The sequence below is a fragment of the Leucoraja erinacea genome, chromosome 20 (assembly GCF_028641065.1).
Source record: "Leucoraja erinacea ecotype New England chromosome 20, Leri_hhj_1, whole genome shotgun sequence".
Classification (NCBI taxonomy): Eukaryota; Metazoa; Chordata; class Chondrichthyes; order Rajiformes; family Rajidae; genus Leucoraja; species Leucoraja erinaceus.
In genome coordinates, this window is record NC_073396.1 from 24,198,354 (window position 1) to 24,486,711 (window position 288,358).

The 288,358-nt window shown below is 44.0% G+C and overlaps 4 protein-coding genes and 2 long non-coding RNA genes across 13 annotated transcripts in view; 3 read left to right on the forward strand and 3 right to left on the reverse strand.

Annotated features, from left to right (window-relative positions):
* Positions 1-29,700: 29,700 nt before the first annotated feature.
* On the reverse strand, positions 29,701-50,111 carry LOC129706976 (uncharacterized). 3 transcript variants are annotated; one of them, XR_008725121.1, is made up of 2 exons: positions 50,058-50,111; positions 29,701-30,081 (listed from the first exon to the last, which is right to left on the reverse strand). It is a non-coding gene; the product is annotated as an uncharacterized LOC129706976 (long non-coding RNA). The 3 variants fall into 3 exon arrangements; XR_008725122.1 differs by having other exon boundaries at positions 49,929-50,075; XR_008725123.1 differs by lacking the exon at positions 50,058-50,111 and adding an exon at positions 47,070-48,049.
* prpsap2 (phosphoribosyl pyrophosphate synthetase-associated protein 2) lies at positions 50,089-86,729 on the forward strand. 6 transcript variants are annotated; one of them, XR_008725120.1, is made up of 12 exons: positions 50,089-50,151; positions 50,613-50,750; positions 56,372-56,424; positions 71,260-71,326; positions 71,791-71,963; positions 77,420-77,535; positions 78,529-78,584; positions 78,721-78,869; positions 79,595-79,665; positions 81,624-81,770; positions 81,894-82,106; positions 86,365-86,729. XR_008725120.1 is itself a non-coding variant. In XM_055651673.1 (12 exons), exons 2-12 carry the CDS (start codon positions 50,668-50,670, stop codon positions 86,382-86,384), a joined length of 1,080 nt encoding a protein of 359 aa, XP_055507648.1. In that variant the 5' UTR covers positions 50,089-50,151; positions 50,613-50,667; the 3' UTR covers positions 86,385-86,729. The 6 variants fall into 6 exon arrangements, 5 of the variants coding, with proteins under 5 accessions (XP_055507648.1, XP_055507653.1, XP_055507652.1 ...); XM_055651673.1 differs by having other exon boundaries at positions 81,894-82,038; XM_055651678.1 differs by having other exon boundaries at positions 81,894-82,005.
* Positions 86,730-92,722: 5,993 nt separating this feature from the next.
* Positions 92,723-182,730, forward strand: slc5a10 (solute carrier family 5 member 10). Its single transcript, XM_055651680.1, has 15 exons — positions 92,723-94,886; positions 99,356-99,427; positions 100,416-100,520; positions 106,684-106,743; positions 106,837-106,941; positions 115,017-115,122; positions 121,630-121,710; positions 122,736-122,941; positions 124,927-125,062; positions 173,863-173,970; positions 176,610-176,760; positions 177,332-177,500; positions 178,587-178,802; positions 180,477-180,582; positions 181,524-182,730. Exons 1-15 carry the CDS (start codon positions 94,509-94,511, stop codon positions 181,715-181,717), a joined length of 2,193 nt encoding a protein of 730 aa, XP_055507655.1. The 5' UTR covers positions 92,723-94,508; the 3' UTR covers positions 181,718-182,730.
* LOC129706977 (protein FAM83G-like) lies at positions 123,267-164,150 on the reverse strand. Its single transcript, XM_055651679.1, has 5 exons — positions 163,443-164,150; positions 156,339-156,506; positions 137,625-137,749; positions 135,040-136,492; positions 123,267-123,966 (listed from the first exon to the last, which is right to left on the reverse strand). The coding sequence occupies exons 1-5, from the start codon at positions 163,932-163,934 to the stop codon at positions 123,535-123,537; spliced, it is 2,670 nt and encodes an 889-aa protein (XP_055507654.1). The 5' UTR covers positions 163,935-164,150; the 3' UTR covers positions 123,267-123,534.
* A 4,313-nt stretch (positions 182,731-187,043) lies between the features above and the next one.
* The window catches only part of LOC129706979 (GRB2-related adapter protein-like), a 116,085-nt gene continuing 14,770 nt past the window's right edge, over positions 187,044-288,358 (reverse strand). The window contains exons 2-6 of the mRNA XM_055651681.1: positions 222,401-222,661; positions 210,946-211,043; positions 209,962-210,084; positions 190,909-191,077; positions 187,044-187,858 (exon numbers count right to left, since the gene is read on the reverse strand). Coding sequence (XP_055507656.1) covers positions 187,673-187,858; positions 190,909-191,077; positions 209,962-210,084; positions 210,946-211,043; positions 222,401-222,478 — 654 coding nt within the window. The 5' untranslated portion in view covers positions 222,479-222,661 and the 3' untranslated portion in view covers positions 187,044-187,672. The remainder of the gene's footprint in view (positions 187,859-190,908; positions 191,078-209,961; positions 210,085-210,945; positions 211,044-222,400; positions 222,662-288,358) is intronic.
* Positions 208,671-222,391, forward strand: LOC129706980 (uncharacterized). Its single transcript, XR_008725124.1, has 3 exons — positions 208,671-209,986; positions 218,043-218,219; positions 221,717-222,391. It is a non-coding gene; the product is annotated as an uncharacterized LOC129706980 (long non-coding RNA).

Sequence of the window (288,358 nt, forward strand, 5' to 3'; positions counted from 1 at the left end):
CATCGTCCATCTTGAAAAGGACACAAGCTTCTGGCGACAATCAGTTGGTTGTGGAGGCCAAGACATGGGGAATGTTTTAAATAGAGATTGATTAGTACCAGTGTCAAGGGTAATGGGGAGAAGGCAGGAGAATGGGATCGGGAGGGAAAGATAGATCAGCCATGATTGAATGGCGGAGTAGACTCGATGGGTCAAATGGCCTAATTGGCTCCTATAACATGAACACGAACTTTAGTAACAAGGTCTGTTTCGTTATGCTTTTTTGAACACAGAAAACAATATTCAGAACACCCTGTAGTGGGAATGAAGAGATTAATTTTGAGTCGGGACCCTTCTTCAGACTGAGGGAACACACATGGCTGTGGTAGCAAGTCTGGGTCAGAATATTGGCAAAGAGCAGGAAGCAGTAGTAATCACAGAGGGGGAGCAGTGAGAGAGGGTCTCACAGAACTCCCAGTCTGAAGAAGAGTCCTGAACCAAAATGTCTGCTCTCTATTCCCTCAAATTTGAGAAACTACCGAACCCGAAACGGCGCCTATCCATTCCCTCAGTTTGATGAAGGGTTCCGATCCAAAACATCACCTTTTTCCCTTAACCTGAAGAAGTGGCCTGACTCGAAACGCCCCCTATCCACTCCTTTCACAGATTCTGTCTGACCCACTGAGTTACTTCAGTACTTTGTGTTTTACTCAAGATTCCAGCAATTGCTATTCCTTTGGTCTTCAAAATACATTGTGAGTAAGACTCTAGAAAGTGTATATATTGTTCCAATGTCCACCCATCTTGTGTTTACAGGCCTGTTAAGCTGCTGTCAGTAAAGATCCTGTTTCAGAAGGAACTGCAGGTGCTGGAAAATCGAAGGTAGACAAAAATGCTGGAGAAACTCAGCGGGTGAGGCAGCATCTATGGAGCGAAGGAAATAGGCAACGTTTCGGGTTGAGACCCTTCTTCAGACCTTCAGATCTTGTTGTTCTGTTGTTGGTACATATGATGTACTGGTCTTGGCAGAGATGCCCACATGCCATGAATGAGATTTTTTTTTAAAGGATGCATTATAAATGATTACCCTGCGCTTGAGAATGTAATGGAACCTCAACATTGTTTCCACAATCTCCAGAATCAGGAGGTAATCAATAAAAACTGAGGTTAATCTAACCTTTCAATCTGCATTATTCACCCCCTAGCTGCCTGTATTTGTGAATGCTTTTCCTTTACAGCTCTTAAACAGTCGTGCAGCAGTCGTCTTTCCCAGCAGTGTGGAAGAACTGTTCTGCCTTTTGTACCGAGTTCATAAATGGTTTCTTCATACTCACATCTTACACTTGCCTTACAATCTTAACACAATCCCCCACCCCTCCCTGAGGTACTTCTTCCCTCTTTAACTAACAAAGGCTCACACATATCCATTAATAAACCAAAACAAATTATTCCGATCCCTGGTCCCTCTTAAGGCGACAATTATGTACACGTACCCATAGTTTGAAGTCATCCTTTTCAGATAGGTTGGCTTTCGTAACTCTGGGGAGACTCTATCATTCTTTGAGGTACAGTGACATTGACAGCAGATCTTAATAATGCTGAACTAAATCATCACAATCTCACCGTTTGGCCTGTAAAATCCTGATTCCATCTTCTGACAAAGGGCAAGGCCACTAGCATAATCAAGGACCAGTCTCACCCTGGGTTCACCTTCTTCTCTTCTCTTGACTACAAAATGCGGAATTCTTTCCTTGGCCAAGTATACCCAACTCCCTTGCTTGCTCCGTCTCTGTACTATTCCCATGGCTGCTCATACTTTTTGTGGCCTACAGTGGCCCATGAAACTCCAAGCCTGACCACAGCATCCATGCCTTGAGGTGGAAGAGGCCCCCAAGAGACAATCACACAGGTCAGACAAACACACAAACCAGCCTTCCTTCCATTGAGTCCATCTACACTTCCCGCAGCCTTGGCAAGGCCACTAGCACAATTAACAACAAAGTGCACCCCAGCCATTCCCACTTTTCCCCTCTCTCATCAGGTAAGGGATTGGATAGGCTAGATGCAGGAAAAATGTTCCAGATGTTGGGGGGAGTCCAGAACCAGGGGTCACGGTTTAAGAATAAGGGGTAGGCCATTTAGGACTGAGATGAGGAAAAACCTTTTCACACAGAAAGTTGTGAATGTGGGCATTCACAGAAGGCACTGGAGGCCAATTCACTGGATGTTTTCAAGAGTTAAAATTCAAGATTCAAGATTCAATTTAATTGTCTCATGTACCAATTAAGGTACAGTGAAATTTGAGCTACCATACAGCCATACTAAGTAAAAAGCAACAAGATATACAGCCACATAAAATAAAGTTGAACACAAACATCCACCACAGTGGAATCCACATTCCTCACTGTGATGGAAGGTAATAAAGTTCAATGGTCTTCCTCTTTGTTCACCCGTGGTCGGGGCTGATGGGCCTTCTGTAGTCACCAGCTGCCGACGGACTGATGACCGAAGCCCTCGTGTCGGGATGACGGAAACTCCGACGTCGGGACGGATTGGAACACACCGCTGCATGGCGCTCCCGAGCCGGCCGCTTCTTACCTGAGACGGTGTTAAAGTCCACAGGCCGGTCTCTGCTATCCGCAATCCTCGGCAAAGAATCGCAGCTCCCAATGTTAAAGTCCACTGGGCCGATCTCCAGGAAAGGCCGCACCACTCCACGTTATAGGCCGCAGGGGGGGGGAAACGGAGATTCAATACGGAGAAAAATCGAATCTCCGTCGAGGTAAGTGCTCGAAAAAGGTTTTCCCCTCTTCCCCCCACCCCCCCCCCCCCCCACAAAACAAACCAAGAAACACTAAAACATACTTTTAAACATACTTAAAATAATAAAAAACAGTAGAAAGGACGTCACAGACTGCTGGCGAGGCAGCCATTGCTGGTGCCACCCTTTGGAATAGATTTATCTCTTAGGGCTAACGGAATCAAGGGACATGGGGAAAAAAGCAGGAACGGGGTACTGATTTTCAATGATCAGCCATGATCATATTTAATGGCGGTGCTGGATCGAAGGGCCGAATGGCCTATTCCTGCACCTATTTTCTATGTTTCTATGTGAGTGGTACAGAAGTTTGAAAACACACACCTCCAGATTCAGGGACTGTTTCTTTCCAGCTGTTCTCAAGAAACTAAACCGTCCTCTCACCAACTAGAGAGCAGTCCTGAGTTAACATCGACCTCATTAGAGATCCTTGGACTACTTTTGATCGGATTTTGCTAGACTTTATCTTGCACCAAACGTTATTCCCTTTATCCTGAATCTGTACACTGTAGATAGACACAAAATGCTGGTGTATCTCATCTCTGGACAAAAAGACCTCCTATAGCAGCTTGTTCCACGTACCTACCAAGTTGCAAAAGTTGCCCATCGGGTTCCTATCAAATCAGTCCCCGCTCACCTTAAAGTCTTGCTTCCCCTACTCTGGGTAGACTTTTTTTTTATCCTATCTATTCCTCTCATGATCTTGTACACCTCTATCAGATCACCCCTCATCCTCCTAAGCTCCACGGAATAAAGTCCTAGCCTGCTCAACCTCTTGCTATAGCTCAGTGTCCTGGCAAAATCTTCGTAAATCTCATCTGGACCCTTTCCAGCTTAACAACATTGGGCGACACACTTGCACAGCTACTACTTGCTTACAACGCCAGAGTTGCAGCCTTACAACGCCAGAGACCAGGGTTCAATCCTGACTACGTGTGCTGTCTGTACAGAATTTGTACGTTCTCTCCGTGACCGCCTGTGTTTCTCCCAGATGCTCCGGTTTCCTCCCACCCTCCAACGACGTGCAGGTTTGTAGGGCAATTAGCTTTGGTAAAAGTTGTAAATTATCCCTAGTGTGGTAATGCTAGTGTGCGGGGATCGCTGGTTGGCGCGGACTCAGTGGGCCAAAGGGCCTGTTTCTGCGCTGTATCTCCAAACTACATTGTTCCTGTAACAGGGTGCCCGAAACTGTACACAATACTCTAAATGTGGCTCCACCAATGTCTTGTACAACTGTAACACAACTTCTGTACTCAATATTTAAGAGGGAACTGCAGATGCTGGAGAATCGAAGGTTACACAAAAAAGCTGGAGAAACTCAGCGGGTGCAGCAGCATCTATGGAGCGAAGGAAATAGGCAACGTTTCGGGCCGAAACCCTTCTTCAGACTGATCGGGGGCGGGGGTGGGTGGGGACAAGAAAGGGAAAAGGAGGAGGAGCCCGAAGGCTGGGGGATGGGAGGAGACAGCAGGGGGGCTGAGGAAGGGGAGGAGGCAGCAAGGACTAACAAAATTGGGAGAATTCGATGTTCATGCCCCCGGTGTGCAGACTCCCCAAACGGAATATGAGGTGCTGTTCCTCCAATTTCCGGTGCTGCTCGCTGTGGCCATGGAGGAGACCCAGGACAGAGAGGTCGGAGACGGAGTGGGAGGGGGAGTTGAAGTGCTGAGCCACCGGGAGATCAGCTTGGTTATTGCGGACCGAGCGGAGGTGTTCGGCGAAACGATTGCCCAACCTCCGCTTGGTCTCACCGATATAGATCGGCTGACATCTAGAGCAGCGGACGCAAATAGAATAAGTGTTGCATCTTTGCGGTTGCAAGGGAAAGTGCCCGGGGAGGGGGTGGACCGAGAGGGAAGGGAAGAATTGACAAGGGAGTTATGGAGGGAGCGGTCTTTGCGGAAGGCAGATATGGGGGGAGATGGGAAGATGTGGCGAGTGGTGGGGTCACGTTGGAGATGGCGAAACTGACGGAGGATTACTTTTTGTATGTGACGGCTGGTGGGGTGAAAGGTGAGGACTAGGGGGACTTTCCCCCGGGCACTTTCCCTTGCAACCGCAAGAGATGCAACACTTGTCCCTTTACCTCCCCCCTCGACTCCGTTCAAGGACCCAAGCAATCGTTCCAGGTGCGACAGAGGTTTACCTGCATCTCTTCCAACCTCATCTATTGCGTCCGCTGCTCTAGATGTCAGCAGATCTATATCGGTGAGACCAAGCGGAGGTTGGGCGATCGTTTCGCCGAACACCTCCGCTCGGTCCGCAATAACCAAGCTGACCTCCCGGTGGCTCAGCACTTCAACTCCCCCTCCCACTCCGTCTCTGACCTCTCTGTCCTGGGTCTCCTCCATGGCCACAGCGAGCAGCACCGGAAATTGGAGGAACAGCACCTCATATTCCGTTTGGGGAGTCTGCACCCCGGGGGCATGAACATCGAATTCTCCCAATTTTGTTAGTCCTTGCTGTCTCCTCCCCTTCCTCAGCCCCCCTGCTGTCTCCTCCCATCCCCCAGCCTTCGGGCTCCTCCTCCTTTTCCCTTTCTTGTCCCCACCCACCCCCGCCCCCGATCAGTCTGAAGAAGGGTTTCGGCCCGAAACGTTGCCTATTTCCTTCGCTCCATAGATGCTGCTGCACCCGCTGAGTTTCTCCAGCTTTTTTGTGTAACCTTCTATACTCAATACTCTGATTGATAAAGGCCAATGCGCCAAAAGCTTTCTTGACGACCCTATCTATCTGTGACCCCACTTGCAAGATGGAATTCAGTTCACCAACTGATACACGACTGTTCAGTCTGAAGAAGGGTCTCGACCTGAAACATCACCAATTCCATCGATCCAGAGATACTGCCTGCACTCCAGTATTTTATGTCTATCTTCGGTGTAAACCAGCATCTGCTGTTCCTTCCTACACATTACACGACTGTGTCGCCCTTGTACCCTATGAAATGCACGAGAAATGCCAGTCAGTATCCTGCATGCCTTCTTAACCAAATCAACTATTCTAACTGGAGCATTTCAAAAAGTAAGCTATCTCCTGGCAGTGAAGAGGCAGTTAATTATTCATAAGCTAAGGCTAACACAAAGCAGACAAATCGTTAAATTACTATTTTAGGAAACAAGCAAAAAGCTTGAAGCAGAGTGGAATAGTTTAAAATGTACAGATTAGAAACAAAATGGCAAAGCTGTTGAAAGGAGGTAATATCTACACCAATCTGGTGTGACATTACACGATTAAATGTTTAAGAAAGAACTGCAGACGCTGGAAAAATCGAAGGTAGACAAAAATGCTGGAGAAACTCAGCGGGTGAGGCAGCATCTATGGAGTGAAGGAATGGACAACGTTTCGGGTCGAGGCCCTTCTTCTGACTGATGTGGTGGTGGGTGGGGGGTGCGGGAAGGAGAAAAGAAGAGGCAGAGACAGTGGGCTGTGTGAGAGCTGGGAAGGGGAGGGGAAGGAGGGATAAAGCAGGGACTACCTGAAATTGAAGAAGTCAATGTTCATACCACTGAGGTGTAAACTACCCAAGCAAAATATGAAGTGCTGCTCCGGTGGGACTCTGGCCATGGAGGAGGCCCAGGACAGAAAGGTCGGATTCGGGATGGGGAGTTGAAGTGCTGAGCCACCGGGAGATCGGGTTGGTTATTGCGAACCGAGCGGAGGTGTTGGGCGAAGCGATCGCCAAGCCTGCGCTTGGTCTCACCGATGTAGAGCAGTTGACACCTAGAGCAGCGGATGCAATAGATGAGGTTGGAGGAGGTGCAGGTGAACATCTGCCTCAACTGGAAAGACTGCTTGGGTCCTTGGATGGAGTCGAGGTAAAGCGACATGTGTAGCATTTCCAGCGGTTGCAAGGGAGTACCAGGGGAGGGGGTGGTTTGGGTGGGAAGGGATGAATTGACCAGGGAGTTACGGAGTGGTCTCTGCCGGAAAGCCGAAAGGGGAGGAGATGGGAAGATGTGCCCAGTGGTGAGATCCCGTTGGAGGTGGCGAAAATGTCGGAGGATTATCTGTTGTATGTGACGGCTAGTAGGGTGGAAGGTGAGGACAAGGGGGACTCTGTCCTTGTTACGAGTGGGGGTAGATGGGGAGTGAGAGTGTAGCTACAGGATATGACCCTGGTGCGAGCCTCATCTATAGTCAAAGAGGGAAACCCCGGTTCCCTAAAGAATGAGGATATCTCACGGATGCCCTGGTTTGGAACACCTCATCCTGGATGCAGATGCAGTGTAGATGGTGGAATTGGGAGTAGGGGATAGAGTCCTTACAGGAAGCAGGGTGGGAAGTGTTGTCCAGAAAGCTATGGGAGTCAGTGGGTTTGTAGTAGATGTCGGTCAGTGGTCTGTTACCTGCGAAGGAGGTAGTGAGGTCTAGAAACGGTAGGGAGCTGTCGGAAATGGTCCAGGTGAATTTGAGTGTGGATGGAAGTTAGTAGTGAAATGGATGAAGTCAGTGAGTTCTGCATAGCTGCAGGAGGTAGCACCAATGCAGTCATCAATGTAGCCAGGGGCGGAAAACCCGGGGGGGCCAGAGGGGACACGTCCCCAAGTTTTTGTGATCCGGATTTTAAAATCTCTGCTCTCCGCGAGACAGTGGGGTTGGGACAGCTGATCGAGGGCGCTGATTGGACGAGAGAGACGTCAGTCAGCAGGCAATGGGGGCGGGACATGATGATTCAGCTCGATGATTGGAGGAGGGAGGAGTGGGGGTGGGACTGAGGATAGAGGGCGGTGATTGGAGGAGGGAGACGTGGCACAGACCTGCACTTCATCCACAGCCAAGATTGATCCCGGCCGGGTCTCCGGCGCTGTCCCGAGTGCCCCCCCCCCAACACGGGTGGCCAGAGAGGTCGGCAGTCAGACGGGCGCGGAGTTCAGCTTCTTTTATCGCTGGATTGAGCCTCCGCGCGCTCGTGTGTGTGTGTGCGCATGTGCACGCGGCCGCTAAAAACTTTTGTCCCCCGTCCCCTCCATGTTTTGATAGCGAGTTCCGCTCTTGAATGTAGCAGAAGTAGAGTTCGGGGATAGGGCCACTGTACACCTCGAACAAGGATTGTACGATGCACTCTAACAAGAGGCAGGCTTAGCTGGGGCACATGCGCGTGCCCATAGCCACGCCTTGGATTTGGATTGTACACGATTAAATTATCGTTTTACAGAGGAATTGAAAATCTAAAAAAATACTGCAGATGCTGTAAATCTGAAACAAAGACAGGAAAAACACAAAGTGCTGGAGTAACTCAGCAGGTCAGGCAGCATCTGTGGAGGACATACACTGGTAATGTTTCAGGTTGGGACCCTTCTTCAGACTCCGGACATGGGCTCCACAGACGCTGCCTGACTAGCTGAGTTAATCCAGCACTTTGTATTTTACCTCAGGTTCCAGCATCTGCAGTTTCTTGGGTGTTAATAAAATCTTGATTCTTCAATTGCCATATGTGTCAGCAATGGAATGATGAAATTCTTACCTGTTGCAGCTTAATATGCCCATTGATGCAATAACACATGTATTATATTGTATTAATATATTCATTTATTCTTATTTTATTAATATATTATATTGTATTAATAATAGTTATTATTAATACAATAAATTAATACAAGGTAACCATAACAGTGTAAAGCTAAAGTCTGTAGAGCAACCAAAAAGTACAATGCTGAGGTAGTGCTATATGTTTGCGAACAAACTTCCAGTCCTTGTCTTGTTTAGTTTAGAGATACAGCGGGTAAACAGACCCTTCCACCCACCGAGTCCACGCCAACCAACAATCATTTGTACACTAGTTCTATCCTGCACACTAAGGACAATTTACAGAAGCCAATTAGCCTACAAACCCGCACGTCTTTGGGAGGTGGGTGGAAAACAGACCACAAGGAGAAAACCCACACGGTGACAGAGAGAATGTCGAAAATCCGTACAGACACCACCCTTAGTCAGGTTCGCACCCGGGTATCTGGCGCTGTAATGCAGCAGCTCTACTGTGCCACCGCAGAAGTTGGTTCTTCACGGACTGAGTCCACACCGACCATCGATCACCTGCTCACACTAGTTATGTTGTCCCACTTTCTCATCCATTCCTTTCACACTAGGGACAATTTGTCTGGGGCGGTATCTCTCGGACAGCAACTTTCTGAGGAGCATGGAGGAACAATCCAATTGAAATAAAAGAAGTGGAGGATAGGCGAATCTGTCTCTCTTAGCTGTGTATACTTCTATCAGGTCTCCCTTCAACCTCTTTGTACAAGGAATTAGTGCTCTCTTTCTCTCCTTCTGGAGTTAGAAGAGGCCTTACACAATGTGACACAGTGCTGGACTAACTCAACGGGTAAGGCAGCATCTGGAGATCATGGATAATTGCCTTTTCGAGTCGAGACATTTCTTCAAAATGCTTGTAGGAAAGATAAGGGGAAAGGCAGGACTAAGCGCGGCAGGTAATAGGACAACGGGCGGTGGGGGGGGGGGGGGGGGGTGGCAGTGGTAGAGACAAAGGCGAGTAAAAGAACAGTGGGTGTGGGACAGGTTTGAAAAGTTGCAGATTTTGATGTCAGGGGAAGAAGGTAGCTTGGGGGGGGGAGGCGGAGAGAGGTGGGAATCAAGGTAGGCCACACGGGAACGGAGGGGAAGTGGTGGAGGGGGTGGGGCAGAAAGAGGGAGGGTGTTTCATTGGAGAATGCCTAAATTTGGAGAGTTCAATGTTCATACCATTGGGTCGTAAGTTACCCAAATGGAATATGAGGTGCTGCTCCTCCAGCTAGCGAGTGGCCTCACTATGGCAATGGAGGATGCCCAGGACCGAATGGGAAGAGGAGTTAAAATGGTTAGAAACCAGGAGATCTAGCAGGCCTTGGCAGACTGAGTGCGTATTCAGCGAAATGTGTTGTGAAGAAGACACTTTGGTTCACAACCTTAGCGGCACGGTGACACAGTGGTAGAGTTGCTGCCTCACAGCGCCAGAGACTCGAGTTCGATACTGACTGCAGGTGCCCTCTGCACGGAGTTTGTCCCTGTGACCTGCGTGGGTTTTCTCCAGGAGGTCCAGTTTCCTCCCACGCTACAAAGGCGGCTCAATAAATTTGTAAATTGTCTCTAGTGTGTCGGATAGTGTTAGTGTACGGGATCCCTGGCCGGTGCGGACTCGGTGGGCCGAAGGGCCTGTTTCCACGCTGTCTCTATAAACTGAAAATTAAACTGAACCTGAATGTGGTTTCACACTTGCCTAACAACATCCGCATTTCTTGTGTCCTTGAAAACATATCCTGTGTACTCCTGTTCTGTGCCCTGTCAGGGGGCCAGCTTTTCCTGAGCACATTAAGTCATCCTTCCTCAGAGTTTACAAACAAAGATTACACTCGCCACTACTGTATGTGACACTCCGGTTGCCACTGCAGTAATTAAAGCAAATTGTACCGCGTTCCTGCGCTCATACACACATTTAATTGGGGAAATTACAAATTAGAAATTCTCAATCTCATTTGGTGTGACAGTATGAAGTAGCGTGCTTCCAGGGAGGTTCCTGCTTTTATATTTTGGTTTTTTACACATTACAGTTCCCAGCTAGGTGGCAAGTCCCAGACCGGCTTGGTCATGCTGATGGCTGCTTAATGCATTGCATGTAAGGGCGGCACCTAGTGGCTGCCGTGGAAAGATCAGAGAGGCACACAAAGTGCTGGAGGAACTCAGCGGGTCAGGCAGCATCTCTGGAGGCAATGGATAGGTGACGCTTCAGGTCGGCACCCTTCGTCAGACTGAAAGTGGGAGAATGGGGAGCGGGGTGGAAGAACTGGAGGTGACAAAAGACCGGGCTGGCAAACAGAATAACTCGGGCAGGGAATAGAAACAAAGAACTGCAAATTGCTTCACACCAAAGATAGACACAAAGTGCTGGAGTAACTCAGCGGCTCTGGAGACAAAGGTCGGGTGACATTTCGGGTCTGGAAGAAGGGTCTGAAGAAGGGTCCCAAACCCAAATGCCACCCATCCTTTTTCTCCAGAGATGCTGCCTGACCCGCTGAATTACTCCAGCATTTTGTGTCTAGACACATAGAAACATAGAAAAATAGGTGCAGGAGTAGGCCATGCGGCCCTTCGAGCCTGCACCGCCATTCAATATGATCATGGCAGATCATCCAACTCAGTATCCTGTACCTGCCTTCTCTCCACACCCCCTGATCCCTTTAGCCACAAGGGCCACATCTAACTCTCTCTTAAATATAGCTTATTAAATAGAGTCTACCTCCGGCACGGAGCTGCCCAGACAGGCCAATTGTTGGCTGGGTGTGATCTCAAGAGGGACACATTGTAGTGTACTGTGGAATTGCTTAAACAACCAGGACAGAGGATCAGACCCCTTGTCAGGACACACAGAGTCAAGATCCAAACTGGAAACACAAGCGACTGCAGATGCTACTCCCTCTTCTCCCCTCTCCCATCAGGCAAGGAGTGCAAACGTGTGAAAATGCACACCTCCAGACTCAGGGACATTTTCTTCCCAGCTGTTATCGGACAACTGAACCGTCCTCTCACTAACTAGAGTGTGGTCCCGAACTCCCACCTTCTTCGTTGGAGACCTTTGAACAACATTTTACCAAACTTTACTGAACTGCATGTTGCACTAAACATTATACTCTTTGTCCTGGGAAGAGAAGAGTGCTGGAGAAACTCAGCGGGTGCAGCAGCATCTATGGAGCGAAGGAAATAGGCAACGTTTCGGGCCGAAACGTTGCCTATTTCATTCGCTCCATAGATGCTGCTGCACCCGCTGAGTTTCTCCAGCACTCTTGTCTACCTTCGATTTTCCAGCATCTGCAGTTCCTTCTTAAATACTCTTTGTCCTGTATCTGTACACAATTGTCAGATTGATGCTAATCAAATGTAGTCTTTTCGCTGACTGCATATCACGCAACAAAAAGCTTTTCACTGTACCTCGGTACACGTGACAATAATAAACTAAACTAAACTAAAATGTTAGTAGCTTCCCCACTGGATTGTCCAGCTTGATACAGCCCAATAGTTTTGAACGGAGTTTAGAGTCTCTGATGGTCAGTCATGCAAAAAACTTTCAAACTTATTTAAAAAATGTGGAATAACATATAACTAGTGTGAAGGGTAGATGGATGGTCAGTGTGAGACTATTGAGAAAAAAAAATTTCACCCAGAGAGTTGTGAATTTATGGAATTCCCTGCCATAGAGGGCAGTGGAGGCCAAATCACTGGATGGATTTAAGAGAGAGTTAGATAGAGCTCTAGGGGCTAGTGGAATCAAGGGATATGGGGAGAAGGCAGGCACGGGTTATTGATTGGGGACGATCAGCCATGATCACAATGAATGGTGGTGCTGGCTCGAAGGGCCGAATGGCCTCCTCCTGCACCTATTTTCTATGTTTCTATGTGTTTCCATGCTGTATCTCAAACCAAACTAAAACCTATTTGGGCACATGAAATTATTTTAGAAGATAGTAAATTTACAAAATCAACATACTTCAATGGAACAAGTTAATTAAAAATATCAAATAAAGTGGAAAAAAAGCACACTTGGCTGCCTTTTCAATCAAGGCCATGTAATGAACACTGTAGGATGGGATATGGATAGCAAGGAGCAGAGTACTGATAATATTGATGAGGATGACAATCATCTGCCGGCAGGAGATGTACTTGATGAGGTTTGTTAATGATGCTCTGGGTAGTACTGGATCATTGCTCCATTTACACTTCAAAACACTGGCTAAACCCGTGTATTGGAAGGAACTGCAGATGCTGGTTTACGCCGAAGATAGACACAAAATGCTGGAGTAACTCAACGGGTCGGGCAGCGTTTCTGGAGAAAAGGAATAGGATCAAGACCCTTCTTCAGACTGAGAGTCAGTGGAGTGGGAAACTAGAGATATGGAAAGGTACAGAACAGAACAGAGCTGGCACCAGTGGCGGACTGGGTCTAAAAATATTGGTTGCCAGGAGACAAAGGGGGCCCACTTCATCAGGGGCCCACGCCATCGGGGCCCACGCCATCGGGCAAGCTGACACCCTGGCCAGTCCCCTACTGGCTGGCACCAATGGCCAAAGAGCCCAAAATGGTACATTGATGGCTTTAGAGGTCCCTCTAAACTTCCTTATCCATGTACCTGTCCAAAAACACAAATACAAGAAAGCCCTAGTTATTACAATTAAACATTCTTGATTCTTAACTCTTGATTCTTGATTCTTGAAGTTAAGGATACTTACTTCAACTCAACAAGTCCACACCAACAATCTAGTGCTCATTTTTACACTTATTAAGTAGGAACTAGGAATTGTCTTGGTTGCACTAAGGGCTTTGGGCCTTCTGCACTAATATTGGGGCTTTGGATTTATTTATTTTTTTATTTATGATGTTCTCTATGAGTATTGTGTTTACGGGCCTCTTGTAGTGTTGCAAGTAAAAAATCAATTGTCCTGTTGTTGGTACCAATGACAATTAAACACTCTTGACCAAACTCAAATTTGTTCTGACCTTTCAGATACACCTTCCAGTCATACAGCATGGAAACAGGCCCTTTGGCCCAACACGTACTTGCCAACCAAGATGCTCCATCTAAGCTACTCCCATTTGCCGACATTTGGGCCGTCCCTTTAAACCTTCCCTATCCATGTACCTGTCCAAGAAGACCAGTACAAGAAAGGCCAGTTCTGACAATTAGCATAGACACAAAATGCTGGAGTAACTCAGTAGAACAGGCAGCATCTCTGGAGAGCAGGAATGGGTGACGTTTCGGGTTGAGACCCTTCTTTAGATTGACAATTAGCAGTCTGTATTTTTAACTTGCTTTAGTGGACTGAGAAACGACTACTGGAGTTTTCAACAGATCTTTATTCGAAAGTTCAAGTTGCAGCATACAGGCTTATCAGACACGTCTGCCCACAACCGTAGTCAGCGCTGAACTAACGAGCGCAAGGGAAAAGCTGCGCGAAAACAACAGCCCCTCCCGAGTCACGTGACCGCGGCTTCCGAACGCCGGGTTCGATATCTGCGTGCACTAGCAGGCGCCGCTACATTACTTTAATTTAGTTTAGAGATAGAGTGTGGAAACAGGCCTTTCGGCCCAACGAATCCATGTCGACCAGCGATCCGTGCACACTAACACCATCCTACACACATTAGAGACAACTTTACAATTTTACCAAACCGATTAACTTACAAACCTTTACGTCGTTGGAGCGTGGGAAGAAACCGGAGTACCCGGAGAAAACCCACACAAGTAATGTGGAGAATGTACAAACTCTGTACAGACTGCACCCGTAGTGAGGATCGAACCTGGGTCTCTAGCGCTGTAAGGCAACTCACCAAGTCCACACCAACAATCTGGCACTCATTTTTACACTAATTCCATGCCAAACCATTTGATGCTCTGCACATTCCTTTAGGCTCCCGACCCGAAACGTCACCTACCCATGTTCTCCACTTGCTGAGTTACTTCAGCGCACTGTGTAACCTTTTCCATTATTCATGCAACATTCACCAAGAATAGAATGTTCTTCCACAGTCCAAGAGTACACTGCCAATATTTTTTGTTCTCCCATGTGTTGCTTACATTAACCAATTCACAGCCTTGTACTTGGCTCAAAACCTGAGATCTGATTAGTGGCTAATGATGAACCAGATGAGCTTTCCAACATATCGTATCCACACTGCACTAGAGCAGCTCCGCCTGTTGCCCATGCAATCTAACGAAAGCATCAGAAAGTGGAAAGGAAACACGAAGCAGATTTTCAGCAGTGTTGATCATAGATTAAATAGATTAGGTGCCAACCTGTATACTCGTCCACAATCAGACACGAGGCATCAGTTTGGTTTAGTTTTTCGGTTTAGAGATACAGTGCGGCAATAGGCCCTTCGGCCCACCGAGTCCGCACCGACCAGCGATCCTTGTACACTAGCACTATCTTACACACTAGGGCCAATTTCCAATTTTTTTAACCAGAGCTAATTCACCTGCAACCCTGTATGTCTTTGGAGATACAGCGTGGAAACAGGCCCTTTGGCCTACCGAGTCCAGATCTACCAGCGATAACCCTGTACACTAGTACTATCCTACACACTACGAACACTTTACAATTTACAGAAGCCAATTAACCTACAAATCTGCATGTCTCATGGGAGGAAACCAAAGCACCCAGAGAAAAAAAAGGCGACCACAGGGAGAGATTATAAACTCCGTACAGACAGCACCCACAGTTAGGATTGAACCTGGGTCTCTGGCACTATAAATCAGCAACTCTACCGCTGCGCCACTATACGTTTTCAATTACAGAGAAGATGGAGAGGAATAAGTAGGTCAAAGGGAATATTTTTGATTGGCTGAGATCAGTGTTGCCATTGTGTTGAAGCCATCTGATTGATGAGCTAATGAGGGACACTGGAGAGAGAGAGTAAAAAAAACAAGGAGCAAATAAATGCCCAACATGGGAAAGGTGGTACCTGGGTCAAAGGACATGGATCTCCCAATCCAAAAACATTGTGAGATGCTTCACACAGTGACTGCACTGCCTACACCACTTGTTTAGTGGTCAACTAGATATGGACAATAAACTGTAGACTCATGTAGAACTGCAAATGCTGGCTTACAGAAAAAAACACAAAGTGCTGGAGGAACTCGGCGGGTCAGGCAGCATCTCTGGAAAACATGGATAGGTGACGTTTTGGGTAGGGAATCCTAAGACCATAAGACACAGGAGCAGAATTATCCATTATCCAGAAACTATTCATCTCGGCTTTAAAAATACCCAATGACTTGGCCTTCACCGCCGTCTGCGGCAATGAATTCCATAGATTTACCACCCTCTGGCTAAAGAAATTCCTCCTCAAACATTATTCGGGTTGAAGTAGGGGTTTTTTAGTCGGGACCCTTCTTCAGACTCCGAGAATGTGTATAAAAGCAAATATGTTAGCTCACATTTAGTGCAAGTGAAAGTTTAACACTCAACCAGTCATGGGAGAATCACCAGCATCCAATGGGAATGGTTTTCCCAGAATCCGCTGCATTCTCCTTGCCAGCAATGAACAGTGCTTCTATTGGCTGAGTGATGGGGTGGAGAGGGAGAAGCTTCAACTGCTGGTCATCATCTACAAACCATACCCTTTACTGAATTTTTACAACAATAGTATGGTGACACAAATTTAAATTTAAATCCGATGCTGCGATGGGTGAGGGGGGGGGGGGGGGGGGGGGAAAGGTATATCTCCATCTTTTCTTTTCTTATTTTTTTTTCTTACCACTGTACTGCTTTGGTAGCTTAGGGGTCTTTCTTGTTCTTTTCTATTTCATCTCTTCATTTTTTTATTTTTTTTGTTTCTTGCATTCCCTTTTTTTTCTTTTTTCTTTTTTAAAAATTTAGGTTATAAGGTTAAAAATGAAGCTGTACAATAATTGTATAATTGTAGATGCCGAGCGTTTTATCCTTGTACACTTGCTTCTAATAAAAAATAAATGAAAAAGTTAAATAAAAAATCATCCACAAACCACTTAAACAAAGAAAACCCTCGTTATAAGAGACCAAAGTGATGTAATGGCGACCGTTATGAGTTTAGTTCATTTGAGTGTGATTTAGTTCAATGTGAAGTGCACCGAATGTACAGTGAATCGCTTTTGTTGCGTGCTCACCAGTCAGTGGAAGGACAATACACGATTACAGCCCAGCCATCCACAATGTACAGACACAGGAGAAAGGGACCAATATCTGTTGGAGTATAGATTTCAAAGAGTGGAGCAATGATAATGGGTGATTGCAGATCCACTTCTGTGGTGAGCACACGCAGAGTCGTCTGGCTTGGACGCCATCTTGGACTAGTCCGATTGTCTGCTATAATCGAGTGTAATATGTGGCATTTCATGTGTGGCGATCCAACAATAAAATTTGGGCTGAGCAGGAACTGAACTGACGGAGGTGCATTTTTTTCAGCTGAAACATGAAACCAAAGCCTTGCCTAAAGCTGCAAAGCTCCAAGGTCTCATTATGGTAATACAGGTGGTGGCGGCGGTGAGGAAAAGCACGGCCAGTGGAGGCATCGGCAGGTGCGGTGGAGGAGGGGTTGGAAGACTAGCCTGGCGGTGAAGATCAGTTGGTCTGTCCACTGTCAACGAAATCCATTGGATTGACTGGGCTAATACTCACTGGAGTTTAGAAGGGTGAGAGGGGATCTTATAGAAACATATAAAATTCTTAAGAGTTTGGACAGGAGAGATGCAGAAAAATGTTCCCGATGTTGGGGGAGTCCAGAACCAGGGGTCACGGTTTAAGAATAAGGCCATTTAGGACTGGGATGAGAAAAAACGTTTTCACCCAGAGAGTTGTGAATCTGTGGAATTCTCTGCCACGGAAGACAGTGGTGGTCTAGTTACTGAATGTTTTCAAGGGAGAGTTAGATATAGCTCATAGAGCTAACGGAATCAAGGGGTATGGGGAGAAAGCAGGAACGGGGTACTGATTTTGGGTGATCATTCATTATCATATTACGGTTCTTGCTCCAAGGGCCCAATGGCCCGCTCCTGCTTCTATATTCTATGTTTCTATGTAATAAAGAGGCCCATAAAAACGAGGATTTACTGCATTTATACAAGGATGCTAAATTTGAATTATTTATGGAGTGGCAGTAATAGAAATGTCAGGCTTGACTATTCAATGACAGCGCCTCCTCCCTCCTGTGCCGCTCTGATCCTTGTCATCAGCAGGCAGGCAGGCAGGCAGGCAGGCCAGGGCACTCCAACCTTCAACACCAGGAAGAGCGCCTGGCTGCCGGAAAAACACTGGGAACCCGGACAGCGCTCCGAGCGAGCTGAGGCAGCAGCCAAAGGGGGGAGGAGGGGGAGTGGGAGTGCAAGAGAGGGGGATAGAGACATTGACAGAGAAAGAGAGAGAGAGAGGAGAGCAGCCAGAGGGGGAGGAGGAGGGGGAGAGAGGGAGAGCAGGAGAGAGGGGGATAGAGAGAGATTGACAGAGAGAGAGAGAGAGAGAGAGAGAGAGAGAGAGAGAGAGAGAGAGAGAGAGAGAGAGAGAGAGAGAGAGAGCAGGAGAGAGAGAGAGGAGAGAGAGAGTGAGCCCTCAACAGCCAGCACCTCCTTTGAGGTCAAGACAGAGATGTCAAGACAAACCCAAGAACGCCGTGCTTTCTCCTTAGATGCCAGGACAGAGCCGCCGGGATAAGCCCAAGCCCACCAGCGCCTCTCTTTGAGGTCAACACTGAGCCACTAGAACAAGCCCAAGTTCCCCATCTCACATGCACACTGACGATGAGGGACTGCACCCCCACGATGACCTAGACCTTCTCGTCTCTATGGTCCTTCACTGTCAATAAACCATATCGCATGCGGTCACCCTACTGTGAGTGTCGGTGTAGTCATTGCCAACCTAGCATCAACCTTCAACACACAGCTCTTTAGAGGACGGACCAATATATGCTCAAATTAAAATTCTCCTTCAAACACTCATGCAGTGATGTTTGGTTTTATTCTAATTAAAGAAACATATTCACAGTAAATTCAGTGCATTCATTGCATAATTGGTTTACCATTTTTAGCCGTTGATTAACATGAGTACAAAAACTGCAGATCCTACTATTATCATCTGGGATATCAAAAGTGAAGATTAAGCAATGCAGATTTAAACAAAAGCTTTACTTAATCACGCACAAAATGCTTTCTAAATTGCAAGTTGTCTAGTATAAATGATGTTGTTTTATATATTAAAGAAAAACTGAGCTGCAAATGATAAACCCCCCCAACCAGACTTAGTTGCTTTCATTGTTTAAGAAAAGAGATTGTAGTCAATAAATGAAAATCGAAAGAGAATTTACAAATAGTTCCGTGGTGCTCCGTCTTTAAGTCGATCAGGGGATTGAGGAAATTCGGCGTGTGTCCAATGATCCTTACAAACTTCCACAGATGTACCCCACAGAAAGCAGACTGTCGGGCTGCATCATAGCTTGGTTTGAGAACAGCGCTGCCCATGATCGCAAGAAACTGCAGAAAGTCATACATGTTGTCCATCCAGTCCATCGAACAGACCAGACTTCCCACGATTGACTCCATCTACACAACGCTGCCTCGGGAAAGTATCCAACATAGTCAAAGACCTTTCCCTAGTCATTCCTTCTTCTCCCTGCTCCTGGGGTGTGCAGAAGATACAGAAGCTTGAAAACACACACCACTGGACTCAGGAACAGCTTCTTCCCCTCTGTTGGTTGGGCTTCTGAATGGCCCTTCCATAAGCTAGGGTGCAGTCCATTTCTCTCCCCCATTGAAGCCATTGGGCTTTGTCAATGGAACTAGTGTGAGGAAAATCTATGAACTATATTCTGCATTCTGTACCTTTCCCTTCGTTCTAGCTACTGTACTTGAGTTTGGACTAGTTTAGTGTAATTTAGAGATACAGTGTGGAAACAGGCCCTTCAGCCCACCGAGTCTGCACCAACCAGCAATCACCCATACACTTGATCTATCCTACACACTAGGGACAATTAACAGAAGCCAATTAACCTTCAAACCTGCATGTCTTTGGAATGTGGGAGGAAACGTTCGCAGTCGCAGGAGGAACATAGAAACTCCATACAGGCAGCACCTGTAGTCTGGATTGAACCCATGTCTCTGGCACTATAAGGCAGCAACTGTCTGGCTGCGCCATTGTATAGCCCATTGATTGCACCCGACATCAGGATCGAACCAGTGCCTCTGGTGCTGTGAGACAGCAGCTCTAGCAGCTGTGCCATTGTGCTGCTGGTCGAGCTGTCCAGTTGAGCCCCGGAATCACCCCAGCAAGGCAGGCTATGAGCCAAGTGTTAGCGATCGGGATTAATACAAATGGGTGCCCACTGGTTGTCGCGGATACAGTGGGCCGAAGGACATGTTTCCATGACTTTGATTTGGCGACCTGAAATCCTATTAATTCTTCTTCTCAGCAGCGCACGAACACTCTCGTAAACAATCTAAATTGCATGGATTGAGTGGATTTCATCTCATAGTCTGAGTTTAATGCAGTGCATGCTACTAACAGATCTTCATTATTACCGATAATGGAACACAGAGGGTTGAATTTCAGAATTGTAATATCAGTTTTCGCCAAAGTACCATGGTTGTACAGACATTTCCATACAGTCGTTGCAAACTTGCTGCTAGTGATTCCGCCTTCCTCCACAGCCTGTTACTTTTTTTTTGCTGCAATCAAGGGGAATCTATGGATTGTGAAAAGAGAGCAGCCCAGACCATCACACAAACCAACCTCCCTTTCATTGATTCCATCTACACCTCACGCTGCCTCGTCAAACCCAACAGCATAATCAAGGACCAATCTCACCCTGGTCACTCCCTCTTCTCTCCTTCTCCCATCAGGCAAGAGGTACAAAGTGTGAAAACACACACCTCTAGATTTAGGGTGGACAAAAATGCTGGAGAAACTCAGCGGGTGAGGCAGCATCTATGGAGCGAAGGAAATAGGCAACGTTTCGGGCCGAAACCCAAGGGCGAGGCAGCATCTATGGAGCGCAGGAAATAAGCAACGTTTCGGGCCGAAACCCTTGGGTTTCCATAGATGCTGCCTCACCCGCTGAGTTTCTCCAGCATTTTTGTCTACCTTCAATTTTCCAGCATCTGCAGTTCCTTCTTAGTCAACCTCTAGATTTTGGGGCAGTTTCTTCCCAGCTGTTATCAGGCATCTGAACCATCCTATCATTAACTAGAGAGCGGCCCTGAGCTACTATCTACCTCGCTGGAGACCCTCGGACAATCTTTAATCGGACGTTCCTGGATTTTATCATGCGCTAAACTTTATTCCCTATATCCTGTATCTGTACACATCTGTGGATGGCTCGATTGTAATCATGTATAGTCTTTCTGCTGACTGGTTAGCACGCGGTCTAAGCACCTCTCTGCACCGCGAGACACGTGACAATAAACTAAACTAAACTAAATCTCTTGAACTGACATTAATTTAAGGTATTTGCATACTAATCCGACTGTAAAATTTTCTGGAAATATGCTTTGTTGCATCAAATCCAAATGAATTTTTAATGGAAAGCTAAGCTCTAATTACTCTGGCAATCTCTCCGTCCCCAAAAGAGGGAACGCTTTGCATTTTAATTGCCTCAAATAAATGTTGCAAAATATAAGAGATTTTAAAATAAGAAAAAAATATTTTTGAAGAAGTCTATTTAGGCTTTAATTTAATTGTGTGTAGATGACCCAGTCTATCATTATCAGATGTACGATAGACTCAAAGTGCTGGAATAACTGAGCGGGTCAGGCAGCATCTCTGGTGAAAAAGGATGGGTGGCGTTTCCGGGTCGAGACCCTTCTTCAGACCTTCAGTCTGAAGAAGGGTCCTGACTCGACACATCATCCATCCTTTTTCTCTGGAGGTGCTGCCTGACCAGTTGAGTTACGTCAGCACTTTTAAACTTTAGAGTTTAAAGATACAGCAGGGAAACAGGCCCTTCAGCCCACCAGCGATGACCCCATGCACTAACCTACACACACAAGAGACAATTATTACAACTTACTGATACCGACAAACCTACTAATCTGTACGCCTTTGGAGTGTGGGAGGAAACCAGAGCACCCATAGAAAACTCACGCAGTCACGAGGTTAACGTATAAACTCCATGCAGACAGCGTCCGTAGTGAGGATCGAACCCAGATATCTGGCACTGTAAGGCAGCAACTCTACCGCTGTGCACCCATGCCGCCCGCTTTGCATCTATCTTCAGTATAAAACAGCATCTGAAGTTTCTTTCTACACACGTTATCAGATGCAAAATGGTTGGGAAGTAAATTAAAATTTCTCAAGTCAGTTTCCTGGGTTTCCTGACAGTGGGAGTTATTTCTTGCTAGTTAGTTTAGTTTATTGTCACTTGTATATTGGCCCATATCCCTCTTAACCTTTTCTTGCCATGTACCTTGGGTGGGAGATTGCAACCGTCACATGGTCCACCCTGTTTCGACAAAAGCAATCAACCTATTTGCACAAACAAAAGATCAGTCTGAAGAAGGGTTTCGGCCCGAAACGTTACCTATTTCCTTCGCTCCATAGATGCTGCTGCACCCGCTGAGTTTCTCCAGCATTTTTGTGTACCATCAAACAGAACATGTTGTCTTACAACTTTAGACTGTGCAAGCCATATGCAAGAAGAAGAAGAAGCCATGTACCTGTCCAAATGAGTTTTAAGTATTGTGATTGTACCTGCTTCTACCCTTTACTCTGGTAGCTCGTTCCACAAAACCACCATATGTGAAAACCTTGCCCTTCAGGTGCCCATTAAATCTTTACCCTCTCACCTTAAATCTGTGCCTTCTAGTTTTAGAATCCCCTACTCTAAGGATAAAAGTCTGTGTCCATTCACTTTATCAACGCCCCCTGCCATTTTATATACCTCTATAATTTAGACCTTAGACTTTAGAGGTACAGAGTGGAGACATGTCGTTTGGCCCACTGAGTCCGTACCGGCCATCATGAGGACTATCCTACACAATAGGGACAATTTACAATTAACCTACACACATGTACATCTTTGGATGTTGGGAGGAAACTGGAGCACCCAAAGAAAACTCACTTGGTCATAGAGAGAACGTACAAGCTCCACACAGACAGCACCCACAGTCAGGATTTAACTTGGGTTAGGCAGCAACTCTAATGCTGCGCCACCGTGCCGCCTCTTTGGTGTCACCTCTCAGCCTCCTACTCTCTAGGGGGAAAAAGACCTGTACAGTCTCTCCTTTATAAAGCAGTCCCTTTGGTTCCATTGACAGTCTTGTGAATCATTTCTGTACCCTTTCTAGCTTAATGACATCCTTCCGATAGTTAGGCGACCAGACTGCACACAATACCTGCCACATTATATACATTAGTTTGAATAATATTTATCTTGTACATTTTCAAGTCTATCAAGGGACGTGTGGGGCAATTAAAACGGTCATATTGCAAGAACTCTGCACATGGGGTTATTTAATAGTTATTATGAAGGGATAATGGATTACTACAAAATATGCTATTCAGTATGCATTACATGTCGATTACTGGATACATTTCAAGAACACAGTTAATCCCAAATTATGTCATTTTACACACCATTCCAAGCTGAAACAAACCATTTGTTCTACACTATTACACATAACCCTGTCAGCATAACCTTCTATTCCTGTGTCCCACGTGTATTAATCTTGATTTGATTTTAATTGTAAGCTGGTCTGTATTTAAGGTGAATTGCCTGATACAAATAAGCTCAGAGCCAAGAGAATATCCAAATGATTTATTTATAGACATCTGTTTAACGAATACACTCAACTTTTGAAATGAAAACAAAAAATCTTCGCTATGTACAAAATAGCGGTATAAAAATGTCAAATGTGGCAGGGTGGCGCTGCAGTAAGGCTGCTGTTTTACAGTGGCAGAAACCCTGGTTCGATCCTCACTACGTGTGCTGTCTGTACAGAATTTATACGTTCTCCCTGTGACCGAGTGGGTTTTCTCCGGTTTCCTCCCACACTAAAAACACGTACGTTTATAGGTTAATTGGCTTCATTAAAATTGTAAATTGTCCCTTGTGTGTAGGATAGTGTTAGTGTACAGGGGATCGCTGGTCGGCGCGGACTCAGTTGGCCAAAGGACCTGTTCCAGTGCTGTATCTCTAAAGTCTAAAGGTAGCCAATATACCAGACAGGAACACCAGAAACTGTAGATGCTGGAATCTGGAGCAAAATACAACATGCTGGAATAATTCAACAGGTAGCAGAGAATTCCCCAAGTTTAAGTAACCTCACTCCTCTCTCTTTCCTGTGATCCACCCTGGTGTGAGCCAATTTAGACTTTAGCCTTTTGAGAACAGGCCCTTCGGCCCACCCAGTCCGTGCCAACCAGCGATCTCCCTGTACACTAGCACTATCCTGCACACGTGTCGATTTTACAACTTAACAGAGCCAATGAGCCTACAAACCTGTACATCTTTAAAATGTGGAAGGAAAACGGAGCACACGGAGAAAACCCACGTGGTCACAGGGAGAAAATATAAACTCTACATAGACAGCACCCGTAATCAGGATCGTACCTTGGTCTCTGGCACTGTATGCAGCAATTCTTCTGCTGTGCCACACAACTATTCCTCCCACTATACTGCCCCCCCCCCCCTTCCTTCCTTCTCTCTCCCCCATCCCCCTGTCTCCTTCCGCCTATCCCCCCCACTCTGGTTTTACATTTTGCTCCTCTTCACTCCTTATCCGACACCCTTTAGTCTCCTTTTCTCCGCTAGCCTTTGGCCATCCATCTACAAATCAACCCCCCCCCCCCCCCCCCCCCCCCCCCCCCCCCCCCCCATTAGTTCATTACGTGTATCCACCTATCACTTGCCAGGCTTTTTCCTGTCCTACCTCTTAGCCAGCTTCCTCTCCCCTACAATAATCAGTCTGAAGAAAGGTCCCAACCGGAAACGTTGCCTGTTATTTTCCTCTACAGATGCTGCCTGACCTGCTGAGTTATTCTAGCACTTTGTGTGTTACTCAATGTACAAACAAGTTGCAGAGCAAATCAGCAGAGATTAAGGACACTTAACTCATCAAGCCTCCCTTGGCGTGGTTTCCAGTCAATCTTTCTCCATCACCCTGTATCTATCTTACATTTCTAAGCTGAAATTCCTTTAGGACTATATTTGTCTTCACTGCCCTATCAGACAACGCATCCTCGACCAAAGTAAAACTTGGCCCTTTGTTTCCATGTTAAGACTTTGCTGATTATTTCAAACTTTGACCCTTTGGTGCAGTTGGTGGAAATGGTTTCTCCCTGTCTAACTCTGAACTTTAAAACTTCTTTCCTTCAACCCTTAACCCTGTCAGTGCTGAGAAGGGTGGTCCCAGTTTCCACACAATTCTTCTGTGTTCCTGATTCAAGTTTACAGCTTGAAATGCAGTATATGTTTGCACTCTGCATATTAAGTCATAGATTTATGGCAGAGAACAGTCATCAGTCAGAGCATTTAGTTTAGAAGTTGTGAGGTCATGTTATCATGTTATTGACTAACTTCTTACTAATTGCTATAATAATTCTACCACCCTTAGTGTAAAAAAATTGCCCCTCAGGTTCCTATTAAATCTTCCCCCCTCCCCTTAATATCTTCCATGATACGCCACATGATATCATGATACAAGCTAATCATACAAGTCACACCGTATAACATTATTATAATAATTATAACCATATAATATTTTATATTATATAATGTAATTATTATTATTGTATAATAATACTAATACATTACTAATAACAAATTACTAATAATATTAATACATTGTTATTATAATGTTACTAACTGTTGAGCCTACAGGCCTAGTTTGAGCCGACAGGTCTTATCCCATAGTTTAACTGTGTAACGGCATTTTAGATTCACATGTGGCATTGGGATTGGGTTTCTTGGTTAAACATTTAATTTGTGTGCTTGTCAACATGTAGATAGTTTATTACTGAATGTGGTTAGTTATTGGCCTACAGCATAGCTGTGTGCATAGATACTGTAGGAAGGAACTGCAGATGCTGGTTTAAACTGAAGATAGACATAGAATTCTGGAGTAACTCAGCGGGACAGGCAGCATCTCTAGAGAGAAGGAATGGGTGACTGAAGAAGGGTCTCGACGCAAAACGTCACCCATTCCTTCTCTCCAGAGATATATTCCACCAGGGGTGCCGTACGATGGCAGCTCCGCTGGCAGTCTGCTCGTTTTTTCATCTTTTAAAAATGTTTTACTGTTTGTAAAAAGTTTGTTTTAATGTTCTCCGGTTTGTCTTATGTGGGGGGAGGGGGAAGGATCGGGGGAAAGTTTTTTTCAGGTTCTTACCTTGCCGGAGATGCGATTGATTTTTGCATCGCATTCTCCGGGCGCTCTGCGGCCTTCCATCAATGGAGCTGGAGGTCTCCTCGGACTGTCGTGAGCCCCACCGAGGGGTGTGGACTTAACATCGAAGCTGATCCCTTGCCTGGGATCGCTCCAACCGCGGCCTGCGGACTTACCATCAAGAGCTCGCAGTCTCGGGAGAGGCTTGTTGGGAGCTCCAATGTCGCAGAAGGTTCGACCAGCTCCGACGTGAGGTTCGATCGTCCAGCACGGGGGAGCTGACATCCCACCGATGCAGGAGCTGATCGCCTCGACGCAGAGGGCCCGAACGCCGCCGGCTACAGGAGTCAAGATCATTCTGTCAACGGAAGGCTCGAGGCTCCTGGCCACAGTAGAGCAAAGGGAAGAGACTTGAACTTTATTTTGCCTTCCATCACAGTGAGGAATATTTTGGAGTCACTGTGGTGGATGTTCATGTTAAAATGTGTTTTGGGTGAATTGTTGCCTTTTATTTGTATGACTGACTTGACAAATTAAATTCCTCGTATGTTGCAAAACATATCTGGCAAATAAAGTACCATTCTGATTCTGATTCTGAGATGCTGCCTGACCCGCTGAGTTACTCCAGCTTTTTGTGTGTATCTTGTGTATAAAGGTAGTTTAGATACTACTGCAGCATTGAGTTTAGTTTTCCGGGTTGAGCTCCTCACATCATTTTAAGCTGTACTCATACAAACATTTCCTGCAATATTGATCAAGTATCACATGCTCAACAAAGAGTCTGGTTTAGTTTAATTTAGTTTATTGTCAAGCTACAGTGAAAAGCTTTTGTTGCCTGCTAACCAATCAGTGGAAAGACAATTCATGATTACAATCGAGGCATCCACAGTATACAGATACATGATAAAGGGAATAACATGAATAACGTTCAATGCAAGATAAATCCCAGTAAAGTCTGATTAAAGATAGTCCGAGGGTCTCCAATGAGGTAGAAAGTCGTTCAGGACTGTTCGCTAGTTTTTTTACATATTAAATTACGTTTAGAATCCTTCTGCCTCTTAATTTGTAATTTTCAATGGGGTAAACTTCTGATGTATCTTGTGCTATGTCAGACCATGGGATTTATCTATATTATCTCCATCTCCTCAGGGTATCTCGGCTGTGTTAGTTGTTGTTGGCAGTGTGCCTGTTATTTTTATTCTTTGTGGTATGTTGCCCTTTCATGTAATATCTTATCTAACAAATCTCAAGCGGGTTGGAACAATTTTGACCATCTGATAGCATGTTCTGTGTTGACACGTCAGTGTCCGTTCCTGCTTAAGATGTCATTAAGCTGGAAAGAGTGCAGAGAAGATTTATGACTATGTTCCCAGGACTGAAGGTTCCTGAGCTATAGGGGGAGGTTGAGCAGGCTAGGACTTTATTCCTTGGAGCGCAGGAGGCTGAGGGGTGATCTTACAGAGGTGTATGTAATCCTGAGCGGAATAGATAAGGTGAAAGCACAATCTTTTTAACCAAGGATAAGGGAATCAAGAGCCATTTGACATAGCTTGATGAGAGGAGAACTTCTTCAAAGTAAATTACCTTGAGGAGAGGAGATGCAACACCTGTCCCTTTACCTCCCCCTCGACTCTATCCAAGGACCCAAACACTTTCCAGGTTCACTTGCACCTCCTCCAACCTCATCTACTGTATCCGCTGTCCCAGGTGTCAACTTCTCTACATCGGCGAGACCAAGCTCAGGCTCGGCGATCGTTTCGCTGAACACCTCCTCTGAGCATGTCTTAACCTACCTGATCTCCCGGTGGCTCAGCACTTCAACTCCCACTCCCATTCCCAATCTATCCTTTCTGGCCTGGGCCTCCTCCATTGTCAGAGTGAGGCCCAGCGTAAATTGGAGGAACAGCAATTGGAGGAATATTTAGCTTCGCTAGTTTACACCCCATCGGTATGAACATTGACTTCTCTAAATTCAGATAGCCCTTGCTTCCTCTCTCCATTCCCCTCCCCTTCCCAGTTCTCCCACTAGTCTTACTGTCTCTGCCTACATTCTATCTTTCACCCGCCCATTCCCGACATCAGTCTGAAGAAGGGTCTCGACCTGAAACGTCACCCATTCCTTCTCTCTAGAGAAGCTGCCTGGCCCGCTGAGTTACTCCAGTATTTTGTGTCTATCTTCAGTTTAAAGCAGCATCTGCAGTTCTTTCCTGCATTATCTATACACACAGCTATGCTGTAGGCCAATAACTAACCACATTCAGTAATAAACTATCTACATGTTGACAAGCACACAAATTAAATGTTTAACCAAGAAACCCAATCCCATCTACAAACCCTCAAGTCTTTGGAATGTGGGAGGAAACCTGAACTCCTGGAGAAAATTCACGTGATCACAGGAGAACATACAAACAACAGCCGTAGTCAGGATCTAACCCGGGTCTCTGGCGTTGTAAGGAAACAAAGCTACCTATGCACCACTGTGAGCCCCATTCTCTGTATTACATCTAGAATCATTTTGGGTGATTTATCTTTTGAAATGCCCCTTTGGGGATAAGTTGCCCCTCAGATTTAATCTTGCCTCGCTCCTTAAACCTATGTCCAGTGGTTCTTGATTCCCTTATCCTTGGTTAAAAATACTGTGCTTTCACCTTATCTATTCCCCTCAGGATTACATACACCTCTATAAAATCACCATTCAGCCTCCTGTGCTCCAAGGAATAAAGTCCTAGCCTGCCCAACCTTCCCCTATAGCTCAGGAACCTTCAGTCCTGGGAACATAGTCGTAAATCTTCTCTGCACTTTCCAACTTAATGACATCTTAAGCAGGAACGGACACTGAAGTGTCAACACAGAACACATTATCAGATGGTCAAAATTGTTCCAACCCGCTTGAGATTTGTTAGATAAGATATTACAGGAAAAAGCAACATACCACGAAGAATAAAAATAACAGACACCCTGCCAACAACATCTAACACAGCCGAGATACCCTGAGGAGGAGCATGCAGATAATATAGATTAAACCCCCTGGTCTGGCATAGCACAATATACATCAGAAGTTCGCCCCATTGAAAATTACAAATTAAGAGGCAGAACGATTCCAAACGGAATTTAATATGTAAAAAAACTAACGAACAGTCCTGAGCGACTATCTACCTCATTGGAGACCCTTGGACTATCTTTAATCAGACTTTACTGGGCTTTATCTTGCCTTGAACATTATTCATGTTATTCCCTTTATCATGTATCTGTATACTGTGGATGGCTCGAATGTAATCATGAATTGTCTTTCCACTGATTGGTTAGCAGGCAACAAAAGCTTTTCACTGTGGCTTGACAATAAACTAAATTAAACTAAACTAGACTCTTTGTTGAGCATGTTATACTTGAGGAATATTGCAGACAATGTTTGTAAGAGTACAGCTTAAATTGTGAGGAGAATTTGGGTCAGTTCTGAAGTAGAGCCCTGACCCAAATTATCGCCTGTCCATTCTCTCCACAGATGCTAGAAAGACGCAACATGCTGGAGTAACTCAGCGGGTCAGGCAGCATCTCTGGAAAATATGGATAGGTGATGTTTTGAGTCGAGACCCTTCTTCAGACACAATACATCACCTATCCATGTTATCCAGAGATGCTGCCTGACCGCTGAGTTACTCTAACACTTTGTGTCCTTTTTCATATCAGGTATGGTTTGAGCAAGGCCCGTATATATACAGTAAGACATCTTTACTCCTGTACTCAAATCCTCTTGTAATAAAGCCCAACATCACCATTTATCTGAAGAAGGATCTCAACACGAAACGCTACGTATTTCTTTTCTCCAGAGATGCTGCCTGACCCGCTGAGTTACTCCAGTATTTTGTGTTTATATTATTGTTCGGTGTAAATCAGCATCTGCAATTCCTTCCTACACATTACCATTTGTCTTCTTAATTGCTAACTATGCCTTCATATTGTCTTTCAGTGACTGCCCGCTGGTAACCTGATACCCGCCCGATATCCCATCCTGAGATAAGCAGCAGTGTTCAATATTTGGTTACTTTAATTAAACATAAACATGAACTAACATTTGAGGCTCAATGGTTCTTTATTGTCACAAATGACACAGTGAAATTCTTGCACAGGTCACCACATTTTGGCGCAATTTACAAAAGAAAAGGTGCGAAGTCAAAAGTCCGGTCCACTTGCTGGATATACTAGAGCACCCATCGATCCAGGTAAGCTCAGGTAAGCCCTAGGCAGTTGCAGGGCCTCCTCCATCACCCTCGACCAGCTTGGCCCGCTAACCGACGTCCCTCTCATTGTCCAACTGTCTTTGTGTCCCGGGGGCGCCTCCTGCAGCCGACCTTGCAGGTGCTGGAGGCAATACCCTCTCCTACCAGCCCACTCCTCATGTACGTTGCGGCTCTCTCCTCCTCGACTCTCCGGTCTTCGGGCCCGAGATTATGACTGTACAAAGCAGAATGAAAATTTGTATTTGATATATAGGTCAAAGGAAAGATCCCAGAGGTGGAAACAAATCGGCTCAAGGAAGACTCGATATTGAAGTGCATTGGCCATCGGTACACAACCACAGTGCACAATTACATAGCGAGGCCTAGATAAAGTGGACATGGAAAGCATGTTCCTACTAATGGGAGAGTCTGAAACCAGAGGGCACAGCCTCAGAAAAAAAGGACATACCTTCAAAATGGAAATGAGGAGGAATTTATTTAGGCAAAGGGTGGCAAATCTGTGTCATTCATTGTCACAGGCGGCAGTGGAGACCAGATCATTAGGTAGTTTTAAAAGCAGGGATTGAAAGGTTCTCGATTAGGAAAGGCGTCAAAGATTATGGGGGGGAAGGCAGGGGAATGCGGTTGAGAGGAAATATAGATCAGCCACAATTGAATGGCAGAGTAGACTCAATGGGCCGAATGGCCTAATTCTGCTCCTGTGACTTAGGGACATATGAACATATTCATGTAACATATAATATTTATTCAATATTTGGGCTTCTGACTTTCCCCTCACCCCTTTTCTCCACCATTGGTGAGAAACCTTTCCAAATCAAGTATTCTTCACTCAGCCTATCTTCAATGGGCTGAATGGCCTAATTCTACTCTTATGTCTTCTGGTCTTATGGTGCAGCAAAGTCTGGTTGCTGTGTCACACAAGGGTATCCAGGGGGGATCGTACAGATCAGAAATAGACCGCTCATTCCAGTGAATGCTCACCAACTCATGGACCCACTTTCTCTAATCCAACGTTATTGCTACAGTATGGTCCTGTCATTTCACACCTCTCCCCATCCCACCCAACATCTCTCACTCGCATACACACTAGCTGCAACTTACAGCAGCCAAATAACCCACCAACCACAACTTATTGGGGTGCGAGAGAAAACCAGAGAACCCACAAGGTCATAGAAAGAACACATAGATGAGTTCATTATATTTCAGTATATTTCATGTGCACTGAGGTACTGTGAAAAGAAAAGCTTTTTCGTGGTGTGCTACCCAGCCAGCGAAAAGACTAAAAAATGATTACAATCAAGGTTAGACACAAAATGCTGGAGTAACTCAACGGGACAGGCAGCATCTCTGGATAGAAGGAATGGGTGTTGTTTCAAATCAAGACCCTTCTTCAGACTGAGACTCCAATTAAGGCATCCACAGTGTACAGATACAAAATAAAGGTGCAAGATAGTCCATTAAAATCCGATAAAAGATCTGAGCTCAACATATTTAATCTAGTAAAGAGAATTTGCGCCCAAGAGATCACCCAAAAAAGAAATAGCTTCACAGGCTGAGACCACCACAGGAAACATTCTATCTGCAGTGAGAAGTGTTCAGATCTAGTAAATGTTCTGAGGGGAAACATAGAACATAGAACAGTACAGCACCGGAACGTGCCTTGAACCCCACAATGTCAATGCCAAACATGATGCCAAGTTAAACTAGTTTAGTTTAGTTTATTGTCCCGTGTACCGATGTACAGTGCAAAGCTTTTTGTTGCGCGCTATCCAGTCAGCGGAAAGTCTTTTTTTAAATTACAATCGAGCCATCCACAGTGTACATATTCAGGATAAAGGGAATAACGTTTAGTGCAAGATAAAGTCCAGTAAATTCTGATTAAAGATAGTCCGAGGGTCTCCATCATGTAGATGGTTGGTCAAAACTGCTCTCTGGTAGGTGATAGGATGGTTCAGTTGCCTGATAACAGCTGGGAAGAAACTGTCCCTGAATCTGGAGTACCAGTTCTGGAGGCAGTATGTAAATTAGGATTGAACCAGTCACTGAAGCTGTGAGGCAGCTCTTCCAGCAACTGATGAAGAGAGAAAGGGAAATGTAAATAAGAGTAGGACATTACAAGGTAAAATAAGAAGTTACAAAATTACCTTCAGTTATGTGACCTTTAGAATATCAGGCCAACTCAAAAGCTTCACAGCTAATTAACTGGAGTTGCTTTGCAAAATAATAGACATGTTGGCCAATTTGCAGATGGTTAGGCACTACAACTAACAATTTGATAATGTACAGAGATACCAATCATTTCTCATGATGTTCTCCAGAGCGGTTCAAGAAGGCAGTTCACACCCATCTTCACAAAGGCAATTAGACTTTAGACTTCAGAGATACAGTGCGGAAACAGGCCCACCGCCTGAGGCCACGCCAACCAGCGATTATTCTCTTGGGGTGGGAGATTGCAACCTTCACATGATCTGCCCTGTTTCGACGAATGCAATCAACCTGGTGTGCCCAAACATAAGATCAAATAGAACAAGTTGCCCTACAACTTTCGGCTGTACGCGCCATATGCAAAATGAAGAGTGATTACCCCGTGCACTATCACTATCCTACACACGAGGGACAAATTACAATTTTACCTGAACCAATTAACCTAGAAACCTGTACATCTTTGGAGTGTGTGAGGAAACAGGGGCACCTGGAGAAAACCCACACGGTCACAACTAGAACGTACAAACTCCATACACACAGGACCCATAGTCAGGATCGAACCCGGGGTTTCTGGTGCGGTTAGGTAGCAACTCTACCACTGCACCACCCAAAAGCCATTAGAGATTGCAATAAACACAGGCCTTGTCTGCAAAACCCACATCCAGTCAATAAACAAAATCTGATAACTATCATTGAACATAGAATAGTAGAGCTCTGGAATAAACAGCCCCTGGCCAACAATGTCCATGCAAACTGGATGCTAATATAAACTAATCTCATCTACCTGCATATTATTCATATTCCTCCATTCCCTGCATTTTCTTTTAGTTTTGTTTATGCAACCATGAAAAATAACATATGTAATGTGGAATATCCTCCTTTAATATTACAGGAAACAATTTCCAAATTAATGAAAAAGATTATGATTAAAATAATTTTATATTTCCCCTCCAAATACTATTATAATTTTGGAACCAAATGAATTTCATTTAAACTTGAATTTTGTTCTGTACCAATAATATGAAGCATTTCGATCAAAATAATTATAAGCACACTAAGGCTTTGCAGATTTCACGTTGGTAATGTTGATTAACGGATCTTTCTTGAAACCTACAGATACTGCTTAAAGGTTATGTCAGCTGGGAGAATCAGTGTTTCAAAAGGAGACGTATGCTGTTTAATATTCAAGTAACAATGCAAACCAGTACACTAATGATCCTTCACACTTCCCTCCATCTCTAGAATGATTTGCAAGCAGAAACATTTCTGTTTTACAGTTCTCTTCTTTGTTTGGACAGTACTGTCAGTGCCAATTTCTAAGTAAATCAATGCCATTATTTTGTTTTTATTCATATTGTCATGTGACAAATCTCCAGGGCCTAATCTGAAATATCCAAGGACATTGTGGGAAACTAGAGAGGAAATTGCGGGAGCCCCAGTTGAAATTTACCAGTCGTCCTTAAATACAGGAGAGATGCCGGAAAACTGGAGAGTGGCAAATGTTGTGTATATTTTCAAGATGGGCTGCAGGAAAAATGCTGGGAACTATAGGCCGGTGAGCTTAACATCTGTAGTTGGTAAGTTACTACAGAGTATTCTGAGGGATAGGATATGCAGGCATTTGGATGGGCAAGGGCTGATTACAGAGAGTTGGCATGGTTTTGTACGTGGGAGCTCACGTCTCACAAATCTGATTGTTTTTTTTTGACGACGTGATCAAAAAGGTTGATGAGGACAGAGCTGCAGATGTACATGGACTCCAGTAAGGCGTTCAACAAGGTTCCGCATGGTAGGCTGTTTAGGAAGGTTAGATCGCATGGGATCCAAGGAGAGATAGCTGAATGGATAGCAGATTTGCTCAATGGAAGGAAGCAGAGGGTAATGGTGGAAGGTTGCTTCTCAGACTGGATACCTGTGAAGAATGGCGTGCCTCAGGGTTCAGTGCTGGGCCCATTATTGTTTGTCGTCTACATCAATGATTTGGATGAGAACATACAGGGCAAGATTAGCAAGTTTGCTAATGATACAAAAGTTAGTGGTTTTGCAGATAGTGAAGATGGTTGTGAACGATTGCAGCAGGATCTGGATCGATTGGCCAGGTGGGCGGAGGAATGGTTGATGGGATTGAATACAGAGAAGTGTGAGGCGTTACATTTTGAAACTTCGAACAATGGCAGAACCTATACTGTAAATGGTAAGCCTCTGGGTAGTGTTGTAGAGCAGAGAGATCTAGGAGTACAGGGGCATGGTTCCTTGAAGGTCGAGTCGCAGGTAGATAAGTTGGTAGAAAGGCTTTTGGCACTTTGGCCTTCGTCAGTCAGAATACTGAGTATAGAAGTTGGGAGGTCATGTTGCAGTTGTATAAGACGTTGGTGAGACTGCATTTAGAATACTGTGTTCAGTTCTGGGCACCATGTTATAGGAAAGATATTGCCAAGCTTGAAAGGGTTCAGAAAATATTTAAGAGGATGTTGCCAGGACTAGAGGGTGTGTGCTATAGGGAGAGGTTAAGTAGACTGGGTCTCTATTCCATGGAGCACAGGAGGATGAGGGGAGATCTTATGGAGGTGTACAAATCTTGAGAGGAATAGATCAGGTAAATGCACAGTCTTTTGCCCAGAGTAGGGGAATCGAGGACCAGAGGACGTACGTAAGTTCAAGGTGAAGGGAAAAGATTTAATAGGAATCTGAGGGGTTTTCACACAAAGGGAGGTGGGTGTATGAGACAAGCTGCCAGAGGAAATAGTTGAGACTGGGACTATCCCATCGTTTAAGAACAGTTAGACAGATACATGGCTAGAACAGGTTTGGAGGGATATTGACCAAGCACAGGCAAGTGGGACTAGTGTAACTGGGACATTGTTGGCCAGTGTGGGCAAGTTGGGTCAAAGGGCCTGTTTCCACACTGTATCACTGTATGACTCGAATAAATGAAAACTTTAGATGGTGTTTATAATTCATATCTCCAAAATTATTCTGTAGAAACAAGGAACTGTAAATGTAGAAACAAGGAACTGCAGATGCTGGTTTACAAAACAGAACACGGCGCAAGGCGGCACAGTGGTAGAGTTGCTGCCTCAAAGTACCAGTTTCAAGTTTGATCCTAACTAAAGGTGCTGTTTGTATGGAGTTTGTACGTTCTCCCTGTGACCAGGTGGGTTTTCTCTGGGTGCTCTGGTTTCCAACCACACTCCAAAGACGTGCAGGTTTGTGGGTTAATTGGCTTCGGTGGGCTGAACGGGCCTGCTGCCGCTCTGTAAAGTATAAAGACTAAAGATTCTGCTCCGTAGAGCACCATTTTGCCAAATCACAGCTTCTGAACTAATACTGCAACAAAATTACTATGGAGAAATTAACTTTTGTTATTTGCTTCTTCAACTGCTTTGCTATTAAACTATATATTTAACCAATCTGTCTGTAGAGCCATCCATTCCGTGCCAACCATTCCATTATGAAGGTTTTGTTTCCACCACTTTGAAGTGTAATCACTGTCATTGGTGGCATTGTGTAGGACCTTAAAAGTTCATCAGAGCCCTTCAAGATTCCCTATGCTCCACTCATAGCAACAGGTGTAACCAGTTAGGATTTTAAAAAAGGATTGTTCCATTCACTGACAAAGTTAGGTTTCAGGTTACACAAAAAAGCTGGAGTAAGTCAGCAGCATCATGGAGCAAGGCAGGCATTTCGGGCAGCAAAACCTCTTCAGACGGTTTCGGCCCGAAACGTTGCCTATTTCCTTCGCTCCATAGGTGACCCGCGAGTTTCTCCAGTCGGTGTAACCTTCGATTCTCCAGCATCTGCAGATTCTTAAACAGTTAGGTTTCAGTTTGGACAAAAGGACACAAAATGCTGGAGTAAGTCAGCAGCATCAGCAGCAGCAGATCAGGCAGCATCTCTGGAGAACACGGATAGGTGACGTTTCGGGTCGGGACCCTTCTTCAGATTCAAACTGCAGTTTCTTGTTTTGAGGTTTAGGTTTATTGTTGTCATCCGTACCGATGTACAGCAGTTTAGTTTAGTTTATTATCATGTGTACCCAGGTACAGTGAAAAACTTTTTTGTTACATGCTATCCTGTCAGCGGAAAGACTACATGGTTACATTCCAGCTGTCCACAGTGTAAATTTACAGGATAAAGGGAATAACGTTTAGTGCAAGATTTAGTCAATTAAAGTCTGATTAAAGATAGTTAGAGGTTTTCCAATGAGGTGGATGGTAGGTCACCACCACTCCCTAGTTGTTCAGTTGCCTGATAACTGGGAAGAAACTGCGCCTGAATCTGGAGGTGTGCGTTTTTACACTTCTATACCTCTTGCCTGATGGGAGAGGGAGGAGGGTATGTCTGGGGTGAGAATTGCCCTTGATTATGCTATCCAGTCAAATCAGATAATACTAGACATAAATACAATCAAGTCAAACTCAAGTACAAAAGATAGAGTGAAGGGGAAGATGCAGAGCGCAGAATATAGTTCTCAGCATTGTTGCACACCAGTTCCATAGACAAAGTCCAATGTCTGGAAGGAGGCAGAGGAGAATCTCATAGTTTCCGAGCTTATGGAAGATCCGTTCAGAAACCTAATAACTGAAGGGAATCTGGTGTGCATGCTTTCAAATTTCTGTATCTTCCTCCCAATGGGAATGGGAATGGGGAGATGAAAGAATGACCGGGGTGGGAAAGATCTTTGATTATGTTGGCTGCTTTACGGAGGCAACGTGAAGTGTAGATGGAGACAATGTTGTGGACTCCCATCCTTGCATTGGAATTATTCCCACCCTATAACCTCCTTTCAACTGAATAGTACACTTAAATTTCATCCTCATTGCACAATGGAAAGAAAAAAAGGGTTAGATTATAAAATATGCAATCAAACAAATGATAGTCATTGTCTGAGTGAATAGATCACAATATAAACTTATCACTATTATCATCAACCATTAAAATTCCACTTCTATCTTTGACAGACATGTAAAAAAGATTGCGTACAGATAAATAAATCACGCTATTTATTAGGATACATTTTATAATATGATTTTTTTTTCCATTTAAACATTGAATGAGATCACAAAGAGGTAACAGAATGATAATGATCCAAAACATAATTTGCTTGGTGCTTTATATAAATGTTTGTTGAGATATTTTTAGAAAGATCTAATATTTATTAGTTGATGAACAAAATGGTATATTTGCTAGGAACCAAAGCATACTCGAGGCAAAAGTCACTATGAAAGACACGAGGTGCTGGAGTTACTCAGTGGGTCAGGCAGCATCTCTAGAATCCATGGTGGGTGACGTTTTGGGTCAGAACCCTTCCTCAGACTGGTCCTATTTCAGATTTCTTCAGACTGGTCAGACTTAATTCCGACCTGTAACTTCACCCATCCATGTTCTCCAGATATACTGGCTAACCCACTGAGTTATGCCCCTGTCCCACTTAGGAAACCTGAACGGAAACCTCTGGAGACTTTGCGCCCCACGCAAGGTTTCCGTGCGGTTCCCGGAGGTTGCAGGTGGTTGCCGGAGGTTGCAGGTAGTGGAAGCAGGTAGGGAGACTGACAAAAATAAAGGAATAAAGGTTCGGTCTACCCTTTCGATGCCTCATAATTGTATTTGCATCTATCACGTCTCCTCAGCTGCCAACACTCCACAGACAACAAACTGGAAACCAGCCATTTGGTCCACCTTTGACCGCCTACGTTGGCATACTGACCTAGACCCATTTGCCTGTGTTTGACCCATAGCCCTCTGAACCTTTCCCATTCTTATTAGTCCAAATTTATTTTGAAAGTGTTAATTGTATTTGCTTGTTTGTCAGGTCGCACTCCTGCCTGAAGGTTCGGGCTTCAAAGATACGATTGTGTTTATGTACAGTAGAGTTGAACTGAAATGCATGCAAATAAAGCATTTCACTGTACCAAGATACATGTGATAATAAAGTAGCATTGAACCATTGAGCCAATGTCTTCACCAACTGATACCCAGTCCATTTAACCCATCCCATTCCCTGGTGCTATTGCCAGCAATGTCTCGCTTCCTAACTAGGTCATGATCTGGCTGTTTGAAGAAGCTCTCAGACTTCTATAATAAATCTCTAATAATCCGGCATTCTCGGATTTGAGGTTGTCCTGTTCTGTCAGACTTTCTGGATTATTGGATTGTACTCCTATTGATGTACCACTGGCCTGTTAAGTCACTTTTATTATATCCTTTGTAGTAGTATAATACATTTTCCAGCGAACCCAGTGTTTTAAAGAGGATGGATCACGTGCAGGCACATGGGATTAGTTTGTGTAAGGAACTGCAGGTGGTGGTTTAAACCGAAGATAGACACAAAAAGCTGGAGTAACTCAGTGGGCCAGGCAGCTTCTCTGGAGGGAAGGAATGGGTGACGTTTCGGGTCAAGACCCTTCTCAGACTCTGAGTTTGTGTTGGTACCATATGTGGCACAGACATTGTGGCCGAAGGGACTGTTCCTGTGCTTTAGACTTTAGAGGTGCAGTGAGGAAACAGGCCCTTCGGCCCACCAAGTCCACGCCGACCAGCGATAAACCCATACACTAGCACTATCCGACACATTTGGGACAATTTACAATTTATTTTACCAAAGTAAATTAGCTGACAAACCTGTACATCTTTGGAGTGAGGGAGGAAACCGGAGCACCCAGAGAAAACCCACGTGGTCACAGAAAGAACGTACAAATAATGGACAGATGGCACCTGTAGTCAGGATCGAACCCGGGGCTCGGGCGCTGTGAGGCAGACGCTTTACCGCTGCATCACTGTGTCACCCTTTGCTGTCTGTGTTTTCTGTCTCTAAATAGTTTAAAGGGAGTGTAGGGAACCACTCCAATAATTTTAAAGGGAGTGTGTGAGCTGTCTCTGTAGGATTTAAATGAATCACAGGAATCTTGTGAGCCAGATGCAGAACGATAGGGATTTCTAAACGATTGGATAGCAGATTATCGGAGTTTTACTGAGCATTGTCTTCCATATCAAACCACAAAGTGGCTCAATTCTGAAACATAAGCACCAAATCTTATTTTTCCCCAATAATATGCACAGGAAATATTTCAGAACAGTAACAGCTTGACATGCTGACAGGATGCCTAGCATTGCCGTCAGCTTTGAGAAGCAGTTTCAGTGACTTTTTCTGTTACAAACTGATACTTTTATTTTTTTCTGGTAAGATCTTCAGATCAAAATAGGCATATGGGAATCAGTTTGGATGATAAGTAATTGTACAAATATTTATGCAAAGCCTTCCTTGCATTCAGACACTTTAATTATGCTGCTAATTTGTAACTGAGATAATTTTCTTTTGTAATGATACAAAATTATGCTGGTAATTAAAGCGTAATAAATTGCTTATTAAAAAGCAAAGAAAATAGGTGCAGATGTTGGAAATCTGAAAAAAACCCAGATTCTTTATTTATTATTTATCGTTGAAAGTATTTAAAGAAGAAGTAGGTAGGTTTTTGTAAGATCATTTAATTCACATTTATCTGAATTTGCACAGTAGAGGAGTTGAGGTTAGCTTGGATCAGCCTTCGTCATATTGCCTGGTGGGATAGGCTTGAGGTGCCGAGTGGCCTACTGCTACTATTTTCTTTGTTATGTTTCAATGATCCTGCTATCTCTCCTCCATTTTAATAAATAATATAAATAAGATGATACAGATCATCCAAAGCAAATTGCCGAAGAATTTGGCACTCTTTATACAGCCATCTACAGTGCCCTCCATAATATTTGCGACAAAGACTCATTATTTATTTATTTGCCTCTGTATTCCACAATTTGAGATTTGTAATTGAAATAAATCACATGTAGTTAAAGTGCACATTGTCAGATGTTATTAATTTTACATTTTACATTTAGTTTGACCATGTAGAACTTACAGCTGTGTTTATACATAGTTCCCCTACTTCAAGGCACCATAATGTTTGGGCCACCACTGGTTAGCTGCAAAAATAGGATGGCCAGGTTACATCCAAGTACTTAAAAGAGCAACCACAGTTCTGGAAAAAGGTCTCGTGGATGAGATGAGGATTAACATATCAGAGTGATGGCAAGAGCAAAGTATGGAGGAGAGAAGGAACTGCCCTAGATCCAATGCGTACCACCTCATTGTGAAACACGGTGGTGGGGGTGTTATGCTCTGGGCTGAAGGTACTGGCTCATTTATCTTCATTGATGATACAACTGCTGATGGTAGTGACATAATGAATCCTGAAGTGTATAGACACATCTTATCTGCTCAAGTTCAAACAAATGCCCCAGCTATGCCTGCCTAATTTGTAGGTTACGTCGAGCAATCCTTGTTCAATACATACCAGGGCCCCATCCCCGACCTCTACCTCCGCTACATCGACGACTGCTTTGGTGCCACCTCCTGCACCCGCACACAACTGACTGACTTCATCCACTTCACCACTAACTTCCATCCGGCACTCAAATACACCTGGACCATTTCCGACACTTCCCTACCATTCCTTGACCTCACTATCTCCATTGCAGGTGATAGACTTCTGACCGACATACACTATAAACCCACTGACTCCCATGGCTATCTGGACTACACTTCTTCCCACCCTGCTTCCTGTAAGGACTCCATCCCCTACTCCCAATTCCTCCGTCTACGCCGCATCTGCTCCACGGATGAGGCGTTCCACACCAGACATCTGAAGTCCTCACTATTCAGCAACGGGGGTCCCCTCCTCCACCATAAATGAGGCTCGCACCAGGGTCTCTTCCATACCCCGCAACACTGCTCTCTCTCCCCCCGTCCCCGCACTCGCAACAAGGGCCGAGTCCCCCTAGTCCTCACCTTTCACCCCACCAGCCGTCACATACAAAAAGTAAAAATCCTCCGTCAGTTTCGCCACCTCCAACGTGACCCCACCACTCGCCACATCTTCCCATCTCCCCCCATATCTGCCTTCCGCAAAGACCGCTCCCTCCATAACTCCCTTGTCAATTCTTCCCTTCCCTCTCGGTCCACCCCCTCCCCGGGCACTTTCCCTTGCAACCGCAAGAGATGCAACACTTGTCCCTTTACCTCCCCCCTCGACTCCGTTCAAGGACCCAAGCAATCGTTCCAGGTGGTGAGGTTTAAAGGGATCTCTTCCAACCTCATCTATTGCGTCCGCTGCTCTAGATGTCAGCAGATCTATATCGGTGAGACCAAGCGGAGGTTGGGCGATCGTTTCGCCGAACACCTCCGCTCGGTCCGCAATAACCAAGCTGACCTCCCGGTGGCTCAGCACTTCAACTCCCCCTCCCACTCCGTCTCCGACCTCTCTGTCCTGGGTCTCCTCCATGGCCACAGCGAGCAGCACCGGAAATTGGAGGAACAGCACCTCATATTCCGTTTGGGGAGTCTGCATCCCGGGGGCATGAACATCGAATTCTCCCAATTTTGTTAGTCCTTGCTGTCTCCTCCCCTTCCTCAGCCCCCCTGCTGTCTCCTCCAATCCCCCAGCCTTCGGGCTACTCCTCCTTTTCCCTTTATTGTCCCCCCCCACCCCCGCCCCCGATCAGTCTGAAGAAGGGTTTCGGCCCGAAACGTTGCCTATTTCCTTCGCTCCATAGATGCTGCTGCACCCGCTGAGTTTCTCCAGCTTTTTTGTGTAACCTGCCTCAAAACTCATTGGCCGGCGGTTCATTCTACAGCAAGACAATCATTCTAAACATACTGCTAAAGCAACAAAGAAGTTTTTCAAAGCTAAAAAAAGGGTCAATTCTTGAGTGGCCAAGTCAATCACCCGGTCTGAACCCAGTTGAGCATGCCTTTTATATGCTGAAGACAAAACTGAAGGGACTAGCCTCCAAAACAAGCATAAAGATGGCTGTAAGACAGGCCTGGCAGAACATCACCAGAGAAGACACCCAGCCACTGGTGATGTCCATGAATTGCAGACTTCAAGCAGTCATTGCATGCAAAGGATATGCAACAAAATACTAAACATGACTACTTCCATTTACATTACATTGCTGCGTCCCAAACATTATGGTGCCCTGAAATGGGGGGACTATGTATAAACAGCTGTCATTGCTACATGGTGAAACTGAAATGTGTAAAAATGGCCGTTATTAAAATCTGTAAATGTGCACTTTAACCACATGTGATTTTTTTCTATTATAAATCTCAAATTGTGGAGTGCAGAGGCAAATAAATAAATGATGGGTCTTTTTCCCAAACATTATGGAGGGCACTGTAAACCACGAGTTGCAGGCCATCAGATAATTATGGGTCATATCACTATTAATCCAGTGCCCGTAAGCACACATTGGTGAGTTTAAAGGGAGGGTGGGACACTTGAAAAGCATAGCTGCTTTTATTTATCCCTGGAGGGAAATTGATTGGCCAACAGTCATAAAACACAAGATCAGTCAGTCTCAGTCAGTCTACCTCACGACAGAAGGGGGAGAAGTTGTACAGTTCGATAGCCACAAGGAAAAAGGATTCTCCTGTGGCGTTCTGTACTGCTGGGCATGGGCATGGGCATGGGCATGAGCTACTGATCTGTACATTGTTATGTAGGATCTTGCTTTATCCTAATTGGCTGCAGCATTTCCTATTGTAACTACACTTTGACAGTACGTATGTTTTAGTCTTAGAAATACAGCCTGGAAACAAGCCCTTCAACCCACCATGTCTACGCCAACATTGATCACTTCATTGGGATGAAAATGGATATCGAGTTGGGAGATTCATGAAAGCAAGACAATAACAGCAGGAGTTGGCCACCTAGTCCCCTTCGAACCTACCCCACCATTCAATATGATTCCTCCAGGTCTGATCTTTCAGCTGGTTACATTTTCATTGATTATTGGAGCCTTACACTGCCTTGAAAGCTTCATCACTAAGTGCCCCAGAAATCAATGGCAGCATTACATTAGAATGAGTGAAAGAATCCAGCAGCTTATCATAGTGCATTTTTATTGAAACAAGACCAGTGAATTTACATAAAGGTTTCAAAGCATATCGTAATACCAAAGATGGAACAGACTGTACTAATGCTTTCATAGTTATTCTAGTCAATGTTTGAAAAAAAATTGAGAACAAAAGCAAAGAAGCAAAGCAAAAGCACTGATTCTTTACAAACTTTTTAGGGGGTCACAGTGACACAGTTGATGGGGCTACTGTCTCAGTTCCAGAGACACAGGTGCAGCATGGACACAGGTTGTTCACGTCATTGAGCCCATGCTGACCTGTTCAACTAGTTCTACTATTCTAGCTAGAACCTATATCCAGAGAGGTCCCCACTTTTCTTTAAACAGCCATTTTCCAGTTTGGTTTAGTTTGAAGATGCAGCATGGAAACAGGCCATTCATCCCATCAAGTCAAACTTAATCCATGATTACCCGTTCACACCAATTCTATGTTATCCCACTTTCTCGTCCACTCCCTACATATTAGGGAAAATTTACAGAGGCCAATTAACCTACAAACCTGCATGTCATTGGGACATGGGAGGAAACTGGAACACCCGGAGGAAACCCATGCTGTCACAGAGAGAATGTGCAAACTCCACACAGACAGCACCTGCGGTCAGGAATGAACTCGGGTCTCTGGTGCTGTGAGGCAGCGATTCTACCGCTGCACCACTGTGCCACCCAAATTTTTAGACAGAATTAAAGGGTTAAAATTGAGGGTTAAAGCTCGCCATTGCTTATAATTAATCGGTCAAAATTAGGGTAGGATCATAGAATTGTGGAATGATTGCAACACAGACGAAAGCCGTTCGGCCTATTGATTTTGCATTGGCTCCATGCCAGTGCAAGATTGTTCCCTCCTGCCCTCTCCTCATTGCCCTGCAAATTCCTCCCACTCGGGTACCTGTCCAGCTCCATGTTGTAAGCTACAATTAAATCTGCCTCCACCATTCTAGGCAAAAAAAGCTGACGAATTTCACTCACTAAGAAAGAAAGTGTGGGATGATGAGGTCATGGCTGCTTTCGACAGTGTGGACGACAATGCTGGTCCATCCGCGGGCCGATGCTCCGACCACTCCGACCACGGTTGACGCCTCTGACTCTGCTGTGGGTGGACTGCTGGAGCAGCTGATTGATGGAAGCTGGCAGCCATTTTCAGTTGTCACCTGTGACCTCCTGAACAGAGTACAGTGCTTTTGACCGTGAGCTCCTGGCTCTACCTGGCTGTCCGACATTTTCGTTATTTCCTCGAGGGTTTTCACGGCTTTTACTGATCACTAGCCCCTTACGTTTGCTTTTGCGAAGGTGTCTGATCCCTGGTCAATCCAGGCAGCAGCATCACTTGGCTTACGTCTCGAAGTACGCGACTTGTATCCAGCACATCGCGGGAAAGAGCAACCAGGTCGCCGATGTGTTGTCCTGCACTGTCATCGCTTTGGCCCCAGGCATTAACTATTTGGTCCTGGCAGCTGCACAGCATGAGGCTTTGGAGATGCTCGCTTACCGCACAGGCATTTCAGGTCTGTTGTTGGAGGATGTACAGTTCGGTCCCGCTGGCACCACGGTTCTTGCGATGTGTCTATCGGTCAGCCGCAACCTATCATCCCTGCAGCTTGGCATCGCCGGATCTTTGATATGATTCATGGTTTGGCTCACCCTTCCGTCCGGGCTACGATGGCGCTGGTGGCAGCCAAGTTAATGTGGCACGGGTTGTGCAAGCAGATTGGCAACTGGGCCAGGGCGTGTATTCCCTGTCATACATCCAAGGTTCAGCCTCACGTCAAGGCGCTCTTGCAGGATTTTGCCTTGCTGCATGGCATTTCGACCATATACATGTCGATCTCGTGGGTCCGCTACCCCCATCCAGAGGTGTCACCCACCTTCTCACTATCGTGGACCGTTTAATGCGATGGCCGGAGGCCGTCCTGCTCGCAGATACCTCCGCTGTAACGTGTGCGACTGCCCTCGCTGCCCACTGGATCGCCCGTTTTGTTGTGCTGGTGGATATCTCTTCTGACAGGTGTGCACAGTTCACCTCTGCGTTGTGGTATGCCCTGGCCCATCTGCTGGGTGCTTAGCTGCATCACATTACGGACTACCACCCACAATCCAACGGCTTGGTGGGGCATTTTCACCGTCAGCTGAAGTCATGATTAAAGGCACGGCTCACGGGCCCGGACTGGTTGGATGAGTTGCCGTGAGTCCTGTTGGGAATTTGCACTGCACCGGAGGATCTAGCTACTTCCTCCGCTGAGCTGGTGTACGACGCCCCGCTTATGGTTCCGGGGGATTTAATTCGTGGTCGAGGGCAGCAGGAGCCGCCCTTGACCATGCTGGTGCGTGTCCAGGAGCAGGTGGGCATGCTCTCTCCTGTTCCGACGTCCTCCCTCGCACATCCCATCTGCCCTCAAGGACTCCCAGTATGTGTTCCTGCGTCATGATTCTCACCGGACACCGCTGCAAAGGCCTTATGAGGGTCCTTTCCGGGTGCTGCAGCATGGCACCTTGACTTTTGTGCTTGACCTGGGCAGCAGGCATGAGACTGTCTCAGTGCTTCGTCTTAGGCCGACATTGGTCAGCCAGTGCAGGTGGCACAGCCCCGCTGTAGGGGGCGCCTGCCGTCCCAACCGCACCCATCATCATCTTTGTTGGTTGTGATCCATGGCAAGGGAAATGTGTACACGAGGTCAGGCCGCCTCACTCGTACGCCTGCTCGTTTTCATTCCTCTGGTTCTGGGGGGGGTCATGTGGCAACATCTGGTGGTCAAGCCACTTATTGTTAGAACCCTCCTCAGGAGAGCTGGGATGATCACGTGACAGGGTATTGGCGGGAGTTGGTGATGAGAAAGTCGTCAGTTCACTGGTGTGCCCGATAACAACAGCAGGAACTATAGTCAAGTCTTTACTAAACGCGTGTGTGCCAAAACTGTATTTGTTAATAAAAAATACTGCTTTGTTCACAACGTTTGGACCTCTATACTATAAATATCCAGTAAACACAACAAAAAGATTTAATATTTATAACACATAATTCACTTGACTGGATATGTAATTACTACCAAGCTATTTATCTGACATTGAAAATTAAAATTTTGTAAATGTGGGAACTAATTTCTTCAAATTTTAATTATGGATGGAGGGTTCTTTTTAACAAAATATAACTTTATGTTAGCACTCTTTTGTATCTCTCTTCTCATCTAGTCTTCCTTCACTTTACTTTCTGCACCTGATTTTGTAATGAATTCAATATTTTACCTTTCACATCCTGATTGAGGTTTCAAGCATCCTAGGAAGATTTCCACAATAAATAGGAACTAGAATTACATTAGTAAATTTCCTCTGCTTAGTCTCCAAAGTGTTTCCAAATGTTTGGCACGCAGCATTGCAAACAACACTCTTCTTGTGGCTGATTCAGCCATTCCATAACATCGTGAATAATCTTTCTGCATCAATCTAATCTTTCCTGCCATGCAAAGTGCCTTCCATAATGTTTGGGAGAAAGACCCATCCTTTATTTATTTGCCTTTGTACTCCACAATTTGAGATTTGTAATAGAAAATATCACATGTGGTTAAAGTGCACATTGTCAGATTTTAATAAATGTCATTTTTATGCATTTTGGTTTCACCATGCAGAAAATACATCTGTGTTTATACATAGTCCCCCCATTTCAGGGCACCATAATGTTTGGAACACATGGCTCCACAGGTGTTTGTAATTGCTCAGGCGTGTTTAATTGCCTCCTTAATAAGAGAGCTCTCAGCACCTTGTCTTTCTTCCAGTCTTCCCATCCCCTTTGCAAACTTATATTGTTGTTTATCAACATGAGGACCAAGGTTGTGCCAGTGAAAGTCAAAGAAGCCATTATGAGACTGAGAAACAAGAATAAGACTGTTAGAGACATCAACCCAACCTTAGGCTTGCAGAATCAACTGTTTGGAACATCATTAAGAAGAAAGAGAGCACTGGTGAGCTTACTAAACGCAAAGGGACTGGCAGGCCAAGGAAGATCTCCACAGCTGATGACATAATAATCCTCCTTATAATAAAAAAACACCCAAATACCTGTCTGACAGATCAGAAACAGTCTTCGGGAGTCAGGTGTGGATTTGGGATGGGAGATTGCAACCTTCACACGGTCCGCCCTGTTACCTGGCGTGCACAATCAAATAAGATCAAATAGAACAGGTTGTTTTAGGCTGTGCACGTCATACGCAAAAAGATGTGGATTTGTCAATGACCACTGTCTGCAGGAGACTTCATGAACAGAAATACAGAGGCTACACTGCAAGATGCAAACTACTGGTTAGCTGCAAAAATAGGATGGCCAGGTTAGTTTGCCAAAAAGTACTTAAAAGAGCAACCACAGTTTTGGGAAAAGGTTTTGTGGACAGATAAGATTAACATATCAGAGTGATGGCAAGAGCAAAGTATGGAGGAGAGAAGAAACTGCCCAAGATCCAAAGCATACCACCTCATCTGTTAAACACGGTGGTGGGGGTATGTATGGCTGCTGAAGGTTCTGGCTCACTTATCTTCATTGATGATACAACAGCTGATGGTAGTAGCATAATGAATTCAGAAGTGTATTGACACATCCCAACTGCTCAACTTCAAACAAATGCCTCAAAACTCATTGGCTGCTGTTTCGTTCCACAGCAAGACAATGAGCCCAAACACTGCTTAAGCAACAAAGGAGTTTTTCAAAGCTAAAAAATGGTCAATTCTTGAGTGGCTATAATCACCCGATCTGAATCCAATTGAGCATGCCTTTTATATGCTGAAGAGAAAACTGAAGGGGACTAGCCCCCCAAACAAGCATAAACTAAAGATGGCTGTAATACTGGCCTGGCAGAGCATCACCAGAGAAGACACCCAGCAACTGGTGATGTCCATGAATCGCAGACTTCAAGCAGTCATTGCATGCAAAGGATATGCAACAAAATGCTAAACATGACTTCTTTCATTTACATGACTTTGTTGTGTCCCAAACATTATGGTGCCCTGAAATGGGGGGACTATGTATAAACACTGCTGTCATTTCTACATGGTGATACCGAAATGTATAAAAATGGCCTTTATCAAAATCTGACAATGTGCACTTTAACCACGTGATTTTTTTTCAATTATAAATCTCAATTGTGGAGTACAGAGGTAAATATATAAATGATGGATCTTTATCTGAAACATTATGGCGGGCATTGTATCTCTATCCACTGTCTTCCTTAACATCTAAATATCTACCAATCAATCTCTGTCTTGAATTTTCTGTGTCTGGGAAATTATTTTGGTTACAGAATTCTGAAGTTTCAACAGTCTTTGGGTATTGAAATTTCTCCTTATTTCAACCTTAAATGGCCTGCTTATTTTGAGGCAATTTCTTATTTCCAGAACCTCAGCATTATTTTCTTGTATTTAGGACATAGACTGACGGAGTAACTCAGTGAGTCAAGCAGCATCTCCGGAGCACATGGATAGGTGACGTTTCGGGTCCAGACCCTTCTTCAGACTGAAGGATATGAATGTGTAGGAAGGAACTGCAGATGCTGGTTTACAGTGAAGATAGACACAAAATACTGGAGTACCTCAGCGGGACAGTCAGTATTTCGGGGTTTCAGGAGTGGGTGACGTTTCGGGTCGAGACCCTTCTTCAGACTGAGGTATGGGTGACGTTCCGGGTCGAAACTCTTCTTCGGTCTGAATGTCGAATGCACAGGCTGAAGGTCCTCAGGAAGCACAACCTGGCCTCTAACCTGCTGCTGACCTTCTACCGCTCGTCCATCGAGAGCCTGCTGACATACTGCATTACAGCATGGTATGGCAGCTGCACCATGGCAGACAGGGAGAGGCTTCAGAGGGTAACCAGGACAGCGCAGAGGATCATTGGCTGCCCTCTCCCCTCCCTGATGGACATCTACACCTCCCGCTGCCTTAGCAGGGCAAAGAAGATCATCAAAGACAGCTCCCATCCTGCGTTTGGACTGTTCGACCTGCTGCCCTCTGGAAGGCGCTATAGGTGCATCAAATCCAGGACAAACAGACTCAGGAATAGTTGCTTTCCGAGAATTATATCTACCATAAATTCAAATTCACACATGCACTGACTACACCGCCCAACACGGACTTCCATCTGTATATATGATATATGTATATATGTCCCCCCCCCCCCCATCTCCCTTCTGTTTTTTGTTTTTTTTTTTGTTTCTTGTTTTTTGTGCTAAATTGTATGTATGCACTGAGTACGAGCAGCTTTCAGTTTCACTGTACATGTATAGTGACAATAAATGGCATATCTATATCTGAGGTATGGGTGAAGGTCTGAAGTGACTGAAGGTCCTGGCGAGCCGCGGCCATAACCTGACAGCAGGCCTGACGCGGAACTGGGACAGAGAAGCCGCGAAACCCGGCCCTCGCTCGACCCCAAAACCCGGGTAAATGAGAGGAGGTGGAGGGGAGGCTGGACAAATGGCCAGTGAGATGGAGTGGGGGCGATGGTCTGAACCTTCAAGGTCGGCTGAGGGAGGCCCAGCAAGGAGAGGGACGATGGTTCGCGGGGCGGCCAGTTGGAGGCGGTATCGGTTGGGACTGTGAAATTGTGACAAACCTAACAACTATTGCATATAGACTCAGTGGACAGCTTCTATGCGTTGGCGTACTTTTGAACTAATGAATGGCATTAGTACACTGACACCGAAGATAGACACAAACTGCTGGAGTAACTCAGCGGGACAGGCAGCATCTCTGGAGAGAAGGAATGGGTGAAGTTTCTCGACCCGAAACATCACCTATTCCTTTTCTCCAGAGAGAGATGCTGTCTGACCAGTTGAGTTACTCCAGTATTTTGGCATAAACCAGCGTCTGCAGTTCCTTTTACGCCGATCCTGAGTGGAGACCCCATGCTGGGGGAGAGCGGGTTACACTTACACCGATGTCGAGGTAAAGGGGGAGAGCGGGTGAGTCTTCCGCCGATGCTGAGTTAAGGCGGGAGTTTCGCCGATGCCGCGCTGCTGTGGTAAAGCGGGAAAGGCGGGTTACACTGACGGCGATGCTGACCTGAGGTAAAGCGGTCGGGTGAGTGACGCTGACGGTGTTGTGAGCGGGCAGCGCGCAGGCGCGGTTGTTAGCGGGGAGATAGCGGCAGCGTGAGGTGAGGTGAGGTTGTGGCCGCGGGGAGCCGGGGGAGACTGAAGGAGGCTCTCACCCAGAGAGATAGAAGAGGAGGGGAGGGTTATAGAAGTGGCGGGAGATATAAGAAGCGGCGGGAGATATAAGAAGTGGCGGGAGAGAGGAGCCCCGATCTCAGGTGCCGAGCGCCTCCCCGGGGCCTGAGTGTCTGCGGGCGGCCGCCGGCCTCGCCGCTGATCCTACCCCGTCCTGCTTTGCAGCAGCCTCTGCACATCAGCTGTCAAAATTGCGAGCTGCAACACTAAATGAGGCGTTGTATTAAATTACGTAGATTGCATGTGCGATAAAATGCTTTGCATGTAGATTTCAAAAACAAATATTTGGTATAAACCTGTAATTCCTTGTTACTGCATTTTTAATACCTCGGATTTAAACCCGATGAGGTCTTATTATCCTCCCTCCTTCCCTGCGGTTTTATTGCAGGGATTCATTCCACTCTTGGGTGCTGGGGTCTGCAAGGTTTCTCGCCCCTTCAGCCATGAGTGTAACTAAAGGTGGCCTGGCGCTGTTTAGTGCCAACTCGAATACAGCCTACGCAGAACTGGCCAGGAAGATTTCAGAGTAAGTGCATACATGGGAGATATTTTAAAACTATTGCAGCATCTTGTTGTCAAAAAAGACTCGGTCACTTGCAATGAGAAGTTCCATTATTGTTCAAATTATCCATCTGTGATTTTTGTTTTATGTGTTGCAGGAACATTCCATAGAAATTGAATTATTTAAATGTAATATTTTGTAATATATTCCTTCTGTGTGATATCCATTTAACATAATAATAATCACATGGATATAATAATTTATTATTATGTGATGCAGTGATGATATCTATTTAACATAAATTATACAGATTTTGTTTTGTGCACTTTTTACAAGGCCACGTAAAATTAGTTGCATCTTGTCACTAGTCTTCGCAATGGCAAGACCGAAGGGTAAATCTTTTCTAGTATTGTTAAAAGAAACATGTATAATGCCTGCATATTGTGCCTTAAAGTGGCGTTGAGCTTTACTTGTAGATTAATTTAAAATCTAATCTCTACAGTTAGATATGGGCGGCAGTTATATTTGGCGTTTTATTCAATTTTCAGGAGAGATGCAATCTTTCAATGCCACCCTTACAGTGTGTAATGCTATATGTTTGTGGGATTCATTTTGGGAGTACCTGTACTTTGCAGGGGCAGGGTGTGTTTGCCCTGGTGACTCGGTAAATAAATCTTCCACCCTGCACATCATAAAGATCGGGTTTCAGTTATATTTTGTTAACCAACAGCAAGCATGTCATTAATGGCTATCGTTCCCTTGGCTTCGGCAGAGTTAATAAAGTGAGTTTCTAGCCTTGTTGATCATCCATTGTAGGTTGAAAATGTGACTTAATAGCATGAAACTGTTTCTATACTGTATTCCATGTTTTTTTTGCAACCTGCTCTTTAACATGGATTGATGGTTGGTTAAATTTCCTTCTCGGATTATTTAAACGAGTGATTGGGGTCCAGAGCTTGGATGAGACAATGGTTTGGGGAAAGTAGGGTAAAAGGTCCTCGGAGCAAAGACAGGGAAGGTCACTGTAATTGGCCTTAAAGGTTTGAACTTAAGTGGGTTTTGAAAGAAGGAATTTTCAGTTTGTGTACCTGTGCTGTGATTAGGTGGTTCAGCTGGTAGAGCTGCTGACGCACAGTGCCAGAGATACGAGTTCGTTCATAACCTCGGGTGCTGTCTGTCTGGAGTTTGCATGTTCTCTGTGTGACAGCGTGGGATTCCCCCAGGTGCACCGACCAGTTTCCTCCCACATCCCAAAGATGTGCGGCTTTGTAGGTGAATTGGTCACTGTAAAGGGCCTGTCCCACTTGGACGACATTTTTGGCGACAACCTGGAAAGAGGTTGTTGTGTCGCGGTCGGGGCGTGACGCGTAGCGCGGTGAAGCGCGATGTCTCCCTGTCGCCCCAGGAATGTTCAAAATCCACGGGCGACATTCTAATATCTCATGTCATGCGCCCTGTGACACACTGACATATGCTGTCCTGTGGGTGACGCCCAGTTAGGGTTAGGGTTGGGGTTAGGGACCACATATTCTTCCTTCATTGCATGGATTTTAAACATTAATATATTAAAAAATACAATAAAATCAATTGTGCAAACGAAAAGATGTCGGAGTCGTTCAGTTTTATCAACGTATTGGTCCGCTTCCAGATCCAATCACCGTCTCTATAACTTTTCACAGGGATGGATTCAGTGAGTGTCGACTGAACTCCCCTCTTCCCTCCACCCCCCCTCCTCCGTCCCCTCGCCTTGCTTCAAAATGGGTGGTGGGTATTTAGACTCAGTGGCCGGAGCAAGTGGGTGGCTCTGGTACATTGATCACATTGCCTGTACCCAGTTGAAAAGCCTGCTGCCTCTGGGTGTTTGGAGAGACCATTGGAAGAGAGATCTGCCTCTTGGACAACTCGTGGCCAACAGTTTAGTTCCCATGAGGAGAAGGCAGAACATTGGGGGTTCGAGTTCAACCTCTGGGGCCCCTGTGTGACATTTAGTCCAGAGATACAGTGTCCATCGGCCCACCTAGTCCGCACTGGCCAGCGATCCCCGCATACTATCCCTCGCACGCTAGGGACAATTTATACTTATACTTATACCAAGCCTATCAACCCAGAGTTAGGGTTAGGGCTAGAGTTAGGGTTCCCTCCTGCACTACAAAGGCACACAGGTTTGTATAAATTGTCCCCAGCATGCATGGGATAGTGTGCGTGGGATCGCTGGTTGCAGGCTGGGTCCACAAATGGGGGGGCATCGGGGAAAGTTGGAGGTTTGTTGGAGAATGGGAGAAGGGAGGAAGAGGATATGAAGGAAGTGGAGAAGGGGGAGAAGAGTGGAGCGGGGAGAAGGGAGGAAGAGGGGGAAGGGAAGAAGTGTAGGGGAGAAGGAGGGATGGGGTGGGAGGGGGGTGGAGGGGAGAGGGGAGTTCAGTCTGCACTCACTGAATCCATCCCTGTGAAAAGTTATAGAACAGTGATTGGATCTGGAAGCGGACCATTACATCTATAAATGAAACTGAACGACTCAGACATATTTTCATTTACACAATTGGTTTTATTGTATTAATTTTAATATATTATAATTTAAAATCTGTGCATTGAAGGAAGAATATTTTACTGCCCGTCTGTGGTCCCTAAACCTAACTGGGCGTCACCCGCATGACAGCATACGTCAGCGTGTACGTCGTGCAACTTGGCGGTTTTAAGGGCATCTGTCACTGACGCTCCACAGTCGCCGAAAAAAATTGCAAAGTGGGACAGGCCCTTAAATCACCTCTAGTGTGTAGGGAGTGAATGAAAAAGAGGGATAATATAGAATGGTTTGAACAGGTTGATGGTCAGTGTGGACTTTAGACTGAACGTCCTGTTTCCATGTTATATAACGGAACTATGCTAATTTAATGCATTTTGATGTTAATGCATTGTCAATTTTGAACTATAGTACTGTTATATAAAATAAATGGTGTAAACTTTTATGAATGGTGTTTTATTTTTCTCTTAATCCTTATGTTTAGAACAATTAAAATGTTACTTGATTTTCAGACATTTCCAAGTTTTGAAATCTAAAGATTTTTATTCATCTTCTGTCGTAGCTAGGATCATCCAGCATGGAAACAGACCTTTCAGCCCACACCAACCAACATGTCGCTTCTACACTAGTCCCACCTGCTTGCATTTGGCCCCTCTATCTTTCTATATACTATTAAAAGTCTCATCTTGTATGTACGTGTGTGTGTGTCCGTGTATGTGTTTTTGTATCTTCGCCAAAACACTGCTTTTTATGCGCTTAATGCGCTTAATTTTTCACAAACTCTCATTTTTCCCCCACGCAGTAATCAGGTTCACTTAAAATGTCATCCTATATTTCACAAGTTATTGATATGATTCCAGTTTTAAAAAAAGGACTTTCCACTGATGATGTCACAATGCCACTCACAGTGCACCAATCACAATAGGCTCTCAAGCTGCCGAGTGCCACTATGACATCACAACGAGATGTTGCCAACGGTAACCACAGCTTCTCACAGACAGCTTTTTTTTCCAGGAGCTTTGAGTGATGATAATCAGTCACAATGGGTTCTCAAGCTGCCGAGTGCCCCCGCACCTTCCCCCCCCCGGATATTCACCACCCTCTGTCCTCTTTCTCCCCCCCCCCCCCCCCCCCCCCCCCCCCCCCCCCCCCCCCCCCCCCCCCCCCCCCCCCCCCCCCCCCCACCTCTTTCCCCCCCCCCCCCCCCCCCCCCCCCCCACACACACACACACACACACACACACACACACACAACACACACACACACACACACACACCTCACACACACACACACACACACACACACACACACCACACACACACACACACACACACACACACACACACACCTGGGTTACTCACACCTCCCGCCCTGGGTTATTCATGCTTAAACTTTCGGGAAAAAAACAAAACTCCCTTTTCATACATCAGCTTTCAGTGACGCCATAATGTGCCCCCCCCAACGGTACAGTGAAACAGAATATTCCACCACCTTCCAGTGACATCAGGGGGAGGGCCTCATTTCAAAAACAGCTTCATCAGCTCCCAACGGGTCTGCACTTAGTCTAGTATCCTTCTAAAATTAAACAAAATAACATCTGCCCAACACAATCTTGGTAGCAAAGTACCTGATGCAAATACTGCAGCAGCTTGGGATTGTTCAGCATGCTTCAAAATCTGTGTTTCTTTAAATTCTGGGTAGTCTTTGTATTTTTCTGATTTTGTTCTTCTGGAGAGAATGTGGTGGCGTTGACCAATATGTTTCTCTGAAGTCCAAGTTTGTTGAAAGTTCTGGATTAGTGGCTCCTGCTTAAAGAATAAATCTTAAAACCCTCTGCGGACCAACATGCCGTTAATAAGCCTGCTGAAAAGGGAACTTCACTTTCTAATTTTCTCTAGAGATTTAGGGATGGCACGATTGGTAGAGCTACTGCTTCATGGTGCCAGAAACCCTGGTTCGATCCCGATCTTGGATGTTGTCTGTGTGGTTTGCACATCCTCCCTGTGACCATGTGGGATTCGTCCGGGTTTTCCGGTTTCCTCCCACATCCCAAAGACATGCAAGTTTGTAGGTTAATTGGCCTCTGGAAATTGAACCCAAAAGCAAGTAGCTGAGAAATTTGGATACATTTCTGGATGCTTTCCAGAGAGGCCAATTTTCTGGATGCTTTCAAGAGAGAGTTAGATAGTGGTCTTAAAGATAGTGGAATCGTGGGATATGGGGGGAAGGCAGGAACGGGGTACTGATTGTGGATGATCACAGTGAATGGTGGTGCTGGCTCGAGGGGCCGAATGGCCTATTCCTGCACCTATTTTCTATAAAACTAGGTGTGAATGGGTGATCAGTAGTCGGTGGACCGAAAGGCCTGTTTCCACGTTGTCTTTAAATCAATTCATTTCATTGTATCAAATAATGAAGCTCTTTTCTGCACCTTAAGATGTTTATCGTGGTGTTTTTGTATATTTATGTAGTTTTATGTGGGAAGTATTATAGGGATGTTCTGCCTGCCCACTTCCTTCTTGCTTCTTTTCCATTTTGAACATGGTCTGACTCGGCATGATGTGATTTGGCAAGGTTTCCATGAATCTCTCCATTCCTTCATCTTACTCTTTTAAATTAATTTTTAATTTCAATGTTCTTGTATAAGTAAGCTGGCCATGCCCTTTCCCCACTTTTGACTTCCATCAAGGAAATGGATGACGAGGTTAAGAGAAGCAATTCATTTTCCATTCTCTTCCCCCACTGCTTCAAAATCTTGGAACACCATATAGACGCCACTAAAACTGACCAATCTATTAGACAACCAGTCATCCTTGGGTCAGCTGATTAACATGCCGTGCCACTTATCCATTCAGTCACTGATCATTTTTTGGCCTTTGTAGATGCATTTAATTGCCTATTAGTGCTGATTTAATTATATCTAGGCTAACTATTTTCCCTAATGGAGCATTTAGATGCAGATATTTTGAAAATTGACAGTATTTCTACCATACAGTCTTTTTAATTACTTTGTGTCTTCAATGATTCAATGCTAGATGTTTCTTTGTGTTCTAATTTTTATAAACGTCAGCAATTATGGTTTTGAGGAATGATTTTAACCCTATTCCTCACCTTCAATTTTAGGCGGCTTGGCGTAGAACCGGGTAAAGTTCAAGTCTACCAAGAAGCTAACAGAGGTAAGTGTGTAGTGTAAAATATTCTAGCTGTAAAATGCCTCAAGACGTGGAATAGCCCTTGCATATGTTGTTCCTCAGGGGAAGGGTAAATAATCTGATTATGGCAGAGAACCAGGGATACAATCTTTTGTGGATATATTGAATTCTAATACAGGTGCACAACCTTTTATTCGAAGATCCAAATAACGAAAACCTCCGAATAGCGACATTTTTTCAGTCCTTGAAAAAAGGTCCTTGAAAACGTTCACCGAGGGCGGCCCGCAGAGGTGACAGCGGAACCTCCGGTCGGTCCTCGAAGAAAGGGGAACTAAATCCCCATTCATAAAAGAGAAGGTAAGGGTATATTGCGCGGGAGGGTTAATAATTGACAATATGCTGCTGTCTGCCCGCTGAGTTTAAAAGTTCCCACGGTAGACACGATACACAGTGTATCGTGAGTCTTGCGTGGGAATTTTTTAACTCAGCGGGCAGGGAGCAGCAGATTGTCGCTCCCTTCAGTTTCACCCCACCTACACCCCTCTGCTTCCCGGCCATGTGTGTGACCCCTTCCCTCCCCTCTCCAGCTCCCTGCTCATTGCACCGGCGTGGGGGCTTTGCACTGTCTTCACGTCGGCAATGCCAGTCACCGGAGACGTCAGGACCAACGGGACACCGACCCCCCGGCCCACTGCAAGCACGGAGATCCCAGAGACCCACAGCCAGCAGCAGCCCAGCCCCGTTCCAACTCCAGAGGAAAACTGCAAACTAGCGGGAGACATCGGGACCACCAGAAGCCGCTCCCCGATGGGCCGCTACGGCGACAAGTGGCAGTTCGCCCACAGCCCGAGCTGCGCCCTCTCATCGGGACACCGACCCCCAGGCCCACTGCAAGCACGGAGATCCCAGATCAGCAACTCCAGCCCAGCCCCGTTCCAACTCCAGAGGGGCAGCTGCTGCTGGTGTGCAAGGTGCGTCTTGTTCTTGGGGTGGCGCAGCTCGGGCTGTGGGCGAACTGCCACTTGTCGCCGTAGCGGCCCATCGGGGAGCGGATTCCTCTGGAGTTGGGGGTGGGGGGGAGGGGGAGGGGGGTATTGTGCTGTTTGATCGCCCCCTATAATCCCAGGGACAGGGAGACAGGACGTTCACCGAGGGCGGCCCGCAGAGGTGACAGCGGAACCTCCGGTCAGTCCTCGACGAAAGGGGAACTAAATCCCCATTCATAAAAGAGGTGAGGGTACATTGCGCGGGAGAGTAGGAATCCCAAGACAAAGTTGAGTGAGCGTTCACCGAGGGTGGCCCGCAGAGGTGACAGCGGAACCTCGGGTCGGTCCTGGAAGAAAGGGGAACTAATTCACCTTCATAAAAGAGAAGTGGAGGGTATATTGCCCGGGAGGGTATATCGCCTACCTGGAAGAAACCAGACATTTTTGGCGCCTCTGCTGCACACGGATATAAGAGTGTGAAAATGTCGCCTTAAGCCGCCTTAGGGCATGTAGCCCCGCTAGGGTGACATGAATGCGGGAGGTGATTCAATGCTGCAGTCACATTTACAAATTCAGGAATTCATTCAACACACTGCATTTCATACAGACATTTATTCTGCAAGAAAAAACTCCATTGAAGACTCAAACTCGCGACCGAGGAACTGCCGGGATCAAGGCGCAAACTCGCTACCTTGCGGATATGAGCCGGGCACTCTACCACCGAGCCAGCCATTAAAATCTACGCTAAAAAATTTCCATTCCGAAGACCGACAAATTCCAAATTACGAAAAGTGTCTGGTCCCAAGGCTGTCGGATAAAAGGTTGTGCACCTGTAGTGAAATGTTTTAAATGTACATTACTTGTTGCTTGCGGCATCGTACAAAGGGCGGGCAAGGGGCACATCCATTAAGGGCACCTTGGTGGGCGGGGGGTCGAGAAATAGGTTCCCTTAAACTGTGAAACTATAAATACAGGTGCTTTTCTGATGAATAAAAGAGAAAAATTGATATGTCACCATGAAAAAAAAATCAGTTGCCATGGCAACAGTTACTGAACTGATGCAGAATGTGCAGTAATAAGCAAGATCTAACCAAAAAGCTGGATGAAGCTTCAGATGTGTGGAATGGTACACCTTTAATTTGTCTACATGAAAATTATTGTCATGGTGGGACGACAGGCATTCTTGTGAATGCAATCTGATTTCCAGATATTTTGTGTTTTAATAATTCAATTTTCCATTAAATGCTAAGCACTGTGGTGATTCTGCTTCAGACTAACACATGACTAATGATACAAATCTTTAGATTTTCTCGTCCATCTCGACTTATCCACAGTAGCACGGCTGTGCTTAGATCTCATTAGTGCAATTAGTGACCCATGTTTCTTGCCCTTTTTTGGGGGAAAGGTGCAGCTCCGAATTTAGTAATATACTTTGGAGTCAAGAGACTTCAGATGCCGGAGTCCTGAGCAAAAAAACCCCCCTAGTGTTGGAAGAACTCGGCAGCATCTGCATATTCAATCGCGGGTAGGAGAGGAGGAAACTGGGAAAGACATGTGGTAGGGTAAAGCCTGTGGATAAAAGAGAGCTTCTTCAGAGTAGGCATGTTTTGAAGGAGATTTCACTGTTGAGCAGTAAAATGGATCTTCAAAGTTTGCCTGCTTGTTCCACCTATCACCTGCCAGGCTTTGCCTCACCCCACCTCTCACATCTTTCGCTCCCCTATTCCATCAGTCTTCTTCTTGCGTATGGTGTGCACAACCTAAAGTTGTAGGACAACTTGTTTTATTTGATTTTATTTGATTGTGCACGCCGGGTTGATTGCATTCGTCGAAATAGGGCGGACCACGTGAAAGTTGCAATCTTCCACCCCTCCAATCAGTCTGACTCGAAACATCATCTGCTGATTCCCTCCACAGATATTGCGTGATCTGCTGATTTCCTTTAACATTTTGTGTTTTTGGTAGTGTACTATGTTTAGCCTGCTTGATAATTTGCTAATTTTACAACTTCGGCACTCACTGCAAATATAATAGTCCTGGCAATTAGTTACAATTATCTGTGAAAAATACAATGACTTCATGCTGATTTCCAGATCCATTGGTGTATCTGTTCCACTATGGGAATACAGGTGCACAACCTTTTATCCGAAAGCCTTGGGACCAGACACTTTTCGCAATTCAGAATATTTCGGCTTTCGGAATGGAAGATTTTTAGCGTAGATTTTAACGGCTGGCTCAGTGGTAGAGTGCTCGGCTCATATCCGCAAGATCGCGAGTTTGCGCCTCGATCCCGGCAGTTACTCGATCGCGAGTTTGAGTCTTCAATGTAGTTTTTTCTTGCAGAATAGGAGAGAATAGGGAGGGTTAGGCTGGGATCATTCTCTGCGAGATGATCTTAGTGCGGGAGACAAGTGTAGGAGAGGTGTACTGACTGTGTGGGCAGAACTTTGGAAGTGATTGCCCACCATTCTCAAAAGCCGCTGTGTCTCCCTGTCCCTCCAACTCCAGAGGAATCCGCTGCCCGATGGGCCGCTACGGCGACGAGTGGCAGTTCGCCCACAGCCCGAGCTGCGCCCCCTCATCCGCAACCCGGGTTCCTCTGGAGTTGGAGCGGGACTGGGCTAGAGTTGTTGCTGGCTGTGAGTCTCGGGGATCTCCGTGCTTGCAGTGGGCCTGGGGGTCGGTGTCCCGATGAGGGGGCGCAGCTCGGGCTGTGGGCGACCTGCCACGTCGCTGTAGCGGCCCATCGGGGAGCGGCTTCTGGTGGTCCTGACGTCTCTCAGCTCCTGTCCAGGGGGATGGCCGGAGACGTCAGGACCAACAAGAACCCGCTCCCCGATGCGCCGCTACAGCGACAAGTGGCAGTTCGCCCACAGCCTGAGCTGCGCCCCCTCATCCGCAACCCGGGTTCCTCTGGAGTTGAAGCGGGGCTGGGCTAGAGTTGCTGCTGGCTGTGAGTCTCTGGGATCTCCGTGCTTGCAGTCGGTGTCCCGTTGGTCCTGAGACTGGGAACTGTACCGCCCTTGCCCCCTCCCTCTGCAACTGCAAACAACCCCACAGTTCCCAGTCTCAGCTCCTGTACAGGGGGGTGGCCGGAGACGTCACAGCCCGAGCTGCGCCCCCTCATCCGCAACCTCAAGACCAAGACGTACCTTGCACACCATCAGCTTCGGTCCCTACGGGGAGCGTGTTCCTCTGGAATTGGAACGGGGCTGGGCTGCTGCTGGCTGTGGGTCTATGGGATCTCCATGCTTGCAGTGGGCCTGGGGGTCGGTGTCCTGTTGGTCCTGATGTCTCCGGTGACTGGCACTGGCTCCGACGTGAAGACAGTGCAAAGCCCCCGCGCCGGTGCAATGGGCGGGGAGCTGGAGAGGGGAGGGAAGGGGTCACAAACATGGCCGGGAAGCAGAGGGGTGTAGGTGGGGTGAAACTGAAGGGAGCGACAATCTGCTGCTACCTGCCCGCTGAGTTAAAAAGTTCCCACGCAAGACTCACGATACACTGTGTATCGTGAGTCAACCGTGGGAACTTTTTAACTCGGTGGGCAGGCAGCAGCAGATTGTCAAATATTAACCCTCCCGCGCAATATACCCTCACCTTCTCTTTTATGAATGGGGATTTAGTTCCCCTTTCTTCGAGGACCGACCGGAGGTTCCGCTGTCACCTCTGCGGGCCGCCCTCGGTGAACGTCTTCAAGGACCTTTCTTCAAGGACCGAAAAAAATGTCCGTTATTCGGAGCTTTTCGTTATTTGGAACTTCGGATAAAAGGTTGTGCACCTGTATGTAAAAACAGAGCCAAAATTGTTCTGTGTGTACTGGATACATTTGATGAATAGCAACTTACAAGACTCAAACCATTACAATTCAAAGCTTTTAATGTCTCCGATCCTTGATTTATTTTTTTCCATGAACAGTATTTTTGTTTAGCAGTTATGTTGATAACTGGTGTATTAATTTTTGATTTTTGTTTATGCACTTCACTTTATCTCTGCATTTCCATTCTCATGATTGAAAGGCGTAAACATATAGCAAAACAAGTAAACCCATGCGTATGTGAGCCTGTAATAATTTTGTTGAAGTGTTGAAATTAAGGATCTTGGTGTTGACTTGTCAGTTTAAATTTCGATTTAGGTTTAATCTGATATGAAGGATTTTCATTCAGGAAGGGAAGTCTGCATACTGCACCCCCTTCTACACTGCGCACCCGTGGTCAAACTATTTAAAGACAAATATGCAGAGACTAAAGGTGGCATATAACGATGCCATGAGAACACTGCTAAGGCAACCTAGATGGTGTAGTGCCAGTAATATGTTTGTGGCTGCAGGAGTCAGTACTTTAGAAGCTATCCTAAGACACCACATGTATAAATTCATTTGCAGGATAAATGACTCTAAAAATGTGTTTATTGTGGCCTTGACAAACATAAGGGTTAGCACTACACGCTACTAATCCCAGTTGTGGAGACACTGGTATTGTTGTCTCGTTGTAGGACATTGATCATCTTTTAATCTGGATTTTTAACAAGTATTGTGGGTTTTTGTTAAATATAAATTATGTTTTTATGTGATATACCATGATTTTATATATATTTATGATATTTGATATGCAATGCATTTTTAATGTAATGTTGCCCCTTGTCTGGACCTTGTGTCCGTAATAAAGTTTATTATTATTATAACTTTCTATGTAGTTTTACATCATTATCCGGGAGCTTGAGTTTCAAGAATAAGAATGAGGCAAAACATGAGTTAACCTAGATTTGGAAATGACCAATTTTTAAATGTTTAAAAAACAATTAGACAGGTGTATGGATAGGATATGGGCCAAATGTTGGCAGGTGGGACAAGTGTAGATGGGGCATTTTGGTCCATGTGGGCAAGTTGGGCCGAGGGGCCTGTTTCCAAAATTGACCCTTCAGAAATGAAAATGAATGATATATGGCTCGAATCTTTGGATTTTTGTGGCCAGGATTGAGGCCCACTGTACCCAGGAGAAACACCGCTCACAATTAAGAGTAAATGTTTGACTGCATTCAAGATGACTTGAATATGGGTCAAGAAATGTACTCTGAATTGTGAACAACTGCTCCTGTTGAGTGCACTTGCCCTGCTATTGGGCACAAATGTCAAATAAGTCTGTCAGTGAATCTAAATTTAGCATTGATTCTGTTATGAATGTCACGTGTAATTAGACAGATGTTGGCTGCCACTCACTGCAATAAGTGTTATAATATGGTGCCTTTGAATTTGGTGAAAGCAGTACAGGATTAGTTCCATTTACAGAATATTGACAACTACCCAAGATAATTGAAGGGTTTTTGAAAATCCTTTTGAATAGTTTGTTGTTTTAACAAAGCCTGTGCTGATGTTTTAATTAATAATTACATGATTCATTTGGACTAACCTGAACTGCAAATTGAAATAACCAATCTCTAATTTTATTGCAATTCCAATGAACAGTGTCATGCCATTTGTGATCATTCCACAAACCCATTAGTACTTAAAAGAGGTTATGATTTATTTTAATTATTTATTCACATCAAGAAATGGGTTGACACTGTATTTTCTAGTCGGCCTATTAAACTGAATTTATTTTGCTATGAAATTGAATTGTAAAAGCTATTCATGCATAATGCATCTTTGTCTGCATATCAAGATAGAGGAGAAACCACTAAGCAAATTTCAAAGCTTGCTACTTCTCTTCCTATGGGCATGTTTGTACCAGTTGTAAAATATATCTTCAACTTGGATGAACTTTGATTGCTAGACTTTGATTTCCCTTCTCTGTCCTTTGAAATTGCCGAACTTCCTCATGATTTGCCTGAGGATATGGAGGCTAAGAACGACAAGCCTACATTGGGGGTTTAGGTTTATTATTATTGCAACATATACTGAGCTACAGCGCAGAGCTTTGTATTGTATGCTATCTAAACAGATCAATGATATACATGAATACAATCAAGTCAAACTGGGTCGATAGGTAGAGCAAAGGAGAAGATATTCTGTATCCTTCGAGTGCAGAATATACAGTGCACTCCATAATATTTGGGACAAAGGCCCATTATTTATTTGCCTCTGTACTCCACAAATTGAGATTTGTAATAGAAAACATCACATGTGGTTAAATTGCACATTGTCAAATTTTATTAAAGGGTATTTTTATATATTTTGGTTTCACCATGTAGAAATTACAGTTGTGTTTAAACATGGTCGTCGTCCCCCCCCCCGCCATTTCCGGGCACCATAATGTTTGGGACACATGACTTTACAGTCGTTTGCAATTGGTCAGGTGTGTTTAATTGCCTCCTTAATGCAGGTATAAGAAACTTTCAGCATCTAGTCTTTCCTCCAGTCTTTCCATCACCTTTGGAAACTTGTATTGCTGTTTATTAAAATGAGGACCAAAGTTGCGCCAATGAAAGTCAAATAAACCATTATGAGACTGAGAAACAAGAATAAAACTGTTAGAGACATCAACCCAACCTTAGGCATGCCAGAATCAACTGTTTGGAACATCATTAAGAAGAAAGAGAGCACTGGTTAGCTTACTAATCGCAAAGGGACTGGCAGGCCAAGGAAGATCTCCACAGCTGATGACAGAAGAATTCTCTCTATAATAAAGAAAAATCCCCAAACACCTGTCTGACAGACCAGAAACACTCTTCAGGAGTCAGGTGTGGATCTGTCAATGACCACTGTCCGCAGAAGACTTCATGAACAGAAATACAGAGGCTACACTGCAAGATGCAAACTACTGGTTAGCTGCAAAAATAGGATGGCCAGGTTACAGTTTGCCAAAAAGTAGTTAAAAGAGCAACCACAGTTCTGGAAAAAGGTCTTGTGGACAGATGAGACTAAGATTAACTTGTATTAGAGTGATGGCAAGAGCAAAGTATGGAGAAGAGAAGGAACTGCCCAAGATCTAAAGCATACCACCTCGTTTGTGAAACACGGTGGTGGGGGTGTTATGGCCTGGGCATTTATGGCTTCTGAAGGTACTGGCTCACTTATCTTCATTAATAATACAACTGCTGATGGTAGTAGCATAATGAATTCTGAAGTGTATGGACACATCCTATCTGCTCAACTTCAAACAAATGCTTCAAAATTCATTGGCCGGCGGTTCATTCTACAACAATACAATGATCCCAAACATACTGCAAAAGCACCAAACGCGTTTTTCAAAGCTAAAAAATTGTCAATTCTTGAGTGGCCATGTCAATCACCCGATCTGAACCCAATTGAGCATGCCTTTTATATACTGAAGTGAAAACTGAAGGGGACTAGCCCCCAAAACAAGCATAAGCTAAAGATGCCTGCAATACAGGCCTGGCAGAGAGCATCACCAGAGAAGACACCCAGCAACTGGTGATGTCCATGAATTGGGAGTGGGGGGGACTTTGTATAAACACTGCTGTAATTTCTACATGGTGAAACCAAATGTATAAAAATGCCCTTTATTAAAATCTGACAATTTTCACTTCAACCACATGTGATTTTTTTTTCTATTATAAATCTCAAATTGTGGAGTACAGAGGCAAATATATAAATGATAGTTCTGTCCCAAACGTTATGGAGGGTACTGTATCTACATTGTAGAGCATCAGTTCCATAGACGGAGTCCAATGTCCGCAATGGGGTAGAGGTGAATTGTACAGTACCCCAGTTTATGGAAGGACCAATCAGAAGCCTGATAATAGAGGGGAAGAAGCTGTCGCAGAGTCTTCCGGTATGTGCTGTCAAGCTTTGCATCACGTTGTGGGAGTCCAAGGTTTAATGCATTTGACATGTCATCCTATCAGTCATATGATTTGCAGTAAGCAGAATTGCCAACAATTAACGATTTGGGTATTCATTCTATAATGTGGTTATATAGTAATCTGCTTTCCCAAAATTAAATGTAGATGGTCAATATTCAGGTCATCCTGCTTCCAAGATTTATGTGTTGGAAGGAACTACAGATGCTGGTTTATATCGGAGATAGATACAAAATGCTGGAGTAACTCAGCGGGACAGGCAGCATCTCTGGAGAGAAGGAATGGGTGATGTTTTGTGTTGAGACCTGTTCTGAAGAAGGGTCTCGACCTGAAACGTCAACCAATCCTTCTCTCCAGAGATGCTGCCTGTCCCGCTGAGTTACTCTGGCATTTTGTGTCTATCCAAGAATTATGCCTTAGTTTAGCCATTTTATGAATTGATTCTTCCATTAACAGATTGTCCTTCTTTGCCAATGGACTGATTAGTGAGTTTGCAGATAATGTGAAAATTGTTGGAGTTCTGAATATAGTAAATGGCAAGACCATTGAAAGCATTATACAGGCATATCTTGGGATGCAAGTCCATAGTTCTCTGAAAGTGTCAACACATGTAGAAGGCTTGTGGCAAGCCCACCTCATTAGTCAGGGCATTGAGTATAGAAGTTAGTAAGACTTTAGCCTTCAGAGATAGTGTGGAGACAGGCCCTTCGGCCCACCGAGTCTGCGTTGACCAATGATCACTTCATCACAGTAGCACTATCCTACACACCAGGGACAATTTGCAGAAGCTAATTAACCTACAAACCTGTACATCTTTGATGTGTGAGATGAAACTGAGGCACCCGGAGAAAATCCACGTGGTCACACGAACATGCAAACTCCGTGGAGACAGCGCCCGTAGTCAGGATCAAACCCGGGTCTCTGGTGCTGTAAGGCAGCAACTCTACTGCTACACCGCTGTGCCGGCCCAAAATTATATTGCAGTTGTTTAAAACTCTTTTTTGTTAAGCCATTTGGGATATTTAGTGTAGTTCTGGTTGCCACATGAGGAATGGCTGGAGGCTTTATAGAGGACACAGTGGACTTTGACCAGGAGGTTGGAGTGTATAAGAAGCTGGACAAACCTGAATTGCTTTCTCTGTAGTGTCAGGCTGAGTGGTAACTTGATTAAAGTACAAGTTATGTAAGGTTTCAGTTCCTGAGAACTGTCTGTATATCATTTTTTGTTTGTCAGCAAACTTCAAAACCGGAATTAAGAAGTTGAACCTCTCCATCCTAATATACTACTTTGTTTATTTCTCAATGCTACATTGTCCTGTCACCTGTTTTCCTCAGCTGCACATGTTGTACTGCTCTCCATATGCTTCCTATATTTTCATTTTATCACACATTTTGGCTCCTAAGATCATGTGATAGGAGTAGAATAGGGCCATTCAGCCCATCAAGTCTACTTCGCCATTCAATTATGGCTGATCTATCTCTCCCTCCTAACCTCATTCACCTGCCTTCTTCCCATAACCTCTGACACCCGTTCGCTTGCGCTAACATGACCCATAATTAAAATAATTATAAATTCATTAATAACATTACTGATCAGGTGTGGGAAATATCCTGCTCCTTTTAAATTTGAAATTTTCTGCGAATTCGAAGGTATGAAAGATTTGACGAATTGAACACATTTTCACGGAACAAATATTTAATGAATTTGATAAGTAAAAATAATCGTGCAATTTACTGAAAGGTTTTTGAGATAGTGAACCACTTAAAATACCTTGCATGCGTTTGTACATTTAAGTTGGTCTAAGCTTCATGAAGCACAAATATTATGAGAAGGGAAATCGAACCTGCTTTTATACCTAACAGCAAAATACTGCTATTATCTACCCTACTTGAGCCCTTCATGTTAAGATTTGGACATCCTCTTCATTTGTAATGAAATTGCATTAGGTTTTTTGCTGTGCTGGAATAGTCAGTACAGTGGTATTCTACAGTAAAGGCTGGTGTGCCTCTGAGATTAATGTTAAGCAATAGATATGTTTGATTAGACAATAGGTGCAGGAGCAGGCCATTTGGCCCTTTGAGCCAGCACAGCCATTCAATGTGATCGTGGCTGATCATCCCCAATCAGTACCCCGTTCCTGCCTTCGCCCCATATCCCCTGACTGTTATTTTTAAGAGCCCTATCTAGCTCTCTCTTGAAAGCATCCAGAGAACCTGCCTCCACCGCCCTCTGAGGCAGAGAATTCTACAGACTCACCACTCTCTGTGAGAAAAAATGTTTCATCGTCTCTGTTCTAAATGGCTTACTCCTTATTCTTAAACTGTGACCCCTGGTTTTGGACACCCCCAACATCGGGAACATGTTTCCTGCCTCTAGTGTGTCCAAGCCCTTAACAATCTTAAATGTTTCAATGAGATATCCTCTCATCCTTCTAAACTCCAGAGTGTACAAACCCAGCTGCTCCATTCTCTCAGCATGACAGTCCCGCCATCCCGGGAATTAACCTTGTAAACCTACGCTGCACTCCTTCAATAGCAAGAATGTCCTTCCTCAAATTATTGTAATTTATTGCAAGGGTTTAAATGGCAAATTTTAAGCTTGGAAGTACTTCCAAATGAGCATTATTTTCAAATACAATATAATTAAACTACCAAAATGGCTGTTTCTCCTCCCTATTGGATGAATTGCTCATTCTGTTGCAGATTTGCATTTGGTATTTATTATCTGTTAACAATAGCACAGTTTATTATAAAAACTGAACCAGTCATCTCTTTATCTTCCAGTTTATGTTAATCAGTGCTGCTTTAAACATTTTCAAAGTAAATGTTTCTCTGAGATGCCATTGTTGTGAAATTGCAATCCAAGATCACTTATTTCTGCTCCAGTGTACTTTACTGAGGAAAATGTTTAACTTGTTTCCATTTGACCTGTGTTCTGCTCTGATTTGGAATGTGCAGTGAATACTGAATGAGCAGTTTAGGAAATTTACTCTAACCAGCTATGACAGCATGAGTGCATTGCGCCAATGAGCACTGGTTGAGTGAATATTGCTGTAAAACCTACACTGGAAGATTCCCAGCAGTATGTAGTAGGTGACCAAGGCAAACTCCTCAAGATGTGGTATTTTGTATTTCTAATACCACTCCCCTTGACTGGAGGGTCTAGAATATATGGGTGAAGGCTTAGAGTGAGTAGGTCATTCTGGATTGAATTGAGGGTTATGAATCTTTGTGCATTCTATAGAAACGTATGGACATTTTGGATTGCAGAAACAGATTTCTGCTTTAGTGTTTTTTTAATAACACAAGTAAATGCTTGTCCCTTTATTTGAAGTAATAGTTTATTCATCCATTGGAGTATGTTTTAGTCCATGCTCTGAAGAAAGGTCCCAACCCAAAACATCACCTATCCATTTTATCCAGCAATGAATTACTCCAACATATTTTGTGTATATCGGTACACTGCCATTTTGAATGTAGCCATGGAATATTTAAGTCTATTCTAGTTTATTATTATATGCAGATGTATGGCAAGTTGCAGGTGCAGTGAAAATCCTGCTTGCAGGAGCATCGCAGGCACAGGCTCAGACAATAGGTGGATATAAATTGTACATAATATTCAAATTGCATCTTCTGTAAGGCAGTACAAGAGTATAAAAAAACAAGATGCTAGTCCAAAACACAATTAGAAAACAAGTCGGTGGCAGTGCAAGAAGTGATGTGCAGTCTTCCACTGCCATTGAAAATATTAGCGTTGTACAGGTTGGTTCAGGATCCTGATGGTTGTCAGAGGGTGTCTTCCCCAACCTGGTGTTGTGTGACTTCAAGCTTCTATACCTCCTGCCTGATGGTAGCAGTGAGTAGAGGGCATAGGCTGGGTGGTGGGGATCCTTAACGACAGATGCCACCACCTTGAGTAGATGGATAGTGAAAATGATTGTGCCCTTAATAGACTGGGCTGAGTCCACCCATCTCTGCAGCCTCTGACCTACTTGTCCATTAGAATTGCTATACCAGGCTTTGATGCAACCAGTCAGGATGCAATCTACAGTGCATCTGTGGCAGTGTGTTAGTGTATTTTTGGTGATGTGCTGAATCTCTAAACTTCTAGCAATGTAGAGATGCTGGTGGTCTTTTTATGAATGCACCTGTTTGCTGTGGTCAGGAGAAGTCCTTTAAGTTACTAAAGGCCAGGAATTTGAAGCTGCTGACTCTACATTACCGACTCACAAATGAAAATTGACACATGGTCTTTCTATATCACTTTTCTGAAGTCGATTTGATGTTTCATCTCTTTAATCCCTGTACACTGACTCATCACCATCTAGGATTTGCCCAGCATTAATGGTCATCAGCGAACTTAGATGGCATTGCTGTGCTTAGCTCACAGTCATGGGTGAAAAGACAGCAGACCAGGAGCTTGGTAAGCAGCCTTGAAGTTCACCTGTGTGTTGATGACCAGTGAGGAGGAGATGTTATTAGTCGGCACCTTTGAAGTCAAAAATCTATTTGCCGATGGTGGTTTGGAGGCTCAGGTCATGGAGCTGCTAAGTGAACTGATGTTTGGAGGGGATAATTGTGCTGAATGCTGAGCAGTAATAGTGAACAGCAGCCTGAAGTATCATTCCTATTATATGGAGGGTTCAGGGCTGAGTGGAGAGCCAGTGAGATGGCATCTCAAATTCATTACATTAAAGTGGGCATAAGTGCTACCGGACTGGGCAATGTGCACTTGTGCAACAATGCAATGATTGATCTTTCTCAGACCACAGAGAGAGAGGTTCAAGATTGCCTTGAATATTCCCATTGGTCTGCACTGATCATTAGCACTTGGACAGGTATGCCGTCAGACGCTCTGTAGATTCACCCTATTAAAGGATGCTCTAATGTTGGCTTCGGAGACCGCGAGTACAGGGTCTTCAGCAGCTTGTGTAAGTATGCCATTGTTCTAGGTGCACAAAAGACATTAAGCTCATCCAATCGCCAGTTCTAAGCATCACAGAACAAGGAGCCTTTTCCTGCCTTTCTTCTACACTTACTCTTTGCAAGTTGGCATTTTATTTATTATTGCACTATACAAAGATCCAGAGTACTGTGTTGTTGAATAATCCAATGTTTTAAAAATCTGACTAGTCCAATACCTACTGCATGTTATTTAAACCCAAACTTAATGTTTTATGTTCATGGCTTTCTATGGGCTTTGGCTTCCCTGTTTCTAGAACTTGATTTTCTGCATACTCAGATTACTGTTCCTCCAACTCCAGCCTCTCAAGCAACCCTGATTTTCAATGCCCTATTGTTGCTGAGTGGCCTGTTATCAGATAGCTTTCTTGCATTTTCTTAAGCTTGCAGATAAAGAATGGATCTTGTTGAGATCAAAAATTTCAACGAGAAAGGGACAGTGTTCAACCATTTCTTGCCGTCTCCTTGCACTGAGTCTTGTTGAATCATTGAGCTCTACTACAGTGGCCCAACACTATCAGATTACGCAAGTCAGCACTACATTGAGGGTGGACACAGAATGCTGGAGTAACTCAGCGGGTGAGGCAGCATTTCTAGAGAGAAGGAATGTGTGACGTTTCGGGGCGAGACTCTTCTTCAGACTGATTTCAGGGGAGGGGGCGGGACAAAGATAGAATGTAGGCGGAAAGAGTAAGACTAGTGGAAGAACTGGGAAGGGGCAGGGGGATGGAGAGCGAAAGCCTCCTCCATGACAGAAGGAGGAGGAGTTGTACAGTTTGATAGTCACAGGGAAGAAGGATCTCCTGTAGTGTTCGGTCCTGCATCTTGGTGGAACCAGTCTGTTGCTGAAGGTACTCCTCAGATTGACCAGTGTGTCATGGAGGGGATGAGCTGTATTGTCCAAGATGCTCTGCATTTTGTGGAGCATCCTCAAAGTTGTGTGCTTAACTCTAGTCATAATGGAATTCCTCTCATTAGAATAAAAATCTTTGTTTACTAATTGTGTAGAAAATCTTTGAAAGATAACTTGCTGCGTATTAGTGGCCGTTGTTTTGTTTTGTGTGTAGCATTAGTTGTTTAAGTTCTAAGAAAATGTGGATTAGCAACAAGTTTGAACTTTGTGGTGATTATTTTTTCTTCTTGTTTTCGATAGAAACAAGAGTACAGATTCAAGAATCTGTCAGAGGAAAAGATGTGTTTATTATTCAGGCTGTTTCAAAGTAAGTGGTAAATGTAAAATCTTTACAATTTTAATTGTTATAATTTCAAGGGGAACATGAGCATATCTTGATTTCAAGGTGAAGTTTTTTTGTATGGATTGTACAACTGTAGGAAGGAGGAAAGTTGTTCCTGTTTGATTACAGGCTCGAAAGGCAACTTTCATTTATATTTTGGGTACCACATTTACATTTAAATGTTAGAACGCATCGAACCACCTTCTGAATACCAAATTTAGAACAAGACTAGGAAGAAGTCTGTATATAAAGCAGTTATTTGTATATTGCAGGAACAGACCCCCGTATTTCCTCAAGTTTATCAAAGTTGGTAATTGGTGGGTGGTCACTTTAATTTGTGAGTTTGGCTTTTTTAAAAGGAGATTGTGAATAGTGAGGGGAGTTAAATAAAAACTTTTTGCTTGATCGGTTTATCCTGATGTTTAAGTACATATTTTCTTGTACAACAGGGATGTCAACACCACCATTATGGAACTTCTTATTATGATCTATGCCTCTAAGACGTCATGTGCCAAGAACATCATTGGTGTAATCCCTTACTTTCCATACAGCAAGCAATGCAAGATGAGGAAACGAGGTTCGATTGTGTCCAAACTTCTGGCATCAATGATGTGTAAAGCTGGTGAGTTGTGTTTGGACCATTCGTTCTGTAACTTGTCAGACCTGAAAAAGAGATTTGGGATCTTTAGTTTGGATAAATATATAAACCTGCACTTATCTTGTCCTTGTGTTGTCCCAAACTAATTTAATAGCCCACCCCTTGCATCTGTAGTGTAGTTAGATAGGCAGATAAACCAGTAAATCTGTGGCAGTGATTAAGAGATGACCAGGTATTGGAAAACCAGATGAAGTTCCTTGTTCAAATGTCCTAAGGGTTCTAGACTATTTGAATGCAGATCTGGGCAATGGCACCTCTGACAACGCCATGTTCCCTTGGTACTTGGCACGGTGCAAGACCAGATTATGTTCACATTGTAGAATGGTGCATGACTCCCCACATTTCTGATTGGAGTGAGCTGCCACTGACCTAATGTGCCTGATCTCAGATGTACTTTGAAGAACATCAACAATTATATCGTTTTTGTCCCAACCTTTAATCAATGTTTTTTTTCTTATATACGTCTTGCTGTTTTTTATTTGATAAATACAAAGTGCTGGAGTAACTGTGGGTCAGGCAGCATCTCTGGAGAAAAAGGATGGGTGACGTTTCGGGTGGGGACCATCTGAAGAAGGGTCCTGACCAGAAACGTCACCCATCCTTTTTCTCCGGAGATGCTGCTGGACCTGCCGAGTTACTCCAGTACTGTGCCTATCTTCGGTATATACCAGCATCTGCGGCTCCTTTCTACTCCTTTCTTTAATGGATTCTATCTTTCCCATAGCAGCCAATATCCCAAGTGTTTTAGAAGATATTGATCAAATATGTACCTTTCTACTTGGTGAATTCCCACAGCAGGCCCTCCCAATTAGAAGAGCTGTGCCTGGGAGAAACAGGAGTCACAAATAGTTATTGCCTTTTCCCAACATATTAAAGATTTCTGTTTTTTTTTTTTAAAGGGAGATTGTTTGGAAATCTTGCTCTAATTTCAATTTCAAAATCATCCTGAGTTGATGTAACAGTGTATGAGAATTCTTAAACTTCTGCTTGAATGGATTATTAACAGCTATGAAAAGCAACCAAGTATGTGTAACTAAACTGGGTGACCAGTGGAGATAACCAGTGTTGAGAATCAATGGGCAGAAAGGATGTTATCACTTTATTCTGTAATTCTTATTTTGAAGATATGAACACCAGAAAAGGAACAAGAGTTGATCAGCTGCCCTTTTGAGCATGCTCTACCGTTCATAAAGATATTGACCAAACCTTTTCTCTGGCAATGTTCCCTAAATCCTTGATTTTTCTTGATATCCTGAAATCTATTTGACTCCTTTTTGTGTTCCAGCACATCAGCAGGGACTTTGAAGGCTTTCTTGCACTGTAATCCACTTCGCAGCACTTTCTTCAGCCTATTTAATGCTTTTCCCACAAAACACAATTACCTGCTGCAAGTTTCCACGACATTTATTCCACAGAACAACATATCGGAATCTCCAGTAAAACAGGCATCTGTGAAGCCCCCTCAGCCATTTTGTGTGCTAGCCTGAAACAAAGCGCACGATTGGCCAACTGGCAGACAACTCAATGTTAAACGTGCTTTGATTGGACTAAAAAATTCCCGACAATTTTCCAGTTTTTCTCTAATTTAATTAAAAAATGTGCAAGTCTTCTTCATATCGAGTTTCTGGGGTGATTTATATAATTTTTTTTACACAATATGTGAACATTTCATGTAGTTTGGTGACATGGGTCACAAAATCCTATTTCTAGACACATTTTTGATGCTCGGCCCACAGCCTAAGAAAAGTATCTTCCATAAATTCATCGTCAACCATTTAAAAGCGAATTTGATTTCTCCAGTCAATATGACGGTTATGATTACAGTATTCACCCATTACACCTCCAATGTCTTGATTCTTCCACACCCAATAATATTTGGTAGCTTTACAAATAATACCTACCAATATTTTGAAGGTCTCGACCCGAAACGTCACCTATTCCTTCGCTCCATAGATGCTGCCTCACCCGCTGAGTTTCTCCAGCATTTTTATCTACCTAACAATATTTTCTGCTCGTTGCTGTTTCTTAGCTAGACTCGAGTTCACTATAGTTCTGCATCGTATGTGATGCCAAGAATAATTTCTCATCACTGTACTCATCTCCACCCTTACTACCGATGCTACTTCACCTTCATTTCTTTTTACTTGTCCATTCTAAATGCTGAATATCCTGAAATATTTAATTCCTAGCTTTGTTCAGTCTGCAGCAATGTTTCCTAAATACCACTTAGGTAATTGATCTTTGGTCCAATTTTTGTTTTTTGTCCAGGTAAGTAAATGAATAATCATTGAATTTGTCGAGGTGCTATTCAATATTCATGCAGCTGTTTATTTATCTTTGCATCTGAAACAAAAGATCTGAACATTTTAAGGCAGGTTTCAACAATATATTTGTAGTCAAAAAACACAAAAATTGCCATTGGTAACCTCACTTACATTTGGACTTTTTCTGAACAAGTATTGAGTGTAGTGGAAATCTGCATTTGGGTTGCAATAGACAAGAATATGGTTAATTAATTTTGCACGGGTTAAATGTTGATTTTATTTTAAACCTCATTTGTAAAATCTATTATGGATGCAGGAGAAGGCTGCGTCCCATTTTCTAGCTTCTCCCTACCTCTTCAGATTATTCTCTCTTGTGTCCTTTCAATTCACTTTTGAAGGCACTGGTTCTATTTGGAGTACCTTTACAGGCAGTACATTCTAGACCCTGACTACTCTTGATTCATGGATGGAAGTAGCCAGGCTCAGAACCAGGGAACAACACCGTTTATTCTGGAATAACCTTCTCATAACAAAGATTGTGCTTTATCCCTTAAGCCAAAATGCAGTTGACATTAAGCATGGCCAGTTCGCTGGTACCTTCTCATCAATTTTCACCTTTCATTATTTCTATTGCTTCCTCTTTGGTGATTTTGACAGCGTCAGTGACCCAAGTTCGATCCTCACTGCGGCTGTTGTTGTCTATACACAGTTTGTACGTTCTCCCTGTGACTGCTGTTTTGTCCCAGTCCTCCGGTTTCCTCCCACATCCCCAATATGGACAGGTTTGTAGGTTAATTGGTTTCTATAAATTGTCCATATAGTGTAGAATAGGACTGGTATATGGGTGATTGCTCGTCGGCACAGACTAAATGGGCCGAAGGGCCTGTTTCTCTAAACTAAACTAAAGAGTCCATGTTATTTTTAAGCAATCTGATTCACTGTAAAGAAATTCAATTGAGCAATTCACTGTTGGTTGCATCTTGGTCATTGATAGAACTTTAGATTTTATACTAAGTTATGAGAGTATTTTCAATTTTTCCTGCAACTGATTTAATATTTCTGACTGATCATAAGATCCAAGATTATGTGAACTTGTTCTTGGACAATTTTATTTATAAGGCCATAAGGCTTTATTAGTTAACCACAACTGACAACATATCAGCGTGTCTTAAAACTGGTGGTTAACAAATAGATGACTGTAGTTTATTTTATGTGAGCTGCTTCATCTCTGTAAGTTGTGTGGAGAGCGGCTTAAATCCTTAAAACCTTGATCTTTAAACGCCTTTTTAGTTTGTGGCGAAAAATGTATGTTTGATTTTTCTTAAGGACCACTCCCTCCTGTGTTCCCTACTAAACCTTGTTCTGTATGCAAATTATTACAATGCCAGAAATCTAAAATCACTTCCAGCACTTAGTTTCTTCACACCGTGTTCCTAGCCCTTTTGGTCTGGGTGCTGCGGAGCTTGAGCTTCAGAGATTGAGAGATACTGGAGAAATATCAATGTAAAATGCTTACAGGTGCAATTTTATTATGTGTTTAACTCCTTGAGCCATGGAAAGTACAAAACGGAAGGAAAGAGCAGTGAAATGATTTTTAAGTCCAGCTCAGTCTGAGATCTATAAACTGAAATGAGCCAGAGGAAGGTTGCAATGCATGGGAATCTCGGACTAGCTCTGGAATATTGTAAACTGGAGAAAGGCTGATACCTTTGTAGAGACAAAGCCACCTCACAACGGCAAGCAAACATCAGAGGTACCATTTATTTTCCAATTCGAATATCGTTCTCCATAGTTGCCAACTGTGTCCAGCTACAATTCAACATTTGGCAAAAATAACTTAAAGTGGGTAGGGTTGGCAAGGCTGTAATTCATTGCACTGAAGTTGAATGGTTTGCTGGGCCATTACACCGTACACTGTGTACATCAGTACACAGCCGTGAGACTGAAATCTCAAAAAAGTCGATCGGTAAGTTTGGTAGGTTCCCTCTCCAAAGGACAGGGCGACACAGTGGCGCAGTGGTAGAGTTGCTGCCTCAAGGCCAGAGACCGGGTTCAATCCTGACTACACGTACTGTCTGTACAGAGTTTGTACATTCTCCGTATGACCATGTGGGTTTTTGCTGGTTGCATTGGTTTCCTCCCACATTCCAAAGACGACTAGTTTTGTAGGTTAATTGACTTCTGTAAATTGTCCCTGGTATGTTGTATACAGCTGGTCAGCGTGGATTTGGTTGGTCGAACGGCCTGTTTCCATGCTGCATCTCTAACTAAACTAGTCTGAAGAAGGGTCTCGACCCGAAACGTCACCCATTTCTTCTCTCCAGAGATGCTGTCTGTCCCTCTGAGTTATTCCAGCTTTTTGTGTCTACATCAATGTAAAGGTGGGTTTTAAGACAGTTTGGTACTTTCCACTCCATTTTTAAATCTCAGATCATAGTGAATTTAATGCAGGTTCCCCAACTGCTTTGGGATTGTTGAGCTTTTATTTCCAGGTGTTTAGTCTTATCTCTTGACAATATACAATCCAGTAACGAATTACAATACCATCTTTTCCAAAATAATACAATAAAGAAGTGCAGGCTGGATCGTGAGCAAGCAGTTGCCCACTATTTTTATGAATATTATCAAAGCAAACTTTGAGTGATAGCTTCATCATTTTCAATCGGCGCTTAGAAGCTTTCCTGTCCTGGTGGTGATATTTCCGAGTACCAGAGGGTTTAAAACATAATTTCTGGAATACCAATAAACGAGCAAGGGCTACGGGTACTGAACAAGCAATCCTGACCACTGCATGGACAATACAATTACTTTCTGAAAGCTATTGCTTGGATACCCCACGCCTGTCTTGTGCTGAATGAAGTCCATTTGGTGTTACCACTGATCTTTGAATCAACCTGATATTCTACATTTGTTCTGAGTGCTCTAATGCCCAGGCACTTTCTATTCTTGGTGAAGGTCATCTCACCTTAAAGAATGAAATGTATTCAGAAAATGGGAGCTGTATCATTGAGGCAAATGGAAAAAAGAAATGTGTGAATGTCCTGGTTTACTATCTTTCTTTTCCTTGTGTGGTTTGATTACTGCTGCTAGGACACTAAGTGCATAAAGACTTAAGCTGCTGTTGCAGATTTGTATTCATTTCCACACTCTCCTCAGGCTTGACCCACCTGATTACAATGGATTTGCATCAGAAAGAAATCCAGGGATTTTTCAATATTCCAGTTGATAATCTACGAGCGTCCCCATTCCTGTTACAATACATTCAGGAAGAGGTGAGGTTAATGGAGTTACTGACTGATAATGCACTGTTTTACGGGACGAGAAGCAGCCATTGGTAGCTGCCTGCAAAAGTATCTATAATCTATCAGCACTGGACTTCCTTTATTTGCATCAATTTTTTATTCATGAAATAATATGGAGGCTTCTGAATTTGTTTTAACCTTATACATTATTCGGCATTGCTTACTGGTACGGATTTATGGGCACTCGTGCTATTTGATGTTGAGAGTTAACTTGTACTGCATCAAATAACATCAGTGTGATGGCAGTGGTTTAATTTAGGACTGGTGCTACTTTACAAGCTAGATTTTAGTGTAGTTTGGCAACTATAAAGAGCAGCGTTTCTCAATTATTTAATGCTTTACGTTGTAGCATTGGCTGGTATAATTTATTGCTCAGCAGCTGTAACTTTCAGCCTATTTCCAAGATGCACTAGTTACATAAACACAAGGTTAAAATAAAGTGGGGGTGGGTTGTGCTGTCTACGCACATACCCAGCTAATCTATTTTGAGCTGATTGTTTGAAGTATTGGATCTGTGACTAAATGGAAATGAGAGAGAGGAACTTGCTGGGAAAGCGATTTAACGGCAAAGATAGTTTTTCTGTGTAATGGTTTATGAGATTATTTTCAGTATGAAATGTAAATTAGCATTATTGGATTATAGTGTGAATTTTGAAATCCCTCATGCTGAGCAATGATGTGAGCACTAAAGCTTTATTTCTAGCATTGCTTAACAACAACACTGCCGGCTTTCAAATTTGCATAGTGCAATAGAAGTACAAGGAACTAATATGCTTATTTTGGGCATGAATGGATATGTTGGTTTCATTTCTTGTTAATTGCACTTACAAGGAAATAACATCAACGTTATTCATAACCAATCTAGTTGCTGATTTTTAAATTGTAATATAATTTGGTAAAAGTGTATGGAATAATATTGATAATAATAATGACCTGATTGTGCTCTGCTTCTTTATGATACAGATCCCTGACTACAGGAATGCAGTGATAGTTGCAAAGTCACCCGCATCTGCCAAAAGGTCTGTGATTTGATTATCTTTTGGATCTTGGATACAATGTGCTTAAAGCAGACACTCCCACACGGTGTAATGTTACTTTAAATAAACATTGCTGTGAGGTTTTGTTCCATGAAGGTTATTTTTGTTTTTATTTCAGAGCGCAATCTTTTGCTGAACGGTTGCGTCTAGGAATCGCAGTGATTCATGGTGAAGTGCAAGATGCAGAGTCGGATTTGGTAGATGGTCGGCATTCACCGCCCACGGTGAAAAATGCAGCAGCCATACATCCGAGTCTGGAAATTCCAAGTATGTTTACACTGTCCTTCATCTGGATGTTCCGAGTTGACGCATATTCAGCAATGATATTAGTCGTACCAAGTGCTGGTTTATACCAAAGAAAAGCACCAAAAGCTAGGGTAACTCATCGGGTCATGCGGTGTCTCTGGAAAGCATAGATAGGTGATGTTTTGGGTTGGAGCCCTTCTTCAGTGTGCAGGGGGGAGAGTGGAAGGAAAGCTGGATAAGAGAAGTGGTAGGACAGATAATAGATGTTAAACAATTTTAAAACGAGCAACTTTAAAACTCTAGATTGAATAGTTATAATTAACTTTGATTTTATTTTCTTGTGTGCAATTATGTTCTCCCAAGATTCTGCTTGACCCGCTGAGTTACTCCAACATTTTGTGTCTCTTAAGAAATTAATCATACTGGGGCCATTATTTAATGTAAATAATATTCCATCTTCATGAAACATTGTTCCAAATAAGAGCCTTATAATCTTCTAAATTGTTCTGATTTGTAAGATGAGGCGACCAGGTCATATATTTATAAAAGGGAGTTGGTTGAATGTAACAAATTAAAGGCATTGACGTCTCCTTGATTGTTTTTGTATCTATAATGTTACTTCATTCTCAATGTAATCCCCTATGTCCGATAATAGGCAGTGAGTTTCTTTGGTATGAATAGAATGCACATGTTTGCACCTAGCTTGTATACTGAAGTACATATAATCAATTACTTTTTCCCTTTAGTGGCGATTCCAAAGGAAAAACCTCCAATCACGGTTGTTGGAGAAGTTGGAGGAAGGATAGCTATTATTGTGGTATGTTGTTGCTCACTATGTCTCAAGTTTGTTCAAATTATGTATTACATATTGATTATATTGTGGCAAAATACTCATATTGGAAAATGTTTGCTTTTTGTGATTTGCTTTTGGAAATACAAAATGGTCCGATCATTCACTCTTTTGTACAATGAAATGCAGATAAACCAGCAACCTCTGATCTGTTCCTGTTAAAAACTTGCCTTTTAAAGTAGTTCACATTTCCAGTGACACTGGTGTATTTAAAGTGAGTGTGGGAACCAGGGCTTCAGTGAGCCAAATGCTGAATCATTGGAATTTCCAAACAATTTAATGGCAGATTAAACATGTTTTATGCAGTTGGTACCCGCTTTGATTCTTCACTTTTACCATTATCCTGACGTTAAGTGGAACACAAATCTAGTGTAATGTGGGGAATTTTAGTTTGGATATTACCCGTATATAATAGAAACAGTACATGTACAAAGTGGACCAAAAAAATAATTTGAACATTTAAGCAGGTTTTTTTTAAATATTAGTGCAGTGCAACTCAACATATTAATATATCATTTTTAACTTTCCTAATTTAATATTAATAAATTAGTTCTTTTTTCTACACTCCATTTTTTAATTCCTAGTTCACTAAATTGTTGCAACTTCTGATTCTGTTTAAAAACAGATTGCTTTCTCAATGGTACCATATTTCCCGGCAATGAAGAAGCACCGGCGTCGAAAACGCTTCCTCAATTTAAGTTGCTAAATTTTGAGAAAAGGATGGCGGGATAGGATCAAGGGTTTGGTTTAGTCTAGGGGTCGGCAACATCGCCTGCGTGCCCCGGGACTGGCTGCAGTTCCCAGATCCCTCGCATCCCTGGGACTAGCTGCAGTTCCCAAGTCGTCTGCGAGCTCGAGACTGGCTGTTGCGCCCAGGTCGCCTGCCCTGGGTCTAGTAGAGAGAGAGAGAGCCCGGGATGGACCAGCCAGCGGAGCGCCCAGTAGCTATCCGCTAACCACCACCTCCACCGGTTGCGCCTGTGCTGAAGGGCACAATGGTTCGCTGGCTGGCGGGTGGGCCAGCAGAAGGTACTGAGGTGGCTGCCAGTTCCGCTGTCCGGTCCCAGCGGCCACTTGCAGCCACCTGAGCTACTTCCCTCCCAGGCCACAATGCAGTGGCTCCGCAGCACGGAGCACCATGGCAGCGGTGAGTGAGTGAGTTGCTGGCATGATCCCTGACCCCCTCCTTCTCAACGCTCCTGCCCTCCCCGCAACTTTATCCCAGGCCAGACTCCCCACACCATGGGCTAGTCACACCATGGGAGGCCATTGAAATTGATGGTAAATTCTTGTTCATTGTGCCATGGTTATAAAATAGACTAGTTCTTGGAAAATCTGAATGTTGAACGAGTGTGCATAATGTAATGTTTCTGACTTGCTTGTGCTTTGGTGACATTATTCAGTCATACTTTAGATCTTTGAATCTGGTGGCTCCTATGGTGTATTGACATTTTAATATTGGAATAAGGGGCTGGAGGAACACCACTAATATGTAGGAAGGAACTGCAGATGCTGGTTTAAACTGAAGATAAACACAAAATGCTGGAGTAACTCAGCGTGGCAGGTAGCATTGCTGGAGAGAAGGAATGGATGATGTTTTGGGTCGAGGTGAAACGTCATCCATACCTTCTCTCCAGGGATGCTGCCTGTCCTGCTGAGTTACTCCAGCATTTTGTGTCTATCTCTGGTGGGACACTAAACTGGCTCTGTGTTAGGTCTGCAGTTATGTAGGATTGTTTCAAGGGCTATTAAATTGCAAACCATGTTACATCTTGTTCCATTGCTCCTCCCTCGCATGCAGGACGTTCAATGAAGTCATTGTTCTGCACCATAAATCTGATTTATTTCCATTTCTCCTAACGTTAAAGATATTTCTGTAAATTTGTTATCGCTGAAGGATCTTTTGGTTGGTTTTTACTTGGCAGGATGACATAATTGACGACGTTGATAGCTTTGTAGCAGCTGCAGATACATTGAAGGAGAGGGGTGCTTACAAAATTTACGTAATGGCAACCCATGGGCTTTTGTCTTCAGATGCACCCAGATTAATAGAGGAATCATCAATTGATGAGGTAACTGATTTTTTTTAGCCATTCGCAACTGTGACTTTTTTTAGATGTTGTACAGATGTAAATTATTGACCTAAACCTGGACCTTGCAGGTTCCTATTAATCATGGACATTTCTCATCCATAGGTGGTAGTAACCAACACCATCCCACACGAATTACAGAAACTCCAATGCCATAAAATAAAGACCGTTGACATCAGCATGATCTTGTCCGAGGCTATTCGAAGAATCCACAATGGTGAATCAATGTCTTATCTATTCCGAAATATTGGTATGGATGATTGAAATGGTGTTCCCTAATGGCCATCGAGGTCTACCTTTACTTAACTTGCTGGAAAGGTATCGTGATTCGCTGGTACAAAATCATTATTTTCTACGAAAAGAGGTCAACATTTGTAAAGTGAATTTTTAGGAAACGATGCAGAACATAGAAACTGCTTAGCAAAGAAGTCTGAAATATTTTGTAAAAGCTAAGTAAGACTAAATTCCCTCATTGTTTTAGTTGCTTGCGTATTTAGGAGTATTGTGATAGGATTTACCCATCACAGTCTTAAAATTGCTCTTGAAGATTACCTTCTCCAAGCTAACATGGCAGCACAGGAAAGAATATCAAATATAACCATCTGAAATAACCAATCTGGATAGTGTTCATTTCTACTGTTGCTCCAGTGACTGTACTTAAAAAGTACTTTTGGTTTTAAAGTGACACTGACATTGAAAGATGCTATATGAATGAGAGTTATTTCTAATATTTAAAGCTGAAATTTGTTTTAAAGTTAACGTATCAATGTTGCATTTGGTGAATTAGTTGGATAGTTTGAATCATTTGGTATTAATTTTCTGTATAAGGAAGAAAATTGGATTGTTCCATGTGGCGTTTGGCCCATTTCTAAAATTGAATTTAAAAGCTATTTTAATAAAACATTCCCCTAAGATGATTGTGTTGTAATTCCCATTTTGTTTTAATTCGAAAGGAGCACTCGCAAGTCAGATTATTTGTTTAGGCCCATGGAGCATGTGAACCAGATCCTATGGACACTGACCAAATACTTAATGTACATAATGTATTGAATAGTAGTCACTGGGGAACTCGCTGGTAGTTTCAATCATTGCGAATGCTACGAAAAATTGTAATGTTATTATCTGCTAATATGACCCAGCTGCAGTGTATGCAGAAAAGGAAATTCACTGTACCTCGGTACATGTGACAATAAAATACCATTGAACCTGCAGGCTCACTGATTGGCGTTGCTGAACATCCATAACATGTGGAGGTGTTACCCTCTTGGTTGTTTCTGAAGCTTCTTAATTTTCATTCTAACAGAGGTTTGTTACTGATAAGCAAAGCAAGAAAAAAAATTGGGGGGGATGGGTAGAAGGATGCAGGGGTATGTAGGGGAAAGAGACGATACAGGTAATAATTAGGAGATTGGGCAGCATCTGAGGAGTGAGGTAGTGGGCCTTTCAGTTTGACTTTTCATTAGAAATAGGAAAAGAGATAGTTTGACTGAAGAAGGGTCTCAACCCGAAACATCACCCATTCCTTCTCCAGAGATGCTGCCTGTCCTGCTTAGTTACTCCAGCATTTCAGAATTTGCAGCATTTCAACTTAGCTTGTATTTGTGATTTGAGCACTTCTGTAGTCTGTTCAAATAAAAATAGATTCTAGTTCACATCTTAACTTGGGAACAAAGGTCATGCATACCTTTGCTTCCGTTTGATAATGGATCACTGTTTGTCACAGTGCCCTCCATAATGTTTGGGACAAAGACCCATCATTTATTTATTTGCCTCTGTATTCTACAATTTGAGATTTGTAATAGAAAAAGATCACATGTGGTTAAAGTGCACATTGTCAGATTTTATTAAAGGCCATTTTTACACATTTTGGTTTCACCATGTTTAAATTACAGCTGTGTTTATACAGACCTCCATAGATTGTGACAGAAGAATTCTCCCTATAATAAAGAAAAAAAACCCAAACACCTGTCCGACAGATCAGAAACACTCTTCAGGTGTGGATTTGTCAATGACCACTGTCCACAGAAGACTTCATGAACAGAAATACAGAGGCCCACTGCAAGATGTAAACCACTTGTTAGCCGCAAAAATAGGATGGCTGGGTTACATTTTGCCAAGAACTACCGTATTTCCCGGCGAAGAAGGCACACCTGCGTCGAAGATGCACCCCCATTTTGAGTTGCTATATTTTGAAAAAAGGCATGGAACAGGATCAGGTGTTTGGTTCAAGGAGGCAATGAGGACCGGGGAGCATCCATCTTCGCCTGTCCCACAATGCGCTGTGCGGTTCAGGTCTGTTGGACGGGGACTTCCTGGCTCAAGGGAGATCGTATAACAGAGAGAGAGCCCGAGACTGAGCAACCAGCCTTCCACCCACCAACCACCACCTCCACCGGTTGAGCCTGTGCCGAAGGACACCGTGGCTGGCTGGCGGGCAGGCCGGCAGAAGGCGCTGAAGTGGCGTTCGGATCCGTTCCGCGGAGCAGTCGCTACGCGAGTGGCATTGCTCGGCCTAATTTTCGGCTGGTAAATTTTCAGGCTTTATTTTAGTGTAAAAATAGCATCTTTGACGCCGGGGAATGCGGTACTCGAAACCACAGTTCTGGAAAAAGGTCTTGTGGACAGATGAGACGTATATCAGTGAGGGCAAGAGCAAAGTATGGAGGAGTGAAGGAATTGCCCAAGATCCAAAGCATACCACCTCATCTGTGAAACACGGTGGTGCGGGTGTTATGGCCTGGGCTGCTGAAGGTACTGGCTCATTTATCTTCATTGATGATACAACTGCTGATGTTAGTGCATAATGAATTCTGAAGTGTATAGACACATCCTATCTGCGCGTTCAAACAAATGCCTCAAAACGCACTGGCAGGCGGTTCATTCTACAGCAAAATAATGATCCCAAACATACTGCTAAAACAGCAACGTTTTTCAGCTAAAAAATGGTAAATTCTTGAATGGCCAAGTCAATCACCCGATCTGAACCCAATTGAGCATGCCTTTTATATGCTGACGAAAAAACTGGAGGGGACTAGCCCCCAAAACAAGCATAAGCTAAAGGTGGCTGCAATGCAGGCCTGGCAGAGCATCACCAGAGAAGACACCCAGCAACTGGTGATGTCCATGAATCGCAATCTTCAAGCAGTCATTGCATGCAAAGGATATGTAATAAAATACTAAACATCACTCCTTTCATGACATTGCCGTGTCCTAAACATTATGGTGCCCTGAAATGGGGGAGGGGGGGACTACACATAAATACTGCTGTAATTTCTACATGGTGAAACCAAAATGTATAAAAATTGCCTTTAATAAAATCTGATAATGTGCACTTTAACCACATGTGATTTATTTTTCAATTACAAATCTCAAATTGTGGAGTACAGAGTCAAATAAATAAATGATGGGTCTTTGTCCCAAACATTATGGAGGGCACTGAACATGCAAGCAAAAGAGATGAGTTTAACTTAGCATTGTGTCTAGCATGAAGATTGTAGACTGATGTTCCTGTGTTGATCTGTTCACTCACCTTCCTGTATCCTGTAATTTATTTACTCGTCAACTCCCATCTTGATTTCTTTTTTGGCAATGATAACGTACTGGGCCACAGGAGGGTATTTTTCCATTTACAACACTATTTGATTGGATCTAAATGTGTCCATCTAAAGGTAGTAACCCCCAGCTCCCCCCCCCCCCCCCCCCCCCCCTTCTCCCTTCCCCCTGTGCCCTAGACGAACGCACCCATTTTTCTCCCTCCCCCCCTCCTCCTCCCTACATTCCTTCTTCTGGCATCTCAATTGACAACTTTTCAATCCATCTGTCCCATACTTATCTCTTTTATCTCTGGCTTCTGTTCCAGAATCTGCCTATCAAAAACCTTCCTTACCTGTGTCCATTTGTTACCTGCCACTCATTGACCTGCCTCTCCTCTCTTCCAGCTTTCTTTCTTTTACTTCCCACCCCCCCCAACCCACAACCCAATAGTCAGTCTGAAGAAGGGTCCTGACCCAAAACGTCACCTATCCATATTCTCCAGAGATGCCGGCTGACCTGCTGAGTTACTCCAGCTCTTTGTGCTTAGTTAGAAATACAAATTTCTCCTAATACTACTGCATTTTGTGTTTAAATTATATAGCATGGTCACAGTGCCATACAGTGTGGAAACAGGCCCTTTGACCCAATTTGCCCACACTGACCAGCATGTCCAATCTACAGCAGTCCCACCTGCCTGTGCTTAGCCCATATCTGTCTAAACGTATCCATGTACCTGTCTAAATGTTTCTTGATGTGTTGGTCAGGACAGAAGGTTTGAAGGACTATTATTGCAGGTGTTAGTTAGCACAAGGGTGAAGGTCGTTAATTCAAGGGCTTTGAAGTTTGAATCTTAGCTGCACATACTTTTGTGCGCACACACCACATTTCAACAATGTGAATGGTATTTGTTGCTTAATGTTAAATAAATCACGACATAACATTTGAGGAGAAATTACTGTTGAATGTTTTATTTTCATTGACAATTTGCAATGGGACTCTCTGCTGAAAAACAAATTGAGGTTGTTCATATTCTTTTTATTAGGACTGATAAAATCCGCCTGAAGAGAGATTTTGCCTTTGTGCAAAATCATCGCCAAGGTCCAGATGTATAAGGACAATGATCTCTCGCCAAAGTCTTGATAAAATCCAAAACTAAAGATGTATGCTGTAATTTATTTTTTTTAAACTGTTCCACAGACCATGTTCATATATTTATAATTTAAAGACTTGACATTAATTGTATTACCATTGTACGAAGCACTTAAGTTGCAAAACAAGATTTGTGTACTTTTTAATTGTTGCTTCGAAAGCCAGTGGGCCATGCTTTAATGGAATGTTGGTAACTGTTTGAGTTTTGAATTTTAGCTGAATTGTTTAAAAAGTGATTAAAAGATGAAAATTGCTGAATTGCTATGTCTGCTGTGTTCCTGTTTATTTTAGAACTGCACATTTTCTCTTTGGAAACCTTCACACAATGGCAAATAGTGGCACAGCTGGTTTTGGGCTGCCGTCTCCCAGTGGCAGAGACCCAGGTTTGATCCCGACCTCGGTTGCTGTCTGTGTGGAGCACGTTCTTCTTGGGTTTCCTCTGTGAGCTCTGTTTCCTCCTACTTCCAAGACATGTGGGTTTGTAGGTTAATTGGCCTCTGTTAATTGACCTGAGTATGTAGGGTGGGAATAAGAAAGGGGGATAACAGAACTGGTGTAAACGGGTGATAGATGGTCAGTGTTGACTCGATGGGCTGAAGGGCCTGTTTCCATGCTGTTACTCGAAACCAAACTAAATAGCAAGTTAGGGATTTGTTTAAACATTGTCATCGTGTAAGTTGTGCTAAGTGAGAATTTTCAGCTACATTAGTTTATTTTTTTATTAATGCACATTGCCCCCTTGACTTGCCAAAATGTAAAATTGTGGTATTCTGTAGCAGACATTTAGATGCATTTTTGAGACTGTTTTAGAATTACAATTCTATCAATCTAGTTGTAGTTAGCAGTGGGGATGCAAGGAACTGCAAATGCTGGAATAGTGCGTATATCATGAAGTGCTGGTCAAGCAGCATCTGGAAGATGTGGATAGATGATGCTGAAGAAGGGTCCTGACCTGAAATGTTGTCTTATCTTTGTCCTCCAGAGACTCCCCCTGACCCACTGAGTTACTCCTGCACTTTGTGTTGTAGTTAACAGTGCATTGATTTAAAGTTCTCATTTGATCATCATATGAGTAAACTGATCTGATCCTTTTTTTAAAGGTTTGGAACTATTCTATGAGTTTGTTGCTTGAATATCACGATCTGATCTACAGCAAAGATGGTTCTCAAATGCAAACCAGGAGCAACAATTTTATGCTGCTAATGGCCTTTTATTGTCAAATTGACAGTTCTTTCCCGAGTCCAAACTTAAATGGTGTTAGGTTGAAAGCACCCAGTTCTTTTATGCAAAACCCTTTGCTTGGGAACGTGTGAATTCTGTGCATTTGTGATTATCTTTGAAGGAGGTTGTATCCCATAGTAATTTTGCCAGTCACCACCAGAAACTGGTTTCTTATCACAAATGAGCCAGAGGTGACATTGACAAAATAACAAATTCAAATGGTGCTTTTTAAAAAGAGCTTTAATGTATGAAATTCAAAGCTGCAGACATCGGGATGACAAAGTATGTGCTCAAAGGAAGATTTCGAGCGTTGTTGTAATCAAACAGTGTGGAAAGGGTCTGAAGAAGACTTCAACCTGAAATGCTGCCTATCCATGCTCTCCATAGATGCTGCCAGACCTGCTGAATTACTCCAGCAAATTATCTATTTTTGTTCAAACCCCATTTAAGTATTTTGTTATTATTTAGTGAATGTTATATCTTCCATTACAGATCTGGGATGAATAATCTGCCATGAAACTGCTCAATAAATAGTCTTTAAGTCATATACTCCATTCCAATGATGCAAAACATGTTCATGTCTAACTCAATCTTCCAAGTGTAAAAAAAACTTGGGTAAATAAAAAGTTATCTGCTATGAAACTCCAATACCATGCGATTAGGTTTTTTTAGATAGGTACATGGATATGCAGGGAATGGAAGGATTATACATATCGGTTTCACCATGTAGAAATGACAGCAGTGTTTATGCATAGTCCCCTCATTTCAGGACACAATAATGTTTGGGACACAACAATGTCATATAACCATATAACAATTACAGCACGGAAACAGGCCATCTCGCCCCTACAAGTCCGTGCCGAACAAATTTTTTTTCCCCTTAGTCCCACCTGCCTGCACTCATAAATGAAAGGAGTCATGTTTAGTATTTTGTTGCATATCCTTTGTATGTAATGACTCTAATTTCTACACAGTGGAACCAAAATGTGTAAAAAATACCCATTAATAAAATCTGGCAATGTGCACTTTAACCACGTGTGATGTTTTTCTATTACAAATCTCAAATTGTGGAGTATAGAGGCAAATAAATAAATGATGGGAGGTACACAAAAATGCTGGAGAAACTCAGCGGGTGCAGCAGCATCTATGGAGCGAAGGAAATAGGCGACGTTTCGGCCCGAAACGTCGCCTATTTCCTTCGTTCCATAGATGCTGCTGCACCCGCTGAGTTTCTCCAGCATTTTTGTGTACCTTCGATCTTCCAGCATCTGCAGTTCCTTCTTGAACAAATAAATGATGGGTCTTTGTCATAAACATTATGGAGGGCACTGAATGTTCTACATATGTCCTAACAATGTCCTAACATATGCCCTAACGATCAAATTATAACCTACAGAAAAATTGTAAGGAAACACTAGTATTAACAATTAATGTCATTTGGCCAAATGCATATTATAATGGATGAGCTGTCCTTGCTTTCCCATTTAACAAGTTTATTTTGTCGTGTGTCACTGGCGTTTTGAGTGTTTTAGGACAGTGTTTTGCAGACATGAATGTAACATAACAAAGTGTTTTTTAGCTTAGCTGAGCATAATTCAAATTTTGAATCCCATTATCTTGGCTGATGCTGCAAAGAGAGCAGCTGGCAGATTGTTTGCAAATGGATCTGTTCACTTAATTAATCCATTTACTCTAAATTCAAGCCTGGACCACTCAAGGGCTTAATAGACTCTTCTCCCTTAGGTAGGAGTGTTATTTCTAAGTCTAAATATGTGCTGGCATAACAAGAAATATCAGAGAGGCACAGAGCACAGAAACGGGCCCTTCGGTCCAACTCGACGGGGCTGATCAAGATGCCCCATCTGTCCGTGTTTGTCCCATTACCCTCTAAACCTTCCTTCTTCATGAACCTATCCATATGTTTCAAGTGCTTTGATCTCTCATTTGTTGTTATTGTGTAAGAAGGAACTGCAGATGCTGGTTTAAACCGAAGATCAGCACAAAAAACGAGTAACTCAGCGGGACAGGCAGCATCGCTGGTGAGAAGGAATGGGTGACGTTTCGTCTCCCGTCAGAAGGGTCTTGACCCGAAAACGTCACCCATTCCTTCCCTCCAGAGATGCTGCCTCTCCCGCTGAAGTTACTCCAGCTTTTGGTGTCATAGTATCTGCCCCAACTCAATGTTATTTTAAATGTTATTGTTTCTGCCTCAACTACCTCCTCGGGCAGCTCATTCCATATACCGACCACCCTGTGAGTGAAAATATTGCCCCTCGGGTTCCTATTAAATCTTGCCCCAAATGTCCTCTTGTTTTTGATTCCCCTACCCTGGGTAAAACAAGAGGGCATGATTTCCCCTCCCTGATTTCAAATAAGAGGATATGCACTTCAGAATTAAGGGACCCTTGGGGTAATATTCCTCAGCTCTGAGCGGTGTGGAATGAGCTCCAGTAAGATAGGCAGGTTCATTGGTATCCAGTGGAAAAATTCTTCATATTAAAAGAAGGGAATATTTTATGGTAGATACAGGCATGGAAAAAAAAAAATTTGTTCAGCCCGGACTTGTAGGGCGGATGGCATGTTTCCGTGCTGTAATTGTTATAGTGTGGTAAAAGAGTGATGCATATGATTATCCCATTTCTATATCCCCCTCGGCTATACTCTAGGAGGAATATATTACTAGATAGCAAATAACATTATTTCCAGCTTGTCCAATTGGGACGTGGGAAGCAAATATTTTGGAGATACAACATGGAAACAAGCCTTTCAGCCCATCCGGGCCATGCCGCCCATAGACCTAATGTGAATGGGTGATATATGTTATCCCATTTCCTTATCCACTCGCTATACACTAGGGGCAATATTACAGAGGCAATTAACATACAAACCTGCTTGTCTTTGGGACGTGGGAAGAAACTGGAGCACATCCGGAAGAAATCCATGTGGTCACAGGGTGAAGGTGCAAACTCCACACAGAAAGCATCCGAGGTCAGGATCAAACCTGTCTCTGTTTCTGTGAGGCAGTGGTTCTACCAGCTGTGGCATTGCGCTGCAAATGTTTACTTAATTTGCATCGTAATACAGTGCCCATTGTGCCATTTTCAAAGTTCATAATTCTAAGTTCCACCTGGAATTTCACATGGAAACATATACACAGACACTTGTCCCATTAAGTCCACGCAGGCCATCAAACACCTGTTATCTAACATGAATCTCCTTTTATTTATTCTCTGATTCCATAATCTGATTAACTCTTTCTCCCCTCTCACACCCAGATTCAATCTCTCATCTACCCACTAGGGATAATTTACAATGATTAATTAATCTACCAACCCACCAATTTTAGGGATGGAAACTAGAGCATTCAGAAAAAACCCACACAGTCACAGGATGAAAGTGCAAACTCCACACAGACAGCATCCAAGTTCTGAATTGAACCCAGGTCTCTAGTGTTGTGAGGCAGTAGCTTTACCAGCTGCACCACAGGGCTGGCCTCTGCATCAACATTGTTCATTACATGATTCTTATTCTTTAGTATTTTTATTTTCACGTGTAATAAGGTACACTGAAAACCTGTTTAGCGGGCAATCATACCATACATGAATCCATGAGGTAGTGCAAAAGAGAAAATAAACAGCAGAATATCATTTTCGAGCTACAGATAATAGAAAGTGCAAGAAATAGAAAAATGCAAGGACTGCAATGCAGTAAATTGGACAAATGTAAATTGTCATATGAGAGGTCCGTTCAAGAGCCTGATAACAGGAGGGAACACGCAGTTCTTGAATCTTTCTATGATTGAATTGAAATATACATCATGGAAATAGGTCTACCAGTACACACTGAATGTCGATTGGCATTCAGATTACTGGTAGTTCTATGTTATCCCACTTTTGCATCCACTCTACAAACACGGGGCAATTTAAGGAGGCCAATGAACCGGCAAGACCACGAGCGCCTGGAGGAAACCCAAGCAATCACAGATAGAAGGGATAGACAGAGTTGATGTGGACAAGCTTTTCCCTTTGAGAATAGGGAAGATTCAAACAAGAGGACATGACTTCAGAATTAAGGGACAGAAGTTTAGGGGTAATATGAGGGGGAACTTCTTTATGCAGAGAGTGGTGGCGGTGTGGAATCTACAAAAGTGGTGGAGGCAGGTTCATTGGTATCATTTAAAAATAAATTGGATAGGCATAATGAACCGGCAAGGGGTTATGGTACGACAGGCAGGTGGGACTAAGGGGAAAAATATTTGTTCAGCATGGACTTGTAGGGCCGAGATGGCCTGTTTCCGTGCTGTAATTGTTATATGGTTATATGGTTAGAACGTGCAAACTCCCCACAGTCACAATCTGAATCTGAATCTACAATATGTAAGCACTTTTTAAAAAAAATCCTCATTGGTTTTTAAGTGATTTGGATGAACCCATAACCAGAGAGCTCCACCGCCCCCACCCCACCGTCTTCTTTAAACAGCTATTTTCCAGTTAGTTAGAGATGCAGCATGGAAACAGACCCTTCGGCCCATCAAATCCACACTGAACATTGATCACCTGTTCACATTAGTATTATGTAATCCCACTTTTGCATCCACTCTCTACACACTATGGGCAATTTACAGAGGCAAAATAACCTACAAACCTCCATGGCTTTGGGATGTGGAAGGAAACTGGAGCACCCAGAAGAAACGCATGGTGTTGCAGGGAGAACGTGCAAACTCCCCACAGACCGCACCCGAGGTCGGGATCAAACCTGGGATCCTGACGCAACAAGGCCCTACACTATACCCTGTGCCTAAGCACAAGATATTGGAGCTAAAGAAGTCCATATGCCCACACCTCAAACTCAACCTAGAATAAATGTCAAATATTGAATCCTCCTGGGCTGTACAACATTAATGGGAAAGTGATCAAATGGAAGCTCAGGTAATGACAAAAATCTGTTACCATTTTCCATGTTTTTATAAAGACAGATTGTTGAATGCTGTGAGGGATTCTGTAATTGTCTTGGCAGATTATAATGTGATGTGATTCTCCCAGAGGTACCAGGGGACAGAGGATCTAGGGTGACGGAGGAACAGAAGGAAATTCACATTAGTCAGGAAATGGTGTTGGGTAGACTGATTCACAGCATTCAACAATCTGTCTTTATAAAAACATGGAAAATAACACGAGGATTTGAGTAGAGGAGCAAAGAGGCCCTTCTGCAGTTGTACAGGGCCCTGGTGAGACCACACCTGGAGTATTGTGTGCAGTTTTGGTCTCCTAATTTGAGGAAGGACATTCTTGCTATTGAGGGAGTGCAGAGTAGGTTCACGAGGTTAATTCCCGGGATGGCGGGACTGTCATATGAAGACAGAATGGAACAACTGGGCTTCACTGGAATTTAGAAAGATGAGAGGGGATCTTCTAGAAACATATAAAATTATGAATGGATTGGACAGGAAAAATGTTTCTGATGTAGGGGGAGTCTAGAACCAGGGTTAGATAGAGCTCTTAGGGCAAGCACAATCAAGGGATATTGGGAGAAGGCAGGAACGGGGTACTGAATGTGGATGATCAGCCACATTGAAGGGCTGAACGGCCTACTCCTGCACCTATTTTCTATGTGTTATGTTTCTGTTGAACACTATTAATGTGCAAGAATTGAAAATTGCAATTGCTGGACATTTGAACTAAGGATGGAATGTCCTTAATGGATTGACCAGCAAATGGATTCACCAGGAAAGATAGAAAAATGTAGAAACAAAAAATTGCAAATGCTGGTTAATACACAAAAGGACACGAAGTGCTGAAGTAACTCAGCAGGACAGGCAGCATCTCTGGAGAACATGGATAGGTGTTCTCCCGAATAATCAAAGATGAGTCTTAACCCCCTTCTCCCTTCTCCCATCAGGCATGAGGTGCGGAAGTGTGAAAGTGCACACCTCCAGATTCAGGGACAGTTTATTCCCAGCTGTGAACAGGCAACTGAACCATCCTATCAACAACTAGAGAGCCATCCTAAAGGGCCTGTCCCACTTACGCGACCTTTAATGGCGACTGCCGGCACCCGTGATAGGCACCCAGAAAGACGCTACGACTCTTTGGAGACCTATGGTCGTGAGAGGTCTCCAAAGAGTCGTAGCGCCTTTCTGCTCGCCGCTGAATTTTCAACATGTTCAAAATTTTGGCGACCTATCACGGGTGCCAGCAGTTGCCAGTAAAGGTCGTGTAAGTGGGACAGGCCCTTAAGCTACTATCTAGCTCACTGGAGACCCTTGACTATATGTAATTGGACTTTACTGGACTTTATCTTGCACTAAATGCTATTCCCTTTATCATGTATCTGTACATTATGGATGGTTCGATGAAGTCATGTATGGTCTTTCCGCTAACTGGTTAGCACACAACAAAAGCTGTACCTCAATACATGTGACAATAAACTAAACTCAACTGTAATCTAAACTAAACTAAACAAAACGTGATGTTTCTAGTTGAGTCATGTATGACCTGACCTGAAACATCACCTATCCATCCACACCAGAAAATATGTTGCTTTTTTTCCTTGTCAAATGTCTTCATCGAATTGAGAAAATATCGTAAAATGTTCCAAGGATAAGAACAAAATATTTAGAGAATCTGAAGAAGGGTCTCAACCTGAAACGTCACCCATTCCTTCTCTCCAGAGATGCTGCCTCTCCCGCTGAGTTACTCCAGCATTTGTGTCTATCTTCGATTTAAACCAGCATCTGCAGTTCTTTCCTACACATTGAGAAAGTCTGGTCTGGTTAATAGTTAATACTGGCCCTGTGAAAGCTGATGCATTAAAGTAATGATAATAAACCTTTACACCATATGGCTATGGTGCGTTGTACTTCTCAGTATGTATATTAGGATGCCTGTCACAGTGATTAAGAGCTTTGCTCCTTTTATTAGGGGACAAACAAGCAATTACCACACAAACAGCTCCCATTTGGTACATTGGGCCGAGATGCAACGTTTGATTAATGTTCGATTTCCCATGTTAATCAGTTACCTCATCGGCAATCAGTTCATACAGTATTGGTTTGCTTCATCCTACTCAAACTCGAGAGGAGCGATGGACGTGAATGAAACTAGTAGCTATTACATCTCTGCACAGACTTTCAGCATCTCCGATATTATTGTCATTGTGGCTTATTTCATCCTGAATGTATTTGTTGGCATGTGGGTAAGTGCTTGGTGTTACTTTAACTGTGGGTCTGCTAGCAATTGCCTATTAATTTCTCCAGTTTGATTCTGTCCTTTAAGAGCTGTCCTATTGACCAGCTGAGTAATTTCAGATTTATTCCATAGTTGGTTAAAACCCAACCATCCAGAAATCAGATGAGCATCTTATCAAAAAGTATCGTGAATGAACAACCCTCAGAGTCAGGAGACATTTAGTAAACCAACCAAGTGTATGATTTATAATTTTAATATATAATGTACAACCAATTTTCTTCCTGCATGTCTAAAGATTTAACCACACTGCAGTTTAGTTTTGAAGGCCATTGGAATGATATGCCCCAAATGCTGCTTGTGCTAAGAGATTGGAATCCTCTGAATTCTTTCTGTTCAGGCACAAAGTATTAATGCAAGACTGAAACGTGGGATAATTTTCTTCTGTTGAAATGTTTCCATTTGGAATCTTTGGCAAAAAAAACTACTCTGATATCTGAATTGTTTGAAAGTTATTTCAATAGCTAAGGCTTTTTGTACAAAAATTCAGAACTTGGAGCTTTGTGAAGTGTTCATTGATAGAAATTAGTTCTGCTTTACAATTAAAGAACGACTGAGATTCATTGAAGTTTACAGTAAGTGGGGGAGGGCCATTTGGACATGTACATGCACCCCATCCTGGCTGGTCTTATACACCAGTTTAAGTTTCAGATGCTTTAAATAAGTTCGTCAGTGGAGCAGAATTAGGCCATTCGACCCATCAAGTCTTCACCATTCAATTATGGCTGATCTATCTATCTCTCTCAACCCCATTCACCTGCCGTCTTCCCATAATCTTTGAAACCCTTACTGATTAAGAACCTGTCAATTTTTCCAATGAAAATACCCAAAGATTTGGCCTCCGTCAGCTGTTTGTAGCAATGAATTCTGCAGATTCGCCACTCTTATTCACCAATTCTATTATATAATTTTAAAATTAGATTAATGGGCAAAATTAAGCAAAAGCTTCTCGGAAATAAAAATGTTTGCAATCTCAGGATCTGACCCAATGCGTTTTTTCAGCCAGCGAAATACTTTTGAGGTGTAGTTACTGTTGTAATGTGGGAAATGAAGGACTCAAATCTACCACAGGAAGCTTTTGAACCTGGTGGGCCGAATGGCCTGATCCTGCGCTGTGCTGTTCTCTGTCTGTTCTTTAGCCAGAGGGTGTGTGAATCTGTAGAATTCATTGCTACAGATGGCGGTGGAGGCCGAGTCTTTGGGTATCTTTAAAACGTACATTGAAAGGTTCTTGATTAGTAAGGGTGTCAAAGTTTACGGGGTGAGGCGGGAGAATGGGGTTGAGAGGGAAAGACAGATCAGCCATGATTGAATGGCAGAGTAGACTCGATGGGCCGAATGGCCTAATTGTGCTCATTTGTGTTGTGGACTTACACTGTATGAAAAGCAACATGAAGCTACTCTGTTGATCACACTCAGTGTTATTTTCAGCGAGGGATCAATTTTAGGTCATCAGGGAGAACTTCACTGGTCTTCCTTGAAAAAGCAGAATCCTTTTGGACTGGAAGAGATTTTGCTTTTACCAGCCCATCCAGAATATCTCATCTTTATAGCGCTTCCTAGTTCATGGAGTAGGGGGTGAACACATAACCTTCTGCCTCAAGCCGAAAGGCGGAGAACAAAGAGCGACCAGGCATGGAGGGGGACCGCCAACAACAAAAAGGAACCAAGCGTGGGGAGGGGGGGGCTGCCAGGAACAAAGGAGACCCGGCATGGAGGGGGGCACCCAGAGTAAGGAGGGACCCAGTGTGTGTGGGTGGGGGGGGGGACAAATGGACAATTGAGACTAATTAATATTTTTGAAACTTTGACGGTGCCCTGTACATGGCGACACATTGCATACTAGTGTATTGTATACAAAACATAATTTGACTGGACCTGGGTACATGTGACAATAAGTATTAATCATTCATTCAGGCAAGAGTGGGGCTTGATCCACTTAAGAGTGGAGAGAGGCCTTTCTGCCCACACACCTCGGAGGGTTTATCGTAAATTAAGAATTTGGCCCCAAAATGAGGGAAGCAAATAATAATTTTGGCACCAACTGTAAATATTGAGAAAATGTGTGGGAAGGAACTGCAGAAGCTGGTTTAAACCTCAGATAGGCACAACAGGCTGGAGTAACTCAGCAGGTCAGACATCTCTGGAGATAAGGATAGATGACGTTTAGGGTCGAGACCCTTCTTCAGGCTGAGAGTCAGGGAAAAGGGGAATGAGATATAGCCGGTGATATAGAGAGATATACAAAGATATGCAAAAAAAGTAACGATGATAAAGGAAACAGGTCATTGTTAGTTGTGGGATAGGTGAAAATGAGTTGCAGGTAATCAAACTCACCAGGAGGACAGTGATGCTAGTACAATTATTAAGGTGGGGGAGGAACAGAGAGAGAGGGAATGCAAGGGTTACCTGAAGTTAGAGAAATCAATGTAAGCAACTGATATTTCGCTTGGGCAACTTGACTCTTGTCTGAAGAAGGGTCTCGACCCCAAAAGTCCTTATCTCCAGATATGCTGTTTGACCCGCAGAGTTACTCCAGTGATTTGTGCCTATACTGAGGAAAGGTTTGGTGGGGTAAGGGCGAACGCCAGACAAATGGGGCTAGATTAGATGTGCATCTAGGATGAGCTTGGCTGAAGGGCCTGTTTCGGTGCTGTAAGTTGAGAGGCAGATATATCGACATTGGGGGTAAGCAGAGTTGTCGTACAGACCAATTGGAATAGAAGAGTAGGTCCCTCAATGCCAAGTCACATTTCACCCCGGACTCTGCTGAAGTCTTTGCTACTTGCTCTCTCATGAATCCATTGCCTCCTTGAAATCCTTAATTGGAAGTCAACTCGTGATTGAAGAACATGCCAGAGTGAGGTCATGTGCAAACTGGGGTAACTCAACTCACCAATTGGGCAGCTGACAACCCAACGGTATGAACATTTCAGACTGAGGTCCATTTAAGACTGAGGTGAGAAAAAAAGTTTTCACCCAGAAAGTTGTGAATTTGTGGAATTCCCTGCCACAGAGGGCAGTGGAGGCCAAGTCACTGGATGGATTTAAGAGAGAGTTAGATAGAGTTCTAGGGGCTAGTGGAATCAAGGGATATGGGGAGAAGGCAGGCACAGGTTATTGATTGGGGATGATCAGCCATGATCACAATGAATGGCGGTGCTGGCCTCCTCCTGCACCTATTTTCTATGTAACATTGAATTCTCCAATTTTAAGTATCCATCCATTCATCCACCCCCCCCCCATACCCATCTATCTATTCCCTCTCTTCCCTGCATGGATTCACTCACGCTTTCTCATTCCCTGTTCCCTTCAACCTACATTCCTTCCTCTGGTTTCACAATTAACACTACGATTATTATTTCACACTGTATTTTCATCTTTTACCATTTTCCACCCATCTGCCTATCAAACCCCCCCTCACCTATGTCCACCTATCACTCACCAGGCGTTTTTCCTGCTGCTACCTCTCTTCCAGCATCCCCCACCCTGGCCCCTACCACAATCAGCCCGAGAGAGGGTCCCGACTCAAAATATCACCTATCCATGTTCTCCAGAGATGCTGCCTGACCCGTTGAGTTACTCCAGCATTGTGTGTCTTTTAAGGAGGAACATTTAGTAGCTTGCTCCATAGCCCATGAGCAACAACCTAGGAAATTGCAGAAGATGATTAACAAAGAAAAGAAACTTTGAAAGAAATGCTAAGTCAGCCTGTCATTAAAAGTAAATTTAAATGTTAACAATCAGCACTTTCTTCTTCCCCGAACAAAATCCGAGATATGCTTTATCGTACTTCCTCATTCCCCATCGACTTGTTTGCAAGTTGACAAGACCTCTGAATAACCTATATCCAGTAGTTACATGCATTTGTTTCAAAATAATTAATATCTGTAGCAAATATGGGGAAAGAGGCAACATAAAACTACAAATTCATATAGACATGAACTAGTTGTATGTTAACCCACTTTCCCATCCTACACACTAGGGGCAATTTACAGAGACCAATTAACCTACAAACCTGCACGTCTTTGGTTGATTGATGGTCTGTGCGGACTCAGTGGGCTGAAGGGCTGGTTTCTACGCTGTATCTCTAAACTAAACGTGGACCCTGATCAAAGGTCTTAGTCCCCAAACATTCACTCTGTTCCTCTTTCCACAGATGCTCCCTGACCTGTTGAGTATTTCCACCAATTGTCGTTTTTTATTTCAGACTAGCAGCTTCTTTTTATTTTCATTGACTATGAATAACATTTGCATTTGATGGTTAGAAATGAGTTAAACATTATCAAAACATTATTACAAGCTAATCAACATATTTATTGTTTTAGTTTTGTTTCCCCTCAATGTTTATTTGCAGCTAAACTTTGTGACATCTTCTGAACTTCCTAACTTGGTCATTCCCATTCTTTGCCCTCACAGACTTCTTGCAGAGTGAACAGGAACACACTTAGTGGATACTTCCTGGCTGGCAGAGATATGGCTTGGTGGCCGGTGAGTATGGACTTAATGATGTTCAATACGGCCCTTCGTGGCCAAAGTTCACCACTGCATTATGTCAGTGTAATAATTTGTGCTGCAGTCGCTGTTTTTTTTTTAGTTTTTATAGAAACAACGTGGAAACAGGCCCTTCGCCCCTACCGAGTCCACATCAACCAGCGATCCCTGCACACAAACACTATCCTATACACTCTAGGGCCAATTATACCAAGCCAATTAGCCTACAAACCTGTATGTCTTGTGAGTGTGGGAGGAAACCGGAGCACCCGGAGAAAACCCACGTGGTCACGGGGAGAACGCACAAACTCTGTACAGACAGCACCCATAATCAGGATCAAACCTTGGTCTCTGGCGCCATAAGGCAGGAACTCTACCGCCGCGCCACCGTGCCGCTTTCATGCTGTGATGGGTGGAAATGCTGCAGCCAATTTACACAAAGCATGCTCTCATTAAAATAATTGTAACTATTGACCCGATAATCTGATTTTAATTATAGAAGAGCAGCACCTACCCCACTCGATGTAAAAAACCTTGCTTCATAAATCTCCTTTAAACTTCCCTCTCTTTGAATACCCTTTCTAGTATTTGATATTTCCATCCTGGGAAAAATACATTGGCTCTCTACCCTATCTCTGCCCCTTTTATTTGTTGTTTAGATGGATGTGAGGGGATCTTAAGCAAAGTGCTGGAGTAACTCTGTGGGTCAGGCAGCGTCTCTGGAGAACATGGATAGGTGACTGTTCGGGTGAAGACCCTTCTTCAGGCTTGACCAGAAACATCATCTATTCATGTTTTCCATAGATGCTGCCTGACCAGTTGAGTTACTCCAGCACTTTGTGTGTGGGATGTGCATATCAGGGTTGTGCATCAGTATGGGCGTAATTCATGGTTGGGACACTAGAGGGCAGGCAATAGCCATTGTCATAAATCACACTGTTACTTCCCTAATCATGCACCAACTTGATCCTTCCCTTCCTCATAGATTGGGGCATCGCTATTTGCCAGTAGCGAAGGCTCGGGACTGTTCATTGGACTGGCTGGTACCGGCGCAGCTGGAGGAATCGCCGTTGCCGGGTTCGAATGGAATGTAAGTTTAACAATCAACCTACCTTCAAAAGAATGCCCGACTGATTGGGTAAAAAAGGACGCAAAGCGCTTGAGTAACTCATGGGTTGAGTAGCATCTCTGGAGGGCATGGATAGGTGACATTTCAGGTCGTGGTCAATAAAAAGGATCTCAACCTGAAATGTCACCTATTCATGCTCACCTTTGTCAGACCGAGAACATGGGTAGGTGATGTTTCGTGTCGAGACCCTTCTTCAGGCTTGACACAAAACGTCATCTATCACATTCTCCAGAGATGCTGCCTGGCCCACTGAGTTACTCCTGCACTTTGTGTCCTTTTGTGTAAACCAGCATCTGCAGATTCTTGTTTCCGCATAATTGATTGTTTTTCTTGTACCTAATAAGATAATAACTTCTAATAAGACACAACCTGTTTAAGTTTGTGGTCATGGTATTATGGTTATGTACATGGGCTAACAATCCATATCCAATTTTAGTCCGAATAAGGGTCCCGACCCAAAACGGCACCTATCCATGTCTTCCAGAGATACTACCTGACCTACTGAGTTACTCCAGCACTTTATGTCCTTTTGTGAATCCAAATTCAGGAGCTGGACCAATAATTCTAGATCCATTTCAATTCCAAATGCAGTAACAAGAAAACTCATCTCCAATAAAATAAGTCTGGAGTAAAATTCAGGTTGGGTAATGACGATACTGATTTGCTAATGTTCATTGAGGAAGGAAATTAGACACGTTGCGGCCTAAATGTAACTCCAGACAAACAGCAAAGCCATTGACTCCAGCGAGATCTCTGAAATCTCCAAGCACATGACCGAGTTGAAGTGCAAATAGACTACAGGAGTACACGCTGAGGGATGCACTGAAGCTCGGTGCAGCCAACACCAAGGCTCTGTGGGAGAGTCTAGGGTCCTTCAGCCACTGGATATTGAGGGGCAGGGACTGGTGGAGACACCCCTCAAACAAGGGACAGGATATGACCTCAGGTTGCCACACGAGTGGCAAGGGTGGTTTGTTTAAAGACATACGCAAACATTACTGATTATGACACCGTTGGATGTATAGAGAATGTATGAAGAGTTTGTACAGTATATACTTTTTACACTGATTAAAGTTTATTTTTGATATCAGAAAAATAGAGAATGTCCACAAACAAAACATTTTAATTTAATTTACAGGCTGGTAAATTGGGAGAAGCCAGTAGAGGTGTTGCTTTGGAGTGACAGAGACATGGGCTCAATTCTGACCGCGGGGCAGAATGGAGTTTTATGGAGTTTGCAACTTCTCCCTGTGACTGCGTGGGTTTTCTCCGGGTGCTCTGGTTTCCTCCCACACTCCAAAGACACGCAAGTTTGTAGGTTAATTGGCTCCTGTAAATTGTAAATTGTCCCTTGTATTAGGATTGTACAAGTGTATGGGGAGATCGCTAGTCTGCAAGGACTCGGTAGGCTGAAGGGCCGGTTTCCGTGCTGTATCTCTAAAATCCAAAGACTAAAATCTAAAAGAACCGCATGGGTTTCCTCCTGAAATGCAAAATCCCCATTGACTCCCAGCAACTTCAGGTGCTGCAATACAGCAGCTCTACTAGCTTCTGCCAATTTACCGGCCTGTAAATTTAAAAGCATTGTTCATTGTTTGTGGACGTAATTAGGAAGCCTGAGATCTTTTCCTCATTCTCTATTTTTTAAATTTCACAAAATAAACTTTGATCAGAACACAAAATATATACAAAACAAAAATTGTGCAAGAATCCTTCATGCATTGTCTATACATTCACTGTGCCACGGTCAATTTCCACAGCTTGGCTTCCCCTTAAAACCACCAAGGGGTGCCACACGCTGGCAGCCTCGCCAACATTCTGTCTGTCTTTTTTTGTTTTTGTTATTTTTAGTGTGTTTTAAAAGTATATGTTAATGTTCTCTGGTTTGTTTTATGTAGGGGGTGGGGGAGGGGGGTTGGGGGAAACTTTTTGCAATCTCTTACCTTGCTGGAGTTGCGATTGTTTTCCGGATTGTATCTCCGGTCGCTCTGCGGCCTGACATCATGGAGCTGGCGGCCTTGCTCGGGACTGACTTTAGAGCCCCACCGCGAGGACGTGGACTAACCATCAGAGCCAATCTATCGACTGGGATCGACGCTCCAACCGCGGCCTGCGGATTTCACCATCGAGGAGTTCGCGGTCTCGGGTAGAGACCAGTGTCGGGAACCTCCAATCGACACAGAAGGTTTCGACCAGCACCAACCCACGGTCAGATCGCCCGCCGTGAGGGCGCAAACGCCACCGGCTACGGGAGCCAAGATCGCCCCATCAACGGAAGGCTCAAGGCCCCCTACCGCGGGAGAACAAAGAAGGGAAGAGATTTAACTTTCTTTTCGCCTTCTATCACTGTGCGGAATGTGGAGGAGTCACTGTGGTGGATGTTTATGTTAAAATGTGTTTTGTGTGTTATGTTGCTTTTTATTGGTATGACTGTATGGCAAATGTAATTCCTTCTATGTTGCAAAACATACTTGGCTAATAAAGTATGATTATGGTTATGATGATTATGATGATTAAATGGTGTCCCTGATTAAGACGTTATTACCACATAATCAACTCACTGTCCTACAGTTAACACCACCGCCATACTTTGCCCAACCCTCTCCTTGTTAAGCCCCATGGATTTAATTATAAATTTCCTTGGCACTTTGCATAGCTTAAATATTTCATTAATCAGTCTACAAAATGCCTGCTCCATGCATCACCCAAGATCGGGTGACATCAGTGTTAGTTGCCATCACTCAGTCCATGTACCTGATGCAGGTTTCTTATTTTATAACATAATTGTTTTATTGGGTGTTTCCTTGTAAACCCAATGTAATTAGGGTGTAAATAGAAACGGGATTAGTTTTGGTGGTTATTATGAGATGAAAATGTTTTCTTGGCTGCTTGTGTGGAACACGCAACCCCGTCCGTCAGTGGTGGGTGATCGTCACACTTGGTTTCCAATATTCTCTTTCGGTGACATCAAAAGAGATGATTTTTAGTTTAGTTCAGCTTATTATTGCCATGTGCAATACAGAGGTACAGTGAAACGCTTTTTGTTGCGTGCTATGCAGTCAGCGAAAAAACTATACATGATTACAATCAAACCGCCCATAGTGTACAGGATAAAGGGTATCACGTTCAGTGTAAGATAGAGGCCTGTAAAATCTGATTTTACAATCTAGTTCAAAGATCTCCAATGGGGCAGATGGGAGGTCATGACTGCTCTCTAGTTGGTGAGAGGACGGTTTAGTTGCCCAATAACAGCTGGGAAGAAACTGCCCCTGAATCTGGAGGCGTGCGTTTTCAAACTTCTGTACTTCTTGTGTGACGGGAGAGGGGAGAAGAGGGAGTGACCTTGGTTATGCTGGTGGCCTTGCCGAGGCATCGTTAAGAGTAAATGAAGTAAATGGAAGGGAGGTTGGTTTGTGTGATGTTCTGGGCTGTGTCCACAACTCTGCAATTTCCAGCGGTCTTGGATGGAGCTGTTCTCAAACCATGCTGTGATGAATTCTGATAAAATGCTTCCTCCGGTACATCTGTAGAAGTTAATGTGTTGTTGGGGACATGCTGAACTTCTTAAGCCTGTCAAATTGCTGGTGATATTTATTCCGAAGAACTCGAAGCTTTCAATCATCTCGACTTCCCGCCATCAATGTATACAGACGTGTGTGTACCACTTCACTTCCTGATGTCGATCACACTCAGAGAATTTCAGAGATTGTGTGAACATAGAACTTTGGACAATACCACAGGAACAGGCCTTTCGGCCCACAATGTCTGTGCTGAACATGATGTCAAGACCAACTCTTATGTACCTGCACATAATTTTTATCCCTCCATTCCCTGCATAGCCATTTGCCTATCCAAAAGTTTCTTAAATGCCATTATTTATTATCTACCTTTAACAACACACTCACCAGTGAGTTTTAGGTATTCACTACCCTCAGTGTAAATAACTTGCCCTGCATATCTCCTTTAAACTTTTGCCCCTGTCACCTCAACATTGTGGCCTCTGCTATTTGATATTTCCATCCGAAGAGAAAGGTCGTGACCCTCTACCCTATCCGTGCCTCTCATAATTTTATATACTTCTGTCAGGTCGCCCTTCAACCTCAGGCGTTCCAGAGAAAACAATCCAAGTCTGAAGAAGGGTTCTGACCTTAAACATCATCTAATCTTTTTCTCCAGAGATGCTGCCTGACTGCTGAGTTACACCAGCATTTTGTGTCCATCTCCAGGTCTATCCAACCTCTCCCTGTGGCTAATAGACGCAAATCCAGGCATCTTTCATTTAAAAATCCTCTACACCCTTTCCAAAGCCCTAGCGTCCTCACTGTAATATAACCCATATTAGACTCTTGCCCCCAAACAAAACTCACAGAGCATTTCGGTTTACACGGGCACATAAAGCTTGGAGCCTCTAAATCATTTTACACCAGCACAATGTGTATTTCAATTACCTTTGGAAATTGAAAATAGGATTTAGAGTGACGTGCAAGGATAAAATTTCTCCCATTACCCCAAACCTATCCAGGCCACCCCCAGTTATAACAGAGAACCATTTAGAACACCAATAAGTCTGCAAGCCATAAATGCAGTCTACGTGCAATATATCTAAGTACAAACATAGGCCCACCAAGGCCAACATGTCGTTCCACCAAGGCATTTAGCTCAACCATTCCGATGTCTCTGCAAGATGCAATGATATGGAGAATGGAGGAATTTCTTTAGTCAGAGTGTGGTGAATCTGTGGAATTCATTGCCACAGACGGCTGTGGAGGACAATTCATTGGGTATTTTTAATACGGAGATTGATTGGTTCTTGATTAGTAAGGGCATCAGAGGTTACGGGGGAAAGGCAGGAGAATGGGATTGAGAGGGAAATATAGATCAGCCACGATCGAATGGCAGAGCACACTCGATGGGCTGAATGGCCGAATTCATTTGTTCATAAGTTCTAGGAGTGGAATTAGCCCATTCGGCCCATCGAGTCTACTCTGCCATGTAATCATTGTTGATCTATATTTCTCTCTGATTCTTGTAAGGATTTTATTGTGCCGTTTTTGGATATAAAACTTCTTGACTCTTGACCTCAGGTGCGGGCTGTGTGGGTTTGCACGTTCTCCCTGTGGCCACGTGGGTTTCCTTCGGGTGCTCCAGTTTCCTCCCACATCTCCAAACCACACGGATTTGTGGCTCCGTAAATTGCCCCAACTGTGTAGGAAGTGGATGAGAAAGTGGGATAACATGGAGCCAGTGTGAATGGGTGAGCGTTTGACGGCACTGGGCCTGTAGTCGCTGGAGTTTAGAAGAATGAGAGGGGACCTCATTGAAATGTACTGAATAGTGAAGGGTTTGGATAGAGTGGATGTGGAGAGGGATGTTTCCACTAGTGGGGGAGGTCATAGCCTCAGAATTAAAGGAAGGAGATGAGGAGGAATTTCTTCCGTCAAAGGGTGGTGAATCTGTGGAATTCTATGCCACAAAAGGATGTGGAGGCCAAGTCAATGGATATTTTTAAGGCAGAGATAGATAGATTCTTGATTAATACGGGTGTCAGGGGTTATGGTGAGAAGGCAGGAGAATGGGGTTAAGAAGGAGAGATAGATCAGCCATGATTGAATAACGGAGTAGACTTGATGGACGGAATGGCCTAATTCTACTCCTATCACTTATGATCATAGGATCAATGGTCGGCTGATGGGCCGAAGTGCCTGCTTCCACCTTGTATATTTTAAACTATCAATCTATCTTTCAATATAAAAACCTGACGCTGGGACACACGAGCTATGAAGGAGAGGTGTGTGCAAATCTGACATGATGAGTGTCTTAGAGGGAAAGAGATGAGAGGAAGGAAAGTATAGGAAGGACATTCCAGATGAAACCAGTCTTTTTCAAAGAGCCATCACAGGCACATTGGGCCGAATAACCTCCTTTGTGATGTTTCACAAGGAACTGCAGATGCTGCCTTGCCAAAACAGACACAAAGTGCTGGAGTAACTCAACGGGTCTGGCAGCACCTCTGGAGGGCAATGACAGGCGATACTTTTGGTTGGGACCCTGATACTAGATTTAATTTAATAAGCAATTAGTCAACTTCTGTAATCAACTAACAACTCTATGATGCTTTTAACAGGCCACCTATGTGCTGCTGCTGATGGCTTGGGTATTTGTACCCGTCTACATATCCTCAGGGGTAAGTATATCTTGGGCATCTCCGTCATGTATAGGGGATATTGAAGGTGGATTCTACTTACGCTAACGTGCTTCTGCCGAATGTTTGTCATAGATAGTGACCATGCCTGAATACCTGCAAAAACGATTTGGAGGGGAAAGAATTCGGATGTATCTGTCTGCTCTGTCACTGCTGCTGTCTGTCTTCACAAAGATATCTGTGAGTAAAGCCATCCGTTTCCATTCAACATTGTGTTTGGGGTTCATAAATCATAGGAGCAGAATTAGGTCATTCACCCCATTGAGTCAACTCCGCCATTCCATCATAGCTGATCTATCTTTCCCTCTCAACCCCATTTTTCTGCCTTCTCAAGAAGCCAACAGTAAAACTTTAGACATTAGAGATTTTAAAGACTTTAGCGATACTTAGTTTAGTTTAGTTCCGAGATACAGAGTGGAAATAGACCCTTCGGCCCACCGACCGCACCGACCAGTGATCCCCATACACTAACACTATCCTACACTCTACGTACAATTTTATAATATTTACTGAAGCCAAATAACCTGCAAACCTGCATGCCTTTGGAATGTGGGAAGAAACCGGAGCACCCGGAGATAACCCACGCATCACAGGGAGAATGTAAAAACTCCGTATAGACAGCTTCCATAGTTAGCATCAAACCCGGGTCTCTGGCATTGTAAAGTAGCAACTCTACCGCTGCACCACCGTGCCGCATTTTGGTATTGTCACATTGGGGGTGGCACAGTGGCATAGTGGTAGAGTTGCTGCCTCACCACGCCAGAGACCCGGGTACGATTCTCATTACGGGTGCTGTCTGTATAGAGTTTGTACGTTTTCCCTGTGACCTGCGTGGGTTTTTTTTCCAGGATCACCAGTTTCTTCCCACACTCCAAAGACGTGCAGGATTGTAGGTTCATTGGATTGATAAAATTGTAAATAGTTCATAGTGTGTGTAGGATAATGTTAGCGTGCGGGGATCACTGGTCGGCGCGGACTCGGTGTGCCGAAGGTATATACGCTGTATCTCTAAACTAAATTAAACTAAATTAACCAACAAACCTACACATCTTTGGAATGTGGAAGGGAACCGAGCACCTGGACAAAACCCACCCGGTCACAGGGAGAACGTACAAACTCCATACAGACAGCACCCGTAGTCACTGTTCGCCTCCAATGTGACAATCATAAACCTAAACCCAATCATCCAACTTGCCTCAGCGTTCTCTGGTGGAATCAGCTCCATGGAGAACATTAATCTGGACACAAAGCCACCAATTACATTGATGAAGTGGGAACAGGTGCCACATCCTGATAAGATAAAGGGATGCTACATCTTGACCTGATGTTGGTGTCTTCCAAAGGCTTTTCTTGTACCAAAACATCACATCCACAATATAAATGTGACTTTTAGATGCAGATTTAACATTTCTGACTGTATAAATCTCAATGAGCTTTTAAAATAATGGATGACTTCCATTAATAACTCATCAACACAGATTAGCCACGTCCATGGTATTGTTTTACACAACATTTTTTTAGAGTGGTGGGTGCCTGGAACACGCTGCCAGGGATGTTGATGGTGGCAGATACAATAGTGGCATTTAAGAGGCTTTTGGATAAGCAGGGAATGGAGAGACATGGATCATGTCCAGGCTGGGGAGATTAGTTTAGAAACAGTATGTTGGGCACAGACATTGTGGGTCGAAGGGCCTGTTCATCTGCTAGGCAGTTCCATGCAAACGACTATATGAATATATATTTATTTTTCTGTTTTATTTAGCGTCTTCCCTTTCGTCAACTGTTGTATCAACATCTTCAACCACTTCATTGTATGGCTAATTGATTCTAAGACTCTGTGACTCAGTCTCTGACTCAATCAAGCCGTACAGCCTTAACTGAGTCATAGAATCATAGAGCGCGGAAACAGGCCCTTGCTTCTGCCCAATTTGTCAATGCTGACTATGCTACCCTTCTACACTAGTCCCACCTGCCCACATTTGGCCCATATCCATCTAAGCCTTTCATAGATAGACACAAAATGCTGGAGTAACTCAGCAGGACGGGCAGCATCTCTGGAGTGAAGGAATGGGTGACGTTTTGGGTCGAGACCCTTCTTTAGACCTATCCATGTACCTGTCCAAGTAACTATTAAATGTTGTACTGGTTGAGTACTGATGTAGGTTTACAGTTTCACTTAAGGTGCATTATTTTCTGCTCAACCTGCCTCCCGTTCTGTCTGGTGATACAACAAACAGGTTAGACTGTTCATTTCCATCAGTGTAATTCCATATCAGGCATCAAGCTCAAATGTCACATCTCTGTCATCCAATATCATGACAACATTTGGTGGTTGTAATGTTTTAAAATCAGATCGTTTTTTCCAGAACATAGAACATATTCAGTTTTGGGCATTATGCTATAGGCAATATGGTGTCAGGCTGGAGAGGATACAGAGAAGATTTACGAGGAAGTTTTCAGGACCCGAAGACCTGAGCAGGCTAGGACTCTATTCCTTGGAGCATAAGAGGATGAGGGGTGGTCTTATGGAAGTGTACAACATCGTGAGAGGAAGAGATTGTGTAAACGTACAGAGTCTCTTGCCCAGGGCTGGGGAATCAAGAGCCAGAGGACATAGATTTAAGGTGAGGAGGGAAAGATTCAATAGGAACTCAAGGGGGTTGGGTGTATGGAACGAGCAGCCGGAGGAGGTACGATCGCAACGTTTAAGAAATATTGAGACAGGTACATGGATAGGGTAGGTTAAGACGGATATGGGCCAAACACAGGCAGGTGGGACTAGTGAAGATGTGACATGTTGGGCAAGTTGGGCTGAAGGGCCTGTTTCCACCCTGTAAGACCCTATGATTCTAACAGTACAGCACAGGAACTGGCCCTTCGGCCCATTATGACTGTGCTGAACATGATACCAACTCTTATGTACCTGCGAATTAACCATTGAACCCCATTCTCTAATATCCATGTGCGTATCCAAAAGCCTCTTAAACACTACTATTATATCTGCTCCAAACACCACCCCCGGCAGCACGTTCCAGGCCCACATCATCCTCTGTGTAAGAAAAGTTCCCGTACATCTGCACATTTAAACTTTGCCCCTCTCATCTTAAAGCTATCGCCTCTAGTATTTGATGTTCCCATCTTGGGGGAAAAGGTTCTGACTTCCTACCCAATCTATGTCTCTTATAATTGTATATTATGCTTATTTGCTTTGCTGTGATGTTTTGGAACACAGTGTTTTACTGCTCGTGCAAAGGTCATGGTGTTCCTTGACTCCACTGGCCTCACTTGTAAGTCCTGCATGTTTCATCTTGCTGATTCCACTTCTTGGACAATATTCAGCGCATCCTGACAAGCCCAGATACACCTTTCATAACAACAGCCTCTGAACATCCAAGTGTCTTTTAAATGTTGTTATTGACCTACCATCTCCTCTAGCAGCTCATTCCGTATACCCACCACACCTCTGAACAAAAAAAGCTGCCTCTCGGATTCCTATTAAATCGTTGCCATCTCATCTTTGTTTCTCCTACCCTAGGTAAAAGGCTCAGTGCATTCACCCTATTCATTCCCCTCATGATTTTATACACCCAGTTTTAGCTTTAGAGATCCAGCATGAAAAACAGGCCCTTCAGCCCACTGTGTCCACGCCAACCAGCGATCCCCATGCACTAACATTATCCTACACATACTGGGGACAATTTACAACCAAGCCAATTAGCCTGCAAACCTGTACGTGTTTGGAGTGTGGGAGGTAACCGGAGCACCCAGAGCTCCTGGAGAAAACCCACGCAGGTCACTGTGAGAACGTACAAATTCCACAATGACAGCCTAGCCATGATTGGACCCGGGTCTCTGGCACTGTAAGGCAGCAACTCTACCGCTGTGCCATGGTGTGACCTCTACATGATCATTCCTCATCCTCCTGTACTCCAAGGAATTAAGTCTTAGCTTGCCCACCTCTCCCAAGAGCGACCTTCGAGTTCTGGCAACATCTTCGTAAATCTTCTCTGCATTCTTCAAAACTCAGGTAGGCTGTTTATGGACAGGCTCAAACCCTCTCCAGCAATCATTTTAAAGACTCTGTTCCCCTGAATCCCTTGTGCACTAAGGTGATCCTAGTCAATACTAGGAATATGAAATACACTCCTATTATTACTCTGTTAAATTCCTATTGGATTTCCTAGATTACAACAATGACCACACCTTAGAAATATTCCTCTGGATATGAAGTGCTTTGGGATTTCCTGAGGTAGTGAAGGTGCTAACAAGACTTTCACTTTAGAAATACAAACCTTTTCTTTCTAGGGTCTTATTTATTTTCTTTGCTTCCTTCTCTAATTCCTTCCCTAAGGGGTTCTCTTCTCCCAACACTTTCCTGCACCTTCACGATTCTTGCTTACTTTCCTTACTTCTTTTATTTCTATCTTTTTTAAAGCTCAAAAAATGAAGTGGTACAACATAATGTAATAAGATATATGCGATGTATTAATGTGATTTACTGTACTGCTAATAAAAATTAAAAAAATAAAAAAAAAAAGAAATACAGCAAGGAAACAGGCCCTTCGGCCCACCGGGTCAGTGCCGACCGGCGATCATCCTGTATACTAGCACTATCCCACACGCTAGGGACAATTTGCAGAAGCCATTTAACCTAAAAACCTGCACACCTTTGGAATGTGGGAGGAAACCAGAGGACCTGGAGAAAACCTATACGGTCACAAGGAGAACGTACAAACTATGTAATGACAGCACCCGTAGTCAAAATCGAACCAGGGTCTCTGGCACTGTAAGCCAGCAACTCTACCACTGTGCCACCGTAAGACATGTATTTGATATATGTTATCACTCTTACACACTTATATTTAGCTCCAGTTTCCCATTTATTTGAGTTTGAATGATCATCAAGTGAAATTCTGAGATACAAGGAACGGCAGATGCTGGTTTACAAAACAAAAATGTGACTAACCTAAACATTGAATACTCCAATTTTAGGCAACTAACCTACAATCTCCTAGTTCCCCCCTGTCTTCCCTATACCCCAACTGGATTCACACCCATTTCTCCCTTCTTCCTCTTCCCCTGAACCCTTCCACCCTTATCTCTTCCTCTGCCTTCACAATTCACACCTCCTCTATCCTAATCCTACACCTTGTTGTCCATTCATCACTGACCTTTATCCAATCATTTTCTAGTCAAAAAACCCAACCCCCACCTGCATCCACCTATCACTCGCCTGCCCCATCTCTTTTTGAGCTCCCCCCCCCCCCAATCAGTCTGAAGAAGGGTCCCAACCTGAAATGCCATCTATCTATGTTCTCAAGATGTATTACCTGGCCCGCTGAGTTAGTCCAGCACTTTGTGTCTTTTTTAGGTGACATTCTATTGACCCACAGCACCTATCAATTTTATTTCCACTGATTCTAAAGCCCTTGTTCTTTTTTGATGACTTTTAACTAGTCTATGTTTGATTTATTAATGGATGAGTCATTTCCTACAGATCATGACTGCTACTTCAAAAGGTATCATATATCAAATGTTTATGACTAAACGCTTCTCGTATGAGGTTTGATGTCCAAACATGTCATCTCAAACCTGTTGCTTCAGCAGATTCTCATTCCAGTAGCATTTATCACGGAGGTCGCCTGCGAGGTTTATTTCAAGTCTAGTCGTAGTATTGGGCAATTGTAAGGATTTTCTTTCTAAGCCCACAGTCATTTTCTTTCTCTTTGAGATTGAAGAAGGTTCTCAACCCAAACGTCACCTATTCATTTTCTCCAAAGATGCTGCCTGACCCGCAGAATTACACCAGCAGTCTGAAGAAGGATCTTGATCCAAAACATCACCTTCTCCCTTTCTCTGGAGATTCTGCATGACCTGCTGAGTTACTCCAGCATTTTCTGTCTACCTTCTTTCGTGCAAACCTGTCTTCCTGATCAAAGGATATAAACTCTGGCTCTGTAGTTAATAAAAGTTAATAATAGTAAACAAAAGTTAATAAAATGGTAAGGTGAGGGGGGATTATTTATAGGAATATATAAGGAATATTTTTTACACAAAGGATAGTAGGTCTATGGATCACGATGCCAGAGAATGTTGTAAATGCAGGTACTATCACAACATTTAAAATACATTTGGACAGGTAATTGGATAGGATAGGTTTAGAGAGATTTGGTCCAAACGCAGGCAGGTGGGACTAGTGCAGATGAGGCATTTTGGTTGGCGTGGGCAGGTTGGGCCGAAGGGCCTATTTTTATGCTCTATGACTATGACTTAAATAAGTACAGATTAAAGTTTTGTTGACTCAAATATGAAATGATCTTGGTTGAACATGGAAACACACCGTTCAGTACAGACAGAGGAGAAAAGAATTGAAATTAAGTAACAAATTAGTGATCTCACAATGTGATGATAGTTTCCTTGAATGATAGGGGGAAGTTATTCACCCAATGAGCCCTGCTATCTCATTGTTAGATTAATTCCACTCCCTTTTACCCCCCAAAATATATTGGTCATCAATCTGCAGCTCATAAGCTCATAATTCATAGGAGCAGAATTAGGCCATTCAGAGTCTACTCTGCCATTCAATCATAGCTGATCTATCTTTCCCTTCCAACCCATTCAACTACCTTCATCCCAAAACCTATGACATCCAAACTAATCAAGAATTTTAGAAATGACTTGGCCTCCACAGCCATCTGCAGCAATTCACCACCCTATGACTAAAGAAATTCCTCCTCATCTCTCTTGTAAAAGTACGTCCTTTTATTTTGCAGCTGCGTCCTCTAGTCCTAGACTCTCCCACTAGTGGAAACATCCTGTCCACATCTCCACGCTCAGTTCCCTACCTTCTCCATGGACGTTTCCTGATCTGCTGAGTAATTTCTGTTTTGATTTTAGCACCTGCAATATTTTGCATTGCAAACCCTCTCCCTTGTCCCTCCTCCAATGCTGGGTTTAGGTTGAAGTTCATTATTGTCTTGTGTACCATGCTTCCTTCTTGTTTGAAGAGCTTTGTTTGGAATGCTAGCCAATCAGATTAGATAATACTATACCACATTATAAATACAATTAAGTCAAACTCCAGATAGAGCAAAGGGGAAGATAGCGAGTGCAGAATATAGTTCTCAGCATTCTCAGCAAGTGGCGTAACTGGTAAATACACTTCTGGTACATTGTCCTTCATCAATCCGGGTCTTGAGTATAAAAGTTGGGATGTTATGTTACAGTTATATGACATGTTGGTGAGGCTGCATTTGGAGTATCGTGTTCTATTTGGCACCCTGCCGTAGTAAGGATATTATTCAGCTGGAAAGAGTGCAGAGAAGATTTATGAGGATGTTGCCACGACTTGAGGGCTTGAACTTGAGGGACATGTTAGGCAGGAACTTTATTCCTCGGAGTGCAGGAGGCCGAGGTGTGATCTAATAGAGGTGTATAAACCGTGAGGGGAATAGCACAGAACAGTAGGGGAATCAAGAACCAGATCATATAGGCTGACGACTAAAAATAAAATCACTGATGGTTAAAAAGAAAATCTTTCATGGGTGGCACAGTGGTGCAGAATGGATGTTCAGTGGTTGGCGTGTAGTACTCGGCAGGCTGAAGGGCCTGTTTCCATGCTGTATCTATCAATTAAGCAATCAATCAATTCTTTACTGAATTTATTAAAAGTATTTAAGATGAGAGAAGCAAGATTTAACAGGAGACTGAGGGGCGACTTTTTCACACAGTGTTGGGTATATGGAATGAGCTGCCGGAGAAGGTATTTGAAGCAAAACTACAGCAACGTTTTAAAATAAATTTGGACTGGTGCAAGAAGGTTTGCAGCTGGGACTAGTATCAATGGAGCATTTTGGTCAGCATAGTAATGGCCTGTTTCTGTGCTCTATGACTCTGACTATGAATAGTGCATCAGTTCCATATGCCTGCAATGGGGTAGCAGTGAATCTGGACTGTACCCTCGCTTAGGGAAGGAGCATTCAGAAGCCTGATAACGGTCGTGAATAACGTTGTGTCTAAGTCAGGTGGTGCGTGCTTTCAAGCTTCTGTACCTTCTGCCTGAATGACCAGGGTGGAACAAGTTTTTAATTATGTTCTGCATTCATTTTTATTTCAATTCTACCAATCATCTAGATTTTTTTTAGTAGGTAATGTTTAATGATTTATTAATTAGCCGTTTAAAAAATATTAATTGTGTTTATTCACTTATTCATGTTGAGAGCAAAACAATGATGGCATTTATTTGGCTTCTCTAGACAGATCTGTACTCAGGGGCCCTGTTTGTGCAAGTCTGCCTCGGATGGAACCTGTACCTTTCGACAGTTCTGATGCTGGTTGTCACAGCTCTCTACACCATCACAGGTAACGAACCATTCGACTAACGGTGCAGAATTGCTACAAGTCTAAAATAGAGTTCTTTAAAAAATAAATGCTGGAAATACTCAGCTGATTCATCAGCTGTTGTGAAGAATATTAACAGGTCAACCATTCAGTAAAGGAAGGCCTGGAATTTCCTGCAGCTCCGACAAAAAAGTTTAGACTTTGAGAGTTTAGAGATACAGGGCAGAAACAGGCCCTTCGGCCCATCGAGTCTGCGCTGACCAGCGATCGTTCTGTACATTGGTACTATCCTACACACTTGCAACAATTTATAATCACACAGAAACCAATTAACCTAAAAAGCTGCATGTCTTTGGAGTGTGGGAGGAAACCGAAGATCCCGGAGAAAACCCACACAGGTCACGGGGAGAACGTATAAACTCCTTACAGACAGTACCTATTGTCGGGATTGATTCTGGGTCTCTGGTGCTGTACGGCAGCAACCGATGCACCACCATGCCGCATATCTCTAACCAGTGTCGATGGCTCAGGGCAGAAGTTATATTTGGACTTTGCCTTCATGCTTTACAAGTGCTGACTGTGGTTTGAGTCATGTAATCTTATATAATGCTGTTGATTGAAATCAGGGCCGCTAATGTTTCAGTCCATTCTAAAACTCTTTCAGAGCTCATTCATGTTGATACCACCTGCTAACAATTGGCACATTATGTTACAATCCATCTACAACTCCACAAGATGTATACATGTCTTCAAGGTGCTTTATATCAAGGCTATCTCCTGCTATGGAGTCAGATTTCCAAGGTAGTTTCAAAGATCTTTGTTATAAAGAGAAGAATACTTCTCCTCTATATTAAAATGTTGCACTAAGTAACAGTCTCCAACCTGTCACCTGAGTGACATATTTTGTGTGTGTGTGTGAAAGCGATCTAACATGCTTGGGCGTGGAATATTGATAAGTGTTTGTTTTCTTGTGTTCAAAGCTAGTAGATATATCAGTAATTGCTAAAGCACACATCATTATCACAGATGGGTCGATTGAAACATTTTGTTGGCATCAATAAAGGAAAGCAAGTCATGGGAATGTCAAACTAATGGGTGCAGGTTTACACACGTGACTGTGTATGGTGATAGCAATCTCATTATTTCTTGTGGCTGGAAGTCAATTTTTCTCTGTGCTTGTAAAAACCTCCTTGAGGTACTTTGATTGCATAAAAATATCATACAGGAACATAGAATGCAAAATAGGCTATTCAACCAGTAGAGAATTTATCACCAAGTGCTGGAGGAACCCAGCAGGTCAGGCAGTCTTTGGAGCGAATGGACAATCGACGGTTTGGTTCAGGATCTTTCTTCATAAAAACACTTCATGCGGAAGGGCCCCGACCCAAAATGCCGTTTATCAAATCCCTTCACGGGTGCTGCCTGACGTGCTGGGTTCCTCCAACACTTGGTGTTTTGCTCAAGCCCTCAAAAGGGCAGCGCAGTGATGCACTGTTAGAGTTGCTGTCTTACAGTGCCAGAGACCCGGGTTCGATCCTGGCTACTGGTGCTGTCTGTATGTAGTTTTCCCACACCACGTGGGTTTTCTCACACTCCAAAGACGTAAAGGTCTGTACATTAATTGGCTTTGGTAAGGTGTAAAATTGTCCCCAGTGCGTGTAGGTTAGTGTACATGGCGATCGCTGGGCGGTGCGGAGTCGGTGCATGGAAGGGCCTGTTCCCCCGCTGTATCTCTAAAGTAAAGAGAAAAAAAAAGACTGGTACTTATACAAAGTAGTTGAGGACCTCAGGGACTCCTGAAATACCTTTGGAGCCAAGTGGTTTGTGAAGTGTTACCTCAACTGCAGGAAAAGCTGCAAATTGTGTCCAAGATTTTGCAAGCAGCAATTAAATAAGGATTGCGTCATTATAATGGGTAGAAACCGGCAACTGCAGGAGATGCAACACCTGTACTTATACATCCTTGCTCTAATCCATCCAGGGAGCCCGACAGTCCTTTCCGGTGAGACAGGGGTTCACATGTACCTCCTCTAATCTCATCTACTGCATCCGTTGTTCCCGATGTGGGCTCCTGTACATCGGTGAAAACAAACGTAGATTCGCGACCGGTCTGTGAGTTTATATTTGTTTTCGCCGATGTACAAGAGCCCAATACTTGCTGAATACTTGCTTTTGGTCTGCTGGATCTCTCAGTTGCCATAGATTTCAACCCCTTCCCATTCCCCTACTGATCATACTGCCTTTGGCCTCCCCCATTGCCAGGGTGAAGCCATACACAAATTGGAGGAACAGCAGCTCATATTTTGCTTGGGTAGCTTACAATCAAACAGTGTGAACGGTGAATTCTTTCTTCTTTCTTTCTTTAATTCATTTAAAATTAATGTTACACTCCCCTCCCCTCAGCGGGTCAGGTAGCATCTCTGGAGAACAGAGAACATTTTCTCCTGACTGGAAACATTGCCCATCCATGTTCTCCAGAGAAGCTGCCTGACATGTTGAGCTACTCCAGCACTTTGTGTCTTTTTTTATAAACCAACACTCACAGTACCTCGCAGAACTTCAATGACCATTAGTCATTAGGAAGGGCAATAAGCCAACTGCTTGTCGTTCAATAGGTATTTTTTGTTTTGTTTTGTTTAGAGATACAGCGTGGAAACAGACCCTTCGGCCCACCGAGTCCGTACTGACAGGCAATCCTCAGTCCACTAGTTCTATCCTACCCATTAGGGACAATTTACCGAAGCCAATTAACCTACAAACATGCAGGTTTTTGGGATGTTGGAGGAAACCGGAGCTTCCGGAGAAAGCCCAAGTGGTCACAGGGAGAACGTGCAAACTCCGTACAGACAGCACCCATAGTCAGGGTCGAACCCGGGTCTCTGGTGTTGTAAGGCAGAAACTCTATCGCTGCACCACTGTGCTGCCACTGTGATTGATCTTTAGTCTGGATCAAGTAATCCCATAAATCTATTAACTGGTAAAACATGTTTGTACCAAATCCCCGAGTAGAATATCAAAACAACATAAGCTTGCGTCACAAAATGTGAAATTTTCCACTGGCTTGGCCCTTAAGGGAAACTATCTCCAGAGATAATTGAACAAATTTACATTATACAACACCAACCAACAATCACCCATATACCAGTTCCATCCTGCACACTAGAGAGAATTTACAGAAATCAGTTAAACAACAAACCTGCACGTCTTTGCAAAGTGGGAGGAAACTGGAGTACCTGGAGAAAACCCAGGTGGTCACAGGAAGAATGTACAAAACTCCGCACATACAGCACCCGTAGTCAGGATCGATCTCTGGCGTTATAAGGCAGCAACTCTACCGGTGTGCCTTTGCGCTGGTCAAGAGTATGCCCCTGTCCCACTTAGGAAACCTAAACGGAAACCTCTGGAGACTTTGATTTGATTTGATTTTATTCAATTTATTGTCATTGCACTTTACAGTGCAACGAAATGGTTTAGCCTGCAGCCATAACATAGAATAAATAACAAACACACTCAACACAGTTTAAAGTCCCAAAGTCATTGTCTCTTCCCTCCTTGCTCTCCCTCTGCGCTGAGGCAATCCAAGCCTCCGATGTTGTGACCCCGCCGGGTGATGGTAGGTAAGTCCCGCGGCTGAATCCGTGCTCCGCAAACGGGCCGGTTCAAACTCCGCGGCCCGGGGCGGTCGAAGCTGCCGAAGCTGCCGCCCTCCAGTCCAGCGGACGCAGCTGTAGTTGCGGGAGCTCCGGAAAACAGAACCCGAGCTCCCGATGATGCCGTCCACTGGCCCGCGGCCGAGCCTCCGAGGCTCCAAAGTCGGGTCGGAAGTTGGGTCGCACCACAACCACAGCCCCGAAGTCGGCCAGCCTCGCGTTGGTAAGTCCTGGCTCTGCCTCCGCAGCCTCGAGGTCGGTCGCAGTTGGAGGCCGCCAGCTCCGCGATAGGCCTCAGCGCAGACGGACACGGAGACGGGGGATACGGCAGGAAAGGTCGCATCCCCCCCGAAGGAAGAGTCAAAAAACATGTTACACCCACCCCCCCCACACACACATACTCAACTAAATAAACCGAAATAAACTGTAAAAACGGGACAAGAGAAAACAAAAAACAGAAAAGACAAACAGACTGTAGGCGAGCCGCAGCTGCAAGGCAGCGCCGCCACTTTCGGACAATGGGTGGGCCACTTTGCGCCCCACCCAAGGTTTCTGTGCGGTTCCCGGAGGTTTTTGTCAGTCTCCCTACCTGCTTCCACTACCTGCAACCTCCGGCAACCACCTGCAATCTCCGGGAACCGCACGGAAACCTTGGGTGGGGCGCAAAGTCTCCAGAGGGTTCCGTTCAGGTTTCCTAAGTGGGACAGGGGCATTAAGGCTATATCTGAGGTAATTAGGCTGTATTTGGAGAATATCTGCAGTTATATTTTACCCAGGTACAAGAATAGCAGATTATGACTATTCATACCATTGGGTTGGCAACTACGTAAGTAGAATATGAGGCGCTGTTGGTGCATTCTGGACGATGGGAATACATGTGGCTGTGGTGTTTGGCAAAGCATTAGAAACGTGTTCAAGTAATTGGCAGTGACTCTCTGTATGAGATTGTTATCCCGGCTTGCAAGAAAATACTTGCATGGACTCCACCCTTGAAAAGTAGGCCATGGTTTTGAGACATGATGTAATAGAACTCACTTTCAGGATGGAACCCAGGTCTCTAGCGTGCGAGGCAGAAACTCTACCGCTGCATCACTGTGCCGCTCTAGGAACGACTTGATGGGCCGAATGCCCTGTTTCCATGCTGTATCTCTAAACTAAAACTAAACTAAACTTGCCGTATGTGAGGTCTTCCTGTGTCTAAATGAGCTGCCATATTTCCACCTTATAACAGGGGCTTCCCTTCGAAAGTGGGTCATTACTAACAAAATGGTTTGCAGTGACTTGAAGGCGTGTCAGGCAGAATATAAATGCCAATCTCCACTTCTATACCCAAGGCTGGTTTCACTGCCATGACCATGAAGACACTGACTTCTCTGTTGGGAAGGGGTAAGTAGGAATGGGGGTGGCAGCCCAGTTTTGCTCATTTTGTCCGTAAAAAGCTGGCTCCAATGTAAGCAATACTGGTGTTGATTAGTAAGTGATTAACAGGCTATCGGAAAATGTTTGGTTTCAGAATTTGCTGGGTTATCAATCGATCCTCTCTGCCACCCATAATCAAGTCCAGACTGACTTAGAAACACCTCATAAGGCTTTAACATATATCGGAAATGTCAACCTGTGAATCATGTCTCACAAGCTGATGAACGCACCTGGGCCAAAAGGTCTTTTAAAATTTCACAATGATGCATTCCTTTTCTAAAGTTAGATTTAAAGCCAACATTAGCATTCAAAGTACACCTGTTTTAAACTGGTTCATTCTATGACCACCTGTACTTAATGCTAATGTCAGCTGAATATTCTTTACGAGATGACCTTCAGAAGAATGTTGTGACTATGTCATGTATCATTGCACATTGCATTACACTGGCACGCAGAGACAGGTTCCTGTCCTGAGCTACACTTTGAAAAATGCATATTTGTATCCCGTATCCACCAAAATGCAGAATAGATATGTTGGTATTTTACTCGGGGCAGGGCAATCAACCATAGGTTTAAAATTTAAGGTGAGGAGGGAAAGATTTCATAGAAACCTGAGGGGGAATCTTTTTCACTTAGTGATGGGTATGTGGAATGATCTGCCAGATAAGACAAAAATAAGGAACTGCAGATACTGGTTTACAAAAGAAGACACAGAGTTCTGGAGTAACTCAGCGGGTCAGGCAGTATCGATGAAGAACATGGATAGGTGACATTTCGGGTCGGGACCTTTCTTCAGATTACGTTTTTTCGACTTCCCCAGTCTGAAGAAGGGTCCCAGCCTGAAATGTCACCTATCCATGCTCTCCTTAGATGCTGCCTGACCCACTGAGTTACTCCAGCACTCTTTCTTCTGCCGGAGGAGGTAGTTGAAGCAGATACTATAAAAGCAAGGGTGGCACAACCGTGCAACTGGTTGAGCTGCTGACTCACAACGCCAAAGCTCTGGATGCAATCCTGACATTGGGTGCTGTCTGTGTGGAGTTTGCACATTCTCTATATTCCTCCTGGTGCTCTGGTTTCCTCCCACATCTCAAAGACGTGCGGGTTTGCAGAGGTCAATAAAATGTACCCAAGTGTGTAGGGTGTGGATGAGAAAGTGGGATAACAAAGAAATGGTGTGAATGGGTGATCGATGGTCGGCATGGACTCGGTGTGCCAAAGGTTCCACGCTGTATTTCTAAACTGAACTAAATGGTAACCTTGTCTGAAGAAGGGTTCCGACCTGAAACATCACCTATTCCTTTCCTCCAGAGATGCTGCCTGACCCGCTGAGTTACTCCAATCTTTGGCATAAACCAGCATCTGCAGTTCCTTCCTACACACTAAACTAAATGATGTTGGGTAATGAAGGAGGTTAAGGAGAAGGCGTTAATTTAATTCTGATTTGATGTGGTTTCAGGTGGTCTAGCCGCAGTTATCTACACCGATACACTTCAAGCAGTTGTCATGATTATCGGAACAGTGATACTGACCATTACAGGTACCTTTTGACCATCGGTTCCTTGCATGACTCTGAGGGAACGGTGAGGGAGGACTCAATTCACTGAGGGGTAAAAATAAAATCTTTCAGGGGTGGCACATAATGGATGAGCAATGGTTGCTACGTACCCAGCGGGCCGAAGGGCCTGTTTCCACGCTGCATCTATCTTTCAATCAATCAATGGGACAGGTAAATGGATAGGACAGATTTAGAGGATGTGGGCCAAATGTGGGTAAATGGGACTAACTTAGATGGGGCATCTTGGTCGGCAAGAGAGAAACAAAATGTTAAGCTCTTGCGAGACAAACGTTTTGTGGGTAAAAATCTAGTAGGCATTTTAAATAGGGTTGTGCATTCACAGTGGCATAGCTGGTAGAGAGAGCTGCTGCCTCACAGCGCTCCAGATACCCAGGTTCAATCTTGACCTCGGGTGCTGTTTGTGTGGAGTTTGCCTGCTCTCCCTGTGGCTGTGTGGGTTTCCTCTGGGAGCTCCAGTTTCCTCCCCCCACATCCCAAAGATGTGCATGTTTTTGTAGGTTAATTGGCCTCATGTAAAATTGCCCCTCGTATGCAGAGAGTGGATGCAACAGTGGGGCAACTAATAACTAATATGAGCTGGTGGTCGATGATCGGTGTGGGCTGACTTCATATTAGTCATTGGCTCTGGAACTCTGGCGTGGCTGGAGCCGGCAGATCCATTCCCGTAACCGACTTCTGTGGTAGAAGTGTCTCAGTCCCCACCAAGGCCGTGCCCTCTGTTGGTCCGGCATAATGGATAATCTGGAAAGTTTAGCCATTATTCATATTAGTTCTGCTGTCTCTTTAAATTCAATTCAATTGATCCATACGGTATTTTCCAACACATTTATTGCACATAAGCACTGAGAGGGGATACAAGATAGGTTGCCCTTCAAACCCTTGAATAGTTCCACAGGCGCTTCTAAATGTAATGTGACAATTTTTAGCATATGTACTGTGGTGATATTTTAATTTCTATAAAATCTTTATTTACATTACTCATGCAGCTTTTAATAAGATTGGAGGGTACCACAACCTCGAGAGTGTATACCTAAAGGCAGTTCCAAGAAAGATTATTGCCAACACAACTTGCCACCTCCCCAGGACTGATGCCATGCACCTCTTCAGGGATCCCGTTGATGGAGACCTTCCCTGGACTGGCATGACTTTTGGCTTGACCATCCTGGCAACATGGTACTGGTGCACAGATCAGGTGATGTAAACATGCTTCACCTAACATTCATTCGGTTATTATACACGGTACAGGTCCGCCACCCATTATCCGGCCCCCTTGGTTCTAGAGCCTTTATGATTCCAGTTGGCTTTATCTTGCAATAAATGTTATCATGATATTCCCTTTATCATGTGTCTGTGCACTGCGGATGGCTGGATTATAATCATGTATTGTCTTTCCGCTGTCTGGTTAGCACGCAACAACGCTTTGACTCGGGACATGTGATAATAAACTAAACTCGACTTTATAGATTATCCATTTTGCCGGAACCCTGGCCGCAGGGGGACACTGCGACACAGGGGGGGGGGGGGGGGGGGGGGCAAACTTCCAATGAGGTTGAGATCGTCCGCTTTACTCGGCCTAGGCACCACATTTTCAGGGGGGAACGCAGGGGGGTGGGGTGGTCGTTTCATGTGCACTCTCGTAACTTTGTCCAGATTCAAGGAGGTGCTGGACCACCAGTTGCTGGAAAATGGGTGCGGACCTGTACCACAAGGCAGCTTTGCTTTCATATTGGCGGGCAAGTTACCAGATCCCACGAGTTGTCCAAGCAGTTCCCCTGCTTCAAGGGGTCACTCGGTCAGTGCCCTTTGGGAAGACTCTGAACCAAGTGCCATCCTGTTCACTGGCGTCTTGAGCTTGGCTGTTGCTAGTTTGGAGATCGAGTACCCCATAGTGCCACTGACAGATGGGTCTGCAGCGGAGGGATTCCTGCGCTGAGCGGCGGGATTCCTGCGCTGAACGGCAGAGTTGACCGCGCCCAACTTTGCCGCCGTGTCATTGATGTCGTATCTCTTCTGTTCATAGCCTTGTGGGATCAATAAATGGGGCGTGACTTTTTGGTAGTTTTTGTTTAACAAACTTGAGGCCATGGGCATGGATGTCTGCCTTCTGCCCAGATCAGGACTCACTGGGGCTTTGCGATGGGCCTGTAAACTCAAGTTGTTTGCATTTGGCCCCCACATGCCTGTTGATCTCGCTGTGGGCAGAGCGTATCTATCTCTCTGCAATAAAGAAGAAACATTTGTTAGAGGGGTGGTGTGGCAGGCAACGTTTTTGGTCCTGATAATGTCGACTCGATGGGCCGCCGAAGGGCCTGTTTCCAGGTTGTATCCTTCATCTATCATAGAGTGAAGGAGTGATACAGTGTGGAAACAGGCCCTTCGGCCCAACTTGCCCACTCCAGCCAAATGTCCCAGCTACATTAGTCCCACCTGCCTGCGCTTGGTCCGTATCCCTCCAAACCTGTCCTGTCCATGTACCTGTCTAACTGTTTCATAAATGCTGGGATAGTCTCAGCCTCGACTACCTCATATGGCAGCTTGTTCCATACACCCACCACTCTTTGTGTGAAAAAGTTACCCCTCAGATTCCTATTAAATCTTTTCCCCTTCACCTTGAACCTTTGTCCTTTGGTCCTCGATTCCCTTACTCTGGGCAAGGATAGATCAATTCCTCTCATGATACTCCTCTCAATAAAATACTGAATTTTATGGTTTATGCAATGCCATGGGTTCTGAGGGTCTGGGTCAGGAGAACTGAGGAGAATGGCATGGTGGCACAGCGATAGAGTTGCTGCTTTACTGTGCCAATGATCTGGGTTTGATCCTGACAACAGGTGCTGTCTGTGCCGAGTTTATATGCTCTCCCTGTGACCATGTGGGTTTTCTCCAGGCACTCTGATTTCATTCCACGTCCCAAAGATGTGCAGGTGTGTAGGTTAATTGGGTTCTGTAAATTGTCCCTAGTGTGTAGGATAGTGCTGGTGCATGGGTGATCCCTGGTCGGCATGGACTCAGTGGGCCGAAGGGCCCGTTTCCACGCTGTACCTCGAAACTAAACTAAACCATAGGTCAATCCTGATCTAATTTAATGGAGGAACAGGCTTGAGGTACCAAATAGTTTATATCTTTCTCAGTCTCCAATTGCAAGTAAATCAACAGAAAATTATTTTTATGTCTTAGGTTATTGTTCAACGATCACTAGCGGCAAAGAATCTGAGCCACGTCAAGGGTGGTGCCATACTAGCAAGTTATCTCAAGATGCTGCCGATGATTTTCATCATAATGCCTGGGATGATCAGTCGGGCTCTCTTTCCAGGTAACACAATCCTAACAGTGGCTCGGCTGCCGCAGAGACCCAGGTTTAATCCTGACCTCGGGTGCTGTCTGTGTGGAGTTTGCAAGTTCTCCCTGTGACCATGCGGGTTTCGTCCCGCAACCCAAAGACATGCGGGTTTGTTGTTTAATTGGCCCTCTGTAAAATTGCTCCTAATGTGTAGAGTGTGAATGAGAATGTGGGATAACATCGAGCTAGTGTGAACAGGTGATCGATGGTCAGCATGGACTCGGTGTGCCGGTTTCAATGCTGTATTTTTCAATCAATTCAATCTTTCTTGGAATTTTTTCCGCTTACAAAGGTATCATTATAACTTCATCAATTTTGCAAAATGGAAATTGCTATTCAACTTGTAACTTTTTGTCAAACGGTGAATAGAATCATTTTTAAAGTGGTAACAAAAGGTGAAAGGGTGGTAAAGATGTCATATAATATACTTGGCTTCATCAGTTGGTGTGGTTTTTTTTAGCAATGGATATTTTTATAGCAGAGATTGATAGATTCTTGATTTGCACGGGTGTCTGGGGCTATGGGGAGAAGGCAGGAGAATGGGGTTTAAGAGGGAAAAATAGATCAGCCGTGATTGAATGGCGGAGTAGACTTAATGTGCCGAATGGCCTAATTCTGCGACTATCACTGATGAACTTACGAAACAGACCCTTCTGCCCACAAAGTCCATGCCGACCATTGATCACCCGTTTAAACTAGTGTATCCCACTACACACTAGGGTTAATTTACTGAGGTCAATTTACGTCTTTGGGGCGTGGAAGGAAACCGGAGCATCCGGAGGAAACCCACATGGTCACATGGAGAACGTGCAAACTCCACACAGACAGCACCCGAGGTCAAGATCGAACTTGGCGCTGTGGGGCAGCAACTCTGCTACTACACCACTGTGCCGCCCAGATGTTGAGTATAAAAGTCGGCAAGTCATGTTGCAGCTGCATAAGACGTTACTTGCAGTTGCTTATGCCAGGTTAGAAGGGCCAGTCTCTTTTCAATTGTCACTGTTGTGGAAACATACACAGAATATTCCCTGGCAGCCACATAGATTAGTAAACTACAATCTTTTAACACAACAACCACACCCCAATGACATCAGCTCGCAGCCCATTCAATTCTTTGTCAGTCTATACAGGTCATCAAAGGCATTAATAGTAGTAATCTCGACTCAATATTTATCCAACCGAACCTTTAGATACATGGAACTGTCACTGATTACACAGAAATCAAATGTTTTCTTAATGAATTTCCGACAGGTTTAGTCTAATTTATTTTTCGTCATCGTATTGCCGATGCTGTACAAAGTTGAAGGCAATATATAAATATGGAAATGCAAATAAGGCGAGTTATTAAGAAGACTGCAGTGGTTAAAGCAGGTAATCTTCTCAAGAGTAATTTTCATGAATAGTCATACAGCACAGAAACAGGCCCTTCGGCCCAACTTGCTCATGCCAATAAAAATGTCCCATCTATACTTGTTAGTGACACGTTCAAAAAAAGCTTGAAAATGCCTTTTTTTTTTGCAGTGTTTTCATTCCATGTTAACCCAATGGTCTGTATACAATATTTAGTTTTGTTTAAGGATACAGCATGGAAACAGGCGATTCAGCCCACACCTTCCATCCATCACCCATTCACATTAATTCTATATTATCCCACTCTCCCATCCACTCCCTACACGCAGAGGACAAATAACCTACAAACCCACACGTCATTGGGATGTGGGATGAAACCAGAGCACCTGAGGAAACCCACATGGTTGCAGGGAGAAAGTGCAAACTCCACACACACTAGCACCCGAGGTCAGGATCAAACCTGGATCTCTGGCGCTGTGAGACAGTAGCTCTACTAACTGCGCCACGGTGTGCTGGGATAACTGTCTTATAAAACGTTTATATATTAAGATTGAGAGGGGGATCTTATGAATGAAAACCATTGGACAGGCTAGATGAGGAAGATTGATCCCGCTTAGTTGGAATGGGGGAATCCTTTACAATAAAGAATTGGTTATAACTTTTAGCAGGCTATATTTAATGATGTTAAAGGGGATTAGTTTAAAAATTGAGTTGGATGATCAGATTTATAACAGAAGGGCCGAATGGTTCCAACCCAAAATGTCACCCATCCTTTTTCTACAGAGGTGCTGCCTGACCCACTAAGATATTCCAGCACTCCGGCTTGGATAGAGTGGATGTGGAGAGAATGTTTCCACTAGTAGGAGAAACTAGGACTAGAGGTCATAGCCTCAGAATTAAAGGATGTTCTTTTAGGAAGGAAATTTTAGGAAGGATATACTTAAGGCAGAGAGATAGATAGATTCTTAATTAGTATGGGTGTCAGAGGCTTTGGGGAGAAGGCAGGAGAATGGGGTTAGGAGGGAGAGATAGATCACCTATGATTCAATGGCAGAGTAGACCTGATGGGCCGAATGGCCTAATTTTATTCGTATCAGATGCTTATGATCACTTTGTGTCTATCTTCAGTATAAACCATAATTTGCAGTTCCTTCCTACGCAATTTAACATTAAAAAAATCTTCTAAATTACACAGAGATTAGGAGTGATGGTAGATTATAACTAGAATCTTCCGTTGTTTAGTTTAGAGATACAATGTGGAAACAAGCCCTTTGATCCACTAAGTCCTTGCCAAACAGTGATCACCCTACACACTAGTGGCAAATTGACAGATGCCAATCAACCTACAAACTTGCATGCTGAAGGAAAAGCCATGTGGTCACAAGGAGAATGTGCAAACTGCACTCAGATTAGCACTCGAGGCCGGAATCAAACCCAAGTCTCTGGCGATATGAAGCAGCTATATCGCTTTGCCACTGTGTTGCGTCCCTTCTTGGATAAATGTGCTGGCAAAGTTCCAGAGTGAGCAACACCGGAAATTGGAGGAACAGCACCTCATATTCCGCCGGGGCAGCTTGCGTCCTGATGGCATGAACGTTGAATTCTCCCAATTTTGCTAGCCCTTGCTGTCTCCTCCCCTTTCTTAACCCTCGAGCTGTCTCCTCCCATCCCCCCGCCCTCGGGCTCCTCCTCCTCCCTTTTTCCTTCCTTCTCCCCCCCACCCCCCATCAGTCTGAAGAAGGGTTTTGGCCCAAAACGTCGCCTATTTCCTTCGCTCCATAGATGCTGCTGCACCCGCTGAGTTTCTCCAGCAATTTTGTGTACCTTTCTGAATGACTTGACAGCCACTGATTACAAGCAGAAGCTAATCATGTGTTGATCATTTGCTCTAATGACTGCAATCACCTTACTTTGAAGTTAAACTCCACCATCTCTTCATTCTTTGTAAAGCCATTATGTGGCAGGTGCTTAACGATATGTTAGTTAAAGAAATGAGTATCCTATTTTCTCCATGCTTATGCTAAAATGAAAATAACTATTATCAAGTGTTGCAGCCTGATCCAACTAAAACATGCAGCATTTTTAATGTCAAGATTAAGTTTACATTTAGACAGAAGATGCAAGAATTACACAAAGTGCTGGAGTAACTCAATGGGTCAGGCAGCCTCCCTTGAGCTCAAGGATAGGTGATGTTTTGGGTAGATGTTGACTGTAGATAATGCTGTACTGAAATTAGACAGGGGTTGCCCACATTCCCACTTGGGTTTGGACCAGACTGAGGGACAGATTCTCCACAGCTGTTATCAGGCAACTGAACCTTCCTCTCTCCAACTAGAGAGCAGCGCCTGACCTCCCATCTACCTCACTGGAGACCTGAAAACTTTAATTGGACTATATCTAGTACTAAACGTTATACCCTTTACCCTGTTGTGTACACTGGGGATGCCTTGATTGCAATCATGTATAGTCTGTTTGCTGACTGGATAGCATACATATTGAAACATATAAGATTGTTAAGGGCTTGGACACGCTAGAGGCAGGAAACATGTTCCCGATGTTGGGGGAGTCCAGAACCAGGGGCCACAGTTTAAGAATAAGGAGTAAGCCATTTAGAACGGAGACGAGGAAACACTTTTTCTCACAGAGAATGGTGAGTCTGTGGAATTCTCTGCCTCAGTGGAGGCAGGTTCTCTGGATACTTTCAAGAGAAAGCTAGATAGGGCTCTTAAAAATAGCAGAGTCAGGGGATATGGGGAGAATGCAGGAACAGGGTACTGATTGGGGATGATCAGCCATGATCCCATTGAATGGCGGTGCTGGCTCGAACGGCCAAATGGCCTACTCCTGCACCTATTGTCTATTGTCATACAACAAAAACCATTTCACTGTACCTTGGTACATGTGACAATAATAAAATAAACTACACTAGAGATAAACACAAAGTGCTGAAGGAACTGCAGATGCTGGAAAATCGAAGGTAGACAAAAATGCTGGAGAAACTCAGCGGGTGAGGCAGCATCTATGAAGCGAAGGAAATAGGCAACGTTTCGGGTCGAGACCCTTTGTCAGACTAACTCAGCAGGTCAGGCAGCATCTCTGGAGAAAAAGGTCCACCCAAAACGTCACTCATTCTTTTTTTTCCAGAGATGCTGCCTGACCCGCTGAGTTACTCCAGCATCTTGTCTTTATTTTCAGTATAAACCAGCATCTGCAGTTCCTTCCTAACCTAAACCCGTCTTCAGCTGCTAAGATGCTGTCTGACCCACTGAGTTACTCCAGCACTTTGTGTCTTTTTAAAAAAGAAACCAGCATCTGCAGTTCCTTGTTTCTACTAGATGAATTTTTTTTTAAATTTCTGTCCACCACCAAAAAATGAACTAAATATCTTGCTTGTATATATGAAGATAAAGGCACAATTAAGAATATACTGCTATTAAGAAGATACATTGAAGAGAAAAAATAAATATTTGAAGTTCATGTTACTGACTGTATTTTCTAACTCAAGCCTGGCCATCTGAAAATCTTTTGTATTTTGCTTTGCTCGTTAACAATGATGAGCCTGTGTAATCCCAGGCGGCCAAATCAACACAATGAAAGATAAATTCTTGTTATTCAATGCATTGGGTGCCTACGTTAAGCACAATGGAGCAAGACTTGGATTTCCGCTGGTTTGTGTTGATCCAACCAGGCGGAATAACCAAATAATCTCAGAAGGGATGGGTGAGTGGGTCGAGACCCTCTATCAGGGATAGGAAGAGATAAACAATGATTCTTTAAAAAGTAACAATGATAAAGGATACTAGCTGTTTAAGAAGGAACTGCAGATGCTGGAGAATCGAAGGTAAACAAAAAAGCTGGAGAAACTCAGCGGGTGCAGCAGCATCTATGGAGCGAAGGAAATAGGCAACGTTTCGGGCCGAAGAAGGGTTTCGGCCCGAAACGTTGCCTATTTCCTTCACTCCATAGATGCTGCTGCACCCGCTGAGTTTCTCCAGCTTTTTTGTGTACCAAAGGATACTAGCTGTTTGTTGGGTGAAAACGAGAAGCTGGTGCCACTTGGGTGGGGGAGGGGATATAGAGAGAGAGAGAGAGTGGGAATGCCGGGGTTGGTTTGTGCTGTCTATAGAAGACAGCACATGTAGAAGAGAGTGGGTCTACAGAGAGCAGGCAAGCATAATAAAGGTGTTCGACCGGAGGTGGTACTGCAGTTCATTACGCCTGTGTTCTACTTTAACATCGAGTTGGCCAACTAGCTAGTGTCCTATTTGGCCCATCCAGGTTCTCAAGGCAGCATCTCTGGAGAACATGAATAGGTAACGTTTCGGGTCGGGACCTTTCTTCAGACTGACTTCATGCCACTGTGCACAACTCGGAAGTTGGATCTGGTTTTCCCACCTGTTTGCTGGAACTTGGCATGGATGCCTGCCTTCCCCACTGCTATGCTGGGAAGCTAATATCCATCTTCCCCACCGGGACCTGCCACAAATCCCTGCCCTCCACCATTTGTCCCCCCAACTAAGAATTGCCCCACAACATATAGATGCATTTAGTGGTCTCAGCACTGACCAACACAAGAACCAACGAAATATCATCCCAATTTTAAAATTCCTCATCTTTCGATTGAAAAGCCCCTATGTTAATGTTAATTTGTTGATCATCTCCAATGTGATCCCACCACCAGTCACATCATCCCATCTCCATCGATGTCCGCCTTCCACAGAGACTGCTCCCGCTGCAACTTCTCGTTTCACTCATCATTACCCAATCAAACCATCCACTCCCCAGGTACTTTCCCCAACATTCGCAGTAGATTTTACACCTGTCCCTATACCTCCTCCCTCACATCCATCTAGGGACCACAGCAGTCCTTCCTGGTGAGACAGAGGTCCACATGCACCTCCTCCAACCTCATCTACTGTATCTTGTATTCACGATGTGGCCTCCTGTACATCAGCGAGACCAAGTGTAGACTTGGCAACCCTTTCACCAAACACTTGTGCTCGGTCTGCCAAGGTCTACTGGATCTCCCGGGTGTTAACCATTTTAATTTATCTTCCCATTCCCTTACTGACCTTTCTGTCCTGGGCTTCCTCCACTGCCAAAGTGTGGCCACATGCAAACTGGAGGAACAGCGTCTCATGTTCCACTTGACCAGCTTACAACCCAACTGTTTGAACAGTTAATTCTCCAAATTTAAGTAACTAACCAACATCCCCCTCTTCTCCTTGTACCCCCTTACTTCTACACCCTACCACCTCCCTTCCCTGTCCCCCACCTGGATTCACACCCATTTCTCCCCTCCCCCTTTGCCTTCCACCCATATTCTTTCCTCTGGCTTCACAATTCTCACTTCACCTTTCCTTATCTCACAACCTTTGTCACATTATCTCTGCCCTTTGTCCAACCATCGACCTGAAGAAGAGTCTCGACCCAAAACGTCACCCATTCCTTCTCTCCGGAGATGCTGCCTGACCTGCTGAGTTACCCCAGCATTTTATGTCTACTTTCGATTTAAACGAGCATCTGCAGTTCTTTCCTACTCATACTGCTTGACCCGCTGAGTTACTCCAGCACTTTGTGTCTTTTATCAACACCAACATTCTATAGAAACATAGAAAATAGGTGCAGGAGTAGGCCATTCGGCCCTTCGAGCCTGCACCGCCATTCAATATGATCATGGCTGATCATCCAACTATGGGGAAGCCTGCAGTCTAGGGTCCTAATACACAAACTCCACACAGTTAGCACCCGAGGTCAAGTTTAGCCAACTTCTGGAGGATATCTTGATCGGTACCCAAAAGTCAAAACTCTTCTTTAGTTTAGTTTAGAGATACAGCATGGAAATAGGCCCTTGAGCCCACCGAGTCCACACTGGCCATCGATCACCTGCTCACACTAGTTCTATGTCATCCCATTTATGCATCCCTACGAACTAGTGACAATTTACATGGGCCAATTGACCTACAAACCCACACGCCTTTTGGATGAGGGAGGAAACCGGAGTATCCCGGTGGAAACCTACGCGGTCGCATGGAGAAGTTGCCAACCCGAAACAGGCAGCACCCGAGGTCAGGATCGAACCCGGGTTTCAGGTGCTGTGAGGCAGCAGCTCTGCCAGATGTGCTGCATTACAGTTTGCCAATATGAACAGCACAGCAAGTGTGAAAAAAACAATAATATCTGTCAAATGTAAAAATGAATTGATCAAGAAAAGGAAATGAGGGATTTTCTATAATGGTCCATCTTTATACAGGAACCATTGTTGGATTGGAAAAATACAGTCTGGAAGAAAGCCTAATTCGCTATCGTGAATTGGCCTACAGAATTTAATCATATATTTAATTCTGAGGTCAAGAAAATGATAAGAGTAATGAAGATTGTATTCTCATTTAGTTTAGTTTAGAGATACAGCGTGGAAACAGGCCATTTGGCCCACTGAGTCCATGCCTAGCATCAAGCACCTGTACAGTACTATGTCATCCCAGCCTACACCCTAGGGGCAATTTACAAAAAACAATTAACCTACAAATCTGTACGTCTTTGGAATGTGGGGTGGAATCCAGAGCAGCCAGAGATAACCCACACGGTCACAGGGAGAACGTACAAACTCCGCACAGACAGCACCCATGGTCAGGATCGAACCCGGATCTCTGGTGCTGTGTGGCAGCAGATCTACTAGCAATGCCACTGTTCTACCCCACTTGCCCTCTAGGTTTAGACTCCTCTGCCCTAGGATAAAGTCTGTGTCTATCTCTCCCATCAATGCCTCTTGTGATTTTTATAAACCTTGATATGATCAGCCCTCAGCCTCCAATGCTCAAGGAAAAACCAGCACCAACCAACCCAGTGTCTCCTTCATGGTCTCCGGAGAGGCTCTCTGACCCATTATTCTAGCATTTTCTGACTTTCCTTGGTAAACCAGCGTTTGCAATTCCTTCGAATTCTACATCTCATCTCCATTCCCTGCATATCCACGTGCCTATCCAAAAGTCTCTCAAATGGCACTATCGTATCTGCCTCAACCACCACCCCTGGCAGCAAAAAAAAAAAAAACTTGCCCCACATATCTCCTTTGAACTTTGGCCCTATCATCTCAAAGCTATGCCCTCTAATATTTGTTTATTCCATCCTGGGGAAAAACTCCTGACTTTCTGCCCTATTTATGCCTCTCATAATATTAAACATTTAAAGGGGCCACCATAGAAATGGAGAGCAGTGAAGCACAGGAACAGGCCCCTTGGCTCACAATGTCAGTGCTGAACATGATGCCAGGATCAACTCATCTCCGTTTGGGTTGGGACCCTTCTTCAGGCTGCCTGGCCCGTTGAGTTATTCTAGCATTTTGTGACTTTCCTTGCTCAACCAGCATTTGTAGTTCGTTGTTTCTACATCTTACCTCCATTCTCTGCATATCCACATGCCTATTCCAAAGACTCTTAAGCGCAACTATCATATCTATCTCAGCCATCACCTCTGGCAGTGTGCTCCAGACACTCACCACCTGCTAAAAAAACAAACTTGCCCTGCATATCTCCTAACAACTTTGTCCCTCTCACCTTAAAGCAACGCCCTCTAGTATTTGATGTTTGCATCCTGGGAAAAAAGTCCTGTCTACCCCATCTATACCTCTCATAGCTTTATACATTTTACTCACCTTAAATATATGTTCAAGGCCAATCAACTTCTTGTTATACTGTGTGTGGGTGACCAGGGCTTGGTTACTGCCATTGAACCCCAATCCTTTCTAAGCACAGGGCAATAGAGCATCCATACCTTGCATTCTTGATTAGTAACGGTGTCAGTTATGGGGAGAAGGCAGGAGAATGGGGTTAAGAGGGGAAGATAGATCAGCCATGATTGAATGGCGGTGTAGACTTGATGGGCCGAATGGCCCAATTCTACTCCTATCACATGACCTTATTAAGACCTGCTGTGTAACGTCCCACCCTCACCAGGACTACACCAATTATCAGTGATTTCCAGGTCAGTAACATCTTAAATTTATTTATTTAGGTTTTGGTCTATTATTGTCACATGTACCGAGGTACAGTGAAAAGTTTTGTTTTGTACAGTATTCAATCAGATCGGATTATAAAACCATAAGATACACGAGCGGAATTAGGCACATTCAGCCCATCGAGACTGCTCTGCCATTCGATCATGGCTGATCTAATATTTCCTCTCAACACCATTCTCCTGCCTTATCTCCTACCTGAATATACCAGGCATAGGTACAGTCAGTTCAAACTCAAGTACAACTGATACAAGCAATTCTATATGCCAACCCATGACAGCTCATGCATTCCTATACTCTATATGGATATATATATGCAGATACAATTATTTCAAATTCTAGTGCAATAGGTAGAGCAGAAGGGAAAGGGGAAGAGAGGAAGATCGATAAATCAAATGCCAACTCCTTCTACATCTACTTTGTGTTCCCCTTTGAAAGGTCCACTCATACTCTAACTATGACCACCCAATGACAAAGTTGATTCGGGTCGGGACTCATCATGAGTACGTATGCCTTGATATTAATACATTTGATGAGCAATTTAACAACACAAGCTAAAAGTACTCTCCAAATAGAAAAGTGTTACCTTGAATTTATCTAGATAATTTATTTCCAACGAGACTTTTAGTTTATTAAGCGCCCTCCTCCTTGTGTTGTCTTTGTAATTGAAGAAAGCTTCTAAACTTTTATGTTCCGATATTTTACAGTCCTGCATGTCATTCATTGAGTGAGAATGTTCTTTGAAATCATTCAAGGGCCTGCCAAAGATGCCTTGGCCGTAAATGTTGTTCTCTTCCTGGATGGCCGCTTGATTATTGTCCTGGCTTATCACCGGGCTGGACATTTTTCTATGGGCTGTGGCGTAGACACAGTCATAGTAGTCATCAGAATCAGACGAAGCAATGGATTGCTCGCGGAGGGAGCTGCTGTCTGTATTCCAGTCGGGAGTGTCATTTGTGGAGGAGTTGGATGGGCATTCATCTTTTAGACGCGCCTCATTCTCCTCCCCTGGAAGAGCATTCTGATCGGGGTCTACTCCTATGCATTCAATAACATCCTCGCTTTCACCCTCGTTACTTGCAAGCGCCTCTTCTGTGTCGCTTTCCTCTCCATCCGAGACATCTAAGACACCATCTACTAGCTCCTCACCATCTAGTCCATCCGTCGTTGCTTCAGGATCTACCTGCATGGTGTCAGTGACTATCGTTTGATCTCCTTCTTCTTCTTCTTCTTCTTCTTCTTCTTCTTCGGGATGGTTCACATTTCCACTGGGACCTTCTGTCATCGTAACCTTCTTTTTGCCCCAGGCTGCAGATGGTTTCTCCTTAACCTCCGGCACCTCCATTTCAGCCTCCGACGTTAACTCTAGCTCCCATCCGTTTTCTGCGTCCTGGGTCTCTCCTTCTTCCTGCGAGAGATTTTGATTTGGATCTTTTCCCTCGGTCGAAGTTTCCGGCTGGGCCGGGTCGGGGCTTTCACAAGCCGTCTTCTTTTGCCGCGCTGCTTGCTGAGAGGAATCCGCGCTGGCCTTGCACGCTTTGGCAGCGTTGCGTTGACCAGAAACGCGTTTGCTCGCCTTGACCTTCTGCTGCTGATTCTCCTCCGGCGGGAGTTCCACATAAGTGGGCAGATAATGGAACATGTTGACCTTGGGCATGTTGACCAGAGCTGGGTGGATGTAAGGGCCTTCCTCTGCCGCTCTTTGTGCTTTGGCAGGAGCTCCCAATTCCTTCTTGTCAGCGCCATTTGAGTCAGCTTTCTTCTCCGAGGACAGAGAGCCCATGTTGTTGGCCTTTACCAGGGCGTATTTCGGGTTGATGAGCTTCTTGGCGATCGCGGCCGTCTGCTCTGCCGTGATGGTGACCACGGGTTGGACGAGCTCCGGCGGCTCCTCCTCCGGGGCCAAGTTCAGTTGCTGCAAGTTGACCGGCTTAGAAAAGTGCAAGAGCTCTCTGAACTGATTGTCAAATATTTCCACGGCTTGGCCAGAAAGCACCGTGATGATGTTGCGATCGAGTCGAGACGCGGTCCAGGTAAAGCTAAAAGGAACAAAACACAATTTGGTGTAGTTACAGGATATAAAATATTGAACAGTTCAGCACAACAGGCCCTTTGGCCCACAATGTCTGTGCTGAACATGATGCCAAGTCAAACTAATTGAGCATGAGAGGAATAGATCATGAGCTGAATAAATAGGGTAAATGCAGTCTTTTGCACAGAGTAGGGTAATCGAGGACCAGAGGGCATATGCTTAAACAGAGGAGGAAAAGGTTTAATAGGAACATTAGGGTAACTATTTTACACAAAGGGTGGTGGGTGTATGGAAAGAGCTTCCGTTGTTGAGGTAGTTGAGGCAGGTGCCATCGAAACATTTACACAGGTTCGTGTATTGGATAGGTTTAGAGAGATATGGGTCAAGCACAGGCAGGTAAAACTAATGTAGATGGGTCCCGACCCAAAATGTGATTTATCCATGTTCTCCAGACCCGTTGTTACCCCAGCACTTTGTGTTCTTTTGTGCATAACTTGTTTATACAGCCATAGATTTCTGCTAATTGATAAATCCAATCGGAAGCATCCCATCAACATCTAGAGCTGTCCTGAGCTACCATCTGGTATCTATCAGTGGAGAATCTTTAATCTGACTTTACTTGACTTTATCTTGCACTAAACATTATTCCCTTTATAGATGGCTCGATTGTAATCATGTATTGTCTTTCCATTGACTGGTTAGTGCACAACACAAAAGGTTTTGACTGTACCTCGGTATACGTGACAACAAACTAAACTAAACTAAACTAAATTCGACAGAATTTGTTTCACGGAGAATGGGTAAGATGTGGCCTCGCTCGCACAAGGAGTGGACAATGTGACAGTCTGGCGGTCAGATAAACATGTGCAAGAAGGAACTGCAGATGCTGGTTTAAACTGTAGACACAAAAAGCTGGAGTAACTCCACGGGACAGGCAGCATCTCTGGAGAGTAACTCAGCAGGACAGGCAGCATCTCGACCCGAAACGTCACCCATTCCTTCTCTCCAGAGATGCTGCCTGTCCTGCTGAGTTACTCCAGCTTTTGGTGTCTATCTTCGGTCAGATAGTAGATGCATGGGTTATGTGAAAGTCGGGTATAAACTCTACCCCGGAACTCCTCTTGGCCAGGTCAGTTTACCTATAAGATCCAGATGCCGCCCTGTCTCCATCGACCAGTAGGAACTTCTGCATCTGTCTTCCCACGATTGTTTTTGCAGAGCGGGTGGTGAAGTCCGTCCCGTTGATGGTATAGACTCGCAGATTCTGCAAAAGCAACAAAATACCAACATTCACATCGTGCAATGAAGTGATTTACGACGTGATTCAATGGTGCCTGATGAGAAGGAATTCCTTTCTTCCTGTAGCAACTAAAAGAACGCCATGTGCTGCAGCATCTCAGCTGGTCAGGCAGCATCGCAGGAGATAATGGATCGTGCCAGGACCCTACTTCAGACTTTTTCCCCACACGAACATCACCTATCCATGATCTCCATGGATGTGGCACGGGACGGCATAGTGGCGCAGCAATAGATTTGCTGCCTCACTGCACCAGAGACCCATGTTCGATCCTGACTATGAGTGCTCTCCGTGTGGAGCTTGGCACGTTCTGTACGTTTTCCCTTGACCTGCGTGGGTTTTTCTCGGGTGGTCCAGTATCCTCCCACAGTCCAAAGACGTACAGGTGTATAGGTTCATTGGCTTTGGTACAAATTGTAAATTGTCGCCAGTGTGTAGGATAAAGTCAGTATATGGGTATCGGTGGTTAGCACGGGCTCAGTGGGCCGAAAGGCCTGTTTCCACACTGTTTCTCTAAATTAAACTAAACTGAAATATGCCCACTGGTTCAGGGCCTACTGTAGTGGGCTGAAGGATTGTATCTCTAAATGAAACTAAATATCAAGGGAGATTTTGTCCAGCAATGGAACAAGACTAATTTCTGGTTGTTAGCAATTTCAGATGGCAACACTGGTCTCACTTCTTCTACACTAATAAATGTACTTTGAAAAGACAGGTGAACCTTTGCCGTCTTTGGAGGGCTTTGGGCATAGTGCAAGCCTGATTGATGACTTGCTTATCCTTGTAACCTCACAGTTTGTTCCCAGTTAGAGTTAAATGGTCATTATATAGTAAAGAAGGGATTAAATTAGTAATAAAGCCCGACATCTTAATCAAGCAATTAGCAGAGATTTAAAAGTGTGCTATCTACTGAGATAGTAATGTAACTGCAATCAGCATTAAGGCAAATTATTGCAATTAGTTTACTTTGTCAGAACTTGTATTCCACCATCAAAGGTAATCTGCAAAATAGGTCCAAAGTTTGCCTGCAAATAATGATGAACCTACATCACTTCCATTAAGGAGCGGCACAGTGGTGCAACATTGGAGTAGCTGCCTAGTAGTGCCAAAGACCCGGGTTTGATCCCGACTGCTGGTGCTGTCAGTATGGAGATTGTGCGTTCTCCCCGTGTGGGCTCCAGTGGCTGTACAGGTTTGTAGGTTAATTGCTTTGGTAAAACTTGTAGGTAGTTGGTAGCATATGGGGATCGTCAAGACTCAATGAAAGGGCCTGAATATCTAAGCAAAAAATCAATGGCGAACTATAGATCAAGGTTTAGTTTAGTTTTTTCTAAAGATAGATACAAAAAGACAAAATCGTGGTGATGTGTTCGGGTTGAGCCTTCTTCAGACGGGTGTATTGTGAGGCTGTTTAAGGGTAGAATAAATGAATGATAACGAGTGAAACAAAAAGTTAAATACTGAAGCATAAACCAACAGCCAATGTGGAGCCCACTCAGCATAATGGTGACAAACAGTGAAACTAGTACAACAAATAGGGTGGAGGAGGGTCGGGGAGACAGGGGATACAAGGATTACTTGAAGTTAAAGAAATCAATATTCATAAGATCATGTGATAGGTGCAGATAAGGCCATTCGACCCATCAAGTCTACTCCGCCATTCAATCACTTCTTCCCATAACCACTGACATCTGTACTAATCAAAACTAATATTCATACTAAAGTGAACTTAATTTACTGCAAGGTCTTTATGTGAAACAGCTCTCGTTGTTTGAAACCTGCTTATTTCGCTACCCTCAGATCACCTGTGTGGTGCGACATCTATTTTGTTGGTCGACACCCATATTTAGTTCAATATCTGCCCCATAAACCACATCCTGTGCAGACTTGTGCCAAATGCTTACTAATCATCATAATCACTCGTAACCTATTCCTGCTGGCATAAAGGAAACCACCTTGGCGCCATAAACTGCATACAGACCACAAGTCAACACTTAAATTGGTCTCTTGTTAAACAACCTTCCGTATAAAAACATACAACAGCACAGCAGAGGAGTGGGCCCTTCAGCCCGCAGTGACTGAGCCTAACCTGATGCCAAGATAAGCTAATCTTCTCTGCATGCACATGATCCATATCCCTCCATTCTCTTGGTCATGTGATTATTTAAAAGTCTCTTAAAAGCTACTATTCTAGTGTGCCCTCCATAATGTTTGGGACAAAGACCTATCATTTATTTCTTTGCCTCTGTACTCCACAATTTGAGATTTGTAATAGAAAAAATTCACATGTGGATGAAGTGCACATTGTCAGATTTTAATAAAGGCCATTTTTACACATTTTGGTTTCACCGTTTAGAAAATACAGCAGTATTTATACATAGACCCCCATTTCAGGGCACCATATTGTTTGGGACACAACAATTTAATGTAAATGAAGATGTCATGTTTAGTATTTTGGTGCATACCCTTTGTATGCAATGACTGCTTGAAGTCTGAGATGCATGGACATCACCAGTTGCTAGGTGTATTCTCTGGTGATGCTCTGGTATTACAGCCATCTTTAGCTTATGCTTGTTTTGGGGGCTACTCCCCTTCAGTTTTCTCTTCAGCATATAAAAGGCATGCACATTTTTATACATCGTCCGATCAGCTGAGAAAGTTATTGGCTGTAACCTTCCCTCCATTGATGAACTGTACACTGTAAGGGCCAGGAAGAGAGCGGGTGAGATTATCCCTCTCACCCTGGCCACGAACTCTGAATCACTTCCCTCTGGAAGGCGATTCCGGACTGTCAAAGCTGCTACAGCCAGACATAAAAACAGCTTTTTTTCCACGAGTAGCAGCTCAAATCAAGTTTATTGATTTGAGTTTATTGTCATGTGTCCCAGATATGACAATGAAATTCTTGCTTGAAATTCGAGCTCTACTCAATAACCAAATATCTGTAGCCTCCTTTTGCTCTTGTATTTAATTTAATTCACATGTTTAATCGATAATGTTTTATTATTAATGTTTAATGTTTTATGTGTAATTTTTAATCAACATGTCACTGTAGGTCATGTCACTTGCGAGCGGAGCACCAAGGTAAATTCCTTGTATGTGAACATACTTGGCCAATAAACTTATTCATTCATTCATTCACAATTGGGTTCAGATCGGGTGATTGACTTGGCCACTCAAGAATTGACAATTTTTTAGATTTGCAAAACTCCTTTGTTGCTTTAGCAGTATGTTTGGGATTATTGTCTTGCTATAGAATGAACTGCCGGCCAATGAGTTTTGAGGCATTTGTTTGAACTTGAGCAGATAGGATGTGTCTATACACTTCAGATTCATTATGCTACCACCATCAGCAGTTGTATCATCAACAAAGATAATAATAATAATAATAAATTTTATTTATGGGCGCCTTTCAAGAGTCTCAAGGACACCTTACAAAAATTTAGCAGATAGAGGAAAAACATGTAAGGGGAATGAAATAAATAGTAGAGACATGACTAGTACGCAAATTAAGGACAGAATTAAATTCAAAACACAATACGAGGCAATTCAAGCACAGATGAAAAGGGAGGGGGACGTGGGGCTAAGGATAGGCAGAGGTGAAGAGATGGGTCTTGAGGTGGGACTGGAAGATGGTGAGGGACACGGAATTGCGGATCAGTTGGGGGAGGGAGTTCCAGAGCCTGGGAGCTGCCCTGGAGAAGGCTCTGTCACCAAAACTGCGGAGGTTGGACTTGTGGATGGAGAGGAGACCGGCTGATGTGGATCTGAGGGACCGTGAGGGTTGGTAGGGGGAGAGGAGGTCAGTGAGATATGGGGGGGCCAGATGGTGGAGGGCTTTGTAGGTGAGGACCAGGATTTTGTAGGTGATCCGGTGGGAGATGGGAAGCCAGTGAAGTTGTTTGAGGACTGGAGTGATGTGATGCCAGGATTTGGTGTGGGTGATGAGTCGGGCAGCTGCGTTCTGGACCAGTTGGAGTCGGTTGATGTAGGTAGAGCTGATGCCAAGGAGAAGTGAGTTGCAATAGTCCAGTCGGGAGGAGGTGAAGGCATGGATGAGTCTTTCAGCAGCGGGAGGTGTGAGAGAGGGTCTGAGCTTGGCGATGTTGCGGAGATGAAAGAAGGAGGTTTTAATGACATGGCGGATGTGAGGCTCAAGGGAGAGGGTGGAATCAAAGATCACGCCAAGGTTGCGGGCCTGGGGAGATGGGGAGACAGTGGTGCCGTCGATGGTGAGAGTGGGGTTATTGATTTTGCTGAGTGTGGATTTGGAGCCTATGAGGAGGAATTCTGTCTTAACGCTGTTGAGTTTGAGGAAGTTATGTTGCATCCAGATTTTTATAGCTGACAAAACAGGAGTTGATATGGGAGGGGGGGGGGGGGGGGGGGGGGGGGGGGGGGGGGGGGGGGGGGTGAGGGGATTTGGTGCAGAGGTAGTTCTGGGTATCATCGGCGTAACAGTGGAAGTCCAGGTTGAAGTGGCGGAGTATCTGACCAAGGGGGAGGATGTAGATGATGAAGAGGAGGGGGCCGAGTACGGAGCCTTGGGGAACACCTTGAGTGACTGTGGCTGTAGCAGAGGTGTGGTTGTGGAGAGAGATGAAGTGGGATCTGTTGGAAAGGTAGGAATGGAGCCAGCTGAGGGCAGAACCTTCAATGCCGAGGTCTTTGAGTCTGGTGTACAGTGTTATGGTTCACTGTATCGAAGGCTGCGCTCAGGTCGAGGAGGATGAGGATGTTGAGGGAACCAGTGTCAGCAGAGGTGAGGAGGTCGTTGAAGAGAGCAGTTTCTGTGCTATGGAGGGGGCGAAAGCCAGATTGGAGGGGTTCAAGTAGGTTATACGCAAGGAGGTGGGAATGAAGTTGTGACGCAACGATACGCTCCAGGGATTTTGAAAGAAAATAAGTGAGCCAGTACCTTCAGCAGCCATACATGCCCAGGCCATAACACCCCCAGGACATAACACCTCCACCACCGTGTTTCACAGATGAGGTGGTATGCTTTGAATCTTGGGCAGTTCCTTTTCTCCTCCATACTTTGCTCTTGCCATCACTCTGATATAAGTTAATCTTTGTCTCATCTGTCCACAATACCTTTTTCTAGAATTGTGGTTGCTCTTTTAAGTACTTGGCAAACTGTAACCTGGCCGTCCTATTTTTGCGACTAACAAGTGGTTTGCATCTTGCAGTGTAGCCTCTGTATTTCTGTTCATAAAGTCTTCTGCAGACAGTGGTCATTGACAAATCCACAACTGAACAGTGTTTCTGATCTGTCGGTCAGGTGTTTAGGGATTTTACTTTATTACAGAGAGAATTCTTCTGTCATCAGCTGTGGAGATCTTCCTTGGCCTGCCAGTCCCTTTGCGATTAGTAAGCTCACCAGTGCTCTCTTTCTTCTTTGTGATGTTCCAAACAGTTGATTTTGGTAAGCCTGAGGTATGGCTGATGTCTCTAACAGTTGTATTGTTGTTTCTCAGTCTCATAATGCCTTCTTTGACTTTCATTGGCACAACTTTGGTCCTCATGTAGATAAACAGTTTCCAAGGGTGATGGAAAGACTGGAGGAAAGACTAGGTGCTGAGATCTCTCTTATACACGCATTAAGGGCATTTAAATACACCTGAGCATTTACAAACACCTGTGAAGATATGTGTCCCAAACATTATGGTGCCCTGAAATGGGGGGACTGTGTATAAACACAGCTGTAATTTCTACATGGTGAATGTATTAAAATACCCTTTAATAAAATCAGACAATGTGCACTCTAACCACATGTGATTTTTGTTCTATTACAAATCTCAAATTGTGGAATACAGAGACAAATAAATAAATGATGGGTCATTGTCCCAAACATTATGGAGGGAACTGTATCTAAAAAACTCTTAAAAGCCACTATTTTATCTGCATCCACCCTCACCCTGGCAGCGCATTCCATTCTATGTAGGAAAACCTGCCCCACACATCTCATTCAAACTTAAGGTGTTCCTTCTAGTCTTTGACATTTCCACACTGGGGAAAAAAAGGTTCTGACTGTCTTCCTTATCTATGCCTCTCATCATTTTATATATAGGCACTCCCTGACTTACATGATATGCGACTTATGTAAAGCTGCACTTACAAAAGCAGTTCTTTAAGATCACCAATGCTCGCGTGGTCTACATGACACAATACAGCTCACCCCCACCATGAGACACTTGTCAACCTGCGGAGAACCTTCAGCCACAGACTGGTTCCACCAAGATGCAACTCAGAACGCCACTGGAGATCCTTTTTCCCCGTGGCTATCGAACTGTACAACCTCTTCCCCCCCCTGTTGTGGGGTAGACTTTCTTTCCCCCCCCCCCCCCCCACTTAAATCTTTGCACATCCCCAATCTTGGACTTTACACTCGTCACTTTAATTTCAAGTTTCATGTATCTTGGTGTGTTTTATGACCGATCCCTCCTGGGATAAATAAAGGTCCATCGTATCGTATGTTGGTCCCTACGCCGGAGCTCCCCCGTGGTCCCTGTGTTACTCCAGCATCTTTTCTCCCGAGACGCTGCCTGACCCGCTGAGTTACTCCAGCATTTTGTGTCCATCTTCAATGTAAACCAGCATCTGCAGTTTATATTTATTATTATGTGACAATAATAAATGCAAACTTAATCCCATGGCAGGAGCTGTTAAATGTACATTTACCCAGCAACAATGATGAAACTCAGGGTATCTTATGGTCTACTCAGTACCTCAGAATATTACGACTCGATCAAATCAGTATATTTGTTATTCACTGTGCTGTATAAATAGTCTGTGTTATTGAATAGCTGAAGGATCTGTCTATGCTAAAACAAGGAACAGCAGATGCTGGTTTACAATAGAAGTCACAAAGTGCTGGAGTAGCTCAGCAGGTCAGGCAGCCTCTTAGGAGAACGTGTATAGATGACATTTCGGGTCGGGGCACATTTTCAGGCCGACTGTCAGGGGAGAGGGTGGGAACAGAAAGATGTCGGGGAGGGGGGGGGGGGGTGGGTTTAGAGATACAGGATGGAAACAGGCCCTTCGGCCCACAGAGTTCACACCAACCAGCAATCAGCCGTCAAGAGAGAGTTAGATTTAGCTCTTAGGGCTAACTGAATTAAGGGATATGGGGGAAAAGCTGGAATGGGGTACTGATCAGCCATGATCATTTTGAATGGTGGTGCTGCCTCAAATGGTCAAATTGCCTACTCCAGCACCTATTTTTCAATGTTTCTGTCCACTAGTTCTATCATACACACTAGTGACAATTTTACACAAGCCCGTTAACACAAAAAACCTGCACATCTGTGGAATATAGGATGAAACCGGAGCACCCGGATAAAACCCATGAAGTCACGGGGAGAACGTACAAACTCTGTACAGACAGCATCCGTAGTCAGAATCGAACCCAGGTCTCTGGCACTGTAAGACAGCGACTCTGCCAGTGTACCACTGTGCCACCCTGTATTACGGTGGCAGGTAATAGGCCAACACAAGTGAGGAGGTTTTGTTTGATAGGTAGATGGTTGAACAGCCAGAGAGGAAAATACAGAAGGTGTGAGATAAAAGGATTGACGAGTTGCAAATTGTGAAGCTAGAGGAAGGAATGTAGGTGGGCAGGAGAAATAGGTGCAAGTCCAGGTGGGGTGTAGGGGAGGGAGAGGGGGGAAAAGTATGGGGGAGGGGAGGTTATGGGGGTAGAAGGTTGAGAAAGTATTGGGGAGGGTTATGAAGGTCTTGCCGTTCTGTCTCTGCCCCGTTCTCCATGTCTCTCCCCAATCTCTCTCTGCCCTCACTCTCTACCCCCCCCTTTCCCTCTCTAAGGGGGGTAGTTAGCGTGTGTGTGTGTGTGTGGGGGGGGGGGGGGGTAGTTAGTGTGTGTGTGTGTGTGTGTGTGTGTGTGTGTGTGTGTTAGTCTCCAGTTTAAATTCCATTTCGAATATTTGGAGGACCAAGAAACCAAGAAGACGCCGCATGCCGCCCCGCCCCACAGCCCTCCCCCGCAACCACACATTGGGGGAACAGACCAAAGGTGTCTACACTTGGTCTAGTTAATAATTACATTTAGATTCCCAAGCTGCTACGTGGGTGATGGACGGATCTCACCATCCATCTTCTAGAACCCTGCGGCATGTGTCAGTCAATTAACCACTGCACTATCTTACCCAATAACGTGGTGGGCTGTTCGGTACACCATCTTAAATTAATTAACTCTCTCGAATGATTAATAACATTTAAAGAAAACAAAACCAGCCCAGTTATTGTTTAGCACAGCACGCAATGCAAGATCAGCTGGGAGGCATTCAGCATAGTACCTGTTCCAGTTAGACATTGTGCCAACATTTTGGTGCTGTCATTTCACTTTGAAATAGACCGTTTGATTGACAATACGATAAAATTAGTTTTTCTGTGTTTGTTGAGTCTGATTGAGTCCAGTTGCTGCAGATTATTCAAGCAAGATGAGACTTGAACTAATATAGTTTTTAGTTATAGTTTTAGAGATGCAGTGTGGAAACAGGCCCTTCGGCCCAAACCGACCATCGATCACCCGTTCACACTAGATTTCCCACTAAACACCAGGGGCAATTTATAGAAGCCAATTAACCGACAAACCCGCATTTCTTTGGGATGTGGGAGGAAACCTGAACACCTCGAGTAAACGCACGCGGTCACGGGGAGAACGTGCCAACTCCACGCAGACAGCACCCGATATCAGAATCGAACCAGAGTCTCTAGCGCTGTGAGGCAGCAGGTCTCCTGCTGTGCCGCCCTTGTTGTTGGGAAGCACTTGTGATCATGTAATCCGCGAGGTGGATTATCTCTGAGCTCCACTCATTACCAAGAAAATTAAGAGGAGTATTACGTACTTTTCTGGTCACCAGGAAGGATGTGGAAGCTTTGGGGAGGGCACAGAAGAGGTTTACCAACATGCTGCCGAGATTAGAGAGTATCAGCTTCAAGGAGAGGTTGGACAAATTGGTCTCTTTCTCTGGAATATGGGAGGCCAAAGGGATACCTGATAGAAGTATATAAATCTATACATTTATGAGTGACGTGGATAGGGTACATAGTCAGATCCTTTTCCCCCAGGGAGGAAATTTCAAAGACTAAAGGGCATAACTTTAAGATCACAGGGACACATTGGTTTTATGTCATCCCACTTTCTCATCCACTCCCTACACACTAGGGTAATTTACAGAGGGCCAATTAACCAACAAACCTGCACGTCTTTGGGATGGGGGGGGGGGGATCAGAGCACCCGGAGGAAACCCACGTTGTCACAGAGAGAACGTGCAAGCTCATTACATACAACACCAGCGGTCAGGATGGAACCCGGGTCTCTGGGGCTGTGAGGCAGCAGCTTTACCAGCTGTGCCGCCCTAGCCAAGTTGTCCAACTTTGATCCAGGTGTCCAGAGCATCAGCTAATATCAATGAGAGAATAACCCAAACAAACAGTACATACTTTGTAAGGGGACTGGTGGTGGAGAGGTGTCATTGTTTTATCTCCACACACAGAAATTAAACAATTAATGTTGCAGTTGGGGGAATTCTGCAGGAGGATGAGTTTCAGCCTGTGAGCCTGCAGGGCAGGGTGGGGTAGCAAATATCACCCACCCACATACCTCATACCTCTCTGCCAGGCGACAATGAAATCATCGCTGTACAGCTTGACACGGCCAAGTTACAATTAAAGACAGGATATGGGGCGGCATGGTGGCGCAGCGGTAGAGTTGCTGCCTTGTGCCCCTGTCCCACTTAGGAGGCCTGAACGGAATCCTCTGGAGACTTTGCGCTCCGCTCAAGGTTTCCGTGCAGTTCCCGGAGGTTCCCGTCAGTCTCCCTTCCTGCTTCCACTACCTGCAACTTCCAGCAACCACCTGCAACCTCCGGGAGCCGCACGGAAACCTTGGGTGGGGCGCAAAGTCTCCAAAGGTTTCCTAAGCGGGACAGGGGCATTACAGAACCAGAGACCCGGGTTCGATCCTGACGGCGGATGCTGTCTGTAGGGTGTTTGCACATTCTCGCGTGACCCGTGTGGGTTTTCTCTGGGTGCTCCGGTTTCCTTCCACACTACAAAGACCTACAGCCTTGTGTGTTTTGTAAATTGTCCCTTGTGTGTTTCGGACAGTGTTAGTATGCAGGGGCCACTGGTCGACACTGACTTGGTGGGCCAAACGGCGTGTTTCCATGCAGTATCTCTAAACTAAACTAAACCAAAGATGATTCTGATCTTACTCTGGAGTTACCTCCAAGATTAAAATATTGTGTTGTCAATAGGAGAATGTAGAATCAGCAAATTGAACTTAATTGTTTAATGCAACATAATTACAGAAAGATTGCAACGTCAGGTAGATATATTTCCCAGGCCTGAGGCGACTGTGAGAAGCTAGAGACTAAATTGCCGGCATCCTGGCTGAGAGATATGAATCATTGTTCGCTGTTGGCCAGATGCCGCAAGACAGGAGGGTGGCTAATGTAAGAACGGTTGCAAGGAACAGCCTTGGAACTATGGACTGGGGAGACTAACAGATGCAAGGTAAATGACTGGAGAAGATTCTGAGGGATACGATTGGACAGGTTGGGTGAGTGGGCAGATGCAGTTTAATGTGGATAAATGTGAGGTTATCCACTTCTGTGGCAAAAACAGGAAGGCAGATTATTATCTACATGGTGTCAAGTTGGAAAATGGGAAGCACAATGGGATCTGGGAGTCCTGGTTCATCATCACTGAAAGTAGGCATGCTGGTAGTGAAGAAAGCAAATGGCATGTTGGCCTTCATAACATGAGGAGTTGAGTATAGGAGCAAGCAGGTCCTCCTGCAGTTGTACGGGGCTCTAGCACATCTAGAGTATTGTGTGCAGTTTTCATTCCAAACTTGAGGAAGGACATTCTTGCTATTGAGGGAGTGCAGCGTACGTTCACAAGGTTAATTCCTGGGATGGCGGGACTGTCATATGTTGATAGATTGGAATGGCTGGGCTTGTATACTCTGGAATTTAGGATGAGAGAGGATCTTATTTTAAATATATAAGATTATTAAAGATTTGGACACACTAGAGGCAGGAAATATGTTCCCAATGTTGGGGGAGTCCAGAACCATAGACACATTGAAACATAGAAAATGGGTGCAGGAGTAGGCCATTCGGCCCTTCAAGCCTGCACCGCCATTCAATATGATCATGGCTGATCATCCAACCAGGGCCATAGTTTAAGAATAAGTGGCAAGCCATTTACAATGGAGATGAGGAAAAACCTTTTCACACAGAGAGTTGTGAGTGTGTGACATTCTCTGCCTCAGTGGGCAGTGGAGGCTGGTTCTCTGGATGCTCTCAAGAGAGAGATAGATAGAGCTCTTAGAGATAGTGGAGTTAAGGGATATGGAGAGAAGGCAGGAATGGGGTACTAATTGTGGATGATCAGCCATGATCACATTGAATGGCGGTGCTGGCTCGAAGGGCCGAATGGCCTACCCCTGCACCTATTGTGTATTGTATTGTATAAGATATATATATGCATTTGGTTGGACAGGGGCTGATATAAGGCCAACTTTGAATCACCTCAGAACAGGGTATGGATAAAATGCGGATGCAGCCAAAAGCATGCATAAGGAGTCATTGACACTGTCAAATCCAAGAAATAAAAACTGTAAATACTGGAAATACAAAATAAAACAAGAACATACAGGAAACACTAAAATGGCTCGCAGCCTGTCTGCAAAGAAAAATATTTCCCGGTCGTTTTGCCATTTCTGACTTGTTTCCTCAACTTGTCTGTCCTGCTGAGTGTTTCCAGCATTACCTGTTTTATTTTGGATTTCCAACTCCTTCTGCAGGGATAATCAAACTATCTATACAATAAAAACACAAAACGATGGAAATTCCCAGTAGGTTAGGCCACACCTGACCTACTGTCAGACACCTGACCTCGGATGCTGTTTGCACAGCACAGTTTCCTCTGGGGCTGCTGCCTGCAGCACCAGAGTAGGTTGGTTCGATCCTGACCTCGGAGTAGCTGCCTGAGTGGAGTTCAATGCACGTATCATCCCTGTGACCCGTACCTGCCTTTCTCCATACCCTCTGGGGCTCTTAGCCACAAGGGCCACATCCTTCCTCTTCATTCCCAACTTCGACTACCCTCTGTGGCAGAGTTCCAGTTCATCTCTGTGTCAAAAATAATTTTCCCCCCTTATCCTTAAGCTACCCATGTATAGGGAGTGGATGAGAGAGTAGGATGACATAGAAATAATGAACGGGTGATCGATTTTTGGTGTGGACTCAGTGGCCGAAAGGCCTGTTTCCATGCAATATCTCCAAACTAAAAATAAAACTAAACTAAATCTGTTTAGTGCTGTATATTTTATACCTAAACAGGCCTCAACAGGCAGATTTTTGCCAAAAGCCTTAATGTCCAAATAAAAGAATGTTTGATTAAAATATGTTACATAGAAATAGTGCAGTGCAGCCTTACCACCTGGATTTATCCAACATGAGAATTAATCGAGTTTTACAAACTGCCAATTTTCCATTTGCCTTTATTGCCCATTTATTCAGTCACCTTTCTGAGCTATTCTTAATCTCTGACATGATCACTGCTTCAATCATTAACTCCATGCATTCCATAGTCCTCTATGTGGAAATGTTCATCTTGCTCTCAGCTAGAAGTCCCTTGCATTTAATTTATAATATATTTTTTATTCCCATTGTTCTAACACCCCAAATCCTCATTTCTGTCCACCCCAGCTTAGACCTTCATGATTTCAAACACCCATCAAATCACTCCCAATAGGAAATGTAAATGCAGTCTCTTCAACGTGTCTGTTACCCATTTTGATTAGCTACAGCCAAGGTCGGGTATAGATCCTATAGTGTGGCTGAAGCACAGCATCTCATAATTTGCTTGGGCAGCTTACAACCCAGAGCAACTCAAATCTTCCTCCCCTCTCTGTCCCACTGGCTTTGATTTGTTCTTTTCATACCATTCATTCTTTTGTTCATTGTACCTATTCATACTTCTAGATTTCCTCCACCCTGTTTGAAAAAGAGTTTTGACCCGAAACGTCAGCTATTCCTTTCCTCCAGAGATGCTGCCTGAGCCACTGAGTTACTCCAGCATTTTTTGTCTATCTTTGGAGCAGATGGATAGGTGTCGTTTCGGGTCGAGACGCTTCTTTAGGCTGATTATGGTGGGGGGAAAGCTGGAAGAGAGGAGGGGCAGGACAAAGTCTGGCAAGTAATAGGTGGAGACAGTAAGGAGGGGGAGGGCTGATAGGCAGATGGTTAGACAAGGGCCAGAGGGGAAATAAAAACAGAAGGTGTGAAACAAAGGGATTGAAGAGTTGCGAATTGTGAAGCTAGAGAAATGAACAGAAGTGAAAAGGGAGGGAGAAATCGGAGTGAGCCCAGATGAGGCATGGGAGGGTGGGAGGGTGGGAAAAAGGGGATTACTTCTATCAACATCAGCCATTCTCAAGATATGGAACTGTCATCTCACACATTTGTCTTTTCAACTCTGGCATTTGTCCAACTACTTCTCACTTACTACGCTCTGTCTAGCCCATCCTCCTCCAGATTTCATTCACCTCACCCCACTACCACACGTCTGAAGGGTCCCGACCTGAAATGTCACCTCTATTCTTCTGACCTCATGAGTATTTTGTATATTAACCAGCATCGACAGTTCTTTATGACTACATTATCACATGAGCGAAGCATTAAACTAGACTTTCATGTGGCTTTATTGACTAACCCACATACTTGCTGCATGTTACGTCATTATCATACCATACGCCATTTTTTTCTACTCGTTTCTTTGATGTATTGACCACACCTTTAAACCACACTCAGGCAAAGGAGTTCTTGCTTAATATTTATTCATAGTCATACAACACAGAAACAGGCACAACATGTCCATGCTGACCAAGATGCCCCATCGACACCAGTCCCACCTGCCCGCATTTGGCCCTCATCTCTCTGAACCTTTCCAATCCATAAAAGGACACAAAGTGCTGGAGTAGCTCAGCAGGTCAAGCAGCATCCCTGGAGAACATGGATGGGTGGCATTTTGGGTTGAGACCCTTCTTCAGATTTAAAACATCACCCATGCACATTTCCAGAGATGCTGCTTGGCCTGCTGAGTTCTCCAGCATTTTGTGTCCTTTTTTGTGTATTAACTAACATCTGCAGTTCTTTGTTTTTACCATTCCTATCCATATTTCCATTCTTCCAGATAGCTTGAGAAATCAACAAAGGTTCTGGTTATTTCTAGTTAAGGAATGTCAACATAGTGTTATTTATTTCTCCAATCAAAACTTAATGTGCAAACTAGTCGGGGACAGATTAAATGCCAATGACACCTTCGAGGACAAAGTACCCTGCTTGACTGGAAACACAACCCATAAAATGAATATTAACTTCCTCCAATATATTGGCCGCTGTTTGTACCAACCATGACATTTTAGTTTTTTTAGAAATACTGCGTGGAAACAGGCCCTTCGGCCCACCGAGTCCTTGCCGCCCAGTGATAATCCATACACTGGTTCTATCCTACACAGATATATATATATATCACATTGAGTTACTCCAGCACTTTGTGTCTCTCTTTGGTATAAACCAGCATCTGCAATTCTTTGTTTCTACATCCCTCTAAACCTTTCCTATCCATGTACCTATTCAAATGTCTTCTAAATGTTACTATAGCTTCTGCCTCAACAACCTCCTGCAGAAGCTCGTTCCGTACACCCAGGCTCCTATTGGATCTTTCCCCCTTCATCTTAAACCTACGTTCTCTGGTTCTCCATTCCCCTACTCTGGGAAAAGACTCTGGAAAAGACATTTACCCCTATCTATTCCTCACATGGTCTCAGACGTATTACTTTGCCCCTGCTACAGTATGCACAGCCCACAAGCTGAAACGTCTAACCATTTCTGGATCCGAAAGTCCCACCTGTGATCACGTGGGAATCAAGCATGAAGCCAAGATCTTTTCACTCTCCTACATTAGTGTACCACCGTCACCACTGAACTACTCTTTGGAACTTGGCCGGGACCAACCCAGCCTTGATCTCCTAATTTGAGGAAGGACATTCTTGCTATTGAGGAAGTGCAGCGTAGGGCCACCAGGTTAGTTCCCGGAATGGAGGGACTGACATATGATGAAAGAATGGGTCGACTGGGCTTGTATTCACTGGAATTTAGAAGGATGAGAGGTTATCTTATAGAAATATAAAATTATTTATAGGTTGGACAGGCTAGATGCAGGAAAAATGTTCCCTAATATTGGGGGAGACCAGAACCAGGGGTCATGGTATACAAATAAGGGGTAGGCCATTTAGGACTGAGACGAGGTAAAACGTATTCACCCAGAGAGTTGTAAATCTGTGGAATTCTCTGCCACAGAAGGCAGTGGAGGCCAATTCACTGGATGTTTTCAAGAGAGAGTTAGATTTAGCTCTTAGGACTAAAGGAATCAAGTGATATGGGGAAAAAGCAGGAATGGGGTACTGATTTTGGATGGTCAGCCATGATCATATTGAATGGCAGTGCTGGCTCGAAGGGCCAAATTGCCTACTCCTGCACCTATTTCCTTATCTCTATAGTACACTAAATTATGTATTTGCTGCCATTCTGTAGTTGCTGGACTTTCTCCTTTGAGCACCCGTTTCTGTGTGCCATCCTGCGAGTGATGCAAGGATGTGCGCGGAGGTTAAAAAACACACTGTGATCACGGGGGATTCAGGCATGTAATGCAAATTAAAATGAAAGCCCGTTGGTGAAACCAGACACTCAGGAGCTTGGTTATAGCGTAACCAGGCTGCTTGGGTTAGTTAATAATTCACTGAACAGGGATATTTCCATGGTTATGACATAGGCCATACGTCATGGTCTGAAGCCGAGACAGCAAAATAATTTTGAACAAAGGTGGGGCATCATTTTTGAAATGCCTTTGTAATATCAGCGTACAATCAGCAGTGAAGGTTTTTACCTTTGATAGATGGGTTGTCTCAGAAAGAAAAAAAATAGGCACGCAAGGTTGTGTAAGATCCAAAAGATCCTGATGGAACTTGATAGGGTAGGGCATGGAGAGGGTGTTTAGGTTAGTTTATTATAGCCACATGCACCGAAGGACAGTGAAAAGCTTTTTGGTGCGTGTCATCCAGACAGCTAAAAGACTATACATGATTACAATCAAGCCATCCCCAGTGTACAGCTACAGGATGAAAGTTTAGTGCAAAATAAAGTCAGATTGAAGACAGTCTATAGTCTCCAATGAGGTAGATGAAGTGTCAGGACCACACTAACAGTTGTCCCTGAACTTCCCCTGAATCTGGAGATGGACACAAAAAGCTGGAGTAACTCAGCGGGCCAGACAGCATCTCTGGAGTAAATTCCCGACTCGGTATTGTTCCGGGTTGAGATCTGGAGGTGTGCGTTTTCACACTTCTGTACCTCTTCCCTGACGGGAGACAGAGAAGTGACTATCAGCTGGTGGCCTTGTCGAGGCAGCGTGAATTGTAGAGGTTGGTTTGCGTGATAGCCTGGGCTGCTGTGTTCAGTTGCCTGGTAACAGCTGGGAAGAAACTGTCCCTGAATCTGGAGGTGTGCAATGTTTAGTTTTGCCTTCTGGAAGAATCTGTTAAAACTAGTCAGCTGCGAATGTTTGGAATGCTTATTTCAAAGAGGACGAAGAGCGTTTGAATATGTTTACGGCAGAGTTAAATAAGATTCTTGATAAGCAAGGGGATTAAAGGTTATCGGGGTAGTTAGGAATGTGGAGCTGAAGCTACAAGCAGCAAATTCATTATCTCAATGAATGACAGAGCAGGCTTGGAGGTCTAAATTAACTCTCACTTCTTATACATTCATGCCACTATTTTAGCCCGGTTTGTAACTGTGACAGCACATATTTTGTTTCCTGTACAGGTATAACATAGTTATAGAGTCATACAGCATGGTAAAAGGCTCTTTGGCCCAGCTCGTCCCCGCCGACCTAGTCCCATTTGGCTGCGTTTGACCCATATCCCTCTAGACTACTATCCATGTTCCTGTCCAAGTGTCTTTTAAATGCTGTTACAGTACCTGCCTCAACTACCTCCTCTGGCAGCTTGTTCCATATACCCACCACCCGATGGGTAAAACATTTGTCCCTTAGGTTCCTGTTAAGTCTTTCCCCTCTCACCTTAAATGTGTGCCCTCTTGTTCTTTATTCCCCTACCCCGAGTAAAATACTCCGTATATCACACTCGGAATAAAAAAGTTGCTCCTCGGGTCCCCATTAAATCTTTTTCTCACCCTAGATATATTTAACATATTATCATTATGTTAAATAAAATTAGGACAGCACAGTGGCGCAGCGGTAGAGTTGCTGCCATACAGCAACTGGATTAAATTGCATTTATTTCAATGCTGGAAGTCTGACAATAAGGTGAATTAATTCAAAGCGTGGATAGCAATTTGGGACTGGGATATTAAGGCTTTTACAGTAAAATGGCAAAGGAGGTTCAAGACAGCATCTTAATGTTCCAGGGCAGAGGGACCAGATAGAGGTGGGGTTAAAAGAGGCAGGAGAATTGCTTTATTGATTAAGCATTCATGAATGAATGGTTGTCAAGTGAGTGTATATGGATGAAGCTGAGACGATATATTAATTTGAAAAAATCAGATGATCGCCATTTCAATCCTGACTACAGGTGTGGCCGTAGGGAGTTTATACGTTCTCCCTGTGACCATGTGGGTTTTCTCTGGGTGCTCTGGTTTCCTCCCATATTCCAAAGATGTACAGGTTTGTTGGTTACTTGACTTTGGTAAGAATTGTAAATTGTCCCTAGTGTGTAGGATAATGCTGGTGTACGGGGGTGGCTGGTCGGCGTGGACTCAGCTGGCCGAAGGCCCTGTTTCCACGCTGTATCTCTAAACTAAATTGAATTAAAATACGATCTTTGGTTCTTTTTTTCCCCTACCCTGGGTTGAAGTGTGCATTATTAACTTCTGAGTAACATAGTTGCTTCTCTGGTTCCTATTAAATCTTGCCCCTCTCACCTCATGTGAAAGACGACAACTAATATTCACTTGTATTCTCAATCCTTAAGAGAATTGATATTGGCCATGGAAATGGCAAATGCCCGTTGAAATAAGTCCCTATTAACCTGCTGTAAGATTACACTCTGAAATGTTTAAACTTCTACTACAAGAACGAGTGGTGTATCTGTGGAATTCTTCGCCAAGTCACTGGATATATTTAAGGCAGAGACAGATAGATTCTTGATTAATATGGGTGTCTGGGATTATGGGGAGAAGGCAGGAGAATGGGGTTAGAAGGGAGAGATAGATCAGCCATGATTGAATGGCAGAGTAGATTTGATGGGCGGAATGTCCAAATTCTGCTCCTATCACCTGTGACCGTCTGAGGACCATTGAGCATTTCCGGTGCAAATGCATTCCAGCTTTTTATTTTAAGCCGTGACTATCCAACGGGTCATTATCTTTAACTGATGATTCAGACACAATATCAGCGCTGGTTTGTTTGCCTGTCCACCCACTAAATCACCGCCACTTACTTTCAGCATTCCCATGTGCATTTGCGCATCGTCACACATCTTCATGAAGTATTCAATGTTAGCCTCGTCGTGAATGATGTAGACAGGAATCTTTCTCCTGAAGCTTGCATCCAGCAAGTCTTTGAAGATGTCGATGTCAGTAAATATGTCCATTGCGACAGCGATTACCTGGGAAAAGATTTAAAGCAGTTAGTTATTTGCTCAGATGTCACCCGACAGTCATTTAATCAACCGATCAATCTTTATTGCTGGTCATTATCTACTGATTGCGGTTCAAACTCATTTCACTGGAATTGTTCATTGAAATTTCCTTTTAGACGCAACTTGGAGATGATATCATGTGGAAAACTAAAACTAAAACTGCAAATATAAAAAAGAATTAAGAAAGACAGACACAAAATGCTGGAGTGATTCAGCGGGTCAAGAAGCAACTCTGGAGAAAAGGAGCAGGTGATGTTTCGGGTCGGGACCCTTCTTCAGACCGGAAATCTCGACCTGAAACGTCACCTATCTGTTTTCTCCAGAGATGCTGCCTGGCCTGTTGAGTTACTCCAGCTTTTTGTGTCTATCTTCAGTGTAAACCAGCATCTGCAGTTCCTTCCTGCACAAAGTATTAAGAAAAAAGTATTTACTCGAGTGGCAGGGTGGCACAGCGGCAGATTTGCTGCCTTACAGCACCCTAGTCCCGGGTTCGATCCTGACCACTGGTGCTGTCTGTACTGAGTTTGCACGTTCTCCTTGTGACCGCAAGGGATTTCTCTGGGTGCTCTGGCTTCCTCCCACATTCCAAAGACGTACAGATTTGTAGGTTAACTAGTTTCTGGAAATTGTCCTTAGTGTATAGGATAGTGCTCGTGTATGGGGACCGCTGGTTGGTGCGGTCTCAGTGGGCCGAAGGGCCTATTTCAATGCTGTATTTCAAAGGCCAAAAGTCTATTCACTGGTTGGAATGACTACCTCCGAGCGGATACGGCCAGTAGCAATCAAACAGTTCCATAGACAAAGTCCAATATCCACAATGGGGGTAGAGGTGAATCGGACAGTACCTCTAGCCTATGGAAGGACTGTTCAGGAGCCTGATAACAGAGGGAAAGAAGTCATTCCCTTATCTGGTTGTACACGCTTTCAAGCTTCTGTATCTTCTGCCTGACAGGAGCAGAGAGTGAGAATTAGCGAGAGTAAGACAGAAACACTAGTATTGTTCCGTTGGGCTGAGTGGCCTGCGTATCTGCTATAAATTCCACATCATTCCATGTTTCAGACACTATAACGTGATTTTCAGCCATTGTCTTTTTTTTACAAGTTTGCAGTAATGAGCTAAAGCAGGAGACAGGCCAATCCATGGAGACACGAGCCCAGCAAGTTCCCACAAGCAGCGAGGTAACATCAGCCACATCATCTGTTTAATGTTAGTGACAGGGAGGTAAATGTTGTCCAGACACTACAGAATACTTGGGGAAAAATAAACTAATGCAGGCAATCTGAAGCAACAAAAGAGTGGGCGTCACGGTGGCGCAGCGGTAGAGTTGCTGCCTCACAGCTCCAGGGACTCGGGTTCAATCCTGACCTCGGGTGCTGTCGTTATGCAGTTCACACGTTCTCCGTGTTACCTCGTGGTTTTTCTCCGGGTGCTCCGGTTTCCTCCCACACTCCAAATACATGCAGGGTTGTAGCTTAATCTGTAAGTTGTCCCTGTGTGTAGGATAGAACTAGTCGACACAGACTCGGTGGGCTGAATGGCCTGTTGCCACACTGTATCTCAAAACTAAAATGCAAGGTTTCAGAAGGTCAGGCAGCTTTTTACAATTAATTTTTAGTGTCTGGACATCACAGGGTGGTCCATCATTTATTGGCCACCCCCTAATTCCATCTACAGGTGATGGCTAGCTGACTTCATGAACCTCTGCGAGCCTTCTGGCGAGGATATTCCCGACCCATCAGCACTAATATAATGCAGGATTTAGAGTCCATGATGAAGGGCTGGTGATACAGTTCAAAGTCAGCATGATGTGCAAACTGGGTTGGAAGGGACTGCAGATGCTGGTTTATACCGAAGATTAGATGCAAAATGCTGGAGTAACTTAGCGGGTCAGGCAGCATCTCTGGAGAAAATGAATAGGTGACATTTCAGGTTGAAACCCTTCTTCAGACTGAAAGTGCAGGTGGGTGCAAGGGGGAAAATAAACTGAAGGTTTAGGGGCAGAAGAAATCAGGGTCGGCAACAGATGAGCCCAGGAAGTGTGGAGCCCATAATGGTCCATTGTTGGCTGGAGAGGGTGTGATAACAAGGAGGATATAAGGATGTGAACAGAGGAACTGGTAGGAAGAATGGGAGGGGGGGGGGAAGGATACTGGAGTTACTTTAATTAGTGAAATCAACGTTCATACCGCCAGGTTGTAAGCTGCCCCAGTGAAATATAAGGTGCTGTTCCGCTAATTTGCGTGTGGCCTCACTCTGACAGTGGAGGAGGCCAAGGACAGAAAGGGAAGGGGAAGAGTAGTTGAAATAGTTGGCAACTGGGAGATCTCATAGGCCTAGGCGGACAGAGCGTTAGTGTTCAATGAAATGGTCACGTTTGGTCTTGCAGGAGCCCACATTGGAAACAACGGATGCAGTAGATATGGTTAAAGGCCTGAATGGTGCCAGGCTCCTTCCAAAATACGTTGCACTCGTGATTTGTACCTTGCAGATGACAGAAAGGCAGAGTGTCAGGAGACGAGCCACTTGTCTCACCTAGCCTTTGACTTACTCCAGTAGCCACGGCTTGTTTTGGTTGATGGTGGTGCAGTGGTAGAACGTCGACCTCACAGCGCCAGAGTCCCGGGTTCGATCCTGACCTCGGGTGCTGTCTGTACTGAGTTTGCACGTTCTACAGATGATGGCTAGCTGCGACCATGTGAGTTTTCTCTGGATGCTCTGGTGTTCCTTCCCATCCCAAAGACCTATGGGTTTGTAGGTTAATTGACTTCTATTAATTGCCCCTAGTGTGTTGGATGCACACACCATGTGCAAGGGTGACCGATAGCCGACGTGGACTTGTTGTGCTGTAAAGCCCGTTTCCACACTGTAGCTCTAAAACTAAAATATAGAATGGACATAGGCCCTTCAGCCCAATGAGTCCAAAATTATTTTCCATATGCTGAGCGAATAATATTATGTAGTCTAAAACATAGTTAAATCAACATCGATCACCCGTTCGCACTAGTTCTATGTTATCCCACTTTCACATCTACTTCTTACACACTCACACGGCACGGAAACAGACCCTTTGGCCCAACATGCCCATGCCGAGTCGAGTCTACTCTATTCCCACCTGCCCGCGTTTGGCCTATATCCCTCTAAACCTTTCCTATCCACGTACCTGTCCAAATGTCTTTTAAATGTTGTTATGGTACCTACAAAGTGCTGTTGTTATGGTTTCTTCAGCACTCTGTGTTTTGCTTGAGATTCTTGCATCTTTAGTTCCTCGTATCTCCTACACACTTTTTACATTGGTCATCAAATCCACAAGCCTACCTGCGTTTTGTGGCTTAATAAGCATTATTACCTGGAAGTTAATTCCAGCTCGGTAGTATGATGTACAGTCACCGGAGAAAACATGATGCCTGCCTCCAAAATCTATTTTATTGAAGATCAGAATTGACTTCAGCATTGCTGTGGCAATACAAAGCATGTGCTGCGTACAGCCTTCATGTTCTTATCTTCTTTGTTTAGTTTAGTTTATAGCTATTGTGGGGAAACTGACTTTTTGGCCCACCAAGTCCACATCAATGAGTGACATTAACCCTACCCTGCACACACTAGGGACAATTTACAAATTTGACAAAGTCAATTAATCTACAAACTTGGAGTGTGGGAGGAAACAGGAGCATCCGGAGAAAGCGCACATGGTCACAGGGAGAACGTACAAACTCTGTACAGACAGCACCCGCAGTCAGGATTGAACCTGATCTGTGGCATTGTAAAGCATTAACCATCATGCCACCGTGGCTAAGTATAGTTGGTTCAGGAATAATGAAAGGATCAAGATGCCATGGAAAGGTAATACAGTATCACTCCAAACAATGCTTGTTTTAATACCTCACATCAATAACATAGTGTATACACTGGGGAACAAAGACTCGGACTCAGGTTTGGCTGTCTGTCTCTTTAGTCTTCACCCTCTCTGGTTGCAAGCACCACTCCTTGAAACAACCATTGCAGCAAATTTGATCTGTTCACTTAACATTGCCTGACTGCTCATTGTACCTTACAGTTCCACACTGAAATGGTGACTCTAACATAAACTTAGCTGGAAATATTTAATGACACTCGACAAACCCTAGCACCGTAAGAATAGTTAAACTTTGCTCTGTAAATGCATTAAATTAAACTTGACTGACTTACAATGCAACGTTAACGTTATACAATTCTGTAACTGATGAATCAGGATGATTAACCTACAATGTGTACGAAAAAACTGTCTGAAGAAGAATCTCGACCCGAAACGCTACCCATTACTTCTCTCCAGAGATGCTGCCTGTCCCGCTGAGTTACTCCAGCAGTTTGTGTCGACCTTTGATTAACCCACAAGTTGGGCATGGAGACTATCTATCATTTTACAAACTGCCATCTACCTCACTGGAGACCCTCGCACTATCCTTAATCTGACTTTACTGGACTTTATCTTCCACTAACCATCATTCTCTTTATCCTGTATCTTGTACACCGTGGAAGTTTAATTATAATAATGTATTATCTTTCCGCTGACTGGACACTACAAAAGCATTTCACTGTACCTCGGAACACGTGAAAATAAATTAAACAAATCCCTTGTTTTAACTGATCCCTTTTGCCAGCTAGAATGTGGTCCTGACCTCCCATCTACCTCATTTAAGACCCTCTGATTATCCTTAATTGGACTTTACTGGACGTAATCTTCTTCCCTTTATCTTGTATCTGTACACTGCGGACGGCTCGATTGTAATCATGTATAGTCCTTTCTCTGACTGGATAGTGCGCAACAAAGAAAGCTTTTCACTGTACCTCAGTACATGTGACGATAATAAACCAAACTAGTTTTCCAAACTTCACTGCCACAATCCCTCTCTAAACCTATATCTCCCTCCTTTCTTTTAAGAGTCTCTTCAATGTTCTCTGACACATGCTTCTATACAAGCAGAATGTAGAAGTGTTAAGGGCCTGTCCCACCAGCATGCGATAACCTGCGTCTAGCGCGACCAAACGTGGTCGCTTGAGGCACATGGCCTAGCGGGGCCGGTCCCAATTCGAACCACGGAGGCGTATGGAGTTGTGCGGGGCTGGTCCCGACATCAAACTCACCAATCAGCTGGGCAGGAGACGGGACGACTGAATTTGGACGTCGCATGGCGTCAGGCGGTGACGTCATCACGCAACGGCACGCTGGGCTGTGAGGTCAACGCTCAACGCGTACGCCATCAAGATGCTGCGTACGATGTCAAGACGTTGCGTACGACGTCAAGACGCTGCGTACGGCCTCAATGCGGCTACGGGCCGACAGGTCGTTGTGCAGGATTTTCGGAGCCCCGCACGATGTCGGGACCAGCCCCGCACAACTCCATACGCCTCCGTCGATCAAAGTGGGACCGGCCCCGCGAGGCAGTAGGCCTCAAGCGACCACGTTTGGTCGCACTAGACGCATGCTGGTGGGACAGGCCCTTTAGATTTTATAACCAATTAAACTAGGTTGTTTTTTTTCTGACTTTATTTGTCGTCGTTTGAAACCCTTTCACAAAGACTAGTGAGTACGACCATCAAGATGGCATCATCATTTGTGGACTCTTTGCTTGCTGGTCCCAGAGAAGGATCTAATATCATCTGATATATTCAACCAACTCGGTTCATGGTTGTGCTATTTTAAAGAGGGGTTCAAGATTCAAGAGAGTTTATTGTCATGTGTCCCTGATAGGACAATGAAATTCTTGCTTTGCTTCAGCACAACAGAACATAGTAGGCATTGACTACAAAACAGATCAGTGTGTCCATATACCATTATATACGTATATACACACACACATGAATAAATAAACTGATAAAGTGCAAATAACATAATGGGCTATTAATGTTCAGAGTTTTGTCAGAGCCAAGTCAGACCCGATGGCTGTGGGGAAGTAACTATTCCTGAACCTGATCGTTGCGGTCTTCACGCTCCTGTACCCTCTACCTGAAGGTAGCGGGGAGATGAGTGTGTGACCAGGGTGGTGTGGGTCGGCCTTTTTGAGGCAACGACTGCGATATATCCCCTCGATGGAAGTGAGGTCAGGCTATTTAATTGTCAACGACTTCAAAACCAGCTGATCTGGTCTTGATCACATGGCTGTCTGTGGGAGCTTGCTGCACCAAATCTGTCAGCAAATATCCTCCCCCCACCCTCCCTCACGTTGGGTGGTCTTACTAGGAGACATGACTCGAGAGCCTCAGCTACGGAGAGAGGCTGTACACTGTATTCCTAGGAGCACAGGAGGATGAGAGGTGATCTTACAGAAATGTATCAAATCATGAGGAGAATAGATAGGGTAAATGCAGAGTCTTCACCCCATAGTCAAGGAATCAAGAACCAGAGGACGTAGGTTTATGGTGAGAGGGGAAGGATTTACTGGGAAACTTTTTTTACCCCACACACAGAGGATGGTGGGTGTATGGAATGAACTTCTGGTGGAGGTAGTTGAGGCAGGCTGTACATGGTAGAGGGATGTGGAAACAAAGAGCTGTAGATGCTGGTTTATAACAAAGATAGACACAGTGCTGGAGTAACTCAGCAGGTCAGCCAGCATCTCTGGGGAAAAAGGCTAAATGATGTTTTGGGTCTGGACCCTTATTTCCACTGAAAGGCCAGGGTCCTGAAGCAGGGTCCCGACCCGAAACGACACCTATCATTTCCCTCCAGAGATGTTACCTGACCCGCTGAGTTACTCCGGCACTCTGTGTCTATCTAAGATTTAGAGGGATATGGGCCAAACGCGGGCAGGTGGGACTTGTGTCGATGGGGGAACCTTTTGGTCGGCGTGGGTAAGCGGGTCCGAAGGGCCTGTTTCCGTGCTGTCGGAGTCTATGAGCAGGTGGCTAAATAAATGCACTCTCACCTTCTGCGCTTGGCTGATCATCCGACGGAACATCTCCTTGATGTGCATGGAGCCATCCAAGGGGGGTTGGGTGTATACGTTGGCCCGGGTCACCCCTCGGTAGGCAGCGCAGTCCGGCCAACCCAGGTCCAACCCGGGTCGGGAAACGTCCGAGGATTCGGGCCAGTAGTGCAGAGAGAGCGGTTTACTCTCCTGTTCCCCTTGTCCCACCTCATCATCTCCTCCTTGGTCCTCAACCTCCCGGGTAGCCGGCGGTGGGTCTTCTCCGTGGAAGTCCCTGACCGAGCTCAGGATCTGCTGGATGTCCAGGTGGGAGAGGAACTCCCTCAGGCTCTCCTTGGCTACCGTCTGATGAAAAGCATGGATCCCTTCGGCCACCAACACCTCCACCGCCAACCTCTGCGCCTCGCTGTAGAAGAACTCGGGCTTGGTGACGTTGACCCGATAGTTGATATGCTCATTGTCTAGACACTGTAACTGAGATAGAGCCATCTCCCTCCGCAGCCCCTCTCGCCCGCTTCTGCCCTGATCTCCGGACACGACACGACACAACACAACACTACCTTCAGGCAATGACACGTCGATTGCTCGCAACACCCTTACTCCCTGCCCCGCCCGGACCCGCCTCCACAGGTATGAGTCTAACACACCACGCCCTGAATTGCCTTCCAGCGCCACAGCACACTATCTTTGCTAGCAGTTGCTATATTTTCAATTAGTTCTTCTCAAGCAGGAAACTGACTCACACCAAGTACTGTGGGGTGGGCCCCCTCAACCCCGTGTGTGCATTGCGTTTAATCTGCTGTCGGTAAGAATATACTTCCATCAGATCTCCCGATTAACCTCTGACACTCCCGGGAAAACAACGTCTGAAGAAGGGTCTCCACCCAGAAGGTCACCTATTCCTTTTCTCCAGCGATGCTGCCTGACTCGCTGAGTTACTTCGTGTCTGTATTCTGAAACTTGAATTGTTTTATCTGGACAGTGTCTAACGTCGAGGAAAAAACCTGGTAGAAATATATTCTTGGAGACACAACCCACTGTGTTAACGTTTGAGTATTTTTGAGTTGAGTTTATTGTCATGCGTTCAGAGGTACAGTCAAATGCTGTGTAGAAAGGAGCTGCAGATAGAAGATAGATAAACCGAAGATAGGCACAACATACTGGAATAACTCAGCGGGTCAGGCAGCATCTCTGGAGAGAAGGAATAGGTGACGTTTCGGATCGGGACCCTTCCTAAAAAGTTTTTGTTGTGTGCTAAACAGTCCGAGGAAAGACAATACACGATTACAATCGAGCCTTCCACCGTGTACAGGTACATGATAAAGGAAATAACGTGAATAGCGTTAGGGCGACACAGTGGCACAGCAGCGCCGGAGACCCGGGTTCAATCCTGACTAATTCAATAAAGACTTCAAAAAAGCCATTGGACTTTATCAAAGGAACTGATGCACTAGGTTCCTGAGAACTACAGTAGTTCTAAGAAATGTAGTGCATCGGTTCCTTTAATAAAGTCCAGTCCTCAATGAGTCAGATGTGAATTAGACAGTATCCTGGTTTTCCCGTGCAGTGCAATCAATGTAGTTATTGGGACAGAGATTGCTCTGAGGGACTTTAGACTAAAGAGATACAGTGCGGAAACGGGCCCTTCGCCCACTGAGTCCGCGCCAACCCCTTATACTAGCTCTATCCTACACACTAGGGACAATTTTCAATTTTAACAAAGCCAATTAACCTGCAAATCTGCACGTCATTCGAGCGTGAGAGGAAAGGAAATCGGAGCACCTGGAGAAAACCCACGCGGTCACAGGAAGAATGTACAAATTCCATACAGACAGCACCCATAGTCAGGATCGAACCCGGATCTTTGGTGCTAGTATCTGTCCTATTGCAAAGATTTTAATTACTTAAATAATTTGAGCTTGGAAAGGGAAAAGCTCATATAAAACTGAAACAAAAATAATTTGACCCTTCCAAATTCTCTCACAGAGTAAGATCTAAATATTTAGAAGATCGTTATAATTGTCCCATCAATGGTTTGGAATTCCCCAATAAAAATGCAGTAGGGGAATTTCAGATTAAAACATTTCCAGATGAACTATTTACTTCCTTAAAGAAATGCTAGTTCCTGAGGTATCTTTGAAACTAATTGTTATTTTGCAACGTCAAGTCATTGTGCCATACAGCATGGAAACTGGCCCTTCGGCCCAACTTGCCCATGCTGACCAAGATGACCCATCTACACTAGTCCCACCTGCCAAGCTAAAATGAATATCAAACAATTTTGGTCTTGGCCAAAACTTTGTCTTCACCGAACCATTCAGCCTGCTTTTTATGGAGAAACAAAGGACTACTGGTTAATACACAAAAAGACACAAAGTTGGAGTAAATCAGCGGGTCAGGCAGCATCTAAGGACTGAGATGAGGAAGCTTTTTCACCCTTTTTCAGTTATTCAGCTTTTTCAGTCTGAAGAAGGGTTTCGGCCCAAAACGTCGCCTATTTCCTTCGCTCCATAGATGCTGCTGCACCCGCTGAGTTTCTCCAGCATTTTTGTGTACCTTCGATCTTCCAGCATTTGCAGTTCCTTCTTGAAAGCTTTTTCACCCAGCGAGTTGTGAATCTGTGGAATTCTCTGCCACAGAAGGCAGTGGAAGCCAATTCACTGGATGTTTTCAAGGGAGAGTTAGATATAGCTCTGAAGGCTAACGTAATTAAGGGATATGGGGGAAAAGCAAGAACGAGGTACTGATTTTGGATGATCAGCCATGATCATATTGAATGGCGGTGATGGCTCGAAGGGCCGAATGGCCTACTCCTGCACCTATTTTCAATGTTTCTGTGTCTATCCCTGGAGGACTTGGATAGGCAATGTTTCGGGTCAGGATCCTTCCATCTGAAGAAGGGACCTGATCCAAAACATTCTCCAGAGATGTTGACTGATCCACTGAGTTAGTGTGGGCTTTTGTTTAAAATTTTTAATTTTAATAGATTATAACAGGAAATCAGAAGATCCTTTAGTGTTTGACAGAACTTTCATTTAGCTCATTCTATTAACTTTGACAACAAGGAACTTCACAGGAGAACTATTAAACCAACATTTTGATTGCAAGCACCATCACTAAGTATTGGCGCAGGTAGCTGCAAGGGGCAAATTAATAGTCTTGATGCCAGGGTTCTGGGCCACAGATTCTGAGACATGAGTTCAAACCCCACCATTACAACTTGAAATTAAATTTAAATTTAAATTCAAGTACAGTAGTTAAATAAATGTGAATCTTGTTTGAAAATGAAAGCAAATGGTCTTAGTAACTGCAGCCTCAAAATTAGATTATTATATATTTTTTTAATTGACTTGGCTCACCAATATCCAGATTTAATAGGAACCTGAGGGGCAATTTTTATCACAGAGAGTGGTGGGTGTATGAAATGAGCTGCTAGGGGAGGTGGTTGAGGCAGGTAAACTAACAGCATTTAGAAGACATTTGGACAGGTACATTAGAAAGAATTAGAGGGATAAGGGCCAAACGCAGGCAGGTGAGACTGGCGTAGATGGGTTGGCATGGGCCAAAGGGCCACTTACTGTGCTGTATGACTATGACTAATACGTTTCAGGAGAATAAATCTACAATCATGATCCAACAAGACAGCGATTTGACCTAACATTTAGTTTAAACTTGCACTTTCTCTGATGCTGTAATACTATATTCTGCACCACGTTTCCTTTCTCTTTGCTTGTTGTACTTACATATGACATTTTTATTTTAACCATGTATGAAATTTCTCCCGGGATAACACGCAAAACAATGTTTTTTTACTGCATCATGACAGAAATACACCATTATCAGTGGCTCAGCAATAAAGTTGTTGCCTTACAGCACCACAGGTCTAGGTTCAATCCTGACAGCGTGCGCTGTCTGTACAGAGTTTGCACGTTCTCCCTGTGACTGCGTGGGTTTTCTCCGGGTGCTCCGGTTTCCTCCCACGAGGTGCAGGTTTTGTAGGTTAATTGGATTTGGTAAATTGCCCCTAGTGTAGTTGTAACGAAACTGGGATAACATAGAACTAGTGAAAGGGCGATCGTTGGCTGACATAGACTCAGTGGGCTGAAGGGCCTGCTTCCACTCTGTAACTCTAAACTCGGGTCAATGATGATCCTGTTGAATGACGCATTGCCTTAATGGGCAGAAGGGCTACTCCTACTTATAGTCTTATGTTTGTTCTGTTTATGTATTGCATTTATTACCGCATGCTTCATAACCGTTGAATCCGCAGTGACAAGAAGTGCCATTGATATCACTTTTCTTCGTGTTTTCTCACCTTGAAATGACCTTAAGTAAATGCCATGAATCATTGGATTAAAACTATCCATTGCAAGTGCTTGTCCATCTCAAAGAAATAACTGCCGAGGGAGTGGTCGACATTGACAATGCTGGAATTCTAATCCCCGTTATGTAATATGGATGTTTTTCAGGTTTGCTGTTAGGTTTAAAAAAGGCATTGTTGATTGGTTGTCCATCAATAACCTAATGTGATTTATAAATGGATGATGTGGGGTGACACAGCGGTAGAGTTGCTGCCTCACAGCGCCAGAGACCCGAGTTCGATCATGACCATGAGTGCTGTCTGTATGGAGTTTGTACGTTCTCACTGTGACCACGTGGGTTTTCTCCGAGCGCTCCGGTTTCCTCCCACACCCCAAAGACGTGCAGGTTTGTAGCTTAATTTGCTTCTGTAAATTGTCCTTAATGTGTAGGATAATGCTAGTGTGTGTGTGATTGTTGTTCAGCATGGACTTAGTGGGCTGAAGGGCCTGTTTCCATGCTGTATCTCTAAACTAAACTAAACTAAACTAAAGATGAATAAATATTTCAGAATTACTAGCTACTCTAAAATGCGCATGCCAATTTGAGTAAAAATGAAAGCAAAAGACCTTTGATATCCTTTGATATTAAATTAATTATGTGATGTATATATATGACTAAGATTATAGTATATGAGGGTTTTTTCTTTTCTTTTTTATTTTTTTTCTCTCTTTTTTGTATGGCTTTGTAAATATTTGATTAGTGTATAAATGTAAATAATTTGGTGTACATATAGCTGCTGATGTACATATGGTGTACATATAACTTCTAAATTTGTATAAGATAATTATAAGCAGTTGAATAAGGGGTGGGAATTAATAAGCTTTGGCTTCTTCCTGCTCCTTTTTGGACACATACGATTTCAATTATTTATAGATATTGTTTAGGACACTTTATAAATATTCTTGTTTTGTTTTTTTGTATGCTGTTTCACACTTGCTTTTTATTCTTTTATTCTGTTCGAAATAAAGAATCAAATAAATAAATAAATAAATAAATAAATAAATAGATAAAGATAAAATGCCTTTGAATATCCTTTGATATTAAATTAAAAATTAATCCCGCGATTTAATGTAAAGATTACCAAGATTTATTAATAGTTTGTTGCCCTATCATATGTCGATCAATAGTGTCCGTGTAGCTTAATTTGCAGTTATGGGTATAATATCTTTGTCGGAGTCATGGCATTAGTCAGTGTTAATCAGAGGTTACATTACCGCAGAAGGAGGATTGCTGTTGTTTAGATAAGGGATGGTGGTGGAGAAAGTCAACAATCTCAAATTCCTGGTGTGCATAACTCTGAAGATCTGTCCTGGGCCCAGCACATTGATGCAATAACAAAAGAAAACTCATTAACGCTTCTCCCATAAAAGATTGAGGAGAATTAAGGGCCTCTCCCACTTAGGCGATTTTTTTCTGTGACTTGCCGGCACCCATCATAGTCGCAGCAGGTCGCTGAAAATGTTCAAAATGTTGAAAATCCAGCGGTGACCAGAAAAAGGTACGACTCTTTGGGCGATTACTCAAGCAGATAGGGGTGGAGATGGGAAGATGTGGCCAGTAGTGGGATCCCGTTGGACATGGCAAAAATGTTGGAGGATTATTTGCTGTATGCGATGTCTATCACCAGGTTCACGTACAGCTTCTTCCCAGCAACTATCAGGCTCTTGAACACTACCCAGCACTAATGGCAGCAACTAGGAATTTCCATGGACTGTGTCTTTGGTTGTACTATGCATTTTGTTTATTTGGCACAAGTATTATGATTATAATCATTGAATCCTTTTTCATTATTATTTTTATCTTGTGTATTGTGTTTACCGGCCTGTTAAGGTGCTACAGTGCAGAGTCGAGGCCCAAATGGCCTCCTCCTGCACCTATTTTCAATGTTTACAAGTAAGAATTTAATTGTTCCATTGTTTATAGGACAATATGTGCTTTTGACTCATAACATGCAGCATGTTAAAGAGCTTTGCAATTCTATCAGAAATAGCCAAATTACTAATGTTGTGGTTGAGGTGAGGCTATTGTAAGTACAATAAATTGAAATGAATTACAAGTACAATACGTTTTGCAGCTTGTTTTCATGATAGATGAAGCAGTAAGAATCTACGCAACTTTGAGCTTTCTCTGAACATCTCGTCTCAACCTATCCACATGCCCCTCGTCAGTCTGAAGAAGGGTCTCGAACTGAAACATCATCCGTTCCTTCTCTCTGGAGATGCTGCCTGTCCCGCTGCGTTACTCCAGTATTTTGTGTCTATCTTCAGTGTAAACCAATACCTGCAGTTCCTTCCTACTCACCCCCCCCCCCCCCCCCCCCCCCCCCCATTCCTTTGAGACAATGCCTCCTTGAGGAAATCTGGAACATCAAGATTAATCATCGCTATGGAAATATCAGTTTTGGGTTTCATTTAGAAACAAGTGAACTACAATAGACAATAGACAATATGTGCAGGAGGAGCCATTTGGCCCTGCGAGCCAGCACCGCCATTCAATGTGATCATGGCTGATCATCTCCAATCAGTACCCCGTTCCTGCCTTCTCCCCATATCCCCTGACTCTGCTATTTTTAAGAGCCCTATCTAGCTCTCTCTTGAAAGCATCCAGAGAACCTGCCTCCACCGCCCTCTGAGGCTACAGATGCTGGTTTACCAAGGAAAGACACAAAATACTGAAGTAACTCAGTGGGTCAGGCAGTATCCCCGATAAATATAATAAATATTAATGTCCATTAGAGAATTGCTTGATTGATTGAGATACAGCATGGAAACAGGCCCTTCGGCCCATGGAGTCCACACAGACCGTCGATCACCGGCTCGCATTTGTTCTGTTATTCCAATTTCTCATCTGCTCTGTGGCATAGGGGCAATTTTACAGAGGGCCAGTTAATCTACAAACCCGCATGGCTTTAGGATGTGGGGGGAAATGGAAGCGCGTGGAGGGAACCCATGCATTCATAGGGAGAAAATGTAAATTCCACACAGACAGCACCCAAGATCAGGATCGAACCTGGGTCACTGGCACTGCAAGGCAGCAACTCTACCCACTGTGCCCCCTGTGCCTCCTTGCAAACCCTCACATCTTTGGGTTGTGGGAGGAAACTGGGGCACCCTTAGGAAACCCACATGGTTGCAGGGGGAGAACGTGCAAACTCCACACAGACAACACCCATGGTCAGGATTGAACCCGGATCTCTGGATCTCAAAGATAGTCGCTGAGAACAATCATTAACACTATCACCACTGTGCCTTGAGCAATGTTTCCCTGACAAAAATAGTTCTTGGAAGCTCTTGGCATCCTTTGCTTCAGTTTTGGTTAGGATTCATTTGACTCACCTGGAAATGAAGTCATCAGTAAATCAGTGCCTGATGTGCGACTGATATTGGGGAGAACATTCCTGTGGGAATTTGGAACAGTCTGAACCTGCTACTTTCATGACTAACAGCTTTTTGGCAGATCATTTTTACAGTGTAAAGCACATAATAACATCAAAATATTTCCAATGCTTGTCTTTATGTAAATGATGTTATGAAATAATTCAATTTGAAGGAACTTGCTTTCTTTCACTGCCTAACATATAATCTCCTTTGAGTAGGATACATTAAATTATATACCCATAATGATAAATGTTGATCGCTAATCTTCAAATTTGTTGAGGAAACTTTGTCATAATTTTCCATTGCCCTCCAGATGATTATTTCTTCTTTGATATAAAGTAGAGAATTATTTAAGGATAGTGTGGTTGAGAGTAGAGCAGAGAATTCATCCATTCAAAATGAGTTGTAAGAAAGTTAATGCAATCTGCTTGAGGTATTTTTTGAGAAATTAACATTGGTTTTGGAGTATGTTGGGGTCTTTGACAGACGCCCGAGTGGGCAGTTTAAACCATATTTCATTGTCTTAACTAAAAGCCTGCACTTCCAACAACGTAGCATCCCCTCATTCCTGTACGGAAATGTCTCTTTGATTGAAGGTATACCACAAAATGCTGGAGTAACTCAGCGGGACAGGTAGCATCTCTGGAGAGAAAGAATGGGTGACGTTTCGGGTCGAGACCCTTATTCAGATTAATGTCAGGGGAGTGGGCAAAGATAGAATGCAGTCAGAGACAGTAAGACTGGCAGGAGAACTGGGGATGGAGAGAGAGGGAAAGCAAGGGCTATTTGAAGTTAGAGAAGTCAATGTTCATACTGCTGGGGTGTAAGCTACCCAAGTGAAATATGAGTTGTTGTTCCCCCAATTTGCGGTGGGCCTCACTCTGACAATGGAGGAGGCCTAGGACAGAAAGGTCAGATTGGGAATGGGAGGGGAGTTAAAGTGCTGAGCAACCGGGAGGTCAGGTAGGTTAAGGTGGACTGAGCGGAGGTGTTCATCGAAACGATCGCCGAGCCTGAGCTTGGTCTCGCCGATGTACAGGAGTTGACACCTGGAACAGCGGATTCAGTAGATGAGATGCAAGTGATCCTCTGCCTCAGCTGAAAAGACTGTCGGGGTCCTTAGATGGAGTCGAGGGGGGAGGTAAAGAGACAGGTGTTGCATCTCCTGCGGTTGCAGGGGAAAGTACCTGGGGAGGGGGTGGGAAGGGTGGGAAGGGACGAGTTGATCAGGTAGTTACGGAGGGCACGGTCTCTGCAGAAAGCAGAAAGGGGTGGAGAAGGGAAGATGTGGCCAGTAGTGGGATCTCGTTGGAGGTGGCGAATATGTTGGAGGATTATATATTGTATGCGGCGGCTGGTGGGGTGGAAGGTGAGGACAAGGGGGACTCTGTCCTTGTTACGAATGGGGAGAGGGTGAGCAAGAGCGGAGCTGCGGGATATCGAGGAGACCCTAGAGAGAGCCTCATCTATAATGGAAATGGGGAACGCCCGTTTCCTAAAGAATGAGGACATCTCCGATGCCCTGGTCTCCCAGATTGTGTAGGTTAATTGGCCATAACCTGTAGAAAGTGGTTGAGACAACAGAATAACATAGAACGAGTGTGAACAGGTGATCGATGGTCAGGGCAGACTAAATGGGCCGAAAGGCTCCATACCATGCTGTATCTCCAAACTAAACTAATCCATATCCCTCCATTCCCTACATATCTATATGCTTATCCAATCTTGTGCACTGCCTCAATGTAATCTAGTATTCTTACACTCTTGTACTTAGATATGATTGTGCTCATGTATACTAAGATTTTACTGAATCGTGTGCAAAAACCAAATTTCACTGTACCTCTGTGCATGTGACAATAAAGTACTACTGTCTCTCCAACGCCACTATCATATCTGCCTCAACTACCACCCCCGGGCATGTTCCAGGCACCTACCATTCTCTGTGTAAAACAAAACTTGTCCAGCACATCTCCCTTAAACTTTGCCCCTCTCACTTCGATGCCATGCCCTCTAGTATTTTATATCTCCATCCTGGGAAAAAGGTTCTGACTGTCTACCCTATCTATGCCACTCATAATTTTATGTACTTTTACATATTTCCATCAGTAATTCTTCAGGGTCCTGACACAAAACGTCACCCATTCTTTTTCTCCAGAGATGCTACCTGACACTTTGTGTATCGTTACCAGTATGATGCATGGTTTAGGTGATATTAGCTACACAGAGAGGTTAGACTGCACGGAGAAGTTGTATTGTTTTGCCTGAGGCTGTGGGGAGAACTGATAGAAGTATATAAAATTCTGAGAGGCATTATAGGGTGGGCTGTCAGAATCTTTTTCCCAGGGCAGAAATGTCACAGGCATAATTTTAACTTGAAAGGAGCAAAGCTGCCAGGGATGGTAGTCGAGGCAGACATGATTGTTGTGTTTGAGAGGATTTTAGATATGCAGGGAATGGATGGATATGGATCATGTGCAGGCAGAGATGAGTCTATCTCGGCATCATGGTTGGCACGAACATTGTGGGCTGAAGGGCCTGTTCCTATGCTCGACAGTTCTATGCTTTATGTTCAAGTACCATTATACCCTGAATGTAAATCTTTCACCCAAAGGAGTACACTCTCATTAACGATTTATTGGGCAATATCAGTAATATTATTCCTATTCCTTCATCCACAGATGCTGTTGCATGCGTAGACCCCGAGGAATGTTTGAAAGTGTGTGGCACCAAAGTGGGCTGTTCTAACATCGCTTTCCCCAAGCTCGTGATTGAACTCATGCCCGATGGTAACTTGTATTTCATTTATACAGTGTTCATGTTCTTGAAGAAATCAATGATTACAAATTCAGGGCAGCATGGTGGCGCAGTAGATTTGGATCTGAGCAATGAAAGGATATGTTACAAGAGACGGCTAAAGAACGGGTAAAAGGGCAAAAATCAAACTGCGGAGGAGGGTAGCTCAGTGGCGCAGCAGTAGAGTTGCTGCCTTACAACGTCAGGCTAAACCCCGGTTCCATCGTGACTACAGGTGCTGTCTCCCCTGTGACTGCGTGGGTTTTCCCCAGATGCTCAGGTTTCCTCCCGCACTCCACAGACAGGCAGGTTTGTAGGTTAATCGGCTTTGGTAAAGATTGTAAATTGTCCCTAATCCATAGGCGAGTGCTAGTGTACGGATGATCGTGTTCGGTGCGGGCGCGGTGGGCCGAAGGTCCAATTTCCGCGCTGTATCTCTAAACTAAACAACTAAACTAAACCAAAATGAACAGGTTCGCACAACGGGAAAGTACTCAAATTTTCAACAAAGAACAAACATGCCAAAAATTGCAGGATGCATAACTCATACTGTCTTACTCATTTGAAAATTGTGAAGTAATACTGGGAAATTACGAGCGGCTTTCCATTTTTCTATTTCTGTTTGTCACAACAAATAAATTAAATTAGTCATTTTATTAAGAATTAGCTATTATAATAATTTAATATTATTCAATGAATATTTGAGATGAATTCCAGAAACCACTTCAGAAAGAAACACATGAATTAAGAATTTAATTGAAAGAATCATATTTTCTAACATAAATAATTTACATTTATGCAGTACCATTCACATCTCCAAAGCAGTTTATAACATGTGATAATAATAATAATAATAATCTTATTTATATAGCACATTTTTAGTCAACTTGCATTGACCCCAAAGTGCTTCACATAATTACATTACATTACACACAGGCAAAGGTGGGTGAAGTGTCTAGCCCCAAGGACACAACGACAGTATGCACTCTAAGACGGGATTCGAACCGGCTACCTTCCGGTCGCCAGCCGAACACTTAGCCCATTGTGCCATCTGTCGTCCCTTGTCGATATTCATGTAATACTTAGGATTTGGAACAGAGAACATATTAATGTGCAGCACAGGAACAGGCCCTTCGGCCCACATCCAAGGGATCTAATCCCCTCATTCTCTGTATATACTGCACATGTGCCTATCTGAAAGTCTCTTAAATGTGATTATCCTATCTACCACCACCAATAACCCTGGCAGTGTGTGCCAGGCACCCACCACTCTCCGTGTAAAAAAACTTATGTTCATAAATTCATGTCAAAGGAGCAGATTTCGGCCATTCGGCCCATCGAGTCTACTCTGCCATTCAATCATGGGTGATCTATCTTTCCTTCTCAACTCCATTCTCCTGCCTTCCCTTAACACCTGACACTGGTACTAATCAAGAATTTTACTGAAAACTTGCCCCACACACGTCTCCTTAATACTTTGCTTCTCTCACCATAAACCTACGTCCGCTCATTCTGTCACATGTCCACTCTGGGAGAAAGGTTGTCCACGCGGTCTATCTACTCTATCTATTGCCTGTCTACCCGACCTATTCTGCCCACTAACTCCTGACTTAGTTGCTCCAACATCGGTGACCATTACTTCAGTTGCTCTTGTACTGAGCTATGAAATTCCCTCCTTCCACTTTTCCTCCTCTCTTTCCTCTTTTAAGTTGTTCTTCAACATCTGATACTCTGACCAAGTGTTTGTCCACTTGTCCTTCTACTTTCTTTGATGGGTTGGTTTTAATTCATTTTTGGAAGCACTCCCCTAAGTGGCGCAGTGGTAGGGAATCGGGTTTGATCCAACCTCGGGTGCTGTCTATACGGAGTTTGCATGTTCACATTGTGACCGCATGGGTTTCCTCCGGGTGCTCCGGTTTTCTCCCACATTCCAAAGATGTGCAAGTTTGTTGGTTAATTGGTTTTGGTAAATTTGTAAAATTGTCCCAAGTGTGTAGGATAGTGCTGGTGCACGGGGAAATTGCTGGTCGGCGCAGACTCCGTGGGCTGAAGGGCCTGTTTTCGTGTTGTATCTTTCAAAAAAATCTAAAAAAAAGTAATGTAGGAAGGAACTGCAGAAGCTGGTTTACACCAAAGATAGCCCGAAAATGCTGGAGTAACGCAGCGGGTCAGGCAGCATCTCTGGAGAACAGGGATAGGTGACGCTTCGGGTGGGAACCGTTCTAAAGACTGAAAGATAGAGGTGGTGGGGGGATCTGGAAGTGAAAGAAAAGCCAGAACAAATCTGGGCGGGCAACAGTTCAGGAAGGGTGGAGCCCACAATGGCCCATTGTTGGCTGGGGAAGATGTACTAACGACAGGGATACATGGATGTGAATAGTGGAGGAAGGGAGGAGTGATGGGGAGAGGGATTGCAGCATTTACGATATTAGATCAACGCTCCATACCGCAGGGTTGTAAGCTGTCCAAGCGAAATATGAGGTGCTGTTCCTCCAATTTAGATGTGGCCTCACTGACTGTGGAAGAGGCCCAGGGCAGAACAATCATTGTGGGAATGGGAAGGAGAGTGAAACTGTTTGGCAAAATAAGATGTATTGGCTTTAACTGTTGTTGCTCTTTGACCTGATTCCAGGTTTACGAGGACTAATGATTGCTGTTATAATGGCAGCTCTCATGTCCTCCCTGACATCTATATTCAACAGCAGCAGCACCCTGTTTACCTTGGACATCTGGAGGAAGATCAGGAAGGATGCCAATGAACGAGAACTACTCCTGGTGGGAAGGTAGAGTTGAACCAGAGATGCTACTAGTGGCATTCATTTTGAAAAAAACATTCTAGTCCAATTTACCATATAAAATTGATACCCTCATAGTGGCACAGCTGGGAGAGATGCTGCCTCACAGTGCCAGGGACCCGGGTTTGATCCCGACCTCAGGTGCTGTCTGTGTGGAGTTTGCACGTTCTCCCTGTGACCACATGGGTTTCCCCTGTGTGTTCCGGTTTCCTCCCACATCCCAAAGATGTGCGGGTTTGTGGGCTAGCGTGTAGGAAGGAAGTGCAGATGCTGGTTTACACCAAAGATAGACACAAAATGCTGGAGTAACTCAGTGGGTCGGGTCAGGCAGCATCTCTGGAGGGAAGTGGCAGGTTAATTGGCTTCTGTCCATTGTCCCTGGTGTGTAGGGAGTGGATGTGAAAGTGAGTTAACATAGAACTAGTAATGAACCTGTGAACGGGTAACCGATGGTCTACGTGGACTCGATGAGCCGAACGGTATGTTTCCACGCTGTGTCTCTAAACTAAACTAAACTATTCAACTCATGTTTCACCTCTTCCTTGTCCTTTGCCTTTAGGATTGTGACTGTGATACTGGTCGCAGTTAGCCTGATCTGGATCCCCATTTTACAGAGTGCCAACAGTGGGCAACTCTTTGTATACATTCAGTCGGTTACCAGCTACTTAGCACCTCCAGTTACCGCTGTCTTTCTCCTTGCTGTGTTTTGGAAAAGAGCAAATGAGTGTGTAAGTATGTTGAGATTCATGGAATCATAGAGCCATAGACGTGTGGGCCGGTAAAAAGGCCCTTCGGCCCAACCTGACCATGCCAACCAAAGTACCCTTTCTACACTAGTGCCTCTAGTGGTGGCACGGTGGCACAGCGGAATAGTAGTTGCCTTACAGCACCAGAGACCCGGGTTCGATCCTGACTAAGGGCGCTGTCTGTACAGAGTTGGTACATTCTCCCCGTGATCGTGTGGGTTTTCGCCAGGTGCTCTGGTTTCCTCCCACACTCCAAAGATGTACAGATTTGTAGGTTAATTGGCTTTGGTAAGAGTTGCAAATTGTCCCTCGTGTGTAAGGTAGTGCTGATGTACGGGGATCATTGGTCGGCACGGACTTGGTGGGTTGAAGGACATGTTTCCACGCTGTATCTCTAAACTAAACTAAATCCCACCTGCCCGCATTTGGCCCATATCCCTCTAAACCTTTCCTATCCCTGTACCTGTCCAAGTGATGCTGGTCGGACCACATGAGCGGTTTTGGGCCCCATATCTGAGGATGGCATTGGAGAGGGTCCAGAGGAGGTTCTCAAGAATGAACCTAGGGATGATTGTGTTAACATATGATGAGCTTTTGGTGGCATTGGGCCTGTACTCGCTGGAGTTTAAAAGGATGAGGGAGGACCTCCTTGAAACTTACCAAATAGTGAAAGGCCTGGATAGAGTGGATGTGGAGGGGATGTTTCCACAAGTGGGAGAGTCTAGGACCAGAGGCCAGAGCCTCAGAATAAAAGGATGTACCTTTAGATAGGAGATGAGGAGGAATTTATTTAGTCAGAGGGTGGTGAATCTATGGAATTCATTGCCGTCAATGGAAGGTGGAGATTGACAGATTCTTGATTAGTAAGGAGGGTGTCAGGGGTTATGGGGAGAAGGCAGAAGAATGGGATTGAGAGGGAAAGTCTGATCAGCCATGATTGAATGGCACAGTAGCCTTGATGGGCCAAATGCCCCAATTCTGCTACTATAACATGAACTTATGAACTTACAAATGTCTTTTAAGTGTTGTTGTAGTGTTAGTCAGTAATGGCGGCCTGCTTGCTTGCAGGGTGCCTTCTGGGGACTGATGGTTGGGCTGGCAATCGGACTGGCGAGAATGATAATGGAATTTTCCTACCCACCGCCTCGCTGCGGTCTGTACGACCCAAGGCCGCCCATCCTGAGGAAAGTTCACTACCTGCACTTTGCGGTCATACTCTGCGCCCTGACTGCGCTCGTTGTCGTGGCAACCAGCCTGCTGACTGATCCTCCCAAAGAGAGCCAGGTATGTTCCAGCTACTGCTTTATGATGTGTTTGTTTAGCCAACGTTGCTCTTCCAGCATTCAGTGCACACCTTTCCTTCCATTCCTCCGCCTCTCTTCCCCAGTTCCTTCCACCTCCTCCATCCACTCATCACCTACCCCTCCCTACTCTGCCTGCCTGATGTCTCTTCTCCCTTCCCCTCTGCCCCACCCTGATCTTCCACCATCCTTCCCTCTGGTTCTACATTGCACTCCCCTTCTTCCCTTATCATCAGGATCCACCATCTACGGCATTCTGTCTTCCCCATTTATTACCTCCAGCCGCAGTTACTATCTCCATCCATCTGCCAATCATAACTTCATGTTCACCGGTTACAGGAGCAGGATTAGGCCATTTGGCCCATCGAGTCTACTCCGCCATTCACTCATGGCTGATCTATCTTTCCCTCTCAACCCCATTCTCCTGCCTTCTCCCCAAAACCCTCGACACCCGCACTAACCAAGAATCTGTCAATCGCCTTCTTAAAAATATCCATTCATGGCCTTGAATGTGGCAATGAATTCCAGAGATTCACTGCCCTCTGATGAAATAAATTCCTCCTCATCTCCTTTTTAAAGCTGCACCCTTTTATTCTGAGGCTGTGCCACTAGTGGAAACATCCTCTCCACATCCAGGCCTTTCACCATTCGGTAAGTCACCCCTCATCCTCCTAAACTCCAGCGAGTACAGGCCCAGTGCTGCCTAATGCTCCTCATATGTTAACCCAATCAATCATTCCTGGGATCATTCGAGTGAACCTCCTCTGGACCCTCTCCAACGCCAGCACATCCTTCCTCAGATACGGGGCCCAAAACTGCTCCCCTCTCACCTTAAACATATGACCTCTGAGATGATTCCCCAGCCCTGGGTAAAAGACAATGCATTCACCTTATGTATTCCCCTTGTGATTTTATACACCTCTATAAGATCACCCCTCACTAATTGCCGTGATCCGTCAACAAATTAGATGGCACTGAAAATATTGGTACTAACAACTTTGCTTTGCACCCATTCACTGATGCTCCCTCTCCACCTCTCTGTCTTTCCCACATTTATCTCCTCACTTTGCCGATCACGGATCTGAAACATTAACCCAGGTTCGTTCTCCACAGAATTGCTGGATACTCTCATAAAGTGGTGCAACCCGAAACCTCAACAATTCCTTTCCCTCCACAGATGCCGTCTGACCCACCGAGTTCCTCCAGCACTTTGTGTTTCATTCAAGATTCCAGCCGCTGCCATTCCTTGTGGCTCCTCCGCAGATGCCGCCTGTCCTGCTAAGTTCCTCCAGTAGTTCAAAGGCAGGCGCAAAGTGCTGGAGTAATTCAGCGGCTCAGGCAGCTTGCTGGAGAAATAAAAGATAAGTAACATTTCATGTTGGGATTCTTCTGAATTCTATTTATTAGGATTCTGAAGAAAGGTCCCAACTCGAAAAGTCACCTATCCTTTTAACTCCAGAGATGCTGCCTAACCCATTAAGTTACTCCAACACTCTGTGTCTATCCTGTTGCATTTTAACTCCTCCAGCGGTTCATTTGTTTTTTACTTTCTGCTTTTTATTGGAACGATGCTCCTCGTACTAAAATGTGTTCACTTGATGGCTGCATTATTCCAGATCTTCAATAAATGTAATTACTAAATATGCTTGATCCTTAGAAGACAGGTGTTACATGGTGGACTCTTCCACGAGACAGAAGGCAGCCAGACATCTCCCTGCCAAAGATATCTCCTGAAGGACAGGCCTGGGAGAATGGAACAGAAGGTAGGAGGACTTCAACATTTTGTCACTTTACAGGATGGAAGGCACGTTGCTTATTCTGTGTGTTATTTGCACCTTCCTATCTCATCTTGACCATGGTTTTTACTGGGCAGTTTCACCAAAAGATGTGATCCTGAGCCATTGAACCATCGATAGGGCGGCACAGTGGCCCAGCGGTTGAATTGCTGCCTTACATTATCACAGAGCCAGGTGCGCTCCCGACTACAGATGCTGTCTGTACGGAGTTTGTATGTTCCCCCTGTGGGTTTCCTCCAGTTGCTCCGGTTTCCTCCCACACTCCAAAAACGTACGTTAATTGGCTCCTGTTAATTGTAGATTGTCTAGTGTGTAGGATAGTGCTAGTATACGGGTGATATACATACTATGTGTGTATATGTGTATATATGTGTATATATCACACACACACATAATATATATATATATTTATACAGTATGTATGTATGTATATTTATATTGTGTGTTTTTGTATGTATCCATCTATAAATGCAGATATGTAAATGTAGTACTCTGTAAACACCATAATAAACAACCAAAATGTGTGTGTGCATGCGTGTGTGTGCGCATGCGTGTGTGCGTGCGTACATGTGTGTGTGTGCGTGTGTGTGTGCGTGCGCGTGCGTGCATGTGTGTGTGTGTGCGTGTGTGTGCACGTGCGTGCGTGCGTGCATGTGTGTGTGCGCGTGTGCGTGCGTGCGTGTGTGTGTGTGCGTGTGTGTGCGTGTGCGTGTGTATTCACACACATATATATATATTGGTTGTTTACTATGGTGTTTACAGAGTACTACATTTACATATCTGTTGTGCTGTTGAAAGTAAGAATTTCATTGTTCCGTTTCGGGACCTATGACAATAAAACACTTTTGACTTGACGTCTTGTGGCCTGATTATTTACTTACTATATTCTTCTGTTCTTTGGGCATTAGGTACAGTGGGGACGATACGACAGAAGCGGTCGTGGACTGACCTCTGCCGCAGTACCAATACAGAGGGAGACAGCGGCAACCAACAGCGCAACATCACCGACATCCATGAGAGCCCATTCTGGTCACGGGTGTGTTGTATAAACGCAATTATCCTTGTCTCTGTGAACATCTTTCTGTACGCGTACTTCGCTTGAGTCAGCAAGTACATCTATAAGAACCCTGAGTGTATATTTTGTCGCATGTGATTCCAGAAAACGTATAATCAGTGGAATTTGTAGGGAAACTGGTTTCCATTATGTTTTCTATCTCGTGGTTGAGTGAGAAAAGTATTAGTTCCATTTCAGACTTGATTGCTGTAATCTTCCCCAATATTCTCCATGCTACATATATATATATAATGGTCCCAAATCTGTGCCCATGTCTCACCCTGCCTTCTCCCAACCCTCTGCACGAAGAGAAGTGTTGAGATGTGGGGAGAGTGGGGAGTGACAATGCATCTTTGAAACATAGCAAGACATTGGACTCCTTCCTAAATGTCTCCTCTCTTATCTCAGTGATGGTTCACCAGTTCCTTCACTACCACGCTTTTCACTGCACACGTGACAATAAACTAAACTAAACTAAACGTGTACCAAGGTACAGTGAAATACTTATTTTGCATTCAGCCCAACAAGACTATCACCATAGATAAGCACAATCCCCGGTTGGTACAGAATGTACATAACAGCCCACCGAGTCTATATGTAAGAGTTTCCCACTTGCCCCCATTTCACAGTCCCAGCTGCAGCCGGCCACAAAGACCCATCTCTAGAACCCTCGTCCCTCTCCTTGCTGGACTTCTTCAGCGCTTGTTCCCCGGGCAGGTGCCTCCCGTAGCTGAACTTCGGGGTAAGACCCCCCCCCTACCGGTTCTTCTCACCAGGCCCTCTGTCCAGCATTTGCTGCTGTCACCAACTCCCTCCACCACCTCTTTGATTCTCTCCCTCCTGCGCTTAGATGCCCGCGTAAACTAACCTCTTCCACCCGTGCGATGGCAGAAACTGGAATATGGAGCAAGAAATTAACTGCTGGAGGAACTCAACGGACAGAGGTCAAGCAGCAACTGTGAAGGTAAAGGGGTCAATGGTCGACAATTCCTTCCCCGCAGATGCTGCTCGACCCATTGAGTTCCTTTAGTTTAGTTTAGACATACAGTGCAGAAACAGGCCCTTCGAGTCCGTGCCGATCAGCGATCCCCCCGTACATATCCTACACTCTAGGGATCATTTACAATTTTACTGAAGCCAATTAACCTACCAACCTGTACGTATATGGAGGGTGGGAGCACCCAGAGAAAACCCATGCAGAATGTGGAAACTCTGCACGGATAGCACCCGTAGTCAGGATCGAACCCAGGTCTCTGGCGCTGTAAGGCATCAGCTCTACTACTGCGCCACTGTGCCGCCCTCCTCCAGCAGTTTGTTTTTTGCTCTTTTACCATTCTTTAACTCTCTCATAACACATTGTTTCATAGCTCAGATCCAAATCAAGTTTGAAGATTCACCTACAGTGTTTTTATATATAAATCCGCCACTCACATTTTTGGTGTATAGACCATTTTTAATTCCTGAACTGCCTATTCCCACACTCTGCACCTGGTTTAAAATTTAAAACACCTCAGAGAGTACTAGGGATATCAAGCCAACCAACGGCGTTGGAGAGGATACAGATTCTTACATTTTAGACGTGTTCATTTCTGATTTCCAGCCTTTGTAGCTTTGATCTTATTGTTGTCGTCACAGGTGATTATTAAAATCAGCTATTCTTCAAGAAATCCAAGTCTATGAAGATGTTTTTTGAAGAGATGCAGCATGGAGAAAGGCCCTTCGGCCCACCGAGTCCATGCCGACCATCGATCACCCACTCACACTAGTTCTATGTTATTCCACTTTCTCATCCACTCCGTACGCTCTAGGGGGAAACTTACAGAGGGCCAATTTACTAACATCCCTTTGGGATGTGGGAGGAAACTGGAGAACTCGGGGGAAACCCACTCAGTCACCGGGAAAACGCGCAAACAAAAATAGTGAGTATTAATTGGCCACTTGCTTAGTGCAGAGGAAAGGTTGTATAACTCAGTCTTTAACTATTTAATGCTTCATTCTGCAATTGTGTAGTTTAGTTTAGAGATACAGAGTGGAATCAGGCCCTTCCGTCTACTGAGTCCATGCTAACCAGCGATCACCCATACACACTAGTTCTATCCTACACACACTAGGGACAATTTACACAAGCTAATTAACCTACAAACCTGTCCGCCATTGGAGTGTGGGAGGAAACCGGAGCACCAGGAGAAAACCAGGGAGAACGTACAAACTCCGTAATCAGGATTGAACCTGGGTCTCTAGTGCTGCAAGGCAGCAACTCTACCTCTGCGCCACTGTGCCGCCCTGCACGTATCTATACACTAGGCCACAGGAGCCATTCTACAGGCATGAAGCCAGCAGCCGTTTGTCTGATGGAGCCTGTTGTGTAACTGCCTGGCGTGTTGATTCGGATAGCGAGAGAGAGATTGCTGCCCAGTCTTGAAGCAGTTCACAGTCCCAGCGTACATGCGAGTGAGGGGCCCAACATTCAGCTGAGGCCTCTTCCCTGGAAGCATAGAACCTTTGAATTGTTATCACACAGCGGGAGGCCACTTGGTCCATTGAGTTCCTGCCAGCTCCTGCTACACAATCCCATCATTCCCCATCCCCTCCCCCCACTACCCTTCACCATTCCCCATTCCACAGTCCCTCTTTACTTCTCCCCGCTCTCTTCTCCCACCCCCTTACTCCTCTCTCCCCCCATTCTCCTCCCCCCCCCCCCCTCTCCCCCCCTTCTCTCTCCCCACTCCCCCCACTTCCCTGCCCTCCTCTCTCCCCCATTCTGACCCCTCACTCCACTTCCTCTTCCCCCCCACTCGCCTCCACTCTTCCTTTCCCCATTCCCCTTCTCTCTCAACTTTCCTAATTTCCCCCTTGCCTTTGCCTCTCCCCTTTTCCCACCCTCCTTTCCACACTTACATTTTCCCACTCCCAGTCTCCCCTCTCTCTTTTCATTTCCCTACTCCTTTTACTCTCTCCTATCAATCCACTCCCCCTCCCTCAATTTATTTCCCCTCTCCCACTTCCCGCCTCATTTTCCCCCGCTGCCTCTTCCCCACTGTCTTTTCCTACCTTTCCCCCACCCCCCTTCCCCCTCCCCTTTCCATAAGCCCCTTTCTTTGCTACTCCTTTCCCCCCATTATCACATTCATCTCTACTCCTTACTAATCACACATTGCATCAGATTCCCTCATATTGATTAAGTACAATCAGACTTCCATCCAAGTATCTCCCCTCCCCTCCCATGGGTAACCCCCCCCCCCACATATGTAATGGCATACACCCACCCACCCAACTCAACCCCCCCCCCCCCCCCCCCCCCACATTTACGCTCCTTTCCCTCTCTGTTGTAAAGTGAACAGGTTCTTTATTAGACTCTCGCCTGTATACAGCGCGGAAACAGGCCCTTCGGCCCACTGAGCCCGCGCCGATCAGCGATCACTCCATGCCTAGATAGGGCTCTTAAAGATAGCGGAGTCAGGGGATATGGGGAGAAGGCAGGAACGGGGTACTGATTGTAGCTGATCAGCCATTCAGTGCTGGCTCGAAGGGCCGAATGGCCTACTCCTGCACCTATTATCTATTGTCTATTGCATTAACACTATCCTACACACACTGGGGACAATTTACAATCTTTACTGGTTAATTAACCTACAAACCTGTACGTCTTTGGAGTGTGGGAGCAAACCGGAGCACGCGGAGAAAACCTACGCGGTCTCAGGGAGAGCGTAGAAACTCATAGTCAGGATCGAACCCTGGTCCCTGATGCCGTGAGGCAGCAACTTTATCGCTGTGCCACATTGCCGCCCCAATCCTTCAGTTGTATCCCCACAGTTTCTTTGTTTTGTTAGTTATGATATGTTGTTACCCTGGCCAATGATGCCTTATGCACCTGTCGACAGGAAAAGAAATGCATTCATTTTTCACAAAGGAACTAGAAACTCCAGGGTGTAACTGAATCTAATCTGTGATATCTCTAGCTATCCTTGTCACTTAAAGTGACATCGTCTGCCTTCAATATGGTATAAATGGGGTTTTTTTAGAGTAGCATCGCACAGGATTTATCTCTGTCAAATCTAAAGACAGTTTGAGTTTGAGTTTAGTTTAGTTTCTTGTCACATATAGCGAGGTACGGTGAAAAGCTTTTGTTGTGTGCTAACCAGTCAGCAGAAAGACTATATATGATTACCATCAAGCTGTCTACAGTGTAATAAAGGATAAAGGGAATAATGTTTAGTGTGAGATAAAGTCCAGTAAAGTCCAATTAAAGATAGTCTGAAGAGCCTGTTCCACTTTCACGACCTAATTCACGACCTCTGCCGAGTTTGCCCTTGACTCATACTCGCAGCATGGTCGTCACGAGGTCGTAGCAGGTCGTAGGCAGGTCGTAGCAGGCCATGATGCTAGTCGTAGGTACTCGTGGCATCCAGTAGGTCGGGGCGTTTTTTCAACATGATGAAAAATGTCCACGAGTAAAAAAGGTCATGAATTAGGTCGTGAAAGTGGGACAGGCCCTTTAGGGTCTCCAATTAGGTTGGTAGTAGCTCAGGACTGCTTGCTAGTTGTTGATAGGGTGGTTCAGTTGCCTGATAACAGCTGGGAAGAAACTGTCCCTGAATCTGGAGGTGTGTGTTTTCACACTTCTATACTCTTTGCCCAATGGGAGAGGAGAGAAGAGGGAGTGGCTGGGGTGCGACTCGTCCTTGATTATGCTGCTGGCCTTGCCGAGGGAGCAAGAGGTGTAAAGATAGTTGTGTTTGCCCCATGCCATTTATAACTATAATTTACGAGTGGATCTGTTACTTTCTCATGGGTTGTCGTCTGTAGTTCGCAGGACTCACAAGCAACCTTCAGCTGTTTAATCCTCTTCACTCGCTGATTGGACAGGGTAAGTATTTGTTCACAAGGCTTCACGAGGATTTTGCCAGGACTCGAGGCCCTGAGCTATAGGGAGAGGTTGGGCAGGCTAGGACTTTATTCCTTGGAGTGCAGGAGGATGAGGGATGATCTTATAGAGGTGTATAAGATCATGGGGGGAATAGATTATAATCATGTATAGTCTTTTCACTGACTGGATAGCACAAAACATGAAAGCTTCCTACCCAGCTTTCACTGCACCTCAGTACATGTGACAATAATAACCTAATTAGGGTGAGTGCACAGTCTTTTACTCAAAATAGGGGAATTAAGAAGCAGGGGTCATAGGTTAAGGGTGAAAGGGGAAAGATTTAATAGAAACCCAAGGGGTAACATTTTCACAGAGACTGGGGGTTATATGGAAACGAGCTGCCAGGGGAGGTAGTTGGTAGTTGAGGCAGGTACTAGAACAATATTTAAAAGACACTTGGACAGGACGCGTGGATAGGAATGGTTTAGAGGGATATGGCCAAACACAGGCAGGTGGGACTACTGGGGCATTTTGTTCAGTGTGGGCAAGTTGGGCCGAAGGGCCTGTTTCCACACTGTATGACTATGAATCGATGGCACGATGATTGATTTCAAGAGGCAAACCAGCCTGTATCGAGATCCGTATCAAGAAACATGAAGAGCTGGAATGTGTTCCATACTGTACATTTTATTTGTGAGGATGATCATTTAAAAAAAAATATTTTTGCAACAGCCTCAAATGTTACAGAGACAGCTGGGGATATTTAGAGCTGCCAGTGACTGCAGGTTTACGCATCCGCGGAGCTCAGGATAACTTCTCAGGATTTTTGCATCAAAACGAGCCCACGTTCCACGATCCAAGTGAAAAGCAAATAAAGTCACGCACAAAAATGTACACAGAGGGAAAGAACAAGAATCTGACGACTTGTAATTTTGTGCCCAAGTTGACGAAGAAGAGATTTGCATTTTGTGAAACGTCTTTCATAATCTCAGGCTATCCCAAAGCTCAGCACAGGCGGTGAAGTGTGTTTGAAGTGTAGTCACTGATGCAGGGATCTGGTCTGAAGTAAATCAGAAGAGGTTACGATGGAAAGCTGCTTCCCGACGTTCATGATGAGATGATGGCGCTGTGGGGAGCTACTGCACGATTCCCTGAACGTAGTTGCGTGGGAAGTAACCGATGCGGCTGTTGCACTTCCCCTTCCACCAGTTTGCATCCAGGCATTCCAGCACCTCGATCACATCGCCCCGGTTGAAGATCAGCTCCGAGCGGTCTTGTGGAGCAAAGTCGAAGCAAGCCTGTACCAGCATGGGCTTCTCCATCTGCAACACAAGAGTGGTCAGTGTAGAACATTCGAGCTGAAAACTCTGCAGTCCAGTCATCCAAATAAACCCACACAAGGCAGACCATTGTAAATGGAAAACCATTATTTGGAGCATTGTCATTTTCTTTCCTCCCTCCCTCCCCCCCCCCCCCCCCCCCCCCCCCCCCCCCCCCCCCCCCCCCCCCCCCCTCCTCCTCCCCCCCCCTCTCTCCCTCCTCCCTCCCTCACCTCCATCATCATCCATCCATCCATTCATCATCCTTCATTCATTCATTCATTCATTCATCATCATACATTTCAATTCATTCATCATACATTCATTCATTCATTCATTCATTCATTCATTCATGCATACATTCATTCATTCATTCATCCATCATTCATTCATTCATAAAGTCATGGCCAACACGGAAACAACTCCTTCAGCCCAACTTTCCCATGCCGACCACAATGCCCAATCTACACTAGTTCCACCTGCCCCCGTATCTCTCTAAGCTTTTAATATCCATGTATCTGTCCGAATGTCTATTAAAAGTTGTTGTAGTACTAACCTTGTTATAATATTCATTCTTGTCTTCATTCATTATTTCCTTTACCCCATTCATTGACTCATTCATGCATTGACTCAATCATTCAATCATACATTCATTCATTCATTCATTCATTCATTCATTCATTCAATCATTCATTCACATGATGTTGATACCGCAGGCAGTGCCAGCACTCATTGCTCACCCATATTTGTACATGAATGAAAGATGAGGTAAAAAGCCAACACCATTGTTTGGTCTAGAGTCCCATTTAAATCAGATCAAGTAAGTGCAGCATATCTACATCCCTCAAGGGGATGAGTGAACCAGATATTTTTTTCACAAAATCCAGTATATTTATGGTAGCTACAGTATTACCACAGTTCACTCTTATTCTGGATTTAATTAGTTACTAGGATTTAACTCTGGTGAGGTTCAAGCAAGGAGTTTGTACGTTCTCGGGTGTTTTCCACGGGAGCTCCAGATTCCTCCCACGTTCCAAAGATGCACAGGTTTATAGGTTAATTGGCTTCAGTAAAGATAGTGAATTGGCTCTAATGTGTCGGATCATGCTATTATCTGGGGATCGTCGGTTGGTGTGGACTCAGTGGGCCGAAGAGCTTGTTTCCGCCCTGTATCTCTAAACTAAAACTAAACTAAATGCGTCTCTGAATAAACGGTCCAGAACTCTAGAGTCCAGTTCAGCACCTTAACACCAGTGTGAGATTTTTGTTTACAAATCTTAACCATATAACCATATAACAATTTACAGCACAGAAACAGGCCATCTCGACCCTTCTAGTCCGTGCCGAACACATATTCTCCCCTAGTCCCATATACCTGCGCTCAGACCATAACCTTCCATTCCCTTCCCGTACATATAACTATCCAATTTATTTTTAAATGATAAAAACGAACCTGCCTCCACCACCTTCACTGGAAGCTCATTCCACACAGCCACCACTCTCTGCGTAAAGAAGTTCCCCCTCATGTTACCCCTAAACTTCAGTCCCTTAATTCTCAAGTCATGTCCCCTTGTTTGAATCTTCCCTACTCTCAGTGGGAAAAGCTTTTCCACATCAACTCTGTCTATCCCTCTCATCATTTAAAAAACCTCTATCAAGTCCCCCCTTAACCTTCTGCGCTCCAAAGAATAAAGCCCTAACTTGTTCAACCTTTCTCTGTAACTTAGTTGCTGAAATCTTGTGCATATGATCTGAAGGGAATGACGAGACGGCAGGGTTCGGACATTCCGTACTGATTTTCCACAGGGAATTGGATAAAGAATTTAAAAAAGAAAAACAAGTTTACATGGAACGCATTGCCTGGGGTGGTGGTGGAGACAGACGCAATAGTGGTGTTTAGGAGGCGTGAAATAGGCACATGGAAGTGCAGGGAATCGAGGGATATAGATCATGTTCAGGCAATTGAGATCAGTCATGTTCGGCACTAGCATTGTGGGCCAAAGTGCCCGTTCTTATGCTGTACTGTTCTATGTTCTATGTTCCAGGAAAAAAAAGTGAAGAAATGGGATCAATCAATTAAAGAATTAACAAAACTGAGAAAACAAGTGAGTCATAAATTGCAAAGAGGTGGGGTGGAGAGAACAGAAGGAATCTCAGTACTAGGATGCACCTCCACACCGTCAAGATACCAATCAGCAGAGTGGCACAGCGGTGGAGTTGCTGCCTCACAGAGCCAGATATTCGGGCTCGATCCTGACTACAGGTGTGGTCTGTGCGGAGTTTGTTCATTCTCCCTATGACATGTGTGAGTTTTGCAGGAAACCCACATGGTCACAGAGAGAACGTGCAAACTCCACACAGACAGCACCCGAGGTCCGGACCAAACCCGGCACATGAAGGAGCAGAGAATAGTGGGATATTCCAATAGAGTTTGATATGGAGGGGGCGAGAGGAGGCTCGTGTAGATGATAAACATCAGCATGGATCAGTCGGGACCAATGACCTGTTTTGATTCAGTGTGAATCCCCTCCATTGATTTTAACTCATAGAATCCTACAGCGTGGAAAGCGACCCTTCGGCCCAACTTGCCCAAACTCACCAACATGTCCCATCTACACTAGTCCCACCTGCCTGCATTTCGCCCATATCCCTCTAAACCTATCCCTATCCTATCCATTTGCTAATGTCGTTTCAAAGTTGTGATTGTACCTTAAACTTCACTTTACTTAAGAATTTGGAGATGGAGCATGGAAACAGGTCCTTCGGCCCATTGAAACGTGCCGACCTATGATCACCCCGTGCACAAGCACTATCGTGCACACTAGGGGCAATTTGCAAGTTACAGAAGCCAATTAACCTACAAACCTGTACATCTTTGGAGTGTGGGGGGAAACCAGAGCACCCGGAGAAAACCCACGCGGTCACAGGGAGAATGTACAAACTCTGTACAGACAGCACCCTCAGTCAGGATCGAACCGGTGACTCTGGCGCTATAAGGCAGCAATTCTAATGCTAAGCTAATGTTCCACTGTTGTTTTCGACAATCATTTTACCTCTTCATCAGGTTTTGCATCTCTCAGGAAAATTTGTTGCTTCTTTGCGATTGTAGTGGTCCTGTAGAAGTCCACAAGCTCATTCAAGGAGTGAAACTTCTCATCCCACAAATAATATTTGCTGTCTTTATCGCGAAGGACCTTAAAGTGCTGCACATGTTTGCCGTAGCTGTGGAACAAATAAACAAGTTGGTGGGTTAGAACATAGAACTGTACAGCACAAGAACAGGTCCTTAAGCCCACAATGTTCGTGCCAAACATGATTCCTAGACCAACATTTGGCTGCATTTTTAACTTGTTATTGGAGTGTAGAGTTTAGAGATACAGCGTGGAAACAGGCCCTTCGGCCCACCTAGTCTGCACTAACCAGCGATTCCCGTGCACTAATACTATCCTACACACTAGGGACAATTTACAATCTTACCAAAGCCAATTAACCGTACGCCTTTGGAATGTGGGAGGAATCCGGAGCACCTGGAGAAAACCCACGTGGTCACGGGGAGAATGTACAAACTCTGTAAGGCAGCAACTCTACCGCCACGCCACTGTGCCGATCCTGTGCCGATCCTAGAACCACATATCCCATAATATTTAAAGAAGTGCTGAAGTAGATTTTTACCACCTATGTCAAACCATTAAGCCTTTCCTAAGAAGAATAATGAGGTGACAATTGTATTGGCTCCAGGATTACACAGAATGTTCACAGCCTTTCTCTCAGTTATCCAGGCAACATTTTACATCCAGTGGCCAAAAATATATCATTGAAGTTCTTAGGCTTCCTTTGAATCCAGAGGTATTTGTCCATTTTCACCTGCTAACGAAATTGCCACGGTTTGTTCCATCCCAACCTCATTTCCAGCTTCCCCCCCACTACACTCAGTCTGTAGAAGGGTTCCGACCTGAAATGTCATCTATTTGTTTACTCCAGAGATGCTGCCTAACCGGCTGAGTTACTCCAGCGTTTATACCTTCGGTATAAACCAGCATCTGCAGTTCCTTCCTACTCAAGCTTTTCACTGGACCTTGGTACACATGACGATATACTAAACTAAACTAAACTAAACTAAACTAAAGTAAACTAAACTAAACCAAACCAAACCAAACTGAACTGAATTGAACATGTCAGCACCAAAGAAGGCCATTGAGCCCACTCGTGCTAAGGTCTGAACTCATGGCTTCTGACTCAGGTTTGCACATAATCCACTGAATCAAAGGTTTCAAAGGTACAGTGATATGCGAATTACCATACAGCCAGATGAAATAAAAGCAACAAGACACACAACTATACAAAAGTTAACATAAACATCCACCACAGCAGATTCCCCACATTCCTCACTGTGATGGAATGCAAAAATAGTCCAATCTTGGGTTGATATTCCTGTCCCCTATTAACACGTGCGCACTGTAGGGACATTGGCCTTACTCCAACAAGGGAGATGTCGTCAGCAAATGAAAACTTCAGTCATGGCATTAACGTTGCAATCAAAATATAACACTGTTGCATCATCAGCAATAATGCAATGACTTATGCTGACTTATTTATTGACTGATTGAAAGAAACAGCATGGAAGCAGGACTTTGGTCCACAGAGTCCACATCGACCGTAGATCACCCATTCACACTAGCTTATCTCACTCATCGCATCCACTCCCTGCACATTAGGGGTTATTTACAGAGGCCGATTAACCCCCAAACCCGCACGCCCTTGGGATGCAGGAGGAAACCCACGCGGTCACAGGGATGACATGCACACTCCACACAGATTGCAGCCGAAGTCAGGATTGGACACGAATCTCTGGTGCTGTGAGGCAAATTATACTTTGGCATGAAGTCAGGATTTACAATCAAGGTAGGAATGGCACTCTGTCATAGCAGCCTAGAAACAGGATCCAATTGCATGTTTTTTCTGTGTAAATTGATTGAAAAAAATGTTTTTAACTAGGGTAGATCACGCTAGTATACCCTTAGGAGTGAAGTCATGTCCATTAGGAGATTGGTCTGGCTCATTTGTCCATGATTTAACCTCAAAGTGCATCGGTCAGCACTTAATTTCATATTTCCTTATGACAAGGAATGAGGCCAATCGGCCCATCTAACCCATGACAGCTCTCAGAGTATTCCCATCACTCTCATTCCACCACTTATTTCTCTGTAAATTATTCTCCTTTGCATGCTCTGACACCGAGCTAAACTAGGGGTAATTTACAGAAGCCTTTTGCCCTATCAACCGGCATTGGGATGTGGGAGGAAACTGTAGCATCTGAGGAAAGTGCATGCAGTTACAGGGAGCATTTGGGGAGAGTACATGGGGAAGTGGAGAGAATAATTTAGAGGGGATAGTACAGACCCAATGGGCTGAAATTGGCCTCCTTACGTGCTATCAAAATACCCCCACGTACCTTAGATAGGACAAGAGATGGGATCGAACCTGTGTTATTGGAGCTGTGAGGTTAGTTTTCGTTTTAGAGATAGAGCATGGGAACAGTCCTTTTGGCCCATCGAGTCCACGCCGACCAACGATTGCTTGTACACTAGTTCTATCCTACACACTAGGGACAATTTATAGAAGCCAACTAGCCTACAAACCCACACATTTTTGGGATGTGGAAGGAAACCGGAGCACCCGGAGAAAACCAAATGTGGTCACAGGGAGAATGTACAAACTCCGTACAGACAGCACCCGAGGTCAGGATTGAATCCGGGACTCCGGCACTGTAAGGCAGCAACATACCGCTGTACCACCGTGCCGACCTTGCTCCTGGTTGCAACACTATTTGCTGCCCCACTGCACTGCTTACTGATATGACAGTTCACACAGTCTGCATTCCTTTCATTGCCAGCAGAATGCATTGCATGAACTCCATGACCTTCACTGCTCACAGCACAATGACACATCAGTCAGAGGCCCCTCCATCTGCCATCGCTGACTAATACACACCCTCTGCCTACCTCCCTTTTTAACAGCCGACATCATGGAAAGTGATAATCAATGCTCAGAATGATTTTATGCAAATCAATTGTGAACTGCATGCTATTATACAAAGTGCTGGAGTAACTCAGCGGGTCAGGCAGCGCCGCTGGAGAAAAAGGATGGGTGATGTTTCAGGTTGGGACCTCCGTCCATGGGCCCATGATGTTCTAAGATGTGGGGATACTCTCAAAGTCATAGACTCATACAGCACGGAAACATAACCTTCAGCCTAACTTGTCCATGCCAATCCAGATGGCCATCGAAGCTCGCCCGCAGTTGATACAAATTCTTCTAAACCTATTCTTCCCATTTGCCTGTCCAAATGTCTGTTAAACATTGCAATTGTCCCTGTCTCCAATTTACCCCTCAGGAGGTGGTACTATCTTCAGCAACCAACCTTGAGAGCATGGAAGGGAAGACCCCCTGGTTCTCACTGGCTCTTCAGTCCAGGCACTTAGACAGGTACATGGATAAGAAAGGCTTGGGGGATATGGGCAAAACGGTGCAAATGGGACAAGCTCACTCCCTCCATCCTCCTCTCCGATTCCCAGTCTTCGTGGGCTCGCAGGGATTGGGCTCGTCGACCTGTCCTCTTTTATTCCAGATTTCCATCAGCTCCTGCGTTCTCACAGTTTGACCTTGTTATTTTGCTTTTTTAATTCTTTAAACACAGTTGATTATCTGTGACAACATTGAGTCACCTGTTGAACCTTGGCCTCCACCCTACAGCAGACAGTGCCTTTGTTCACTACCAACCCTGCCCCCGCCCGACCACATTAAAACTTCCTTGTTTTCTTACTTCCCCAGCAAAATGACAACCTTTTCCCAACAAAATTTGCATTTACACAATTGTGGTTTTTGATCCTAGTCGTGTTTCCCAACATGATGTGGCGTCTGCAATTGGGCAACTAGTACGGACGAGAAAGTGGCAAAAGTGTGAAACCACATCGGAACACCGTGTAGCAAAAACAAACATTAAAACACATCACTTGAATCAACAGGCTCTGAAGAAATTCCTGTCATGAGCAATCTGGTAGAGCAGCTTCTCCGCAGCATCAGAGCCCCAGGTTCGATTCCGACCTTGGGTGCTGTCTGTGCAGAGTTTGCATGTTCTCCCTGTGACCATGTGGGTTTCCTCCAGGTGCTCAGGTTTCCTCTCACATCCCAAAAAAACGTGCAGGTTTGTATGTTAATTGGCCCATGTAACAAAATTGCCACGAACATGTAGGGAGTGGATGAGCAACTGGGATAACAGAACTAGTGGGATATAAAGAATCATAGAGTCATATAGCATGGAAACAAGCCTTTCAGCCCAACCCATCCATATTGAACCAAATGCCCATCTAAGATAGCCCCATTTGCCCACGTTTGGTCCATATCTCTCTAAACCTTTCCCATCCATTTTTCTCCAACTATATTTTAAATGTTGTTATAGGACTTGCCTCAACTACCTCCTCTGGCAGCTCATTCCGTATACTCACACGCGGACAGCGAAAATGTTGCTCCTTAGGTTCCTATTACATCTTGCCCCTTTCACCTTAAATGAGTTTTTTTGATTTCCCTAACATAGACACAAAATACTGTAGTAACTCAATGGATCAGACAGCATCTCTGGAGCAAATGGGTAGGTAACGTTTCGGGTTGTGACCCTTCTTCAGACTTAATTGGTGATTCCCCTACCCTGGGTAATGGAAGATGGATGGATAATGTGGGCCGAAGTGCCTGTTGCCACGCTATATCAATACATTAAACACAAGGGTTTAGAGGTTGCAGCAATTTGGGAGGGTTTTCATTGTAGCCATTTTGTATATGCAGAGACATCGGAGTGGTAATTATGAGGCACTTTAGCACGTATGTGTGGCCAGTGTTAAATATTTCCCAGAGACTGGTTCAGCTTGGGAGGAACCTATCTTGACAACCTCTTTCAAGAATAACAAAGAAAGAAGATTATGGTAAACATTAATATATGGCATAAACCTAATTTCAGAATGCTAAAAATACATTTCCAAACCAGAAGATTGTTGATTTAAACATGGCAGTTGTGAATTGGATAAAGCCTGGGAAATGACTTTGTGTCTCTAAAACAGTGAAACGTTCCAGAATGTTTCAGGCACGTGATGTTACACAAAATGTTGGCGCTGAATCACATCAGGAGATGTTAGGGCAGTTGATTAAATTCCTTGCCAAACATGTCAGAACATCTTAAAGGAGGTGCCCAGAGGCAGTGAGGACAGTTCTTGAGCTTGGGAACCTCAGCAACCCAAAAGTTCCTGATTGGGTTCAGGAACCCTTGCTGTGGGGAGGGAACTGAAGTCAGGGAGGTGTTTGGGGTCTCCTCATGGTGGATGTAATGTACCGTGACTCTCCGCTCTCTGGCTGATTAATGTGTAGACCTTGCCCGTGGGGAGTGAGTATCTGACCGTTCTCCAGCGATGCCTTCAGCAACCCCGGGAGAGATCGGATGGTTCAGTCTGGTCCCGGATAGACTTCCTCTTCACCTCTAAGGCCGTCACAGTCAGACACACCGACACCATGCCCGTGTTCCTCTCTGACCACTGCCTCCTTTCCTTCAGGCTTCCTGTCACCTACTGGAGGACAAGAAGGCAGGCAGAGGGACGTGGAAGTTAAATGTAAAGTTGTTGACCACAGAGAACATTGAGGAGCTAAAGAGGGACTACGCATGGTGGAGAAATGTGAGGTCCCACTATGATACACTGGTGGGAAGCAATCAAGGGGAACATCAAGAGGTTCTTCATCTCCAAAGGGGTTCAGAGAGCAAGACAAGTCAGAGAGAATAGTACCACCTCCAGACAGATTTGCAGCAACTGCTCCTTTGGCAGTCGATGGGGGTGGATATGTGGGAGGAACTTAGAGAGTTGAAGGGCCGACAAGTTCGGCTCTTTACCTCCGAATCCTCCAACATTACCTTCCGATCCAGGGTCCGCCACGTGGAGCAGGATGAGATGTGCTCACGCTTCTTCTTCAATAAGGTTCACAGGGGATCTCCGTGACCAACAGCCTTCGGGGGAGGAGGGCTCGGTAACATCCTTGCAGACGGACATGCTGAGGATCTGCAAATCGGGTTTCTACGACAGAAAGGCCACAGACAGCACCGCCTCCCTGAACTTCCTGTTCTCTTTCACAGAGGTCTTGGAGGACAGCAAGCGGGAGAGTCCATCCGTTCTTTTGTCTCGAATAAAACTTCCGGAAGTGATGGCTTACCGGCCGGGTTGTATTCGGCTTTGTGGGACTGGGTGGCCCCAGGCTTTTAAGAAACATTTATACAGATACATGTATAGGATAGGTTTAGAGGGATATGGGCCAAATGCAGGCAGGTGAGACTAGTGTAGATGGGACATGTTGGTTGGTGTGGGCCAGGAAGGCTGAAGGGCCTGTTTCCACACCGTTTAACTCCATAACTCTATTTGACAAGCAGGCCTCATTATCCTATATTCATATTCATATTCAATATCTTAACCCAGGGATTGGCCACTATATATGACGTAAGTTAGGTCTTTATTCTCTGGAGCGCAGAAGGTTAAGCGGGGACTTGATAGAGGTCTTTAAAATGATGAGAGGGATAGACAGAGTTGATGTGGACAAGCTTTTCCCTTTGAGAATAGGGAAGATTCAAACAAGAGGACATGACTTCAGAATTAAGGGACAGAAGTTTAGGGGTAACATGAGGGGGAACTTCTTTACTCAGAGAGTGGTAGCGGTGTGGAATGAGCTTCCAGTGGAAGTGGTGGCGGCAGGTTCGTTGGTATCATTTAAAAATAAATTGGATAGGCATATGGATGAGAAGAGAATGGAGGGTTATGGTATGAGTGCAGGCAGGTGGGACTAAGGGAAAAAAGTTGTTCGGCATGGACTTGTAGGGCCGAGATGGCCTGTTTCCGTGCTGTAATTGTTATATGGTTATAGTTGGGTTTGTGTGGTGGCAGATCATATTCATTTTGCCATAGAGGGAGTGCAGAGAAGGTTCACCAGACTGATTCCTGGGATGTCAGGACTGTCTTATGAAGAAAGACTGGATAGACTTGGTTTATACTCTCTAGAATTTAGGAGACTGAGAGGGGATCTTATAGAAACTTACAAAATTCTTAAGGGGTTGGACAGGCTAGATGCAGGAAGATTGCTCCCGATGTTTTGGAAGTCCAGGACAAGGGGTCACAGCTTAAGGATAAGGGGGAAATCCTTTAAAACCGAGACGAGAAGAACTTTTTTCGCACAGAGAGTGGTGAATCTCTGGAACTCTCTGCCACAGAGGGTAGTCGAGGCCAGTTCATTGGCTATATTTAAGAGGGAGTTAGATGTGGCCCTTGTGGCTAAGGGGATCAGAGGGTATGGAGAGAAGGCAGGTACGGGATACTGAGTTGGATGATCAGCCATGATCATATTGAATGGCGGTGCAGGCTCGAAGGGCCGAATGGCCTACTCCTGCACCTAATTTCTATGTTTCTATGTTTCTATATCACTAGGGTGTAGCTTGACCTCCAGTAGATTCAAGCTGTGATCTCTGATGAAGGCCTAGCCATTGACCATGATTGTAAAAATGAATCGAGCAGTGTCAATACCATGATCGCTGGTCGGCACGGTCTCGGTGGGCCAAAGGGCCCATTTTCACGCTGAATCTCTAAACTGAGCTAGTATGGCCTAGCGGCAACCCACCGAATTACTCCGGCACTTTGTGTCTTTTTTTTGTAAAACAACATCTGTGGTTCCTTGTGTCTCTATCCCCACTCTGGGAATCTCTGGCCCTGTACCATTCAACACAGAGAATGAGCTTTCGGATGGAATGAAGAACAACGGGCCCTGAAGGCTCGGCTAAGACTATATATTGAAGAACTTTGAAACTTGAAAGGCACAAGTTGGCACTAGAAACTTGGCGACGCTTGTGTAATGCCTCTGTGTAATGTACTATTCCTACATTCTTGTACCAGGGTATGGTTGTGCTCATGTACAGTAAGACTTAATTGAATTATAGGCAAAAAATGAATTTCACTGTACCTAGGTACATGTGACAATAAAATACCATTGAACCATTGTCTCTTTGTCTTCATTGTTTTTGCCAGAATATAAAGGTACAGAAAGAGTCTTGGACTAAAGGTTAGACTTGCATTAAAAGGCAAGTGTTCAGTTAAAACATGTTCAACAACTAATTAACTTTAAGCAGCAATGTCCTATTCCTTTTTTCCACCGCTCAGCGGTTCTGTCAGGCTATTTGCCTAAGTTTCCAAGAAAACTTCATTAGATTTTACAAAAAATGCTGGACTGACTCCAGTAATCTTTTTGTTAGTCACTTTAGTCTGGGTGGCTCAGGTAAGAAGTTAATATGAGGTGTTGGTATATTGCAATTTGATAGAACATAGAACATAGAAAAGTACAGCAGAGAAACAGGCCCTTCAGCCCATAATGTCCATGTTGAACATGATGCCAAGACAAACCAATCTCATCTCTGTGCACATGGTCAATATGCTTCTGAATCCTACATATCCATGTGTTCATCTAAAAGCCTCTTAAACACCACCATCATATCTGCCTCCACCACCACCCCTGGCATCACGTTTATACACCCACCATTCTCAGTGTAAAAAAAACAACTTGCCCCGCACATCTCCTTCACACTTGGCCCCTCACCTTAATGCCCCTGTCCCACTTAGGAAACCTGAATGGAAACCTCTGGAGACTTTGTGCCCCACCCAAGGTTTCCGTGCGGTTCCCGGAGGTTGCAGGGGGTTGCCGGAGGTTTCAGGGAGTGGAAGCAGGTAGGGAGACTGACAAAAACCTCCGGGAACCGCACGGAAACCTTGGGTGGGGGGGGGGGGCAAAGTCTCCAGAGGTTTCCGTTCAGGTTTCCTAAGTGGGACAGTTGCAAAACTCTATGCCCTCTACTCTGATATTTCCACCCTGGGAAAAAGGTTCTGACTGTCCACCCGTTCTATGGATCTTACAATTCTATATACTTTTAACAGTTCTCCTCTCAATCTCTGACAGTTAAGGGAAACCAATCCAAGTTTGTCCAGCCTCTCCTTGTAGCTAACACCCTACAGTCTTACTGTACATGAGCACAACCATACCCTGGTACAAGAATGTAGGAATAGTAGATTACACAGAGGCATTACACAAGCGTCACGGCATTTCGTTTGGACCTCAAGGGGTCCAAATGACAATTAAATTGACTCTGACTGACTCTAATCCAGGCAGCATTCTGGTAAACCTCTTCTGCATCCTCCGTAAAGCCTTCACATCCCTCCTGTAACATGCGACCAAAACTGCACGCAATACTCCAAATGTAGCCTTACCTAATTCTCGTAGAGCTGCAGATATTGCTGGCCATTGTGAGTGTAGCTGGGAAACAGAGTCATGGAGTCATGGAAACAGCATTGGCCCATCTCATCAACACCCACCAAGATGTCCCATCTAAACTAATCCCATTTACAAGGGCCTGACTCATATCATCTGAAACCTTTCCTTTCCCTGTACCTGTCTAAGGTCTGTTAAATGTTGTAATAGTACCTGCCTCTACCACTTCCTCTGGCAGCTCATTCTATATACCCACCGGCCTCTTTAGATTTCACCAGGTTTAGATTTTAGAGATACAGCATGGAAACAGGATCTTCGGCACACCATGTTCCCGCCAACCTGCGATCACCCCTTACACTAGTACTATCCTACACACCAGGAACAATTTACAATTTTTTTTTTACAGAAGCCAATTAACCTACAAAACCCATAAGTCTTTGGAGTGTGGGAGGGAACCAGAGCACTCGGATAAATCCCACATGGTCATAGCGAGAACGGGTTGGACAGGCTAGATGCAGGAAGATTGTTCCCGATGTTGGGGAAGTCTAGGACAAGGGGTCACAGCTTAAGGATAAAGGGGAAATCCTTTAAAACCGAGATGAGAAGAACTTTTTTCACGCAGAGAGTGGTGAATCTCTGGAACTCTCTGCCACAGAGGGTAGTTGAGGCCACTTCATTGGCTATATTTAAGAGGGAGTTAGATGTGGCCCTTGTGGCTAAGGGGATCAGGGGGTATGGAGAGAAGGCAGGTACGGGATACTGAGTTGGATGATCAGCCATGATCATATTGAATGGCGGTGCAGGCTCGAAGGGCCGAATGGCCTACTCCTGCACCTAATTTCTATGTTTCTATGTCTATGTTTCTATGTACAAACTCCATACAGACAGTCAGGATCAGAACACAAGTCTCTGGCGCTGTGAGGCAACAACTCTTCCGCTGCGCCACTGTGTGTGAATACAGTTTCCCTTCCTGTTCCTATTATATGGTGAATGTATTCCATGGTAGAGAATGGGAAAGTGTAAAGAAAGGGGATTAAATTTCCTTGATTAGAAGGATAAACCAGACAATAGAATACTGCCAGCTTCAGATTTTACTTTAGACTTTAAACCTTATTTATACAGCGTGTAAAACAGGCCCTTCGGCCCATGAATTGCACCGACCAGCATTCATCCCATACACCAGTACTATCCTACGCACTCGGGACAATTTCTAATTTCCAGAAACTAATGAACCTACAAATCTGTACTTCTTTGAAAACGCACACGGTAATAGGAAGAACGTACAACCTCCTTACAGACAACATCCGTAGTTGGATCAAACCTGGATCTCTGGCGCTGGAAGCAGCAACTCTACTGCTGCATGACCGTGCCGCCTTAGCTTATTATACATTCATGCAATTTCCCTTCCTGGTGGGAACGGTTTGGTTTGCAAAGTAGGGATTTCTATTTAATATGCAAGAGGGATTTTGGCGGCATTGCAGTCATTTATCGACATGTTGTTTTCTCAAACTGTTGCTGATGGAGCAATCTCCAGCAGGAGAAATGAAATGGCTGGGTTCAATCGGAATGCATTAAATTGCAGTTGCTTCACAATCTAAACTAACCCAAACCACAATCCCACCCAGATTTGATTCAACTGCTAAACCTGGAATAAAGTTACGCAATTTGTAGTTTCATCTTGCACTTGGAAAATAACAAATACATTTGATTTAACAATTCAGCTGCAACCAAACCAACAAAACAATGGGACTCCTCCCTTGCAGCAGACCTGTTCCAATGACTCATGTCCACAGTGTGAAATGCAAACTTTCTTCTATTTTTCTCTTTTTAATTGTAAAATAAATCAGATAATATTTAATGAGAATAAATAACCAGAAATAATAAGAAAACCTGGAAAATGCTATCAATCTGAAATAAAAGATGGAAAGAATAGCCATTGATAGGGTAGAGGGCCAGAACCTTTTTTCTCAGGGTGGAAATGTACAAGGGTGAGAGGGCATAGAGTAGCTTTAAGGTGAGAGGAACAACGTCTAAAGGAGATGAGCAGGGCAAGTTTTTTAACACAAAAGGTGGTTGGTGGCTGGGTGGTGGAGGCAGATGTGATAGTGGCATTTAAGAAGGGTTTAGATAGGCACACGGATATGCAGGGAATGGAGAGATTTGGATCATGTACAGGCAGATGAGATTAGTTTTTGGTATCGTGTTCGGCACAGACATTGCGGGATGAAGGGCTTGTTCCTTTGCTGTACTTTTTCTATGTTCTACGTTCTAAAATGCTGGAAATGCTCAGCATCCGTGCAAGGTGAAACACGGTCGGCCAAAGAAGTGTGTAGGAAGCAACTGCAGATGCTAGTTTACGCGGAGGACAGACACAAAATGCTGATCTAACTCAGCGGGCAGCATCTCTGGAGACCAGGCAGCATCTCTGGTGAAAAGGAATAGGTGATGATTCGGGTCGAGGCCCTTCTTCAGACCGTCAGAAGAAGCGTTCCAAACCACAACATCATCTATTCCTTTTCTCCAGAGATGCTGCCTCTCACGCTGAGTTAGACCAGCATTTTGTTTCTATCTTAAGCTGAAAAATAGTCTTCAATTCGAACTAGACTCATAGAGTCGTACGCACATAAACAGGCCCATTTAGCCCAACTTGGCCCTGCTGACCAAGATGCCCCAAATCAGCTGTCTGGCCCACATTTTATTTTGTGTTAAGGAATGCAGACTGGTTTAACCCAATAGTTTCTGAAACTTGAAAGTGTAATGTTGAAGTGAGTGTCATGAAGCTTGTGCAGTCAATGCAGTTTGAGTTTAACTTGCTTATGGAAATGATCATAATACCATGTATCTATGAAACTAAAACCTTCAAGGCAGCACAGCTCCATACTGAACTGGTGTGTTAACCCGGGTTACATTCTCCATGTAATGTAAGACATCAAGAAAGTTTCTAACTTACAAAGGATGGGGAGGAGAGGCAGGAACAAAGGGAATATCCATGATACATTGGAGATTAGAAAAAAGGAAAGGCAGCAAAAATGTGGCAGTACTTGCCGAGAGGAAGATTTGTTAGTCACAGCTGGGCTGTCTGGAAGAGGTGTGGACAGAAGAATAATGAGGACAGAAGGAAAGGGGGAAAAATGCTGTAGTCAGCTGAAATATTGCAGTTGCACAAAAGCTGTAATAAACGACAATGCTGGAAGTACTGGGAGGTTTAGTTTAATTTAGAGATACAGCGTGGAAACAAGCCCTTCGGCCCATCGCGCTCACGATGACCATCAATCACCCATTCACACTAGTTCCATGTTATCCCACAATATGTTATTCACACAAAGGGTGGTGGGTGCATGCAATGAGCTGCCGGAGGAGGTAATTGAGGCAGGTACTATTGTAACGTTCAAGTTCAAGTGAGTTTATTGTCATGTGTCCCTGTATAGGACAATGAAATTCTTACTTTGCTTAAGCACACAGAAAATAGTAGGCATTTACTACAAAACAGATAAATGTGTCCATATATCCTGATCTAAATATATACACACATGAAAAAATAAACTGGTAAAGTGCAAATAGCAGAAAGTGGTTGTTAATAATCAGAGTTTTGTCCGAGCCAGGTTTAATAGCCTGATGGCTGAGGGGAAGTAGCTATTCCTGAACCTGGTTGTTGCAGTCTTCAGGCTCCTGTACCTTCTACCTGAAGGTAGCAGGGAGATGAGTGTGTGGCCAGGATGGTGTGGGTCTTTGATGATACTTTGATGAATGTTTAAGAAACATTTCGACAAGGTTCATGGATAAAACAGGTTTAGAGGGATATGGGCCCAACACAGGCAGGCGGGACCAGTATAGTAGATAGGACATGCTGGCCGGTGTGTGGGGAATTTGGGCCAACGGGCCTCTTTCAGGGTATAAGACACTATGATTCCATGAAACTTTTGCATCCACTCTCTACACACTCAGGGCAATTTACAGAGGGGCAATTAACCTACAAACCAGCACGTATTTTGGAAGTGGGAGGATATTATCGGAGCACCCAGAGGAAACCCATGCGGTTACAGTGAGAACGTACAAACTGCACACAGGCAGCAGCCGAGGTCAGTATTGAACCCGGGTTTCTGGCGCTGTGAGGCAGCAGCTCTACCACCAAGGCTGTTAAAGGTTACAGGGAGAAGACAGGAGAATGGGGTTGAGAGGGAAAAATTGAATGAATGGTGGAGCAGACTCGATGGGCTGAATGGCCTAATTCTGCTCCTAAGTAGCACACATTTCTACTGTGCTCCAAACTCAGCTGAACCTTATTTGAACTACTATTTATTGAAAGTAACAGCATTGTAGAAATAGTTGAATCAGCTTTGCTGTTGTGTGCTTCAATGTTTGTGCAATGAGCAGGATATTTTCTGGGGTGGTTTGGAACTCTGTACAATGGAACGCCCAGTTCTTCAGACTATTACACAGTTCTGAGCAGGTCGGATCTCAAGTTACCCAATTAACTCAGGTGACACTTGACACCTTCTGTGAAGCCTCTTCATGCTGCAAAAGGAACATTAAAATGAGATCGAAGGTACACAAAAAAACTGGAGAAACTCAGCGGTCGCAGCAGCATCTATGGAGCGAAGGAAATAGGCAACGTTTCGTCCCGAAACGTTGCCTATTTCCTTCGCTCCACAGATGCTGCTGCACCCGCTGAGTTTCTCCAGCTTTGTTGTACACCTTCGCTTTTCCAGCATCTGCAGTTCGTTCTTAAACATTAAAATGCGATCCATTTGAGGATGGAGGGTTGACTGTGGTGTGAATGTTGGAGCACACCCTTCTCTGGCAGAAGGTTTTCGCTTATAGATTCCTTCTGTGGCTGAACACAAAAGGTTAACCTGATATTTCAGTGAACCCGGTTCTGTGGCTCTGTGAGGCAGCGACTCTACAAACTGGGTCACTGTGCCGCCCCTGTACTGTGTGCTGCTTATCATTGTTTCCCACAAGCTTATAATTCAACCACACACACTCTCTTGGAGATGGGATTCCTAACGTGAGTGCAAGGTCTGGATCGAGTGGATGTGGAGTGGATGTTTCCACTCGGCTGGGACCAGAGGCCATAGGCTCAGAATAAAAGGATGTACCTTTAGAAAGAAGATGAGGAGGAATTTGTTTAATCAGAGGGAGGTGAATCTGTGGAATTCATTGCCACACTGCTGTGGAGGCCACATGAATGGATATTTTTAAGGCGGAGATTGACAGATTCTTGTTTAGTGTCAGAAGTTGTGGGGTGAAGGCAGGAGAATAGGGTTGAGAGGGAATGATAAATCAGCCGTGATTAAATGGCGGGGTGGACTTGATGGGCCGAATGGCCTAATTCTGCTCCTAGAACTTATGAACATAAGAAAGTACTACGTACATGCAAGTTCCTTTATTCTTCCTGGTAGGTATGGGGTCTGTTCACACCTAGGGTGATGATAGCTAACAGGTTAAAGTATTGATTTAACATGAGCTCACGCTACATTAACGCAACTGGTCTATTTAAATTCAAGTAATTGAATCGGTCTCAAATTTAATTTTTGCAGTCTCATCTAAAGATCGAATACCATGAAACTATTAATTAGTAGGATGAAAATGTCAAAGACCAGAGGGCATAGCTTAGAAATGTGAGGGGCAAAGTTTAAAGGAGATGCGTGCGTCAAGTTTTTACACAGTGTGGTGGGTGCCTAGAACGTGATGCCAGGGGTCGTGGTGGAGGCAGATACGACAGGGGTGTTTTTAAGAAGCTTTGAGATAAGCACATGGATATGCAGGGAATGTAGCAATATGGGTCATATACAGATAGAGGAGATTAGTTTATCTTGGCATCATGTTTGCCACTGATGTTGTGGATTAAAGGGCCTGTTCCTGTGCTGTACTGTTCTCTGCCAGGACCACTAGCATAGTTGGCCTTTAATTGCTTCTTCATTTCTGGGGTAATTTGGCTGGACAGATAAAATGCCAGCATTCCCATGGTGTCTACATCATGTGAATGAGTATGTGTTTAAAAATGCAGACCACCAAATAAATAAAATGTTTTTGGGATTGGAATTGATTTATAAAGGTTTTGTGTACCAATATACAACAAGGATGGGGCAGCACAGTGGCGCAGCATAGAGTTGCTGCCTTACAGCGCCAGAGACCCAGGTTCGATCCTGACTACGGTGCTGTCTGTACGGAGTTTGTACATTCTCCATGTGGCCACTTGGGTTTTCTCCGGGTGCTCCGGTTTCCTCCCACACTCAAAGACGTGCAGATTTGTAGGTTAATTGGCTTTGGCAAAATTGTAAATTGACCCTAGTGTGTTGGATAGCCCTAGTGCACGGGGTGATTGCTGGTCAGTGTGGACTCCCGTGGGGCCTGTTTCCGTGCTGTATCTCTAAAGTACAAAATTTAAAAAGCTTTATTTTGTGTGCTAGTCAGGCAAATAATACCTAACATGAGTATCATGTTTCGCACAAGATTGCAGTTCAATAATACATGTTTTATTGGATTATTTAATCTCAGTTTAAAGATACAACATGGAAATAGGCACTACAGCCCACCGATTCCATTCCAAACATGTGCCAACTCACATGAGTTTTGTGTTATCCCACTTTCTCATCTACTCCCTGCACACTAGGAACTATTTACAGAGACCGATGAACCTACAAACCAGCACATCTTTTGGATGGGGGAGGAGATCAGAGCACCTGGAGGAAACCACCCACACGATCAAAGCTAGAACGTGCAAACTCCACACAGACAGTACCCGAGGTCAGGATTGAGCACAGGTCTCTGGTACTGTGAGCCAGCAGCTCTACCCGCTGCGCCACTGTGCCGCCCCTTTGGATTCCTGAGATGAGAAAAAGCACAGGAAACCGCAAAGATTGGAATCCTGCGCAAATCACAAAATGCTGGAGGAACTCAGCGGGTCAGGCAGCATCTGGGAGAGAAATGGACAGGCGACGTTTCAGGTCGGTACCCTTACATCATCTGTTCATTCCCTTCCCAGTTGTTGCCTGACCTGCCGGGTTCCTCCACCACTGTGTTTAGCTGTGTATAATATCAGGTTAAGTACAAAAGAGAAAATAAATAGAAGTTTGCAAAAAAAATATTGAGTCAAAAACCTCACACCCACAACGCCAACAGCACCTGCCCGAGACAACTTCTAACTGGTATGGGTGTAACTTTGCTCAAAGTATCGACAGATCTCAGGAGACATACTGCAAAACATTTGTAGTCAGCCAAAACTGTTTGAAGATTCAGCAACCTGTGAATTGTCAAGCTGATGCGATCAGATGATAACCGATATTTAAATGACTTCCTTTACGACTTGCAACGAAGATAACATAACTTAAGAACTCAATAGCGCCCCCTGTGTGGCTAAAGTAACATTCATAAACACCAAAGGTACACAAAATTGCTGGAGAAACTCAGCGGGTGCAGCAGCATCTATGGAGCGAAGGAAATAGGCGACGTTTCGGGCCGAAACCCTTCTTCAGACTGATAATCTCAGACTCATAAACACCAAGCCTGCAGCGCTGCCTGAATACTGGAAAGTAGCAGGGAAACAGTAAATCATTTTAAAATCAATTGCTGCTTTACGATTTTAATTGGATGTGTGAAGAAACCGAAGCATTCACAGACAACACATGCGGTCCCAAGGACGGCACAGTGGCACAACGGTAGAGTTGCTGCCTTACAGCGGCAGGGACCCACGTTTGATCCTGAAGTATGGGTGCTGTCTGTACAGAGTTTGTACGTTCTCCCCGTGACTGTGTGGGTTTTCTCTGGGTGCTCCAGCATTGGCTTCGGTAAAAAATTGTCTCTGGTGTGTAGGATAGTGCTAGTGTACGGGGTGATCATTGGTCGGCACAGACTCGGTGGGCCGATGGGTCTGTTTTTGTGCTGTATCTCTAAACTAAACAAAGAAGAATGTACAAACTCCCTACAGAGAGCACCCATAGTCAGGATGGAAACCGGGCCTCTGCCGCTGTAAGGCAGCAACTCTACCGTTGCGCCAGTGTGCCGTCCTTGGGACCGCATGTGTTGTCTGTGAATCCAATTAAAATCGTAAAGCAGCAATTGATTTTAAAATTATTTGTTTGTCTGCTCACATTGTTGAGCTTAAATCTTTCAAATGGGATTATTCAGGGAGATGTCAGATGTACTGAGACTGGGGGTTATGATCTAAAAACCCATTTGAAGGTCAGATCATTTCTGATAGTCCAAAGCAGTTCTGATAGTTCAAGGCGGCACAGTGAATCAGCAGTAGAGCTGTAGCCTCATAGCGCCAGAGAACCAGGTTCAAACCAGACATCAAGTCTGCACAGAGTTGTCACGTTCTCCCTGTGACCATGTGGGTTTTCTCTGGGTGCTTCGGTTTCCTCCCACATTCCCAAAACGTGTGGGTTTGTCGGATAATTGGCTTCTGTAGATTGTCCCTGGATAGAACTAGCATATGGGATGGTTGTGGGTCGGCACGAACCCAGTGGGCCGAAGAGCCTGTTTCCACCCTGTATCTCTAAAACTAAGCAGTATTGAAGGGCCCCCGGGGGTGACATGCTTTAGAAAAACATCAATTGCAGATTGCTGTATGAAGGAACGGCAGATGCTGGTTTAAACCGAAAATAGACACAAAATGCTGGAGGAACTCAGCGGGACAGGCAGCATCCCGGAAGAGAAAGAATGGGTGATGTTTCAGGTCAAGGAAGATTCTGAAGAAGGGTCTCGACCCGAAATGTCACCCACTCCTTCTCTCCAGATATGCTGCCTGTCCCGCTGAGTTACTCCAGCTTTTTGTGTTTAATCACAAACTCCTTGGTGTCTAGGAGTCCTAGAGCATTATCCACCCTATTCAAATATTTCTCTCACATTCAACCTCCTTAAAACGATTATGTCGTTAAACGTGACGAATGCCTGCAACTTTTCTGTCATGTTTACAACTGTACCACAGTGACTAGGCATCGGAAATAATTAAATGGCTGGAAAGTGCCTTGAGGTATCCTGATGTTTATAACAAAATGGCAAAATGTAGGTAATTTCTAAATTGTGTGGAATGAGAGACATTAGCACGAAGGCCCTGAGAGTCCCCACTGTATCTCTCAACTAAATGAATACCATAGTCTAGATTTGATTATGAACCTTCAACACTAAATCAAGGGTATTTCAGGATATAACTTGTAGAATTATAAATGACTAAGTCAAGGTCAGAGCAAAATAGGGCATCACAGAGTGGCACAGTGGCGCTGCTGCTAGAGCTGCTGCCTCACAGTGCCAGTGACCCGGGTTCAATCCTGACCTTGGATTCTGTCTGTACGGAGTTTGTACATTCTCCTTGTGACCGTGTGGGTTTTCTCCTGGTGCTCCGGTTTCCTCCCACATCCTAAAGACGTGCAGGTTTGTGGTTAAATGGCCTCTGTAAATGGACCTAATGTGTAGTGAGCTGATGCGAAAGTGGGATAACATAGAACTAGTGTGAACGGGTGATCGATGGCCAACATGGACCCGGTGGGTCAAAGGCCCTGTGAGACCCCACTGTATCTCTAAACTAAATGAAACTGAACTAAACAGAATTCTCAAGCTAGTTGTCTACAGACTCCAGCCTGTGAATCATATTTCTAGGCTGGTGTTATGAGCTTTTGTGTCCAACAATCTCTATAATACCGACAGCACAAATTAAAATCTTTTGAACAGCTCATCCACCTATTGCTTGGGGCCGTAGGAGAGGCAAACCTGTTGGTTTACAATCTTTCTTGACGCGGGAAAGTCTTTGTGTGGCAAACTGGTGCATTACTTACTTGACCGATATGGAGAAATCACCAGGTGAGCTCTCACTTTCTCGTAATAGAAAAGCCCCAATATATTCTTGTTTCAGGAGTGCTTCTTCCGCTGATGTTCTGGAGATTCTGCCTACATACCAGCTGTTGAGTAAAACAATTGCGTTAAAATCAGTAGAGGAAGGTAATGTTATTTAGGTTTAGCTTTAGATTCATTATTGCCACGTTAATGGTGCAGCGGTAGAGCTGCTGCCTTTCAGCGCCGGAGACCCGGGTTCGATACTGACTACGGGTGCTGTCTGTACGCAGTTTGTAGGTTCTCCCCTTGATCGCATGGGTTTTCCCCAGTTGCTCCAGTTTCCTCCCACACCCCAATGATGTACAGGTTTGTTGGTTAATTGGTAAAGTTATAAAATTGTCCACAGTGTGTAGGTTAGAGTACAGGGTGTTGCTGGTTGGTGCGGATTGGATGGGCCGAAGGGCCTGTTTTCACACTCTATCTTTAAAGTCTCAAGTAAAGTGTAAAGTAAAGGGACAGTGAAAAGCGTTGTCTTGTATGCTATCCCAACAGATCATATATACCATACATGTAACTGTTTAAATGCAGTTATGGATCCAGAACTGTGAATAGTATATAGTTTACAGTACTAATGTAGTGGAGTAAAGTTGATGTAGGTCATCTTTAGACTCTCCCCATTTGGATAATTGTTTGACTTTGTAGAGTGTGAAACAGTTAACGTTTCAAGTTAGAAACATAAGAGACGACAGATGTCGTAATCTGGAGCAAAAAGCAAAACGTTGGGAGGAACTCAATGCATTTGGGTCAGGCAGCGTTTGTGCAAGGCAAAGGCATGATGCTGGGTCTCGACCCGAAACGTGGACTAATCAGACTACCCATGTTCTCCAGAGATGTTGCCTGACCCACTTAGTTACTCCAGCACTGTCATATTTTATAAACCAGCATCTGCAGTTCCTTGTTTCTGCATTCTCCCAGTAAATACTTACTCATGCGGCTTCAATTTAATGTAATTCTTGGGAATAAATCCTTCTATGCCGTATAATTCAGCTTTATACCAATTTGGGTCATCCTCCATGTTCAGCACCTGAAGAAAAGAAAAGAAAAGAAAAATTTATTGCACAAAGCCTTTGTTTCACTAAAGTGCAAGTATAATATATCTGCAGACAATTTCAATTGCTTCTTATATTCAGCCCAGTTTGCAAAGATGAAGGATTTGGGGGAAAAAACCAGCTAACATTGTAGAGAGCTGGTTAAGGGGCTGTCCCACTTGGGCGACCTAATCCGCGAGTTCTGGTGAGTTTGCCCTCGACTCATACTCGCAGCATGGTCGACACAAGGTTGTAGGAGGTCTTTGTAACTCTCCTTCACGCTCTAGAGTAGTCCCCGTGTACTCAAGGCCTCAGCTAGGTCGCGGTGTATGTTTCAACATGCCCGTGAGTGAAAAAAGGTGGCCATGGATACTTTTTTTACTCGTAGGTTTAGTCGTAGTAGGTTGTAGTAGGTCGGCATGTTAGTCGTACGTAATCGAGGGTAGTCGAAGGTAGTCGTAGATAGTCTTCATCATAGTCGAAGGGAGGTCGAAGGAAATCGAAGGAGGTCGTCTTCACTCTCCACAATCGGTGTCCAATTTTCCCGAAGTTAGTTGTAGCTAGCCGAAGCTGGTCTTCAACATAGTCGAAGGAGGTCGAAGGAGGTCTTCTACATAGTCGAAGGAGGTCTTCAACATGACATTTTTTCAAACTCTCCTAAACGCTTTAAATTCGCCAATTAGGCCACCCAAGTGGGACAGCCCCTTTTTTCAGGACCTATACCCATCTCGTTGTCGCAAGAGAGTAAGCAATATCATCAAAGACACCACCCACCCAGCACACAAACTGTTCACCCTCCTACCTTCTGGTAAGCGCTACCGCAGTATGCGGAGCAAAACCACCAGATTCAAAAACAGCTTTTTTCTCTCAGGCCATCAGACTACTCAACACACTTAAGAAAATTCCATGAACAGTACCCAAACAAAGACAACAAACTGTGAAAATAACTTTGGCTCAATGTCTCCAGTACAAAATTTGCACTTTATCTATATTGCACCTTTCATTGTTGCACCCTTTTTAAAATACCTCAAAGTTTTTGCTACATTTTGGCATACTGTGAATATTTTAATATTTTAAATAATGTATGTCTATTGTCTATTTTTATTGGTATGTTGTCTGTCTGTGTTTTTAATATTAGTTGCACATTTGGAGTATGGGGAAACGTAATTTCGATCCTCTGTGTAACTACTGTTGCATAATTGAATTGACAATAAAGTTACTTTGAACTTTGAACTTTGAAGTATCTGAAATGAAGGAATTTGCTATATAACCTACAGATTTGAGGGTCCAGATAACCATCTCTATAATCTTGCGCAGAAATGTTACAACTTCAGATGCTAAATTTAGTTCTAGTTTTTAGAGTTTTAGAGATACAGTGTGGAAACAGGTGCACTACGAGTCCACACTGACCAGCGATCACAATTCACTAGTTCGATCCTACACACAAGGAACAATTTACAGAAGCCAATTATAACTCCAAACCTGCACATCTTTGGGGTGTGGGAGGAAACAATAACGTTAGCAAATTTGCAGATGACACAAAGCTGGGTGGCAGTGTGAACTGTGAGGAGGATGCTATGAGAATGCAGGGTGACTTGGACAGGTTAGGTGAGTGGGCAGATGCATGGCAGATGCAGTTTAATGTGGATAAATGTGAGGTTATCCACTTTGGTAGCAAAAACAGGAAGGCAGATTACTATTTAAATGGTGTCAAGTTGGGAAAAGGGGAAGTACAACGGGATCTGGGGGTCCTTGTTCATCAGTCAATGAAAGTAAGCATGCAGGTACAGCAGGCAGTGAAGAAAGCGAATGGCCCTTATAACAAGAGAAGTTGAATATACTGTAGGAGCAAAGATGTCCTACTTCTGCAGCTGTATAGGGCCCTAGTGAGACCACACCTGGATTGTTGTGTGCAATTTTGGTATTGAGGGAATGCAGCGTAGGTTTACCAGGTTAATTCCCGGGATGACGGGACCATCATATGCTGAGAGAATGCTGCGGTTAGGCTTGTATACTTTGGAGTTTAGAAGGATAAGAGGGAATCTTATTGAAACATATAAGATTATTAAGGGTTTGGACATATTAGAGGCAGAAAACATGTTCCCGATGTTGGGAGAGTCCAGAACCAGGGGTCACAGTTTAAGAATAAGGGGTAAGCCATTTAGAACGAAGACGAGGAAACACTTTTTCTCACAGAGAGTGGTGAATCTGTGGAATTCTCTGCCTCAGAGGGCGGTGGAGGCCGGTTCTCTGGATACTTTCAAGAGAGAGCAAGATAAGGCTCTTAAAGATAGTGGAGTCAGAGGATATGGGGAGAAGGCAGTAATGTGGTACTGATTGTGGATGATCAGCTATGATCACATTGAATGGCGGTGCTGGCTCAAAGAGCCGAATGGCCTACTCCTGCACCTATTGTCTATTGTCTAGTGTCTAAACCGGAGCACCTGGAGAAAACCCGTACGGTCACAGAGAGAACGAACAAACTCCGCACAGACAGCACTCGTAGTCAAGATCAAACTCAGGTCTCTGGCAACTCTACCGCTGCCCTACTGTGCTACCCTAAATCTAGATGAACATCTTTTTTAATTTTCTAAATTAGGCAGAGATCTTAAGTTGTGGGTAGATTATAACTATGGTCTAGAGTCTTCCCTTGTTTAAAATCTTGTGGTAAATCAAATATTAAATCTTTCCAGTCTGAAGAAGGGACCCTACCCAAAACATCACCTATCCATTGAATTACTCTCGCACTCGATATCTTTTTTTTGTAAACCAACATCTGCAGTTCCTTGTTTCTACAGAAATGCTAAATGGTAGTTTTCTGGTTACTTGCTGGATTTTAACCTTTAGACCAAAACTCTGAACAAAATTGGTTCAAGAACTACACATGGAAAGCACAATGCATATTAATATCAGCTAATAAACTGGAGACAAATGAAAATATCAGATTACACAAAGCAATGCAAGTGTGTCAAGAATCATGGAAGATAGAAAAGTTACAGCATATGAACAAGCCTTTTGGCCCACAATATCTGTACTGAACATGATGCCAAGCTAAACTGATCCCATCTGCCTGCACATGGGATCTATACCCCTCCATTTCTTGCACATCTATGTGCCCATCTAAAAGTATCTTAAATCCCCCTGTCGTATATCTGCCCCCACCCCACCACGGCAGTGCAGTGCGTTCCAGACACCCACCACACTTTTGTAAAAAAACCTGCCCCGCACATATTTAAACTTTGCCCCATTCTCCAAAGATTTCCCATCTAACCAGCCATTTCCAGCTGAGAAAATCTTTCTAAATGCCTACCCTATCTACGCCTCCCATAATTTTGGACACTTCTATCAGGTCTCCCCTCAGCCTCCAACGCTTCAGAACAAACAATCCACATTTGTCCAACCTCTCTTATAGATTATACCCTCTAATCCAGGTAGCAATGTGGTAAACTTCATCTACACACTTTCCTAAGCCTCCACATCCTTCCAGTAATGGGGCGACCAAAACTGTACGCAATCCTCCAATGCAGCCTAACCAAAGTCCTATAAACACGCATCATGGCTTCCTGACTCTTATACTCAATGCCTTGACATGTATGCCTTTTTTACTACTGTGTTGCCACTTTAAGGGAGCAATGGACTTGGACCACAAGATTCCTATGTACATTAATACTTTTCAGCGTGTTTCCATTAACTGTGTACTTTCCCCTAACAACCACCACCCACAATATGTAGCTGGTCCCCTCAAACCTAAGGTCTCCACTCATCCCAGTTCTGCAATACTTCCACACCTTTGCTGCCATTCCAAGCTGACACTCCTTTCATGATATCCCACTTTTGCACCAATTCCCTACACACTAGAGGCATTTTACAGAGGCCAAATAACCCACAAACTCGCACATCTTTGGGAGGTGGGAGGAAACCAGAGCATCTGAGGTCACAGGGAGAATGTACAACTCCACACAGACAGCATCTGAGTTCAGGATTGAACCTGGGTCTTTGGTGCTGTGAGGCTGTGCCACCCTAAAGAAACTTCTTTATCCCGATGGTGGTGAACTTTGGAATGTATGTCTTCCAGGAGGTTTGTGGAGGTGTAGTGTTGTTGATGGTTATTTGGATATTAACGGAATCAAGGAATACGGGGTTACTGTGGGAAAGTGGCAGGAAGGTATATTAAAATAGCCATCACCTTATTGAATATTAAACTAGACAAGAAGGACTAGGTGGCCTGATCCTACGCCCTACATTTGTAAGCTCCTGGGTGCAGGTCCACTGATTTTCCAGCAACCTTGGTTCCATAGCCTTTTGGATTATCTGTTTTGCCAGACCAACAGAGGTCACTGCCACCGAGGAGTCCAACGGTACTGGAACAGTCCGCAAAGACCACCGGAAGGCCGAGATACCGGCTCGTAATGTTGGCTGCGGAAGTCAACTTTGGAAACAGATCTGCCGGCTCCAGCCGCAGGGGGCAAATTCGACCCATCGATCAGTTGTAGAAGTCCCGATGAGGTCAAGATCGGCCGCCTCACCCGGCATAGGCGCCACATTATCAGGTCGAGATTTCAAGAGCGCTCTCGTAATTTTGCCCGGATTAAAGAAGGGTGCCGAGCCACCGGTTGAGGGAAAATTGGTGGTGGACCTGTATTGTAAGCTCATTCAGCTCCATCTGGGAATCTAAACCTTGAATGAGTGCTTCCTGGTTGGTGACTGCTGGTTGCCATCTCTTGCCTAACTACAACATCACGTCTCGAATCTCCCAGTGGAAGAAGCAAGTCTGGCCGTTGGCTTCCCGGTATTGACGTACAGTTCTCGAGATTCCCACTGTCTTTGACAATGCCTGCCACTTTCTGGAGCTACACATGGAAAATGGTGGCTCACTAGGGAATTAACAACCAGAGGACATCAGTTCAAGGTGAGGAGGGAAAGATTTAATAGGAACCCGAGGGTTAACCTTGCCACACAAAGGGTGGTGGGTATATTAAATTCTAATTAACTTAATGGAAATGGCAGAGATTTATCTAATCTCATCCCATCTGCCTGTACATGTTCCAGGCTCTTACAAGGCTCTGTGTAAAATAATTGCCACGTAAAGCTCCTTCAAACTTCCCTACTTCTGTAAATTGCCCCCAGTGTGCAGGATGTAAAATTAGGATAACATAGAACTAGTGATTTATGGTCGGTGTAGGCTCAGTATGCCGAAGGGCATGTTCCCACGCTGTATTTGCATTTTCAACTATTTCCATGCTAATTTAAACTTTTTCGAGTACCTTATGTGTTGTGACTGTTAGCAGACCAATTTCCCTCCGGGGATGAATTAAGTTTTATTGTATCGTATCGTATCTCAAAACTAAACTATACTAAGACACCTATCCGCGTCCTCCAGAGATGCTGCCTGACTCACTGAGTTACTCCAGTACCTTGTATCTCCAGATTATTTTTCGTCATTTAATGCATTGTAGTTTATTGAATTTTTTTAAGAGGTTACTAGGGAAATTGACGAGGGTAAAGCAGTGGATGTTGTCTATATGGACTTTAGTAAGGCCTTTGACAAGGTTCCTCATGGAAGGTTGGTTAAGAAGGTTCAACTGTTGGGTATAATTGCAGGAGTAGCAAGATGGATTCAACAGTGGCTGAATGGGAGAAGCCAGAGGGTAATGGTGGATGGTTGTTTGTCAGGTTGGAGGCAGGTGACTAGTGGGGTGCCTCAGGGATCGGTGTTGGGTCCTTTGTTGTTTGTCATGTACATCAATGATCTGGATGAAGGTGTGGTAAATTGGATTAGTAAGTATGCAGATGATACCAAGATAGGGGGTGTTGTGGATAATGAAGAGGATTTCCAAAGTCTATTGAGAGATTTAGGCCATTTGGAAGAATGGGCTGAAAGATGGCAGATGGAGTTTAATGCTGATAAATGTGAGGTGCTACACCTTGGCAGGACAAATCAAAATAGGACGTACATGGTAGGGAATTGAAGAATACAGTTGAACAGAGGGGTCTGGGAATAACCATGCATAGTTCCTTGAAGGTGGAATCTCATATAGATAGGTTGGTAAAGAAAGCTTTTGGTATACTAGCCTTTATAAATCAGAGCATTGAGTATAGAAGCTGGGATGTAATGTTAAAATTGTACAAGGCATTGGTGAGACCAAATCTGGAGTATGGTGTACAATTTTGGTTGCCCAATTATAGGAAGGATGTCAACAAAATAGAGAGAGTACAGAGGAGATTTACTAGAAGGTTGCCTGGGTTTCAACAACTAAGTTACAGAGAAAGGTTGAATAAGTTAGGTCTTTATTCTCTGGAACGCAGAAGGTTAAGAAGGGACTTGATAGACGTCTTTAAAATGATGAGATGGATAGACAGAGTTGATGTGGATCAGCTTTTCCCTTTGAGAATAGGGAAGATTCAAACAAGAGGACATAACTTCAGAATTAAGGGACAGAAGTTTAGGGGTAACATGAGGGGGAACTTCTTTACTCAGAGAGTGGTAGCGGTGTGGAATGAGCTTCCAGTGGAAGTGGTGGAGGCAGGTTCGTTGGTATCATTTAAAAATAAATTGGATAGGCATATGGATGAGAAGGGAATGGAGGGTTATGGTATGAGTGTAGGCAGGTGGGACTAAGGGAAAATAATTGTTCGGCATGGACTTGTAGGGCCGAGATGGCCTGTTTCCGTGCTGTAATTGTTATATGGTTATATGGTTATTGAATGCAAATTGACTGCCACATTTACTTCTTTATAAATGACTGCACTCTATAAATAGTTTTCTGTGAGAACCATGGCAAATATATAAATGAATGAAAAATTTATTTTCTGCTGGGGTGTAAAGATGGATCTCCAATTCTTGGGTATGTCATGGTCATCCTGTGTAAGTTGCTACGTACAGTTATTGCCGATTGAATGAGAAAGACCATTTTGGATGAGATAGCGGGATGAAAGAGTGCCTAGAAAACTGTCCCCAACAAATTGCTTGATTTCTTTTACTTTTCTTATGATAGAATTTGACTGGGAGGCATGGTGGTGCAGCGTTGGAGCTACTGCCTTACAGCGGCAGAGACCCGGGTTCGATCCTGACAATGGATGCTTGTCTGTACGGAATTTGTACGTTCTCCCCATAACCTGCATGGGTTTTCTCCGAGATCTTCGCATTCCTCCCACACTCCAAAGACAAAAAGGTTTGTTGGTTAATTGGCTTGGTATAAGTGTAAAAACATTGTTCCTAGTGTGTGTATGGTAATGTGAATGTGCGGGGATCGCTGGTCGGTGTGGACTGTTTCCGAAGGGCCTGTTTCCGTGCTATATCCCTAAACTAAACTAAACTAAACTAAACTCGGCTGTGTGTATTTTCACTATCTGAAATGTAATTTCCATTTGAATGTAAAATACCTTGCGGCAGCACAGTGGCGCAGCTGGTAGAGCTGTTTCCTCACAGCACCAGAGACTCGGGTTTGATCGGACTTAAAACTTTAGACTTTCAACTTTAGAGATACAGCATGGCCCACACCGACCAGCAATCACCCACGTACACCCCTACATCCCAGGGACAATTTACAATTTTTTTTACCAAAGCCAATTTAACTACAATCCTGTTCGTCTTTGGAGTGTGGGAGGAAACCAGAGCACACAGAGAAAGCCCACGCAGCCACAGGGAGAACATACAAACTCCGTACAAACAGCACCCATATTCAAAATCAAACCCGGGTCTCTAGCGCTGTCAGGCAGCAACTCTACCGCTGTGCTACTGTTCCCCCCTCGGGTGCTGTGTGTGTGTGGAGTTTGCACATTCGCCCTGTGACTGCACAGGTTCCTCCAGGCGTTCCGTTTTCCTACCACGTCTCAAAGAATGTGTGGGTTTTAGATTAATTGGCCTCTACTGTGTAGGGAATGGATGAGAAAGTGGGATAACACAGAACTAGTGTGAACGGGTGATCGATGGTCAGAATGCATTCGGTAGGCCGAAAGGCCTGCTTCCATGTGCGTTTATAAACTCTCTAAACTCTCCTTGGCTATGATTATCCTGACTGTGGATGTTATCTGAAGGGAGTTTGAAAGTTATCTCTGTGATTGCACACCTCTTTCCCACTTCCTAAAGATATTAAAGTAGGATAACATAGAACTACTGTGAACTGGTGATCGATGGTTGGCATGGACTCAGTGGACCGTAGGGCCTGGTTGCATGCTAAACCCAAGTGACTAAACTAAACCTATGAGCAAACAACTTTGGCACCTGCCAAAGCCTCTTGCAGTTAATATAGTGAAAGAAAAGACTCCAACTCACATCTCCTTCTCAGATACAATGTGTAGGAAGGAACTGTAGATGCTGGTTTACACCAAAGATAGACACAAAATGCTGGAGTCTGGGGGTCTGGCAGCATCTCTGGAGAAAAGTAATAGGTGATATTTCGGTTTGAGACCCTTCTTTGGACTGAGACTCTCTCAGTCTGAAGAAGCATTTTGACCGAAAACGTCACCTATTCCTTTTCTCCAGAGATGCTGCCTGACCTGCTGAGTTACTCCAGCATTTTGTGTCTTTCTCATTCTCAGATACCACAGCCTTGCTTGGCACATGGAAGGGCAATATGGAAACTGTGTATAATTGGATCACAGAGGTTGAGTTTTGAGGCTTGGACTTTTTTTAGGATTTAAAAAAATGTTTTTTAAAATAACGCTTTGGTGTGAGTGCAATGGGGAGCGGTGGCAGACTAATTTTAAGTGAGCGAGCAGAAGGAAAAGTTACCTTCAAAACCATCTTGGTGAGGCGCTGCCATCTATCATCAAGGATGCCCACCATCTGGGCCGTGCTCTCTTTTCGCTGCTACCGTTGGGCAGGAGGTACAGAAGCCTGAAGTCTCACACCAACAAGGAACAGGGAACAGCTACTTTCCTCCAACCATCTGGTTCTTAAACTGACCTGCACAACCCTAATCCCACCTCAGCAACCGAACACTACGAACCATCTCTTGCAATGCCAGTGACATTTCCATTGTATCTTTGCACTAATTTCTTCTTTTTGCAGTATTTTTTCTTTTCACTGCCTTGTATCATTTAGTTGTAATTATGTTCTTATGTGTTGGCTGACTCCACATGTTTATATTGCAATTTTCTTTGTATCTGTATATCACCATACTCTGCATTTGACAGTAAATTCGACTTGACTTGTAATTAAATATATTACACATTTTCCCCATTAAATATTTTCATGAGATTACCAATTAGTTGAAAATTTCATGTAATTTTTATTTTGTACATTTTTGTACAACCCACCAGTAGATTTTATGATTGATTATTTAATTAGATTCCACGCGCTTTCTCATTTAGTTTAATCTCATTTAAACAAGTATTAATCTCAGAATTTATGGCAATGATAAATTTAAACCCCCTCTCAAACAATGAAGTACTTTATTTTTGCAGGTTAATTTTTCACTTGCTAAATCTACTAGGTGTGCCAATTTAACCAAAATCGAATTAAAAGCTTTTGATTAATATGTACAAGATCATGAGTGGAATAGATCGGGTAAAAGCCTTTTACCCAGAATAGGGGAATCAAGAACCAGAGGACATAGGTTTAAGGTGAGGTGAGGAATTTAATAGGAATCTGAAGGGCAACCTTTTTCACACCATGGATGGTAGGTGTATGGAACGAGCTGCCGGAGGAGGTAGTTGAGGCAGGTGCTATGGCAATGTTTAAGAAACATTTAGACAAGTACATGGATAGGACAGGTTTAGAGGGATATGGGCCAAACATAGGCAGGTGGGATGAGATGGGGCATGCTGGTTGGTGTGGGCAAGTTGGCCTAAGGGCCTGTTTCCATGCTGTTTGACTCCATGTTTATGAATGGCATTTATTATAACACACAGTTTTGATATTCCTTTCTACAGCCAAATCTCTAGAAATAAAGTTTCTATAAATGTGAAACTCGAGATGGGATATAGGCCACACAATTCTTGCAATAGCAGACCTATTAAACACTCAATAGGTCCAAATAGTTTGTATCTGTAATGTGTTGGAAACAAGGAACTGTAGATGCTGGTGTACAAAAAAATGACACAAAGTGCTGGAGTAACTCAGCGGGTCAAGCAGCATCCCTGGAGAACCAAAGATAGGTGACGTTTGGGTCGAGATCCTTCTTCAGACCGCATGGATTAGATGGGTTTATACAATGCAGCACTTTCTCACTGAAGGCCATTCTAAACCTTTGTGCTAGAATCTAACTTAGGCCCAAGAAACCACTGCGTGCATTTTCAGTTTGAAGAAGGGTCCTGACCTGAAACGTCATCTGTCCATGTTCTCCAGAGATGCAGCCTGACCCGCTGAGTTTAGCTTAGTTTAGAGATAGAGCGTGTAAACAGGCCTATTGGCCCTCCGAGTCCAACGATCACACGTACACCAGCTCTAGCCTACACACTGGGGACAATCTACATAGTCTAATTAACCTACAAACCCGCACATCTGTGGAATGTGGGAGGAATCCGGAGCACCCAGAGAAAACCCATGTGGCCACAGGGAGAACGTGCAAACTCAGTACAGACAGCCCCCTTTGTCAGGATCGAACCAGGGTCTCCGACGCTGTAAGGCAGCAACTCTACCGCTGCACCACTTTTCCCAGTTACTCCAGCACTTTGTGTCTTTTTTTTAAAATCAGTAAATACCTTTTTCATTTAAAACCCTCAGGAAGTCTTCAGTGTAGTTGTGGCATTGAATCTGATAAATGTGAATGGTAATTCACGAATCCCACAGAACAACATGTGACAGGCAAAACAATTAACCTGGAGTTTTCAACAAGATGCAGCTTTGAAATATACAGAGGTGGGTGATGTTGAAGCAATTGAGAAGAAGATGGTGCAGTTTTGAAATTGGAGCTAGGTTTTGTTTGGTGTAGGGTGCTTGGAATAAATTATTTGCATAAAGTGAAGATCTATACTCCCTAGGTGAGGTCTGCAGCATGATTTTACTGAGACGTGCAAAACACAACGAATTTTACTGTATCTAGGTACATGTGCCAATAAATTATCATTAATTCATTCATTGAAATGTCTTAGAGAGGGAGGTGGGGATGGATCAATTGGTAGTTTTAAAACCGAGATCTATTTGTGGGATGGACAAGGGACTTACTGATATGGAACAAGCAAAGTGAATGGACAGGCCAACCATGCTTTTGTTAAATGGCGCTTGAAGGCTCGAAGGCTTGAAGGTTTCAATCTGTTACTTAAGAATGCACCTCGGTTTAAACCAGCATCTGCCGTTCCTTCCTACACTTAAGAAAGCACGTCGTGCTAAAGATGAACCGGAGAGTGAATGGGAGAATGCAGTGCTGTTTGAAACAGTGCTCGAGATGGATGCTGCGTTTGTACTTACCTTCAGGGTATCTGCCTTGTTGAAGCTCAGCTCGTCTGTGGCCGACGCCACAAAATTGTACAAGGCGACAGCTTCCATGGTAGCGGCTGACGGGAAGATCACCTCTGTCTCCCCTTTGCCCCGCTGTTCCAGGCCAGGGAGACGAAGCTGCTACTCCAGGTAACGGTGACAAACTGCAGGTCCCCTTGCCACTAATCTCCGTCCTTCACTTCTGCCTGCCTTCCGAGGCAGAGCCTTTTAAGTTTCAATGAGGCTGTGTTCCTGTACGAAGGAGGACGGGCTGTAACTACACACAGTGTCTGAACATCACTCGAGTGTGAAATGCATTTCCGTCAGCTGCATCTGTAAAGGGGATCTCTCTCTCTCTCTCTCTCTCTCTCTCTCTCTCTCAATCTTTACTGCATTCAAATGCAGCATCTATGACAGGAAGCTTCAGACTCATTATCGTGCAAGCATTCATCAGGGGGCTTCTGATTTTATGATTCCCCTCTCATTAGAAGCTGCCCTGGTGTGTTGTTCTTTATCAGTCGTTAGAATTTGATTAGCTTGTGCATTGACAAATTCTACCGCACCTCCCTGAGGTGAGAGTATTTGTATTCAATCTGCCTGCAATCTAAGACCTATCAGGACACCATCCTTCCTGTGTGAACCTAATAAGGAGCTGGCAAATTATTCAATAGTCACAAATTTCACACCAGCCTAGTTCCGCGTATCTAATATAAAACACACATACTGCATGTGCATGTGTAGACATTATCTGCACGCATCTATGTACCTATGCAAATATGTTTCCATATCTGCACCTGTGTTTGGAGCCCTAGTGTCATACAGTATGTTAAACAGGCCCTTCAGCCCAACATGCCCATGCCGACTAAGATGCCCTGTCTATGCTAGTCCCACCTGTCCACGTTTGGCCATATGTACGTTTTGTATGTCAAACTCGAGGCTCCCGACCACGGGAGAACAAAGAAGGGAAGAGATTTGAACTATTTTTTTCCCGCCTTCCTTCACAGTGGGGAATGTGCAAGAGTCACTGTGGTGGATGTTTATGTTAAAATGTATTTTGTGTGTTCCGTTCCTTTATATTTGTATGACTGACTTGGTAAATGAAATTCCTCATATATGTCTCAAAACATACTTGGCTAGTAAAGTATTATTGTGATTGTGATTGATTGAATGTGATTGTATGGGATCAATATTGTAATCTCCAAATGTAGGTGACCCCGACAACACCTTCCCCCCTTCCCTTTGACCCCCCCCTTTCTATCCCCCCCACCCACCCCTCTGTGCCCCACCAGGACTCAAGCCTATTTCTCCCCTATTGTGCCCCTCATGTTCTTCAACTCTTTCTACATGTCCTTGTTCATCAGAGGAGCCTATAACTGGCGCCTACAGGGTGCAGCACGGTGACGCAGCGGTAGAATTACTGCCTCACATCGCCAGAGACTCAGGTTCAATCCTGACCACAGGTGCTGGCCGTATTGAGTTTGTACGTTCTCCCTGTGACCTCGTGGGTTTTCTACGGGTGCTCTGGTTTCCTCTCACATACCAACGATGTACAGGTTTGTAGTTTAATTGGCTTAAGTAAAGATTGTAAATTGTCCTTACTGTGTTGGATAGTGCTAGCGTACGGGGCGATCGCTGGTCGGCGCAGTCGGTGGGCCGAAGGGCACTGTTTCCGCGTTGTATCTCGAAACTGAACTAAACCAAACTGATAGAAGGGACCTCCTGAGTGTGAGCTGTGGCTTCTTCCGCCCGAGGCCCAGTCACTGCTCGTGACATTCTCCACCTCGCAGCTGTGAGGCCACAAAAGGTCAGAGTAACCACAGGTACCTCACGAGAGATGAAGGAGAGCCAGGCTGGGTCCAGGGCGATCCAACCCATTGTGATCATTCAGTGCCAATTGAGCACAATGTGTTTCGTTCTGGCTGGTAGATCTTCTGCCTCACAGCTCGATCCAGGCTCGATCATGACCGCGGGTGCTGTCTGTGTGGTGTTTGCACGCTCTCCTGTGAACGTATGGGTTTCCACCGGGTGCTCCAGTTTCCTACGGACCCACAAGGTCACAGGGAGAAGGTACAAACTTGGTACAGACAGCACCCGTGGTTAGGATCGAACCGGGGTCTCTGGAGCTGTAAGGCAGCAACTCTACTGCTGGATCACTCTGCCGCCCATTCCATAATCCCACTGACCATGTCTGCTGTGAATACTTTTACCCGGTTGAGTTAGCTCATAGCAAACTGGGGGGTGGGGGGGGGGGGGGGGGGAATCTCTCATATATTCTGTAAAGATAGTGCTGTTGGCTTTCTGCATGAAGATAGCTATTGTCAGCACTGGCAGCAAGGACTCAGTGTGCATTCAAGGCTTCATTTCGCCAAATATTTCCACTTGCTCCACTAGGGCCTGCTGGATCTCGCGGTCTCTAACCATTTTAATTCCCCTTCACATTCACCTACTGACCTTCATGTCCTGGACTTCTCCATTGCCAGAGTGAGGCCACATACAAACTAGAGAAACAGCACCTCATATTCCGCTTGGGTAGCTTACAACTCAACTATGAACATTGAATTGTCCAAATTTAGGTAAGTAACCTACAAACACCTAACCCCATACCTCCTCTTCTTTCCATGTGTACCGAGGTACAGTGAAATGATCGTTACCCAGTCAGCGGAAAGACTATACATGATAGCAAATGACCAGTCCACCGTGTACAGATACGAGATAAAGGGAATAACATGGTGCAAGATATATAGTCCAATAAAGTCGGAAAAAAGATAGCCTGAGGGTCTCCAATGAGATAGAAGGTACCTCAGGACCGCTTTCTTGTAGTTGATAGGATGATTTAGTTAACAGCTGGGAAGAAACTGTTCCTGAAACTGGTGTGTATTTTCACACTTCTGTACCTTTTGCCTGATGGGAGGGGGGGGAAGAGGGAGTGACCAGGGTGAAAATCATCCTTGATTATGCTTGTGGCTAATTAACCTACAAACCCGCCGTCATTGGGATGTGGGAGGAAACGGAGGAAACTCATTTATTTTCGTAATTAAATTAAATTTTGTTCAAGTAAAAAATACGTACAATCCTGGAACTGTGCAAAAAATTATTCCGACATTCTCAGAGGTTATACATGCATTCAATAATGTTTACACAAATCACGCAGTTTTACACAGAAAGCTGGAGTAACTCAGTGGGACAGGCAGTATCTCTGGAGAGAAGGAATGGGTGACGTTTCAGGTCGAGACCCTTCTCCAGCTTTATGTGTCCCGTTGAGTTACTCCAACTTTTTGTGTCTATCTTTGGTTTAAACCAACATCTGCAGTTCCTTCCTACACCTCACGCTGTTTTACCCCACATGTGGCACCCTGGCGTGAAATCCTTTCCCTTATTTTGAGGGGCGTCTCCACCACACCCTGCCACCTAATATCCAGCACCTGATCTGTGGTCAATGCATTTCGTTGTCTCTGTACTGTACACTGACAATGACAATTAAAATTGAATCTGAATCTGAAATTGAATCTGATCTGGTCCTCCCACACAGATCAGGCCTTGGCCTTGGCTGCACCGAGCTTCAGTGCGTCCCTCAGCACGTACTCCCCCAGTCTGAAGGGGGCCAGCCGGCAATATTCCCTGATGGACATCTCGCTCTGCTAGAAAGAAACTCATGTGGTCACAGGGAGAACATGCAAACTCCTCACAGTTAGCACCCGATGTGAGGATTGAACCCGGCTCCAACAGGTGCACCACTGTGCTGCCCTAAGTTTTCAGTGCACATTCAAGCACTCAGCATTGATTGACATTGGTTTGAAGCAGTCATTCAGGCTACTGGTAAAGGGAAATCTCACTGATAAATATCAAGGAAGTTAATTTGCAGAAGCAATCATACTTAACAGTTGTGCATGCAAATATTAGCACCTGAACAAAATACATATTATCATGCATTTTGGGTCTATATACATATTATGAAAACAGCTTCATGTTTATTTTTATGTTTTCAGGATTTGAAACACAGAGTGCAATATTGAATTTACATTTAGGGGAATTCCAGAACCAATCTTCAGTTCCGTACCTTGAACCAGAATGTCTCCCTTTCACTTGGTACCATCATCCATAGAGTAATTCAAAGTGGAAATTTGCCCACGCTGACCAACACGCCCCATCTACAACAGTCTGGGTTTTCTCTGGATGCTCCGTAGAGAGATAAGTGCTCTCTCATTCTCACTCTCTCTCTATCTATCTATCTATCTATCTATCTATCTATCTATCTATCTATCTATCTATCTATCTATCTATCTATCTATCTATCTTTCTCTCCTCAGTAGCTCTTTGACATGGAATATTTTCAGCAGTTTTTATTTTTGAATTAACTTTTCAATCTTCCACTGCTGAAGAAAATGCACTGCTGAAGAACCTGCCTTCCCCTAGGGGAGAGGTGGGGACTTAACAACCGCCAGTGTTATTCCTCTGTTTACCTCCGTCATCTTCAATTCACAATGCTTCAACCAATCACTGGATGCAAAGCTGATTCTTCAAGCTATTTCATTTTCGTAGGATACAGTGCTGGAGTAAGTCTGCAGGTCAGGCAGCAAATAGGAAAATGACAGAAAGTGCTGGAGTAACTCACCAAGTTATCGCTGGAGAACAAGGATAGGTGACATTTCAGGTCGAGACCCATCTTATGAAGAAGGATCGCGACCCGAAACATCACCTATCCATGTTCTGAAGAAGGGTTACGACCCAAAATGTCACCTATCCATGTTATCACATACGCTGCCTGACCCACTGAGTTACTCTAACATTTTGTGTCCTTTTGTGTATTAACCAGCATCTGTGGTTCTTTGTTTCTACTCTTCCATCCTCCCTTTGATTTTCACAGTGGGATATGCAAAGAGAAGGTGAAATTAACATTATATTGTCTGTCAATGTTGGCACTCTTACCTGTGACCCAGTGGTCCTGGGGTTAAGGCTCACCCCAGGGATATGAGCTGACACTTCAGTGACATGCTGAGGGGGTCAGAGTAATATGATATTGAATGAGGAATTAATATCAGGCTGCCCCGGCTGTTATTATAGTCATAGAATCATAGAGTAATACAGTATGGAAACAGGCCCCTCAGCCCAACTCGTCCATGCCGACCAAGATGCCCCATCTGAGCTAGTCATAGTCATACAGAATGGAAAAAGGCCCTTGAGACCAACTCATCCACTGCCTACCAAGACATCCCATCTAAGCTAGAACCATTTGCCCACAATTGGCTCATGTCCTTCTAAATCTTTCCTACCCATGAAAAAACGCATGCCACCAATTCATGGAAGAACAGGAGAGCTATCTATCTATTCCTTTTCCAGGATCACTGAAACAAGACAATTTGGTCTTCCCCGTGTTCCCATCTGTGGGAACTAATGGATAATTAAAGATAAAATGCTGGAAAATTTTTCAGTCTCAAAAATGGTCAGTTCTTATCAAGAGTCATAAAGACATACAGCACAGAAACAGGCCCTTCATCCCAAATCATCTTTAGATGACCAAGATGCCACATCTAAACTAGTTTCATTTGCCCACATTTTGCCATACACCCCTAAAGCTTTCCTATCAATGTACCTGTTCAAATTTATTTTAAATGCTGTTATCGTACCTACGTTAAGTACCACCTCTGGCAGCTGATTACATTTACACACCACCCTCTGTGTGAAAGAAATGCTCGTTTCATAGTATTCATAGTATTCATAGATTCATAGTAAATCTTTCTCCTCTCACCTTAAACTTATGACCTCAGGTTATAAACAATTGGCAATAGACAATAGGTGCAGGAGTAGGCCATTCGGCCCTTCGAGCCAGCACCACCATTCAATGTGATCATGGCAGATCATCCCCAATTGGCGCAGACATTCATTTCTTTCCAATGGAAGCATTGGGCTTGGATGTTTAACATCTGTGCCAATACACTGTGGACAATTTACAATTTCATCAAAGCGAATTAAACTACAAACTTGAAGATAGACACAAAGTGCTGGAGTAACTCAACAGGTCAGGTAGCATCTCTGGAGAAAAGGAACAGGTGACGTTTCGGGTCTAAAGGCTTCTTCAGACTCCGAGTTGACCCAAAACATCACCTATTCCTTTTCTCCAGAGATGCTGCCTGACCTGCTGTGTTACTTCAGTATTTTGTGTCTATCTTTGGGGTAAAGCAGCAGCCGCAGTTCCTTCTGATACAAACTACAAATGTGTACGTCTTTGGAATGGGGGATAAACCCAGAGCACAAGGAGAAAACTCATGCAGGCACAGGGAGAACATAAAACTCCGTACAGACAGCACCCATAGTCTGGATCGAACCCGGGTCTCTGGCGCTGTAAGGCACCAACTCTACCGCTGCGCCATCATGTCTCCCGTTGCAGGAGGCAACAGCAGAAACCTATATAATTCAAGCAAACAGCTGTGTTTGACCCATTACTTGTTAGGAAGTTCTTTATAACATACAGAAAAAAATGTCATTGAAATAATACAAAAGATAGTAGATTTTTCACCTATGTAGGACATATAGCTCTCTAATTGCATCATCCTACACATTCTTCTCTGAATCACTATGTCAAGTTTCCACTGTGGGTGAATAGATTGTGGTTAAAAATTGTTTTTCTTAAGTAGCAATCCTAATATTTTTAGGAAGTGAACCTGGTTAGAAAAGAAGAACTGCATAACTCAGGACTTTTAATTGGTTTGTTTATATAAACCCTGCAGATAATACACGGATCAACTGTTTTCAGTGCTTTTTTGTGGATAAAAGCAAACCAGTAAGCATCTGAATTTAAAAGATATGCTACATTCATCGCCAACGTCTCCCCCATTAATTTAGTTCCCTCTTTTGACTAAATTTTATGGCCAGTGAATATCAAATTGACTGATAATTCAAAATTGAAGATCATAAAAAATAAAATTCTACAAGTTTGAAAATCTAGTTTTCAAAGATTTAGAGTTAGCGGTACATTGTAACGTGATGTCACAAAAAAACACTGACTGCTTCTATAGTCGTATACCTAACTAATCAAACTTGGTATTATTGTCCATCAGAGTATAATAGGCACAATGACAGGTACATGGAAAGGTTTAGTGGGAAATGAGCCAAACATGGGTAAATGGGATAAACACAAATTGCTGGAGTAACTCAGTGGGTCAGTCAGCATCTCTGGAGGAAAAGGAATTGGGTGAATGGGACTAGCTTTGATGGTCAATGTGGACGATTTGGGTCGAAGGGCCTGTTTTTGTGCTGTATGATTCTCATATACCAATATCAATCATTACATGTGTTTACATTCTTGAATATTGGCAGCACAGGGTTTAAATACCACACTTGACCGTCCAAAACTGTAGCTGGTGAAACAGTGATGTTTTACATTAGTAGAGATGCCAATGTTAAGATGAGATGGAGACTTTTGCATTAGTGTTGGGGTTTTCAATTTGTTACATTTTGTTTTGTTTATTATATGTCATTGTGTGTATTGTGCTTACAGCCCTGTTATGGTGCTGCAAGTAAGAATTCTATTGTTCTGTTGTTCGGCTTGTACACGCTAGAATTCAGAAGATTGAGGGGGGTTCTTATAGAAACTTACAAAATTCTTAAGGGGTTGGACAGGCTAGATGCAGGAAGATTATTCCCGATGTTGGGGAAGTCCAGAACTAGGGGTCACAGTTTAAGGATAAGAGTCTTTTTGGACCGAGATGAGAAAATCATTTTTTACACAGAGAGTGGTGAATCTGTGGAATTCTCAGCCAGTTCATTGGCTATATTTAAGAGGGAGTTAGATGTGGATCTTGTGGCTAAAGCGATCAGGAAGTATCGAGAGAAGGCAGGGATGGGATACTGTTGGATGATCAGCCATGATCATATCGAATGGCGGTGCAGGCTCGAAGGGCCGAATGGCCTACTCCTGCACCTATTTTCTATGTTTCTTTGATTCTATGTACATGTGACAGATGACTGTGGAGGCCACGTGAAGGGATATTTTTGAGGCAGAGATTAGTAAAGGTGTCAGGGTTATGGGGCGAAGGCAGGAGAATGGGGTTGAGAGGGAAAGATAGATCATCCACGATTGAAAGACGGAGTAGACTAGACGGTTGAATTACCTTATTCTGCTCCGAGAATTTATGAATTAATGGACAATTAATCATATTTCACTCTTGGCTCTTTTGCCTCTGCCAATCAACCCCTCTCACCTGCATCCTCTTTTCGTTTGGCAGCTCCTGGCCAACCTCTCCCTTGCCTCTTTATCCTGACTACTTCCCCTCTGCCCTATCCCTCTAAATGAAGGGTCTCGAACCAAAATGTCACGATCCATTTCCCTCCACAGATGCTGCCTGACGTTGTGTTCCTCCGGCTGCTCTCCTTCATGTTTGGAACATTTTGTCTTAGGTGGGAGTCAGAAATATTTTCCATGTATTTACCCCAGCAATGATTCAACCGTAAAATGTTTGTTTATGCATTAAGAATTGTCAGTGAGAATTGAAGTGTTCCATTCTCTTGCCTTTATCAGACTGCAGCAGTATTTACGTGATGTTTAGTTTAGAGATGCAGCGTGGAAGCAGGCTCTTCGACCCACCGAGTCCACACCGACCAACGATCACCTGTACACTAGTTATATGATATTCCACTTTCACATCCTACCCACCTAGGGGCAGTTTACAGAAGCTAATTAACCTCCAGAGTTGCTGCCCGACCTGCAGTTACGCCAGCATTTTGTGTCTATCTTGTAAACCAGCATCTGCAGTTACTTCTTACACAAGGTATACTGATTGACAGGTTTATTCCCAACCGTAATCTCCCCCTCACCCTCTCCCTCTCCCCCCACCCCCCCCCCCCCCCCCCCCCCAACCCACTATCAGTGGATAGAGAATTGATGGAGAGAATAGGTCATCAGGAAGAAAGTTGGGGAATGGGATTGCCCTAAGAATGGACCAAATATCTTCTGTCAGAAGGAAAGGTGGGAAATTTCTTTGATAGTCAAAAAATATTTTACATCCATTGGCAGAGGTCAACAGGGCCTCAGGTTAACATCACGACTGAAAGATAGCCCCTAAAACAGTGCAGTGTTTCCTCGGTACTGCACTGTGGCCAGAGATGCCAACTCTCACGCATTGAGCGTGAGAATCACGCATTTGGCCAAATTCTCACGCTCTCACGCTGATCACAAATATCTCACGATCTGTCATGAGAAATTCTGTGATCAACCAAAAATTTTAAACGCATATCAACTGCATGGGCCGCGGGTATTGGAGAGCCAGGGCTGAAGGAGGGATGGAAGCAGAAGCAGCGGCAGGGGCAGATGCGGACAGGAAGCTGGGGCTGGCGAGTGTTTGCCCAGCTGGCGGTTGTTTGCCGGGCTCGCAAGTCGCTCGCTGCAGCTCCGGCCATGGAGCAGCCTCAGTGCAAGAGTCCCGGGCCGTCGGAAGCGTTGCGCCGCTGTCGTGAGAGTCTGTGTGCCGAATTTGCCCTGGTGACCGTCATGGACCAGGAAGTAAGTAAGTACCAAGAACTGGGTAGAAACGGTGGAAGATAGTGGCCTTCAAATAAGGGTGGTTGGAGAAAGCATCCTGCCTGCCTGCTAGATTTTCACTGACTGTAACTGCAGAAAAAATGTTCCCGATGCTGGGGTAGTCCAGAACCAGGGGTCAAAGTTTAAGGATCAAGGGTAGGCCATTTAAGACTGAGATGAGGCCAAACTTTCTTCACTCAGAAAGTTGTGAATCTATGGAATTCTCCACCATAGAAGGCAGTGGAGGCCAATTCATTGGATGTTTTCAAGAGGTAAATCTCTCTTTAGCTCTTGGGGCTAGCGAAATCAAGGGATATGGGGAGAAAACAGGAAAGAGGTACTGATTTTAGATGAACAGCCATGATCATATTGAATGGCAGTGCTGGTTCGAAGGGCCGAATGGCCTATTCCTGCACCTATTTTCATGTTTCTATGCTTGAGTATATGGCAATAAAACTTGACCACTTAATTTTGAAGCATTCATTCATGGTGGAGGTATAATGTAGTCATGGAGTGATACAGTGTGAAAACAGGCCCTTCGGTGCAATTTGCCCACACCCGCCAACATGTCCCAGCTACACTACCTGTTTTTGGTTCATATCCCTCCAAACCTGTCCTATTCATGTATCAGTCTAACTGTTTCTTAAATGTTGGGAGAGTCCCTGCCTCAACTATGTCTTCTGGCAGCTTGTTCCATACACCCACCACCCTTTGTGTGGAAAAAGTTACCCCTTAAAAAGTTACCTCTTAAAAATACTTCAAACAAAAAACGTTGAAACCATACTTCTACAATGCACTAAAACATGATTTTAATACACCAAATTTGAAAATATCCCTATCGTGGGAGGGGGGGAACCCCCCTCCTCCCACACCCTCCCCCCACTCAGTTGCTCCACTCCCTCGCCAGGTATCCTGAAGGCCAGTGAGCCGTGATCGCTCAACCTCCCCACTTTCAAAAACACTCCATGGCCCATGGTTTAGACAGAGATCACTGTCAGATGTGAGCAGGGAACTGAGGCCAGTTGTCCGTGATTTCTGGATCCCAATGCTCAGCGCTTCATGTTTCGGAGTTGGCTAATGTTATTGATTTGTAATTAGCCTGATTTGTAATTAGTTGCCAAAACCTTAATTTATTAATCCGGAATATCCAGGGGGATGGGATAAGTGTAATATTAAAATAACATGCAAGGTGTCAGGCTGTCTTTCACAACATACAGTCCCAATAACCCATTATTTCCTTCAGTTAATTATTGGGAAGGTAACACTATTGTCATTTGCCACTCAACTATTATGTTTGTTTACCTCACTGACTATTTCTAAACACCCCCCCCCCCCCCCACCTCCCCCGCAAATTCATTTGACAGGTGGATTAGAATTGGCCCCAGTCTCGTTGCTTTATTAATTGCACACGTAGATGAACATCCTCAAGCAGCTGTGATCAAGGTAGAATAAGGGGGCCAGGTGTAAGGCTGGACTCAAGGTCAAGTGTGCTCACGTGTGCAGTGAGACCCAGGTTCGTCAACCTGGGCCAATTGTTTGATTATAATCTGATTTCTATACATGAATATACGAAGATCATTCATGTGCTGCACCTGTTGATCAGAGTCTGGCTCTACTGTGGAATGTAATTAGGAGTGTAATGTAGCCTAACATTATTCATAGCTAATCCAATTTAAAGCATAAACATTGCATTCAAGTGCAAGTTAAAAGACTCGCTACAGTATGCCACAGATTGCACAATTTCAAACTGAAAAATGCAAAAGCTCTGTACCAATGGGAGGGGGGGACACCCCGCTCCCACACCTTCCCCTCCCCCCTCAGTTGCTATGTTCCCTTGGGCTTGGTCCCTCACAATTTCTCATTCCCAACTCTCACCCAATGTTGGCAGCCCTGCTGTGGTATCAGCCTGGATACTGCACTGTGGTATCAGACCTGTTTTTATACTCCGGTCTGGGAAGTTGACTTTGCACACACGACCAGAAACAAATTTGTTAGCAGCTGAGTCACGGCTGAGAAGCTTTTTATCCCTTGTGACCAAATATTAATCCTAAACTGTACTAGATCTGGCAGCTTGTACTAGAGTTTGTCAATATATGCAGCTGCATTAACCGCAAACTTTGCTTTGTTGCTTCTTTGGCCAAATTACTAATCGTTTATTCCAACACACGGGAAATGGCAGTTGACTACCAAGGCCTATCAAGTGTTAAGGCAATGACAATACTTCAGAACCAATATCCACAGTTTTATCTGATTATAAAGAGGATCAAATTGAAGGAATATGTAAGATATGGAAACATTGCATACCTAAGGGATGGCATGGTGGCACAGCGGTAGAGCTGCTTCCTTACAGCGCCAGAGATCCAGGTTCGAGCCTGATTACAGTTGCTGTCTGTATGGAGTTTGTACGTTCTCCCTGTGACCTGCGTGTGTTTTATCTGGGTGCTCGGGTTCCCACCTACACTCCAAAGACGTGCAGGTTTGTAGGTTAAATGGCTTGGTATAATTGTAAATTGTCCCTTGTGTGTGTAGGATATTGTAAGTGTGCAGGGATTACTGGTCAGTGCGGATTCATAGGGCCGAACGGCCTGTTTCCACGCTGTAACTCAAAACTAAAGTAAAGTAAAATAAATAAAACTATAAAGAAAGGTCTGAACAGCTTTCCTCTCTGCCATAATAATGCAATGATGCTGATTTAACACCTAAGAAGGTTAATTTTATTGATGTATAACATAGAACGTAGAACAATACAGCACAGGGACAGGCCCCACAATGTCTGTGTCCAATGATGCCAAAACTAACTTTTATTTGTTTGCACATAATCCATGCCCCTACATTCCCTACACAGATGCTGCCTGAGCTGCTGAGTTACTCAAGCACATTGTATATGGTGAAGGAGTAAGGTTCAATACTGCCAGATCTTGATCAGACATCTCCAAATGGTCTATATTGAGACGCAAACGACTGCAGATGTTGGAATCTGGAACGGCTATTACAAACTGCCGAGGAACTCAAGTTGAGCAGCATTTCTGGAGGTGAAGAGATAGTCAGTGTTGCAGGGTTTTGACCCGAAACATTGACTATTCGTTTGCCTCCATTAGGGTGGCACAATGGCACAGCGGTAGAGTTGCTGCCTTACTGCACAGAGACCCGAGTTTGATCCTGACTACAGGTGCTGTCTGCATGGAATTTGTACGTTCTCCCTGTGACCGCATGTTTTTTCCCCTGGGTGCTCCGGTTTCCTCCCACCAAAGACGTACAGGTTTGTAGGTTAAGTGGCTTCAATAAAATTGTAAATTGTTCCTGGCATGTAGGATAATGCTAGTGTACAGGGTAATCACTGGTCGGTGTGGACTCAGTGGGCCAAAGGGCCTGTTTCAGCACCGTATCTCTGAAGTAAAGTAGAGATGCTGCCTGACCCGCCAGCTTCTGTATCTTCTGCTGGATGGGAACAAGGAGAATTAATGACTAGGATGAGTCAACTCCACGCAGGCAGCATCTCAGGTCATAATTGAACCCAGCTTGCTGGAAGCAGGAGATAACCGAAATACATGCAACACCAACCTACTGCTTTTTAATGACATGCAGGCCATTAGAACACCCAGTTAGTTTCTCAAAGCAGTATCTTCAAAGCTGATGCCACCTTTAGTATTACTGCATGTGGTTCACAAACTTACAGTTTTGCAATGTTGTGTTGTGTTACTTTGTCAGCGCTTTTTAATAAACCTAAACTGCTCAAATATAATAACAACCACAGGCGTGCTAGTTATCTTTTAGTACTTCCTGAAAAATAACAGAACATGAAACAACAGCTAGAAAGCATTTCAAATCTGTGAGATGTGCAATCTCTTGGACATAAATTCAAAACGCTTATTCTTGTAATGATGTTCAGTCTGGAGATGACCCCAATTAGCAGAGTTGAAAATTAACGTTCAGTATATTTCAGTGATCATTTGAGAAGAAAAATTACGGAGAGAGTTAAAAATAAATGCTTTTATAATTATATCCATATTCTCTTAGAATATACAAGGAGCTAAAATGGAGACACAAGGCCTTGCTTGCAGTTGTTAAACTATTGAGCCAAACATAAAGTGCTGAAGGAACTCCGTAAGTCAGGCAGCTTCTGCTAAGGGATTGGACAAATGTTACTACGGTTTGGGACACTTCGTTTAGTTTAAAGAAACAGCACGGAAACAGACCCTTTCGCCCAGCAAGTCCGTGCTGACCAGCGATCCCTGTATATTAGTAATATCCTACACACTAGGGACAATTTACAACCTACAAACATGTACGTCTTTGGAGTGTGGGAGGAAACCGGAACACCCGGAGAAAACCGACGCAAGTCACAGGGAGAACGTACAAACTCTGTACAGACAGCACCCGTAGTCAGGATCGAACCCAGGTCTACCTCTGCTCACTGTTACTCAAATTATTTCCCTTGCAACTTACTGCCCCACATTCCCATTAATTACTCCCAATTTCACCTGCATTCAAGAGGCCAATTATTCTTCCAACCCACGCCTCTTTGAGATGTGGGTAGAAACCACAGCATCTGGAAGAAACTTACAATATACTAGTCATAAAACTAGATATTTAAAAAGATTTTGACTAATGTTAAAAACAAATTAAATAATCCATTAGAGATAGGGTAGCACAACGGTGCAGGAGTAGAGATGCCGCCTTAAGGCGCCAGACCCAGGTTTGATCCTGACTATGGGTGCTGTCTGTGTGGAGTTTGTAGGTTCCCCCTGTTCCCCCATGGGTTTCCTCTGGGTGCTCTGGCAGGTTTGTAAGTCAATTGATTTCTGTAAATTGCCACTAGCGTGTAGAACTTGGTGGCGCCAAAGAAACATAGAAACATAGAAAATAGGTGCAGGAGTAGGCCATTCGGTTCTTCGAGCCTGCACCGCCATTCGATATGATCATGGCTGATCATCTAACTCAGTATCCCATCCCTGCCTTCTCTCCATACCCCCTGATCCCTTTAGCCACAAGGGCCACATCTAACTCCTTCTTAAATATAGCCAATGAACTGGCCTCAACTACCTTCTGTGGCAGAGAATTCCACAGATTCAACACTCTCTGTGTATAAAATGATTTTCTAATCTCGGTCCTAAAAGACTTCCCTCTTATCCTTAAACTGTGAGCCCTAGTTCTAGACTTACCCAACATCGGGAATAATCTTCCTGCATCTAGCCTGTCCAACCCCTTAAGAATTTTGTAAGTTTCTATAAGACCCCCCTCAATCTTCTAAATTCTAGCGTGTACAAGAGCCTGTTTCCATGCTGTATCTCTCAAACTAAGAAGCTTAAAGTCCATGGGAATTGCCATCATGGAGAATTCAGTACAGAGTAAGAATGGACATCCTGGGTAATCGATGGCGGGAATGATTGGAGGATATATTTAGAAATATGTCCAGACATCTTGGTAACTTGTTACATGTGCTACTAGATTAATAATTCAAGGGTCTAATCTAATAATACAGGCATTGTGAGCTCAATCCCCACCATGATAAGGAGGAATTGAATTCAAAGGAGAAAAAAACAAGTAAAGCAAAAAAAGCAAAAGGAAGTGCATAGGACGAAACTGACGATGCTGGTTTCTACCGAAGATAGACACAAATTGCTGGAGTAACTCAACGGGTCAGGTAGCATCTCTGGAGAAAAGGAATAGGTGGCGTTTCGAGTCGAGACCCTTCCTCAGACCAGTGTGATCACGAGTGCCTTGCACAGGGTGATACCTCATTTAAGTTCAGACAAATTCTCTCTAAATTGCTACCTCTTAGATAAAAAATTGAAATGAGCTCCAATTTGTTCCGCAAAATCAAGAAACATATTGCTTGACAACTAATTTAAAGAAGGGAAGAGGATTCTCCCCAGCCATCTGGCCAAGAGAGACACAAAAAGCTGGAGTAACTCAGCAGGAGAGGCAGCGTCTCTGGAGAGAAGGCGATTATTCGTTCATTATTTTGCTGCTACTTGAGGGAGTTGTGGGTAAATTAGCTTTTGCAGTTCATTTCAATGTCACTGCAAAAATAAATGTAAAGCACTTTGCAATGTTCCATGGTTTTGAAAGGCAGTATCAGAAGTGGCAGCCTGTCTTTTCTTCCCTTACATGAAAAAAAATCCCTCTTTATATAAGGAGACGATGGATATGTCAGTCAACTTGTCGGCATTAGTGGGTGTTTTAATGGCTTTGGGCAACCGGTTTTTACTCGACAGATTCTTCCAGTGACCTGTTGTTTATCAAATGTAAAGGAAAATGTGTTCATATGTGCAGAGTTTGTTTGATGTAAATCAGCACTTGTAAATGGAATAATAAGAATAATAAATGGCAGAATGGGGTTAATTTGGTGCATCATGTCCACATTGATAGCGATTCAATCAGTCCCATTGCTCAACACTTCAACGGAATATTTCACTTTTACAAGTTGATATTGAGTTCCTTTATGATTGAAACCAATAAACACAACTCCTTCAGGCAATGAATACTAGAGCATAGCAACTCACTGCATAAAAATAATTTCTTTGCATCCCACCCATCTGGTTCATTTGCCAGTCATTTTAAATCAAATCCTTCTTGTTACTCACACTTCCATCAACATAATGGAGACTGCTTGACATTTTACAGTTCAGCAGTGTTTTATTTGTGTTGTAGTTTTAGTTTAGAGATACATCATGGAAACAGGATGTTCGGCCCACCGAGTCCACACTGACTATCGATCACCGGTTGGAATTTTTACTAAAATCCCACGAGATTGTTACTTCTTTTAAGATACTTTCACAGCCCTTTGTTTGGTACTGAAGTTTTCTTTAGCTTAGTTTAGTTTAGTTTAGTTTAGTTTAGAGACACAGCATGGAAAGCGGCCCTTTGGCCCACCAAATCCACACTAACCAACAATCACCCGAACACTAGTTCTATCCTACTTTACCAAAGCCAATAATCCTACAAATCTGCACGTTTTTGGTGTGTGGGAGGAAACCGGAACACCTGGACAAAACCCACATGGTCACAGGGAGAAAGTACAAACTCCATACTTCCAGTTCTTTTCTATCCTAACGTCAAATCTCATTTAATAACGCTGTTATGAAACATCTTGAGTTTAATGCAATAAAAAAAATTGCACTGATGCAAACTGTTATGGGAGGTAATAAAGATGCACGTGCAGGTTCAGATCAAAGATAGGCACAAAATGCAGGAGAAATCCAGGCTGCAACTCTGGAGAACATGGATAAGTGGTGTTTTTGATTGGGTTTTTGAACAGCGCGGAGAGTCCAGGGCTGTTGGTTAACCCGGCGGGACAGGCAGAGTTGAGCTGGAGTTAGCGCTTCTCCTCTGCGCCGACTGTAAGCCTGGGCCACCATTGCTCCGGGCCGGTGTCCCGTCAGTCCAGGGTCACCCTGGACATCTCCAGGCGCCCCCGGACAGGGATGGGACACTCGGGAGGGGACGGGGATGGTCCAGTAGCAATTCAACAGCGCTTGTAGCGCCGGAGATCCTGACTATGGGTGAAACGCAGGTCTGTATCATGCAGCAGCACAGCCTCCGAGAATGTTTAATGTGAGTGACCTTTGACAAATCCCATGATTCCTTGCCTTTTTGGGAATACCGAACTCGCTTATAGAATACAGCTTATTACAAAATAAATCTTTCACAGTTCCACTAAGTTAATAAGAATTCATTCTCATAAAGTTTTCACTTCAAATGGAGTGACATTTATAATTCGCACCCCTGCACCCTCACTGTGTTTCTGAGTATCACTGACATTTTGAACACTTGACAATGATCAGATGGTGCGATAGATTAGAATGCAATTCTTTGATCATAGCACCGGACTTTAGTCTCTCGAGAATCCATGTAGAATCAGTTCCAAGATTGCTCATGTGGTTTCGAGCAAATGTTAGGGAGTGCATCACACGCAATGTGTGGGAGTTGAGTGATGTTCAGCGCTTGGTAACGGTGGAATAGAGGAAGTGCTACGTTAATGGTCCCCAGTGAGATCAGATCTGGGACAGGTGGCAGAGATTTGATAAGGGTAGATATGCGAGACAAGGAGATGGGTAATTGATGTTGATTGGAACTGGTTAAACCTTAGAAAATAGGAAATGGACACAGTGCTGGAGTAACTCAGCAAATCAGGCAGCATCTCTGGAGAACAAGGAGAGGTGACGTTTCTGGTCAGGACCCTTCTTCAGAGTGTCAGTCCGTCTGTCTTTTTTTTTTGTCCTGTTAGATGTATGTTTTGGTTCTAATTTTTATTATTTTTTACCCCTGTATATGGGGGGGGGTGATGGGGGAAACCGTTTAATCTCTTCCCTGTTCAGGGACCCGACTTTTTCCCTGTCGGGTTTCCGGTGTCATTGGGCCTAACATCGTGGAGCCAGCGGCCAGTGCATCTCCCTGCTTGAGGTCATTTGTTGCCGGCACTGATTGGCCCAGGTCTTTTCTTACCACCAGCTCTTCAGTCTGAAGAAAGGCCCCGATCCACAACGTCACCTATCCTTTTTCTCCGGAGATGCTGCCGAACCTTCTGAGTTACTCCAGCACTTTGTGTCTATCTTTCGTATCAACCAGCACCTGCAGTTCTTTGATTCTACAGCATTTTGGCTTCTATTGCCAAGGGATTGGAGTTTAATAATAGGTAGGGCTTAGAGTAACAGCAACAAGCTGATTTCCAAGTAAAAGTGTTGATAGATAACCAGTACACTGACATGTAGGCTGATGCTGATGCAGACTGTTTGAAGATGACTAAAGACACTTGCTCTCACACTCTCAGCTGGATACCACTGACGATGATCACTGTCACAATGAAAGTCTATTCTGGTAAGGTCTATCAGACACAGAAGAAAATTGAACGCACCTCGCAAACTGAGCAGACAATGAGTGCATATACCCCATGATTGTTACAGGCTACAATGGCAAGTTCAAATACTCTCCAGGTCCTAATCAGTCTGAAGAAGGATCCTGGCCTGAAAAGTTACCTGTCCTGTTTTCTCCATTTGGTGCTCCCTGACCTGCTGAGTTTCTCCAGCATCTTGTGTTTACCTCAAGATCCCAGCCACTGCAGTTCCTTGCGTCTGCCCAGATCACAGCAGAATTGTTGGAGTAACTCAATGGCAGCAGCTTTGGAGAACATGAACAGGTGAAGTTTCACGTCAGGACCCTTCTTCAAACTATGTTCCGGTTAATGTTCGGAATCCGGACTACTCATGTGGGAAATGCAGCTGCAAACTGATTTACCAGGTGGCCCCTGCAGCAGCCAGCAAATCCATCCCACCGGTGTCCAAAGTACTCGGTTGTTTGTATGTATGGTTTGTGAGTCAGGTGTCCATAACTCAGGGAGATTCATAGTAAAAAAATATAAATCATAGAACATCGAACAGTACAGCACAGGAATGGGCCCTTTGGCTCATGATGCCAAGTGGTACAACGGTAGAGTTGTTGCCTTACAGAGCTAGAGACATGGGTTCGATCCTGATTAAGGGTGTTGTCTGTACGGAGTTTGTACGTTCTCCCTATGAACGTGTGGGTTTTCACTAGGTGCTCCAGATTATCCTGCACTCCAAAACATACAGGTTTATAGGTTAATTGGCTTCTGTAAATTGACCTTAGTGTCTAGCATATTGCTAGTGAACAGGTGAATGTTGGTCAGCGTGGATTCGGTGGGACGAAGGACCTGTTTCCACACTGTATCTCTAAAGTTGAACTGACCTATCCAAAAGCGTCTTAAATGCCACTATGTAAAAAACTTGTCCTTCACATCTCCGATAACTTTTCCCTCTTCCACCTTACAGCTACGCCCTCTAGTGTTGAACTTTTCCACCTTGGAAAATATATTCTGATTGTCTACCCTATCTATTCCTCTCATCATTTTATGTACCTCAATCAAGCCTCCACTCAACTTCATACATTCCAGAAAAATACTATTCAAGTCTAGTCAAACTCTCCCTGTCACTGACATCATCTAATCCAGGCAGCAGTATGGATTACCAGTGCTTGGACGTTTGCATCACTTGCTGAAGGAATAGAAATGGTTATGAAGCAAAGAGCAGCAAAATGCAAACAATGAATGCAAGGTAGAAGTTCCTTCATATCATCACCCTTCACATGAAGCAATTGAAAGATCAGGCAAATTAACTCAAGGATCTTTCAGCAGCAAGGATATTTAAAACCCAGCAGATAAGCAACACTTGGCCAATCTCTCACTGCAGTGCAGAACAATGCAAACTTCATTAGGTTGTGCCACTGCAGAACTTTCAATGAGGACTGAGAAAACACTTGACTGTTGTTCAACCAAATCTGGCTTCGAGAACTGAACAGTGAATTGCGTTAAAAACATCACATCAACATTAATTAGAGGTCACGCAGTTTCAGGCAAAACAAGTGTGTTTATTTACTTAGACTATCTAACGAGTTGCACTCACAAATGTGGATGATGGGGACGATAGTGGGGACATGAGGCACTGCGAGATATGTTGTTGGAGTTGGTGATGAAACCCAAATATGTCCTATAGATCAAAGAACATCCATTAGAAGAGTGCATCTAATCTCCTGCACTCAAGGATCTATATGAGAGTCATAGAGTCATACAGCTTGGAAACAGTACATTAGTTACACCTGCCTGTGTTAGTGTAGTGTATCCCTCCAAACTTATCCTATCCATAACTTGTTCAAATTTCCAAAGTACTCTCCAGAAAGACACAAGATGCTGGAGTAACTTAGTAGGTAAGGCAGGATCTCTGGGGTACACGGATAGGTGATGCTTTGGGTCAGGAGCATTCTTCAATCTGAAGAAGGGTCCTGACCCAAATCGCCACCTATCCATGTTCTCCAGAGATTCTGGCTGACCCGCCGAGTTTTTTTGTAAACCAGCACTTTGTTTGCAAACCAGCATCTACAGTTCCTTGTGTTTCTGTATACTCTCCAGAACCATGGTCACCCAGACATCAGTGGTTGATCTGTGGTCTAGAGCCAACAGTTTCATTTGTCCACACACTGGGGCTAAGTGTCAAGCTATTGTTGGCCATTGTAATGAAGCGCACAGCAGGGTGGGCATCACATGATTTCTAGTCAAAGCACTGAAGAACTCACTGGGGTGGACAGAGGAACAGTGGTGCAGTGGTAGAGCTTCTGTCTTACAGTGTCAGCCAACCGGGGTCGATCCTGATTACAGGTGTTGACTGCACGGAGTTTGTACGCTCCCTTTGTGATCGCGTGGGTTTTCTCTGAGTGCTCCGGCTTCCTCTCACACTCCAAAGGAAGTGCAGGTTTGTAGGTTAACTGGCTTTGGTAAAATTGTGATTTGTCCCTAGTGTGTAGGATACTGCTCGAGTACTGAGAGATCGACTCAGTGGGCCGAAGGGCCTGTTTCTATGCTGTGTCCCTAAAATATAAAATTCTAAAGGAAATGATTCAAGAAGTATTCACAGCCTCGTTGAAGGAATGCAACGATTACATTAATGCCCCTGTCCCACTTAGGAAACCTGAACGGAAACCTCTGGAGACTTTGCGCCCCATCCAAGGTTTCCGTGCGGTTCCTGGAGGTTGCAGGTGGTTGCCGGAGGTTGCAGGTAGTGGAAGCAGGTAGGGTGACTGACAAAAACCTCCAATCATAACACACATATTCTTTTACAAATAAATAATGGAAGGATAGGGGGCTGAGGACGCAACGGAAGGGTGACCTTTCGGGACTACCTGGGGGCTGGCGGTGAGAAAGTCCGGAACGCAACAGTGTTGAGCTCCAGTAGCTTCCCGTTATCGTGTTGAAGGCTGTTGTAGTCATGAACAGTTCACGTAGCCCCCCTAGACGGGAGAGAGCGGTGGGGGACCGCAGGGGATCTGTTCATATGCGACTGCAACGGGTCCAAAAAGGTCTCAAGCCTCTCAAAGCATTATGACCATTTCAAGTGGAGGTAAGAAAAGCACGGGACAGTCCAGGGATTAAGAACCCGGCATAGCAGGTGCTCCCCCGAGAACCATCGGGGCCTGCATGTTGCAGAAAGAATGCACACTACCCCGCTCACAAAACCTGCACACAAAAGACCATGTATATGTTGGTATATCAGTGAAGGAATTACACGCATCTTGCTTTGAGATCTTGCTGTGTGCAAATTGCCTGCCATGTATCTTATTTTGCGCCAGTGGCTACACTTCAGAGGTTGTACAGCACTTTAGGATATAAAAAGATAGTGAAAGGTATTATCTATGTACAAGATTTACTTTACTTCACCAGTTTCTATGATTAACAAAACCACCAGTTGTTCCAATTTACCAGGTAGTATCTCATATTCAGATAATGTTTTGTATCCCTGCCATGCTAGCTAGCACTATCTCTCTATATCTGTCTCTCTCTCTTGCTCCCAATCTCTCTCTCTATCTCTCTCTTCCTCTCTTTCTCTCACTCTGTCTCCCTCGCTATCTCTCTCCCTTCATACCTAGTTTTCTCTCTATCTCTATATGCCCCCTTTCTCTCTTCCTCCCTATCTCTCTCCCTCTCATTTAAAATGTAACACATTTAAAATACAGTTGGACAGGTCAGATTCAGATTCAGATTCAGATTCAACTTTAATTGTCATTGTCAGTGTACAGTACAGAGACAACGAAATGCAGTTAGCATCTCCCTGGAAGAGCGACATAGAATATGATTTCAATAAATAAATATTTTTACATAGAAACATAGAACATAGAAATTAGGTGCAGGAGTAGGCCATTCGGCCCTTCGAGCCTGCACCGCCATTCAATATGATCATGGCTGATCATCCAACTCAGTATCCCGTACCTGCCTTATCTCCATACCCCCTGATCCCCTTAGCCACAAGGACCACATCTAACTCCCTCTTAAATATAGCCAATGAACTGGCCTCAACTACCCTCTGTGGCAGAGAGTTCCAGAGATTCACCACTCTCTGTGTGAAAAAAGTTCTTCTCATCTCAGTTTTAAAGGATTTCCCCTTTATCATTAAGCTGTGACCCCTTGTCCTGGACTTCCCCAACATCGGGAACAATCTTCCTGCATCTAGCCTGTCCAACCCCTTAAGAATTGTATACTTGTATACACATGTATACAGACATAGTGTTTTTCCTGTGGGAGGAGTGTCCGGGGGGGGGGGGGGGTGATTGGCAGTCACCGAGGTACATTGTTGAGTAGTGTGACAGCCGCAGGGAAGAAGCTTTTCCTGGACCTGCTGGTCCAGCAACGGAGAGACCTGTAGCACCTCCCGGATGGTAGGAGGGTAAACAGTCCATGGTTGGGTTGAGAGCAGTCCTTGGCGATGCTGAGCGCCCTCCGCAGACAACGCTTGCTTTGGACAGACTCAATGGAGGGGAGCGAGGAACAGGTGATGCGTTGGGCAATTTTCACCACCCTCTGCAGTGCTTTCCGGTCGGAGACAGAGCAGTTGCCATACCATACTGTGGTACAGTTGGTAAGGATGCTCTCGATGGTGCAGCGGTAGAAGTTCACCAGGATCTGAGGAGACAGATGGACCTTCTTCAGTCTCCTCAGGAAGAAGAGACGCTGGTGAGCCTTCTTGATCAGAGTTGAGCTATTGTGGGTCCAAGAGAGGTCATCGGAGATGTTGACCCCCAGGAACCTGAAGCTGGAAACACGTTCCACCTCCGTCCCGTTGATGTGGATGGGGGTGTGCGTGCCGCCCCTAGACTTCCTGAAGTCTACAATGAGCTCTGTGGTCTTCTTGGAGTTAAGGGCCAGGTTGTTGTCAGCGCACCATGCTGCTAGGAGCTGGACCTCCTCCCTATAGGCCGACTCATCGTTGTTGCTGATGAGGCCAATCACCGTTGTATCATTTGCATACTTGATGATGGTGTTAGTACCATGTACAGGTGTGCAGTCATAGGTGAAGAGGGAGTAGAGGAGGGGGCTCAGCACACAGCCCTGTGGAACGCTGGTGTTCAGGGTGAGGGCTGAAGAAGTGTGCTTGTCTAACCTAACAGACTGGGGTCTGTTGGTTAGAAAGTCCAGTAACCAGTTGCAGAGGTGAGGGGTCGATGCCCAAGTTACCGAGTTTGGTGATCAGTTTAGAAGGTATAATGGTGTTGAATGCTGAGCTGTAATCGATGAACAGCATTCTTACGTAAGTGTCTCTGTTGTCGAGGTGGGAGAGGGCGGAGTGAAGTGCCGTTGAGATGGCATCCTCCTCCTCCATAGATAGGAAAGGTTTTGAGGGACTAGGACCAAGTGCAAGCAAACGAGACTATCTTAGATGGGGCATCTTGGATGGCGTGGGCGGGTCTTATTTCCCTGTGTATGACTGTACACCCTTCTCTCTCTCCCCCTCTTTTCACTCTCTTGCTTTCTCTCTCCCCCTCTCCCCCCCTTTCTCACTCTCTTCCTCTCTCGCTGTTGCTACAATTGAGTTGCTCAAAGTGCACAGAGTAAACGCACTACCACAAGACCCCACACACACTGCCACAGCAAGGTTTGACGGATACTGTACGTTCAGCAATGTACCACAGGTGCACCGGATGCCAGGAAGTAATTGCAAAAGCAACCTTTCCCAGCAAAGAAACAGGGTTACTCAGACATCTACACTCCACATGTCCCCACTCACCCCTGCAGATTTAGATATCAACAAACTTTCAACATCTTTAGATATTATTTAACTGTGTTCAATACATTTGTAAAGGGGTTTTTGTTCCTTGTGGCCGTTTCATGATAATTGTAAATTTTATACAACTTTTGGGAAGATTTAATATTGAAATTAAATATTGTTGATTGTTTGAAAATGGCAAAAATAGTAGTCATACAATTTGGAATCAGGCCCTTCGGCCCAACTTCCCCAGGCTGACCAAGATGCCCCATTTTGGCATTCCCAGTTGTCCACATTTGGTCCATATCTCCATCCATTCCTTGTACCTGTCAAAATGTATTTTAGATGTTGTTATTGTAGCACCCTCATCTTCCTCCTCTGGCCACTCATACCATATGTTTGTATTTATACAAACCATTTCATCTCCTTGGGTTCAGTTTTCTTGCTTCTTTCCAAAATTCCACTCTTTCTAAAGATTGGTCCACCATTAAATCCATGCTCCATTTTCCCAATGGATACCATTTATGCCATCGGGTGATGCCAGCAATGGGTGCCTCGCCAACAGTCTTCTGCCTTTCATTCTTTGTGTTTTAATAGTATGTATTAAATGTATGTTTTTAGTGCTCTTTAGCTTCTTTAGGTGGGGGGTGGGGGGAGGTTGGGGGAAACTTTTTCCAATCTCTTACCTCGACAGAGATGTAATTTATTTCTGTATCGTATCTCCACCCGCACTGCGGCTTAACATTGAGGAGTTGGTGGCCTCTGCTGGAGACCGACCTTTGAGAGCTCCACCTCGATCGCCTGCAGACTTACCATCGCAGAGCTCGCGATCCCTTTGCCAGGGATCGGCCTCAGGACTCCAGCCGTGGGTGCTTGTGGACTTAACGTCAGAGACCAACTTCGGGAACTCCACGCCACGGGAGTTTCGACTGCCCCGACACGGAAGTTTCAATCACCCCGATGCGGGAGCTTCGATCACCCTGACAGATGGTTCGATCGCCCCGACCGTGGGAGAATAAAGAGGAAAAGAATTGGACTTTTTTGCCTTCCATCACAGTGGGGAATGTGGGGAATCCGCTGTGGTGGATGTTTATATTAACTTTTATGTAGTTGTGTGTCTTGTTGCTTTTTTTTTCCGTATGGTAATTCGCATATCACTGTACCTTAATTGGTACACGTAACAATAAAATACCTTTGAAACCTTTATGCAGTCACAGTTCCTGGGAGTAAATATCACCAGCAACTTGTCCTGGATCACCCATATTGAAGCAATGTCTAAGGAAGCACACCAATGCCTCTACTTCCTTAGAAGGCTCAAGTAGTTTGGCATGTCGCCAACAACTCTCACCATGTCTACAGATGAGGGGTAGAAAGCATTTTATCGGGATGCATCACAGCATGGTTTTAAACAGCTCTATCCAAGACCGCAAGAAATTGCAGAGAATTGTAGATGCTGCCCAGACCATCATAAAAAAACCCAACCTCCTTTCCATTGACTTCATTTAGACTTCACGCTGCCTCAGCAAGGACACCAGCATAATCATGGACCAGTCTAATCCCAGTCATTCCCTCTTCTCCTCAACTCCCATCAGGCAAGAGGTGTGAAAACACACACCTCCAGATACAGAGGTAGTTCCTTCCCAGCTGTTATCAGGCAACTGAGCCGACCTATCAACAACCAGAGAGCTTTCCCTCTCTCTCCATCCCTCCCCCTTTACTTCACCCCTTTTGATATCTCGTTTTCACACCTTACACTTCCTCTGTCTCCCTTGCCCCTGACTCTCAGTCAGATGGTTTCGACCCGAAACGTCACCCGTTCCTTCTATACTGGGATTACTATAGCATTTTCTGTCTATCTTTGGTGTAAATCAGCATCTGCAGTTCCTTCCTACACATCGAGCCTGTTTCTATGCTGTATCTCTAAAATTAAAACTAAAGTACCTCTGCTTGGGAAACGGGAAGAAATGGACCAATATGGTGACCAATGCCAAATCCTGAGAGGAATGGGAGAATCACTCAAAAGGAAAATGAAGTGAGGACAAGAGGCCTCTCTTCATGGTTTTGGTTGAAAGAGTGACGCAGAGAGAGAGGAAAAATGCTGTGGTGAAGAACAGAGAGAGAAATGTGTGGGCCGTTACAATTCAGAATTATGAAAAACAAAGAGATTAAAGCACTGAGCAGATCTATGGAGTTTTAGAATTTCGGTCCTACCATCGATTTTAATTATTCTGACATGAAAGAATTTTCAATGGGCTCATTGTGAGAGTGATCAACATGTTCCATCCTACACTAATCCCACCTGCCTGCTTTTGGCCCATATCCCTTTAAACCTATCCCTGTACCTGTCTATATAGTCCCTGCCTCAACTACCTCCTCTGGCAGTTCGTTCCATACACCCACCACCCTTTGTGTGAAAAAGTTATTCAATTTTTCCTGAACTAATGATGCGATGCTTCTTATATCCAAATCGGTTCTTCTGTGTAAAAAGGATTACGCATGTTAGTGGTTGCCTTGTGTGGGTGAGAGTGTGGAGAGACAGAAACTAGGAGAGCTGAGTGGATGGGGGTGTAAAGCAAGGTAAAGATGGCAGATAAGTCAAGAACGGAGAATAATTACTTCTGCAGAAAAGGGCGGCACAGTGGCGCAGCGGTAGAGTACCACGTCACGGACCTGGGTTCAATTCTGACTACGGGTGCTCTCTGTAATGTGCTCTGGTTTCCTCTCACACTCCAAAGTCATGCAGGTTTGTAGGTTAATTGGCTTCTGCAAATTGTCCCTATGGTGTAGGATAGAACTAGTGTATGGGTGATTGATGGTCAGAGTGGGTTCGGTGGGCCGAAAGCCCTGTCTCTACGCCATATCTCTAAACTAAACTAAACTAAACTAAACCAAAGACAGTGCGAGGAAAATCAGAGTCGCTGTTGTGATTAGTATTGTGTAGTGTTCAAGAGTCTAATCGTTGCTGGGAAGAAGCTCTTCTTGAACCTGGTGGTCACAGTTTTCAGGCTCCTGATGGTAGGAGAGAAATAGGAGATGGTAGAGAGAAACTGTGGTCAGGGTTCTGTGGGTTTGTTTGATGATATTGGCTGACCTTTTGAGGCAGTCACCTATGTTACTGCCCACAAACAAATCAGCATTCAGAAGGGCTGAATGGTCTACTCCTGCACCTACTGTCTATTGGGTATGTTTGAAGTGGAGATTTAAATAATAGGTTCCCTTTCTGTCCTGGGCCTCCTCCATTGTCAGAGTGAGGCCCAGCACAAATTGGAGGAACAGCACCTCATATTTTGCTTGGGTAGGTTGCACCCCAGCAGTATGAACATTGACTTCTTCAACTTCAAGTAGCCCTTGCTTTCCCTCTCTCTCCATCCCCTCCCCCTGCCCAGTTCTCCTACCAGTCTTACTGTCTCTGACTCCATTTTAACACTGTACCGCCCACTCCCCTGACATCAGACGGAAGAAGGGTCTCGACCCAAAACATCACCCATTGCTTCTCTCCTAAGATACTGCCTGTCCTGCTGAGTTACTCCAGCGTTTTGTGTCTACCTTTAATAGGTTCTTAATTAGTATGGGTGACAAAGGTTACAGGGAGAAGGCAGGAGATGGAGTTGCGATAATAAATCAGCCATTATCGAATGGTGGAACAGACTCGATGGGTTGAATGGCCTAATTCCGCTCCTATGTCAATGAAGGTATGAACTTACTTTTCGTCATCAGTGCAAGATCAAAATTCTGGAACCGTGCACAAGAGAATATCATTGCAATACCTTCACCACACTGCATTTAAACGCATTAGCGTTATTGCGATCTACCGGCAGCAACAGAGCTGCCGACTGTAAGGGAATTCCCGATCGCAGGGGAATCCTCAACCTGGCGGAAGGATCGTAGGAACAGTAAGTACTGAAACTGGAAACTCCGGGGAGGCCTCCATGGTGTCCGAAACGTTGCCGGCGGGCAGGACTACAAGTCAGACTGAAGCGCAGGGGACCACAACCCCCTCTCCCTACCATCTTACTAGCCAATGTACAATCACTGGAAAATAAAGTGTAGGACGAGGTCAAGGCTGCTTTATCAAAGGGAGCTAAGGGAATGCTGTGTGTTCTGTTTCAAAGAGACATGGCTCACCCCCAGCTCCCCAGACTCAGCCGTTCCACCATGTATTTGCCAACACATAAATTAAGAAATGGTGAGGCATCTAATTAAGTAATAATGCAAATGGTTCAGTCAAAATATAGAAACAAAGAACTGCAGATGCTGGTTAATACACAAAAGGACACAAAGTGCTGGAGTAATTCTGCAGATCGAGTAAAGAGAGTCAAGAGAGTGTTTTATTGCCCTGTGTCTAAAATGGAATAATGAAATTCTTACTTGCAGCAGCATAACAGATATGTAATATAATAAACCCCCGAATAAATAACAAAAAAATTCAGTATATATAACAAAATAACAAACAGACAACTAAATAAATAATAATAGCACAAAGTCAAAAATAATACCCTAAAGTCTACAGAGTTCGGTGCCTATTTGGAGATTGTACTGTTTAATAGCCTCATGGTTGTCAGGAAGAAGCTGCTCCTAAACCTGGATGTGACAGTTTTCAGGCTCCTATACCTTCTCGATGGCAGAAGTGAAATGAGAGAATGGCCAGGGTGGTATGGGTCTCGGATGATGCTGGCTGCATTTTTTGAAACAGCGACTCTTGTAGATTCCTTTGATGGTGGGGAGTTCAGTACCTGTGATGGACTGGGCAATGTTCACCAGTTTTTGCAGTCTTCTTCAATCCTGGGCGTTTGAGTTGCAGAATCAGGCTGTGATGGAATCAGTCAACATGGTGTCTATTGAAGTTCAAGGGAGTATTCGTTGACATACCGAATCTCTTCACTCTTCTAAGGAAGTAGAAGCATTGATGGGGGTTTTTTTTTTTACATCAATGTGCTGAGTCCAGGAAAGATCTTCAGAGATATGCATGCTTAGAAATGTGAAGCTTTTGCCTCGCTCCACCTCCGTCCCATCGATTAAGAAAGGTTTGTGGATCTTCGTCCAACCTCTTCCAAAGTCTCACAGCATCTCTGGAGAACATGGATAGGTGACGTTTCGGGTCAGGTCTGAAGCTATCCACGTTCAATAGAAATGCTGCCTGACCTGCTGAGTTACTCCAGCACTTTACGTCCTATTGTATATTAACCAGCATCTTGCATTTCATTGTTTCTGCTCTTTCAGTTGACCTGCCCCATTAAGTGCATGGTTGTATCAAGAAGCAAAGAATTGTCTACTGGCACAGTTCTTGCTAAGATCAAGCCATTCTCTTTGCTGAAGCATGTCACTATGCCAAGTCTCCCCTGTTTGATGGCAGCTCAGCTTGCTGCATCAGCTGCAGGCTGCACCAAGGAAATAAACATCCAGGTCTTTGAATTGCTTATAGCTTCCGGAGTTGCTACCTTCTGACAGAATCGTTAAACCGAAGCCCCATCTGCTTTCTCAGGTGGATGTGTACAGTGTTGTGGTATTGCAAAGAAAGGCAGTGCTGTTACTCCTGGTATCCTACGTCTATGGATCATCATCATCAGTGAAACAAACTATTTAGTCAATAAGATAAACGCAGACTGCTGGAATAACTCAGTGAGTCATGCAGCATCTCTGGAGAAAAGAGGATGGATGACATTTCGGGTTCGGACCCTTCTTCAGACTGAAAATAAGGGTGGTGCCAGGGGGGAAATAAGTTGGAGGTGAGAAACTTATCTGCATCTGCCTCCCGCTGATGCTGCCTGACCTGCTGAGTTACTCCAACATTTTGTGTCTTTCATTGGAAAACCATCATCAGTAGTTCCTTGTTTCTATATTTAGTCAATAATCACATTCTATAAGTGCAGCACAGTAGCGCAGCAGGTAGTTCTGGCTACTGATCCACAGCGCCAGAGACCTGTGTTCAATTCTGACTTTGGGCACTGTCCATGTGGAGTTTGCACGTTCTCCCTGTGACAGTGTGATGCTCCAGTTTCCTCCGACTTCACAAAGATGTGGAGATTGGTAGGTTAATTGGCCTCTAGAAAATGCCCCCGGTGAGTGGTGGAATCTGCTGAGAGTTGAGTAGAATGCAGGGTGAATTATAATATCGGGATTAATGTCGGATTCAATGATTGAATAATACTTTGTTGTCACATGTAGCTAGGTATAGTGAAATGCTTTGTTTTCTTCACACAATCCGGTGAAATCATACAGCAGACCTCGCATACACAGCACACAAGGCGTCACCAGGTTTCCAGTGCCGACTAAGTCTAAAATTTTCTTAGAACAGGGCCTGCTGCAGCACGTGGCCAGTTCCCCCCACGTTTTCAGTGGCCCCACCAGCTGGGTCTCCCTTTGTTCTCAGCAGCCCCCCCCCACCGGATCCCCCTTTGCTAGTTAAATGGGTGGTTTATGGGGACCTGGTGGGCTGAAGGGCCATTTTTCTTGCTGTATATCTCTATAACATTTCTAGCTTAACTCTAAAGCACTTAAGGCATACTGAGAGTGAAATGGAAGGAACCATATAAAGCAAGCCTTTCTTATTTTTGTAAGTGTTTTTTTCAAATATCTTCTCGCAGTGTGTTCAGGAATGACATTTAAAATTGCCTGTCTTTTCGTGAAGTCCATATGTCCATAAACACTTAATGTGATGTAATTAATTTATTAGCCATGGATGTAAACATACAAGGAATTTGATTTGCCAACAGTCATACAAAAAAGCAACAAGAAACATAACCACCTGAAAATCAAACCTAGACTTAAACAGCCACAACAACGGCTTGTGAGAATTCCCAGGGAACACAGCATAAACGGAGTCACACAGCCATCAGTTCAATGTCCGGGCCACACACACGCTCCTTCACCGTGATGTGACCAGAGTTGTACCGAACGCTTTCACTCTCTCTGCAGTCCCTGTCAGAAAGCCATCCACACTCGCACTAGACTCTGGAATGTCCTCATGGAGCCATGTCCCTGCAAAACACCGGGATCACTGCACACACGGCACTCACTCCGAGTCCTCACCAGTGCAGGCAGCACGTCCATCTTGGTTTATCGGCGACCTCACATTCCATACTGTGTTGGAAGGTAAATAACTCCACTCTTCTTCAAATGGGGTCTGCAGGCTGTTAGAATGTACTCAAATGTGGAGCAAAGCACAAAACAGCTGTGCAGCCTCTAACTTCAAGAGTCAAGAGTGTGTCATTGCCATATGTCCCAAACAGAACAAAGAAATTCTTACTTGCAGCAGCACAACATAATATATAACCACAGTGCTCTGTAAACAATATAATAATCAAAGAAACGTTCAGTGTACACTATATATACATCTATACACGCCCACACACACATATATATATATATGCATACATACATACACATAAACAAACAAATAATAATAGTGCAAAAACACAAAACCAATGCCACCAAGTTTATGTAGTTCAGAGTTTATTTGGAGGTTGTAGTGTTTGTAGTCTGATGGCTATAGGGTAGAAACTGTTCCTGAACCTGGACGTTACTGTTTTCACACTCCTATACCTTCTTCCCGATGGTAGGGGTGAAACGAGTGTGGTCAAGGAGGTGTGGGTCTCAGATGATGCTGACTGCCTTTTTAGGGCGGCGACTCCTGTAAATCCCTTCGATGGTGGGAAGGTCAGTTCCCATAATTTACTGGGACGAGGTCACCACCTTTTGCAGTCTTCTTCGCTCCTGGGCGTTCAAGTTGCCGAACCAGGCTGTGATTTTACCAGTGAGGAACTTACCAGTTCTACCTGCATATCATTTTCTCCTATTTTTATTTTAAAATATCGTTTTTCATTAAGTAGCTTTACATCCCCTAAAGTTGAATGGTTATCATCCATTTCTATGTTATGCCTTCATATCTTAGCAGCAAAGATTTAAGTATCTGGAATTTCCAGATAGATGGATTTCCTTCTCAGAAACTATACCACAAGCTGTAAATAGGATTGTGGTTTTATAGATCACAGATACACATTAGAATAAAGATATTTTGCATCTCACCCAGGAGATTAGATCCAGGCACATAATGCTCTAAAAGGCATTCATAAGTCAAGAATGTTTAATTCACTGTGCCTTGGTACATGCGATAATCAAGAACCATTGAACCATTGAATTGTCATATGTACCAAAAGGGAACATTATTTGCAGCACTTAACTGGTCTGTTAACACAGTGTTCAATAGATAAAACATACAAAAAAGTTAAATAAATAAAAGAAGTATATACTGCAAAACAAATCAAAAGCCCCTCGTGCAACCAAGCCAGTTGATAATTTAGTTGATGTTTGTAATGTTCTGGTGATTGTTGGGGAGAACTGTTCCTGAACCTGGAGGTCACGGTTTTCAGGTTCATTTATCTTCTTCCCGATGGCAGGAGAGAAATTAGAGCATGGCCAAGGTGGTGTAGGTCCTTGATGATGTTGGCTGCCTTTTTGAGGCTGTGCATCCTGTAGATGCCTTTGATTGTAGGGTGGGGGGGGTGTTAGTACCCATGATGGATCAGGGTGTGTCCACCACTTTTTGTAATCTCCTTTGTTCCTGGCCATGCTTGTATTTTCTTCACAATGCTGGTGTTCTGAAAGTACACGCATTGAACACAACAAACTTCTAAATATTGCAAATACTACATGTTTATTATAAGAAAATAAAAAAGATATGAAGGCTGTGTAGGAACATAGTACTGATGTAAATTATTACCTGTGATTTTATTGAATGACAGAGAGGACACCATGTGACAAATCGCCTATTCTTGCATCTTTTTTCTTATGTTCTTATAATTGGGAGAAATGTGAAGCTTGGCTTGGTGAAATTTAGACTTATTGTGACCCTGCTCACCGTTTCAGAGGGGGAGAGCGAATGAACATGCGGCATCTGCCTCAAAATGTGTAGTGTTAACATACACCAAACAGGAGACTTCTATTTGGATGCATCCAAATAATTCCACTTCGTCCAAATTATTTATTTACGAAAACAAGTTTAAGCACATTATTTGAAGACTTCACAAGTAAAATATTTCAAGCACTTATTTTGTTTAAGTTGGAGCGAAATTCTGACTTGGAGAAAGAGGGCGATTAAAGTTATTTTTCTTGTTTGTGTTGAAAATATATTAAAAATAAAAATAAAAATAGTTTATTCTGTTCATTTCCAAGATGGCAAGGAAGCTAATGGAGAGGATTCTTAGGGATAGGATTACTTGCATTTTCATGTTCATAAGTTACAGGTGCAGAATTAGGCCATCGGCCCATCACGTCTACTCCACTATTCAATCATCACTGATCTATCTTTCCATCTCAACTCCATTCTCCTGCTTTCTTCCCATAACCCCTGACACATGTATTAAGCAAATTTCAAAGGGAATGAGCTATGAAAGATGGACCTCAGTATAAGAGTTAGGAAGCCATGTATCAGCTTTTTAAAACTTGGGTTGGGCTGGATTTGGAGTATATGTGTAGTTCTGGTGATAAGAGTCATGGAGCACAGAAACAGGCCCTTCAGCCCAACTTGCCTTGTCAACCATGATGCTCCATCTATGCTAGTCCCATCTGCCTATGTTTGACCCATATCCCTCTAAACATTTCCTATCCATGTACCTGCCCAAATGTATTTTTAATGTTGTTATGGTATCTGTCTCCGCTACGTCCTCTGGCAGCTGTTCAAACCCCTCTAATCCCTTCCTGCCCATGGTTGTCCCATTACAGAAAGATGTGGATGCTTTAAACATGCTTTATCCGGATACTGCCTGGATTAGAGTGTAATAGCTATAAGGAGAAGTTGGAAAAACTTGGATTGTTTTCTCTGGAATGTTGAAGGTTGAGGGGAGTCCTAATAGAGACCAGGGTTTATAAAAATTTGTGAGGCATAGACAGAGTAACATTTTAGAGGCCATAGCTGTGATGGAGATGTGCGGGGCATGTTTATGCAGAGAGAGCGATTGGTGCATGGAATTTACTGCCAGGAAGGGTGGTGGATGCACATATGATAAAGTAATTCAAGTGGCTTTCAGACACATAAATATGCAGGGATGGGGGTGAAATGGATCACAAGCGGGAGATTGCAACCTTAACGTGGTCCGCCCTGTTTCGACGAATGCAATCAACCTGACGTGCATAAACAAATAAGATCAAATAGAACAAGTTGTCCCACAACTTTAGGCTGTGCATGCCAAACGCAACAAGAAGATGATCACATGCAAGCAGAGAAGATTAGTTTATGTTGGCATCATTACACTGTGCCACGAAGGTCATGTTCCTGTGTGAAATGTTCTATGTTCTGTGCAGGACAGTGGCAATGTATTTGAGCTAAAACAACTGCTCAGAACTGATTTCCAAATAGTTCACTTTAGCTGTCATTTTAGAGTGAAGCTTCACAGGTAGACTATTATGAGTGAAGTATTTTTGTATTTCAGAGAATATAAGATACATTACATTGTATTTGGCAAGGTTGTGAGGTACTTCATATTTATAGCCCAGATTCAATCCATCTGAAAATAAGTCCTGATAAATGGACCTGTCAATGAGTATGTCAATTGAGTTTGCATATTCTCCCTGTGACTACATGGGTTTTCTCTGGTGCTCTAGTTTCCTCCCAGATCCCAAAGACATGCGGGTTTGTGGGTTGTTTAAGAAGGAACTGCAGATGCTGGAAAATCAAAGGTAGACAAAAATGCTGGAGAAACTCAGCGGGTGAGGCAGCATCTATGGAGCGAAGGAAATAGGCGACGTTTCGGGTCGAAACCCTTCTTCAGGTTTGTAGGTTTGCCCCGAGTGTGAAGGGAATGGAAGCAAAAGTGGGATAACAGAGAATGGGTGGTTAATGTTTGGCAAGGATTCGGAAGGCAAAGGGCATGTTTCTGTGTTGAATCTCTAAACTAAACCAACAATCTTCTGACTTGGTGCTGTCTATTTTTAATCTGATTTTTAATACGTTTGAAAATCCGTTGCCATTCTATGAAAATGGTTTGACTTATTCATTTACTTTGTGCCCAAATGAGCGCTTTAACTCAGTTTCTTATCATTCTTTGTTTTTGGTGCTGTGCGAATATCTGAAAGGAAATGGTTTTATATTTTCTGTTGCCATGTAGAACTCTCAATTAAGATATTGTCCAATCAGCTACAAGAAACAATTAGTGCTGGAGGCACTCTGAGGGTCAGGCTGCATCTGTGGAGGAAATGCACAGGTGATGTTCAGTTTGAACGGCCCCGACCTGAAACATCATTTCCTCCCCAGATGCTGCCTGACCCACTGAGTACCTCCAGCACTTAGTATTTTGCTCAAGATTCTGTAGTTGCTAGACATCTAGTTGGGTGTAAGATAAAAAACCCATTTGGGTTGAGGGTTTATGTATGTTTGTGGTCTGATACTTATTATTGAGATAAAGATATCTGTTGTTTCATTATTGTTATTACATTGTCTTTTTGTTAAAAAAATCATTAATATTATTAATCACCTAATAATGTAGATTAAGAAAATAGGTTGCTCGGAATCTTTTGTCATACAATTTTACCAAGAAAGTTAAAATATATTGTTAGTCTATATGACCATTATCATTTATTTTTTTTAATCTGTACCTAAGAGTCTAATTGGTACCACATCCTGTCAAAGCATATTTGAAGCCGGTTTCATTTTGCACCCTTTATCTCTTCTCAAAGAAACCTCTTATACAGACAAATGTATATGTTGCACATATGCCAACCGCAGTGACTAATATACGGAATCATCACCGTGGCAACCATCACTTGGCAGCAAAAGAAAGCTGCCTCTAAGTTAAATGATAAATCTGCTCAGCACACGTAAAATTCAGGTTTGCAAATCTGTTCTTTTTTATTTATTTTTTACCCATTTGTCAATCTTGCACATCCTATCATTCTCACTGATACCGAGGCAACAGACATATGCCAGCGGCAAGTAACTGAATGGTGCGGAGACTGTGCAAATTAAAGCACGTTGATCCCTATTTCAACCAATGAATTAAACAATTGTGTGCATTAATGCTGTGAGGACATGGAATTACAAGCGGGAGAGTGGGGCTAATTGGATAATCTCAGAGTCATTGTGGGTCAACGATGGAAGGGTCACGACCTGAAACATCACTTATGAAGCGAGACATAGGAGAAGAATTAGGCCATTCGGCCCATCGAGTCTATTCCACCTTTCAATCATGGCTGCTCTACTTTTCCCTCTCAATCCCATTCTCCTGCCTTTTCCCCGTAACCATTGACACCTTTACTGATCAAGAACCTATCAATCTCCGCTTTAAAAATACCCAATGACACGGCTTTCACCACCATCTGTGGCAATGAAGATCACAGATTCACCACCCTCTGGATACAGAAATTCCTCCTCGTCTCCATTTTAAAGGTAACTCTGAGGCTGTGCCCTCTGGTCCTGGACTCTCCCAAGACTGGAAACATCTCATCCACATCCACTCTATCAACGTCTTTCAGGAAAGGTAAAGATCTTGCATGTAGCAGCATCTCAAGCATGTAGACCCGGAGAGTACACAATAGCATACATTATTCATAAATTACATATAAATTCTACAAGACAGTGAAAAGAAAGTGACTGCAAAAAAAAAAGACATTGGTGCTTAAATGTTTTTAGAAACCAAGTCCATGATATTGCAGAATTAAGATTAGCAATCAGTTGTAAGCTAATTTTTATGAACCGATGTTCCTTAGGGGCATGAATCATTATTATGGTGAACCTCACTTTAGTCACTGTAGGTATTATGTGATCGATACTGAGGTTGATCCGTTGATTAGGGTACACCCTGGTGAAGTATGAATATGTGGAAATCCCCAGTAGAAAAGTGTGCTTCAAAATGTAGGCACTACTATTAAAACATATGCCAAAGACCAATGGTTGTCCAGTATGAAAGATACATATTCTAGATGCGCTGGGACCATCCTCAGTGATGTGACCTGGGGTCATCGGGTGTTTCGGGTCTCACAGCAGACACCCTCGCCCAGGCGACCCAGCCGGGATTGATCAAGCCCTGACTTGCGTCCCAGCAGCAACCACCCACGGATCAGCCCTCTTAATCCAAAGCCACCCAGTGGCTTTCTCTGCGGCTTCGCTTGCGGATTGAATGGCCCTCAAGATACTTAAATAGTAATTCCCCAAGGGGAAGGTAGTTTCCCTGAGTGATCAAACCCACACTAGAAATCCCTGCACAACTGAAGAAAAGTGCTCAAGTTTTCCTTGCACTGAACATTGAACAATCTTTACCCATTAGTTGCTTTGTACATGTTTTTTATGTGTACGTACGCAGGTGTGTGCATATACAAATACTGAACTTTTTTTGCTCTCCACCCTTGTGTAAAATAGTTCCTATTAAATCTTTCCCCCTCACCTTAAACCTAGGCCTCTGGTTCTCAATTCCCCTAGTCTGTGTAAATGATTCTGTGCATTTACCCAATCTATTCCTCTCATGATCTTGTCCACCTCTATAAGATCACCCTCATCCTCTTGTGCTCCAAGGATTAAAGTCCTAGCCTGCTCAACCTCTCCCTAGATCTCAGGCCTTTGAGACCTGGCAACATCCTCGTAAATCTTTTCCGCACCCTCTCCAGCTTAACAACATCGTTCCTGTAACCTCTGAGGCAGGACTCTTTCTCTACATCATCAGTATCCTGCAATTCTCTGCTGTGCCCCTATGAACAATTAGTTCTCACCTAGCTACAGCTTTCCATTGGTCCACTCATGTCCCTGTTCACCCACATACAATGTATTCCATGTATATGGTGAGCCTATTTCCTTGATAATAGCTTCACTTTGTTGCTAACAATGTCAAAGACCAGAGGGCATAGTTTTATGGTGAGAGGAGCAAAGTTTAAAGGAGATGTGCGGGGAAGGTATTTTAAACAGAGTGTTGTGGGTCCCTGGAATGGACTGCCAGGGATGGTGGTGAAAGCAAGTACTATAGGAGCATTTAAGAGACATTTAGATATATACACGGATATGCAGGGAATGGGGATATGGATCATGTGCCGGCATATGACATTATTCTGTCCTCACATCATGTTCGGCAAAGACATTGTGGGCTGAAGGAACTGTTCATGGATGTACTGTTCTATGTTCTATGTCAGGATTTTAACTTTTCAATTATACCTACGGACCAGCCTGTGTGGGACATTATCTCATTCTCTTCTCTCCGTCCCAGTGATGTATAGTCTTCCCAAATTGCTTAGTGAACTAACACTTATAGGTCCACCACCGATTTTCCAGCAACTGGTGGTCTGGCACCTCCTTTAATCCAGACAAAATTACGAGAGTTCACTTGAAATCTTCTGCAGAAGTCTCATTGAAAATGTAATGCCTAGGCAGGGTGCGACGGCCGATCTCAATCTTTTCGAGATTTTCGCTTCAAATCGATGGGTCAAATTTGTTCTCTGAAGCCGGGACTCTAGAACTCCAGCCTTGCCAGAGCTGGCAGATCCTCTCCCATAGCCGACTTCCGAGGCCAAATTTGTGGGACGATTTCTTGGCTCCTTGGCTGCCTAGGTGAACCGTTCCGGTACCGTTTTCTACATCAGCAAGACCAAGTGCAGGCTCAGCGATCGTTTCGTTGAGCACCTCCGCTCAGTCCGTCTTAACCTACCTGATCTCCTAGTGGCTCAGCACTTCAACTCCTCCTCCCATTCCAAATCTGACCTTTCTGTCCTGGGCTTCCTCCATTGTCAGAGTGAGGCCCAATGCAAATTGGAGGAACAGCACCTCATATTTTGCTTGGGTAATTTACGCCCCAGCGGTATGAACATTGACTTCTCTAACTCCAGAAAGCCCTTGCTTTCTCTCTCCATCCCCTCCCCCTTCCCAGTTCTCCCGCCAGTCCTACTGTCTCCACCTACATTCTATCTTTGTCCCGCCCCCTCCCCTGACTTCAGTCTGAAGAAGGGTCTCGACCCGAAACGTCGCCCTCTAGAGGTGCTGCCTGACCCGCTGAGTTACTCCAGCATTTTGTGTCCACCCCTGGTACCATTAATCTCCTCTCTGAGACTGTGACCAAAGATCTTATAGCAGAGCAAGATGGGTTACTCTCACGCAAACGTGAGGTACGCTCATGGGCGGATTTATGGGTGATTATAGGACACATTTTAGCAATCTGACTCCGCCATATTGTTCTGCTTTCTTGCTCCCGCCTTCTTGCTTCCGGCCAAAGATTAGATCCGCAGCGAGGAGAAGGAGTGCGGGGCCCGGGGCAGCGGGGAGAGAGAGTGCGGGGTCCGGGGAAGCGAGGAGAGAGAGTGCGGGGTCCGGGGCAGCGGGGAGAGAGAGTGCGGGGTCCGGGGCAGCGAGGAGAGAGAGTGCGGGGCAGCGAGGAGAGAGAGTGCGGGGCAGTGGGGAGAGAGAGAGTGCCCCAAGACAATGTTTCTTATTTACAATGTTTCTTATTTAATGTCCCTTGTCTAGTCTGAAATAAAGTTCATTATTGGATTAGAAGAAATATAATTGTGTGTGTTATATACATTTATATAATTTTCATGTATGTGTGTTTATAAACGTTTTATTCTTTAACAAGAATCAACAGAATTGTGAACTAACAGAATTATGAATCTAACCCTATATCACACACAAAAAGTCCCCCCCCCTGTCAATCACCCTGCGAGTCGGGTCGGTTCCGGTTACTACAAAATCAACTCAAACACTGCTTGTGAGCCATTTAAAAAGAAATGATTTAAAAAACATTAAAAAAGACAATTACCAGAATCAAATTTTATTCTTGACAAGAAGTTTGAACTGACAGATTTATGAATCTGACCCACACAAACTGTTGCCCCGCACCATTGATTATAGTGCGAGTCGGGTCGGGTCAGGTAGGCTCAGGTTGCTAAAATGGGCGTGGAAAAATGCCCATGATCCCCTCCATAGCGTACTACACGTCGGTCCATTGCATTTAGCAGGAGTAGCCTATCTTGCTCTGCTATAAGATCTTTGACTGTGACCACTGATGTTTTTTTTAATGCTTTCAAGTCCCTGCTGATGCCATTCCACAAATAGCTCAACCATTGTGTTCATTAATTGTGCTTTTGTAATTTATCAATGCCCCATCCACAAATTGTCATTTTCCACAAAAGAAATCTGCTTTTTTATATCATGTTCCCCAAAATGTTTTAGAGTGGGATGGTCCATGGGGCTGTAAAACTATTGCAGCTATGTCCTCAGTGCAGTTTAGTTTAGTTTAGATACAAGAAATCAGACCCTTTGGCTAACTGAGTTGGCGCCAACAAATGATCACCCGCATGCTGCTTCCATCCTAAGCGCTAGGGACAATGTATAGAAGCCAATTAACCTGCAAACCTGCACTTCTTTGGAATGTGGGAGGAAACCGGAGCTCCCAGAGAAACTCACATTGTCACAGGGAGAAAACGTACAAACACCGTACAGACAGCACCCACAGTCAGGATCTAAACCGGATCTCTGGCGCTGTGGCAACAACTCTACCGCTGTGCCATTGTGCACTGTGTTGCATGTCATGTGTACAAAAAATTCCATATGGTGTATATGACAATAAGCTAACTAATATGAATGTCCCCCCTATTGACCTCTCTGCTGAGGGCACTGGATATTTCCTGTTCACTATAACAAGATGGGAGTTGGGGAGGAACACACAGCAGCTAAACTGCCAGACCATAATACAGAGATTTGGATTCTTAACCTTCTACAGCAGCAGGCGATTTTGAAGTTACAATTTTTTTTTCAAATATCATATGTAATGACCATAAAATGATCAGCTTATCTATCTAGTTCACTCTTGACATTCAGTGGGTGGGGAGGAAACCTGGCATACATACCTAGTCTGACCTTTATAAGACCCCATGTGATGCAATTGACTGAATTTGTTGTTGATGGGCAGTAAATTCTGGTTTTGCCAGCGATATCCAGATGATTAAATAAAAGAAAAATGATACACCTCAATTTAATCTCACCTCAATCTTCCCATGACTATTATCTCTCAACCCTGGCAACAGCCTCACAAATCTCCTTAGCACCCTCTCCATGGTTACCACATCCTTCCTGTACTGTGGTGACCAGAACTGTATGTGGTACTCGAGCTAAAACTATGCATCTGCGCAGTTCTTGTGCTTCTTGTATTCTGCACCTCAGTGAATAAAGACGTCATATGCCTTCATTTTTTTAGATTCATAGAGATATTTAATACAAAGCCAGGCCCTTCAGCCCAATTCACCCATGACAACCAAGATGCCTACGTGAGGGTGTTTTGTTTCAGAGATACAGCATGGAAACATGCCCTTTGGCCTACGCTGACCATCAATCAACTGTTTACACTAGTTCTGTGTTATCCCACTTTCTCATCCATTCCCTGCAAAATTTAATTTTCCTGGATGTCAATTAACCTGGAATCTTGCACGTCTATGGAATGTGGTAGGAAACCAGAAGTCTTAGAGGAAACCCACGTGGTCACAGGAAGAACGTGCAAACACAATAAAGACAGCACCTGAGGTTAGGATCGATTTCGGGTCTCTGGCGCTGTGTGGCAGCAGTTCTACCAGCTGCACCACTGTACCACCCTGGTAAGCTAATCTCATCTGCCTGCGTTTGACCCTTATACCTCAAAATCTTTCCTATCCATGTACAGCTGTACCTGTAAAAAAAATGTTTTTAACGTGGTAATTATACCTGCCCTTGTCCCCTCCCCCTGTCTGAAACACTTGCCCTTTTGACTTTTAAATCTCACCCTGCTCTGGGGCAGCATAGTGGTGCAGCGGTAAAGTTGCTGCCTTACAGCGCCAGAGACACGGTTAGTTTCCTGGCTATGGGTGCTATCTGTATGGAGTTTCATTTTCTCCCTGTGACCAAGTGGGTTTTTTCTGGGTGCTCTGGATTCCTCCCTCACTACAAAGACATACAGGTTTGTAATTAAATTGGCTTTGGTAAAAATTATAAATTTCCAAGCACAATAACAATGGTCTTTTGAAGATGCGAAGACCCCTTGAAGTTTACACATTCAATGGTGCATCTAGGACTGGTTTAACTCTGCTTTCACTTTCTTACACAAAACAAATTTTACTGCTCGGCAAATTGAAAATCCACCATGAACAACAGAAGAACTTCTGAGAAGAAGCAGAGAACAGAATTTCTTCAGACTGATGAAGAATCCTGACCCAAAATGTCATATCTTTTTTCTCCAGAAATGCTGCCTGAACTGCTGTTACTCCCGCTTTTTGTGTCTATCTTTGAACAGAACAATGGTCACCAAGCACAGGATCACCTGACTTGATGAAGGTTTTCAATCAGGTTAAGAGGGATCGGTGCCAAACTCTTGCAAATGGAAGTAGCTTAGATGGGCATCTTGGTCTCCTTGGTCGTTAGGCCGAACGGCCTATTTCCATGCTGAATAAATCCATAACAATAAATCCCAATCAGTCTGAAGAAGGGTTTCGGCCCGAAACATTGCCTATTTCCTTCACTCCATAGATGCTGCTGCACCCGCTGAGTTTCTCCAGCATTTTTTGTGTACCTACAATAAATCCAAAGCTAGCTGATTGCTTTACTTTTAGCTTTGTAGAATATTTTATGCTTCTTATAAATTTTCAGTACATCCCATTTTTAATTTTTAACCTTCGGTCTTTATATTGCTGGATTGAAAAGATTCTGAATGTTAGATTTTTTAACGGAGCTCCTTCTTTAAACTATATTTTTTCTTCAAACTAACAACCAAGTGGGTAACAGCAGACACACCACCAGTGAAGAGTGTCTATCTTTTCTACTTAGTTTTATCCTTCTGAGCTGAAACATTGTTCATGATATTTCTGCAATCATATACCAGTTATCGTTATCATTTCTCTTGTGCACTGGTAGTTGTTATTTGTTGCTGCCAGGAATTCAGGCCTAGAATAAGGCCTAGGGTGGCACAGAGGCACACAATGGCTCAGTGCCGGAGACTCAGCTTCTATCCTGACTAAGGATGCTGTCTGTATGGAGTTTGTACGTTATCCCTGTGACTGCATGGGTTTTTCTCCAGGTGCTCTGGTTTCCTCTCACATTCCAAAGACGTGCAGATTTGTACGTTAATTGACTTCTGTAACGTGTTCATAGTGCGTAGGAAAGAACAGGTGCACAGGTGATCGCTGGTCCACATGGACCTAGTTAGCCAAAGGCCCAGTTTCCAAGCTGTATCTCTAAATTTGACTAATATGATTATTTAATGATTCAATTGGACCATTGGTCAATAGAAGGAATGAGAGAGAAAAAAGTATTTATAAAAGCATTTCCTTAAATCACTTTCCACCATAACAGAGACCAAGGTGGTGCGGGTCCATAACTGAGGACTCTCTCGTTTATTGGTTGCTCCCAAGTACACACTTGGAGATGGACATCAATACTAAGACATGGCAAGGACGACTACAGGAGGAAGCTGGAGCTGAAACTTCAGCAGAACAACATGAGGGATGTGTGGGGCAGTTTGAAGAGCATTACAGGCTACAAGATGACTATTGGCCTGGGGAGGGAAAGCAATCACAACTGGGCCAACGGGCTAAACCTATTTTTTATTATATTTGATGGAGGGGCATCTGCCCACCCTCCCCCCTGCTCCCCGACGGACTCTCCCTCTCAATCCTCCTGGTCCACTTCCTCTGCCCTTTCTTTGTCGCACCTGACCATCAAGGCTGAGCAGGTGAGGAAAGAGCAGAGCAGACTCCGCCCAAGCAAAGCCACGGGTCCCAATGGTGTCAGCCCTAGGGTACTCATGGCATGTGTTAGCCAGTTGTGCGGAGTACTCCAACATTTCTTCAACCTGAGCCTGAGCATGGAGAAGGTTCCTGTGATGTGGAAGACATCCTGCCTGGTTCCTGTACATAAGAGGACAGCTCCTCTGATCATCACATACCTGTGGCGCTGACCTCAGACATCATGAAGGCCCTGGAGAGGCTGGTGCTCTCTCCTGTGATCTCTGATTAAACCCTACCTGGGCCGCCTGCAGTTCACTTACCAAACAAAGATGGGTGTTAAGGACACTATCATCCATCTGCTCCATCGTTCCTATGCTCACCTGGATATGCCTGGAAGCATGTGAGAAACATGTGTTTTTTACTTCTCCAATGCTTTTTACACCATCCGGCCTGCACTGCTAGGGAGCAAACCGACAAAGATGCGGGTGGATGCTCCATTGGTGTCCTGGATCACCATCAGCCTGACTGGATGACCACAGTATGTCAGGCTACAGAGCTGTCTTGGACAAGGTAGTGAGCAACACAGGGGACCGTCCTCTCTCCCTTCCTGTTCACCATCTACACCTCGGACTTCAGATGCAACTCGGACTCCTGCCACCTGCAGAAGTTTTCGGATGACCCTGCAATTGTGGGCTGCATCAGTGAGGGGAGGATAGCTAAATACAGAGGTGTAGTCAACAAATTTGTTGAGTGGTGTGGTCTGAATCACCTGCAGCTCAACACCGACAAGACAAAGGAGTTAGTGGTGGACTTTAGGAGGAGAGGAACACCCATGTCTCCATCAAGGGTGTGGATGTGCAGTTTACCAAGGATTACATGTACCTTGGAGTTTACCGGGACTGTAAAGCTGGTCCAGGCACTGTATAAAAAGGGACAGAAACTGCTGTGCTTTCTGAGGAGGCTCCACTCTTTCAACGCCTGTAGTAAAATGCTCAAATTGTTGTATTTTATGACTATTGGCAGATCAATTTCCCTCCTAGAAACATAGAAACATAGAAATTAGGTGCAGGAGTAGGCCATTCGGCCCTTCGAGCCTGCACCGCCATTCAATATGATCATGGCTGATCATCCAACTCAGTATCCCGTACCTGCCTTCTCTCCATACCCCCTGATCCCCTTAGCCACAAGGGCCACATCTAACTCCCTCTTAAATATAGCCAATGAACTGGCCTCAACTACCCTCTGTGACAGAGATTTCCAGAGATTCACCACTCTCTGTGTGAAAAAAGTTCTTCTCATCTCGGTTTTAAAAGGATTTCCCCCACTTACCTTAAGCTGTGACCCCTTGTCCTGGACTTCCCTAACATCGGGAACAATCTTCCTGCATCTAGCCTGTCCAAACCCTTAAGAATTTTGTAAGTTTCTATAAGATCCCCTCTCAATCTCCTAAATTCTAAGAGAGTATAAACCAAGTCTCTGCCCAGTCTTTCTATGCTAAGGACAGTCCTGACATGTGAGAAGGCATCAGTCTGGTGAACCGTCTCTGCACTCCCTCTATGGTAATAATGTCCTTCCTCAGCTTTGGCGACCAAAACTGTACGCAATACTCAAGGTGTGGTCTCACCAAGACCTTGTACAACTGCAGTAGAACCACCCTGCTCAGGCTACTCAAAGCTGTTTTGCACAATGAAAGCTAGCATACCATTCGCTTTCTTCAATGCCTGCTGCACCTGCATGCCTACTTTCAATGACTGGTGTACCATGACACCCAGGTCTCGCTGCATCTCCCCCTTTTCCTAGTCGGCCACCATTGAGATAATAGTATGCTTTCCCCCCGTTTTTGCCCCCAAAATGGATAACCTCACATTTACACCACATTATACTGCATCTGCCAAACATTTGCTCACTCACCCAGCCTATCCAAGTCACCTTGCAGTCTCCTAGCATCCTCCTCACAGCTAACACTGCCCCCCAGCTTAGTGTCATCCGCAAACTTGGAGATATTGCCTTCAATTCCCTCATCCAGATCATTAATATATATTGTAAATAGCCGGGGTCCCAGCACTGAGCCTTGCGGTACCCCACTAGTCACTGCCTGCCATGGGATGAAGAAAGTGCTATCGTATCATATCATATCGTAAGTATTGCTGGGAGACTATCAACTCAGTAAAAGATGCTCTTTGGTTTGCCTGAAACATGTTAGTCTCCCAGCACAGCAAGATGTCAAATGTTACCAGCAGGCCCATTCCAAACTACAGGAGTACATGCTGAAGGGCACACTGAAACTTGGTGCGGCCAGCTCGAAGGTACCGGGGGAGGGGGCCACAGTCTCTCATCACTGCAGGACATTGAGTGGCTTGAGTCTGGTGGTAATACCCTATTGAGCAAGAGTAGGGATTTAACCCCATGGTGCCACATGAGTGGAATATGTGTTTTGTTTAAAGATAGGAGCAAACACCATTGAGTATTACATTATTTTATGTAATAAGAATGTATGAAGTGCTTTGGCCTAGTTTTTTTTTCTGTATGTATTTTTTGTCCAGTTTAAAGTTTATTTTTGAAATAAATGAAAATAATGGAAGTTGGCCAAGTCAACAGATGGGATTGAATCCAGGAAATGTTGGATCTTCCTGGATGAGTAACACTCCATATGGTTTTCTTACCAACTGAACTACTGCATCGACTCCTTGAAGTTTTACTCAGACTTACTTGACTTGAATCATGCAACAAGCTGTTTTCTCTACATCTGTGTCATTTCACACTGTTCCTCTAATGAACTGCAGTCATTTTGATGTGGCTGCTCCTCAACAATATTACAGACACTCCAACTGCAGCAAGTCTTAAAATGTGAACACATAAACAATTTTAAGGGAGTTAGCTGGTTAATACACCTCTACTTCCTTTTGAATCTCAATGCATTTGTGAATAATAATTATCTGTAATAATCTGGAATGCATTGCTTAAAGAGGTGGTGGAGACAGCTTCAATAGTAAATTCTGAAAATGAAATTTGGTTTACAGAACACCACTTGAACCAATTCTACTTTAGACTATGACCTGTGGCTTAGCAATTTGCTCATTGATCCTGTCACAAGGCACATGGATATGCAGGGAATAGAGGGATATAGATCACGTGCAGGCAGAGGAGATTAGTTTAACGGTATCACATTCGGCCTGGTCCCATACTGTACTGTTCTATGTACCAGGCAGATTATACAATATGTCCTTGTTATACAGAATATAGTGCAACAGTGAGTGATGTGGTTCAAGTATAAAACAGGATGTGTAGGAGGGAACCGCAGATGCTGGTTTAAACCGAAGATAGACACAAAAGTTGGAGTAACTCAGCGGGACAGGCAGCATCTCTAGCGAGAAGGAATGAGTGACATTTCAGGTCAAGACCGTTCTTCAGACTGGTTAGGGATAAGGGATATGAGAGATATGGGCGATGATGTAGAGAGATAACAATGAATTAAAGATATTCAAAAAAGTAACGATGATAAAGGAAACAGGCCATTATTAACTGTTTGTTAGGTGAAAATGAGTAGCTAGTGTGACTTGGGTGGGGGAGGGATAGAGAGAAAGGGAATGCCAGGGCTACCTGAAGTTAGAGAAATCAATATTCATACCACTGAAATGCAAGCTGCCCAAACGAAATATGAGATGCTGTTCCTTCAATTTGCTCTGACAATAGGACAGAAAGGTAAGGTCCCATTGAATAAGGCCCCACATAGGAGATTAGTGGGAAAAATTAGGGCACATGGTATTGGGGGTAGAGTGCTGACATGGATAGAAAATTGGTTGGCAGACAGGAAACAAAGAGTAAGGATTAACGGGTACCTTTCCGAAAGGCAGGCAGTGACTAGTGGGGTACCGCAAGGCTCGGTGCTGGGACCGCAGCTATTTACAATATACATCAATGATTTAGATGAAGGGATTCAATGTAACATTAGCAAATTTGCAGATGACACAAAGCTGGGTGGCAGTGTGAACAGTGAGGAGGATGCTATGAGAATGCAGAGTGACTTGGACAAGTTGGGTGAGTGGGCAGATGCATGGAAGATGCAGTTTAATGTGGATAAATGTGAGGTTATCCACTTTGGTAGCAAAATCAGGAAGGTAGATTACTATCTAAATGGTATCAAATTGGGAAAAAGTAAAACAGGATCTGGGGGTCCTTGTTCATCAGTCAATGGAAGTAAGCTTGCAGGTATAGGAGGCCGTGAAGAAAGCGAATGGCATGTTGGCCTTCATAACAAGAGGAGTTGAGTATAGGAGCAAAGAGGTCCTTTTGCAATTGAATAGGGACCTGGTGAGACCACACCTGGAGTACTGTGTGCAGGTTTGGTCCCCTAATTTGAGGAAGGACATTCTTGCTATTGAGGGAGTGCAGCGTAGGTTTACAAGGTTAATTCCCGGGATGGCGGGACTGACATATGCTGAGAGAATGGAGCGGCTGGGCTTGTACACTCTGGAGTTTAGAAGGATGGGAGGGGATCTTATAGAATAAGGGGTAAGCCATGTAGAACGGAGATGAGGAAACACTTTTTCTCACAAAGAGTTGTGAGTCTGTGGAATTATCTGCCTCAGAGGGTGGTGGGGGCCAGTTCTCTGGATACTTCCAAGAGAGAGCTAGATAGAGCTCTTAAAGATAGCGGAGTCAGGGGATAGGGGGAGAAGGCAGGAACGGGGTACTGATTGGGGATGATCAGCCATGATCACATTGAATGGCGGTGTTGGCTCGAAGGCTACTCCTGCACCTATTGTCTAAAGGTCTGTGTGGGAATGGGAAGAAGAATTAAAGTGTTTAGCTACGGGGAGATCAGGATGCTTTTGATCATTAGCATGGTGCCTGTTTTAGCTAATTTGTGTTAAATTCTGATATACAGCACCTAACTGGTCTGAGGGGAAGTTATAAATCTAGAAATCCCTTCTCCTGAGAGATAGTTGTAAATTTTGAGTATTTAGTTTAGTTAAGTTTAGAGATGCAGCGTGGAAACTAGCGCTCTGACCTACTGAGACTGTGCTGACCGGGTGAATGCTGTATTTTTGTTTGTTAATCTAACTGTATAGATCATGCCAGATCAGCATATTCTGTTTTTTGTGATTCAGTTGTCCCACAACCTGGGTCAACAGACATGCTCTATCTTACTTGTGTTATAAGGTGATATTTTGGCTTGGAGACACCATTCCAATCTAACCAGCTCAGAAATTGACATACCAATTTGCATGAAAAATAAGTAAATATATAAACAGGCTAATAAAAAGCAAAACACAAGGTGCTGGAGTAACTCAGCAGATTAGGCATTATCTGTGGAGGGAATGGATAGACAACATTTCGGGTTAGGACGCTTGTTATGACCAGCTGAGTTACTCCAGCACTTTGCATTTTGCTGAAGATTCTACTTTGCAATTTGCTCAAGATTCTAGCATCTGCAATTCTTTCTATATCAACATGTTAATTATGGCTACAACACTCATTTACAAGCATGTTGCAAGCAAAAATATGGGGGGGTTTTAAATCACTTTCCGAAGGCACTATTCTTTGGTTGATCTTGCAAGAAATAATTTAACTTGAGATCTTTCTGACTAACATTAATAAAATTAGAAAAAAGTATTAAGGCTCCAAATACCAAATGAAATGTCAGCTCTGTTTTTCTCTCTCCACAGATGCTGCCTGGCCCACCCCATTAAAATATTTCCTCTTTGACAATTGAGAATCCATCAAGATTTAATACTTTAGCCAGTTTGTATTAAATTCAGTATCATGCTGTATCATTTTGCATTAAGAATTGAATTTTTTTTCAATATTATTCCAAAACGCAAATTTGATTGTTATTGATTTAATTACATTTAATTTAATTTTGTTTAGGTATGCATTTTATTTATCCATCCAATTAATCTTTTTCTTTTATTTTAGGTAAAGGAACAACTAAATAAATATTCAAATAAATAAAATAAATAAAGAGACAAATAAATATTCATAAGCCCACTAGGGGGCAGGATTGGTTTAATATTGGCAAAACAAACTTACTATATTTATCTATAAATGCCTATCTACCATTTGAAATGCCTCAATATTTAGTTAATTGTTGCTGAATGTGTTACATGCAATTTGGCTTTCACAAGTTAAGCTAAATATGGAAGCACGAAAGTAATATTAGTCTAATTGGGAAGGGGTTGGTTTAAGAATAAGGAGGTTTAGTTTAGTTTAGTTTAGAGATACCGAGTCCATGCAAACCAGTGATCACCCATACACTAAAATTATCCTACACACTAGAGACAATTTACAATTTTTACTGGTCAATTAACAGACAAACCTGTGCGTCTTTGGAATATGGAAAGAAACCGGAGCACCCATAGAAACCCCACATGGTCACGGAGAGAACGTACAAACACCCACGGTCAGGATCGAACCCTGTTCTCTGGCGCTGTAAGGTGGCATCACTCCCGCTGCACCACCATGCCGAATTTAGTACAGCGTGATGGTGAGGCCACACTTGAAGAACTGGGACACTTGTTGATTCCTTACAAAAAGTGGATATAGTAGCATTGGGTACAGTCCAAAAGAGATGGTCTCCAGGCTAATTCCGAGGATTACAGGGTTGTTCAACCTGGAGAGTTTAGGGTTCAGAAGAATGAGGGGTGACCCTATTCAAACAAGTAAGATCCTAAAGATCTCGACAGGGTAGATGTTGGGAAGTAACTATCAGAGGGAAAGTCACAAATAAAAGGATAGCTACAAAATAATCGGCCAGTTATTTCTTCTCTCAGAGAACATAGAAAAGTATAGCACAGCAGCAAGTCCTTCGGCCCACAATGTCAGTGTTGAACATGATGCTAAAATCAACTCTTATCTGCCTGAACATAATCCATATTCCTTCATTAACTGCATATCCATGTGTCTATCCAAAAGTCTCTTAAATGTCACTATTGTATCTGCCTCCACTACCACTCCTAGCAGTTGAGTTCCAGGCATCTATCACTACTTGTCCATCTTACCTTACAATTTATCTCATAAGTTTATATAGTTTTATTAGGTCTCCCCCTCAACCGCTGGCGTTCCAGAGAAAACAATCCGAGTTTGCTCAACCTTTCCCTTTAGCTGATATCCCCTAATCCAGGCATCATTCTGATAAACTTCCTCCAAAACTTCCACATCCTTCCTGTAACGCGGTGACCAGAACTGCACGCAATACTTGAAATGGAGGGCAGTAAATCTCTGGGATACTCTGCCCATGCGGGTTGTAGAAGGCAGATCATTAGATATATTTAAAGTGAAGAGAGATAAATATTTACAAGATCGAGGAATTGGGGATTTTAGGGAACTGGCCTAAAAGAGTTGCGGCCAGCATTGATCAGCCATGATCACATTGAATGGTGGGGCAGGCTTGAGCGGCCTGGTAGCCTATTCCTCATATTTCCTTGTGCTCTGGTATAAGATCTCACAAACCAACACTGGTGTAGTTCAAGGGATAAAATTAAAAGAAGGTTAATATATGGTGGAGAAACTATCCTAGCTGTGCGACGAGTCAGGCAACTTTATAATACTCTCTGGTTGAGTGGACAAATCGTCAATAGGTTCCAGTAAACAAAAACATAAAATGCTCAAATCCTTTCAGGACTGCTGTTGCTGCAAAATGTTCCTTTGTGTACTTTGTTGATTTCTCATGGTAACATGTGATGAAATGTTGGCTTCATGGCAGCTCAATTAAACCCAGTGATGTCACTGGGAAAAAGACAGGTCCCCAGAGAGTACTCCTTCCCAAAAATCCCAATTGCATTAATGGTGAGTAACTTTAGAGATAAAAGCATGCCAGTATATTTCATAAACAAATTCCGGTAATTCAAGTGAGTTAGACTCGGGGCTTGATTAAACAACAGCATTTGGACAGATAACGGTTCAGTTTGAGAACCTTCTTCTGTCCCTCTTGACCGTTGATATGTTGGCTGTCCATTTCACCCACGGATGCTGGCCGAGTTCTTCCAGCAGTTAATTTGCATCTGCTGTCTCTTGCGTCTTGGTGAATGGGTACCAGTGGACGAGAAAGGACCTTTACTGATAAGGAGGTCAAATGATCAATGACCAACTTACTTGCTTTTTATTACAGACTCAAGGTCCAGATACAAGACAAAACATTACATAGAATAATTTGCATACAAAAGCACAATTAATTATACACAAAAGCACAATAAATTACATACAACACAATAAATTACACACAAAAACACAATACATGGCTTAAGATCAAGAAATAAAACAATTAGTGTCCTACAACGAGACAACTATGACACAATGTCAAAGAAGATATTTTTTCGAGCTAGAGGCAAGACAATCCAGACCAAAGAAAAATGTCCAGAATGTGGATGAAGCTCAGCAGATGCATGACCCAGATGAGAAAAGAGCAGTAAAGTATGCATGCTATGTCAGGAGAAGATGCCTGATCACTGCTTCAGAAGCTACAAAAAAACTCACTTTTAGGAATCATACTAATGAGAAGTTAAAACAACCCAATCTCCCCTCTACTGCAATCAGTCTGAAGGGTCCTGACCTGAAACTTTGCCTATCCATGCCCTCCACAGATGATGTCTGACCCGCTGAGTTACTCCAGCACTTTGTGATTCAAGATTCCAGGCCCAAGTGGACATTGAACGGCCTGTTCCTGCGCTGTACTGTTCAATGTTCTAACAGACAATGCTCCAACCCTTCTGGAATATTCATTACCTCCCTCTTACCATGAACCGTTCCCTTGTAACATTGCTGTTCCTAACCCCTGTACTAAGAGCAGAAGAAAGGAAGTAGGGACAGGCCACTCAGCCCCTTAGGCTTCTGTAGTCACACCAGATGATTTTGGTCATTCCTGCCCTGCCCGCTTCCTAACTGATTCCAATATTGTGATTCTTTCAGGGTCCAAACAGTCCTGATTCCAGGTCATCTCCCACTCATCCAACTCCCCTGAAGCCCAGGATTAAACCTACTAAACACCGGGCCAATCTCTACCCTCAACTGCAGAAACCACAGCAGCACATGGTCCACCAGTGCTCAGTTTAGCACACTAAGACTCCCTGGGTTTTGTAGCAAGGCCACAATCACTGCACCGTTATGACACTCACTGACCCTGTTCACTGTACTGATCTACACCAGCACCTGATCCCAATAAGCACCAACAATTACCAGCTACTTGTCGTTTAAGTTGGAAAAGGTGCAGAAAAGATTCAGCAAGGGTGTTGCCGACACTAAACAAGGCAGGCTTGAGTTATGTAGTTATGTTGGAGAGGCAGGGACTTTTTTTTACCTGGAATGAAAGAGACCTTATAGATAAGGTGAATGGTCACAATCTTTATCTAAGGGTAGTGGGGATTTAAACTAGAGGACACAGGTGGAGGTAGATACAATAGTGGCATTTAAGTGACTTTTGGATAGGCACATGGAAATGCAGAGAATGGAGGGATGAAATGTAGGCAGGTATGAGTTGGTCTTGGCATCATGTTCAGCACAGACCTTGTAGGCTGAAGGGCCTATGTTGGATTCTTATGTATTTCTTAATTCCCCGCCTAGCAGGTTTCCTATTTGTATTTTATGGTGTGATGTGGCTCGACTGGTATGTTTCCCGTTGATGTTACATGGGTTTGGCACTGAATGACATCCCAAGCCAAGTTCTCTTTTTGGACCATTAGTGTAAGTGTTATTTGAATTTCTGGGTGAAATTTAGATTCTGCATTGCTTTATTAACCAAATTGGTACTAGAATAGTATTAGAAACTAAATGATATCAGGGTTCCTATACCCGTTATTGAGACATATTATTGTAGCACTCATTTTTTATTAACATGTTGTATGGATCATTAATTCAATTATCAGGTAGATCTTCCATGTGCTGTTCAAATAAACCCTGTTCAATGTGGCTAATACAATGTTAGATGGAATATGTCTAATTCAATAATTTTAATCAAGCGTCACAGATGTTTAATTATATACGAGCTTCTTACAATTAAAAGGACTGAATAGTTATTAAGATTAATGATATTGCCTTGCATTGCTCACTATCTTTACACATCCATCACATTTTAAGCGGGAATTCAATTAATGAGCCACCCGATTGGTTTGGAGATTATGGAAATAGTATAAATCTTGCTCAGAAAATAAGAACTTTTCCATTGCAGGTAAGTAATAAACAATATTTAAATACATAAAGGAAATTATAATTTTCAGAACCAAACTATGTAAAAACTGAAGTTAACTAAACTTAATTCAAATTTGTTAAATACAATTAAGAAAATTGAAAATTAAGATTATTGAATTACTGCCAGAATTTCCAGCCAGTCTGCAAATTATGATATTTATCTACAACGCGAGTTTAGTGTTGGAGCGGATATTAGATGACCTCTGTTCAAAAAGTCACCAAGATCAGTTTCATTTTGACTTTCCACTGAATCTAAGAAAGCTTCGTCTCAAAAGGCATGAGATGTAAATTGCGATTGGACTACATCCAAAATACAAGTTTCAATCACGTCATAGATACTTCACACATGACACTTCAAAGTTCTGTAAACTAATCTCCCTACTTTTTAGTTACACCTACCAGACATTATTTGGTGAAGTCTTGATTAATTACTAAGTGCATACTAACTGAAACAATTGCAGTCTTCTCATTATTTCTGGTTATCGTTTCAAAAGAAACGTAAGAGCCAAAAATTGAACTAGGAATCCTGATCATTCAACTCAACAGCAAATATTTTGCATGTAAGTAATCGACAAATACAGCAACAGCACATTACATTGTCAATTATTCAGTTCAGCATAGAACAGTACGTGTCCAGATGAATTTGTAAACTCATGTTTTACGATTCATCACTGGCTAGGCCGACATTTATTGCCCACCCTAATTCCCGTTGAGAAGGAAGTAGCAAAGCACCTTCTTGAATGATTGATTGATTGAATTGATTAAAAGATATAGCATGTAAACAAGTCCTTCGGCCCACCGAGTCCATGCCATCAATCACCTGTTCATCTATATTATCTCACTTTCGCATCCGCTCTTTACACGCCGAGAGTAGTTTCTAGTGGCCTATAAACCTACAAACCCACACGTCTTTGGGATGTGGGAGAAAACCAGAGCACCTGGAGGAAACCCATGTAGTAACAGGGAGGATGTGCAAGCTTCATGTTCGAACCTGGGTCTCTGGACCTGTGAGGCAGATGATCGACCAGCTGCGCCACTGTGCCACCCTAAAGTTGCAGTTTTTTTAGTAAAGGTGCATTCATATCGTCATGGAATGAGTTCCAAGACTTAGACCCAGCAATGATAAAGGAAAAACGATACCTTTCCAAGTCACAGTGGTGTGCATTTTGAAGGGGAACCTGCAGGTAGTGGTGTTCCCATGTGTCAGTTAGTCTTATGCATCTTGCTGGCAGAGGCAGTAGGTCTCGAAGGAACTGTATGGATTACCTAGTGGCATTTTATAGCTGGTATAATTCTCCAAGGATCCTTATCATGGTGGAGAAGCTTGCATGTGACTAAGATTCTGAGAGCTACACCGTCTGGAGCTATGCTCCTGGCGGGGTCACTCATGACGGGCAGGTCAAGGGGAGCTTCCTGATATAGCATATCATAAGAAGAAAACCTTGTGAAACAGACAGAGGATGGTGGGTGGCAAGCAGGAGGAGCACTACAATGGTTGAGAAGGAAGAAGAAGGCTGCAGCAGCGAGCGACTCAACCATTGTGAGTCTATGCTGTTGGACTCGAATGTGTCTCTGTCAAGGACCGTGTGGAGGCTATCCGTGCACCAGTCTCTCCAACGCAAAATATCCCCGGATAGTGTATTGAGGTTCTTGAATTACATTGGAAATGTTCTCATCAGACAAGTGGAGAGCATGCTCCAGATTTATTTTTCCAATATGGAAAAATCTTGGGATGTTGGGAGGTGAGCCACTTACCACAAGATAACCCGTCTGTCACCTTTTCTAGTAACCAGTGGTGATAAAATGCTATGTTAATGGCAGAGGGTTTCTGCAATAGTAATGCTCTTGAATATCTGAGGTAAGCGGATAGAAAATCAACAAACAAAACCCAGGACAGTGAAGGTATGCAGCACCTATGGAAGGAGAAACAGCTAATATTTCCAATTGAAGGGAAATTCAAATGCAGGAATCGTCAGCCTGCCACCTATCCTTGTCCTTCAGACATGCTGCCTGACCCGTTCAATTACTCCAGCATTTTGGGTTCTATTTCAAGTTGAAGACAATTTGTGAAAACTGGGGAAAAATTGCAATTTTAGGCTGTAGAGAGATTGGGGGGGTGAGATGGATCAGACAAAATTAGTACAGGTCCACCACCGATTATCCAGCACCCTTGGTTCCAGAGCCTTGCCGTGTTATTAATTTTGCCGGTCAAACAGAGGTCACGTAATAATATTACAACAATACCCCCGTTGATCCAATAATTATACTCCACCCATGTCTCAAAAGCACCATAGCTGCTAGAAACTTAAGTAAACACATATTAAATGTAAATTATACGTGAATTAAATGATTGATGAAATACATTAGTACAGATATAAATGATCCATGTTTATTAGTACAATACATGTGCAGTAGTACCTCTTTCAAAGCGTCAAATTTTTAAAAAAATCTAGATTTGTCGAGCTAATTACAAAGGTCTGGATTTTGAGGCCTGGAAGTTGAGGGATCACCACCCCTACAATTAACTCTTTTGGGATGGGCGCACAAAGAGGTTGGTGGTAGATTATCTATTCAGCATAGAGGCGGGTGAAGTGAAAAGAGAGGAGCTCTACACATGTGTTGGCCAGGAAGAGAAGAGTTGAGAACATATGGGTAGGGTAAGCCATAGGTAAGGGATAAATAAGACATGTTTCAGAGGAACCTCTGTGGAAATTTTGTCATCAGAACAGCCATGACAGAAACAAAGCAACCGGGAGAATGAAATGAAGTCCTTACAGGAAGCCAAGTGTGATAAAGTATATTCAAAATAAGTCTGGGAATCTGTGGGCTCAAAATGGATGTTGGTCATAAAGCATTAATGTTGCACTACCTTTACACTCGTCCAAACAATTAGTTATAAAGTACTTATTTATCTATGAATATTAAAGTATGGATATTAGTGGTTAGATGTTCTCTGGATGGAGAGAGACATTAACACTTCTTTGCATGACACAACACTACACATCAATTTTAGGGCCCCTGCTTTTCTCCCTTTATCTACTTCCACTGGGCTCAATTTTAAGAAGGCATGGCATCTCCTTTCACTTTTACGCGGATGATAGCCAGTTGTACATGCCACTCAGGAAAGAAGATAATTATTCCCTAAAATCACTTCTGTCTTGTCTTGAGGACATTAAGTCCTGGATGGCCTTAAACTTTCTGGGACTTAACGAAAAAAAGACAGAAGTGATTTTGTTCGGCCCTAATGGCTGCCGTGAATCTCCCTCTGTTGACTTGGGTCCACTTGCAGTGTTCGTAAAGCCAACAATTTTAAACCTGGGTTTTATGATGGACGGTGATTTTAAATTAGATAAACAAATAGGCGCAGTGGTTAAGTCCAGCTTCTTTCACCTAAGGAAGCTGGCAAAGGTGAAGCCCATTCTCGAGCGGCAGCATTTTGAAACAGTAATTCACGCCTTTATTTCATCTCGGCTGGATTACTGTAATGCGCTCTACACTGGAGTCTCACGAGCTTCGTTGGCTCGTCTCCAGTTGGTCCAAAATGCTGCCGCTCGCCTTTTAACCAGAACTCGAAAGAGGGAGCACATTACGCCAATTTTGGCCTCCCTTCACTGGCTCCCAGTGCACTTTCGAGTTCATTTTAAAATTCTTTTATTTGTTTTTAAATCACTGAATGGCCTCGCCCCGCCTTACCTCTCTGAGCTGCTCCACCTATATGCTCCTACCCGGTGCCTCAGGTCAGCGGATCAGCTGCTCCTTGAGGTACCAAGGTCTAAGCGGAAGCTCAGAGGGGATAGAACCTTTTCTGTTGCTGCCCCGGCACTCTGGAACACCTTGCCGCTGCAGATCAGACAGGCCCCTTCACTGTCCATCTTTAAATCCTCCCTAAAAACTCACTTTTATTCACTGGCTTTCGACACTGGCTGAGACATTGTTCCTGTTTTAGTGCTTTTAATGTCTTTTAATTTTTTACTGTTTTTATAGTCCTGTCGTCTTAATGGTTTTAGTAGTTTGTAATAACTTTTTGTTGATTTCCCATGTACAGCACTTTGGTGGTAACTGATGTTGTCTAAAAGCGCTTTATAAATAAAGTTATTATTATTATTATTATCCCTTTTGGAGAAGTGGGTTTAACCTGGGCCACGTTGATCCTGGGTTTTTTATAGTTGGTTTTCTTTTCCAGGGAAACATGACTGTCGCATGTGGAAACATCTGCCGGTTCGCTTCTTAGACATCCCAGGTTTGGTTTCTTATGGTTCCTTTTACAGAGTACCATTAATCATTTCATAAACTTCATGAAATTAGATAAAGGTGAAATCTTATTTTTCTGCATCTATAAATGTCATAGGTCAAAGGACACTGGCATTGGGAAAATATGGCGGGCAACTGCATGAAGTCAACGACTCCGGCAATTAGTGCTGTGTCATGGTTAATACATTATTAAACATATGCTTATTTACAGTGATAGCTTTACAAATATGCATGAAGGCATTGAATTTACCAGCTACCAGACAATCCAAGAATTCCTGAAACCCACTGCAAGGTGCTCAGCTTTGTATATAGCCTGGACAGAACCACCAATTCCATGGCCTGAAACAAATATATAATGAGGAAAGCTTGTTTATTTCTTTCACATATGAACACAGAAAATTGGAGCAGGAGTAAGCCTTTCAAGCCTGCAATGTCATTAATCAAGAACAGGGCTGATTTTCTACCTCACTGTCATTTTCTAGCACTGACTATATATCCCTTTCTAACACAGCCATTCATCAAGAACAAGGCTGATTCACTGATGACTGCCATTTATTGAGAACAGGGCTGATCCTCTACCTCACTGCTGGTGAACACATATCCCTTGTATATCCAGAAGATTCTTGATCTCTGTTTTCAATTATTAGGTTGCCATGGCTGTTCAACGTAGAGTATTCCAAATATTCACCACCCTGAGAGAAGATATTTCCCCTGATCACAGATTTAAGTAGGCTTCCCTTTATTCTCACACTATGCCATTGCTCAAACAGCAGAAACATCCTCTCTACATTTAAGGTAGACAAAGGTGCTGGAGAAACTCAGCGGGTGCAGCAGCATCTAAGGAGCGAAGGAAATGGGCAACGTTTCGGGCCGAAACCCTTCTTCAGACATTTCTACATTTATCATGCCAAGCCATTTTAGAATGTTGAAGATGTTAATGATTCTTCAAAACTTTAAAGTTGAAGCCTGTTCAATCTCTCCTCATCCAGCAACTCAGCCTCCTTTAGGTTTCACGTACAACTTTTCATGGGAATCAACAATCCATTCACCAGTAAGCAGCCACTACATTAGTACAATTTTCTGTGATACAGTTGCAACATTGGTATGGTTGCACATAGCTGCATGACCCAGGTTTGAATTTCATCTCAAATGCTGTTTGTGTCGATTTGCACATTTAACCTGTGAACCATAAGGGTTAGAGTCATAGTCATACAGTATGGAAATCACCCCTTTGGCCCACTCATTCATGATGATCAACATGCCCCATCCAAGCTAGTCCCACCTGCCTGTGTTTGGCCCATATCCCTCCAAATCATTCCTATCCATCTACCGGTCCAAATGTATTTTAAGTGTTGTCATAGTGTCTGCCTCAACTACCTCCTCTGGTAGCTTTTTCCATATACCCACCACCCTTTGAGTGAAAAGAAATTCCCCTCAGGTTCATGTTAAATCTTGCCCCTTTCCCCTTAAACGTCTTGATTTTGATTAGCCTATACTGGTTAACTGTGCATTCACCCTATTCATTTCACTCATGATTTTATACACCTCTAAGATTACCCCTCAGCCTCTGCACTCCAAGGAATAAAGTCCAAGCCTGCCCATCTCCTTCCTCTAGCTCACCAGCCCAACATTTTTTCTCCTGTTGATATTCTTTCCATGCCTTTGTTGCTCAAGGTATTGGGGTAAAGGAGGGGTGGGGGAAAAGAGGTGGAAAGAGGGACAGGAAAGTGGAAGAATGGGTATGCACCGGGGTCATAGGAGGGGCGGGGGAGGGAAAAGGAAAATAATTAGGTGGCTGTTACCTAAAATTGGAGAATTCAATGTTCATACCATTAGGTTATAAGCTACACAAGTGTAATATGAGGTCATGTTCCTCCAATTTACTAATGGCCTCACTGTGGCAATGGAAGATTGCTATGCACATGGATGTGCTAGCAAGTCCAGGGTGAAAGTAGAGGAGCTCTAACATGTGTTGGCCAGGAAGAGAAGAGTTGAGAACATATGGGTAGGGTAAGCCATAGGTAAGGGATAAATAAGACATGTTTCAGAGGAACCTCTGTGGAAATTTTGTCATCAGAACAGCTATGACAGAAACAAAGCAACTGGGAGAATGAAATGAAGTCCTTACAGGAAGCCAAGTGTGATGAAGTATATTCAAAATAGGTCTGGGAATCTGTGGGCTCAAAATGGATGTTGGTCATAAAGCATTAATGTTGCACTACCTTTACACTCGTCCAAACAATTAGTTATAAAGTACTTATTTATCTATGAATATTAAAGTATGGATATTAGTGGTTAGATGTTCTCTGGATGGCGAGAGACATTAACACTTCTTTGCATGACACAACACTACACATCATCCCTTTTGGAGAAGTGGGTTTAACCTGGGCCATGTTGTTCCTGGGTTTTTTATAGTTGGTTTTCTTTTCCAAGGAAACATAACTGTCGTATGTGGGAACATCTGCCGGTTCGCTTCTTAGACATCCCAGGTTTGGTTTCTTATGGTTCCTTTTACAGAGTACCATTAATCATTTCTTAAACTTCATGAAATTAGATAAAGGTGCAATCTTATTTTTTTGCATCTATAAATGTCATAGGTTAAAGGACACTGGCATTGGGAAAATATGGTGGGCAACTGCATGAAGTCAACGACTCCGGCAATCAGTGCTGTGTCATGGTTAATACATTATTAAACATATGCTTATTTACAGTGATAGCTTTGCAAATACGCATGAAGGCATTGAATTTACCAGCTACCAGACAATCCAAGAATTCCTGAAACCCACTGCAAGGTGCTCAGCTTTGTATATAGCCTGGACAGAACCACCAATTCCATGGCCTGAAACAAATATATAATGAGGAAAGCTTGTTTATTTCTTTCACATATGAACACAGAAAATTGAAGCAGGAGTAAGCCTTTCAAGCCTGCAATGTCATTAATCAAGAACAGGGCTGATTTTCTACCTCACTGTCATTTTCTAGCACTGACTATATATCCCTTTCTAACACAGCCATTCATCAAGAACAAGGCTGATTCACTGATGACTGCCATTTATTGAGAACAGGGCTGATCCTCTACCTCACTGCCATTTTCTGCTGGTGAACACATATATCCCTTGTATATCCAGAAGATTCTTGATCTCTGTTTTCAATTATTAGGTTGCCATGGCTGTTCAACGTAGAGTATTCCAAATATTCACCACCCTGAGAGAAGATATTTCTCCTGATCACAGATTTAAGTAGGCTTCCCTTTATTCTCACACTATGCCATTGCTCAGACAGCAGAAACATCCTCTCTACATTTAAGGTAGACAAAGGTGCTGGAGAAACTCAGCGGGTGCAGCAGCATCTAAGGAGCGAAGGAAATGGGCAACGTTTCGGGCCGAAACCCTTCTTCAGACATTTCTACATTTATCATGCCAAGCCATTTTAGAATGTTGAAGATGTTAATGATTCTTCAAAACTTTAAAGTTGAAGCCTGTTCAATCTCTCCTCATCCAGCAACTCAGCCTCCTTTAGGTTTCACGTACAACTTTTCATGGGAATCAACAATCCATTCACCAGTAAGCAGCCACTACATTAGTACAATTTTCTGTGATACAGTTGCAACATTGGTATGGTTGCACATAGCTGCATGACCCAGGTTTGAATTTCATCTCAAATGCTGTTTGTGTCGATTTGCACATTTAACCTGTGAACCATAAGGGTTAGAGTCATAGTCATACAGTATGGAAATCACCCCTTTGGCCCACTCATTCATGATGATCAACATGCCCCATCCAAGCTAGTCCCACCTGCCTGTGTTTGGCCCATATCCCTCCAAATCATTCCTATCCATCTACCGGTCCAAATGTATTTTAAGTGTTGTTATAGTGTCTGCCTCAACTACCTCCTCTGGTAGCTTTTTCCATATACCCACCACCCTTTGAGTGAAAAAAAATTCCCCTCAGGTTCATGTTAAATCTTGCCCCGTTCCCCTTAAACGTCTTGATTTGAATTAGCCTATACTGGTTAAAAGACAGTGCATTCACCCTATTCATTTCACTCATGATTTTATACACCTCTAAGATTACCCCTCAGCCTCTGCACTCCAAGGAATAAAGTCCAAGCCTGCCCATCTCCTTCCTCTAGCTCACCAGCCCAACATTTTTTCTCCTGTTGATATTCTTTCCATGCCTTTGTTGCTCAAGGTATTGGAGTAAAGGAGGGGTGGGGGAAAAGAGGTGGAAAGAGGGACAGGAGAGTGGAAGAATGGGTATGCACCGGGGTCATAGGAGGGGTGGGGGAGGGAAAAGGAAAATAATTAGGTGGCTGTTACCTAAAATTGGAGAATTCAATGTTCATACCATTAGGTTATAAGCTACACAAGTGTAATATGAGGTCATGTTCCTCCAATTTACTAATGGCCTCACTGTGGCAATGGAAGATTGCTATGCACATGGATGTGCTAGCAAGTCCAGGTCAGAACAGGGTTGAAGAGCATGAGAGCAGCAGGAATCACAGAAAGGCAGCAGTCAAAGATGGTCTCACAGAATAGAGGTGGCAAATTTTCTTCAAAGTAAACATACCTCAAGGATATTTTGCAGTGCAGCAATAAAAAGGCATTTCCATTTCCATTGCAGTTTCAAGCTCCGGGCAGGCTAGAATCACAGTTGTGGCCTCTCCCTCGCAATCTTCCAGAGTGACTGACTCACGTCCAGGCATCCGAGGTTTTATAGTCCTGCCCCCCCCCCCCCACCCCGGAAGGGACGTTCCCTTCATCATGGTGATTGACAGGCTAGAGGACAAATCAGCTGATCTCAAGATTTTTTTTAAACACTCGCAACTTTTTTATTTTTTATCGATCAGAAAAATCCTCAGGGCTGCATCAGAGGAGGAGGACTGTGAGTAAGATGGTCAAAAATCATAGCGATATAGGGTAACATTTTTTCTAAAATCAATTTACAGCGCAGACAGGAAGTGGTCAAGATGAGACTTTTAGTTATATAGATTGTACTATGTTTACATATTCTGTTGTGCTGCAGCAAGTAAGAATTCCATTGTTCTATCTGGGACATATGACAATAAAACACTCTTGACTCTTGATTTCAGCAATGGCGACACATACAATAACATCATTGTGTACAGCAGTTATTTTGGAAATTTGACTTAATTGTCCCAAGAACACCCATTATTTGCATTCCCAGGACAACAATTTTCTTGCTAAAGTGACCAGCAAACATACCTCTTGACTATTTGATCTTGACCCTCACCCCCAACACACAGGGCTGACAACCCACCTCCATGGTTGTTCCTGAATCAAGGAAGATCCAGTTCCTTAACTCCCAAACTTCACATTTTCCCTGATGCACAACCCTTTATTTGACTGCCACCTGCTTTTTCATCTGAATTCCATCTAAATTACAGTGAAATTCACGCAGAAAATCTATGAGAATTCTGCTTCCATCACGTTCCCAAGCTAAAAGTGCGAGAAAAAGAGTATTCAGTGACACAGTTAAACTTCAAATGGTGCAAAGCATCAATGCCTGAGTTAAGTTTGCATAACCTTGCTCCATGTTCTTGGGTCTATTTTTTAACCTTTACCTTTAATGACATTGTGATGGCAGATCCATTAGCTTCTGTAAAATTTCACTGCTATCATTTAGACATGATTACATTCCATTTAGGTGCCTTGTTTCACAGTTATGCTACTCATTCTGCAATCGAGAGGTCTAGACTATAATCCACCGACTGTAAATTCAAATTCAGCCATAGGAATTTGTAAGTTTCAAATCATGTTTTTATATCTGCAAATTAGAAGCTGTTATTAGTGGAAGTGACGATAAACTATAAAACCTATTGGGTTCAATACTTCAGAAAGGAAAGCTGCCATTCTTATCCAGAATCGCCTGCATATCATTCCAGTCCCATACCCATAACAATGCTCTTTAATGCTCCCTAAAGTGGCCATACATCCACTCCAAAGTATGAAATGACACAAGGAGATTAGTCAGCGATATCCATATCCAAAGAATAATTTATTTTCTAAATGATCTCCTGTTTCTTCTCCAAACCAGTCACATCTCTAGTTTACACAAAACATGGGAGAAAGAAAACAGAAACAAGAGTGGGCTATTTAGATTATCGTGACTGCTCCACCATTCAATGAGTTTTTGACCAAACTTTAATTTAACTCAATTTACAGTGCCATCCCCATGTATAAAAATATTTTCATATGTATATGTGTCATTGATCACTGATTTGAATGTACTGAATAACTTGGCCTCCACAGCCGTCTTGGGTAGTGAGTTCCAAAACTTCAACACCCTCAAGATGAAGTAATTTCTCCTCATTTTGTTTTGAATTTTTGAATGCTTATCATAAGACTGTGACTAGTCTTATGTCTATTTATTATGTACTATTTATTGAAATGCCAGACAGGAGAAATGTCTGTACTGCATCTACTCTGTATGACTGGTATATTTCAATCAGATCACCTTATTGATATCACTTCTGAACTTCTCATTCATTGCTTGATGATGCCAATCAGTATTCTTCAAATCTTACCTGCCAGCCTTTGTCCTGCCCATGCTCTCTTTCAGCTTTCTTCCCGTCCCCCCCACAATCAGTCTGGATCCCCACCCGAAACGTCACCTAGCCATGCTGCCTGACCCAATGATTTCCTGCAGCACTTTTTTCCTACAGTGTCTTTTTTCTTCAAACCTCTCCTTCTTATGATGTAGAAAAACAGGAACATTAAATGCAGAACATGAACAGTGAAAATTGGAATAAACTATGATAAAAAAAAAAAATAATAATTTGAAATAAATAGGAACTGTTTATGTTGAAAAAAGACTTCACCAATTAAGTTTCAATAATAGGCAAAGATGTATTCAAGAATAATTGCTTCCAACATGAGGAATTCAATAAGGGCAACTGCATGAAAACCAGAGATAGACATTACATGTAGCAAAGTGGCCTCTCAAGATATCATTAATCATAGCTTCCAGATTACAGCTATTACAATAAACCCCCCTAAATTACTAGGATTAAAAGGAAATCTGTGGTCTGATGTACTTTTAGATTTACAAATCCACGTCCTGATGTTTTTATAGTCTATTGAATTTGACTTGGTTAAAAATGTATTAAATGAAGCAGTTAAAATATATCATGGCGTAATCTAACCATCACAGTTAGATTAATCATCCTCCATGTTAAAATAAATGTGGACTTCTCCGTGAAACCATATATTTCCGCAAGAACAAAGGCTGATGGAGCAGGAAGTACATTAACCCGCCACTGGCAGTGACAGGAAGAAAATGATAAGAAGACACTCAAAGAGGGGAAACAGGCAATAAAATAATACTCAGAAGGCTTACAGATTGATAACAACATAAATCACAGATGATTTTATGTTTCAACTGCACAAATTACTTTGTTTCTGAACCATGTTATAGGAAATATTGGCTGCCTTATTTTATCCATTGTCAGTATAATGCCTTTTCCATCAGTTATATTCATCTACAGAGCACCAGACCATCAAAGATTGAGGCTCTGAATAAGCGTGAGGCTGTATCTAGCCAGAGTAAACTGATTTCCATGAAGGTCCAGGATTTTGCAACCTTCTGATGATTGAGGACTGTTGGCTAAATGATGATTCACACACATATGATTCGATCTTATAATCAATTAGATAGAGAGGGGACCATTTGACTCATTGTATCTGTGCCGGGCCATGTAGATAGTCAAGGCCATTGTGGAGCTCCATTTCCACATTCTTTCTCTGTAGCCTTAAATTAGTATTCTTAATTTCCTTTTAAA

Excerpts from the sequence above, each read along its gene's own strand:
- prpsap2 (XM_055651673.1), top strand. The coding sequence starts at position 50,668 with ATGAGTGTAACTAAAGGTGGCCTGGCGCTGTTTAGTGCCAACTCGAAT. Across the intron at positions 77,536-78,528 it reads TACAATACATTCAGGAAGAG|ATCCCTGACTACAGGAATGC; the intron begins GTGAGGTTAATG and ends TTTATGATACAG. Across the intron at positions 82,039-86,364 it reads TTATCTATTCCGAAATATTG|GACTGATAAAATCCGCCTGA; the intron begins GTATGGATGATT and ends TCTTTTTATTAG.
- slc5a10 (XM_055651680.1), top strand. The coding sequence starts at position 94,509 with ATGATAATAAACCTTTACACCATATGGCTATGGTGCGTTGTACTTCTC. Across the intron at positions 125,063-173,862 it reads CAGTCGGGCTCTCTTTCCAG|ATGCTGTTGCATGCGTAGAC; the intron begins GTAACACAATCC and ends CTTCATCCACAG. Across the intron at positions 173,971-176,609 it reads GATTGAACTCATGCCCGATG|GTTTACGAGGACTAATGATT; the intron begins GTAACTTGTATT and ends ACCTGATTCCAG.
- LOC129706977 (XM_055651679.1), bottom strand. The coding sequence starts at position 163,934 with ATGGCTCTATCTCAGTTACAGTGTCTAGACAATGAGCATATCAACTAT. Across the intron at positions 137,750-156,338 it reads TGCACATGGGAATGCTGAAA|AATCTGCGAGTCTATACCAT; the intron begins GTAAGTGGCGGT and ends TTGCTTTTGCAG. Across the intron at positions 123,967-135,039 it reads ATTATCTAGATAAATTCAAG|AGAGATAGATACGCTCTGCC; the intron begins GTAACACTTTTC and ends TCTTTATTGCAG.